Source organism: Pantherophis guttatus, chromosome 1 (assembly GCF_059756535.1).
Source record: "Pantherophis guttatus breed Tessera chromosome 1, ASM5975653v1, whole genome shotgun sequence".
Lineage (NCBI taxonomy): Eukaryota > Metazoa > Chordata > Lepidosauria > Squamata > Colubridae > Pantherophis > Pantherophis guttatus.
This window is the reverse complement of record NC_142063.1, coordinates 27,554,672-27,822,210: the sequence shown is the minus strand read 5'-3', so window position 1 is coordinate 27,822,210 and position 267,539 is coordinate 27,554,672. Positions and strand designations below refer to the sequence as shown.

The window sequence follows — 267,539 nt, the reverse complement described above, 5'->3', positions numbered from 1 at the left end:
GCAATGTATGCATTGCTAGAAACAAATGGGTAATCTTTTCTTATATTAGTAATATCAATAATGGCACTTTTTGCTGGAATGCTTAGCAGAGCAAATGTAGACAGAATATGCAGAGGCATAACTATGAAAAAGTACTGGATACAAAGCAGCTCTCACTGCCAAACCCTTTAGAGAACTGTCAATATAACAAGGAATGTAACATGCAACAGGATTGTTGCCCTTGTGAAGAAAGACCCTTTGTTTGGAGCAGGAGGCTCAACCTCATTACTCTTGTCTTCTAGCTCATTAAACAGAGAGAAAAAGCTATTACTGAAAACTGAACTTGTAAAGAAGACACAACTACCTATTTCTGCTATGCCACTATCAAATTATTAATACAGATTTTTAAAAAAAATATTGTAAAGGGTTAACTTTGCAGCCATGGCATCAGCAAGAATTGAATTCAACCTGAATGAGTCTTTGCCTTGATCTTCAGGACACAATGGTTCAAACATGCCAAATAAACAAGTTCTTCAATGCAGGCAATCAAGTCCTGCAACTTCCACGTTTGACATAACTCCATGGAAATGAGCTTTTTCTAATCAACGAAGAATAAAACACAGATCAATTGTCAAAAGGAATATCTTATTTAGCTCCCTTCGTAAGTTTTCAGAACCTCAGAAGACACTTGCTTTGAGCAAGTGTTTAGCAACTCCTTGCAGCCCTAAAGGACTAGATTTACTGTATTTTTAATCAAAACCATTTAACACATTCAGGAAGCTGTACTCATTTCCTAAAAAAGAATATTGCACTTTTTAATGATTTTTGCTACAGAATTTAGCTGCAGCTCCACACTGTCTCAGTTGATAAAAGCATTATTTTATTTTTCTTTGGGAACTACATATCTTGCTTTAAATAGTCCTGAAATAACTATGGACATGTTCATTACATGGCTGATTCAGTGAATATTATACTTAACAGTCTGATGAGATTAATTTAGGACTGAATTATTTAAAGAACTTCTTTCACTCTTCTCAATCTCTATCTTTTAAAATCAGGATTTTTTTTTCTTATTTTCCTGTAGTTTTCCAAAAGACATAGTGCAACTAATTTATCAAGCTTTGAACTATCTATTTGGTCAATAGTATCCTTTCAAAGTCTGAAGCAGGGATGTTTTGGTTATCACAATCTTGATCTGCAATACTTTATAGCACCTGTATACAAAATTTATGCCTATCATATAATGTGAAGCAGTGGTCTTCTGGTTTTGGCAGATTATCAGGGCCCAGAATGGAACAGAGGAACATGGTAAATGCAGTATAACTATGGCATTAATATTGAGGCTAACTGCTATATTATGCCTGAGAATATTTTTGGAAATTTAACAGCTTAGATGGTGTGAAATATGCTGAAACACTCCCAGAGGTTTGACTCCAGGGACAACAGGAGCATGATTTAAATGCATAAAACAAGTAAGACTTTATAGTGCATTCTTGCCTATTCGCAAAATGACTGTCCCTGTAAGAATGGCCAGCCTCATTTACGAAAAGGCAAAATCATGTAATTGTTCTGTTCTCCTCACCTCACGATATCATTTAGTATACTAGTTTAACTTGATCCAGGCAAGGGGGCACACTTCCAAGCAGAACACTGTCTGCAACCTCCTGCTATTGTTATTTTCTAAGAATGCCTCTGAGGCCATTCTTGCAAAATGAAGATGAGGCTGGAGTGTTCTGCTTTGCTTGGCGGCATTCATCTTTGCCACTTACTTTTTAATTAAAATGTACTTTAAATAATTAGGTGCAGGAGACAATGGAACCTGGCAAACACCAAGGGAAGTTATCTATTATTGCCATAGATTAAGTTTTAATGTTGTACAGGTAGCCACATTTGGCTTTGATGGTGGCTGACATATTCACCATACCTCCAGTCTTTACCCGAGTTGCTCTGAACATGCATAGATATTTTTTAATCCACCTTCACAGATAGATATTTAGTTCTGTAGGCATATGATTTCCAGATAAAAAGTGTATGGTAGAATTCAAATACGGTAGCTATTTGCATTAGGATGAAAATCCTTAAGGTTGCCATACATGAACAGTTTCTTGGGCATATAGAATCACAGAAGCGTAGGGTGGAAGGGACCTTGGAGGTCTTCTAGTCCAGCCCCCTGTCCAAGGCAGAAGTCCTTATACCATCCTAGACAAATGGTTGTCCAGTCTTTTTTTGAAGATCTCCAGTGATGGAGTACCTCTAATACTGGGATGCAGCAAGCTCTTCCATTGATTTATTTTTTAAAAAAACGTTTTGTATTAATAATTAAAATTTAAAAAACAACGGACATGGTTTGACATCTCTGGTTTCTAACATTTCCGTCTAATTCAAATTAATAAGTAATATATTCCTTGATCTATATACAAATTTACATATATCTTACTTCTTACATGTCAAATATACAACATAATTTCTCCTAAACAGCTATATCCATATCCAATAAACCTATATCTTACTCACAAGTTTAATATACATTGACATATACATTTCTAGACATTCACTACACCTTCTTCTTGGCATTCTTCCTCTTTTTTTATTTTTATTTTTTTTTTAATTTGATTTATATGCCGCCCTTCTCTGGAGACTCAGGGTGGCTTACAATGCGTTAAGCAATAACGCATCTTATCTAACCATTCATAAAATTTAATCCAGATTTCATTGTATGTTGATTCACTTTTATTTTTGAGTTCCAAAGTGAGAATTACCAAATTTCTGCACAATTGAAGATTTTACATAACACTTCTTCTTCTTAAGGTATTTCTTTACTCTTCCATTTTTGAGCAAATGCTATTCTTGCAGCTGTTAATATATTTAATATTAAATAGGTTACATTTTTATTATATTTACTGGCTGTCATTCCCAATAAGAAAAATTCTTGTTTGACTTCTATTTTAACCGTTAAAATCTCTTCTAGCCAGCTTTGTTAGATGCCAAAAACATTTTGCTTTTGAGCACTCCCACCACATATGGTAATAAGACCCTGGGACCACCCCACATTTCCAACATGTTGAAGAATATGTTTTGCTAATTCTTGCCAATCTTGTGGGTAGGAAGTGCCACCTGTAAAACATTTTATACAGGTTTTCTTTATATGAGGCCGCCAATGTAGAGCCGAGGTGGTGCAGTCGTTAGAGTGCAGTACTGCAGCTACTTCAGCTGACTGCTAGTTCAGCAGATCAGCAGATCAAATCTCACCAGCTCAAGGTTGACTCAGCCTTCCATCCTTCCGAGGTTGGTAAAATGAGGACCCAGATTGTTGGGGGCAATATGTTGTCTTGTTGTAAGCCGCCCAGAGTCCTCGGAGAGTGGGCGGCATAGAAATACGAATAATAATACATAAATAAATAAATAAACGTAATTTGGTATTTTTTCTCCTTAGTTCCAGGTTGAATTTTCCTCTAAGGAGCTTTCACCCACTGCTGGTTGTCTTGTTCTCAGATACTATGGAGAATAAATCAATGCCCTCTTTCCTGTGACAGCCCTTCAAGTATTGGAAAACTGCTATCATGTCTCCCCTGAGCCTTCTCTTCATTAGACTCAACATACCTAGTTCCCTTAGTTCATTGTATGATTTAGCCTCTGGATCCCTTATTTTTGTTGCTCTCCTCTGCATTCTTTCTAGGGCCTCAGCATCTTTTTTGAACTGTGGTGACCAGAACTGGACACAATATTCTAGGTAGGGGCTCACTAGTGCAGTATAAAGCGGTACTATTGCTTCTAGTGATTTTGATGCTATCCGTTTGTTAATGCAGCCTAGAATTTTGTTTGCTTTTTTGGCAACTGCAGTACACTGCTGGCTCAGGCTTAGGTGGTGATCCACCAAGGCACCTAGATCCCTCTCAATGTTACGACTATTGAGCTAGGTACCTCCTATTCTATACCTTTGCATTTAATTTTTCCTACCTATAGGACCTTACTTTTCTCATCACATAATCCTACTCTCCCAGAAACATTTCACTGAACGAAGGGTCATAAGAGAGGACAACCTGTAAATTAATATTTGTGGAACTTGTCTCATGATTTTCCCAGACCACTGCAAAGTATGACATATTCAAGAACTCTGCTACACAAGGAATGAATGGATGGAAGGAGGAGATACATCTAACTGATCAGTTTTAAACAGTATGTTTGCTAGTATATCACTGATGAGGACTAAATTTTAGCTTACCATTTTGAAACTATCCAGTTTGCTTGATATACAATACTAACTATCCAGAAAATCAGTTTAAATAAGTGGGATGGATGTATTAACTATGAATTAGCATGCTGTATGAACACAACCACTGAGACACTAATCACGGCAACAATTAAAATTCATTGTCATTTAGTAATAGTAAGAATTATTTGTCTGAACAGCTGGTAATTAGAATGTGCAAACAGAAACTGGTGGGTTTACTTGGATAATTCAGGGAAGCAGGGTTAAGAAAACAAGTATAGTTCAAATAATTCCATTTGCTCAAACTATTTATAAGTAGTGATGGACTGTTCCAAAATAATTCATCCTTTATGAAGCTAGAATCATTGCATTTATACAGTGAATACAGTAATTAGATATTTAGCCATTATGAACACTGAGTAACCAAAACTATTAGCCATTATGGACAATGAGATGTGCTTTCTGTTAGGTACTTGACAAAATTGCCTGCTTTCTTAAGTAATATTTGGTAGTGCTAGGTCAAACAATGTAACAGGGGATGCATTCAGATTATAGGGCATCTAACAATGGTTTAACTGTGAAAAGACTTGTAGAATCATAGGGTTGGAAGATCTTCTAGCCCAATCCCCTGCTCATGCAGTGAGTTTGGGTTCCCATATCATTGAAAATAATATAATGGCCTTTTGCAGGTGGAAGAAAATGAAGAGAAACATTAAAACAAAATAAAATATGGGTTCTCCCTCTTTTTCTATATAGAAATCATTACACCATGTTAAAACAATGGCAATCTAGAAACACACAGAGATAGTTTGTGGCCATTCTAATTGGAAGACCATCTCTACATCTGTTCATGATGCAACTCTCCTTAGCTATGCCACATCATCCAAGTACAATGATTGAGAAGGAGTCTGAATGTTGCATATTCAGAAATTAGGAGCCATGAATTTGCTTTGGATTGCTGCATCATTTTGAAATCTACTCCAGAAACAGGGAGATCTGCTCTGAAGCTGATTTCATATCTGACTGAAATCCATTGGAAATAAATCAGGCCACAGGAATTGGCACCAGGAGTTTCAGAAATATGCTGACAGTCAAACTTCCATTCATAAGATGCAAACTTTGATGTCTTGAGCACGAGTGAATCAATTTCAAGTTTTTATTTAGTTCAAATTCATGCACTGCTGAGTGACTTCTCAGCAACCTATGCTGTCTCATAGGGTTCACAATAATGAAAATATGGATTGGACTTGAAAGTTGAAAAGCGTTCATGAAAAGGGATTAGAGTCAGATTATTTAAAATTCCTGTCATTGGGAAGTCATTGGGAAGTCTTGTGGGGACCTGATGGAAGGGGGGAAGGCTTGCAGGGACCTGGGGATGGGAGAGTAGGCCCAAGGCTGTGGGGACCCCAATAGGCAGGAAGCAGGATACGAAATATCACAGGGGGTAGAACTCACTTAGTAGTTGTTCAAAATTATGACAGAGCCCCTAAAAGATACTTACAACCCCATTTTGCCCTTACTACTGACCATAGGGCTGCTGCACCCCCCCCCAATCTTTTCCTCACCCCCATCTTCCCCTGCTGAGTGCCTACAGGCCTCGGGCTTGCTCCCTACTCCCGTCACCCATTGCACACTTAGCTCTTGAAGATTTCTGGACCTCAGCTGGGGAAGAAGGACAGGTCACTCATTCCTGGGCTGCATTGCTGCTTCCTGGAAGTGGTCATTTTCAGCCCACATACAATTTGGTGCAGTTGTGCCAAAATGGCAGCCACTTCCAGACCAGGAATGGACAGCTCCGTTCTGCTTCCCTAATGTGGTCTGTACAATGCTGAGGATACATCTAGAACTGTGGAGATCTTCAAAAGGTAAGTGTATAATGAGTGAAGGGGAAGGAGGCCCAACCCCTATGGGAACATGCTAGGGGAAGTCTTGTGGAGACCTGATGGGGGCAGAACTTGCATGGACCTGGGGGAGGAAGTAGGCCCAAGTTCTGGGAACCCCAAGAGGCAGGAAGCACGAGGTATCACAGGGAACTTCAGAGCAAGCAGGACTGGGTCTGCGCTAGGCCTTCCATGGCCTCCCCACCCAAGGTCCCCTGTGCTTCGCTTAATGACAAGGGAGAGTAGGGGGTGGGGGTCGTTAGGCAAAATTGTCTGTCTCCATTGTTATCCCATGCAATAGTAATGGCAGGGTCGTATATTGCTCATTCAGGGTTTATACATCCCAATTATACATAATCCCCAAGAAAGTTAGGCTAGTCTATTGAAACTCAATTTTAATGCTTGTAACTATTTTTGTTTTTGTTTCTTAAAAGTCAAAAGGGTTTCTAAATTGTTTCTTCATAAATATCTGACCAGACCCACATGTTTTAAGATAGCAAGGTTGCTGTGGGAAGAGTACTTCAGGCTTTGACTTGGAATATTAAGATTCATAAACTTATTGACCCCAACTGACCCCAGATACTATGCAAGGACTGAAATTCTTCTCAGAGTAAGATTTATAGCTGTTTAATTAAAAGAGTCTGTTGACAGTAGAAAACGATCATTAGGTTTCATCCTCTTGGGAGAATAAGGAAGAAACAGTGCCAGTCTGAAGAAGTAAGCAACAGAATAATTTCTATTTTCTTTCCATCACTGTTCACCTTTCATTAAGAAATGAACATAACACCCTTTAGAATTTGTAGTGCTTCATTCTCCTGTTCTTTATTCATAACAATGTCTGCATTATTTTACATTGGTATAGGCCTAAGAGGTAGAATAGCATTGCAATTCTATCTGCAATGCTGTCAGTTCCATTTCCATTCTTATGAGGAGGATTCTATTCCAAGAATCAAAAAGAGTCTCATCTAGAATAATAAATTATCAAATGGCTTTTTCCTTCTGGTAGTACCATTATCACTAGAGCCATAGCACAAACACCAAGCTTAGTAGCACACACACACACAGAGACATAAATATTTAGATATCTTTTTCTCTTAGAATATAGATTTAGTAACAACCTGCAGTCTCTCAAGAAATTAAATGCATTCTGCATCAACTGGCTATTGGATATCCTAGGACTGCAACCCTCAAAAATTTACAACATCTATACAGATTAGAATCTCAGGCAACTGTGGCCTTAACATATCTGGAAAGTGTTAAATTGGGAATAAGAAAGGGTAATGCGGAGGATTTTATATTACATTATATTTTAGATTTTAAAAAGAACTATTAACAATGGCAGCTAAATGTAATTCTAACATATAAGGATTTTTGAGCCAAACAAACTCTCTCATTCCTTGTAACCTGAACACTTGGAGGCATTTGACTGTCTGCTTTCGATTTAAATTTGAACCCAGTGTTTTAATTCTTTCTTGCCTGGGCAAGTGTCATATTATTTAATTGAATATTATTAATTGCAGGTTGTATACTTGTACTTAGTTTTAATGCAAGAAATCCCAAACCTGCTTTTCAGGAAAAGTAAACCTGAAACTGTTGGCTACCCATTTTATTGTACTTTCATTCTAAAGTCAAAAGAATGTGAATTGCTCTACAATATTGAAGACTAGTTGAATACACTGTTAAACCTACAAGATTTTCAGTATTGATTTTCAGGGAATCAAATGGCAACAAAGCTTTTAAGATGCTATTACAGAATTCAGAATGAAACTCTGGCTTATATAATGTAGTAAAAATATCAGTTCATTATTACAGGAGACATATAACCTTACAAGAAATTTAGTTATGTGACAATCATATACATTTAACAAAGAAAAGGTTTTACTGAATGAAACTGATACTATTTCTGAGCAAAACACAAATTGTGTTTTAAGATGCAATGGCTACCTTATAATAAATTGTCTCTTTAATCATGGTTTGAAAGAAGCACAACCGGCTGCAATCATACAATGCTCTAAGCCATACATTGTAATTAACAAAGAAAAATGGCCAGATACACACAATATATCATGCTGAAATCAAACCACATTCTTCCTTAGTACAATGTGTGACCCTAATCTATATACTATGTAACATTTGCAAAATATCTACTTTGTAGGAATTATATCCCTTTCAGTGTTAAATACAGGGGGAAGCCAGCATTTCTTTCCAGAATCTCTCAGGCCATAAATGTTTCACACAAATACTCTGTTCAAATACAATTGATTTATAACACCAAGAAAGAACCTACTTGCTTATTCTACCTCTCCTTTTTTTGTTGTCTTGCTCTGACTGACGCAAAACTTCTAGTTAGATAAACCAGTTTCTCCCTGTATCTAAATCAGAATCTGATGTATAGCGGATACTGAATCAGAGGTTTTTGATTTAGTTGTTAAAAGAAAGTCTGTAGTGTAAACAAGCACTGAAAAAAAGAAACAAAAGAAATTACTGCAAGGTCTCTTCTAATAATCCCCATGAAGATGTTCAGTTGAATTAGCTAAAAATGACAATGAACCAGAGGAATTATATTCACAGACTCCTTTTCATGTAGTGAACCACGTTTTTAGAGAATTTAAAGTCATGTGATCAAATTTCATGCCTCCAGCTAACGCAGAACATTTATCACTTGTCCTTCTGAAGACTGGCACCTGAAAGTACTGAAAAGAAAATTGACACTTCAAAGGCCAGCATAGGGTTTGAGATATTTTAAGACTTATGTTTAATAGTTACTGACAACCATATATTGTTCTACCATAACACGACTTCCCTTCTATAGTTTATATTCAAAACTCAGTACTTTTGAGGAATGTGTTATCATAAAGATTGAGGGCAAACAATTCAACAATCTTAGTCTTCAAAGAGAGATTCAATGTCCTTCATAAGTTTTTGGTATGTGGTACACAGAGCCTCCCACAAGGATGATAAACATGACCTGAACACATTTAGTCTCCCCAGCCCAGAAAAAAAAGGTAACTTACGTTGAAATGTACATTGTAACAAGCTTGCAATATCAGACAGTACTGTAAAGCAATTTAAAAACAATGAGGTAAAAAGTTACATGAAGCTACATGAATCATCTTACAGAATCAACCAAATAGAAAGACAATTCCGTTGTAATTCAGAGGAACAGCCTGGCTTGGAAGACTGTGGACCTTTAAGACTGGAAGGTTGGATTAACCACTTTTGTGGAATATTTGGCACATAGATTGTTGAAGCAATCAAGATAAATGTAAAATCTTGGCATTGTTTATGTTAAATTCTTGTCAAGAAAAGGTCCAGAAATACATGAAGGTATTTTCCAGGTTCTCAAATTTTCTCAATTTCAAATGCTACAGAGCCCAAAAGAACCAAATTAGATATTTGAATTATGTAAACCTAGTGGAGAAGGAGAACTGTAATTTATGTTCAAGTCACAAATTATATCATGGCAAAGTAAATGAGTCACAGATTCTCAGCAAATCAGTTACTCACAATGGAGATTATGAGACTCAGAGTAATTATGGTGCTGGACCTCTTTCAGCTCATCCTCTCTCCCTGCATTTTTGCTATGGGAAAAACTAGGCATGTCTTGAACTCCTGGAAGAAAAGTTGGATATAAATCTAACAATTCAATTAAAACTCTGATCTGGAAATGGTTTACGAATTAAAATTATTTCACAGCGCTATTCTGATTTTTCAGAAGCTTGCACCATTCACAACTGAAATAAATGTCATAGAATTGCCAGGGGCTAATTTACTTTTGCATGTTTACCCTGTGATAACTAGCATATCTTCTACGTCTGTTGGCTTCCGGTGGACTTCCGGGTGCGCTTCAAGGTGTTGGTGATCACCTTTAAAGCGCTCCATGGCTTAGGGCCAGGGTACTTACGGGACCGCCTTCTGCCACCAATAGCCTCCCACCGGCCGGTTCGCTCCCACAGAGAGGGCCTCCTCAGGGTGCCATCGGCCAGACAATGCCGGCTGACGACCCCCAGGAGGAGAGCCTTCTCTGTGGTGGCACCCACCCTATGGAACAATCTACCCCCAGAGATACGAGTGATCTCCGACCTTCGGATTTTTCGTCGGGCCCTAAAAACTCATTTTTTCCAGTTAGCCAGTCTGTCTTGATTTTAGGGTTAGTTTTTAAATTTTAATATTGATTTTAATTGACAAGTTTTAAATTATGGGCCAAATTTATAAATTATTTTAACTTTATTTTTTAACTGTGATGTTTTGTATAGATGTTTTTATCTTGGCTGTTCACCGCCCTGAGTCCGAAAGGAGAAGGGCGGTATAGAAATTTGAATAAAGTAAAGTAAAGTAAAGTGTCCCTTTCTGGATTTTGAGTCCTTGCACTCAGTCACTTAGGCCTTGGTCAGGTCAGGTCTGAACTGCTGCAACACGCTGTATATTGAAGAGTATTAGGAAGCTATAGCTGGTACAGAAGATGAAATGGACGGCATATAAATTTAATAAATATTTGAACATTCTGTAAAAGTGTAATTGCTGCAAACATTCACTCATACTACAAAATAGTTCAATTATTATTATTATTAGCATATGGTACCCAGGAGATCACAATGCTATCACAGAGTAGTAATTTGGCTTGTCAAGGTACCAGCCCTTATAGGACATGCTTGTGTACTTCCCAAGGTGTGCCACAGGAAGCGAATTGGCTTCACACCAGAGAGAAAGATGAGCGGCTCTTCCTGCTGCATCACTAAGTCCCCCTCCCTTCCCAGAGCTGCCTCGCAAGCAGGCACCGCAACTGGGGAGGAATCCCCAGGAATCTGTCTGCCTGCACAGAGCACCAGCTCGCCTCCATACTGAAGTGGTACCTATCTATCTACTTGCATAGAACATGCTTTTGAACTGTTAGTGGATAAACATTGAGGCAAGTAAGAGGAGCTCACCCTGCCACGCAGTGCTAGGGCTAAAACTGCCAAAGCTCCTCCTGCATCATTAAACCATGGAGTCACTACGCCTCTAATAGTTCAATTGAGATAGTAGACTTGGTTGAAACTCATTAAGTGCTGCTTAATTTCAGTGCAACATTGGATATATGTTTAAGAATCCACTTTTTTTAAATTCAGAATTTGAAATGCAACATCAACAATTACCGTTACAACTTCTGAACCAAACCTCAATCAACAAACCTGATTTTCCCACCTCCCACTCTCATTTAAATATCGTAATAAATCTATTGATATTTTTTAAAATTCCAAGAACAGTCTCTTACTAGAATCAATGACTTTCATTCAAAAGAAATTCTAATATTTAATGCCAGTAAAAGATTTTGAACCAAGTAATATTAATTTATACATCATTTCTAATTTTTGGCATGACCCAAATACAGTTAAGACATTGAAATTCTAGAACACCTATAGTCATCCCATTTCAGGTATGTATTCGTTGCATTACAATTGTCTTAAACCATATTTGGCAAAAGTAATACACAACTGATTTAAGATGCTTCCTTTTCAACGTGAATTTTATGCAGCCTTAGATTCTCTAGCATTTATAGAAAATAGTACACATAAACACACATTAACTTTCAGGTTAAATCCTGAGTTGTTGGAATTATTATCCTTAATTACAACCCTCCAGATTGACTTTGATTTATAGGTATTTGTCTCAGTTGATTTAACTGTCATAGCATCAATATATTCACCTTTGAAAAAATCATATACCTTGATAGGGTCCACAGAAGATTTACTAGTAAATATTCACAGGAACTTGCTGTATGCATCTTATTTTAGAAGCTTCTTCAACCAAAGTTTCTCCTTCTAGTTTTTAATTATTTATTAAATTTATTTGCTGCCTATCTTGCTATGGGGCTATTCTAGGCAGTTTTAGTTTTAGGAACAATTGGCATAATTGCTTTTATTTTGTTAGTATTATAACCCGTATCTATGGAGATTCTCAGTCTTCCCGGTCATGGTTGTCCCAAAGGTGTTTTTCAAGAGGCAACTGGACTTTCTGGTTTTTCTTTGAAAACATTTCGCTTCTCATCCAAGCAGCTTCTTCAGCTCAGAGCTCAGAGCTGAAGAAGCTGCTTGGATGAGAAGCGAAATGTTTTCAAAGAAAAACCAGAAAGTCCAGTTGCCTCTTGAAAAAGCACCTTTGGGACTATTGTAATTTACCCATCTTTGATTTTCCAGTCTACTTTCAATGATTACAGTTTTAATATTTAATATTTGAGCACAATTTAAAAATTAATAGTCCTATTATCCTAATATGATGAAAACATAACCATTGTCCTAGAGATAAAACAAGAAAGATCAATAGCAATAGCACTTAGACTTATATACCACTTTATAGTGCTTTACAGCCTTCTCTAAGCGGTTGTCAGCATATTCCCCCCAACAATCTGGGTCCTCATTTTACCCACCTCGGAAGGATGTAATGCTGAGTCAACCTTGAGCCTGGTGGGATTTGAACTGCCAAACTGCAGGCGCCAATAGTCAGCAGAAGTGGCCTGCAGTACAGCACTCTAACCATTGCGCCACCGAGGCTCAATGGGTGAATTCAGTGGCAGAAAATATGCATTGCCCAGAACAGACTGTCTAACTACAGTTCAAGGAAAAATTGTCTGAATGCTGTGCAGACTTTGATGGTGACATCACAAAGACATTACAAATGTAATTTGCATTACAGTGTTGAACATAAGAACATTGTCTTAGAGATAAAACAAGAAATACCTTTTGGTATTTCCATGATTACACCATCACACATATCATTTACTTTTAATCACCATCATGGATGCTCGTGCTGCAGATACTCCAGTATTATTAACCATGAATAGATGTGCTAATGGCCTGACTTGGTGAAATGTGGTTTCTTAAATTTCTAGAATAGTTATAGTCAACCTGGTTATTTTCAGACCTTCTGGAGACAAATCTATCATCAAAACATAAGTTTAATAACAAGGGACTATAGGAGATACTTTGCAACAATAAGGAAGTTGTTTGCCATTCTTCCAGGATGTTTTTGGCATCTTCCTATAGTAATTTACAGCCTTGGTATTCAACTATTAACCAAACCTGACCTTGCTTAGTTCCCAGCTCAGGCATGATTATTTGGAAGCTGTTACTTGATAAGCAAGGTTAGGTTCCCATGTTTTAAGTTGTTTAACCAGAGTAGAAAAAGCTACATTTTAATTAATCAAATCCCCAATATCAGCCTTTACCCATAAGCAAGAACTCTGAACGTAAACCACACAAAACCTGAAAAGCAAGCATTTAAAAAACTTTTTCTCCCCCACTAAAATATAACAGAAGAAATGTGCTGTATAATTGTTTTATTTTCTGCTTATTAGTTCTTTTACCAACACTACAACCATATTGCAGACACAAAAATCCTGTTTACTTTATTCAGGGAGACCACAGTCTACAGACTTATCAAACATAGTTAACGCCATTCAAAAATGTAATTAGTTGTACTTTATAAGTCACATGAACAAAGAAGTTGTATGTACTGATTTTTTTAAAGGAGTGGAACTCAAACAGATTGCATTTAATCTTGCAAGCTGCAGATAAATGTCTAAAGCCATTTTTATGGCTACTTTGAGCCACAGAAAAGACAGAACCTTGTTTCTTTGGAAAAGGACACTTATAAATTTTTGTACATTTTGTTCAGTAGCAAAAATTATTTGATCTATTTGCCACATATTTCATTCAACATCTGTGATTTTCATCCAAAACTATTGATTTAAAGGGGAAAGCAGAAAGTATTCTTTTCAACCATAGAGAATCAGCATACCTGGAGGAACAAAATTAAATGACATACACAAGTTATGTATCCAACTTAATACATTTGTATGAAGATTTGATTCTGCCTCATTTGGAGAAAAGTACTACAAACTCTATACCAAAGGTAAACCCACTTATGTTTTCACTGCAATTAGTTATACGAAAGTTTGAGAACCAGTAACAGATCTTCAAGTTTTCCAGTTTAGGCAACTACTTTGTGCTTGGCTTTAGCTATTCCAGAAGACAGTCAATTGTTTATGGACATTTCTGTGTTTAACACAATCATACTGTAATAGTTTAGTTCGTTGTTCTCATCTTATGTTTTAAAAGATTATTTTCTGAAGGAATGCTGCATTTTCTATTGAGATTAATTTCACTGATTTTATACTAAAATTGTTTATAGATTCATCTAGAATTAGGCTTTATTTTCTGTTGAGTGATGCTAAGCATTGAGTTTTAAGAAACTAATTCAATATAATTTTATCCCTCAAACATCTTTGGTACAAGCTTTAGCTCACAATTTAAATAGAAAAAACACTGAAGTGTAGTATAATGCCCCAATTTAAACAGATACCCTTTAGAAAATGGGAATTTTCTTCTGGGTTTGTAGCAATACATTCCTAAAATTCCTCAGATGAGTGTTACTCCTTGAGGAAATCCAAAATTAATCCTTAAGGCTGAATAAAAAACCAGCTGTGTTACATTTTTGCACCCAGTATTAATACTTCATTGAATTTTTTATGCTAACCTGAATTCACAATAATCTCCCCTGACAACTAATCAGTTATTTGAATGCTGAGATATGGCAAAATAATATGATTGCCTTAAAAAAAAATAACACGGAAGTTTACATTCATAGTCATTTGCTCACTCTCCACCCCAATCATTAGCTACCCTTCCAAAGGGATTTATAAATGTAGACATCCAAAAGACAAAGTAAAAGTACTGCCAGAATGAAAGGGTAGAACTTGCCTGTATCTGCCTGCATATGTTCAACGTGATTTTGTGTACAAAGAGCCAAGTCTTCCAAACCCATTCAGTTGTTGCACTTAATTTAGTGGCATCCACAAACCACACTCTCACATCCTTCTTTTATTTTGATGCATTTAAGTTTAACAATTACACAAAAGCAGATGAAGGTTCCTTCCAACCTCTCAGGTTCATAAAGCTGCATTAAGCCAAGTTAAAGATCCAAAAATATTTATTATTTGAGATGCTTTTAAGTCCAATTGTGATGCTGCCATCCTGTCTCAACTGTTGAGAGGAATAGTTTAACCATTCAAGTTTTGTGTTTTAAAAAACTGCATGTCACAGCGATGCTTATAAATTATTGCTGCATTTCATGGAATGAGATTTTTTTTGCACTAGAACTGGAAAATAATGCAATTACTTATATTGCAGCTGAAAAGCTAACAAATTGCAAAGTACAGGAACTGCGGTTTGACACCATTCTCATATCCTGCATATGGTTACTATTTAGAATGGAAACTTATTTGCATTTTTAAACATGCATGATATAACAACTTACTTTCAATATTCTGAAGTTGTTGGCCAGATAACCTAATACCAGGTTCTAATGTGCAACCATATGTTCAAATGCTACTTTTATTATCAATGGCCAAAAGAATTCAGAATTTTATTTCCTTTCTTAGTTAGATTCTTGCCATAAAGAGGACAGAATGCAGTTAATTCATTAACAGTGGTTTTCATTTCATTTTTACTAGATAACAGAGACCTAACATATTCTGCATCATGGCAAAAAGAAGCAAATTTACAGCAAAAATAAATGAGGGAGAAAACTATCAAACCTGAAAGCATACATTTAAAAGAAATGATACATTTAGCCCCAGAACCCAAATAAATGAAGTCAAAGCATTGCAACGTTTGAGAAAAATTATTTTGCAAAGCTACGTGTCTTCCCTCCCAACCCACATTGTTGGAAGTTTGCCACAGAAATTAATGCTTCTGTTCATTTAACAGTTAAAGATTAGAGCATTTCTTAACACCAAGCAAAATTTTTATTTAACTGGGAAGCAGTCAAATGTGCAGAAGGAAAGGGTGGTAATTGGAGAAGAGGTGAGCAATCATTAAAATCCTATGGATGCTTAATTTCTGAACTTTTTAGTAGAGAGAATCATTGTTTTCTGGGAAGCCACAGTGTTCCTTATGCGTGCTAACTCTCTTAATGACTAGTAACAGTTTGTCATGGTTTAAAATAATCATTAGGATTTATAGTTAGATGTTAACCATGTCAGCCCTTCATAGAGTCCATCACCCGAGGTGGCACAGGATGGCTGAACATACCAATTCCTATCCCTGATTCGGGTCAGGCCCAGTTTTTCTTGGATCTCATGTGGCTTCATGGCATCGGGAAGGTCCTGCTTGTTGGCGAAGATAAGGATGATAGCATCCCGCATCTCTCGATCATTGATAATACGGTGCAATTCCTGACGGGCCTCATCAATGCGGTCCCGATCAGCGCAGTCCACCACAAATATCAGGCCTTGAGTGCCTGTGTAATAGTGCCGCCACAAAGGCCGGATTTTATCTTGGCCCCCAACATCCCACACGTTAAACTTGACATTTTTATAAGTCACCGTTTCTACATTGAAACCCACCGTCGGGATGGTTGTGACCGCTTGGCCCAGCTTCAGTTTGTACAAGATGGTGGTCTTCCCTGCTGCATCCAAGCCAAGCATCAAGATCCGCATCTCCTTGTTGCCAAAGATCTTGGACAGTACCTTGCCCATGATGGTAGCAGTAGAGAGACAGGCATCCACAAGAAGATGGAGAAGGGTTGTTGTTACACCCAGGGACCCCCCCCAAAAAAAAAGAAAAAAAAGGGGGGGCCACACCACAGCTGCTGGATAAGAGGCCAAATGCCAGCTGAAGTGTACTTACTACCACCACAACCAGGAAGCCAGTCAATCTGAGCTACAGAGCAAGCGTTGGGAGGACAAAAGGTTGGCAAGGGGGAGCAACCACCCTGACGGGCAGCCAACAGGAAGGATGAGAAGGTGGGGAGGATTTAAATGCACTTTACTGCCACCGCGGGGGGAGAAAGGACCCTCCTGGAGACCCCTCCGAGAGAAACGGGGCGGAGCTGGCTCAGAAGGGGGCGGGGCTTCATGGGGAAGGGCGGGAGCGCCCGGCGTCTTTCAGTCAGTCCCTCTCAGGGCGGGCCTGGGCGTCTCCCCCCTTCTTTTCCAGTTCCGAGACTCTCTTGAGCGACGGTGGGTGGCTGTAAAGAGACAGGGAAGCGGGGGGGGGGAGGGGGGGGCAACACAGTCAGTCAGAGGGAGGCTCTCTTGAGGTGCAACGTTGAATTAAAAGAAAAAAGAAAAAAAAAGGAAGCCGCTAACCCTCCCCACGTACTCACCTCAAGTCGCGCCGGCTCCTCCGCCCGTCCGCCTTTCCGGAAAGGGAAAAGGCCCGCCTTACCCTTTCCTTCACAAACTCACTGCCTGGCTTGACTGATTCGCGGCGACCGTCCTCCAACACGCAGGCGCGCACCTCGGCCGACCGACACTTGCGAAAGGCGGCCCCGCCCACAGCGAGGAGGAGGAGGAGGGCACCGGGAATTTAAAAAAGCACTGCGCACGCGCGAGTTTTCCTCTCGGCGACGGGAATGAGCAGACGCAGCAGCCTGGAAGGCGTGTCTTAAAGAGGGCGGAAAGAGGTCATTGCACGCTCCATGGAATGAATTGCGTAAAGACTGCTCAAATAAATTTTCCCGGCTTCACCTTAGTTATGCGCAGGCTCGCCAGAATTTTCTTGAACATGCGCAAAGAATTAATCCCGCCCGGATTCAACTGCGCAAGTGTTAAAAGAGAACGAGAGAGACCGAAGAGCCTTAAATTTTTTTTTAAGGGGTAACCTCTCCTAATTCGCATGCGTGGCAATCCCCACCGCCTGTCAGAAATTTCATCTGCGCGTGCGCTATTTTGTCTTTTTTTTTTTTTTTTTGCGCAGTTGCATTCCCAGCCAATCGTGGAAGGCTAAGAAAAACACGCGAACAGAATTCACCTCAATTGCCCGACATAAAACGACGCAAGCGCACTATCGTCATTAACCTAGCGTGGCCTTGCTGTAGCGCGCATGCTTGGTAGAAAGCCTATCTTGAGTCGGTCTTGGAATCAAGAGTTAGTATGCGTAATGTGGAAGCACGGCTACCCCTATAAAAATTAAAGTGAGAGAATCTGCGTCAGGACTTGCGCATTAAACTCATTTTAAAAGGATTAAGTGGTGCAAAGAATAGGGATGGGATTGATAATTTTATTTGTTTTTTTGGAACTGCATTGGCGGCACACGCCAGATCCAATACTTGCGTTTGAAGTTTGAAAATTCTCTCCGCTTTGATTTGCAACTGATTTCGTGAACCTTTTTCGCTGCTTTGTGTTTTCTGAAAACTTGTACCTAAAAACAGATGTTCTTTTCCGTGCATATGATTTTGGACTTCAACTTCTGCACTGGTTTTCTTACAGAACCGTTGCAACGTTGCGAACTCCATAAAATAAAAAATATCCTTATTAGACCATTCGAAATATCACAACGCTTGAGTTGGTTGGAGGGCTCATAAACGGGAAAAAAAAAAACACAACCCACCGGCTGATACTGAAACCACGGGAACCTCTTATGGATTTTTCTAACGTAAAAAAGAAAATGATTTTAGGACTTACGATTTTGATTAGAAAAGTTATAGAAATAAGGGAATTATGTAATCTTAGAGAAGTTGAATTAGAATTGTATATATAAGTGCTAAGAGAAGATTGAAAGGTGCTTTTTATATGTATTTTTTCATGGTTTGTTTTTTTTCCCTAACTCCTTTTTTCTTCGTCTCTTCTCTTCATTTGCAATATTTTTTCTTTGAATGTATTTCTCATTAAATATGTAAACCTTTTAATAAAAACTATTTTAAACAGAATTTTCATTTAAAGTTCATCTATAAAGCAGAACATGGGATGTAGCAAGCATTCAGATAGATTTTGCTAAGTCCTTTGACAGGGTTGAGCCTTGTCTTTGAACTTTCATGATATGCTAATAAAAGAGGCTAGTAAAAACTCATTTGGATAACTTTAGTAAGCATTTGAAAAAAAAAGTACAGTAATTCAGATAATTTTAAAACTTTGTTGGCCAATCAAAAACCTCTGGGTTCTAAAACTACTTTATTTTGAATATTGAACTCCTTCCCGCTATATGGCATACACTAGTATACCAAATTAAATTATTAATATATTTTTAAAGAGAAAAACATTAACAATGATGTATAAAAATGTATAGCCATAAATTAGGAGCCCTCCGTGAAAAAAAATAAATTGTAACTTAATCAAAGCTGGCTTTATTAGCTGCAGGGGAAAAAAAATCCAAATATTAGGCCCTACCATCCTAATCTGATTGAAAGCCAAGTGTCACATTTCCTTTCAAGAACCTTCTCATGCAATCGGGGCACTAATGCATAAAGCTGGTCCCATTGCTGCTCTGGCAGCATAGTGGTAACTAGAAAATGTTTAAAGTCACTAGTGAGGTAAACTGGTCAGTCTGTTTTTAGAATTTCAGTGATATACCCAGGGGTGGGTTCTACTTACCTTTATTACTGGTTCGCAATGGGGTTACGTGTGCTCTTCTGCGCATGCGGAGAAGCATTTTGATGATGCTGGGGTCGGTGGGCAGAGCCTCCCACTGGTTTTACTACCAGTTCTATAGAACCGGTGCAAACCGGGGGCAACCCACCACTGGATATACCAAAAGAGCAGATATACCAAAAGAACTCCTCTTTTTTGCCTTCAGGTCAGTGCTGGCACCTGATGACTCTTTAGTCCATGCAGTTTGCCTGGCAGGTTTTTCAGAACTGATTTGCCATTGCCTACTTCCTAGGGCTGAGAGAGATTGACTGGCCCAAGGTTATACACCTGCCTTCATGCCAAAAGTAGTAATAGAACTCACAGTCTTCCAGTTTCTAGCCTGATGGTTTTGAGCTCCATCTACCTTGCAAAATTTCCAACATCAAAACACAGCTAAATAAGATTTTATGATATTTTGAAATCACACCTGGCTGGATTAAAAATATAAAAGGCCTCAGTGAAGTAAGAATAGAATGGGGTTTTTCATAACATGATGGGGTTCTATAAAACTAAGGCAAAAAACCCCCCAATCTGTCACTTGAATATAGGGAAGTTTCTATCACTTGAGTTTGCCTCTTGACCAAAGATTCTGGGAATTTTTTTAAACAACTAGTTCCACTGCCTGAAAAAGTCCAAGAACCCCTGGGTGACAGCCCTATGAGGTAGACCAAACCTGCTGCATTGGAAGGCATGGCTTTATGGAATCTGCAAGGGATTATGATGCTGGTTGTATTCACACAATACACTAATTGTACTTAACCAAATCATGGCTAAATACTACATATTAAATCATTGAGCGCTCTTCTGTTTAGCTATAATGTAGTTTGCATATTTTTGATTTAGTATGAGTACATCCACCCGTTAAGCTTTTTGTGCAAATCATGGTATAAAAATCCTACACTGTATGAAAGTCATGGTGAGATCAGGAGGAAACAGTTACGCTTCATACCCAGAAGTCATACAAGCTGCTTTACACTTGTTTCCCAGGGTTCTTAAGTCTGCAAGAAGCAAAAAATAAATTCTGCATGTACTATGAAATATTCTCCACAAAGTCCTGATCAATATTGGCCATTCAGCCACAAAAGAGACACAAGTATAGTACATGGAATTCCAGATCTGTTGATTAGAACAAAGCCAAAAAGAAATCATGCTACAATAAACAATTGACATATTACTTAAGAAACAACTTAGAGATGATTGGCCACCCCCTACTTATCTTCATTTGGATCAGAATAAATTTACTAGTCTTTATGACAGTGCTTCTTAACATTGAAAATGTGCGGACTTCACTTCCTAGAATTTTTCAGCCAGCAACAACATGGACTACTTAAGGATATGTAAAGAACAGAGGTGGGTTTCAGCAGGTTCTGACCAGTTGTGGAGAATCGGTAGCAGAAATTTTGAGTAGTTCGAAGAACCGGTAGTAAAAATTCTGACTGGCTCCGCCCCAATCTATTCTCTGCCTCCAAAGTCCCAGATGATTGGGAGGAAATGGGGATTTTGCAGTAACCTTCCCTGGAGTGAGGTGGGAATGAAGATTTTGCAGTATCCTTTCCCTGCCACACCCACCAAGCCATGCCCACATAACCAGTAGTAAAAAAATTTGAAACCCACCACTGGTAAAGAACCTATGACTTAACTTATGTATAGGTGAACTTCAGAAAAAAGTATTCTTATTCTCCTATATGATTTGGTATTAGGTATCATACTATTTTAGTATTCTGTTCTTTGCTGCCACCTTCAGACTGATAGGAAATGATACAAAAAATGACTTTAGGCAAGAAGCAAACAGCCAGTAATCCCAGCTCCTGGGGAGGCTAAATTAGCTGGATCAATTGAGCCTAGGAAAAAAGCACGTTCCTAATCAAATATACAATTCTGACAGAAAAATCTAAAGCAGAGCAGGTTGCAGATCCAATCATGCAGTTAATATAACGTCTAGACTAGACAAGGTATAACTTCTGCATGCAGAGCAAAGTAAACAAAAAACAGATAACGTGTCCTTCAAGCTGAATTTGGATCCTTATTGGACATATTAGTGTTGTTTTGTTGGCAACAATATGGTTGTTTCTTGGCTTCTTTTAGAATGTTTTGTCAATTTCCTAGCTGCAAACAGCTGTAAATGTGCGCCGGATGCCAAGAGCACAAAAAATGCAGTTGAGTGATCACATGCATATGTGTGCAACACTTGGAACCGGGTCATAAGTACTTTTTGGAGGGTTTGTCTTCATTTCAAATCACTAAGCAATCAGTTGTTGGTCAAGGATTGCCTATAACTGGGGTCTGCAACCTTAAATACTCAAAAGAGTCATTTGGACCCGTTTCCCACAGAAAAGAAAATACTGGGAGCCACAAACCTGGGTGGGCGTGGCCAACTCGATGCCACTCACTTCCACCAGTCACATGACCTAGCCACGCCTACCCAGCCAGTCATTAGGGCAGAGAACCAGTTGTTAAAAAACACTGGGAACCACAAAATGCTTTTGACATCTCTCTCTATCCCCCTCTATCTCTATCTCTATCTCTCTCCCCCTCTCTCTGTCTCTGCCCTGGCCGTCCCCCTTACTTTCTCAGACCAGGCGAGGAGTGACTGGGAGGGGAGGGCCAGCCAGTGGTGGGATCACCTGACAGGGAGCCACAGCAGAGGGCCCAAAGAGCCATATGCAGCTCCGGAGCCGCAGGTTGCTGACCCCTGGCCTATACCAATGAAACCCAGCTCCTGAATTGGATTATCTATTGTGGTCCAAAATTGGGTTTCTAGTACAGGTATGGGTTTTTTTTTTAACCAACATGTAGTCCCTTAATTCAGGATAGAGTCGGGGCAACTGGATGAAGCTGAGCATTTACTGGCCAGATGCCCTTCCTGATGCCTATGTGGAGTTTGTAGCAGATATTTTTTCTTTGCGCCTTAAGTGAGAAACATTTGCCACTACCTAGGATTGAAATCTCAACCTTCTGAGTGGGAGGCCACGATGCAACTCATATCTACTACAAGTGTGTATGCTTCAAAAATTATTTGGAAGTAGTTTGGATTTTGCACAAGCACAGTTCTTCCATTATTCATTTCAGTACATTTTAGTTCCACATGTGCCTGAAAAAAAGATGGCAGTTTTAAGACCCATAGTAAGTTTAATCATTCCTAAAAGCAGTCCAAAACACTTATTTTAAATATTTATAATGGTACACAGCAATAATATCTAGGTTATGGCCTTTGACTCTGTTCCCCACTAGAATGTACCTCCCAGAAGGTGACTCAAAAGAAAAATGGCCATTCAGTTAAATACAATTTTAAAGGATTGCTGTCCCAAATACTGAACCTGGCCATGTTTTCTTCTTGAAGGTTATGCATGAAAGCACAAATTAATCATGATTGTGAGAGGAACTTTGGATAGTTAACTTCAGCCTCAGCAGGATAGTGAATCTTCATTTAATATACTATTTAAAAACATTGAAAATAAGCATAAATGATCTTGAAAAAGACATACCCCCTTCTTTTCAAGACGACTACATGGACCTACCCATAAAGTCATCAGAAATCAAGTGTTTAATATTGGTTTTGCATGTAAAAAGTTTTAAGAACTGTGTGGTTGGTATCTGGAGGCAATCTAATGTGCTATTTTTCACACCTGAAACTCTTTATGGTTCAGAACCTGATATCAAGATAACCTGCTCTCAGTACTCTTTCTCCACTCAATTATATTAGGAAGAATGTATCTATCCCCTTTCTCTGGAACAGCATATTTCCAGAGGTTTGACTTCCTTCAATAATTGCCACAGGATTTATTTCAGTAATCCTCTAGGGCAGGTGAATTGAGATTCTTCCTAAATATACACGAGTAAAAAAATATAAACGGGTAAAATAAAGCTATAAAATGCTTTATTTTGTTATTTTTCTGTTACATTCATAGATGTTAATTTGTTTTTTTTTTTTTAATTTGGATTCTGTTTACCCACAGCAGGTTAAAAGCTGCTTTGAATCAGTGATTGGACCAGAATATAAACCAAGTAAATGTTAGCCTTGGAAGAAATAGACAGTCTGGAAGGTTGAGAAGAGCAGCAGCTGGACTTGGTCTGTAGATTCCCCATCCTAGCAAACCTTTGGAAGTCATGTTTCATTTATGTTCAGGTCCAAGTTAGAAAACAATTAAAAATGCGAGCTAATAAGTATTGCAGTACGAATAAAATAAAGTTTCCAAGTTTTTTAAAAAAATATTTTCAAGTGTTAGGTGTGTTGGAAGAAATAGGGTGGGTGCTAATTTCCTACACGTGTACCTATAAAAGTTGGTATTTTTCATCGTTATTTGCGAATGTCTCCTGCTTGTTCAAGAAAAATAACACTATGCTAAACTAAAAATATATAATACGCTTAAAGCAGTATGCAGTACTAATCTCTCTCCCCAAATAGTTGCACAGGATTTGCAAAAAACCAACCAAAAAAAAAAACCCACCCCGATTTCTAGGTTGCCGCATGAATAGCTGAATTTCGGCTCTCGTAGCTCCCAAAACTTCGTGCAAATACACGTAGAGATCCACGATATAACACAGAGCTCAGATCCCAAAAGCCGCATAATCACCTAGTAGTGGAACTAGTCGTTTTGGCTCCGCCTTCCTCCGCGAAATAAAGAAGTTTGGTCCCGCCGCCTCGCCATAGTTCCGTAATCCGGCGCGCAGGCGTGCGGCCCGGTCGCCTCCTATCGTAGGAGCGCCTAGGAACTGCTATAGGGAAGCCGTGTAGACGGAGCGGGGCTCCTTTCCGTCCACCATGAAGTCCCGTTTCAGCACGGTCGATATCAGGGCGGTTATAGCCGAACTGCGCCACAGGTACTGCCTTCGGATGTCTTTCGAAGCCACGCCCCGATGACTGCCGGCCCCGCCCAATAATCCCTTTGGGATACGCCCCTCCCCCCTCAACCGGTAGCTTCCAAGCAAGCGGTCCCTGTTTTTAGCTTTCCCGGCTTTTGGTTGGTTGGTGATGGCTGTTGGCGGAAGTCCGCTCTGTGCCTTCAGATGGTTTCAGGCGCCCCTTCTCCCAGTCTGAACTATTACTAAGCTAATTTGCTTAGTTTGGGAACTATTATTTAAAATTAAGTAAACGTGTTGATATAAAGCAGGGGTCCTTAAACTTGGCCGCTTTAAGACTTGTGGACTTCAACTCCCAGAATTCTCCAGTCAGCTGTGCTGGCTGGAGAATTCTGGGAGTTGAAGTCCACAAGTCTTAAAGCGGCCAAGTTTGAAGACCTCTGATATAAAGTCTCCTTCAATTTGAGCTTGATTGTTGCACTAATTTGGAAATGGCTTGTCATCGCCTTTCTTGGGCGTAATTTGTTGACCTCCCACTTAGCCTACAGCCCTGGGATTTCCTTGTGGTCTCCCTTCCAAGTACTGACCATGCCTGTCCATGCTGCCATCTAACTGAATACAGGTAGTCCTCGATTTAAATAGTTTGGCAACTGTTCGAAGTTACTATGGTACTGAAAAAAAGGACTTATGACCATTTTCACACTTATGACCGTTGCAGTATCCCCATGGTCATCATGTGATTTACATTCAGATGCTTGACAACTGGTTCATATTTATGACGGTTGCAGTGTCATGGGATCACCTTTTGCGACCTTTTCTGATAAGCAACATCAATGGGGAAGCCAGAGTCACTTAACCGTGTTCGTAATTTTACAACTGCAGCGATTCACTTAACAAATGTGGCAAGAAAAGTCGTAAAATGGGGCAAAACTCACAAGAAATTTCTCACTTAGCAACATAAATTCTGGGCTTAATTGTGGTCATAAATCGAAGACTACCTGTATGAGGCATAAGTTAAGTGCATGAAATCAGGTTTATCCTACTGAGTACATGGATAAATGTTTGCTGTGTCATCTTTTGTAATAATTTGCTAAAGAGTTTATAAAAAAATTACTTTCTTTCCCATAATTTTATCAGAAATATATAGAGATCTAATTTTTTTTCTTTTCTTTTTACAGCTTGTTGGGAATGAGGGTAAACAATGTTTATGATGTGGATAATAAGACATACCTAATCCGATTCCAAAAGTAAGAACAAACTTTCTTTTGTTTTCTTTTTTTGGTTATTTCTGTTCTTGGTGCTTATTCATTTTTAATATTTTTGAAATCCCCATCTCCCTTAGTACATCTTTTGTTGACTTACACACCAGCCTTTTTAAAGCAAATGTACAATTTTCCCCCCAAAAAATAATATTACAAATTAATAGAAGTTTGAACAGCAGTAGTTCAGCTTATATTTATGTCAGTGTTCAGTATCTTAAAACTGGCAAACATGCTGTATCAAATATTTTTTTAAAAAAATCAGTGTTTAAAATAGTAATTAAAAAATAAACCACAACATTTGACCTCTGAGAAAGCTTTAATGAGACCTCTAAAGAAAACCTGCCAGAATGTCTATATTATCTAGGGCTGTATCTATCATACAGTATAATCTTTTAAAGACCCTGACACAAATAATTTGATTCTGTGCCACTTTTGGGTGTTCAGTCAAGTGACCGGCATATTCAGATTTTATAGATTAATATTATTTATGATTCAGTTGCCTAAATTAAGGTTTTGAATTCAGTGAAAAAGGAAACCAAACTGGAAGTTTTGATAAGAAGAAGGGTTAACATTTATATATATTAGGATTCTAGGAAAAAATACAACTGCAGTATCAGTTGGGGTTTTTTTTTTTTTTTTTTTTTTTTTGTCTTTTAGACCAGACTTCAAGGGTACACTTCTTCTGGAATCTGGCATTAGGATTCACATGACAGAATTTGAGTGGCCAAAAAACATGATGCCATCTGGTTTTGCAATGAAAGTAAGTTGAGTTTCTTTTGTTCATTAAAGATTCCTTTTTTTTTAAAATTTATTTTTATATGCCGCCCTTCTCCGGAGACTCGGGGGCTTACAATGCGTTAAGCAATAGCCTTCATACTTTTGTATATTTTATGCAAAGTCAGCTTATTGCCCCCACAAACCGGGTCCTCATTTTACCCACCTTAGAAAGGATGGAAGGCTGAGTCGACCTTGAGCCTGGTAAGAATTGAACTCGCAGTAATTGCAGGTAGCTGGATGTTAAATGCTGCCTTAGTAGAAGGCATTAGCCTCCTATGCCACTCAGCCTTGCAAAACGGTGAGAAAATTGAAGCTAATAATTGTTGATTTTCCTTTTGTAAATATCAGTTTGCTTGGCAGAATTTGTTTTGGGACCAACCAGATACATAGTTGGTGTTTTGCAAGATTGATAACAACAAGGCAGTTGTCTTTTCTCTGACTTAATTAGAAATTCTGCTAGTTTACTTACTTACTTACTTACTTACTTACTTACTTACTTACTTATTTATTTATTTATTTATTTATTTATTTATTTAATTTGTATACCGCCCTTCTCCAACAGGACTCAGGGTGGTGAATAGCCACGGTAAAAACACAACATATAAAATTTAAAAACAATTTAAAAAACATTAAATACTTTTGGCCATCAATTTAAAATAACCCAATTAAAACCAATTATAAATTTAAAACCGTAAGGATGGGGTCAAGCCAGCCCGGCTAGATGGAATAGATGTGTTTTCAGGGCCTGACGAAAAGTCCGGAGATCTGGTATTGTGCGTATCTCTGGGGGTAGGTTGTTCCAGAGGGCAGGTGCCGCCACAGAGAAGGCTCTCCCCCTGGGGGTCGCCAGCCAACATTGTCTGGCCGATGGCACCCTGAGGAGGCCCTCTTTGTGTGAGCGAACTGGCCGGTGGGAGGCTATTGGCGGTAGAAGGCGGTCTCGTAAATACCCCGGCCCTAAGCCATGGAGCGCTTTAAAGGTGGTCACCAACACCTTGAAGAGCACCCGGAAGACCACAGGAAGCCAGTGCAGCTCTCGCAGGAGAGGTGTCACATGGGAGTGCCCCGTCGCTCCCATAATCCCCCGCCCGGCCGCATTCTGGACCAACTGGAGCCTCCGGGTGCACCCCAAGGGGAGCCCCATGTAGGGAGCCCCATCAAGAGTAGCCCCATCAAGAGTAGAAGGATGAATAACAGGGATTGAAAAATGATTTTACACATATGTCTTATGGTCTTAAAAAGACCACATCATGTGATCAAAATTTAGATGCTTGGCAACTGGTTCATATTTGTGACGGTTGCAGTGACCTGGGGTCATGCAATCATCTTCTGACAAGCAAAGTCAATGGGGAAGCCAGATTCACTTAACAACCGTATCACTAACAACAATTTCAGTGATTCAATTAACAACTGTGGCAAGAAAAGTTGTAAAATAGGGCAAAACTCACTGAACAAATGTTTCACTTAACAATGGAAATGTTGGGCTCTATTGTGGTCATAAATCGAGGACTACCTGTAATTCCATTTAATTCAATAAAGTTTAGTTTAGAGTACATTTGTTTACAAATACTTCCCAATAAAACATGGTTTGTAGTTTCATCATCCTCATAATTACATGGTATTTTCTAAGTACACAAATTGGGAACTCATAAGTGTCCTATTTTGATTCAGCATCTATTCTGTTACTCAGTCTCTGGATTAAGGCAGGGAAGGATCTTTTCCATCGTTATTACTTCATCATTTTGTCTGTCCATGTTAGAGATTGAACCTGGGGCCTTCAAAATGCAAAGTATATGCACAACTGCTGAACTGTGCACTTTCCCATTAGTGTAACTTCAATATGATATTAACATTCTTTCTTAAAGTGAACTGAATTGTGAGACTGGCCATTTGAATTCATAGCTGAGTTCAGGCCATACCATTTCTTAGAGTAGGGGTGGACAATGTGACCTCCTGGAGATACCATATTTTATCAGTTGTAGCCAGCATGACCAATGTTGAAAGATGATGGGAGTTGCAATATCTGTAGACCAAATTTGCCATGCATTACAGAGAATTTCATGTACTTTTTAGCTTGATACTATGTTGGCTTCTACTGTCAAATGCAAAGAAGTCTTTCATAGTAATATGACAGACTATTAATAATCATTTTATTTTATTTAATAACAAATACACTATCCTCATCCAAGGGCAGGAAGATAATATGTGGCTAAACTATAATTCATCCAAGTTATTTCCGTGAAAATTGAAGTTTTTGATGGTCTTGTTCTTATGTTCTTATATATGGAAAGGTTGCCAACTCTGTTCTGATCGAATGCACATTACTCTACCATTGTTTTAAGACTTCTTTGTTCTCTTTTCATCAACAGTGTCGCAAACATTTGAAGTCCAGAAGGCTTGTGAGTGTGAAGCAACTTGGCATTGACAGAATAGTCGATTTCCAATTTGGGAGTGATGAAGCAGCATATCATTTGATTATAGAGCTTTATGACAGAGTAAGTAGAGAAAGAATGTCTGAGACAGGGGCCTGGGGATAGTCTCTTTCCTCTACATGCCTTCCTAAAAAAAGGTGTTGTTTTTTTTCCCAAAAGTCTCATTTGGTAAATACTCCACCTTGGTTCCTATCAGATGTTCGGTTGGGATGAGCTCACAGAATATTTAGACATGGCTGTAGTGGTGGTGAATTAGAAACCTAACATTCCAATCAGGGGTCCTTGGTGCTCTCTGAGCTTGGTTGTTTTTTTTGCAGATGTTTCATCATCGAAATTAGGTAACATCATCAGTGCTAGAAGAGAGTGGGATTTGGATCATTTTATATACTAGAGCTGTGATGGCGAACCTATGGCACACGTGCCACAGGTGGCACGCAGAGCCATATTGGTGGGCATGTGAGCGTTGCCCTAGCTCAGCTCCGGTGAGGCTGAGGAGAGCGAAAAATGGGCCTTCTGGTCCCACCGGAAGTCGGGAAATGGGCCATTTCCAGCCTCCGGAGGGCCTCTGGAGCCTGGGGAGAGCAAAAACGGGCCTACTGGGTCCACCGTGCCATCATGTGCCAAAAGTGGGGGGAGCATGGGGGGGTTGCGCACGCATTGCTGGGGGGCACATTGAATTATGGGTGTGGGCACGTGTGCGCGTGACCCCCTCGCGCGACCCCCACTTTTGGCGCATGACGGCAAAAAGGTTAGCCATCATTGTACTAAAGCTTGTCCTGTCAATGTTGGTGGGAGTGGCCTTGGTGGTTATTTGGATGAGCTGTTTACTGTTAGCTTGCTGGACAGTTCATTGATTGCAGTATTGTTTGCTTCTTGATTGTTGGCTTAATGTTAATCTTGGTGTTAACCTCTGCTCATCTTAAAATTCAGATCTCTGAAGGATGCCAAGATTGGGAAGAAGGCATATATGACGTTCTATTTCCTCATGTCTTCTGATGCTATCATGGCCTATGGAGCTGATTCTTGCCATTGTTGAAAAAGAAACTTGGGAAGGAGATCCCTTCATGTCATGTCTTCCCTAACTCTGAAAGATTTCTCTTTTCATCATATCCTCATTTATTTAGGGCTTCCAAATTAACTTCTGGTGCTGTCTGTTTTTCAAATTTTCTTACAGTATTTTGGAAATTTCCAGAGACTTTACCTGAATATCCCCTCTAGTTTGCGCAGGGGAAAATACACAGATCAAAATCTGAGGTTCTGTGGAAAAAGTTTCAGATCTGCATTTTAATGACAAACTGCTCTGAATCTGTTGCAGGGCAATATTGTTCTTACTGACCACGAGTACCTTATTTTGAATATCCTGAGATTTCGCACAGATGATGCAGATGATGTCAAGTTTGCAGTGCGGGAACATTATCCAGTTGATCATGTCAAAACTGCAACATCATTGCCCAGTTTAGAAAGGTATTATTATATTTTATACAGAGCTTACAATTGGGGCAAACTCAAGTTTTAAGAGATAAGCGTAAATTATGTGTTGTAAGAGACCTAGTGGCTGGAGGTAGGAAATTTTTGCTTACATCTTTTTTTGTCATTTTGCATTTTTGTTTGTAAGTAGTATGATAGGTTTTTATAGTACTTCTAATTTTATCATAAAAAAGAATCTTTGCCACCAGAAACTTGTGATTAGAATATGTTAAGGAGTATTTTGATAAAATAATGTACCTTTTCAAAAGGATATTTCTGGCCCTAAAAAAGTAAAGACAGCCTTATGGTTTGCAGTGAGAGAAATAGTATTGTAGAATGAAATAGTAATATTTAGTTCTCCTAAGATATTTTTTCTTTGCTACAAGTTTGATTAGCTCATTTTACAATAGGAAAAGCAAATAAATATTTTAAAGAACACAGAATGAAACTACTTCTAAATGAAAAATCTTGGGCCATATTAAAAGATTTACAAATAGACTGCAGATGTATGCATTGGAGTCTGCTTTATTAGATCCATGAAATAACAGTATTTGTCTTGAGTTAGGCTGTATTTAACAATGGCAGTTGTACAGGAAGTTATTTTTGATCTGTTATGCAAATCCTGTACATTATCTAGGTTTGGGTATAATTTGAATAATCTGTTTTTTAAAATGATTGATACCTTCTGAGCAGAGAAAACGTTCCTTGTTTAGCTTTATTGTATATGTTAACAGTATATTATCAGTATTTATTCTTTTTTATTATTTCTTCACTCCTTTCGTAGGTTAACAGAATTAATAACAAGCGCACCTAAAGGAGATCAACTAAAGAGAGTCCTAAATCCTCACCTTCGTAAGTATCAATTTCTTCTATTTTTAAAGAAAATTACAAGGTGATTTGATTATATGTTTTTTGAGGATATGAAATAACAGATATGTATAAATCAAAAAGTTCAACTCTATTTTGAGAATTCTCATTTTAAACTTATTTTTAAAATAATCAAAGTCGTCCCTCTTAAAAAATAGCATTTCTAGTAAATGATGTGGAAGAAGCCACACAGTTTTCCCTCAAATTTGGGCTTTTTAAAAAATAACTATTATCTTTTTTTTCCCCTCCCCCAAAAAATACAGCTTATGGGATCACTCTGATTGAACATTGCCTTATAGAAGCAGGATTTTCAGGTAGCATCAAAGTAGAGCAGATAGAAAGTAAAGGTAGGTACTGAAATATTTGAATGTGTTAATGTCTGACATAATTTCCTGTGTACTATAATATTATGTAATAGTTATTTAAAAACTTATTTCCCTTTTTTAAAAAAATCTTGATCTTGGGGTTCATGCAATTTTCTGGGCAGCCTGTTCTCTGACAGTCCCAACATAGAGAGGATATACTGTGCCACAGCAAGAATGTGCAGTTTTATACATCTTGAGTTTCAACACTTATTTCTTCTTCTAGATATTGAAAAGGTACTAGCCGCTTTACAAAAAGCTGAAGACTGCATGGAAGAAACCGAGAACTTTAATGCCAAGGTAGTTTATAATTTGGGGACAAATGCTTTGGTTTTTATACCTGGCACAGTCCATGGATTTAAAGCATTTCTAGCTTTACAGCAACACAACTGCTCAGGGGGAGATACCTTGAGTCTTTCTAGTTAAGAACCAAAGCTGCCGACGGCTCTTTTGGAAATACTATATCAACAAAAGAAGCTGGGGAGGTGAAGTGAGGGAAATTTGGCCTTCAATACCACAGATGCTGTAACGAATATTATGCAGAGGAATTCCACATTGAGTTTTCTGTTGCTTCATGCCATTTCTTAATTCTTTTCCCAAGAAATTCTGGCTTTGGGCTTACTACCTTGAGGCCACGTTGCTAATGTTTATGTCGTATTTCAGTATTCTCTGGATGCAAAGTGGCTAGCAGAAAAACCAAACTGTAAAAGAGAACAGCAACAAAAAGCCTCATTAATTGAACTGAAGACCTGCAAGTGGCTAAAGAGATATATACTCTTACATTTCCAGCAGTAGAAAATAGATGTAATGCATAAGGATTTTCCTTTCCCTCCATCTTTTTAATAGGGCTACATCATCCAAAAAAGGGAGAAAAAACCAAGTCTGGAACCAAACAAGTCTCCTGAAGAAATCCTCACGTATGTATTTTGAGAGAAATGGGTTTTGTGACTGTGCTGTGCTCTGGTAGTCAGCAAACACCAATGCCAAGCATTTCTTTCAGGTATGAGGAATTTCACCCTTTCTTGTTTTCACAACATTCAAAATGTCCCTACGTGGAATTTGAATCTTTCAACAAGGTACAGTGCTATGCTCGGTCCTGGATGTTATATGTCATTTTTATCATATCAAGGGCTGGAAATGTAATTAATTCCACCGAACAAGAATTCTTCCTTATATTTGTTAATGAGAATGATTTGGTTATCTTCTTGAACAATTAAAGAGAACATTAAGATTTTGAATTATTGATCTTGAGAGAACTTTACTCAGCTTTTGGGGGTAGTTAACTTTTGTGGCAAAGCTGATCCGAATGAAATCTGCACAAAGAAGTGCCTTTACTGAGGCAAACTTTGGGTCTGAAATTTGTTTTGCAAATTTCCAGTGGACATTCTAAGTAGATCTAAGTAAGGTGTACTGGTGCAATCAAATATTCTAACTTCCTTTTTCTTGTTATGTTTTGTGTTTCTTTATGGTTTTGGAAGGCAGTGGATGAATTTTACTCTAAGCTGGAAAGTCAGAAGATAGACTTAAAGGCATTGCAACAGGTACTCATCTTGTGAAAAAGTTAAAGTCTTGAACTATGTTTTTCTGAAAAATGGGCACTCTAGTTCACCTGGGAAGAATTATATTACAATCTAGCCAAGGGGTGTCAAACTCATGTCATCACGGTGGCATCACGTGACATATCTGGACTTTCTCCCCCATTGCTAAACTGGGTGTGGGCATGGCCAATGCGTGATGCATCTGGCCTGCGTGCCGGGAGTTTGACAGTCCTGATCTAGCCAATAAGCCAAGTTCTCGCTTGTCTGGAGAAGCAATGATGAAGCTTTCGTTCATCATTAGACCAGAATGGTAACCAATAACAGCTAGTTTGCTAAGTTGAACAACCTGGAATCTATTTTACTTGATCCTAAATTACTATTACGGAAATTTTATATTCCTATATATATATGCTCTGTTAATTCTTTTATGCTACTGTAGTTTTAGGAGGAAAATTCTCATTTCCATTTTTTACTCATGGCTATTTTGGTTTTAGAAAATGACAAGTTTAACCTCCATATATTTTTTTCCTTCTTGTTCTTTTACATTTGAATTTTCCTCTGCTTTTTCATTGTAATTCTGGTATGTCCTCAGAATTACTCCACCTGAAAAGATTAAGTCTCTCAGATGAAGCTCCAGTAAGACTGAGCATGCACAAGTATATATTTTTTAATTCTTTCCATACTGCTCAAGAGTTTTGTTAAGTGCCTATATGTTCTGTCCCAGCTCCGGATTTCCGAGGATATTGACACACACTAACGGTCCTTATCAAATTTATTAAGTAGCAAGAATAAACCAAAGTCCGGCAAAGGTTGGCAACCAGCCCAGAAAGCAAGATAAGACTTTTCCAAAAATGCTCTGATGATAATTACAAGTTGTTTCTAGCAAGAAACTTACTAACTGCGTGTGACTTAAATAGGCTAAGGGAGTGGCTAATTATCCTCAAGCCTTACTCTTGAGGAGACCTCCTCCTCCTGAGTAGACACTCCTGCCTTTTGGCAGCCCTGCGTGCTTCAGCATTGAGGGGAGGCTCCTCCACTTCGCTCTCTCCACTTGAAGGAGCCTCTGGAGGTTCTGAAGGTCCTGGCTGAGTCTCTGGCTCTGGCACCACATCCTCTTCAGCCTCCTCGCTGTCCGACGCAAGCGCTGGCTGCACAGGCTGCTGGCGCAACACCACACCCGCCTCCTCGTCATCGGGATCAGCCACGATCCATGCAGGCCGCTGGCGGGCCACAACACTATATCGCAAAAAGTATTCTGAATCCTTGCGTCTAACATTATCTTAATTATTGTTAATTTTGACCATTAAATCTCATCAAGATGGTCATTCTGTCATTGTTTCTATGATTTCCTCTCCTTTGTTTGCATTATTATATATCTATGTCTCTCTCTCTCTCTCTCTCTCTCTCTGTATGTATGTATACAGTGAGGAGGCCTATACTACACTCTTCCCAATTTCAGAATTTAAAATAAACTAACATTGTGTTTTGCCCTCTGTTCAAATATTGCCATTGCCTTCACTCCTTCTCATTTTACATTTCACTTCCTCTGTCTATGTTAGGAGAAGGCTCAAATGAGTATGTTACTTCTCCCACTTCTGTGTTTTTTCTTGAAAGGAAAAACAAGCACTGAAGAAGCTGGAAAATGTGCGGAAGGACCACGAATACAGATTAGAAGCTCTTCATCAAGCTCAGGTAGAAACATTGCTTCCTTTTAAGTTCAGTGGAATATGCAGCATTATTGCACAATCTCAGATGGTCTTGTTGTTCAAGGAATTCTAGCCTAGTTTCTGTAAAATAATGTGTTCATGCTGGAATAAATCTTAAAATTATGATGGGGAAGAAAGGTAATGCTAGCTGGCATGGAAATGCTGGGCTAAATGAGCAAACAATTTACTGTGGCTTCAGCTTCAAATATTCGGAAGAACATCTGGGTGTACATCTTTTTTGTGTGTTTCTGTCATGTTTGTATTTTCACTGAAACACACACACACTCCTTCTCCTCAGAACTATTACTGGTAGAATGACCATGTAGTCATGCATAGTGGCTTTCTACAGCAGACAGCTAAATATCTCTGCAGATTGTAAACCACTGAGAATTTTATGAATGAGGATTTGATGATACATGTAATCAATAAATCTGCCAGCTTTAACCTTGATCTAGGGACGGCCTATTTTTCAGAAAGATCAATTGTGATCAGGAGTGCACCCACTTCTCAGTTTATTAAATCGGGCATAGCTATTTTATTTTTCCAGATAAACAAAACCCTTTTTTGCACCTTGATCTACACAATTGCAATACCTGTCTTTCTTTCCCCTCCCTCAACCTCCCCCCTTTTTAAATCCCATAATTTGTTATTTCAGTTCACCAGTTATTTTTGAAGAATGGTTTTCTATCAATTCTTGACAATTTACTTGTGTTCCTGTAGCACAATACTCATAGCATAACCAACATCCAAATACTAAGTCTCAGTACATACAGCTCTGAAGTCTTTAGCAAGTTCTAATTTTTTTATCTTTGTGATAAAGGGAAAAGCGGGGTCTCAACAGTTACTGTCTCCTTTACTTTCCAAAGGAAATTGACAAGGTGAAAGGTGAGCTTGTGGAAATGAACCTGGAGATAGTCGATCGAGCCATTCAGGTGGTCCGCAGTGCCTTAGCCAACCAGATTGATTGGACAGAGATTGGAGTCATTGTCAAAGAAGCCCAGGCCCAAGGAGACCCAGTAGCAAGTGCCATCAAAGAACTGAAGCTGCAGACAAACCATATCACAATGCTCCTAAAGTAAGTTACCAAGCAGATGAGAGGAGTGTCCTGGAATGGAGCCAAAGCTTTTGCCTATCAAGGCAATATTGTATTTCCATATAATGAAAGCGAATCTGTTGACATCCAGATATTAGCCTTCAGTTCTCATCAAGATCAGTTAGAATGATCATACCTTAGGGATCTTGGGAGATGTAGCCCAGTAATTTCAAGATCAGGAATAGGTGACGATTGTTAAATTGAAATTATAGTTGTAGAACTCACCATTCTGAAAATGGCTGTGTTAACTTTAAAAAAAAACAAAAAACTTCCAACCTTTAAAGCTATATGGAAATAAAAGGTCAAGACAAAAACAAACCCAGACAAAAAAATAATAATCATTAACTTGTGTTAACCATGCAAAATTTTACTGTATATCTTCAGGAATGTAGAACAGAACCAGAATGAAAAATGGTGATCAAATTTACTCCGCTATCCTCCTGAATATGAAATACATTAATTATTTAAAATTATTATTAAAAGAGATGCTTCTGGTCAGCAAAACAGTTTTTTTTTTTTTGGATTAGAAACCCGTATGTGATCTCAGAAGAGGAGGAGGACGAGGATGACGAGGAGGAAAAACCTAAAATAGAAGAATCAAAGGGAAAGAAAAAGAAGAAGAAAGTCAAACAACTCCAGAAGCCTCTGAAGAATCAGCCTATGCTGGTGGATGTGGATCTCAGCTTGTCAGCTTACGCAAATGCCAAAAAGTAAGAAAAGGGTAAGAATTGGCTGGCATACCTTTAAAAGCGGGGCCTTTTGGATGGATTGGTTGAAGAACTAAAGTGAGACCACGGTTAGCGTTCCATTTAAATCCGCTATTTTCTTCCCAATGTTAATCAAATCATGCAAGATGGGCAAATATGATCGCTTGAAATGTGCTCTTAATTTGGAGAGGATTGGCCTAGAGATATGACATGCTTTCATGTTTCTCAGATATTACGATCACAAGAGACACGCAGCCAGAAAAACCCAGAAAACGGTGGAAGCAGCAGAAAAGGTACATTGGTGGCTTTCTTGCTTTCATCGCTTATGGAAAAAGAAATTAGAACAGCACCCTTCATAATCTCTACTTAGACTGATACAGTTTCAGTTTTCCTGAAGCTCTGTGCCATTGACTTAACCAGCTGCCCCATTTTTATGTAGTGGCACATTGATCATGCTGAAGGAGATGGATTTGCAAAATTATTTAGTTCACTGGAACTACTGTCAAGCAGTGGTTAAAATCAAGAGGTTTAAAGCTTAACTTGGGTTAAATCAGGAATATCTACGCTTGTTTGGCTGGTTGATGCATTTGGTGGGTTGCTATTGCAGTAAGTGTGGCCCATCATCGGACACTCCTTTACCAGAAGGCCTATTAGTGAGAATGCTCCACATTTATTCACTAGCCTTCCAAGATATAGTCTTCCATTTCCCATTTTATCTTTCTTTTTTTTCCTGAGCAGATGGGTGCATTTTTAAGCAAAGCACTGACTTGAAACTGGTTCTCATTTTTATCATGTAGCATACTTTTGAGCCTTTTTGGAGTCAAGGGATTGTCTTGGAAATAAAGATAATGCTGGAGGTTTTTCTTTTCCAGCATGCAGCTTTGTTAATCACATGACCCTTCAAAATTAATTAACAGGACTGGTAGAACTGTTAGTGGATTCATAGATGCCCATAGACATCATGTTGCAAATTCAACATATAAGTTGTCCGAGAGGAGAGCTTGTTCTAAAATATAGGCAGACTCACAAAGGTGATCGAAAATACTGTTAGTGTAGCAGCATTAGGGTCTAAGGAAATTCAGAAAAATAACCTGGATTGCAGTTAGTAGGAGAATAATACATTGGTATTATTCTAGAAGAAGAAGAAGAAGATGGCTATTTTTTAGACAGCTTTGTTTGATTCACGTTCCAAATTATTGCTGGATGTAGATTGTGTTGCTTCTTTAAAAGACGAACTGTGGTGGATGGTTTTGTTTTGTTCATCTATACAGGCTTTCAAATCAGCAGAAAAGAAGACCAAGCAAACACTGAAAGAGGTCCAAACAGTTACTACCATTCAGAAGGCTAGAAAGGTTTACTGGTGAGTTTCTAAAATACGATTCTGCACTAATCCTTTTGTTCCACTTTTTCATCTGAGAGTGAGATTGGGGTTAGTAAATGGTGGGCTAAATGTTCCTTACACTGAAGACCTTCTAAGAATCCCTTCTATCAATATTATCCTTTGGCTTGTTGTAATCCGACAGGTTTGAGAAATTCCTGTGGTTCATTAGCTCTGAAAATTACCTTATTATAGCTGGAAGAGACCAACAACAAAATGAAATGATTGTCAAGCGATACTTAAAGTCAGGTGAGTGACTTGGTTCACATTAACGCAGAGTACTAATGAATACCCTTAACTTGTATATAATCCTGTGTGATGTTTAAGTATTTATTTAAGTGTGTTAATGTTGTTCCTTTCTGTGGTATCAACTTGATGTGTAATTAATATCATTAGGTAATGATCATTTGCTGTTCAGTGTTTATTATTTGTCGTAGTTTAGAGAACAAGGAAGAAACAAAGGACATGTCATGCAAATGTAAAGCCATTGAATAAAGTGGATCACATAAGATTACAGTCATATTAATAATGTTGTGTGATTTTCTGCTAATTGTGGCACTCCGGATGGGGTTAGTGGAATAGCAATGCAGTGGAATAGTATTTTTTATAGGGTGGAAAACACACAGATTATGTAATACCTTTAGTGTTACAGTATATCTTCTTAGAACTAAGCCAGAGAATGCATAGTTTCATGTTCTGCCCCAGCTACGGACCCCAAAGAACGCAACACACACAAACTCTATACAAAGCTTATTTTACTCAAATAACTTAGTCTTTATCATTCAAAGGCTGTTAATGAACTGTCTTAACAGCCTACCAGAATTCTAAGTTAAGGTAATCACAGTCTTACTAGAGTTGGCAGAAAGCCCAGAAGCAATTTTGCAGACACAAAAGAGAGTGAACTAAAGTTGTTCTCTACAGCTTGCTGCAAGCGGTGTTCCTCCTTAAATAGGCTAAAGGAGTGGCCAATTAGCCCCAAACCTTACTCTCGAGGAGACCTCCTCCTGAGGAGCCACTCCTGCCTTTTGGCAGCTCTGCGCGCCCTTGCATTGAGAAGAGGCTCCTCCTCTTCGTCCTCTTCACTTAAAGGAGCATCTGGAAGTTCTGAAGGCCCTGGCTGAATCCCTGCCTCTGGCACCACATCTTCTCCAGGCTCCTCACTGTCCGACTCGAGCGCCAGCTGCACAGGCTGCTGGTGCAGCACCACACCAGCTTTCTCATTGTCGGAATCAGCTACAATCTTCACAGGCCGCTGACGGGCCACAACACCTTCAGTCAGTACATGTTTTTATCCTATCCTCATACCTGATCTTTCCTGTTTCTTCCATATAGGGGACCTTTACGTCCATGCTGATCTCCATGGAGCAACCAGTTGTGTCATTAAGAATCCATCAGGTAATGGTTTTAGGGAACAGTGTTTAGAGCAGTGGTCTCCAACCTTCCTGGCTTTGCAGATCTGTGGGGGTGGTAGAGGGGAGGATGGTTCCATGCGAGCGGTGGCTGAGCGTGCACAACTCCATTTGCGCAAGCGGTGGGCACGTGTACCCGCTGCTCGCACAAAAAGAACTACACACGTGCTTGCCTGCTGCACGTGCAAGTGGTACTACACACACACACACACACACACACACACACACACACACACGCCACTTCCGTGGCCCGGATCTGACTGGGTCGTGGTCTGGTAGTGGGCCGCATCCTGGGGGTTGGGCAGCCTGGTTTAGGGAAAAGGGCCCATTAAAGATTAGGAACTCTTAACTGCTTTCAAAATCTTTTGGGTAACTGTTAATGCATACATTGGGGCAATAGGTTGTAGGCTAAAGCAGGGGTCTCCAACCTCGGCAACTTTAAGCTTTGCTGGCTGGGGAACTCTGGGAGTTGAAGTCCACCAGGCTTAAAGTTGCCGAGGTTGGAGACCCTTGGGCTAAAGGATTGTTTTAAACTGGTCTATTTTTTTTTTTTTGTAAGTTTAGAAATGGAGAGGACAGATTGTTAATTAAGAGATAGAGATTCATTCAATGAATCTCTTGTTTAGCAAGATGGCATTCCTGATTGAGATTGTCCAACAAGTAATTTCTTTAAAAAGCATGCTTGTACTCCTGAGAGTCATCCTTGGTTGCATTAGAGTTGATACAAATTGAACTTAAATTCTGTTTCCTTCATCAATGATACATGTAATTGAAAAAACTTATCTTCTCTGAGAAGCCTGCTACATTCAGAGCTTTTGTATGTTCCTAACTTTTGGAGCATGGACTCAAATGATCAGGAAACATCAAGTTCCTAATGGGGCAGCTTCCCCCCCCTACATTCCAAATGACGGGAATTGTACACAAACACATTTGAAGAGTATCAGGATAGGGAAAGCTGAAAGGAGGTGACATTTTCTTTATCCTATTATTTCCAGATGTTCTTTCTGACAAAATCAGTGCCACTTTGTACAATGTATGTGCGCTCTTAAAAAAACCCTCTTGAATATCAGTTACTAGAGGACACTGGTAGGAGTTGGGTGTTGTATATTGCTTATTGAGTGCCCCTGAAGCATAAGGTTTTCATCCAAGTGTGTTCATCATCCTCTAAGATAGGATAGCATGCAAAGATTATGTTAAACCGGGGGCAATATTCCAGACCATTTGCTGTGGTCAAAAACAAGACCAAAACAAAAAGACAATGGCATGGCCTTTTCAGGATGCCACTTTTTCAGACTTATCATGGATTTTAGAATATCCATGATTTGTTGTTGTTAGTTGTGAAGTCGTGTCCTACCTATTGTGACCCCATGGACAACGTTCCTCCAGGCCTTCCTCTCTTCTACCATCCTCTGGAATCCATTTAAACCAGAGGTTTTCAAATTTGGCAGCTTTAAGACTTGCTATGCTGGCTGGAGAATTCTGGGAGTTGAAGTCCAAAAGTCTTAAAGCTGCCAAGTTTGGGGACTCCTGATTTAAGCTCATGCCAACTGCTTCAGTGACTCTATCCAGCCACCTCATTCTCTGTTGTCCTCTTCTTCTTTTGCCCTCAATCTTTCCCAGCATTAGGCTCTTCTCCAATGAGTCCTTCTTATAGGTAGCCAAAGTATTTGAGTTTCATCTTCAGGATCTGGCCTTCTAAAGAGCAGTCAGGGTTGATCTCCTCTAGGACTGACTGGTTTGATCGTCTTGCAGTCCAAGCGATCACAGGAGTCTTCTCCAGCACCATAGTTCAAGAGGCTTCAATTCTTTGATGCTCAGCCTTTCTTATGGTCCAACTTTCACAGCCATACATTGCAACTGGGAAATATCCATGATAGAAGCACCTAAATCAGTGGTTCTCAACCTGTGGGTCGGGACCCCTTTGGGGGTCGAACGACCCTTTCACAGGGGTCGCCTAAGACCATCGGAAAACACATATTTTCAATGGTCAATGGAATAATTTTATGGTTGGGGGTCACCACAACACGAGGAACTGTATAAAGGGTCGCGGCATTAGGAAGGTTGAGACCCACTGACCTAAATGTTCCTTGTCTCAAATATGATCAAATAATGGGCTCCGTGTTCTAGGTTTATTTTCTGTTCTGCTTTCCAGAAGGCAGATTTCCCCAGTCAAATTACTGTCTTATTTATTTATTTTTTACTGCAGTTTAAAAACAAGTGCAGTTTCTAGCACATGTTCCTCAATCCCCCCCCTTCCACTTCCTCACTATTGAGGGATTTAGCACAAAGAAAAGTTAAAAGTCAAGTTGGTGATGAAATTCTGTAATAATGGCCAGTTTTTGCTTTTGCTGTTTCAGGAGATCGTATCCCTCCACGGACACTCACTGAGGCAGGCACAATGGCCCTGTGTTACAGCGCAGCCTGGGATGCTCGGGTCATCACTAGTGCCTGGTGGGTCTACCATAATCAGGTAATGAGGTCATTGGAAACTTCCCTATCTAAGGGTCTGGCTTAGTTTTAAGAAATGAAACATTTTACTGGGGATTTTACAGATGCCTTGTTTTGGAACCTAACAAAAATATTTTTTAACACTGAATAATTGCAAGACTACTATGACTTCCCACAATAATCGCTTTTACAGCTTGTGGCTTTTTTGGGTTCTAGTTCTTTATCATGCATTCCTGCTCTCCTGTGCTGGCATGCAGATCTAGTCAAGGCTACTTCTGGCTTTTCGGTACCGTCCTGGTTAAATTTATTTGTGCTCTTCCTGTTACACAAGGAATTTGCTTCATTTTCCTATTTCACAGACAAGAGGATTGTGCATCTAAGTAAATGTGCAGATGATTAAGTAGCCTCTGCTCCATGAGTATTCTGGGATGGCTGCTCAGAATCATAGAATAATATGGTGCTTGCCCTTTTCTCAATCGGAAGCATTTCCCAAAGATGCTGATGTACAGTTCCAGTCATCCTCCAACCAGCATACAATTAAGGGTTAAGTTTAGGTAGGGAAGACTGTATTCAAATCTTCATTCAACAACGTAGCCCATTGGCTGAATTTGGGGCAATTTCACAGACGTATTCTCTCTTTCTTGGCCTATCCTACTTCATAGCGTGGCTATTTGTGGGATAATATTAAGGGAGACCTTCCCACCTGATATAGTGTCATCTACATCACGGATCTCCAACCTTGGCAAATTTAAGACTTGTGGACTTCAGCTCCCAGAATTCCTCAGCCGGCATGGCGGGCTGAGGAATTCTGGGAATTGAAGTCCACAAGTCCTAGAGTTCCCAAGGTTGGAGACCTCTGATCTACTTCCAAAGGAAAGACAGAATGTAAATGAAATAATAAAGGAATAAATAGTCCAATACATTGAGAACAGTATCTTACTGAGACAAGTGGCAACAGACTTAATTGTGTTGCTCCTCTAATACTGGTCTCAGAAGTAAAAAGCTTTTCCTATAAGTTTTTACAGATTTGTGGGTTTTTTTCCCCTGAAAGCTACGGAATTGTTGGAAATCGCCAGGGATGAAAGTTCCAGTTGCTTAATTAGTAGTTCTCCCTTCTCCAGTCCCAGCACGTTATATGGCCATGATGGCGAACCTATGGCATATCTGTGGGCACGCAAGTGTTGCCCTCGCTCAGCTCCAGCGCACATATGTGCTCCGGCCAGTTGATTTTTGGGCCTCCAGTCCCACCGGAAGTCAGGAAACTCGCTGTTTCCAGCCTCCAGAGGGCCTCCAAGGGGTGGGGAAGGCCGTTTTCGCCCTCCCCAGGCTCCAAGAAAGCCTCTGGAGCCTGGGGAGGGCAAAAAACGGGCCTAACCTTTTTGCTGTTGCATGCCAAAAGCGAGGGGAGCACGGGGGGGGGGTTGTGCGGGGGAGCAGGGGGGCATTGAATTATGAGTGTGGGCACATGCGCCTGTGCCCCCCCCATGTGCCCCCCCACGCTCCCCCCACTTTTGGCACACAACAGCATAAAGGTTAGCCATCACTGTTATATGGCATGCATCAGTGGATCTGTTATCTTTTGTTCTTCCAAAAACTCTGGCTTTCATTTCTGTTACATGTCCAACCCTCATACCCACTTCTTTTATGATAAGGTAACCTTTGTGGTCCCTCTTTGATGCGTATGATGTTATTCGTGTTTATTCATCTGGGTAACCTCCATGCAGGTGTCTAAAACTGCTCCCACTGGAGAATATCTGACAACCGGAAGCTTCATGATCAGAGGTAAGATCTCCATTCTCCAAGGAGATATTTCCCAAGTTCATTTCCCAACCCAGGATGGCTGTTGTGCTAATAGCCCAGTTCAGTGAGAAGGGGAAATTATGAACCAGACTCCATATTAATGTTCTAAGGAGACTGAGTTTGCTTTTTCATGGAAACCTCAATGATCTAATTTCTTCTTTTTTTTTCCTCCAGGAAAAAAGAATTTTCTTCCCCCTTCTTATCTTATGATGGGCTTCAGTTTCTTATTTAAGGTACTGTGTGCCCTTAAGTTATTGCTGCTTCTTTAGGGATGTATAAAAATGAGGTGCAAGATGCCATCTCCCAAGTATTCAACTCTACTGTTTACTAGATTGGGAGTTTACAGTGGGAGAAAGGATATTTTCTGGTCGAGGAAAGTGAAGTTGTGATTTCAGTGAAATCCTAGCAGCTCTCGCTTGCATGTACCAGAAGTTCGCATACCTGTAGGGCTTTGTTTCTTTTTGTTTTTTCCAAGGTAAAATCTTCTATTTTTATTAAGCTTTACATGCATGTATCTTTCTGTTTTTCAGAATATTTATAGAGGGTTGAAAACATTCTGTAAAATCAGCCTTAGGCGCTTGTAACTTCATCTGCATGTGTCTGTTCAGTTACATTTGTTGTATTTCTATCTCTCTCTTGTGTGGGTGCACATGCACAACACACACACAAACGGACGGACATAATCCAGATTGCAATGAGTTTTAAAATAGCCTTTCTTAATATTAGTGGGTTTATAACATTTTGTAAAAGCGTGCGCGCACACACAGAGAGAGAGAGAGACATTCCAGATTGCAATGAGTTTTAAAATAGCCTTCGTTAATATTAGTGGGATCTGTTTTGAAATCTGACCATGTGTGTGAATTGAAGGAAAATTTTTTTAAAAAAAGAACTGTTCGGGAGCAAAGGATCAGTCAGCAGAACCCGATTAAAACTCTCTTGGATGGTAATGAGTCTTTCAAGTAGCCTCCCATCCATAGCTTCATTAACAGTTTTGTGTCCGTGACGATGATGTTTTTTTTTTTTTGAGAAGGAAAAGTTAGTCCAGTCTCCTCTCACAAAATCTATACTTTTCAGACACGAAATGGCCTTTGCTTTATCGTAAAACTGGAATTTAAGATCCTTTCAAAACAGAATAACATAAATTGGAAGGGACCTTGAAGGTCTTCTAGTCCAACCCCCTGCTGAAGCAGAAAACTCTATACCAGGTGTCAAACTGGCAGCCCGTGGGCCGGATGCATCACACGCAGGCCACGCCCACCCCAGCTCAGCGAAGGGGGAAAACATCACGAAACATCATGTGACGGCAATGTGACATCATGAGTTTGACACCTGTGCCCTATACCATTTCAGACAAATGGTTCTCCGGTCTCTTCTTAAAAGATATGGTCTTAGTCTGTCAATTAGAGTTTCTGGTCCAGGTATTTCTTTCTTTTTTTTCTGTGAGGTGACCAGTCAGGTGCTGAGAACTCGGCCTGCATCCGAGGAAAACATGACTTTTTTTATCCGTACTCCAGGTGGATGAATCCTGTGTTTGGAGACACCGGGGTGAGCGGAAAATCAAAGTGCAAGATGAAGACATGGAGACTGTGACCAGTGCCACCAGTGAGCTGGCAGCAGAAGAAACAGAGCCCTTGGGTATGGTTTAACCTAGTGCTGCCAAAGAAAGTTACGTTTCTGGAGTCTGGGCTTCCATTTGCATATGGTGCCATTCATCCGTGGGCTGTCAGATTCCTGAATGAGAAATAACATCATAACTACATAGTATGATGGACTTGCAGGGCCGGCACAATGTGTAACATGTTCACACTGGTGCAATAGGACTGGGTGTTTTGTTAATATAATTTATTGGGTTAGGGATTTTTTGTCTTCACTGTGAGTTGTATTATGTTGGGGGTGGGGGGTGCACTGAGGGAGCTCAACCAATTTCATTGTACATATGTTGTGCACTGACAATGAAGATTTGATTTGATTTACTTCCGCTGGGACTCTTCATGACTGTGGACTGCTAGAATGAGATCAGTAAGCTCTATTGATTCCTCTAAAGTGAAAGTTTCCTCAGATGGGGGTCTCCCCAAGGTGAACTCCTCTTCCTTTGAGATCTTGATCCCCTCTTGATCCTCCCAGGCAAATCTTGTCCCCTTCTTCAGTCAATAAGTTATTCTTCCTTTTAAAATTCCAAGGACTGTTTGCTTGCCGGTCTTAAATCATGATGAGTGCAATTGAATGTGTGTTCGTTCCTTCTTTGGCTTTTTACCAAGATGCACCAGAGGGAGATGAAACTAGCAGTGATGAGGATGCTCATAAAGAGGAGAGCCAAGAGAAACCAGAGAATGAAGAACATTTTGCTGAGATACATAATGAAGAGTGTGTTGGGAATGGGGCAGGAGATGCCTTGGTCATGGAAGAATCATCTGAGGAAGAGAATGAAGTTTTGGAGGAAGAGGAAGATGAGGAACCGACAAGTAATGCTTCAGATATACTTTTTCCAGACACATCCATTGATCTTTCACATCTTCAGTCCCAAAGGTAATAGAAAGCAGGACTATATGTGCAAAACCATCTTTGGAATATGTGCCAAATACAAGTGTAAAATTTGAGCATTAGTCTTTGTCTCTTCTCTCCTGAAATTTTTTGCCAATACTTCCCAGAGACCTTTGCTTAATAATTTTGCTTCTTGTTCAGGATGAATAGGAGTGTAATGAGCATAATATGTATATTAAAAAAAAATTAAAAAATAGTTTAACAATTTGGAACTAATGTTGGTAAAGGTTTGATTTTTTAAAAAAATGATTTGGGTTATGTTTGTGATTTGGGGCATTCTAGTTACTGTTAAGGGAAGCGTTAAGTGTTACTGTTAAGTGGCTAAGACGCTGAGCTTGTCGATCAGAAGGTCAGCAATTCAGCGGTTCGAATCCCTAGTGCCGCATAATGGAGTAAACTCCCGTTACTTGTCCCAGCTTCTGCCAACCTAGCAGTTTGAAAGCATGTAAAAAATGCAAGTTGAAAAATAGGGACCACCTTTGGTGGGAAGGTAACAGGGCTCTGTGCGCCTTCAGCATTTAGTCATGCCGGCCACATGACCACGGAGATGTCTTCGGACAGTGCTGGCTCTTTGGTTTTGAAACGGAGATGAGCACCGCCCCCTAGAGTTGGGAACGACTATCACGTATGTGCTGGGAAACCTTTACCTTTACTTTAGTTACTGTTAAATAGGTGTTTTCAACTATTACATACTGCCCAGAGTCACTTTTGTGAAATGTGGGGCATATTACATATGTAAAAAAATCTGAAAGAATGGTACAGTAATGGATGGGAAACAATGTTTGTCAAAAGTATTCAGGCCCTATGATGACCAAATTTCATATTCTAAGAACATAAGGGCTTTAGTGTGCTAACGGACAGAATGGGCATCAGGATCTATATTTTGTTATGGAAATATACAAAGAACTGTAAGGAAAGTTAATGTAAATGTAAGTTGAGAAAGTATGTTCTGCCTTCTTATATAAATGTTGGGAGTCAGCTGCTGTCTGACTCAGCTTTCACTTAGGAAACATGGGTCTCTTGCTTGCATTTGGCTCCAGCCATTTGGGCCTTCAAGCTAAGACCTGGCTTTTCTCCCAGGTTCTTGGGCCAGTAGGTTGACAGAGTTGATATGGATTGGTTAGTGGATGGATATGAGTTTTATCAGGACCTCAGCCTAATTTATTCTTTTAAATAGTTGTACTATATAGTATTTTTATTTGCCACTCAGCTTTTTTTGGTAAACAGGTGGCTGTATAAATGTATTTAATAAATACATAAACTGGCTTCTCACACTGGACTGTTCTTGTAAGAAAACTCAACTTTGTTCTATTGTAGATCGCAGCTGAAATTTGCTTTGAAAGATAACATCTCAAGTTTGGTGAGCTCTTCGTTGCTATCAATAGAAGACTATTGGCTGCAGCTCATCCTGACGAAACAACTACAGTCTAACTCTCTCTCTCTCTCTCTCTCTCTCTCTCTCTCTCTCTCTCTCTCTCTCTCTCTCCCTCCCTCCCTCCCTCCCTCCCTCCCTCCCTCCCTCCCTCTCTCTCTCTCTCTTTTTTTTTTGTAGGGTGACAGCAAGTCTCAGGGGCGGAGACATCTCTCAGCCAAGGAGAGGAGGTGAGGAGGCCTAGATAGGACATTTAAATGAGTGTTTCTCAATCTTGGCAGTTTAAGATGTATGGACTTCAACTCCCAGAATTCCTTAGCCAGCAAAGGAGATGAAGACCATACATCTTAAAGTTGCCACAGTTGAGATATACTGATTTACATTTAGCTCTAAGTGGCAGTTTTGCATTTGCCTGGGTAGTTACAGCTATTGCAAAGATGCATTCTTGTTTTTTGCCTTCTCAAAGAGGTTTATGTACTGTGGAGTCCCACAAGCAAGAAAGTTGGTTGTGGACTCCATACTATATAAACAACAGTTTCATATATCTAGAGTCGGGAACAACTAGCACATATGTGTGAGAGGAACCTTTACCTTACCTTTACCTTATATTCCATACTACAGTTTTTCTGGCTGTTGTTGCCAGCCTGAGATCTCTTTCTTTCCCTCTCTTCTAAGACTTGGGGTGTCCTTGATATTTTGAAATAAATTAGCTAGCTGGCAGAAATTGTATGGAATTCTGTTTTCTCTCAGAGAGATGAAGAAAAAGAAGCCGCCAAGTGACCAGGATGATTCTGATCTTCCAAAAGGGAAGGATGAAGATAATTCTCCTCAGCTCCAGCTTTATCCCAATGATTGTAAAAGTGCTGGCACGCAGCAGCCCGTGAAGAGGAGACAAAAGGTAACTGAACTGTGTGCATATTGGGTACTCCTCAGGTAGCCTGATCAGTCAGGTGGGCAAAACTAGAGATTCTTGGACCACTGAGAGTTCAGCAAGAAACTGCCACATGTCTACAATCCAACATCACCCAAATATGATAGAAATACAATTCCAAGCAATCGGATCTCATCTGGAAGGCCTCATGATGGGGAAAGCCAATTCAGGCTGTTTGGAATTTGTGTGTGTTGGGATGAAAAGCTCTTTATTCCTCTTAATGCTGCAATTCTGCAGGGTCACCTGGCCTTTTATCTGAATGTTTCAGATTTCACTGCGCCCTGAACCCTTCTGAGTAACCTGTGGATGCAGGCAAATTGGGCCTGTTTCCAGGCTGCCTGAAAAACCACAGATCGAGTCCTTCTTCGATGCTTAAATCTGTCAAACTTCCTTGAGAATGTCTACATTTCACAGTGAGAGGATCGTAGTAGATATATCACAAATGCAAAAATCTATATTATCTGTGGATTATTGTGGTGGAAGAGTAACCTGTCAGGTTAAGAAAAGCAGTTTGCGATGAGACTTTTCAATTTCACTCCCTTCTGTTTTTGCCCACAGAACAAGCTGAAAAAAATCAAGGAGAAATACAAGGATCAGGATGACGAGGACCGGGAGCTGATCATGAAGCTGCTGGGAGTAAGGCAAAAATAGAGTTGACTCTTCCCCCCACCCCCACTTCAATATAATGTGAAATTTGTCTTCTGATCCTTTTGGTCTGCCAGTCTGCAGGGTCAAACAAGGAAGAGAAACCCAAGAAAACCAAAAAAGGAAAAACAAATCAAGAATCTGCCAAGAAACAGTCCCAGAGACAGAGGAGGGACCAGAAGCCTGGCCAGGGGGCCAGGATAGAAGAATTAATCCCTGAGTTAGAGGGTGCTTCTTTGGAAGAACATTTGGATGACAAGGTAGAACGATTAATAAAGCAATCATGGGTACTTAAAATAAGAGTGAACGGAGTCTTGCAAGTTGTGTTTCTCCCTTTCTCTCGGTCTTGGCTCAAGTTTGATGTTTTGTTTTCTTTGACTCTTCCAGGAGGAGCAGGACCAAGATCAAAACATAAACGAGGTAAATTTGAGCTGGTTATTTCTTTTTATTTAGTGGGGAAAAAAGGAGTTTGGAAATTCTCAGATTTCTTTATTTGATGGGAGGGCATCATAGCCTAGGAGTGAAAATGGTTTCTCTGTAGTAGTGATTGTGAGAAGGATCTTGGAGTCTTAGTGGACAATCAGCTAAATATGAGCCAGCAGTGTGCAGCGGCAGCTAAAAAAGCCAACGCAATCCTAAATTGCATTAACAGAGGGATACAATCAAGATCAAGTGAGGTACTAATACCACTCTATAAAGCCCTAGTAAGACCACACCTAGAGTACTGCATCCAGTTTTGGTCACCACACTATAAAAAAGATGTTGAGACTCTAGAAAAAGTGCAGAGGAGAGTAACCAGGATGATTAGGGGACTGGAGGCTAAAACATACAATGAACAGTTGCAGGAACTGGACATGGCTAGTCTAGTGAAGAGAAGGACCAGGGGAGACATGATAGCAGTGTTCCAGTATTTGAGGGGCTGCCACAGAGAGGAGGGGGTCAAGCTGTTTCCCAAAGCACTTGAAGGCCAGACAAGGAATAATGGATGGAAACTGACCAAAGAGAGATTCAACCTAGAAATGAGGAGGAACTTTCTGACAGTGAGAACAATCAACCAATGGAACAACTTGCCTTTGGAAGTTGTGGGAGCTTCATCTCTTGAGACTTTCAAGAAAAGATTGAACTGCCATTTGTCAGAAATGGTGTAGGGTCTCCTGCTTGAGCGGAGGGTTGGACTAGATGACCTATAAGGTCCCTTCCAACTCTGTTAATCTGAATGTACCTGCTTTCTGTGATCACTTAAAAATGAGTCCTCTCAAGTAGAAAGGAGCTGGTGCTGGAATGTCTATTTTGACATCATCTTTAATGCTATACCAGCAATGGAGAAAGTCAGTGTGACCTGCAGGATAAGGAAGCTTTGGCCTCAGCCTCAACAAATCTTCCATCCCGCTCCGTCTCACTTCTGCAGTTCTAACTGCCCTTGCCCACGTGCCTTCAAGCACATCTTTGCAAAAGATGTCAAGCCAGGAGATGCTGAAGTTGCCTTTTCTCTTCCTTGTCCTGATCCTCCTCCTTATTTCTTTAAAGGAAGACTCAAAGAATTAGGCAGCTAATTCCATATTTCTGGATCCTGTTCAAGTGTAGAGATCCCATTGACTGATGTTTCACTGTTAGCTTTATAAAAATGTTGTGGAGTATCATCTGATGTTGATAAAAATGGAAATGTTGAATGTGTGAGGGAAGGCAAGTCTTAATTTGTTTCCAGCCGTCTTTGTCTGATGTTTGGATTTCTGGGCTTGTGAGATAAATTAGTACAAAAAAGACATGAATAGAATAGCACTTAGACTTATATACTGCTTCATAGTGCTTTACAGCCCTCTCTAAGTGGTTTACAGTGTCAGCATATTGCCCCCAACAATCTGGGTCCTCATTTTACCAACCTCGAAAGAATGGAAGGCTGAGTTATTCAAACTGCCAAACTTCTGGCAGCCGGCTGTCAGCAGAAGTAGCCTGGAGTACTGTAGTTACCACTGCGCCACCACGACTCACCAGTGTCCCATTATAACTGCTTTGCAGTCCAATCAGTTACAAAATTGACAGATAATAATGCCTCTTTGCAAAATAAGCACACCCTGTTGTAGTGAGAGCAGCTGAACATCCATGGTCAGTCTCCAGTCTGTATGATTTCACCATGCTCATCCTTTGCTGTATCCAGGAAGGGACGGCTCTGTTTGATTCTCTGACGGGGCAGCCTCACCAGGAAGACATCCTCCTCTTTGCTGTTCCAGTCTGTGCACCTTACACTGCCATGGGCGGTTACAAGTGAGTGTCATCAACTATTGGCATGGGTGTACCTGCCCAGAGAAAGCTATCTTCCTATTAAAATCATGCTTGTTTTTTTTTTTTAAAGATATAAAGTCAAGCTGACACCAGGCACTCAAAAGAAAGGGAAAGGTAATATATATTCCTTCTTGTGTGCTTTTCAGCCATTTGTCCTATCTGTATAGTACTAAAACTCCTTCTCTCATAAAGAGAGCCATTTGTCCTATCTGTATAGTACTAAACAGTACCTGGATGAAACTGTCTATCTGGATCCGTTCCAGTCCGGCTTCAGGCCTGGGTACAGCACGGAAACAGCATTGGTTGCATTGGTTGATGATCTCTCGAGGGCTCGGGACAGGGGATGTTCCTCTGTTCTGGTCCTATTAGATCTCTCAGCAGCTTTTGATACCATCGACCATAGTATCATGCTGCGCCGGCTGGAGGGGTTGGGAGTGGGAGGCACCGTACTACGGTGGTTCTCCTCCTATCTCTCCGACCAGTCGCAGTCTGTGTTGGCTGGGGGGCAGAGGTTGACCTCGAGGCACCTTGTTTGTGGGGTGCTGCAAGGGTCGGTCCTCTCGCCTCTCCTGTTCAACATTTATGTGAAGCCGCTGGGTGAGATCATCTGTGGATTTGGGGTGCGGTGCCATCTGTACGCTGATGACACTCAGCTGTACATCACCCCAGACCACCCCAATGATGCCCTTGAAGTGATGTCCCGGTGCCTGGAGGCCGTGCAGGTCTGGATGGGGAGGAACAGGCTCCAACTCAACCCCTCCAAGACCGAGTGGCTGTGGCTGCCGGCGTCCTGATATAGCCAGCTGGTGCCATCGCTGGCTATTGGGGGCAAGTCATTGGCCCCCACGGAGAGGGCTCGTAACTTGGGCATCCTCCTGGATGCACGGCTGTCTTTAGAAGAGCATATGATGGCGGTGGCCAGGGGGGCTTTTTATCAGGTTTGCCTGATATGCCAGTTGCTTCCCTTTCTGGATCGGGACTCCTTATGCACGGTCACTCATGCCCTCGTCACCTCTCGCCTGGACTACTGCAATGCTCTCTACATGGGGCTCCCCTTGAGGAGCACCCAGAGGCTCCAGCTGGTCCAGACTGCAGCCGCACAGATAATTATGGGGGCGACATGGCGCTCCCATGTAATACCTCTCCTGCGCGAGCTGCACTGGCTCCCGGTGGTCTTCCGGGTGCGCGTCAAGGTATTGGTTCTCATCTTTAAAGCGCTCCATGGCTTAGGGCCCAGGTATTTACGAGACCACCTTCTGCCACCGATAATCTCCCACCGGCCAATCCGCTCCCACAGAGAGGGTCTCCTCGGTGCCGTCGGTAAAGCAATGTCAACTGACGACCCCTAGGGAGAGAGCCTTCTCTGTGGGGGCACCCGCCCTCTGGAACGAGCTACCCCCAGGAATACGACTGATCCCAGACCTCCGTACTTTCCGCCGAGCGTTGAAGACCTCCTTATTTCAGCAAGCCGGGCTGGCTTAAAATTTTAATGGGTTATTTTATGGGTAAAGAGTTTTAAAATTTGGGGAAGCCAAACTGATTTAATTCTGTTTTAATTTATTTTAATTTTTATATTGTATGTATTTTAATTTTGGCTGTTCACCGCCCTGAGTCCTTCGGGAGAAGGGCGGTATACAAATTTAATAAATCTAATCTAATCTAATCTAAAACTCCTTCTCTCTTTATTGGTGAAAGTGTTTGTAGGACAATTAGTTTTCCACCCGGGTACCTCAAAGTGTATAACTTATAGATTGCATCAAAAATCTGGAATCCGTGGCTCCCATGAAGTTGACATTTGGCAAATTTCATAAATCGTTTTATGACATAAAAATCATAAAAGTATTTTTAGGACATAATACAAAATGTCATAAAACATTCCCTGTGGTCAACTGCTGATGTTTAACAGTGCTATACAGTTCAACATAGATTGAACTTTTAAAGCAGGTATGTCTCTGAATATCTTCCTGAAATTTTAAGAAGTTTTCAAGTGCTTTATACACTCTGCCATGAAAGCATTGAGGAACCTGGTAAAAAAGTAGCTTTGAAATGAAGACCCAGTGGGTCATATATAGATTGTGTGGCTAATTATTTAAACCCTTTAATAGAAGTGCTGATCAGCAAACGTGTATTTTAGCTTGTCCATTAATAATTTGCTTTCACACATTTTCTCTCTGCTCCTTATTGTCCTGTTGGCAGTATCTCCTTTCCTCTTAAATTCTGTTTTATTGATATGCATACGTACAATGTTCTGTCTTTCTACTCAAACTCTCTGCCATTTAAACATTAAGATAAACTTTAAAAAATGAAAACTGCTTTTCCCCAAGAAGCCTCTGATGCTGTCTTCTGAGCTGAGAAGATATAGAAAACCTATGGGGATGTTTGCAAGAATTCCCCAAAACAGATCAACTGTTTATACTTCATCTGCCTTGTGTTGTTTTGTGTCATAACAGCTGCAAAGACTGCTTTGCATAATTTCATGCAGTCCAAGGAATCAACTACAAGGGAGAAGGATCTCTTCCGCAGTGTGAAGGTAAAACCCTGCTTTTAAATATTTGCTTCTAAAGAGAGTGTTGTGGAAACAAAAAGGAAGAAAAATCGGGTGTAAATTCCATGTGAAACTGAAATAGACTCGTGTCTTGAAAAATAGGGGATGGATTGCAAAGTGATAACTCCAAAGTCCTATGACACAAAAGTCAGACTTCCAGATAATGAATAATATTTTGGCGAAAACATTGGGGTTGGGTATGAGTGGCGGGCTGATAAGACTAGCCCATCCCTCCTAACTGAGAATACAATTTCATCTCAGAAGTGTCTTCATAGGGAAAAAAAGTTATGTAAGATTGATTTTGGAAACTATAGTTGGAATTAACAATAAGGAAGAGATCCTACCTATCTTGGAAAGTTAACTAGATCTCAAGTTCTACTAAGAGCACTCAGAAGCTCTTCATTTGACACCAGTAGTAGAGATATTTAGATATTCCTCTTTATGGATTAGGAAATCCACAGTATCCTTCCAGATTAAGAAAAGTTTCATAGTCAATGGGCCTATAGTTTTAAGTTCCTTAAAAAGAATTTTAAAACTATAAAAAAAGTTTATCTGGTATTTGCTGCTTGTTTTAGCACCTGGCTTTCCTACTGGTAGAAAAATGACTTAACAGTACTGTAAGAATATAGCTAATCAAGAGGGACATGTCATTCTTTTGCATAGGATACGGACCTATCCAGAAATATTCCAGGCAAAGTGAAGGTATCGGCCCCTAATCTCCAACATTTGAAAAAGAAATGATATGAATTATGGACAACTTCACAAGCTTGCACCTTTGGATTGTGTTGCCCAATGACAGGAGCAATGACAGGATACATCATCACTGGAGCACCTTTCTGTTTTGTTAATAAAATCCACTACTGATCAAATGATCACAATTGAGGTGCTTTTCCTCTCTCCTGTGTCCTAAACTAACTTCACTTTCTTCCTAGAAAATGGATTTATATTAGAAAGCGCTTATGATCCAGCTTGGTACAATATTTGATTGTGACCAACTGGGCTCCATGTCACATTTCATATTTGTACTCTTTTGCTACAGCATAGAACTGATTTTTTTTCATCTTCTTTTGCTAAATTGTCTTTAGATGATCACCTTTATTGTATTAGAAAGCGGTCCCCAACCTTTTGGACTCCAGGGACCAGTTCCGCTGACCAGTTCCGTGGACAGCAATTTTTCCACGGACCAGGAAGGCATGGTTTCACACGCTTCCTGCATGTGCACATGCTTCCTGCATGTGCACAGATGAGGCTTCACTCACATGGTCCAGTTCCTGGTGGCACTGGTCCGTGGACCGTGGGTTGGGGACCCCCATATTAGAAGACTGTGTGGATAATTTTAAAAATTTAGCATGAACCCGGATGATGCATTTAATACATGTTTAGAAGAAAAGAATTATTGGCTTAGGTTTCGTACATTCCATTCTGATTAGAAACTTCAACCCACAATTCTCCAGAAGTCCCATTCCAGAATATGCTTCTTAGTATTGGAGACGCTGGATGCCAAAACAGTTTTTTTTACCCTTTCTCAGAAATCAGAAATAATAGAAATAATTAATTTTGGGGCAAACTGTTAATTTTGCATGTAAGGCTATGCTGCGTTGAAGAGCCCTGACCCTAGATTTAATAAATATGGGGTTGTGCTATATGGAACAAAATGCAATCTTACACAAGGCTTCTGGTCCAGCACCAGTGTAGAAGAAATAGCAAATCTCTCCACAATTGCATTAAATAATAACATTTATTGCAACCAAATTTTACACAAAAATAGGTTCTCTTTCTAAGCTATTCACATGCAGTCAAAAAGACATCAAAGCAATGTTGCCACTAATTACAACACAAGAACATTTAATCTATACAAATGTCATTTTGTCATTCAGGGATGGTAAAATTATTACATCTTTTTATAGAAAGGCCATCTATATACAGTATGACCAGTGCAGATTCTCCCTATGATCCAGATGTGTTGTTACTACCAAAGCGCTGGTTGAGTTTGTGGAGCAGGTGCTTGGGAAGGCAGTGCCAGGAACTGGCCAGGATTTCTTTGAAGCACATAACGGTCTCTAAACACAATCTGGAGGGGAGTAAATGAAAAGAAACTTAAAATTTCAGACAAATTGTTGTTCTTCTGTTTCCTACTTAATACCAATACAAATACAGGGTCAAGGGTGATAAGAACAGCTATCCATTTCTATTGAATCTTATTGTATTTGTTGAACACTGAAGGTTTCTTAAGGCAACAGAACAGATACAAGTAATCGTAGGCTGAATAGAAAAACAATGGTCTGCTTCATGAACTTGTAGAAGACACAAGTTTGAGGGAACTGGCCTAGACTAGAAATTTCCTCAAGAGATCTGTCAGCTTCCTACCAAAATAAATACAGCATTTATTATTGTTCTCATAGTGCCAAATTTATATCCTCAAATTCTCATTTTGCATATTTATCAAAGGAAAGAGCAGTTTAAAATATTAAAAATACCTTGCCAGGGATTTGGGTTGAAGAGAAAACACAAGTATCTCATTACTATGTGCCTGAAAGCAAACAAACAATCAATTAGAACTGAAATGTCATAACTGAGAACCTCAATCTACAATTCACAAGGAAGAGAACAGTCTGCTGAACCTGGATCAGAAATAAGAGTTTCAAAATCCTTGTCTAGCCTTTAGATAGCTTCTCAAACAAGTCTACCTCACAAGGTGCGTGAAGACAATAAATTATGATGCTCAGATTTCCTCACAAAAGGCAGAATAAAAGTGAATCAATGAAGAATTAGGTTATTTATTATAAATCTCTGTGACTCAGTAAATGAAAAATGCTAATGAGCATCAGTCTTTGTAACTCAAACACTTTCACAGTTCAGTCTTCCACTCAGGCTGGCATTGTGGCCACCAGCTGCCAACCCTCCACATCAATTGGTGCACATACGAATATTTATTTCCATCATTTCTATAGCTAACAAGCAACACTTATACTCTTGGGTAATGTGTCCTCTGTGCTTTCATGAAACAAATACAGCAAGATAGTCTAGAACAGAGGTCTTTGATTTGTATGAAAGAACATAGATGGGGGGAAATAGCCATGCAAATATGGCTCAGTATCAAACAGAATTTATGAATGGAATGGAATGGAATGGAATGGAACAGCTTGGCATACATTAAAATGAAATTTCATTGCATACAGAAAAGAAAACCTCCAATATACACTACATAAACATGACTAAGTAAGTACAAAATTATGCATATACCCACATATATATGGCACAGAAACAACACAGTCTAATAAAAAAGACTGTCTATTAAGTACCTTCAGGAAGTCAATCTGAGTTGAACCTGATCCCGCACTGTTGACAGGTTAAGGACAACATTTATTGTGGTTGATGCTAAATAAATCACCAGCTGAATTTCAAACCACCCTTTTGGGGTTACAAAAGGGCTGCCTTTTGCTGCACTTATGATTGCACTGCTAGATGGAAAGAAATGGGCAGGCTGCCCTGAACCCAGGCCTGAATGCACTGCAACAGATTGGTGAAATCATTCCTTAGTAAAAACGAACCAGAGAGAGTCATATACTGCTTTTCCTACCAGCTGCTTTGTGCTCTATACACAGTCAAAGCCAGTGAACTGAAAAAAAAAACCCACATAGACCTGAAAAAAGAACTTACCGCTTTGTGATGGGCAAGTAAATTGCTGGCACAGCCCCCAAAGACGATCACTTCTCCCTCATCGCTTGCACAGGCAGTGTGCCAGAGTCTGCAGATAGAACATTTGCACCATTGAGAATGCAACAGGACAAACACAAAAGAGTCAAGGGTACAGGAGTCTGTAAGACTTCACAAATCACAGTAACTACAGCTTCAGTTGCAAACTACAAGCTAAGTAAAAATTGGATGGGGGAGTATATCAACAACCCCATCAAGTGTATAGCAACTGGAATTTACTGTATTAGATTGCATTTTTCTATAGGTCCTTATATTCCACTCATAAATAACAAAACCAAGAAAATGTATGATTTGATATTTTTGCAGCAGCAAGCCATAACTGCTTCACAATATTCCATTTTTAAAAATCTTTCTTGCATTTTGACAGGGGACTTTGAAAACATAGAAATGGGAAAAAAGCTTAATATTCTCAATCATTCTCTCCCCAATTATGCTGCAAAAGATACTGCTCAGAGTGGCAAAAATAAAAGTCAGATAAACCAGCAAAACATTTTTCTGAGGGTTAATATACTGCAGTGTTTTTCAAGCTTGCCAACTTTAAAATATGTGGGCTTCAACTCCAAGAATTCCCAGGCCACACAACTTAAGTTACCAAGTTTGAAAAATCCTGCTGTACTGTAACAGTGTCTTGTTGACTGAAGTCAAGATGCATGACAGTTGGACACATGAAGCTGGGGAAGATTGCTGTAGTGAATTTGGGATGTAGAAATACAATACAGTTCTTTTGCCACTGTCTTACCGAGGTTTCTCTAAATAGTTGTGTTCAAACTGTATCCATTCATTTTTACTGATGCAATAGATCCAGGCATCACCTGCAATGTAAAGAGATATTTTAACTTTGAAGGCATGTTTTCAGTGCTGCCCAAAGGAACTAGGTTGGTCACAAGATGGGCCAAAGTACAGATTTAAAGGCATCACCTGAGGCTCTGGGCTCTCCTGAGAAGACCTACCACTGCTACCACAGAGCTCAAGGGCTACATATTTGAAGGCCAACTACAAGATGCCCCATATAACTATATTCTTTATGGTACATTTTTTTTAAAAAAAGTCCTCTCATTAATTTAATTTATTTCTTAAATAATTTGGAATCCTCATCCCTGGCAAAGAAATTACCATGAAATCATCATCCTCTTTTAACGACCCCATAATCCCTTTGCGGGGTGGAGTCTGGGCAACTGAATGGAGTTGAGTGTTTACTGGCCGGATGCCAATACTGAGTTTTTTTCCCCAGCAGATATATTCTCAGTGTGCCCAGAGAGAGAAATATCTGCCTCTATCTAGGATCGAACTCACAGCTTCCTGATTGTGAGGCGAGAGCTCCACTTCTAGGACACCGCACCAATCATGAAATGGTACAGATATTTCCAGGCTCTATTTCATAAATACACTGTAATCACTGTAATTAGAGAAAAATAGAATGATACCCAACAAGATGCCAAATATTTACTACATGTAACACAACTAGAGCCCGGGATCATGTGATCACCATTTGCGATTTTCTGACAAGTCAATGGTGAAGCCAGATTCACTTAACAACCGGGTTACTGACTTAACAACTACAACGATTTACTTAACAACTATGACAAGAGAAGTTGTAAAACGGGAAAAATCACTTAACAAAGCAACATAATTTTTGGGCTCCATTGTGGTTGTAAATCGAGGACTACCTGTATAAAGCAACTCTGTAAAGTGGGACAATGGTGATGAAAGAAACATTCCATACATTTATTGGATTATACTACCCCCCCCAATTTAAAGGTGCTTGTGAAAGGAGTGGGGCAGTGGCCTAGAGGAGGATCTCTCGCCTCACAAATCAGGAGGCTATAGTTCAATCCTAGGTAGAGGCAGTGATTTCTCTCTCTGGGCACACTGAGAATGTATCTGCTGAACAAAACTCCACATTGGCAACAGGAAGGGCATCCGGCCATTAAAACACTCTGCTAGCTCCATTCAGTTGCCCAGACTCTACCCTGCAAGGGATTACAGGGTCATTAAAAGAAGACGAATGATTTAAAGGGGCTTGTGAAATCATCAGATGGAAGCAAAAATAAATCCAAGGCACAGAATTAAGGATTCTTCCCTGAAAAAACCAGTAATCTGAGAAACTGAAGATGGTATCTACGCTTCTAAAATTTACTTACTGAGTGGCTGCTTGTCAGTGGTGAAGCCACCAAAGAGGAAGAGATGGTCTGAGGAAATGGTGGTTAAAGAATGCCAAGATCGTCCAACAGGGCAAATGCCCTGCACAACTCTGTGGGGGGAGGAGAAGAACACACCAAGTCAGAAAACCGAGGCTCACAGGGGCAGAAATGTCTACCCTGGGGGTAAAATTGTAAACTGTCTCAAAGGTACTTTTTATTTTAAGGTCAACTGGACTTTCTGATTTTTCTTTAAGACATTTTGCTTCTCATCCAAGAAGCTTCTTCAGTTCTAACTAACAAAATGTCTTAAAGAAAAATCAGAAAGTTCAGTTGCCTTTTTAAAAAAAAAACAAAAAAACACCTTTGGGACAACCATGATCTGGATGACAGAGAACCTCTATAGGCAAAACTGTAAACATTTTACAAGCGGTGGATAAAAATACAGAACTTTATAGAGATCCCTAGATTGAGAGAGAGATCTGTCAAGATAAAGGGGAAGAACATTGTTGTGACCCCAGCCCCGGAGGCTGATTTATCTTTGCATGCTGATTCGGAGGATGATATGGAGGAGGAGGAAGCTGTCACGAGCTATGTGCCAGAGGGGCCGTCTTTACTGGTGAGTCAGCAAGAACTGACAGTTGCTGACGTGCCTATGGACCCCAGCCAAATTGAGGAGGAAACAAAGGCCAGTAACGACATGGAGGAGCACCCGGAGGCTCCAACTGGTCCAGAATGTGGCCGCGCGGGTAATCACGGGAGCCACCTGGCGCTCCCACATAACACCGCTCCTGCGTGAGCTGCACTGGCTCCCAGTGGTCTTCCGGGTGCGCTTCAAGGTGTTGGTTACCACCTTTAAAGCGCTCCATAGCATAGGACCTAGTTATCTTCGAGACCACCTGCTGCTACCGATGACCTCCCACTGACCTGTGCGCTCCCACAGAGAGGGCCTCCTTGGGGTGCCATCAGCCAAACAATGTAGGCTGGTGACCCCCAGGCGGAGGGCCTTCTCTGTGGGGGCACCTACCCTCTGGAATCAGCTGCCCCCAGAGATAAGGAGAATCCAAGACCTCGGTGCCTTCCGCTGTGCCCTTAAAACTTTCTTTTTTCAGCAAGCCGGGCTGGCTTAACATATTTTTTAACATATTTTTAAATATTTTTTAATTGGTTTGTTATCTTAAATTGGGGCCAAATTAATATATATCCTTTTAATTGTTTTTAATGTTTGTATTGTATGTTTTTATCTGGCTGTACATCGCCCTGAGTCCCTCGGGAGAAGATGCAGTATATAAATTTGAAATAAAATAAATAAAATAAATAAACGACGAGGGGGAGCCCCTATTGGATGCAAGAAAGAGGCGTAGGAGACGTTGTAGAGAACAGCTATTGCCACGTCCTAAGAGGTGAGGTCAGGAGACGTAGGGCCACACCCTACAAAGTATAAAAGGGATGTGACTGGGCTGGAAAGGCTTGGTGAATAATTTGTTAGCGTTTTGGATGCAGTGGAGTTACAACTGTTAGTTTGGAGTTTTTGAGAAGAGTCTGCATTCCTGCATTAGTCTGCTGGCTGTCTGCCAAGACCTTTGGAACATTGCCCGGTAACTATTGGACTGATATACGCTTTGGAAGAGAACTATTTATTGAAGGGCCAGCTTCAGTCTCTCTAGCCTGTGTTTGTTACTGCCGGGCTGTTTGAGCCTCTGCAAGGCCACTTGTGGGAGGGGACAGAACAAACATCTACATTGTGGAAATTCTTGAGACCCAAAGAGTTTTCTGGTGAATCATGTAGTTTGGTTTTTGAAGAAAATTCCGTATGCTGTGATAATACTAAGCTGTGATAATACTAAGTATTAGGATAATCCTAAATGTAATACTGCAAATGGAACCCTGGAACCATTTTCAAGAAAAAAAGTGCAGAAAATATTTCCCTGGAAAGGTCACAGCTTTCATCCTCAAAAAGTCTAATGTGAGAAATGGCCATAACCTTAGAAATTACCTAGAAGGGCAGGATATAAATTTTGTAAAATTTAAACATTCCATATTGAAAGGAAGCACAATTATGTAGGGAAAGAAAGACCTACTTACATCTCCTGCCATTCCCATGTTTCCAGATTAAGAAAATAAAGATCATTCATTCTAGATTCCTGAGAAGAGAGGGAGAGACGTGGATTTAGTAGAAGTTGGTCCTCCAAGAGGAAACTGTACCTCCATTCTGCATTCCTACTCACTCGGTATCTGCCTCCAAAGACATATCCTCTGTTTCCAACTGTAGCACAAGCATGGGCTGCTCGGGGTGATGGTGATTTACCCTGGGAGGAGAATTCCAGAAAATATTATTCTGAAGGCAATTGAGAAAAAGGAATATATCAGAATTCACCAACCTTTCTGACTTTGCGGAGCAGCAGGGCGGGAAGAGGGAGGGGATGGCTCTGCGCATGAGCAGCTAGCAAGCCTGCACAGCTCCATTTCCACGAGTGACATGCACACGCACCCGCCTCTCATGCAAATGGAGCACGCATGCACGCGCTCGTCCGCTGCTCATGCAAGTGGAGATGCGTGTGCATGTGTGTTCGCCCACTGTTTCCGTGGCCTGGTTGCAAACAGCTCATGGCCTAGTGGTGGTCCGCGGCCCAGAGGTTGGGAACCCCTGGAATATAACATTATCTCAAATGTACTCTTTAGATCAGTTTTCTCCAGTCTGATGTTTTCAACATATATGGAACTAAAACTTCTACCACTCATACTGAAAATGACCAACGGTGTCATTAACACAACTGGAGAGTGCTAGGTTAGGGAAGATACAGGTAGTCAAAAGGTAGTCCTCAATTTGCGGCCGATTGTTTACTGATTGTTCAAAGTTATGATGGACCTCCCTGGTATAAAACTGTGTCTGTCTCCCCTTTGTTTCCCAGGCCACTAATAGAAAAATCTCTCTTCCACATAAAACAGTCTTATCTCTGCAGGAGCCTTGAGAGATAAACCAGCTGTTTTTTACCATTTTTGTAATTAACAACACAATAACAAAAACACAGCCAGGGGGACGGGATTGAGAAAGCATTGCTGATATAAATCTACTAGAATCAAAGGTAGGAGTTGAACTGGGACTGTTACTGTTAATTACCACACCATTGGAGCACTTTTACACCAATAGAAAGATTAGTGCCCAGGTGATCCACACTGGGAGAACAACAGGATCCTGGACATTTGGCAGATTAAAGCTGCCATAGAGAAATTTATTTGAGAGTTACCGTAGTCACAGGCTGGCTCCAAGTAAATGACTCCGTATCTAGGACATGTACATGATTATTCCACCCTCTGGGAAGACCTGAATTCTAGAGCCAGAAACAGACACAAAGTTATAATGTTTTCTATAGCTAAACATTTCAACATTTCTAACTAAAGTAGCATGTCTAGAATTATTTTTAAATCATTCCTTTTTTTTGACTTGTGAGTTGCCTTGCAGACATTCAAATTGACAGAAAGGCAGTCAAGCCGAATGAAAAGTGCTGCATGAGTGTACATTCGGTTCTTTTTTGCAATTTTGTGGGGTTTTTAACACCTGGCCTAGAATGGAAGCAATTAGCTTTCAAAATCATAGATCTTTTTAATCATGGTTAGTTGCATCTAGAAGGAAGTGGGGGAGGACATGTTGTCTCACCGCATATCAACAGTTCTAGACAGGCAGAAGATACGTTAAGAGGGGAAAATGAATAAGTTTACTATGCTCAATTGTTTAATATATTGTAAGATTAGAGAATTAATATCAATGTAGTGAATGTTGTTGTAAATTCTGATGGTTATTGCACAGAGATATTTGTATCCAGATGACACACTGTTTAAGAGAAGATGGAGTGTTTATATTTAAAAAAAACTTTTAAAAAAACTGTTCTAGACAGGTTAAGATAATCCCCCAAATGAAATCAAACTGAATTTGCTTCTATAAATAGAATTCTTGAATAATTGTACTGTCTTAGATAACAAGTTTTTCTTATTTACTAAAGTCAGGACTAGGAAGGCAGCAATGCAGGCAGCAATTTCTCAAAGTCTTTCGAGTCCTTCATTTTAGCAGGGATTAAATTCTGAACAGTTCCTATGCAAAATCTTTTGGGGATAAATTTGGCTTTTCTGTTACTTAGAACCTTATGGGCCCCTTTCAAAGGGAATCCCCTTTTCTCAAATATATGCAAAATGTAGCCAGCAAGCTGACTTAAAAACAAAGCCTGCATTTATTATTGAGATATAATTCTTTCCACACAATATCATGACCGCAAAGATGGTAAGAAGAAACCCATCTTTGCCAAGTCGTGGTTGAGTTCCAACTTTCCATTAAAAAAATTCCAGCTCAGAAAAATAAAATGAATTACCCAAAAAGAGGTTTCATCAAACTCAAAGGTCCCAATCTGCTCCACATCTGGGTAATAGCCATAGCCACCAAAGAATATAAGTCTGTTCAAAACGATATAAGGGGGAAAAAAAATAAACCACAACAATAAACTATCATGATAGATTACTGTAATTATTTTATATTTAGTAGAAATTTTGTATTTAAATTAGATAGAACAACCATTTTTGGTTCATAGGGTTTACACAGTGTTTTGTGAATAAACAAAGAGAACAGGGAAGGGAATCCAAATGAGTAGCTATGAGATTAGATAATTTTATCTTTCCAAATTTGTATCATATATAATTGTTAGTGAGTACGACTACTGGGGTTATGGCAGTTGCAATACAACACACCTAAAAGTATGGGAATGATATTTCAAATGCAGTTTTTCAGATTTTTTTTACATATTTCAAAAAGACGTTTAAGACTGCAGTAGTCTTTTTAATGTTCATAAACTGCTTCTAACAGGGAAATTGGGCAGGACATAATTACAGGCTCCCTTTTTGGATATCAAAAATTCTCAGCAGTTTAGATCAATTCTCTAAGTGAAATGAAACCTATGCAATGTCAGGTGGTTTCGATTGGTGCTGATAGTTTCAATTAATATAATGTTTTAGATGACTGATTCTTATTAGTAACTCCAACATTTTAAATTATTCTCAAATATTGGTAAGCTGTATTGGTTTTTAGTTTTATGTTTACATTAGAATCCCTGTCTGAAGCCACCACTTAGATATGGTTACGTACAAAATGATCCAATTACAAGAATAAACTGAGGAAAATGGAGCAAAGCAGTTCCATTTTTTCCATTTCCATTCCAACTTTTAAACATAATATAAAAGTTCATTTTTCTGATTTTTTTAAAAAAAATAAGTAGCAGAATATATCACACAATTGTTTCCAAGAAAAATAACAGATTTTTGGAATAGTTGATAGTTGCTTACTTATTTCTATAAACCCATACTCCGAGCTTGTCTTTTGATGATGGAGGAATACCCTGGCAGTCCACTTTGATCCACTGCAACACTCCGTCATTTGATCTGGAATTTAGCATGTAGAACTGCAAAGAAATAAAGAGAACAGATCTTGGACTTTCCAATTCCATGGCAAAAATTAAGTCTCATCTCTTTTGGATTATGTCACATCAATTTAGAATCCCTAATTCTCAAAGCCCCCAAACCCAACAGGCATTTCATGACAAACCTATTACTTAATTTGTAGCAGTAAACTTCATTTCTGCACAAACAGCAAAAGCTGATCTTTCTTTTCAGGAGAGAAGGAATAACTGTAGAGTTTTCTTTGGGTCACTAAGGAGTTTTATATTCACCATTCTACTAAGGCTGTTAACTTCCGCATCAAACAAAAATAACCTTCCTTCCCAAAAACCAGTCCAGCTGGCAAAAGAAGTAGAAGTCTGTGAATGAATTTCCCAAATATGGACAAAGGACAAGTAAGTTTACAAGAAACCAAACACGAAGAGGAAAAATTCCTCTGACAAAAGCAATAGAAAAAAGGGTTACGGATAAAAAGAGATTACTGAAAAATGGGAACATCTTCACTTAGGTTTGGGGGATATATTTTGGGGAGACAGGAAATAGAAAATGACAGCCAGCTGAAATGTCAGAGATATGCAGTCCATCTTAAAAACTGTGTAATAACACTTGGGAAAAAAGTTTTATTACTACTTTTACTACTGGAATAGATTTTATTATTATGAAACTTGTTTGAGGAGGAACATGCGTTAACTCTCACCAAGAAAAGTAGAACTTAAACTTTGATAAGCTCTCAAAATATGTAGAAGAAAATCTTTGTATGAAAAATAACATTGATTTCATTAGACTACTATATAGTTTGAATTGCATCTGATAGAGCAGATGAAAAACTTTTAACAATTTAACTTGAAGAAAGAAACACAAAATACAAATAAAAATAAACAAATAAATATACAACTTTCTCTAAAGATCCTCAAAGCCCATTTGATCAGAACTCTTTCTGGGTTTACATTTATTTATTTATCTAATATACCCATCATGCTATTCCCCCCTTTCAGGTTCAGTAACATTATGCAAACCACAGAAAGGAAGTAAGAAATAGAACAAATAAATTAAAGGCATGAGAGAAAAAAATACAGCTAGATTTGATTAGACAAAACCATTTGCTCTCCTTCTCCATTTCTATCTTTGTACTGCACCTTTGCTTCAACCACATCTGTATGCCACTTTGTTCTTTGTTTTTTTAATTTCTCGTCTCTCTCTTTTTGGCGATCACCATTCAACTACAACTTCCTTAATCTTTCCTTTGCTATCAACCATTTGTCTCTTCTTATATCTATGTGTTCTGTGTTTCAGTCCTAATTCAATTCTCTCCATGGGGCCAAACCAACTCAATGTACATCTTCATAGGGTTCACTCCCAATCCCCATTCATTCTTGACTCTATATCTTTCTTGTTTTACTACACTTATTTATTTGTATCCTGCCTTTATTATTTTACAAATAACTCAAGGCAGCGAAAATATCCAACACACCTCCTTCTCCTATTTTCCCCACAACAACAACCCTGTGAGGTAGGTTGGACTGAGAGAAAGTGACTGACCCAAAGTCACCCAGCTGGCTTTCATGGCTAAGATGGGACTTTAATTATGGTCTCTTGCTTTTTAACCTGATGCCTTAACTTCTATACCAAACTGGCTTTCTACATGCTCACTGAATTCAGCATATTTTTATGCTTCTCCTGAGATATTTATCTTTCTCTTCCACATAACAATATGGACACCAGCACACTCTTATTCACAGCCATTTTTGCCTCTTTCAAATGAAGATTTATTGCCACAGTGGAGCACAAAATTCCCCGCTTCTTGGCTTAGGTCAAGATCCTGGTCATTATTTCTAAAACCTTTATGGCTGGGGTTTGCAATATCTTTGGGACTATCTACTGCAGGTGCAATCTGCCCACCTAATACATGCTAGTGGGAACGACCTTTTTGGGCTCCCATCCTCAAGAGGTTAAGTGAGTGGAGATCAGAAGGATAGCCTTCTTGGTGGCAAAACCCTGACTCTGGAGTAACTTGCTTCTTACAGAGATCAAGATAGCTGCCACCCTATTAATGTTCAGGAAGGCAGTGAGAATTAGGCTCTTTTGAAGAGAAAACTTTTAACTGTGAAGACACAGGCCAAGAATTTCCAAGGCTATTACAGTAGGTTTATAATTGATAGTGGTGTCTTTATGACCATAAATCCCTAGAGTCCATGGGGTAGGCAGCATACCATTAATCTATGTATTTATTTGATTTCTATGGTTATCCATCTTGTAACAGTAGCTGTATGACTCATATATAATGAAATCACAGAGGTACTTACAATGTACAGTGTTATCTTGGTACTCATTGTTAATTGGTTCCAGGAAATTTGATGAGTACCAAAAGTAATGAGGCCTGAACAAATTTTTCCCATTAGGAATAATGTAGTGAGCCACAAGGCAGCTGACACTGACAAATTCTAGCTTGTGCGTTGAGTACTAAAGAAATGAGCCCCAAATGCCGGGACAAAATTGTCACGTCAAAATGTATTGAGTAGCAAATTCAATGAATTTCAAAGCAGTTGAGTATCAAGGTACCACTGTACTGACACACTCAGGATGTATTCATAATACACAAAAAACAATCAGCCACCCAAAAATGGGGCAATGAATTCTCTTTCAATTTCCATATGGATCTTTACACATTCTAAACACTTGATAAGAGACTGTCATTTGCGTGCAAAACTGTGGGACTTTTTTTTGGGAAATTGGAAAAAAAAAAAAGAAAATTCACAGATGGATCAGAGTTTGAGACATTCCCAATCACTGACCTTATTTGTGTTGCCACAATCATGGTGCCCTCCGAACAGATAAAAAACCCTGTCCATGCAGACAGCACAGCTTCCTGACATAGAGGGAGGCACATCTCCCGTTGTTCTGTGTTTTGTCCTAAGATGGAAGAGGCAAAAAAAAAAAATGAGCTTGAATCAAACAAGAAAACTTTTTATCTTCAATGCTTAGCTGTCCTTCACAACACTGGGAATCAATTTGATACACTGCTTATTTAGCACATACTGATTAGAAGCTAGTTGGCCCAGCAGCACCTGCCTTCCCCAAAATGCAGGCCCTTATTTTTTTTGCGATAGGTACCTTGGTAACGATGTTATTTTTCAGGATGCCATATGAACAGAAATCACATCTTTTAAAATTCAAATGTAATAAACACAGCATTAGCAAAGTATGATTAGGTTGGTTTTAAACAGAATTAAAACATTGGGGGGAGGAAATGTATTTCTGATATTAAAGGAAAGAAAGCTAGGTTCCAAGCAAATTTGGGGAAGTGAATTCTACAGCTATGACATTATAAAGATTCTTTCTGCCCTAGATCGCTTTATATAGCAAGTATATTACCTGGGCAGGAAAAGTAGACTGAAGGAGTCCTTGGGTGCTTTGGTATCAAGCCACAAAGGACTTTAAACAAATCCATCAGGCAATAACCTTATGAAAACTGAATCTGCCCGTCTGGTCTCTTCACTGAGCAAGGATCCAGTGAATCTGCAGACTCTGGATGATATGGCAGCCCTTCTCTTGTAAGATCCCTGAAGGATGGAATACTCTCTCCATGCCTGCGCCCCCCACCCCCCACCCCCAAGGAATTTGAAAGAAAACCCCTCATAATTTTTTTTTTCTATGAAACATTAAAGTCGATAAGCAGATAAGAGGAGATACAGGTAGTCCTCAACTTACAACAGTTCATTTACTGATTGTTCAAAGTTACAACACTGATAAAAGTGACTCATGACCATTTTTCACACTTACGACCGTTGCACCATCCCTGTGGTCACGTGATCAAAATTCAGATGCTTGGCAACTGACTCATAATTTATGACAGTTACAGTGCCTTGGGGTCATGTGATCAGCTATTGCAACAATAGCTGACAAGCAAAATCAATGGGGAAGCCAGATTCACTTAACAACCATCTTACAAACTTGACAAGTGCAGTGATTCATGCAACAACGGTAGCAAGAAAAATGGGGCAAAATTCACTTAGCTTCACTTAGCAACAGAAATTTTGGGCTTAATTTGGTCATAAGTCAAGGACTACCTGTAATGTCTTTTTAAATTAAAGACATTATCTATAAAATTGAATTGAAACAATGAAAGAAAAAAAAATCTGTGGTTCTATTGTTTCAAGTTCCAGCAGCAAAGCTTCTCTTTTTTCCTGGCCTCTGCTGTTGATACTGCATCCTTTCTCACGCCCATGTTTTGCAACTGAATCCCTCCAGTTCTTACCCAGAACAAGGGTAGAAAGGCAACTGTCATGAGTCTTGTGAAACTTTTTTCTGACTCCTTCTAAAAATCAGTAATTGCATGTAACTACACATGACAAAAATTCCATCCTCCGACGGAAGGGGTGAAGGGTATCCATGGAAGTCATTTAAGTGCCTTACCATTGTTTAGTTTCCATGTTATAGATCCAGATTTCATCTCTTGGCAGATAGAAGTCATAAATGCCCCTCACTTGAGCATTCTGAATCAGGAAGGAAGGAAGGAAGGAAGATGCTTCAGTTTAATAAAATATAGCAACGGAGAAGCATCCCAGACTTTTTATGCTAGTTACAGCACACAGATTACGAACTATCCCTCACGCCCAAATATATATTGATAAGCATATCATTTCTGGGCTCAAAAAAGGCAATGCCTCTTTTGTGAAATGCCAATCCTATTCCCTCAAATCATTTTATACCTGGCTTTTTATTTTCATCTCAACATATCAAAATATAGCTTATAATTTTTTAGCCAAGACAAAATGATGGGAATGCTTATCAAATGCAAACATACAAAATGGTGGGATAACTCTTATTTTAGAAGAGAAGCAATTTAAAATTAAGCTTAAAAAATAAATACATTTGAAATGTATTTCTGTATCAGCATGCAACAGGGATTGCACCAATTTGCATATTACCAAAACCCTCACCTTATATCCACCCCAAACAAACATGCATTTTCCATCAGTAACAGCCACATGACCACTCCGTTCAGGTGGGCTGCCCATGCTCAGCTGTTCCAAATTTTCTTCTGTTTCAGGCAGATCTTCCTCTGCTGGCAATTCTTCATTGTCATCTGCCATACTGATAATAGGATATTATCCTTCAAAAATAGAAAGCAGGAATGGATTGTGGCAATTTCAAATATACTTAACCAAAAGGTAGCAACCCCCCCTCCTCAAAGCTTTTTTCTCCATCCGTACTAAATATTTAGATTGAAAAATGCCTTCGGCAGTCCCAGAAAACTAACTTTCACCCGCTTTTCTTATATGTAATAACTTTCAAATTTCCTAGGATTGGTAGAGATTGCTTATCTTGAGAAACCAGATTTTTTTTTACATCAGCAGGGCAGAAGCCAGCTATAGTTTAGGTCTAAAGGTAGTACTTGCTTAATAACCATTCTTTTAGTGACCATTGAAAGTTATGACAGCACTGAAAAAAATGACTTACGACTGTCATAACATCCCCGCAATCATATGATTGTGATTTGGGTGCTTGGCAACATCACACATTTACAACCATAATAGCAACCTATGTTCATACGATTTGTGACCTTCCCAGCCAGCTTCTGACAAGCGAAGTCAATGGGGAAGTTAGCAGGAGGTTGCAAGTTGTGGTCATGCAATGTATCGCTTAATGACTATGGTAAAAAGGTTGTAAGATCGGGTGCAGTCATGTAATGTCTCTTTTAATATGCACCCCTAAACGATAAATTTTCCAGTTCTTATTGTGGTCAGGGACTACCTGTATGCACTTTAGAACTGCATTTGCTTTTCCAACTCTGCAGACTGCGTAGGCACTGTACAAGAAAACAAAGAGAACACCAAGACAGTTTTGAATTAGACTGATTTTTTTTTTTTAGATTTTTCATAACCCACTGAACATATTACAATAGTCTTGATACTACAACCAGGCCTGAATCCTGACTGAAAGGGGGCCAAATAATCCAATTCTTCCAGGATAGTCTAGAACTGTAAACCAATTATCTTCTCAACAACCTTCACTAAGGATGGAAGATTGGCAATCAGACAAAAATTGTCTCAATTTATTGGGTCCTGGTGTAATTTCCTCAACCTGTTATGTTTGCTCCTTGTAAAGATAAAATATGTCTCAAAACAGTGAGGATTATGAAAAGAAAAAAAATAGTCCATATGAATTATCATGCTTGACCAAGATATACAATCCCAAGAGAATGCACATTCAGAATTATTTAACTTCCAATAGGGAACCTTTATCAAGTTAACACAAAGTCACCCACACATCTCTTCCCAATCTTCTGCAAAAAATAATAATTATTTAATTATGCTGAAATTCTTATTCAGAACTTCTCTTGTAAACCACAGTGGGCATCACCAGGAAGAAAACAGAAACAGTAAGAAAATCCAGAATATGATTAATCGGAGATGCTCCAAAAACCTTCACCTGCTAACAACCGAGGCTGTCACCAATGCTTTCAATAGAAAAATCAACCTTGGGCCAGAAAAAGATGGAAAGCAGGTGACGGGAGAAGGAAAAGCTGGTTTTCAACTATTTTCTTTTTTCCTAGTCATGAAAGAAACCTGAGCTTCCCACCCTCATTGTCAGCCTCAAGACTGGGAGGTTGTGCGTCGATGAAACAAAAGCACAACCCAAAGCAGCCATGAAATCTTTGGTGTTGACATGAGCTTATGGTGTATTTTCATGGATCCCCTCCCACATCCTCCTCCCTAACACAAAATGAAGGAACCACCGCTACGTTTGCCTTTATGGGACTCATGTTTTAGGGTCACGTTAGGCTCGTTCTTAAAATGTTCCCAAAAGGCGCCCCTCTTCCTCCCTGCTCTGTCCGAACAGTATCTCCACCTCCTCATTCTGCCGCAGAGGGAGCTTAAAAGAGCGGGACGCCATTAACGTCAACCGCTTTATCAGCTCACTGATTTCACGACCGCCCCCCCCTCCCCTCAATTTAAGCTGAAGTGGGGGAAGGATCCCTTCCCCCAATCCTCCGCCTTACTGTATGCCGGGTCTTTCAGACTGTCAACATTCGGCGACGCAGAACAGACATCCGCCCCACCCATTGTCAGAAGCCCCGCCCCTCTGGTGAAAGGTCGCCTTTCGTTTTTCCTCCCTCTTCAGGCCAGGCGTGGAATTACTTTCCTGGAGGTCTTCCCGTGAGATGTTTATCCGTGGTTTAAGGACAAACCCGTATTTCTGATTTCTGTGATGTAGGCGCAGCACGAAGCGGGAATCGGTGTTTCACGTTAAACCCCCCAAAAAACAGCTTCTAAGATCTTTCGCGGGATTTGGCGAATTAATGGGGCGTTCCCAACATTAGGTAGAAAGATGCAGCTGTATCAGTTCTGGGCGGGTGGCAAATTATTAGTGATATTAGTAGTGGTGTAAGTGAATGGATTGTTAATTTGTTTTATTGTTGTTTCTGCTTTGTCGTCCAAAATCACTTTGCTAGCTTGTGTTATTAGGTACCGTGCCCTGCAGAGGGGAGCCTTTCGTTTTTCAACATCAAACTGCTTGTTAGTGTGGGTGAATTGGGCTTCAGAGCTGAAATGTATAAAATGCGAACTATTGTATACACTTGGCTGGAAATTATTCTGTGAACTGCGGAGGCTGTTGATTGTACAAAACCACATCATTCTAATCATTTTAATGTTTGGGCAATCGCCTTAAGCTGCATTCTGGGCAATGCATGTTAGTTGTGGCAGAACTTACACAACATGCACACCCATGACTTCTCTACACCTAGCCATAAAAATTTTGAGAGATTGATATTACTAAAAGTCATATTGGAATTTAGCAGAATTAGTTTCCCCAATTGGGGAAACTTAGAAGTTACAATAGTAAGTCTGGTTCTGGTCTTGGCTAATGTAAATAAAAACAAAGGATTAGATCTGCTTAATATTTGCATGCAAAAACAAAAGAAACTCCTTAGATTAGCAAACTGAAAAAACAATTCAGAAGCAATGGCAAACTGTTTTATCCATGCTAAGAAAAGTGCATGTGACAACGACATCAGAAATAATTAAGCTGAATTTTCTTGATCTGCATTAAAAGTTGCATTAATTTTAACATGCTTCCCTCAAAATGGTGAGAAATTGTACAAACAATTTATCAATGATGCTCAGAGGCAACAATTAAGTGTGAACCAGAGAATGCACTTTTGCCCACCTTGCTGTATTCAATGACATTGCATCTGAGGTCCTTATCCCCACTAGCAATAGGGTCAGGCTGACTGAAAGGGAAAAATGAAATAAAATGCTGCAATTGAGTGCTTCTGTTCAGAGGCTTGCTCTTTTTTTAGGCACTTTTCAATTCTCCCCTCAAATTTTCTTACATGACTGTCCTTGGGATTCCACCTTTCCTTTCAACATGCTTTTTTTGCAGGGTCCTTCTGTGGGAAGCCCCGCTCCCCGAAGAATGAAATATTTTGAGGAATATTAAAAAGGCGGAATATTGTATTTCCCTAAATGAGAAATGAAGAAACATGTTTTTTAGAGGCAGGAAGCAGCTCCCAAGTCTTTCTTAATAGCCCACAGTTGATGCTAGCACTTAAGAGATAAAGAGCTTATTGAAAGAGAAAGACAAGTATCTAGATAGCTCTATTCATAAGCAAAGCAAATACTGCAGGCAGAAATCCATTCAAGACAGGATATTTTGAAACTCCCTGCAGCAAAGTCTGAACAAAGGCAGAATTAGAAGTAGCCCCTCACCCAAGACAGGATGAAAGCCATTAAGCCACAATAGGAATTGCCCAATACCCTTTCAGAAGACACGCCCCTTCATTGCACCATCCCAGAGCAGTCCAAACTTCAAACCTGGGAGCTCAGATAAGTCAGAGGTTGACCAGATTAGCTCAAACACCTAGGATTTGCATTTTCTCTTTTGCCTATAGAGCCACTACGACCCCTATATAACGCCTACATGACCCCATAGGAATCAGGCAACAGCCAATAGAATATTAAAGGACATGTTCTTGCACAGGAACAGGAAGCTCAAATACAAAGCCCAAAGAAAGTATAACCTCCCCCTCCCAACTCCATTTTGTCAGCTGCATGAGAACCATAAACACTGGTGATTCTGTTCATCATTAAACCATCTTTCCAATCAGCCTCCGTATTTCCAGTGTTTTTCTCCCAGCTTGGAACTGAACCATATGGATATTTCTTCCAACACTTCAAGCCTTTCCTAGTATTTACAGGAAGTAATAAGGACACTATATAGAGGAACTAAATGTTTCCGCACAGTATTCTGCAATGCCAATCCCCTTTTAAAATTGATTTTATCTTGAAAGAACATCGCTTAGCATTTTCCACTTTGATACTCCTTTGAATACCTATTTATCTATTGTATCTGTCCAAAATCCAAATCATCAAAATAAACCTGAAATTAGCAAATACTGGGGCATCCATGTATATTTTTATCCCAGGAAAAAAAATTCACCTCAATAATTTTAGTATAGCTTTTAGACCTATTCTTTTGTTTAAAGAAACCCCTTTATTACCAGATGAACATTTTTGGTAATTGTCATTTAGCCAAATATTATTTGTTTGGCAAGCTACCCAGCTAATAAGAAGGAAACCTTACATTCCCCTTTTAATGTCTAAAATATTCCTGCACAAAGAATAAGGCAGCAAGTATCATTTATATCTTGCCTATTGATAGTCTATTATAAAAAATCTCCTTAAAGGGATATAAAAAGAGTATTTTATATGGCATAATCTACCCAAATATTTTAGCTTCATATGAGCTTAATTATTACTATAATTAAAGTTCAGGAGTAGAACTACCATACTTTTTCAAGGTTTTGTTCAAAATGGCACAATGGCAAGAGACTAACGGATGTTCAGTAAATTACATTCAGACTCTAACAAGTGTTAATCACAAAACACAAAAAGAATAGAAAACAGGATTTTATAAACACTTTTTACAATAAATTAAGGACATATTTTCAACTGTTAAAATACGAAGTTTATACAATCAACAGAATAAGCAACTTTGTCAAAATGTTGTGAAAGGATTTTGAATTTGTACATTTTTTAAACACAATTCAACTTTTTTTTTTTAAATCCTTTTCAAATACCAGCAGAAGGTAAACTACCTAATATGACCAAACACCATTTTTACTGTTTGGAACCCCATTATCTTTAATAACAATAATCAAATCAAATTGCTCTTAAGTCCAAGAATATTTTTAATCTTCAGCGCCTTGAACTGGAGCTGTTATGACACTGATAACCTTTGAAACTGTTTCTTGCGCATCCAGAAATTTAGAATTTAGTTCAAACAATTTACCAATAATAGTCAGTGTTGTTTGTTTTAAAATGATAACGGAACTGTTGTTTAAAGGACATTAATTTACTCGTGCTCCTCTGCTTTGGCTTTTTTTTTCTGACGATGATTAACAGCAACCCAAAAAGTTATCTTATTCACAACTTCTTCCAGAAGTCTAGATGGCAACCACGGTATTTGTTTCTCCAAGAGAACAGCATTTTTACCAATACAATCAAGACTCAATCTAAAAGAAACAATATGAAGGTTATAAAGTTTTTCTCTCTATAAGTTACATAGTAGTAAACTAGTTAAAACATCTAAGAATGGCAATATGCACTCCAGTGGTGGTATTCAGCTGGTTCTATCCAGTTCGGGAGAACTGGTAGTGGCAGCTGCGAGAGGCTCTGCCCATCCACACGGACATCATCATGTCACATTTTTGACGCTCTGAGCATGCGTGGAAGGTAAGTGAACACCACCCCGATGCACTTTCACAGCAATGTTCTCAGTCTTAATACGTCAGCTCTTTCATTAGATAACTATTACTGAAAATAATCTATTCTTTGTTAGAATTTTATTGAAACATCATACTTTTTATGATTTGCTTGAATTATAGATTATGGATTTGTCTTAAACAGCTGCTATATAATAATGACACAGGAGAGTTTATATTAAGAATGCAAAATGTATTAAAATTTCTATAAGAGAAAATATCCTTTCATTAATGGAAAACAGCCACCGTGTGTACACAGCATTGCTTGACTCTCAAAACAATAGGACATATTTAATATCCTATTACATATTTAATATGTAATATCAATTACATATTTAAATGTCTATGGAGATTCTCAGTTATCCAGGTCATGGTTGTCCCAAAGGTGCTTTTTTCAAGAGGCAAGCGGACTTTCTGGTTTTTCTCTGAAGACATTTCGCTTCTCATTCTCCAAAGCATCTGAGAGTAGGACAAGAAACAATGGGTGGAAACTAATCAAGGAGAGAAGCAACCTAGAATGAAGGAGAAATTTCCTGACAGTTAGACCAATTAATCAGTGGAACAACTTGCCTCCAGAAGTTGTAAATGCTTCAACACTGGAAGTTTTTAAAAAGAGATTGGATAACCATTTGTCTGAAATAGGGTTTCCTGCCTAAGCAGGGGGTTGGACTAGAAGACCTCCAAGGTCCCTTCCAACTGTTATTCTATAGAGCTCTGCCTGGATGGTGGGGAATGGAAAGATTTATATTCCTTGCAGACAGCTGGTATATAAATCCTTCCATTTCCCACCATCCAGTCAGAGCTGAAGAAGCTTCTTGGATGAGAAGCAAAATCAAGAAAAGAAAAATCAGAAAGTCCAGTTGCCTCTTGAAAAAGCATCTTTGGTGTTACAAATTTAGGTTTCCGCATGTCAGAGTCCTTTAAATAGCTCTGCACACTGGAGTTGTTATATAAGGATAGTTATTCCTGTAATAGTTGCTATTAGTATTTGCTGAAGTATATTATTCTGGAGGCTTTACAATATTATCAGGTTTTTTTTTCTCAACTCACCTGAGAAGTGAATATGGTTGTGTTTGAAAAATCAATAAATCACTGCAATGTCCCTAAGGAAGAAAAAAAACCAATGATTTAAAATATATGCAGTTCTCTTTCCTACATAAGTATTGAAAACAATATACACAATTAAAAAGTGTCAAAGCTACCAGTTTTTAAACCAAAAAATGCAGCAAAGCAAGACAAGCATGGTGGTGTGTATTCTGGAATTCTTTTGAAATTCTTAATAGTAGATCTATCCTGTGACCAAGTGTAAGTAGGATTAAAAATGGAACAGCCTGACACATTTCAAACTGTTGCCCAACTGATTCTCTCATAGAGATGTGCTGGGAAATGTTTTTCTGATTGTTTTTTCCCCACCACAGCATCCAGCTGGAACTAATCATTTTTTGTTGTTGTTACTAGCTTCTCCTGCCACATGAACTCAGATCCTGTTTTGTTCACTTTTTGGAGAGTTATACTACTGATGGAAACAAATATATGCCGAGTCCCAAATCCTGGTTTTCCCCCCCAGAAAATTCATTTGTTTTTTCACTTTCATCCAAGCCCAGAATATGTTGATCCCATGGTTCCAGTGTTAAAAAGTAACAAGTATCAAGTTTTACTCTCAATCTTTGAAGCTAGAGAGGGGATGTTAAAACAAAGTGGAATCTTGCTCTGGCTTGTTCAGGGCAGAAAAAGTGATTGAGTGCTAGATCATCCCTTAAGGCATGGAAGCCAGACTCATCTCACACTGTTGTTGTTAGAAAAGGAATAATGATGCATGCTGCCTTGAATTATACAAAATAAAGGTGGGATATTAACATCTGGCCTCCACTAAAATGTTGTTTTTTATATACTATATGTAGGATATGCCTGTAGAAAAAGCAAACTGGATGAAATAATTAGAACTTTTTAACTCCGTGCACACTGAATATAGCATGAAAATTAGACAATGCTGTGAAAAACTAAAGCAAAGTATTTTCTGGGTCTCCCGATGCCACTGTCATTAGGAAGAATCAAAACTGATCCCAAATTATCTTCTCTCCTTAAATATTCTGCCATAAAAATGCGGAATGTGCATTTCCTTTAAAATGTATAAAAAGCAATTAGATCCTTTAAGGTACTTACCCTATCCAGGAAATGCAAATCATCTTTACTTCCTCCAAAGACTAATACTTCACCTTCTTTGCCAGCACAGGCTGTATGCCATAACCTAGAATGTATTATACTTAGAATGAATGCTTAAATAACTGATTTTGGAGAAGCATTTACTTACATGTTTTAGAGGTTCATATTATATCTACATTATAGGACCTTTCACTTAATATCCAACATATAATATCTATATTGTCTTAAGAGTGATTACTCAATTCTTTAGAATATTTTGAACGTTAGTAGTGAACGAAGAAATTTAAATCTTACTGATATTTTCCTGTTTACTATTAGTGGACTTACTTTCTTAACAAGAAGAACAGGAAGAATTTTAAAAATTAGTAATGCATTTGATTCAATCTTAAAAATGGTTTGCACTGATGAGTGATGGTTTAAATATCAAAACAGCTTATTCTATCTCTATAAAATAGATTATATAATACTTTAAGTACAATTTAAACTTGTTTTATACTATTCATGAAAATGTAAAAAATTCTTTTAATATTCATAAGCCATAATATGAAATTTGGCATGAATATCAAAGTATGAGTATTCAAGATGGCATCACTTAGAAACTCAGCTATCTGAAATATTTTATTTTTCCAGTCGTGGCATTAATTTAAGGCAACCCCTAGTCATTATTCATTAGAATTTGTATTTCTTTTTACAAGAAATGAAAGCTGTGAAAATGCTGGACTAGGATCATCTCTTCTTTCTTTACTTTCTTTACTATAATCTTCTTTAACATTAATTGTCTGCCTGCATTAACTGGAGAAAGAAATCATATGGACCAACATTCTTTTCTATCACTATATAGGCTGGCAGTGGGTTGAATAGAAAGGCACTATGTGTGTTAATAAGTTGGAAGTGTGATGCGTCTTTCTTTTAAAAAATCAAGGAAACAGGCAAAAACAGAGATGAGATCTATTTGACTAAAAAGACATTTGGGGGCAAAAATGTACCAAAAATCATAGCAACTCTACATAGAATGCAGTTTTCTATGAGTATTACCTGAGCTGTAATAGTTCCATCTTCTTACTTTACTATGAACCATGAACATGATTGGGAACCAAAGTAAATAGGGCATTCTGTTCTCCCATTCCTCCTTTGCATCCTACAAAAGTTGGGTGTTATTTTGCACACACTAGTGCAAAGTAAACAAACTGATGCAGGGCATTGCCTTTGGGTCCCCCCACCCCCGTTTGCTAAACTGCCAGAATTATTGGAGTTTGGTGGCATAGAAATTTGCACTATAAATAAATAGACACAGATATAGACTGTTGAGAATGCAACTCATTTGTATAGGATCACAGCAATAACTGTTAGGACAGCTTCACTGTGTGTGAAGTCATTTTCTGGAAATTAACAGATGAAACTCATTGGGTAATAAGATTGTGAGATTAGTTCCCTTTTATTTATGTACAAAGTATGTGCAAGATTACTGTAAAACTTACTTCATTCATTTATTTCAGCAATTATATACCATTCTCCTTACACTAAACTGTATCCCACCTGTTCTCTTCCTCATACCTGTTGATAGCTCTGCCTCTGTCTTATCTGCATTAGGAAAACTCTGGCCTGGATTGGATCATCGCAGAACACTGGAATGCCTTTCCTGCCTTCACTCTGGGCCTTGACTCCTAGCTTGAAACCTGAGGCTTTTTCTATTGACTGACAGAGTTTATGTCCTCTCACAGCTGCTCTAACTTAGCACCTAGACATTCTAATAAAGCATGTTATTTGCATTATTAATCAACTAAATTAACATCATCTGTTTAAACAAATCCTTGTCAAAAACTACAGTATCTGTTGTAATTCAAATATACCACATTGTAACTGAATTGTACACATATCTGCTGGCATCTAAATCAGAAAATTGAGATCTGTAGTGCATAATGTACATAATTAGTTTAATAAGGTAAAGAATTACCCCTCAAAAGTCAGATGTTGTAAATCTGATCTTCAGCATACTTATTTGAATAGCAGGATAAGGGGGCAATATTTATCAGCTTATTTGTTGTAATGTCAATGGATAAATTATAGATTAATACTATAAAGTTTTTATATACTGGTTTCCCTTTCCCCAATAAAAATAATATTTTGGTGAATTGTACTGTTACATTCAATATTAAATTATGAAGTTCTGAAGAGAGCTTGCATATCTTCATATTATCAGAGCAAAAATACAAATGTCAATATAATCAATATACTTATCTAAAATCTACAAAATATAAAAAAGCATTGTAAAGTAATAGAATTCAAACTATAACAATCTTACTATAAAATGAAAATTTTTCAGAGGTCAAAAGGACAAGGTCTCTTATTCATTTTCTGTCTCTGGTAAAGTGTCTCTCTGGTAACCACTCGCTCATCTGAGGTATTGCAGCCCTAATGATCATGTATTTGAACTTAAGAGTACTCAGACTCAAGACCTTTCCCCTTTCATCTACATGAAACCCACCTATATGAAATTCAATATGCAAGATTCATAAATGTTTGATCTATTTTGATTTATTCTAGAGATATTGTAATGTTTCATTCTGTCTTATTTTGTGTTCAAAATTTGTAATTACAAGTGGTCTCTGTTTAATGACACGTGTTCAGCAATTATTAGTGCTGAATGAGTGGTAGTTACAACCAGTCCTTCCACCTATGGCCATTACAGCATAACCATAGTCACATGATTACAATTTACGACCTTCCCTGCCAGCTACCGGTACCAACAACCAAGGCCAATGGAGAAGCTGGCAGGAAGTCACAAGTCTGGGTCACTTGAAGCCCTCACTTAGTGACCTACAGGTTTCTTGCTTAATGACAACAAATGGAACTGCTGGAACTGCCGCTAAGCAGTGCAAGCTTTTTGACATATGACCACATTGCTTAAAAATTAGAGTATTCAGTCCCAATTAGCACTACTACCTTAGGACTATCTGTAGTTATTTTTACTCTTATGAGTGACTAGATAGTGACTATGGACATAGAGATATAGCATGGATGTATGATCTTACTTCTGTACTTATGTGTTTCCTTCTCATACACATATTTTTGAAAAGGTAGGATTAAGTGGCCAATGTTTGCTTTCCTAACTTCAGGTACTATGAAGCAATATTTGTTGAAATTCCTGTGCCTCTTTCCTCAAATAAATGCACTAGGAAGGAAACCTGAAAAACTAAACAAGTATCCTTACAGTTTATGGGTTTTTTTCTGATAATGGCAGCCTTATTCAGGCTTTTGCCCACTAGGATAGAGAAGTGCATGTAAAGGACCATTAGTTCCTGACCTCCACAGGTTGAGTAAAGATGATTTTTCCTGCTTTCAGAGAAGCATCAATCCAGTTAAAAAAACATACACAATTTTATGGAGGTCTTCACTGGCGTTAACGAGCCCCAGCTTGAAGCTATTTTGGGGTCACATTATTAAGCATGGAGAAAACAAAAGCTATGGCATGGGATACATTTGAGTGAACATACTGTGGGTGGAACTACAATACGAGACATTTTTACCCTTTTTTTAGGCATAAGGTCTGAACAGAACTATCAAAACAAATTATTTTTAATAACTTTGCTGACAACTATACGAAATATTTAAGCAGTCAAATCTGGTAAAATGATAAAAACAGAAATTGTACTATGTAATTTAAGCCATGTTTTTAAGTTAATGAATTGAAGCATGTGAATTATAAATTTCAATTGTTACACAATTTTGTTTTTCCCCATTATAATACCATGCAAAATGACTTCTGAGGGCTATAGGACTCTTTGGAATTGTAATAGATATGACAACAGGCTATGACTGGGAAAATGGGAGCCTGGAGAAACTGTGAGTGATGACTACATGAATAGCTAGCAATAGCACTTAGACTTATATACCGCTTTATAGTGCTTTTACAGCCCTCTCTAAGCAGTTTATAGAGTCAGTATATTGCCCCCAACAATTTGGGTCCCCATTTTGCCCACCTCGGAAGGATAGAAGACTGAGTCAACCTTGAGCCTGATGAGATTTGAACTGCCAAATTGCATGCAGCCGGCAGTCAGCAGAAGTAGCCTGCAGTACTGCATTCTAACCACTGTGCCACTGTGGCAGATGTTCTTTTCTACTTTTATAAGCCAAAATTAGATCCACAAAGGAGAATATTTATAGTTCAGGATTGAAATGAGGAGTCCTTGGTGCTCTCTGAGCTTGATTGTTTTCTTGCAGTGCACTGATGATGTTACCTAGTTTGGGTAATAATGAAACGTCTACAAGAAAACAACCAAGCTTAGAAAGCATCAAGGATACCTCAACATTAGATCAAAATCTATATTTGAATTCTCAAAATTAAACAATTACAAAGTCTTATATTCTTCAATTTCAGGATATGACTAGCATATTATACCTAGGTCTAGTCTGTGGTAAATATGTAAGTTGTTGCCATTCATTTGTTGCAACATCATAAATCCAACCATCACCTGAAAATAGAGATAAAAAGTTTAGTGCTATTGTTTTTATTTAAAAGTGACAAGAAATTATGTAACAAATTGTTCTGTATTGTAGGTGAATGATTTTCAGCATGAAAAACAGGTGCTATCTTGACCAGGACTTAAAAGAAAAGCAGGTACTAGTTTAGTAGGTTTTTACATTGTTCTTTGACTATAGTACTTTTCTTCCTTTTTCCATCACTTAGCTCACCTCAGTTTCAGAAGTAGCTGGGAAGAGTAGTATTGCTTATTTTCTTAAAAAAAGCAATCTACTCTCCTTTAAGTGACCTGAATCTTCATTTCAGAATATGGCAAATGTTTCATTAACATTTGACTTTTCTGCATGGACTTTAAGTCATACTGTTTAAATTAATTAAGCAGCTTGGTTTATTACCATTTTGTCCTTTTGTTTGCTGAAAACCAGTTTGAGATCATTAATGGTACTGTTCAAAGTCACGCTGCTAATGGACACTAACTGTGATCCAGGCACTTATGCGTCTGCCTCACTATTACTGTGTAACATTGCAGGGAGCCGCAGTTGTATGATTGCCATTTGCAATCATAAGCAAACTCAATGGAGAAGCTGTTAGGGCAGATCGCAAGCCATGTTCAGGCTCTGTGGGTCCTTCCAGATCTTCTCCTGCCTTCCCATGACTTGCATACAGCCTGGGCCAACCCTCCTCTGGCCTCCCATACAGCCGGCACCAGCCCTTTCTTGCCTTCCTGCAACCCATTCTCCCTACCTGGGATTCTGCTTCTTCCCACTTAAGGACCTGTGCATTTTGGGACTACAACAATAATTGTGACTGCCAAGCAATGCAGCCACATGACATGTGCACTTTATAAGTGCATCACTTAGTGGTGGCAATCCCAGTCCCAATTGCCATGGTAACTCAAATACTAGCTATATCTGTATCACATTCTCAACATTTCAGGACAAATGCTACTTACTTAAGGGTACATTGTCTGAACTCAGCCCACCAAATAGGAAAAGTTTCCCATCTGCCACAGGAGTCAACGTGTGCCATGATCTGTCTCTTGGTTTTTCTCCATTTGTAGCAATTCTAAGTAGAAGAGCAATCAAAAGCACAACTGCTTATAAAATTCAAACAAACAAATCCCAAATAATTATTGAATATTACAGCATGGGGGATGGATGTGAAGAAATATTTCCTAAGGCAGCTTATATAATATAAATTGTTTATTTCATTAACTGCTGAAACTGAATTGTATAGATTCAAAACAACTAGGATTCAATCACTCCTTTGAGCTTTCTTCGGTTGACAACTCAACTAAACCAGGAAGCAAGGAGCCATGTTATAATCACCAATTTCTGCAACTTACAAGTAACACACACACACATAGGTTTTTCATTTATTTATATATTTATTTAGGAAATTTATTTGCCACCCATCTCGTATCCAACTAAATCTATATGATAGTTAATATGAATTGTCAGCCTGACAATCTAATGTATAACTAAAAATAAATCTCTTCATTTCTCTGTAAAAATTCTTAGAAACTTCATCTAAGAAATCCTTGCAGTTTAATAAAATCATAAGATGTGTTTTGTTGACCTATTTTCTTCACTTTTAAATTTTACAATTTAAAATTTAAAAAACTTTTTAAATTAAAGCAGTCTACAACAGCAAAAGGATGGATCATAGCAAAATCAGTCGCTGATATTGTGAGGGAGGAAACTTAACTTTAAGTGCTTTTGCATTTATATTTAAGTTGGTCTTTTATCCTCTGAAAATTTCATCCACATAATATGCAGAAATCCATCTATAAATTATAAATTTGTTTACTATCATAAAAACATTATTATGTGACATTAATAGAAATAGTAGTGATTTATTATCAAAAAGCAAATCCCAAGAAAATGTTCAAAACTAACTAACCATTTAACTAGGGTATTTATATACAACAGAAAAAACGACATTGAAGAAAAAAACTTACTTTCCTGACCAAACCCAGGTGTCTAAATTCAGAGAATGTAAATCATTCATCCTTGTTTGCTATTTAAAAAATACAACATCCATTTTATTTTAAAATAAAATATAGTATCAATTTCAGTTTATAAATTCCTCAGATAAGAAAATTTATCTAACTGTATCAATTGAGATTATGTATATTATGGTCAACAAGAACATGAAGAAAATAAATAGTATTGTTATGTAACTGTTCTCATACTATTTCCATTCTGTTATGTTCATTTGAATTATGTAATTTGATTTTCAACAAAATCAAATTAAACTATTCAGCATAAAGTTCCAAGTGACTATTCACACCAACTCAACTAATTCCTACTAGCCTAGAGTGTATGTGTGGTCACATTCCATTTACAGTATTTTTCAGAACACACAGGTAAAGTATTTTAGAATTTCTGGTTTAAGACTGAAGGGCTTCATCTTTTTCTGCTGAAGCCTTTCAAATAAATACTCCTTCCTTTTTTGGTGCATGATTACTTGCTGCCGTTATCCAGAATGAGCAGCATTAAACCCACTTAGCAGCTGCTGGACAGCTCTACACGTAAAAATATTAGGCTAGATGGACAACAGTCTCATTTAATATAGTGAACATTCTTCTTTCCTATTCTTCAATAAGTCCTTTTAAGTCTTTGATGACTAAATTTTGGAATCAAGTTACAGCCAGAGAAAAAGTGAGGGGAAAAATTCCTCATAGCAATATTTTAACAGTCTCTTTTTACTTCAGAAAGATATATTTTTCCTTTCCTGCATTAAAGCATCCTTCTCATAAAAAAATAAATGGGCACTGAGTACAAACCAAAACCCGTCCTCCAAAAACATAGCCTGTATTTCCTATGACTGCACATGAGTGAGCTGCTCGAGGCTGAGGTGCAATTCCACGCTGCAAGCAAGAGAATAACAGTAATCAGAATATGCCTACAACAAATATGTTGTGTCACCAATGCACCTGGCTATATCTATACACAGAGTTACAACGCTTACTTTAATTTTTGGCTGATACCAAGTTTGAGTACTTGTATCAAAAACATGGACATCATTGTGCCATCCCCAGAATATTTGACCTTCCTAAAAAAAGTAAAAGACATTAGAAGTAGTAGTAATAATAATAATTTAAAAAAACACAATAAAAACACTAATAATAAATCAGCTTCTATTTTTTGCTTGTAATTAAATTTTATCTTACCCAAAATGCATCATGAACATCAAAACAGTCACTTAGCTCATTTTGTTTCCTACAGCCATAACCACCAAAGTAGATTAACCTGAAATAATTGGAATTAAAATTACTAATTAATTTCTCTGCAATAATCCTAAGAATACTATAGTTCTGCCCTTTCATTTTCCACAAGACTTCTCAAATGTCACCTGTAGTAATCTGTTTATTTGCCTTATATGTATTCCCAACTCTACATAAATAAGAAAGACATCCAAAGTATACTACTTTTCTGTCAGCAATGCACTGGCAATATCAAGAGAAAAATGAATTCAATATTCAAAACATTTTACCTTTTAAAAAATCCTAAATATTACAGCCTATTGTTATTTACTTATAATGTAAGTGTTGTTCATAGTAGTATATCCCACTGATAAATGTTATCAAACCATTAAGTTACCAGATATTTTTTCATCAGCTATCAATTTCCTCCCCATTTATGAAATCATTTATGGAATTACCTGTCTTTATACACCCAGCAAGCAAGCTTGTCACGTGGTGTAGGAGGCTGACCTTTAAAGTCTGTGATTTGCTTCCATACATAAACTCCATTTTTTGTTCGCAAATTAACATGATAGAGCTTTAAAGAAAATTAAAATATACAATATTTTAATATTATGTTTAATATATAAACATAAGTGCTAACGGAAAAAAGATAGTGAATTGAAAAATCAATATTCCATTACTATTTTAATGAAAAGGATTAAATTCTCTTATTTCCAATATTTAAATAAGCTTTTGTGCTAACAACATTCAGACATTTTCTAATTGTGAAATTGTGATCTGTTTTTGAACTGATGCTCCCTTTCAGGCCAAATTCTAGTAACGAAAATGCTTAGTAGTTCCAGTGAAGTGAAACTAACTGCAAATTTAATGCCCATGGTTTTCAGAAAAAACAAATATTGGAAACTAAATTTTCCTCACTGCATGGACCTACAAAAACAAGTTACTAAACAAGTAATGTTAGTGAAACCAAGGTATCCCAAACTAATACATTCTAATTTAAAGTATGAAGACCTGATGGCCATAAAAGGCCTTAAGTTAAAGTCTTAGAATTTTTTATGATGCTTCTATTTTTTTCTTCCGTTCAATCATGTCTGATACTCTTAGATCAGGGGTGTCAAACTGGCAGCTTGAGGGCCAGATGCATCATGTGCAGGCCATGCCCACCAGGGGTGGGTTCTAAATTTTTTTACTACCGGTTCTGTGGGCATGGCTTGATGGTCATGTGACAATTATTTAGGATTTAGCAGAGGTACTGGTCTACCAGGCTTTTAACTGCTTGCAGAGCTGTACCGGTCTACCCATTTATTTTTTGCAGGGACTTGTCTACTCATGTATTTTTGCAGGCACTGATCTACTCATGTATTTTTGCAGGCACTGGTCTACTCATTTGTTTTCTTTTAACACTGATCAGCTGTAGGGCTGCCCTTTGAAGCCCGCAGCAAGAGTTTAAACAGGTTTTTTCCCTCTAGCCATCAGCTGGGACTCAGGAGGCAGCAATAGATTGGGGGAGGGCCAAATAAAAGGTAAGAATAATGTGGGGGTCGGTGGGTGGGTGGCACGGGGGGGCGCGAGTGGGCAGAACCGGTTCAGTGACATCATATCGTCACCGCTACTGGCTCGGGAGAACTGGGCCGAACCGGGAGGAACCCACCACTGATGCCCACCCCAGCTTCACGAAGGGAAAAAATGTTGCGAAGCTTCATGTGACGGCAACATGATGCTGCAAGTTTGACACCTGTCAAGTCTCTGCAGTTTTCTTCACAAGGTTTTTTGAAAGTGGTTTGCCATTGCCTCCTTTGTAGGGCTGAAAGAGTGACTGGCCCAAGTTTGGTTCTCTCCTAAACATATTTATCAATAAAGTCCCACTGCTATCAAACGGTAGTTCTGTTGGTCATCATTCACCTGGAAGTGATATCAAGATGTAATTAACATTGGTAGTACTTACGTTTAGCATACAAGAATTAACAATGCTAAATATATTCATTCTGTGAGATATGTTATTTTTATTTATCCCGGATCTGCGCTCCTTCCGCCGTGCTGTGAAGACCTTTTTATTCCATCAAGCGGGCTTGGCCTAATCTCTTCCCTTTTTAAATATGTAAATTTTAATCTGTTTTTAAATTATTGGGGTATTTTAATTTGTCTGGGCCAAATAATTTAATTTGATTTTATCGGGTTTTTAAATTTTGTGTATTTATGTATTTTATTGTTGGCTGTTCACCGCCCTGAGTCCTTCGGAAGTAGGGCGGTATACAAATCAAATAAACTAAATTAAACTAACTAAACTATTTCCCATACAGCATTTATGTCATATACAAGAAAGATTATACTGTCAAATGAAAAATAAACTATGCCATATGAGGTATTCAAGTACCTAGATATCCCAAAATTATTATCTGTGCTGATTAGTCTTTATCTGTGAAAAATCCCAAATTCAGATCTTATTCTTGACATTTCTTGATCATTATAAATTCTTACCACTATGTATTTTAAGTTTTAATATAGCTACAACAATGAATCATAAAAACATAAATGTGAAACACAAAAAGGTTAATACATAAAAACATGGAAGAATTATAAATATATAAAAAGATACAGTTCAGTTTTAAATAAATTGAACAATATTTTTCACCATTTAAGACATTTCTTATTTTGTTGGGAAAGTTTTTAACAATGAAAGGAATCCAATACCCGATTGCTGTATCCTTTGTCATCAAATCCTCCAAAGATATAGAGCTTCCCATTAATGCAAGCTCCACAGCTTCCAGACATAGATGGAGGTAACTCTCCTTTCATTAGATGCATTGACCTGCAATTCAGGCAATACAGAATATACTTTAACTTTGCTCAGAGTGTATGAGAAACAGATAAAAGAAATAATACTTTTAAGTACTTTGAAATAATATTTTTGCCGAAAAATGTTATCTACCTCAATCTATGTCATTCTCTTCCAGTCATTATACATTAGTACTCCCAAACTTGATGCCTACCAGATATGATCATTACATGTCATTATTTTCAGGCAACATAAGGTATAAGTAAATTGGGGGAATTATTTCATCACAATCAGGTAAATACACTGGAAACAATAGCAACATTCTTTGGCTAGTCCAATACTTTCTGACTCATTCCTAAAGGAGAACAGAACCTTCTAGTTACAATAGCCTCTGAGAAGGAAAAGTATTATCACTGATATCCATTTCCAAATGCATTAAAATCACATAAAAATTAACAGGGCTCTTTTATACAATGTAGGCAATCTAGGATTGGTTTGTCCAGTTAATCAAGTTACCTAAATTTCCACAAAATACTGAACCATAAATTGTACTTGCTGTAACCTAGAACTAGCCAGTCATATTTCAACATATTCTGGCATGGAAATCTAGCCTTAAGACCGTATTTCTTTTTCAAGAAATTAATTAAAAGAACAAGGAAGTAAAAAGCTTATTTAGCTAAAATAATAATTTCAATAAATAAAGTTTCTTATATAAATTATCTTCTGATAAATTAACAGTACAGTAAATAATGTAACTTACCATAATCCACTGTCAATTTCATAAATCCAAAGTTCATCATTTGGTAAATAAACTTCATTTTCTTCAATAGACTATGCAGAAAAAAACAGTAGTTCTGACATAATTTTTATTTTCAAAAAGCCACATGTATTTCTGAATACTTTCCATTTCAAATTCTAGCTCTATAATAGATAACTTGGCCTGCTGGAGCATTGTTTTAGTAATCATAAAGCACACACATTATTTTCCTTTCATTTACTATCAATTACATGCATAACTCAGTGTACCATTCATTAGTCTTTTGTTGGAAAGGAAATTTCAAGTGGCAAATCAGTGAAATCATGGAAAGTGACACTGCAGATCTTAGCACATTTTAAAGGTACTTAGTAGTATACTTATAATTTATGTCTGCAAGAATTAAATATATGTTGACAGAAAAGTAGTATATAAAGAATTTGTTGAAAATTATCATAATCTCACTGCAAATATTGCCAATATCCCAGAACTAGGACATTTATCCCATAAATATAAAAAGCTTTGCATTTATGACACCAGTTATCATTAGCGATCCTATATATTTTGCCATTTCCAGAATACCAAAGCCCAATAGTAATGGTAATAGATGTCCTTATTCCAAATTAACTCTAATGAAATAATGCTCATGAAAGCAGTGAAGGAAATCCTTTACTTTGCAATGAATTATTATAATAATAAAAGCAATATATTTAGGGGAATAAATAGTGATTATATTTTCCTTTTCTTGAAGGGCAGGAAAAGACTGGTGATTTGATAGTTTGGTCATGAGTAGCTTGTACAAATGGGGAGAAACACATCCTAACCATATTGATCATCTCCCTTATCCATAAGCCAGTCACATCTTGGCTGTTAACACCTAAATAACAAATGATAGACCTCAGATCTCCTCCCATCATGCTATATTCTCAATTATTCTAAAAATAATTGAAATTAACTGGATAGGGGGCTAGCTTGCATCATCTGCTATCCTAAAACAGGAGACCAAGTCAAGGCAGCTCCGACTGACAGTAACAAAGAAAAATGTGATGTCATCAATGATCATAGTATTCATTTACAAATGGGATTGAGATAAATTGATACTCTCATTTGCTTGGAGATGCACAAATTGTTACGTCTTGACCAGCCAGCCATTTGGCATAAAAGTAATCAAGTCAATGGAAGCACTCAGCACTCAGTTGCTTCACTCTTGATACTGATTACATCAGAATGGCTGGGTTCCAATCTAACACTAAGCCAAGCCAAGCCAAGCCAAGCCAAGCCATAAACCATGACTTTAAACCCATGAGATCATAAATGGTTAGCCCAAACACAAACTTTTAAGGATTCAGTATACAAGCAGTCCTCGGTTTACCACCATTCCTTTAGCAACTGTTCAGTCACAATGGCTCTGAAAAAAAAGTGATAACTGGTCCTCAACCATTGCAGCACATCCCCTGGGGGGCGAGGGGGGGGGGCAAAATTTGGGTTGCCGTATCCTGGGATGCATTCTTCCCATCTGGCTTTCCACAAGCAAAATCAATGGGGGAAGCCAAATTCACTTAGCAAAAGATTGTCAAGTTGGGTGCGACTCCTTACTTCATATTTTACATAACAATGGAAATTCTGGTTCCAATTGTGGTCTGAAGTTGAGGACTATCTGCAACTATCTGGGTGTCTTGAGTGGGAACTCAAGACACCCATAAGGGACATTATTAACAGCTCCTAGGCTTTCAAATCTGCCTCCGCAGACAAGGAAAATAATAGTGCCACACTTTTAAGACAAAGGCGAGTTTATTATAGCAAACCATCTGACACAACAGGTTGTCAAGCTTCTTAAGGCGCCACGAGATTCTGGCGCTCAAATACAATATGTAATTCAGCCTCCTGGAGGCGGGGAGAGAGGCGGGCCAGCTGCTGTCTCACGAGGCGCCACCGTCCAATCAGGTAAACAGCTGTCAAACACCCAACCTCCTCCTCCCCCATCCACGTCCAAAAGAGGCGCGTGCCCCTTTTTCTTTCCCGCCCATTTCGCTCTTGAAGGAGGAGCAACAGCGAGCTTTCTCTTTAAAATAACACAGGGGAGGGGGAGGGGGAGGGGGAGGGGGGGAAAAAGGCGAGATAAACCGAACTGCTTCTCTCGCCCCTCCCCCCGCCCGTGGTTTCTTCCATTGCACGGTTAATACGAGACTGCTTTTTTTTTTCTTTCCCACACGTATTTGTCCAACCATTCGGCTTCCCCGTTGACCCTAATTTCCTTACCACATATCCCCCCCACACATAAAGACAATTCCCATCGACCACGGCGCAATGCCCGCTCCGTTCCTCGGCCACGCCGAACTCTTCAGGAGGAGGATCCGCCGCCATCTTAGTGCGGGGTGGATTAGGTGGGAATGAAGTTTGTAAGCCCAGTCACCGTCGCCGTGGCAGTCCCCTCAGCAACCGCGTCCGCAGCCGCCGCCCCCTCGTTTAGAACGCCAGACGAGCGCGGTGTGTTGCTGACATCGCCCCCTGCCGTTGGCAGAGAAGAGCGCAAGCACCGCGGAGGCCTCGGCTGGCTGAGCAGAGGGACGTTTTTCTATCTTTCGAAGTGCGCAGCTATTCAATTTACGTACTTAGTTTTTTTTTTTGGATTTGAACAATAGGCTGAACAAGAACTGGATGTACAATGTATTGGATGCACGATGCATTAGTCCATATAAGAAAGTAAATCGAAGATATTCCCAGCCAAGCTGTGAGCACTGTGCAAATGCATTTGCATTATATGTTTGGGGATAATAAACGTCAGGTGGCTGGTGAATGCAAAATGTACATTTTCAATTGTGGTAGTCACTCCTAAAACGTGTGTGAACTAATTTTTCCCCTGGCAATCTTCACACCCTCATGGATTATCGTATGATTATGATGGGAGAATTTAAGCATTAGAAGAAATTGAATTGATCCCGTGGTACATTCTCATTTCTGCTCATCCATACAGTATTTTGAATTAAAAATATATCAGTACCTTGATGCATAAATATACCAAATCAAAACTGCATTACACATTTAATAAAATTTATAATAGCAAAGAAACACATCCATTCCTAAGGTATGTATCAAAATACTAATTAATATAAGACCAAATAGATAAAAATTAGCTAATAAACATTTTGACAACTTTGTCTTGAGGATATGTTGCAGATGAACTTGTTCTTGCAAACATGCTGCCCTAAGTCTTATCTACAAATCTGTCAGTCAAAAGTTATAGTTCCATAAACTTTATGGACAGATACCAAATGCTGATGCCCTTAATTTATAAGCCAGTTTACACATGACATCATCACAAGTTGGTAGGGAAAAATCCACAATCACTGATTTGGAAGTTTTGATAGAAGCCTAGACCAGTAGGTTTAGTTATTTGTCAAAACTGCAGTCCAGGTTTTGCAAAAACTCAACAGTATCTGATTGCCAGGCCTGATTGAATTGATCCATGTGATCAGAGACTGGTGCATACTGTAATCAGCTCTTATTTCATCTTGCCTCTTCTTCCAAGAACATCACAGCTCAGCTCCCCACTTCCACCACCTGTTGGTGAAGCTTAAAAAACAGCTGACAGGTACTGGGTAAATTGCAGGGAGAAGCAGAAGAAACCCTGTATTTAAAAGTAGTCCCTCAGCACTACTACCTGTCAGCTCTTGTCAGGCTATTTTAAAAAGGAGGTTCTGAAAGAGGGATAAACTTATTTAATAAACAAAAAAAAGGTCAGGGAGGAATTGCCTGGTAGAGGAGTCTCCCTTCCTTTGTCTTGTGCGTGCTCCTCCTTTATGTCACATGTAAATCAGATGAAGAAACTCTTCAAAGCTTCTTCAGCTCTGACAGGATAGTGGGGAATGGAAGGAAGAAGTTTCTTGGATGAAAAACTACACGTCTTCAAAGAAAAAAAAAAGAAAAAACAAAAAAATCCAATTGCCTCCTGAAAAATGCACCTTTGGGAAGAGAAGTGCAGGATTCTTTTTTGAATCCTCCACAACTTGAATGGTTGGACAGAGAGGAGGGGGGGGGGTCAACCTATTGTCCAAAGCCGCTGAAGGCCAGATAAAGAACAATGGATGGAAACTGACCAAGGAGAGATTCAACCTAGAAATAAGGAGAATTTTTCTGACAGTGAGAACAATCCACCCATGGAACAGAAGTTGCCTTCAGAACTTGCAGGAGCTTCATCACTGGAGGTTTTCAAGAAGAGATTGGACTGCCACCTGTCAGAAACTGTGTAGGTTCTCTTGCTTGGGTGGGGGGTTGGACTAGATGACCTACAAGGTCTCTGTTAATTTTATTTATTTTATTATATTTATTATATTTCTATACCGCCTTTCTCCCATAGAATTAATTTAATTTAAATTAATTAATTTACCATCCCTGAAAGTTTTCAAGAGACTCGACTGCCACCTGTCAGAAACAGTGTAGGTTCTCCTGCTTGGGGGGGTGGACTAGATGACCTCTACAGTCCCTTCCAACTCTTTTAATCTGGATCTGGATTCTGCGTTGCCCCATAGTCCTAAAATCCAGCGCCTAGAGTTGGTGCCCTCCAGATACCATCATCAGCCAATAAACTGATTACAATTCACCGGATGGGGGGGGGTGGGGGAGAAATAATTCTACGGGATAATAAAACCCGTCAATGGTAGCAAGGCTGCCTTTACTAAACGCCGAATAACGGCGGCGGTAGAGCTGCTATAATCACCGGCTTGGCGGGAGAGCTTTGGGCTGGAGCTCGGGTGGGGCGGAGTCGCGTTGTGGCGCGAACCGTTCAACATGGCTGCGGAGAAGCTGAGAAGTAAAGTGGGCGCTGCTTTCAAAATGCACGGCTTGGTCCTCCGCGCGTGAGTAGTAAAAAAAAAAAGAAAGAAATCCCCCAAAATCTTTAATCTGAATATCGATAAACACTCTGAATGGCTATTTCTGCGTAAGGAAACTATATAAACAAAACACGATGGCTAAACCAAAATCAAACCGCCAGATTAATGTGTTGACTGAACCAGGCTAATCTGTTAACCCATCATTTTGCTTTGCTTCTTCTTTAACCACTGTGGCTTGTTAACCTTGGTTTACAGTATAACGTGTATTAATGCAAGCTATAACTTCTCAAATGTAATAATTAAACTTGTATGTTGCCTTGATTTTCAATGACCGTGCAGCTCCCAACAGTCAAATTAAAAATTTAAAAATAAAATAGAAACTGGCAAGCGCAACAGACCAGATGGAATGAAAACCTGTTCAGAAGGTACTATTTTTAGTTAAAGGAATTCAGCAGTCACATTTTATATAAGTAGGTAGTGTTTTCCAAACTGGACAACTTTCAGATGTATGGACTTCAACTCCCAAAATTCTCTATCCACTTAAAGTCATGTTTTGAGAAACACTGACAGGTACAGTAGTTTATTTGCACTTAATAGACTTATTCTAAGTAATGCATTTAATTGCATCTCTCAAGATGTTGCTGAGCGTAAATTCCTTTTTGCATACCTCAGTTGCATGTATAATAAAAAATAAGCCACTTAATAGTGGACACGAACCACTTAAATACAATATAGCATAGCATAGTGGATTGAACCCTGCACAAATAATAAGTTTGTTGTGTGATCTTTGAAAATTGGGTCCACTGAGTTAATCATAGTTCAGTAAAAAATTGGTAAGCATGTTTTGTAAACACAACCGTAAGAATTTTGTAATAAAGATATTTAGAAGTTCAAGATTTAATTTTCCAAATATATCTTACCTTGTTTGCCATAGTAAAGTTTGGTTATATGCATAACATATTTACCCAGCATTAATTTAACTGGCTCACAAAGATCAGTTGCCCAGACTCACATGACACATTGACTATAAAGTAACCCGTTTTACCTAATACCTCATGTCAAGTTAAATTATGATGGCAACTAGTGTTTAGCATGTTATACAAATAAGGTAATCCTCGATTCATTTAGTGACTGTTCAAAGTTACAACAGCACTGAAAAAAGTGACAATTGACTTATTTTTCTCAAGACCATTGCAGCATCGCTGTGGTCACATGATCAAAATGCAGATGCTTGGCAACTGGTTCATATTTATGACAGTTGTATATCCCAGGGACATGTGTTCACCATTTGCGACTTTCTGACAAGAAAAGTCAGTGGGGAAGCCAGATTCATTTAACAACCATGTTACTAACTTAACTGTAATGATTCACTTAACTGTGGCAAAAAAACTTGTAAAATGGAGCAACTTTCACTTAACTGTCACCTAGCAACATAATTTTTGGGCTCAATTGTGTAAGTTGATGACTATCTGTACAGCATCTGTATGTTAAACCATAACCAACCCCTGTCCATGGACCAGTACTGGGCGCGACATGCCAGAAACCAAGTTGTGCAAACAAGTAAAGCCCCATCCGCAGGATGCAGTAGCACACAAAACCATGCCCCCTCCAGTCCGTGGAAAAACCTCATCATGGGATTGGTCTCTGGTGCCCAAAAAGTTGGCCACTGAGTTAAACTACAATCTTGATTGACATTGGCAGTAAAGTTAATAGCTGACTATGTGGTTGGAGCTGTGATGGGAATTGTAACAGAAAAAGTGCAGAACACAAATGGAGAAAAACAAAACATAAATATGCTGTTATTGATAGGTAATGTATTTTTGAATATAGTAACTATTTTCCAGTTCTTCCTTTTTTAAAACTTCAAAACAGACCTCAGTCAGTAAACCAAACATAGACCTGCACTTTAGAAAATGCTGCTTCAAAAACTAAATGTTTCATATCATAAGTGCCTGTGACTTAGGTACTGTGGCCTTCTAGGTAAATGATACCTTCTTAAATCAAAGAAGTTTATACTTTCTGCATGAAAGCCAATGATACATAATAATCATACATGAAAATTGCCATACATGAAGAAAATGTCTACAACATAGAACTAAATCCTGTTGGATACAACTATTTGTATACTTGCAAAGCATTGTATGGAATGCATTTCTTTGTAAACCAGTTTGGTCTAGCAGTTAAGACCATGCTAGAAGAAAGCAGAGGCTGTGAGTTCTAGTCCCACCTTAGCCATGAAAGCCAACTGGATGACCTTGGGCCAGTCACTCTCAGCCCAACTCACCTCAGAGAGTTGTTACTGTGGGAAAAATAGGAGAAAGGTATGTTGGATATATTTGCCACCTGAGTTATTTGTAAAAATAATAAAGGTGGGGATACAATTAAATAAACACAGATCTGAAATCAGAAAGCATTGGACAGCTCTTACCTAGACAATGATGCTAACTTAGCTTTAATGATCCTGTTATAATTGCAGCTTGACAAATAATTACTCTTCAACATATTAATGGAAAGTTGAGTGAAATAAAACACTGTCCTTAGCTAAATGCTCCCACATTTATCTTTGAGAATTTGAAACAACTTCTTTAGGTCATTATCCATTCTCTGAACTGCAGCTACTATCAAAGCTTTGTGCAAATTGATAGTCATGATTAGTATTCCATCAGTGAATTGATCTGACCACTGCAGCATATTATCCATATTTACTGTAGGGAATTTTAAGCTGTAACTATCTAGGAAAGACACCAAATTTATCTGAATGGCTAGAAAAATACTCCAGATGATTGATCTGGAAAAGTTTCATATTAATATTTTACTTTTTTATAAGTGTATATCAGATGTTTTGGAGGAAGTAATCTGAATATTTATTACTAATCATCAGGGAGGCTACAAAGTATCTCACAGAAGCTCTTCAAGCAACTAATGAAGTGGAACTAGAAGACATGATAGAAAATATAATTGATGCTGTTGAAAAACAGTCTTGTAAGTAAATTTTCAGTTTTCTTAATGTTTGAAAAATAATTTAAAAATTGTCTTAATTATTGGAAATAGCACTGTAGAACTGTGGTGTTCATCATAATGCGTGGTATATTGTGTGATATATCACATTGAAAGCTGCTGGTTTGTCTGTCCTACATAGAGGCTGTTACAGTTTTTATACTATATATTGCAGCTGACTCCTGGTTTTTTCCCCACTTTGGGCTATTGCATCTTTTGGTTTATTTAAGATGTTCTGGAAGATTTTATATGGTTTGTGTGCATCCCTGAGCACCAACAAGCAGTCAGAAAATATGATGAAAACTCCTTAATCTGACAATTCAGTCACAATGTCAACTGAGAAACTGAACATTCTAGACCAAGCCAAATCCAGAAATGTTAGGGATTTCCTGGAAGCTTGACATGAAAACAATTCAGTCATCAATAGGCACATAGAAACAAGCTATAGTTACACAACATTTAAAAGAGACAATGAAAACTCTAAGAAGGAAACAAAAAGACCAGAACACATCCTCTCCAGCAGCCAGATAAATCAAGGACAAGGCAACCAGGCAAACAATCAAGCATAATACAATTTTATTTTATTTGCTTATAAAACTTATATGCCGCCCATCGCTTAGAGGCGACTCTGGGCGGCTTATAATTATAAAAACACAAAACCTTAAAACAAGTATTAGTACTAAAATTGTTTCAAAGTTGACAAGACGGGAAAGAAGGGAGCAACATCACCCAGGAAGAAGATGGGGTCTTAGTATGTTAGTCACCTCCAGAATGACATGCCTCCATTGGGGCCCCAGACCAGTTGGCAGAGCCAAATCTTCAGGCCCTTTCAGAAGGATCATAGTGTTATGGATTTGCTCTCTGTTTATATATACCGTAATAACTTGTCCTGCCAGATTGGTGGGGGTGTAGTTTTCTCTTTGGAAGTTCCTTGATTAGGGTATTCTATATGCATAATTTATAGCCATGGGGGCACAGTGGTTAGAATGCAGTATTGCAGGCTACTTCTGCTGGCTGCCAACTGCCAACAGTTTGGCAGTTCGAGTCTCAGCGGCTCAAGGTTGACTCAGCTTTCCATCCTCGGTAAAATGGGGACCCAGATTGTTGGGGGCAATATGCTGACATGTAAACCACTTAAAGAGGGCTATAAAGCACTGTGAAGTGGTATATAAGTGTTATTGCTAACTTTATTTTGAGCATTGGAGGTCATGCATTGTAAATGCATGCAATTCTACCTACGGTATCATTTACTCTGAAGAGATTTAATACCATTTCAAATTATTTTTTCTTTCTAATTGCATAGACTACCAGTTCAATATTTTGGAATTTTCTTTTCAGTGTCATGCAACATGATTGAAAGGTCCATGGTGGAAGCAGCAGTCTTGGAGTGTAGCAGATCAATAGATGAAACAATGTACGTTAGCCTCCTTAATTTTAAAACATACCAGGATTTTTTTTTGCAGTCACATTATTAATTATCCTGTGTCTGTCTTCCCCTATTGATACTTGGATTTAAAACTCATTAACATTCAGTTTTTTCTCTGATGAATAGACCTCCTAGAGAGTTTTAACATTAAAATGTTTCTAATATTAATATGCTATGTCTAGAAGCATTATGGCTTAAACCAGGGAGTATAGATAATAGTATTTTAAATGGAAATTGTTTTAGAAGAATCTGTATAACTTTTTGAATGCAAATGTGCTTTTTTGTACTACAAATGATCTTGTTTGCTCAGGGACTTTACAAGAGACGTATGGTGCTATGTTACATATTGTTTTAAATATTTTTAAGATGCTACAAAGAGTCGGAGTCACTTCCTGAACTGGCAAAAGGACCAAACAAATTATTCTTTAATTTACAAGAGAGCTATATAAACACTTTAAAATAGTTGAAATAGTATCTAGTTAGAATAGAAAGCAAAATAATTTATTTATAAATGTAAAAACAGATTATGGTAGAATTTTTCAAAGGATGCATTTTTTTTATTGCAGAGAACATATTTTCAACATTATTGGAGCTTTTGATATTCCACGATATATTTATAATTCTGAACGAAAGAAGTTTCTCCCGTAAGTTTTTATTATATAATTGTTAAATAGTTTAAATTTCAGCTACTTTCACATTTTAAAGTTATGTAAAATTGATTTCCTATTCCTTTATAAGAAACAGTTTTAAACAGTGTTTTGTTTCCTTTCAAAAATACATTTTTTAACCCAAGTCTATATTCATTTCAGCCTTTCTATGACCGACCACTCTGCACCTAATTTATTTGGCTCTGCCAGGGATAAAGCAGAATTGTTTCGTGAACGTTATATCATTTTGCAACAGGTAGGAAAAATGGAAAGAAGTTTTAAGTTCACTTAGTGCTTAATCATAACACAAATGGTTTTTTGAGAAAACATGTATACTATGAAACTGTTCAGTTTGAGAGAATGAGTCACCAAGAATCTAGCTTACTTCAAGGGAGACTTTTATTTTGGTATTTATAAATTATTACGGTCCTAAATATCCTTGCTAGGAGCTAAGTCTTAGATGCTTCTTATGAATATAGAAGCTTCTTCTGAAGCTTATAAGATGCTTTTTATGAATATAAATCAATTTCTAGGTAGGAGTTCATTGGTTAGTCTGTTACTGAGTTCTAGAGAGTAGCTGTACTATTCCACAATCATTTGGGTTTCTTCTGTAAGGGTGGGATAGTCACAGTAGGGCTTATTCAACAGTCTTTTTCTGCTGCCCTTTATGTTTGAAGTTCGATGAAGTCTAAAAGCCATAAAATTACTTTTTCTGAATATTATTGTTGAATAAGAATTTGAGAGTAGTCCTGCCTGAAAAAAATTGCTGGAATCATAATTTCATGTTGCTTTTTTTTTTAATTGACTCATATTTATTTTGTGCAGCGAACCCATAGGCATGAATTATTCACACCATCTGCTATTGGCAGACAAACAGATGAAAGCAAAAGTAAATTTCAGGTAAAATCAAAATGCTAATGACACATACAACTAAATTGACCTCTATCCTTCGAGTAATCTTCCCTGCAAGATGTCTTGGACTGTATTTCCCATAAATTTAAGCCAGTGTGTGAGTGATCGGTGAGTGAATTCAACCCTTCGGGAGGGCCTTTGATTGGAGGGTTAGGATTGGTGGGTTAAGGTTGGAGAAAGCTGCTTTTGAATTTTGGGGCATGTTTTATTGTACCTGAGAAGTTCTACTGAAGACTTTGAAATAGATGGACAATCTTTTGATGCTTGTGGGCTACACATCATTGGGGAGTAGCTGAGGACTACATAGGAATTGGGACCACAAGTGGTTGGGGCTTTTCTTGAAATAATCTATTTTAATTGTATTTCACCTAAAAATGGCAGGTTTTGCTTCCAGTTTTTGGGAATCATGGGGGAGAGGGTTGGTTTCCAAGGGCCACAAAAAAGTCTTAGAGGTCACATGTAAACTACCTCTAATGTAGTTCTTACTAATCTGGTATCTCTTGATTCCAGCTCAAAACTGTAGAAACTCTTTTGGGCAGCTCTGCCAAAATGGGAGAAGTGATTGTTCTTGGCATGATCACCCAGCTTAAGGAGGTAAGCTCTGTGGTAGCAGTGATCTGCAGTGCTATATTCTAATGGTAACACATAGTATTTATGTTCAGTTGGCTACGAAAGAGAAAAACATTTCTAAATATTAACACTATTGTTTGGTTTTTTGTTACCCACCTTTAAGATTTTTACAAATAATTCAAGGCGGCAAACATCTGGTGCCTTATCCACTAGACCAAACTGACAAAAATAATTATTGTTAAATAAATGTTGGGAAAAGGTAGGAATATGGTCTTAGCTAATGAGCAATTACTAAAACGGAGTTTTAATGGTTTTTTTCCTCCCAATCCTTTCAAGGGAAAGTTTTTCTTGGAAGATCCTACTGGAGTTGTGCTATTAGACCTTAGTAAAGCAATATCCTTTATCTATATATATACAATATGGACAGGAGCTTTATCTTTTATTTAAATGAAATTAGCATATTTTGCAATGTGGCAGCTTAAGATTTTCATCTAATTATGGTAGACGTTAAATGATAAATTACAATTTATGGTGATAAGGGTTCTATTTTTAATATTACATTGGGATAGATAGCAACTTATTTTTGTGCAACCTTAATTTTTGCCTATCAATTTTGTGCTATTGTGCAATTAATTTATTACAAATGGTTCTTTCAGGCTTGGTTTACTTAAATATTTCTTTATCTAATAAATATTACCCTTAACTATTAATACCAGTTCCACAGTGGTTTATATACAGAGTCATGTTTTGTTTTAACAGAAGGTAAGATTTCTGTAATGGATTATATATATATATATATATATATAAAATCATGTTCTAGTTTAATAAAAAAAAATGAAATAAAACAGATTGTGTATAATCAGTTCTGCTAATTTAATTATATTACTTCAGTAAGGTCTGATTTGTGATACAGCATGTTTCTGGGAGTCTGATCTATAATTTTGTTCAACTCATGTACAATTATCCTTATTCCTGTCACACATAAATCACATACAGTACAAGATAACCATAATGATAGGTTTCAGATGCTGCATTAAACCATAATGTGAAGTATGTGGTTTGGCTTAGTAATTCTAGCCATTTATTTTATAAATCATTGTTTATGATTTAGTGCACTGAATCATGGCTTAGTTAACAATAATTAAACAAGCCATAGCTTAACTTAACCAGTCAAGTATATTCAAGTATATTCTAAGGTACTGTGGAGTATAAATCTGACAGTAAGAAGATTTTGTGCTAATTTTATATTTGAAGTTCTTGTTCATGCTTTAAATTTACTGTTGTTTTTTTTACTGGAAAAGAGGATTGAATAAAAAAGGCTGAAAATGGTTGTTTTTCTACTCAGTGGAGTTTTATGTAACTGGTTCAAGAAGACACTTGCTGTACTGTATTACATTTCCTTTGTGAGGAAAATGGCAAATCTAATACGATAGCAACATTAAAATATTCCAAGAATATAAACGTTTTGTGAGCCATTTTTAAATTTCTTTTCATTTTTTTTTCTTTTTAACAATCCCGTAATCCCTTAATTCAGCATAGAATTGGAGCGACTCAATTGCTAAACCTTCCGAGTGGAAGGCAAGCATCTTCACCACTAGGCCACCACGCTGCTCTTCCATTTCTTTTTTAATAATACTTATATATTCTGGCTATATAATTTTTGGAAAAAATGCCCTGATACTTAATTTGTAACATATACAAAATGTTAATTTTGTAAAAAATAAAATAAATCCGGTGGGAGATAACTCACTGAAAGCAGACTGGTCATACTGATCTTACTTTATTTTCTGATGTTGGTTGTTTTCCCCACTGACCAGTTCACTTATTATGCTTAGTTATGCTTAGGATACCGCTCACAAACTATTTTCTGTGGTTTGCAAAATTCGGGTCCCCGAAACCTTTTTCTTGGTTATGCAAATTCAAATGAGTATTTTAAAATGTATCCATTGTAATTTTTAAAACAGATATAGCCCACCTAAACCAATGCTCTTTGGAGTCCTCAAATTGTTTCTAAGAATGTAAAGGGGTCCTGAGACCAAAATGTTTGAGAACCACTGCCAGTCATGACTGTACAGTCTGGATTCTAGTAAGCTGGAAACAATATTGTGCATTTGGTTACAAAAGTCATTTTGCAAATTACAGGGAACTGTTTATAGGTAATATTGGTTTGCTAGTTCACAAGGCTTTAAAAGAATATATTCACTACTTAATCATTTAATGGATAAGTATGGTATGTGAATGTTCCTATTAATCACTATATTTCTACCATGAAACAAAAACAATGTATTTTTGATGAGTTTTCAACTGAAGGAACATTTGACTGGTTTTGAGCAACTGCTTTCAAAATATTCTGATTACATTTGAGTCTCAAAAAAGTGTGAGATTTAGATTGAAACTGTGGTTATAGGTATCATTTCTCGTTTTGAAATGATGACAAACATACCAGGGGTTTTGCTTACTTTATTCCACAGGTTGGTACGAAGATGAAGTATTTCATGTCACTGCTTTTGGATTTCCACCTACAGAGCCTTCTGCTACTACTAGGTATTTTTCTTATTTCCAATAACCTCAGGAGGGATGATCTGTGCTTATCGAAGAAAAAAATCAGCAGCTATGGACATGAAAATGGAATAATTGTGCGGTAAAATACCCGAAGGTTTACAAAAATACTTACAAAAGAAACTTTAAGGAGGAAGTGATCTTATAAAAAGAAAGTCCCATAATTTTCAGCAGGATTGAATACTGATTGAGAATTTAAAAAAACCGTATGAGTTAAAGGAGGAATGGATTACAATATGCTATATAGAAAAAGAGAGAAATAGAAACAGATAAGGTATTCAGTAGAAAGTTTATTGGACTGGCATGCTATCTGTTTATATTGAGTCGAAGTTTCTTGATCAGAACTGAAGAAACGTCTTGGATGAGAAGTGAAACATCTTCAAGGAAAAACAAAATCCATTTGCTTTTTGAAAAAGCACCTTTGGGATTATTTTTAAAATGTTTCCAGATCTCAAAACTGAGAGTTGCCCATAGTCACCATTTGGGAAACCTGAGATTGTAATATCATTAAAATTGGATATGAATAATTGTACCCTATTATATCCCCTAAAAATAAGCTTGCAGCGAAAAGGAATGTTCCTGCTTTTTAATTTTTTAACTCTATTAGAGCAGATTATAATGCAAATAGAGTATGTTGTCCTTTTTTCAAGTTGGAAATTTTATTTATTTTTATTTTATTTATTAAATTTATTTGCCACCCATCTCGCCACAAGGCGACTCTTGTGGCAGCAGTTGTCTTATGACAGATTGTAATGTGGTTCATATTGAATAGTGCAAGTTTGAACTGGATTGAAAGAGCCTGGCAACTTTATTACTTCAGATTTGACAAAGTTTAAAACTATTTTTAAGCCGTAAGATAGGGAGGCGAGTAAGACAACTCTGTCCAGTTTTTATTACTATAAACCCTAATGTAATCCATATAACTAAGCTCAAAAGAGTATAAAACAGACCTCAGTTATTAACACTACAAATCAAGATAGGACTAACTTTCTAAATATTTTTTCCACTAAATAGTTTAGGCCAATCTTTTAAAACCTTCTTTTAGGTTAAATCAAATAATCTGGCTATGTTTATACAATAAAGAGCCATGGTTCATTAACAAGACAGTAAATTGATTTAAATAAAACACTAAGAATTATTTACAAAGCATAATGGTTTGGATCATCCATATACTAAACAAAAACCAAATATTTGTTTAACATGATGGGTAAACTCATGACACTTTATTTTATTGATAATTTCCATTCCATTTTCCACATGAATATACAGCCAAGGCAGTGTTCAGAAAGTGCATGTAGAAGTTTCTTTTCATTGTAAGCTTACCCTTTTCAGTGAAAGTGAAAACATAAAGTTTTGTATGTGAAATAAAAGCCAAACTTTGGCAAAGAGAATAATTTTTGATTTGGTTATTATTCTTAACAGTGGGTTCCATGATTTGGGAATACAGGTGATTAAAAAGAATATTTAAATTTTAGAAACTTTGTATAATTAAGTGAAGGTGAATGTGAGAGTTGAGGTTTATTTTTAATGTGTAATATACAGGTAGTCCTCAACTTACAACAGTTTGTTTAGTGACCAAGGTTACAATGGCATTGGAAAAAAAATGACTTAATACCATTTTTCACATTTATAATCATGGTGACGTGATCAAAATCGTTTAGCTACTGACTCATATTTATGATGGTAAAAATGTCCAAGGGTCAAGGGATCACCTCTTATGACCTGACAAGCAATGTCATTTGGGAAGCCAGATTCACTTAACAACCGTGTTACTAACTTAACAGCTACAGTGATTCACTTAATAACTTTGGCAAGAAAGGTTGTAAAAGGGGGCAAAACTCACATAACAACTGTCTTGCTTAGCAACAGAAATGCTGGGCTCAATTGTGGCCATAATTCGAGGATTACCTTTACTTGCTTCATGATTCATGAAGTATGAGCTTCAGTACAGCCTGTAAATATTTGTTTATGCTGCAGGGCATATTATGGCAACATTAACTTTTTTGGAGGGCCTTCTTCAACCTCTGTAAAATCTTCTGCAAAACTGAAACAAATGGAGGAAGAAAATGAGGATGCCATGTTCGTGTTCCTTTCAGATGTTTGGTTGGACCAAGCAGAAGTTTTAGAAAATCTCCGCATTATGTTTTCAGGTAATCCTGTTGCTCCTCATATATGTACTGGATTTATGCAAGGAAAGGCCAAAGTATTCCAAGCTGTTCAGTTTATGCAATGAAGCAAATTAAGAAGTTACTCAAGTTTATAGTATAGACTGTTGATCTTTCAATGATATCCGTTGGTAGTAGAATCAGGCAAGGATTTTTATCTTGCAGAGCAAATCATCACATAATACATTTATAGAACTTGCTCCACGATATGGTTAGCATGCCACACATTTTGATTGTAACTGATAATTATCTCAGAATATTTAATTACCACAACTGCCCAGTTATTGTTGGTTTTTTTTACTTTTTCAGCCTTGTGCTGCAACTCTAAAGCTGTGGAAAATGCTTTGCTCCTATCTCTAGCTTCAGATTTGGAAGTGGGTTAGGATGGCTGCCTTTTTGACATTTGAGGTTTCCAAGAAAGGAGACATTCCTTCCGTAATTAGGCAACACTTAGGAATGCACACAAATTATGGGTTTACCCCCAGCTTCACAATTAATCACAGTTCATTTTCCATTTGTGAACTGACAGCCTTTTTTACATAGTTCTCAAAGAAAATTAGTTCACAAAGCAAGGAGCCATATTAACAGCTATTAAATATGGTGGTTAAGTAGAAACTTACTACTAGAAGATAACACCGAGATATCACACAGAAGGGAGGATTGATGTATTAAATATTTGTCTTAAATTTTTTTAAAAAAAATATTGTTTTAAAAAAAGTAGAACCCTACTGTACAGAGGTAATGAACTATTAAAAAACAATTGCCTGGAGGCAAAAGCAGTAAAGAGTTATTGTCAATATGCTTTAATGTTTTCTAAAAATGCTGGTTAGGGTTAGGGACTTGTGATACAGCAGAACTCTTACTACCTAAGGTAGTTAGCTTGAAAAGTTTAATAAACGTTTTGCATAAGTAAAAAAAAACATTTCAGTCTCAAGAATTATGTATTTTGTTGCCTTTCCTTAGGAAGTCTTAATTTATCCAGGTTAATACAAGTTTCCTGGATTTCTAGTTCAAGGCTTATAGAACAAACTGATCTCAGATGCAAGGGTGAATGAGATGAAATGTCAGGCATAAATATATTTACAATCAGAATAATATTAAATATTGTTTTGATATGTGAGATTGATGCAAGTTTTGATTTGTCCTTAGTGATGTATTATATTCTCAATGGAGAAGAGCTTTCCTACAAACCAAATAGAAATAGTCCTTGTTTCTCCATCCAGGTTATTCGGCCATGCCTCCAACTTGTTTTTTTTTCTGTGGGAATTATTCTTCTACTCCATATGGAAAAAATCAAATTCAGTCACTAAAAGGTACTTGGAATCCATCACCTTCCTGGTTTTTTTAAATAAATAAAATATTATTTTGTATTTTATATGTCAGTTAAATATTGATTTTCAAGACAATAATGCTTATTCTCTATAAAAATATTTGTATTTGCCTTTTGAACCCCATCGGGCTTTTTATTTTTCTGGTTTTGTTTTCTAATTCTGAAATGAAGGTTGACAAGAGGGAACGAAAATAACTACAGTACTTTTTTTATGTCTTTAGATTCTTTGAAAGCCCTAGCAGATATAATATGTGAATACCCCAGTATCCATGAAAGGTATGTTCCATATGATTTGCTTGGTGAAATATCTTTATAGAACAGGTTCCTCACATTAATCACATAGAAATCATCCCCATTTTGAAATTTATTTCGGCTGTAAAAAAAAAGGACACTTAAACTGAGCTTAATATATTTTGTAAATTAGCTAAAAATTCTACTCAAACAATTCTACTGAATATTGTGTTAGCTGGGAACTGAAGCTACAAAATCCAGAGGTATTGTGACTATTTATGTGTCAGACTTGGAGGCCACAAGAGCACATCGTGGGTAGTAAATGATACAAATATGTGTGACATCATACAAGGGTCCTAACCTATGTACTTGGAATGGATTTGTGACATCTAGATGCATGTCAACATTTTGGTGTCATAATTTGTTGTAGATGCTGCTAGAAGCTGCATTCAGTTTAATTCCTTACTTTATTTTGGAAGGGCTGGTTCTACAGATGAGAACTCCCAGGAGAATTGCCTAGTTCAAGCCATATATTACTTGCCCCAGCTTCTTAAACCCTAATTATCGTTAATAACATTACACTAAATTTTAATGAACATTTCATTTTATACCCACCAGTAATATTAAATCAAATGTATTCATTCATTATTTGTAGAAGTCGATTTGTATTTGTTCCTGGATCTGAAGACCCTGGTCCAGGCTCCATTTTACCAAGGTACATCTTTGACCTAATATCTATAACAAGATTATGTTATTAAAGGATGCTTTGAGAATCTGTAGTGTTTTTCATATGTATGTATGTATGTACATACACATATACTTTTTTTAGGCCACCACTTACTGAAAACATTACTGAAGAATTCAGACAACAGGTGCCATTTTCAGTTTTCACAACAAATCCTTGCAGGTATGTGTCCTTCATATGGCCATTTAATAATAATGGATTTCTGCACTGGGCACAGCATTGGAATAAATGGTCACCAAAGTGTTCCTATTTTATTTATTTATTAAAACACTGGTATTCCATGATAACTGACGTTTTACTCTACAGCAACCTTTGCTATGAAGTAAAATTGTCTTCTGACCTTCCAGAGGACCACTGGAAGCAATCTGGTGATCCATCACCAGAAAGGTCGGGTTACAATTATTTCATACCAATTAGAGGGTAAGAGGCCTTTGAAAGCCAAATGTTTTTGATCCTCAGCCTTATGTTATCCCTAACCTATTAATAAGAGCCCCCAAACACTTCTTAGTGGGAATTTGAGCTATGTTTATTGCCAAATATTGATTTCAAGAAATCCCCCTTCCACTTCCATACCCTCCCCCTCCCAAACCACAAAAAATGAGCTGAAACTGCTACTTGAGGATACATTAGGTAATTTAGGAGTTCAACAATGTAATCTTGAAGTATTTGTGAGGTTGCAGGTACATAGAGACCACTTATTTCTATTACTTAGCAACAAATCTATACAAAAATTTGGGACAGAGCTGCTGGCATATTTGGCTTAATAGTAAATTCTCTTTGGGTTATTGGTGATCCCTCAGAAGAGATAAAAGTTGCATTTGTTACTTTCAGAGTCCAGTACTGTACACAGGAAATAATAATCTTTCGGGAAGACTTGGTAAACAAGATGTGCCGTAACTGTGTCCGTTTCCCTAACAGTAGTTTGGATATTCCTAATCATGTAAGATCAAAAAAGCATTCAATATTTTGAATTAAAGTTTGGGTTGAGGGGTTTTAATTGGCTAAGAAATTAAAGGAAGTATAGGAGGAAGGTATTTCCCTTGCTTGAAATTCTTATTGATTTGGTAATGGTTTAGGCAGATAACCAAACAAGTTTACAAAGATTTTGTGCAGGAAATAATGCAAAGAAAATGAGAGACAGAATGGAAAGGGTAACTTAGTGGAATAACTATATTAAAAGATAATATGGATTAAGGTAACTAAAATGGAGAATAATTTTCCCAGCAAAGAATGGTTCATTGAAATATTCTGCAGCTATTCACCAGCTCTGCATGGTGATCACTCTGCTTTAGATGGTGTAATTTTAAGGGAATCTCACAATATTGCTCAGAATAGTGTTCTCACATTCCTTCAAAACTGAGGGAATTGAAACAAATCTTAGATCTGGTTCCACAATCTGGTAAACCAATCAGGTCTGTTAACAAACATATTTTACTGATCAACAAACAGGACAAAATCAATTTTGAAATCTGTAGTTATTTATTTGCAATAATTCATGCTGTGCTGAGGGGTTCTATTTTATTATATGAAGTTTACCTTCATATGTAATTTAATAGCACTGTTTTTCATCTTTCAGTTTGTAAAAACTATTTTATCACAAGGACATCTGACTCCACTGCCTCTTAATGTCAGCCCTGTCTATTGGGCGTATGACTACACCTTGAGAACCTATCCTTTGCCAGATCTAATTGTTTTTGCTGACAAATATGACCCATTCACTGTAACCAACACCGATTGCCTTTGTATAAATCCGGTAAGACCTTGCTTATATTTTTCCATCCTCAAACAATGATGAAAACATGTTTCTAACAAGCAAAATATATTAGAAATAACAAAGCTGCTCATATCTCAGACTAACAAATCCTCCAGATAGTATTTGTTGTGGACTTTTATTGTTGTTGCTCATAATAGATATTATCTGCAGCATTATGAAGCATAGTAGTATTTTCTATCATTAAAAATAATCTTTCTGTCAGAGCATCCATCTTACTTTCAAATGTTTTAAGATAGGCTAAAAGTATTTCTTGTTGACAGAAAATAAAAGAAAAAAAAACATTTGTAATGACTATTTATGTCATATTAATTTTCACTAATAAAGAGTTACCGCATGATGTATTTGAAATTATATTTAGAGATGTTAGGTATGTATTTTAAAATTATGCTTAAAGAAAAGACGTATATTCAAGAAGGTGACATGGATGAAAATTTTTCCTACGATGTTTTTCTTAAATACCAGGGATCTTTTCCAAGAAGCGGCTTTTCATTCAAAGTATTCTACCCCTCTAGCAAAACTGTTGAAGACAGGTAAGGTCACTTTTTAAAGAAAAATTACTGAGTATACAAGAACATCTAATTTACTGTTCTTCATGCTGTCTGATAAAAACAGATATACCTTGATGGTTGTAGAATTATTGAATAAACATAGCTTGACAAAATAAATTATCACCATTTTTATTTTGTATCTCCAGCTCTATCACTATTAATTATATAAAATAAATGTGCTTTTTATATAGGTATAATATGGAATTAATAAGAATGTAGAGGTAAAAGCTATTAAGAACAGTAACATGAAGGAGTTGTTATTGTGCTGAAGGGCACAGCTCTGACAAGGATAAGGTAGTGAGACATCTTTTGCTGGCTCTCCTTTCAGACTGCATGGTGCCTGCGCTCAGTAGTAAAGGTAGCCTGTCTTCAGTTTATATTTGAAAATGCTATAAATAAATGCAGATTTGATAATATGGAAACAGTTACTGTTAATGAAATGATACTGGAGCAATATGATAACAGTGGCTCATGTTACCTAGGTGGGTAAAATGTAGAAACCTTTTCCAAATATGTCTTGCAGGCTATTAACTATAATTAACATGACTGAAGAGCTAATGTACACCATATTGGGACTTAAATTCTTAACAACACTGTTCCATAATGATACCAAGCTGAACATATTTGGGAGGGTTCCCAGTGGATCTGGAATTCTGCTAGGGCAAAATGATTCATGTATTCATAATTGTATTGGTGTAAATTATTGCCTGATCGATTTTCAAGCTCATTATAACCCCTGAAGAACTGGATGGCCATTTTTAGGCCTTTGAGTTGGCTTCTGCAACGTAAGCGTCTTGAGCTATTTGTACCCTAATGTAATAGAATAGGGAGGCAAATGATCTATTGACATCAATCCTAAAAGTCCTAAATCAAATTACAAAACTATCTCAATAGAGAAATATTTGGATTGAAACTTAAAAAACAGAATTCTCATTGTGAGCACTAATAAGTATGTTCAGCCTGTTTCTGAATTTGATAATGGTACAGTATTTCTCTATTAAATACATCCATAGAATGTCAGCTGATAAACAAGGTTAATGGTGTCCTTTCCCTAGATACCCGAGATAATAATGTATTTTGGCATTATTAATGATTTCTAACTATACTCAGATTAGGTATACTATGGGACTGCTTTAGAAAGATACAGAATTTGCTTGATAGATTGTGTTGAAAGCAAACAATCAAAACGGAACACCAATTCTGTAGCAGTTATGAAATGCTGGGCTTGAGTTTTACTATCTTAATAGTTTGGCACCATTTTATTAGAGTACTATTACACAGACCCAATTGGATATTATGATTTTTCTCACAGGTCTCTTAGGTAGTGAACCTCATACCATAAAAAAACAAGTGGCTTTAGTGTATAAATGTTGAAGGTTTTTTAAAAAATGTGTTTTCTGAGTTGCCTTTCCTTCCATCTGGTTTGAATACCGGTAATTGAATTGAATATAGTAGATTGCTTCTGTAGGGATTTTTAAATATTGTTATCTGACTTCTGAAAGTTATGTTCCAGGACAAAATATATGTATGAATAATTCAGTCAGATATATAAATAAATTGATAATGTTTTGCATTATCAAGTCATAATAAAGGATAAAGAAGTAAATGCTTTTTAAATACTTTAAGAAAAGAAGTACTATGTTGGTTTCAAGACTGCCAATGTAGTTACAAGTAACATTAACATTGTTTTTTGTTTTAAATTTTCAGCAAACTCCACGGTCTCTAAATCTCAAGCAAGAAGAATAAACCAGTTTCTGGCCTTGAAATGACTGAAGTACAACTGTTTTAAATTTAGGATCATGATTGTAACGTCATGTTATAGCTAATATAACTTATGTATTGTTATATATCTTGTAAATACATTTTTATATAAGGATATTCATGTGTCACATCTTATACTTCAAATAATTTAACTTTATTCTTACAAAAAGAAATATTTTCTACTGCTCCTCACTTTCAAAATATTCAAAGCAAAAAATCTATTTAACTTCTGATTAGTATTAAGCAGATAACCTGGATATTCTTTAGAATATTCAGCCAAGGAAGGAAGGTATTTGAAATAAAACAGATACAATAGCTGTTCTTGATACCAGCAGCTTATTTCTTGTCTTCTAGGCAAATAAGAGAACTGAGGGCCGAGTCTATTCTGCTGCACTACCCCAAAAACGTTCAGGGGTAACAAAACTTGATGTTTGGATTCTAAAAAGACTTATTACACTTAATAGACAGGCAACTTTACACCTGCTGCTGAGTTGTTTTCCTATTTTAGTTTGGCAGTTGTTTGGAAGGTTCCTAATCCGTTGTCAAGTATCTGTAATAATTTGGCTCTGATCCCGTTCCTTATATTTTCCGGCAAAGATCCCTTTGCCATAAAGAGGTCCACGCTCTCAAGAGCTCTTCCAAAAGGGGATGAACCGCCATTCCGTTTACCGTGGTCGCTATGGCAACAGACCAGACCCGCCATATTGTTATGAACGTTTCCATGGCAACAAACGCGCTAGCAACCGCCACATCGTTTGATTTGGTATCTACAGGGACCAGGACGTCTCCCTTTGAGCAACTTGTCTGTCGAGCCGGCCGAGTAAAGGAAACGAAGCCCGCTTTGCAGGCATGACGAACCATTTAGGCCTGGAGGACTTGAATCTGACAGGAGAAGAAGCCGAGTGCCTGACGAACGCTTTCAAGGAGGAGGGATTCCGCACTCTTTTCGCGGAATACGTGGCCGAACTGAACGATCCCGAACAAAGGGCCATTTATGAGGTCGAAGTGATAGCTATGGAGCGGCAGCGGGGCGTCGAAGCCCGCTTCCTCCACCCCACACCCGGTTGGGTCCTGCGCACGAGCCAGGGTGGTAGCCGGCGCTGTTACATCAACATCTGCAGCAACCGGCTAATCGGGAGGCCGGAGTTTCGGCCAGAGCCTGGAGGTTCCTGCTGGTTACTGCCACACTCCTTAGCACCGGGCCGCGAGGAACTGAGCCGCAAACAGCCGCGTGGGCCACGCCGCCTGGTCTACGACGTCGTCTTCCACCCGCGCACCCTGAGTTTGGCCGGCCGCATGACTCAATTCCGCCGCCTGGTGAACGACACGGCGTTGGAGGCGATAGAGAAAAATTTCTCCCCGCAACTGGACCGCACGAACGCCGTCCCCCTCAACCGCATCAAGTATAAGGGCGTTCCGCAGGCCACGCTGCTCCGGACGCCGCTGGCCGCAGGAGCTCGACCGTCCCCAGAAGAGGCTGGAGAGCCAGACGATTCCCCCTTGCCGCCTTTCCCTTCGCCCTACACCTATCCGCCGCCCAGCCCGCAATACGAAGCTCCGAGACCCCCTCCGCCGAAGCAACCCTCGCCTGCCACCACTCCGCAGTGGAGTCTCCGGCACCGCTCCTACGTCGACCTTCAGGATTATCGCAACAGCCGGGACTCCACGCCTAGCCCGATCCCCCGCGAGTTGGTGATGACCATTGAACTGCCGTTGCTCAGCTCTGCCGCCCAGGCCCAGCTGGAGATCCTTGGCCAGGAACTCCAGCTGGACTCGCAGCGCCCTGCTGCCTACCATCTGCGCGTCCCGTTGCCCTACGCAGTGGACGAGAGCCGTGGCCGGGCCACCTTCAACAAAGCCAAGAAACAACTGGTGGTCGTCTTGCCGGTTTCGCGGAAGCCTGACCCGGGGTTTCCTTTCAGCGTTCAAGCTGCGGAGGAGCAAATCGAGGCTTCGCCGGAAAACGAGGAGCAGCTGCCAGAAGACAGCTGCATCAGCCCGGATAAGGACGGTGCGGAAGTGTGTCAAAAGACCAGCTGTTCTGAGCAGCCGCTTCCCGTTCTTGCGTCCGACGTAGAAATAACTCCGACGCCCTCTTTGGCTGTTGCTGCAACCAATGATGCTGTGGATGCTGCTTTTCTTTCTGATTTGAACGGCCCAGTTCCGCTCAGTGCCCACGAACGCCCTAGACGTAACAATCTGGAGTTTTCGATGCATGCGGGAGAAGAACACCCCGTCGTTTCTTGTGCTTCTGAATTTAGTGCTGCACTTCCCGTGTGCAGCGAGAACAATAGTGAAGGGGATCCGGATTTAACCAGAAGCAGTAACAACGTGATCTTGGGTGCACAGCCTGAAGGTACCGGCTTAGATTCCCTTTCCACCTCTCTGCATACTGACCTCACTTGGAAGCTCCATATAGATCCTGCTGTTTCTTTAAATCAGGAACATCTCTGTACCGACATGGAACTTAATAAAAATCCCAACATCGCTAATGTTGAACTCCCATTGTGTCCAGATAACAGCACAATCCCGTGTAAATGGCCCTCTGATAGCTTGGATCATTCGGAGACAATTTTGTCAACTGACAATCTAGATCAGAGTACAGAGTTTTCTGGAAACTCAGATACAGCAAACCCAACTACTACTAACCACGTGGAACGTTCTGTTTTATATCCTGGAAAGAGACCCACTGTTTCTTCAGTTCAGTCTTCACAAAAGCTTGAAGTTGCTGTAGATACTCATATAACTTCTACTTGCATTCCTGATCCTTCAATATCTCCTGCCAGCGCTCTGTGTCCTCCTTTTAACTGTACTCAAGATGAAAAGTCTTTGGTGATCCTCTTACAGGTTCCAGATATTGTTCCCCTGAGTTTCCAAGGGGAAGTGGGCACAAATTACTACTCGGTGAATTTTGCAAACAGAGACTCTATTTCCTACAGTTTCCTATTGCAGTTTCTTCCTGAAAATAAATTATCTTCTCCAGAAAGTGAAGTTAATGTATCACCTAATAATGTTGTCATTATCCTCACCAAATCACCTGAAACCACTGGAATTTGGACAAAGTTTTACTTTGGTTCAAATTATGCTACTTTACAGGTAAATTACTTTTTAGATTTTTATGTTGCCTCCTATAGACTACTGTATTTAAATACACTTTGGAAATACAGGATTGTACATTCAAAATTCAAAATTGTACATGTATTTCATCCTTTCAGTACAGAATGTGGGGTAGTAGGTTTTAGCTAATTTACCCAGTAATTTAATTCTTTCAGCAATTGTTTGATATAATAAATTAGTGATTGACCAAATTTACACTTGTTTGCTATTTTGTTATCACAGTGTGAAGGTCAGCATAGCAAATATACTCCGAAGAAGCAGGTTCTCAAAGCTGTATTGTAGGTTGTAGCTTTATTTGATGCAGTAAATATGTAATTGCTTAATTACTGTACATTTCTGATATTTTTTATAGTGGCTTGATGTCCTGTGAATGGAAATCATAGTTAGGACTCTTTAGAAATAAGATGTATCAGAATACTGGACTATTGGAAAGAGAGACAGTTATGCCACTGCCTGAGTGAACAGTGGTTTCCCTTTGCTGTTTTTCTTTAACTGCTCAGCTGATATTGTAGTTGGATATAAAAGTTATTACTTGATGGCAGTAGTTAGCTCAATTTTTAATACTAGAAAGTTATAAGGTTCTTCTTATTTATCTTCTCCCTTTTGTAGCAGCATTCATTGGATATGGAATCTGTACAGACTTTCAAGGTAGAGTTTAGAAATCTGGAATATTTTCATTTGGGACAAGGTTTTGTTAAAAAGAATACTGATTTAATACATTGCTCTCTTTAGACTAATATTCTATGGTATATTGTCCCATTCTTAATTCTTATCTGCCTTTTCTGTCAAACAATCTGAACACTGAATCACTCACAAGATCACTGATAAAAAAGTTCTAGATTGTAGAAGCTCTATGTTTTGGTACACTTTTCATGTAATGCTAAATTCTTCCCAGCAGAAGATGCCTATATAAAACCCCTGGCTTAAACATTCTCCCTTTTCACCATTGTCTGTGGGATGGAGGAGAAATCAAATCAAATCTAGCTTCTAAGATTCTTGGTTTCATCATACTATATGTGAAATAGGAATTTCAGTTTAAAATCTGCTTTTGCTAAATGACAATGAAAAACAATTCAAAAAACAATAAGTCAGCTTATTGCCCCCACAAACTGGGTCCTCATTTCACCTACCTTAGAAAGGATGGAAGGCTGAGTCAACCTTGAACCTTGGAGAGATTCGAACCAGCAGTAATTGCAGGCAGCTGTGTTAATAACAGGGTGCTTAGACCACTGTACCATCAAGGCTCTATTTTGTTCATTTTGAAAATATAAACTAGATATAAAACAAACGATTTTTTATTTTGTTGGAAAATTCACTATGAATATGCGATGTAGCTCTGTAGAAAGAGAATTTTAAAGTCTAGGAACAGCCACTGCAATCCCAACCAGTTGTCATGTAGTTAGTAGAACATCTAAGGCCGTGGTCCTCAACTTTTCTGGCTCTGTGGCCTGGTGGTGCCAGCAGGGGTGGAAGGGATGGTTTCTCATGCACACCCGCCACTTCCACAATTGGAGCTTCACGAACTCATCTGCTGCTTGTGCAGACCAGTCCCCCACAGTCCGTGGGCTAATTTAGTGGACTAGGTTGGGGACCCCTGATCTAAGGGATCTAAGTATATGGACAGCTAGTATGTAAGATATACTATAGTCATGTTTAATTGTTTCAAGTCATTTAGGATTTCAAGGTTACTGACCAGCCCTTTATATTAAGTTTAAAAAAATGGAGCAGCCACCAGTGAAATTGTTTCAATTAATGAAATACATACTCTTTTTTTTTTGAACAGGTTTTATTAAAAAAAATTTTCCACATATTTTATGAACAAAGTATTGAGCAGGTCACAGCTTATACAACTTATAACATAGTTATATATTGATTTTTATAATCTATTTCAATCTTTTTTGTTTTTTCCAAATACAATTTACATATTTCAATTTCTGCCATAATATTCTTTTTCCCTACTTTTTTTATCTTATCTTAATCTCTTCTTAATACATAATATATGAACAATATCACCATCCACAATTAAATCCTAATTTCTTAGCATTACTTCAATTAATTCTTATTCCTCCATTTGTGTGTTTCTCAAAATCCCCATCACACTTTTTGACTATAAACAATGTACTTCATCTTATTCAATTCTTACATTGAAACCCTTTAACTTAATTGACCTTCCACATCTTATCTTAATCTCTTCTTAGTACATAATAAGCAATATCACTATCTGCCCTTAATTCCTGATTTTTATAGCATCAATTATTTTATTTCATCATTTACAAATTATTTCAAAATCCCCATCACTTTTTTACATTTCAATTTTGTCTCTTGTTTTCAGTTATTTTCATGATTGAACCAAATTACCACTTCATATTTCATCTGCTGTTCCATTTTACAATACACAGTATACATCATCATATTTACTTCTTACATTCACAATTACTAATGTTAATACAGTTCCCTTAGGTCTACTAATATATACCTTATTTTCCTTCCTCCTTTCCACTATTCTTCCTCTTTTAACCATTTTCTCTTGGTCTCTTTAAAATTCCACTTCTTAATAATTTTCTCCCTCCATCCCATTCTCTTATCTTCTTCTTCTTCTTTTTATATTTATTGTATCTTTTCTCCTACATCCTCTCTCTAACTTTTGAGTCTATTACTCGCATAATTCTCCCCAAGCTTTTACCTAATCTTTTTCCATTTCCTTCTCTTCCCTTTGATTGATTCTTTTTTGGAAAATATTCCCCCCATCCATTCTTTTTTTGCCACTGTAAATCCCAGTGTAATCATCTAACTTTTTACTTTCGATTCCTTTTCCTTCAATATTATTTTCTTGCTTCTCATTTATATTATTTTTCCTGATTTGTGTGTTCTAACGTGTGTTAGAACACACAAATTTCAAATAAATAAATATTTCACACTAATAAATTTCACACACAATAAATATTTCACACACAATAAATATTATTGCCCTTTATTGATTCACACACGTTTTTAAGCATCTCAATTAATTCCTCACACATTCAAGACTCCATATTGTCAGTTTAAAAAATTATTATTTTAATTTATATTTAATTAAGATTTAAGTCCATATGATCTCTTTTTTATTTCCAGATAATATCCAGTAAAAATGTTTGTCCAATCCACTCCAATTTAAAACTTTATTGTTTTTTACTTCCTTTGAAAGTCGAGACCGAGTAGTTTAAAAAGAAACAAATATTCCTTAAAGTTTCTCTCAGTTCTTCAAGGTCACTGTTGGTTATTTCTTTCCATTTTCAGGCCAATCGATAGTGCTTTCTTTCCACCAGCAAGATGTCTCTCTCCAATCCACAATTCTCAGAACAACAAAGTATCAAGCTTACAAAAGTATTTTAAATCCACATAGAAAATACTTTCTCTCAAATTTCTTTTCCTTTTATTGTTTTTAATTTCTCCAAATTCAGTTTTAAATCCAGTTGTAAAAATTCCTTTCTTGGGCTTTAATATTTTACCCTCCTCCTTCTTCTTCCTTAAATATCAAAACTGTCAAAAATACTTCAAATCCTCATTAAAAAGTGCTTTCCCTAGGGTTTCTTTTTTCTTGTATTAGTTTTGATTTCTCCAAATCCAATTTTAAATCCAATATTAAGTTTTCTTTTTTAAACTTCCTCTTTGTTCTTCTCCCTCCATTAAAATTCTTAAGTACCAATTAGCCACTCGTTTCCTCACCAGGACACCTTTTAAAGTTTTTTTTAAAATTTAAATTTCCTTTTTTATTTTATTTATTTATTTATTTTATTTAAATTTGTATACCGCCCTTCTCCTAGTGGACTCAGGGCGGTGCACAGCCAAGTAAAAAACATCCAATACAAAATTTAAAAATTTAAAAGAATTATACCCTTTGGCCAAACATTAAGAACCTTACAACTAAAACCCATTAAACAATTAAAAAATCTAATATCTCAAAAATGGGGGGGGGGGTTTGTTCACGCCAGCCCTGCTTGATGGAAGAAAAAAGTTTTTAGGGCACGGCGAAAAGCCCGGAGATCTGATATCCTCTGTATCTCCGGGGGCAAATCGTTCCAGAGGGCAGGTGCTGCCACAGAGAAGGCCCTCCCCCTGGGGGTCGCCAGCCGACACTGCCTAGCTGACGGCACCCTGAGGAGTCCCTCTCTCTGGGAGCGTACTGGCCGGTGCGAGGCTATTGGCGGCAGAAGGCGGTCCTGCAAATACCCAGGTCCGATGCCATGGAGCGCTTTAAAGGTGGTAACCAGTATCTTGAAGCGCACCCGGAAGTCCACCGGGAGCCAATGCAGCTCGCGCAGGAGAGGTGTCACATGGGAGCGCCCACTCGCTCCCATAATTTTACCCGTGAGTTGGCCAATCACTCACCCAGTACCAATACTCCGTTCAGACACCGCTCCTGCACAAAATGTTATTCCAGTTGCCCCAGCTTCAAACCAATCGTTTTTAATGGCCCCCACCCCCACCGCCGGTTCGAAGAGCTGCCTCTGACCTTTCGAGGAACTTGTCTATTCCTCTTGGTTGTCCGAGGCACCTCTCCTTCTTCACCGTCCCTACAGGACGGTTCCAGTCCGAAGACCCCCCGACAATGGTTTGTCTGGCTGGATTTTCATGGGGCTCGTCAGACCCCACTATTTCCCAGCCAGTCTCACCACAATGCTTCCAGTTTCCTCCTAATGAAATACATACTTCTGATAACTACAAGTAGTCCTCAGTTTACAATCACAATTGAGCCCAAGATTTCTGTTGATAATTGAGATAATTGTTAAGTGAATTTTGCTTCTTTTCATAACTTTCTTGCCACAGTTGCTTAGTGAATCATTACAGTTTTTAAATTAGTAACATGGTTGTTAAGTAAACCTGGCTTCCTCATTGACTTTGCTTGTCAGAATATCACAAAAGGTGATCATATGACCCCCAAGACACTATCACCATCATAAATATGAGTCAGTTGCCAAATGTCTGAATTTCGATCACATGTCCATGGAGATCCTATAAAGGTCATAAGTGTGAAAAATGGTTGTAAATCACTTTTCTGCAACATTTGGCATGCTTCTTTGTTATTAGGATTTCTGTTTACCTTTTCTGACAATCTTCCTTATTTTTATTCTGGTATTACTGAAGACTGGCCTGATTTCTCTCTCATTCCTTCCACATTTTGCCAACCACTGTGGAAAAGTTTTTTCTTCTTCTTGTAATAGTAATTAGTTCCATGACTTGTTGAACTTTGGTCTCGTCATTCAGTATGTACCCATTAGTTGGGAAAATTGATTAATTTTTTTGAGAGAGTTCTGTATAATGACAGTTTGCCTCTGTAAACATTTGTAAATGCTGTGTCCATTGGAGAGGCAATATAATTTTTCATCTACTCAAAGGTTACTAATTTGTTAAATGGAGTTTCAAAAGTCAAGTGTTCTTTTGAATAAAAAGATCTGTCCGTTTTATTTTCTTCATTACGGATCAGTGGTGACAGGGAGGTACACAAATAACTTCCTTTTTCATTACGGATCAGTGATGACAGGGAGGTACACAAATAACTCTGGTGTTTTTATCAGAGGCTGCTGCAAAGTCATTAATGGTTTACTGAACCTATGAATTTATTACAAATATTGCCATTGGTATGAGGATTTCACAATGAAGATAAAATTACAAATAACTGTCTTTACTTCACTGAAGTCAGGTAAGATTTTCAGCATGTAGAACCATATAGAGATTGGGGTAGGCTCATATATCCATGCCTTTTATTGTTAGCATTGAAACACCCAAAATTTGATTGCTGGTGTGAGCTGGATAATTGTTTCCTGAGACATGAAGTTTTGGTTGACCTATATATCTACTATTATTAACTTTGTTGCCTATGGCTGTTTTTTTGCCTATTCAAATGTTCCATGTATAAAGAAAAAGGATTGAATTTTGAAATGTATCCTGTCCCATCAATATTACCTACATTAGTGGAACATTTAATAATTTAGGAAAAATGACGTGTAGTACTATTGGCTGATATTATATCAATTCTGTCCTTTTTTTGTCTAGGCATTTCCAATCTTAACTTTGGATTTATATATTATAGAAACAGACAAGTAGAAGTAAAGATAAGCAGAGAATCCAAATAAGCTTCAAGTAAAAGTGCATTCAATAGAATTCTTATGAAGGAACAGGGAATGTTGGATTTGCTATCTGATGAAGAAAATACTTGGCATCTCTTCCCAGAGGATTTGTTCTTCTAGTATAAGTAATTCAAATAGCGGCACTTTTTTTTTCAGTTTATTGCATATATACATACATATAAGCTGCAATGAGTGCTCTGTCTAATGAATTGTATAAATCAACAAATTTTCTGAAAATAACTATTTTACATAGTCAATTTGACATATTGCAATAGATAATTCTACTTATGATTGACATTGCTGATTTTATTGAACATGTATTTGTTATAGTTTTTTAAAACGCTTATTTGATTGATATAATAGATTGAGATTTAATGGTAGCATCTGAAATACTTTTTGAACACTGCAAATATTTCTAGTTCTCATTTGAGAAAATTAATCCAGATGATTATATCTTGCTTCATTATGGCTGGCATCATGTTGACATTTGTATATTTTCAGCCTGCATGGGAAAACAAGTTTATTCCTTCATGCAGAAATCATAGTACAGGTTGTCCTCAACTTACAGGAGTCCATTTAGTGACTATTTGAAGTTACAATGACACCGAAAAAAGTGACTTACAACCATTTTTTACACTTATGATCTTTGCAGCATCCCAGTGGTCATGTGATCAGAATTCAGATACTTGGCAATTGACTCATATTTATGACAGTTGCAATGCTCCAGGGTTCTGTCATTCTCTTTTGTGACCTTCTGACAAGCAAAGTCAATGGGAAAGCCACATTCACTTAAGAACCACGTTACTAACTTAAAACTGTAGTGATTCACTTAACCGTTGTAAGAAATATTGTAAAATGGGACAAAAACTCATTTAAACTGTCTTAATTAGCAACAGAAATTTTGGGCTCAATTTTGATCATAAGACAAGGAGTATTAGTACTGTAACCAGCTACGTTCCAATCAAAAACTTGAAAGAATGTTCTCAGTATTTCTTAGATATTTCACTTAAGCTTCTGAAGACTTACAAAAAACACAAAATCTTTAACACTGACAATGAAAAATTACAATGAGCAGTACAGTGCAGTTCTGCATTGAACACGAAGAAATCAAAGGTAAACTGTACCGATTTAATGGTGGCCCATAAGAAAGAAAATTAACAAAAGTTTGTATTTGGGCTTGAAATAATTGCACACATGCCTGAAAAACTACCGTAATTTTCTCTATATCCTCTAAATCACTTTTCCCATTCTTGCTCCATTTATTCACATTACAGCAAAATTATTTTGCCTGCTTTTTTGACAGAACATACTGTACTATATTGTGGTACAGCCATACTTGCTTAGATGAAATAGTAGTAAAACCATGTTACATCTAATAAACAAAAAATAAGAACAGATTTATTAGGGGAATTTATTTATTTATTTATTTATTTATTTATTTATTTTAAAATTTATTTATTTTAAAATTTATATACCACCCTTCTCCCGAAGGACTCAGGGCGGTGAACAGCCAAAGGTAAAAACACAAAATACAAAATTTAAAAGCAATTTAAAATAAATTAAATAATTTGGCTCAACAGTTTAAATACCCCATTAAAATTCAGATTAAAATTAAACAATTTAAAAATTTAAAAATTAGGCCAGCCCGGCTTGGTGAAATAAAGTCTTTAGGGCCCGGTGAAAAGTTCTTAAGTCTGGGATCGTCCGTATCTCTGGGGGGAGCTCGTTCCAGAGGGCAGGTGCTCCCACAGAGAAAGCTCTCCCCCTGGGGACCGCCAGTCGACATTGTTTGACCGACGGCACCCTAGGAGCCCCTCTCTGTGGAAGCGTACTGGCCAGTGGGAGGCACTCAGCAGCAGAAGACGGTCTCATAGATATCTAAGCCATGGAGTGCTCTAAAGGTGGTAACCAACACCTTGAATCGCACCCGAAAGGCCACCGGAAGCCAGTGCAGCTCACACAGGAGAGGTGTCACATGGGAGCGCCATGACGCTCCCATAATCACCCGTGCGGCCGCATTCTGGACCAGTTGGAGCCTCCGGGTGCTCTTCAAGGGGTGCCCCATGTAGCATTACAGTAGTCCAGGCGGAAAGTGACGAGGGCATGAGTGACCGTGCGCAAGGTGTCCCGATCCAGAAAGGGACGCAACTGGCGAATCAGGCGAACCTGATAGAAAGCCCCCCTGGCCACGGTCGTCACATGTTCTTCTAAGGACAGCCGTGCATCCAGGAGGACACCCAAGTTGCGAGCCCTCTCCGTGGGGGCCAACGACTCGCCCCCAATAGTCAGAGATGGCACCAACTGACTATATCGGGATGCCGGAAACCACAGCCACTCGATCTTGGATGGGTTGAGCTTGAGCCTGTTTCTCCACATCCAGATCCGCACGGCCTCCAGACACCGGGACATCACGTCAAGGGCATCATTGGGATGGTCCAGGGTGGAGATGTACAGCTGAGTGTCATCAGCGTACTGATGGTACTGCACCCCGAAACCACAGATGATCTCACCCAGTGGCTTCACATAAATGTTGAACAAAAGGGGTAAGAGGGCCGACCGCTGTGGCACCCCACAGAGAAATTTGTTCATCTGCTCTTGTTGAAGTCATGAGGTATTGATAAATTGTTTATAGAACCTGGACAAAAGAATGAAAAAATGAATAGAGCCATTTTTGTCTACTGATGAAGGCAGCAGGCTAAAAATAAGGAAACGGAGTCTTGCCTTAAGCATGAAAGCCAACTGGGTGATTTGGGGCCATTCTCTGTCAGCCCAATTCACCTCACAGTGTTGTTGTGGGGAAAATAAGAGGAGGAAGGAGTATTAGCTATATTTGTTAATGTTTGCTGCCTTGAGTTATTTATAAAAATAATAAAGTCAGCATAGAAATCTTTTAAAATGATTAGTCTTAATTACAGTTTAATGAAACAAACTAACTTTGCCAGTTAGGCTTTTTTTATATCAATGCTAAACCACAGTTGTTCAGCCATCGATTATTGAATGGATTCATATAAAATGGTTAGTAATAAATTATAGTTTAAAAATCACAGTAAATTGATTTACTGTGAAGTTGGCAAATGGGCTGTTTTTGGCTTCCGGAGGACCTCCGGGGTTGTAGGAAAGGCCGTTTCTGCCCTCCCCAGACTCCTAAAGAGACTCTGGAGGCTGGGGACAGCAAAAAATGGGCCTTCCGGTCCCACCGGAAGTTGGCAAATGGGCCATTTCTGGCCTCTGGAGGGCCTCCAGGGGGATGGGGAAGGCCGTTTTCGCCCTCCCCAGACTCATAGAGAGGCTCTGAAGGCAGGGGACAGCAAAAAACGGGCCTTCCCCACCCCCCCCGAGGCCCTCCGGAGGCAGGAAACAGCCTGTTTCCCTACTTCTGGTGGGCCCAGAAGGCCCGAAAATGAGCTGGCACGCGCTGGAGCTAAGCTCGCATGGTCACTGATATGGCTATGCATGCCACCTGTGGCACACATGCTATAGGTTCGCCATCACAGCTCTATAGGCAAAGTACAAATCCTAGGTGTTTGTCAGAGCTAAGTTTGGTTGCAGTTTGGTCTGCTCTGAGATGATGCAATGAAGGAGTTTATGTTCTGAAAGGATGTTGGGCAATTCCTATTATGGCTTAATGGCTTTGTCCTGATTTGGATCTTGAGTGAGGGCTAATCCTAACACTCTGTCTTTGTTTAGACTTTGCTTCAGGGAGTAAATGGATTACTAAATCTGCATTTATAAAAGCTGCCCCAGCTCAGTATCTGCTTGGGGCTCTGAGTTTCTGTCTCCCTTAAGATTTTTTATTTCTCTTTTAGGGGAAATATTTTATCCTGCCTTTTTAAAAATATTCCTCAAAATATTTTATTCTTCTGGGCGGGGTGTGTGTGTGTGTGGCTTCCCACAGAACCAACAAGAATTTGCTAGAATGGAAAGATATGGAGAAAAAGTGAATGCTTTTTATTCTTACCTAGTGTTTTTTTCTTTTTTTAAGTAAACATTGATTACTCTGAAAGGAACAGCATTGTATAGTTATGTATATAATATTTGAAAATACAAATGTTAAGATTAAATCCTGAACAATTTATTGCGAAGATTACCAAGCATGTATTTCTTTTGATATCTCACAAGAATCTTGAATAAATAGCAGATAATTTTTGGAAAAATCTATTTTCTTTAAAATGTTGCTGCTTTAACTACTGACAAAATAGAGCCTCCTTGTGGAAGAGCCACTAATATTTAAGGGACACACCCCTCTTTCTTTGTTTAAAAAATGTGTATTGCTGACCTCTTGATCAAGCTTTTAAAAGCTTTTTCTGGGATTGCCTCTTGGGGCTATTATCATTTTAACCAGTGCTATTGCCTCAGGGAAACTTCTACAAACACTTCCCACCCCCTTCATTTTGCATTGCTTGAAAGAGTTGAATTTCTATGTGTCAAGATTGACAAAAGCCCTTGAGATCTCCAGATCTTCATTCTTTGTCAACCTGCTGTTTTTGACAGTGAAGTGATTTTCACTTAAATTAAATCCCTCTATATATCCTAATTTTAAATGCCTGCAGTCTCCTCAGGAGAAATATTTAATTTGGTACTAGATAAAGGCTAATGCAATTATCGGTTACATTAGAAAATTACTGTATCAAAGATGCTTGGGGTCAAACCTGTGTGTATAGTTCTGGACACATTTCCAGAAGGATATTGATAAGTCAGAAGAGGGTGATAAAGGTGATGTACTTGAGGTTATGTTCTTTGAAAACAAATGAAAGGAATATGGGATATTCAGTCTGAAGAAAAAGTGGAAATGTGATAATGTCACATCTGGGTTCAGAATAGGAAGGTGCATTTGCTACCTTGAGTTATTTGTAAAAATAATAAAAACAGAATTCAAATAAATGAATCCAGCATTTTTTAGCATCAAGATGTAATGATGGGGAAAAGCAGAGCAATGGTATACATTTCTGACAAAAGTTGCATAGTCAGTCTGGAACTTGTTTTGTTTGCAGCTCTGTGCTACAATCTTTTACATATGTGTTGGAAGAAAGAGTATCCTGATTGGTTGTCAGACTCCCAGGGGGTGGGGGCCTTGCTGGCTGATGGTCACATGTGCTTCCCAGGTCACATGTGGTGAGTTTCTGCTGCTATTGTGTAGAGGGCTAATCCTATCTTTCTTGGATCTTTGGCAATTCCTACTATGGCTCTGCCTGAAGGAGGTAGATCTTTGTTATATAGAATAGACTGGCCCAGGCCTTAATGGCCCATTGACAAAGAGTGTGGGGCAGGAAAGTGGGAGCTGCTTTGTCTGTAAAATATGCTTCTCATATTTCTCATCCAGGGAAATATAATATTCTGCCTTTTTCATATTTCCTAAAATATTTCACTCTTCCAGGAAAGGGGTGGGTGCTAACTTCCTACATATGCTTGAATCAATTTCTGCTTAAAGTGTTTGTAATAATTTATTTCGGATGCATGTATAGTAAATAAATCAATGCATGTTAAAAAATCACAGTATTTCAAAAGTTACAAAATCTACGCAAATAAGAACACTACCTCTTTTTTGAATAACATAAGACCCTTACGAGATCGCCTTCTACTACCTATAGCCTCCCACCGGCCAGTATGCTCGCACAGAGAGGGACTCCTCAGGGTGCCGTCGGTCAAACTATGTCGACTGGCGACCCCCAGGGGGAGAGCCTTCTCTGTGGGGGCACCCGCCCTCTGGAATGAATTGCCCCCGGAGATACGGATGATCCCTGACCTACGCAACTTTCGCCGTGCCCTCAAGACGTTATTGTTCCAACAAGCTGGGCTGGCCTAAACATTAATTTTAATGGGTTGTTTTAATTTTTTAATGATATCGGGACCAAATTATTTAATATGTTTTTTAAATTGCTTTTAATTTTATATATGTTTGTTTTATTTCTTGGCTGTGCACCGCCCTGAGTCCTTCGGGAGAAGGGCGGTATAAAAATTAGATTAAATAAATAAAAAAATAAAGATGCACATATTCCTTACTGCTTTTTTGTTACTAGCTTCAATTCTCAATAATATTTTTGTAGCCATTTTAAAATATTAAAAAATTCTCCGTAAGTTAGCATATAATGTTGCTTAAAAGTACTAAAAAGTATTGACAATCCGGCAGCATTAGAATCCTAGCTATGTTACAAATAAATCCATTTGGTTTCAATACATCTTAATATTGTTAGTACAAAAGTACTAAAAAGTATATTTTAATACCAAAATATTCTTGAGAATTGAAGCTAGAACTGAACTAGTGTTATACTTTTATGTGGTTGTTTAACATTTTTTATTGGAAAAGTGGCTAAAATCTCTCCTGCATGGCAAGGAAGTTCTTTGAAGGAAGTCCTTCACATCTGGAGAGCAGCAGAGTAAAGAAGCTGCTTCAGAATGTATGGCAATTGTAAGAGAAAAATTATTGGGTCCTTTTTTTCTCTAAGGTTCCCTGCATCATGAACGTCTCCTTGAAGAAAAATAAAAAAAGAAACTCTTGCGATTGTAGTGGTTGTGGTGTCTTCAGAACAAATGTTTTTAATTTGAAATGAAATTTAAATCCTTCCATATCTGTTTTACCTTTAGGAAAGGTGGTTTATCACTGAAAACAATGTTGATAAGTTTGTCAGTCACCCAGGGATGTGCTGCTCCAGTCAATCGGAGAAGGAACACAAGCCATTAATTGAAGTATTGGGTGTCTCTGAGGGCAAAAGCCAGATCAGATTAAAGGTAAATGGTTATTCAGCATATGTCTATTATCTGGTTCTGAAACTGAGGGGATCTATCACTATGGTTACTCTCACCAGTCCCGCTTAATGTTCTTGAGGGCTTATTCTTTGTATGATAAACAGTGATTTGGAAAGTAGAATACTGTACAGTATGTGTTGTTCAGAAATAAAGCACCTAGGGTTGTGCAGCAGCACCTTGGATTCAAATTGGTAAAAGATGTTTCAGAACACATAGCAGCTATCACCAACTTCTTAAAGCAATTCTATCTTTTCTTGGTATTATGTGGCTACCCTACACAGTTGTTGCGCACGCCTAAGAAAAGGTGAGTTTGGTTTAGGAAGAGTCAATTGATACTACGTACATATCCCTGCGCACTCAGAATGTTGCACAGGACTAATAAGAATTGATTGACCATCTTCCTTTTCTCTGCTAAATTAAACTCATTACATCTCCCCAAACAAGAATGCATATGCCCGTGATGGCGAACCTATGGCATGCGTGCCACAGGTGGCACGTGGAGCCATATTAGTGGGCCCGCCAGCTCAGCTCTGGGACGCATGCGCACGCCAGACAGCTGATTTTTGGGCCTTCTGGGCCCACCAGAAGTAGGGAAACAGGCTGTTTCCTGCCTCTGGAGGGCCTGGGGGGGTGGGGTCGGGAAGGCCCGTTTTTCTTTCTTACCTGGCTCCAGATCCTCTCTGTGTATCTGGGAACAGCGAAAACAGCCTTTCCCACTCCCTTGGAGGCCCTATGGAGGCTGAAAGGGCCCATTTCCCCACTCCCGGTGGGACAGGAAGTGACGTTTTTTTTCCTGTCCCCAGCCTCCAGAGACTCCTAGAGAGGCTCCTACAGACTCCTAGAGAGGCTCCTACAGACTCCTAGAGAGGTTCTGGAGGCTGGGGACAGCAAAAAATGTCACTTCCTGTCCCACCGGGAGTTGGGAAATGGGCCCTTTCAGCCTCCGTAGGGCCTCCAAGGGAGTGGGAATGGCTGTTTTCGCTGTTCCCAGATACACAGAGAGGATTTGGAACCAGGTAAGAAAGAAAAACGGGCCTACCAGGCCATCATGTGCCAGGAGTGGGGGGGGAGCGGGTTGCACACACATGCGCGTGGGCACGTGCGCGCGCAGCCCTCCCCTGCCCCCCCTCTCCTGGCATGCGATGGCAAAAAGGTTAGCCATCACTGGCATATGCTATGTACTGTATAGATTTTAGTTTGTAACAGGATATATATATAAATTCTGTAGCTAGATAAGATTTTGAAGAAAACCGTAAGGTGAATAATAATAGAACATTGATGTGAGATTTATTTGTAGAGTAGAATTCAGGATGCTACCCTGTTTCCCCCAAAATAAGTCATCCCCTGATAATAAGCCCAATTGGGCTTTTGAGCACATGGCAATAAGGCCAAGCGCTTATTTCAGGGTTCAAAAACATAGAAGACAGGATCTTATTTTCAGGGAAACATGGTAATAAAAAGATAGGGTTACTGGGAATGATTATTTAAGAGTTCCTTCTAAATTATGATTAATTACTTGAGTATCAAGGTACATCAAAATAGTTATACTGTATGTATTCTCTTGCTAGATTTTTTCTAGGTCGGCCACCTATTACCTTGAAAGTGCACAGGTTTCTCAGGCTTTGTTTGTAGAGCCTATCACTCTGAAAAACAATTTCTATAATGTAAATTAATATTCAAATTGTAAATGAAATAGTGAAAGAAAGCCAGCAAGAACTATTGAATAGACATATAGTTTTCTATCTGAAATATACATTGAATTTTGTATGATACTAAATTATATTTGCAGGTGTTGTTTAGATTCTCCTTCTGTTAGTCAGTTTTTATCTTAAATCAGATTGGGAAAATCCAGGCTGCATTTTGGACTTTGCTCCTTGGCTGAGACTGGTGTAGAATAATCTACACTGCAGTAAGCAAAAAAATTGTAAGGAGAGCAAACAACTGCATTTGAATCCTAGCTCTGCTTTTTTTCTTTTATAAGAATGCTTCAGATTCTGCTATTATATATTATAGTTTCACAACTATTATATTTTCTTTTTCTTCAAACATTTACAAATTATACTGCTTTTATATCTTGCCAGCTTAAAGTCAATTATGTCAAAAATTCTAGCTCTGATTGTACTAGGGTGCAATTATCTAGTCAGATAATTACATGAGGCCCATTGCTTGGTGACATATTGTTTAAGATGCACTACTTTATTTGGCCATAAAAGTGAAATAAAATCTGAACTGTTGGGAGTGCCTGATGGTTCAGTGGCTAAGCCGCCAAGCTTGTCAGCTGGATAGCTGACAGTCTACGTCAGGGGTGTCAAACTCAATTTCATTGAGGGCCGCATCAGGGCTGTGGTTGATCCCGAGGGCCGGACAGGCATGGCCAACTGGTGGGCATGGTCAACTAGGTGGGCGTGGCCAGCTTGATGCCACTCTCCAAACTGCTGGCATGTTTCCTCTTCGCACTGGGTAGACCGGGCCGAAGCCACGCTGGCCCGATATTTCCCCTCTTCGCACTGGGTAGACCGGGTCGAAGCCACGCTGGCCCAATGTTTCCTCTTCACATTGGGTAGACTGGGCCGAAGTGAAACGGGCCAGCCCCTTACATTTTCCAGGACGGCCCCAGATCCGATCCCATCACGTGCTGGATCGGCCTGCGGGCCTTGTTTGACACCCCTGGCCTAGGTCAACATGGTGAGTTCTCGTTACTTGCCTTAGCTCCTGTCTACCTAGCAGTTCGAAAATATGCAAATGTGAGTAACAGTAGCAATAGCAATAGTACTTAGACTTATATACCACTTCACAGTGCTTTACAGCCCTCTCTAAATGGCTTATCGTCAGCATATTGCCCCCAACAATCTGGGTCCTCATTTTACCGACCGCGGAAGGATGGAAGGCTGTGTCAACCTTGAGCTGCTTAGAATTGAACTACTGGAGTGAGCAGTGAATTAGTCCTGTAGTCTAACCACTGCGCCACCATGACTCTAGAATAGATAAATAAGTACCACTTTGGTGGGAAGATAACAGCATTCTGTGCACTTTTGGCATATAGTCATGCTGTCTATACAGAAAATGTGGAAAATGTCTTCGGACAACCCTGAGCACTAATCCCCTAGAGTTGGACATGACTGGACAGGGGAAACCTTTACCTTTATCTAAGTCTGAAATATTTCAAGCAGTACAGCAACTTGATTTGTCCGATAAGAATTTGAATGTAGCCTTGAAGGATGCTAGCAAATAATAATAATTGGAGGCTTATGAACATTGTTGAGTGGGAATAATTAGTTTACTTCTAGGTAAATTGGATTTTGAGAATTTAGAAGCATATTTGTCCATCTTTCCCTTCCCAATTGTCCTCCTCACAAGCATCTGAAGCATATCAAATTTCTCATTGAGCTAGGCTATCAATATAGCCATTTAATACTTAAATAATTAACAAAGTAGATCCAAATGGCACATTAGAGGCTGAAAGTCCAAGCAGATCAACTAATTCTTCAACTGGAATCATAACATTTCTCCAGGAACATATGTCCATATGGTACTGAGGCATTGAATAGGCAGAAGACATTTTGTATACATTAATCATGATTCTTTTTTTGCTAAATACATACCAACCACCTGTCTGATATAATGCAACATTGCTTCTAAGCAATTTGGTTAGAAGCAATTTTGGTAGTTATATTCTGCTGTCAGGGTTAGGAAACACTCCAACTATGTTTACAGGAAGTATAACAAGAAGATAGTAACACAGATGTGTGTGTGATAAGACCAGGCAAGGAGGAAATGCAAGTTATTCTGGTTTGGTTAATGAGCTTGTTTATTAGGTTGAAACAGTGAAATGTTTTCTCTCTTCCTCTCAGCAGATAGAGAATGGTAGCCTCGAACTTGGCAGAAGAGAAAAAAGAGAGGGCAGTGAACAAGAACAAGAAGATGGCAAACTTTTAACAGATGAAGAAAATTCCTCTGAACAAACCAAGAGTGTTTCAGGTTCATTTGTAGCTATGCAGGCAATGGGGCAAGTTGGCAAGGGATCAAGCTATTGTATGGAGCTTGACCCTGGTGATCCCAGTGGGAGGATTCTGGGGAAGTTGCAGATAAATAAATTACATGAGTCAGGACTTACTTTTGCAACAAGCAAAAGAGCCACGTCCTCAGTGCAAGCTGAGCTCCAGGAGGGAGAGGAAGTGAATGAACAGAAGAAGTCCTCACAGAACAAAGAGTTGAACAGGTTAGCTCCCACTGTGTTAAAGGAAACTAACATGCAAGATGGTAGCGTGGAATATACAAGCTGTCACAGAACACAGTGTGCAGCCACCTTTGAAAATGCTTTGCTGTATGAACTGGATTAAATCAGTTTCATAAGACTCTTACCTGAGTCTTCAGCTACCTCAAATTCTGCACTTACTATAAAGTATACAAAAAGTCAAAGCTATACAGAAATTGAAATTCAATTGCTGGAAGAAAAAAGGAACAGAAACTGCTTGTTTCTTAATTTAGTTGTAAGATTCAGATGTGACCAATTTGTTACTGAATTTCAAAAAGAAATGGGCAGTTCATTGAAGCTAAACAGATTTCTCAGGCAAATCCTGATCCGAATTAGATGGCACAAGTTAGGAAAGCATGCAGAATGTGCAAAAAATCTGCAAACACCTTGACTTATAAGTAAACTGTAAACATGTTTTGCTTAATATCCCATTCTTCTGTTTTCTCCAGTTTTCAGCCAAATGGCAAATAATAACCATTAAACGTTCTCCAAAACTAGATGACATTTTACACACAGCCTTTGCTGTTAGATTGCTTTCAACTATTTACACAGCTTGAGTGTTCTCATGTTAACTAGCATCCTACAGGTAGGGAAGAGAATAAAGATTATTAACAATTCATTACTAATTAATTGCTAATTTTTTCAGTTTTTTGGGAGCCCTTGTAATGTCTCAGTCACATTGGGGAAATTCTTCAAGTGGTATGAAAAAGTGGTAATTGTAAAATGAAATCATTGAAACCAAATGGATTTATTTGTAACATGGCTAGGATTCTAATGCTGCCGGATTGTCAATTTCATTTACTTAAATTTTCAAAGAATTTAAAAGCTTAATTTAAAGACATTTTGTAAGCATTGTCCTATTTTGTCACAACAACCAGTGGCAGGTTCAGTCTGTTTTTGTCACGTGTAAGTCATGTAAGTGTAAGTAATGTCATTAAATAATCATGGAAAGACTTACCTATGCAAACAATAAGATAGGTACCTCCATAAAAATATATTCTTAGATACTACTGTATGTATTTGAAATTGTTATCCTTTTGAATATGCAGATCACAACATTAAAACTGTCTTATTGAAATCCAGTTAAACTATCATTATATCCAAAACTACACAGTACGCAATAACAGAGAACTGTTCTAAATGTCAACTTAATTAAATTTCCTTGCTTAAGCCAACTTCTAATTATGCCCCAGAATTATCCATTAGGTGGAAAATGGCCTTGGTGCTGTTGATAATTTACTGGAAATTAGCAAGCGACAGCGCACAGAGCAAACACTACAAAGTCAAGATTAAAGTTTCCATGAAGTAAATGAACTTTCATCAGTGACATGTGGTTCCTAGTTATGCTTAGTTTTAACTGGATTGTTCCATTTTGCAGATATTACAAACCAGAAATTTTAACAAAACTCACTTCTAAATAAGAATGATTTAAAACAGTTTGCAGTCTTTCATCTATTTATCTTAAAAGTTCTGTCTGCATATTCAAATGAAACTGTAGTAAGAAATTTTGTAAAATCTAATAAATCCTTCCTTTTGTAATCCTAAAAAATATCTTTATTTCAGAAAGGCAAAAAAACAAGATACGGAAAGCTGTTGTAGTTTTTCTGTTAATTCCTCCTAGTTTAATACGACCTGGATCTCACTTTTAAAATACAATTTATCAAAAATATATTTTAAAGACTAAGCTAGTTTGTCCCAGTTATTTCTGTTATCTGTTTGGACAAGTAATAAATTTTGGATTTTCTTTTATTAAAAACTAAAGATGTATTTTAGGACATTTGTTGGCATAATGAACTTTTATGTGGGTTGCCAGAAGAAATTTGAGACAAATTCTATCGTAGAGCTGAACATGTAGTTTAATTAAATTGTGACCGTTTCCAAGCAAGGTTTTTTAGGGTATTAAGCCTAGAATGTTCTAGTTATTTTTCTAACATTCAGATTCTGTATTCAATGCTCTATAATTATATTAGGCTGCCAAATCTAAAAATTAGACTATTTCAATAGGAAGTAAATAATATATTTTTAAAAAGAACTGTTTACATGTTATTTTTAGCATTGCATTATAACATTTCTGTACTGAGAATTTTAATTTGTGATATTTAATTCAAATAAAATGGATCCTATCAGACCATTGAAACTTGTATTACAAAAACATGATTTTTTTATTTTGGCATAATTAAAAAAGCTGCATAATTCTACATTAAAAGAAATCAATTTCATTTTTCTCTTATAAGCACATAGAAAATAAGATAATGCTTTTTGCAGGTATTAAGGTATCAAATTTCAAGCAAGCCGGGTAAAAGGTTATAGAAATGGAATACTGAATGAGCAGAGGATCATACTGTAAAGAAAAAAAAAAGGGGGGGGAGTAAGTTACAAAACAAACTTAAAAACTAACTTTTGAAAACTCATGGACATTGAATAGCGAAGGACTGACAAGCCCCCCCCCCAGATACAATTGTATCTATAATATTTATCTTTGTTAAAAACAAGTTTGAAGATGTTGGGAATATCTTATAAAAGGGACTAGATCAGTTGTAAAAAAAACCTCTTATTTCCAGTAAACAAGTAGACACTTATAGTTTTTATTTTGAGCATTGCTCCACATAATTATTCAGTGTCCAAAATTACCAAATGACATCGTCTGCAACCATTGCTGTCCATATTAAACTAGAAGCAAATTCCAAGTATTTTATGATTGTGTATTTAAAAGACTAGTCAGTCTAACAGAGACAAAGACTCAATGTTCCTTCTTTCACTGTAATCTTCGGTAACTTTTACAGAGTTCGTGGTCCCGAATATCACCCCAACCCCCGTTTTTCACATGGGGGCTCAAAGGGGTCATTGAGTACCGCTTGCTAATAGTTACGGTTTCAGGAAATAAGTATTGTTTATTGCTACTTAACAGCGAGTCAATTTTGGCACTCTGAACAGAGGGTTGGCAAGATTTTTTGTGGTGCATGCCACAGTCACCGGTGTGGAAGATTCGGGGGATTTCCGGAACCAGCACCTTCCAGAAATGAGGAAGGCATCCTACAGTCAAATGCTGCAGAGTCCAGTCCCAGTTATAGTCATCATAGCTGCAGAAGGCATCAGTGCAGGCAATCAGTTGTTGGTATGTGTCCCTAGCAAACACCATGCCCATGTTGTGCTCTGTGGATTTCCATGTCTTCAATTCCACCTTGTCAGCCCGGCCAGCAAAGCTGCCACGCACAGTGGCGTAAGTGCCCAAGGACAGCAACTGGCACTCAGGGCATTCACGCTGTCTCAGGGCCCAGAGGCGTTGCAGGACATGGTAGAAGTCAGGTGCCAGGTAGTGGTCCTCCTCCAAGAAGACCACCAAGCCTGGGTGTTCTCGCAGAGCCCGCACCCTCTCCCACACAAAGTGAAGCTTCCACCACCAGTGGTGTTTGGTTTGGGTGAAAGTAGACTCACGGTAATGGCCAAAGGCATCGGGGTAGTGAGCGTTGAGGCAGCCCGTGCGCAACGCTGCCGCTTGGCCCACGTCGCGCGGACAATCGCGTGGGTCCGTGCCTGGGAATTCGCCCGGATAGAGCTGCAAGCTGAACGGGAAGAAAATCTGCAGCACCGCGCAGAAGTCCACGGAAGCGGCCAGCGCATTCAACTCGGCGGACCACACGTCGTGGCTAAGCACGAGGAGCACTTTGTCCACGCCTGGCGCGCGTCGCAGCGAGTCCAACAGGATCCGGAGGTGCTCGGCGCGCTCATGCACCTGCACCACCAGCGCCACGGCTACCTCTCCGGGGCTCCCGCCAGGCCGCCAGCGCGCCTCGTTGCGAACCGGCTGGTCGAAGTTGAGTCGGTAGACCAGAGACCGGTAGTGCAGGGTGCGATTCGATCCTGCCGGCGGCTCTTCCCGCGATATCGAAGAAGAATTGGAGTGCCGCCCGTTATTAACTGGAAGGCTGCTGCTGGTAACCGCCGGTGGCAACGGTCGATCTCCCGGGGGCGGCGGCGGCGGAGACGCGGCTTCTTCCCGTTTGCTGCTGCTGCTGCTGCCGGCCACGCCGCCGCCGCCGCCGCCGGCCTCGCTTGTCCCTCCCCAAAGCACTAAGGCACAGGCGGCGGCGCCCAAGACCAGCAGCAGCGCCACCACTTTGCGCTTGTAGATGCGGAGTCTCATGGTCCGGGAGGTTTCCGGTTCTCCTGCGCCTTCCTCGTTCCTCACTTGCGGTGGCTTCGAGCCGGGCCTTGCGCGGCCCCCTGCCCCTGGGCGCGCATCAGCGGAACAACCGAGCGCTCCAGGGTTCGAGGGCGCCCGACTGCTCGGGCCGCCGCCGCCGTGCGCGCATCCTCTCCCTCCTTTTCTTGGCCGAAGGCGAAAGAGGCGGCGCGGCCGGATGAAGAGCGAGCGAGCGAAGGAAGGAAGGAGGGACCCGAGCGGCTCCGCCCCGGACGCACCAGCCGGCCACGCTACCTCCGTCGGGGCTGCAGCAACCCCAGGACCTCCCTCTCCAGGCGCGGCTTCCGGATCCGGACTACCCGCTTCGTTCGCTGGAGAGGCCGTGATCTGGGCTGAACGGTTTCTGTCTGGCTAGCTAGAGGCGCTCTTGGAAAAAGGAGTCGCTTCGCACTGATGCTCCCGAAATGAATCTGATTGATAGGAGGCAAAAAGAGGCAGATATTCCGCTGTCCAAATTTTCTGGCCTTTTAAATAACTTATTGAAGCAACAGAAGAGAATATTTGGATTGAACTGTGGAGTTTTCTGACCTTGGTTATTTTCTTGTGGGCTGTTGCCTACTTGGGCAATGAAACCGCTGGAAAAGAAGATCACCAAGCTCAGAGATCACCAAGTATCCCCAAACTTTCGTTGTTTCCGTAGACCAGGGGTCACCTTTTTTTTTTTTAAATTTGATTTATATGCCGCCCTTCTCCGAAGACTCAGAGCGGCTTACAATGTGCTCAGCAATAGCCTTCATCCTTTTGTATATTTATACAAAGTCAGCTTATTGCCCCCACAAACCCGGTCCTCATTTCACCTACCTTAGAAAGGATGGAAGGCTGAGTCAACCTTGAGCCTTGGCGAGATTCGAACCCTGCAGTAATTGCAGGCAGCTGGTCTTAATAAACTTAATAACAGGGTGCCTTAAACTTCTGTACTACCAAGGCTCTTAAACACTCAAGAGCCATTTGGACCCGTTTCCCACAGAAAACACCAGGAGCCACAAAATCCTTCCCTTGCCTATTTCTTGAGCGGCCACAAAACAACCATATATAGTTGAATTAAATGTTCTGTTTTCTTCTTAAACTTTTTTCTTGGCTGTATCCATGGTTGGCCTACCAGGGTTGAAAAGCTCAATAAATCGCGTGCCGGCGGGTGTCACACATTGACAGTTGTGACGCATATTTTGAGTGACAGGGAGACGCAGCAGAGGGGTGAAAGAGCCACACGGGGCTCCAGAGCCGCAGGTTGCTGACCCCTGCCGTAGACAATGGGCAACTTATTCTCTCCAGTCAGGTTTTCTAACTATCCTAACTTGTTGGCCATATGGTAGGTGTATAGATCACACCTGAAAAACCAGATTAGGAACAGATCATCCCAAAAGTTGACAATGACTTGATAGTCCATAATCAATTAATCGCATGTACAGTATATAAATGTGCTCTGGTCCAACAAAGATGGAGAACTTTTCTCATTTCTTACCTGCCCCCTTCTTGAAAAGCAGTCAACTCCCTCACAATTCATCTCTTTCCTTGTGAGCTCATCTTTACCCCAAAGCATAACAATGATGTTTTACATAAGCTATATCCATGTTTTTAGTATAGATTATGTTTGTGAGGTGAAATGTGCTGAGAGACCCTGGCTCAAAGTCATCCAGCTAGTTTTTCTTGCCTAAGGTGGGACTAGAAATCAGTTTTCTGGTTTCTAGATTTTAAATTGTTGGAAGGAAAATCCATCTGGTTCAGTTTCAAGCTGGGAGAAAGATGCTGGAAATAAAATGGAGCCTGGAGGCTGATTGGAAAGAAAGGTCCATTTATTGATGAACAGAACCTTAAGGGTTTGTGGTTCTGGTGCAGCTGACCAAATGGAGTTTAGAAAGGGTGGGTTTTTTATACCTTTGGATTCCTATGGGGGTCATGTAGCGATCATAGCTGGCTCTATAGGCAAAAGAGGAAAATGCAAATCCTAGGTGTTTGAGCTAATTTTGTCAATCTTTTGTTTGTTGCTTATCTGAGTTTGTCTTGACAGTTTTTCTGAATGGATTACCAAATCTGCATTTCTAAAAGCTGGTCTCCTCGGTTTCCCGCTTGGGGCAGGGAAACTGGGGCTGGTTTCTGCCTCCCTTAAGATTTTTTCATTTCTCCTTTAGGGGAAATATTTTATCCTGCTGTTGGAAGTTAAAACCCTTCCCTTTCCTAGAAAAATGAAATATTTTAGGATATACTAAAAAGGCAGAATATTTCCCCTGAAAGAGAAGTAGAAACTCAGAGCAGCAGAAACTCATTCCCTTTGCCAATGGGCCATTAAGGCCTCAGCATCCCATCTGCAACACAAAGGACCCATATAGCAACAGAAACTCACCACATGGCACCTGGGAAGATTACATCAGCCAGCAAGGCTAGCTAAGACCCCCAGCCCCTGGGAGTCTGACAAATCAGGATACTCTTCCTGTGCCCTAGGAAGTTCAAAGCTCAGAGAGGGCATAAAACCAAGGTACACCCACCATCTTGGCCCCTTTTCTGCTCAGGAACCAGGCCATGTGATTCTGTTCAGGAACTCAAGACATTTGATCCTGTTCATCAATAAATCTTCTTTCCAAACAACTTCCATGGATCCAGTGTCTTTTTCCCACTTGGAACTGAACCCAGATGGACATTTCTTCCAACAAATTTGCCTTTTCAAATATTTCTCAAAATATTTCATTCTTTGGGGGGAGGTTTCCCACAAAAGTATTAAAATTAAGTTTTATTTCTTGTAGTAACAAGAGAAATTCTGTATTTTTCTCTGAGACTGGAAAAATATTTCTAGATTCATGGTGTAGTTAAAACACCATGTTTTATTCTAAGCACAATTTCCATCTGACCTGATAATAAATATTGTCATGCTGATTTTAAAATCTCAACTGATGTCTGGAAATTATTGTCCACAACGTTATAAAAACACTATAAATTGTATTTTGTTGTCAATAAATTATTCTATACAAAGTGTAATATGTGAATTGATCTTTAAAGTAAACAACTTTTAAAATACCATTCTGAATCAAAATGTTTGTAAATATGATTGGTTACATTGGTGTGACAAACCTTCCTTTGATTGGCATGTACAGATTGCACAAAGTGTGCATTTATTTTTTAAAATGAATACCAAATACTGTAATGAGTTCAGCACTTCCCATTTTCAAAGAATTGTTTATAAATTTAAGAATTTTTCAAGGGATTGCAAATTCTGTATTCAAAACACTGCATGTTATACAGCATCTCTGAAAATACATTCTTACTCAGAAAAAATTACTAAAGATTTTATAAAAATAGTGCTAAAATAAGAGCAGAAAAGGAATTTTTCTCAGTTGAGAGGATGTGAGCTCCAGCTATTCCATTCACAGCATTAAACAGGAGTTAGGAAGGAACTTGCACCTGGCATCAGGGATAATATCTAACACTTTAAAGCAGGCGTCTTCAAACTTGACAGCTTTAAGACTTGTGAACTTCAACTCCCAGAATTCCTCCTCGTGTTAGCTCAGGAATTCTGGGAGTTGAAGTCCACAAGTCTTAAATTTGCCAAGTTTGAAGACCCTAGTGTTTAAACACTTTATGCAATCTTCAGATAATAAAAAAGGAGATGGTTTAGAGATGAGAAGCCTTGTTCCAGCAGATTATTGTTTCCTTTTCTTCCAATACAAAACAGAAGTTAGCATTTGCTGAATAAAACTTCTCAGATTATAATCTGATCACCTCACACTTTGCAGATGTCTATCCAGAAACTGGGAATAGCAGGTGAGAGAGCAGAAATAGCAAAGAATGGGGGCCTCTGTGCCTCCCATATTATCCACAAGAACAACTGTGTGTGCCACACTGTGCAGATTCATAGTCGCTGTTGTTTGAATGAAGCAGGTCACGCAAGCACGTCCACATTGACAAGTTTTTGACATCTCAAGATCAACACAAAGGTGATAAGGAAGAATGTGGCAGTCATATGGGACCCTACAAAAAAAAAAAAAGGCATTCATATTAGATTTACTTCCCTAAAACTTCCCCATCACCCTTCTCATGATTCTTGCCAATTAAATGTCCAATTAGGAAATTGGGAAAATGATTTTTTAAAAATAATTTAAACTAGAACCTGTCCCTTTTACCTGTAATTGATGGTTGCTCTTGCAGAATATTCTAGTAAAGTCAGTGGTATTTTTAAGTGTATATCAGGAACAAGTGGTTTTGGCTGCTCAAAAGGATTGCCAAATAAATCCAGGCTCTCAAGTGAGAGTTTAGCAAATTCACTGGGCAAAAATGGGAGTTTATTACGAGCCACAGATAAGAAGCGGAGATGCGACAGTTGACCAATCTTGAATGGCAATCTAATCAAATTATTATCATCTAACTTTAAATGTATGAGTTTCTGCAAGTAGCAAAACTGTGCAGGCAGGGCTTTGATTTTATTCTGGCTGAGATCCAGAGATTGAAGTGATTTTTTGAGAGTGGAGTTACACAGAGCCACATTGAATGACTCCAAGTGATTGTCCTGTAGATTGAGCTCCTGAAGGCAAACAAGGTCCCCAATAGTTGCTGGAAGCTTTTTAATACTATTGTGGCTCAAGTCCAGTTTCCGAAGGCTTCTCAGGCAAAGCATACGCATATCTATACGAGCTAATTTGCAATAGGAGGCTTGGAGATACTCCAGAGAGTATGGGAAATTCCGAGTTAAAGGATAATCCTTCTTTGATGTTATGGTCATCTTGGTTTTTGGTTTTTCAACTTCAGAGGCCTTTGGTGATACCAGCTTAGAAAGTGGTAAAGTTTCCTCTTTGGTGCCTTGATGAGCCAATTTCACTGCATAAAGGAAAGTCCTCAGCTCACTGACACTTGCCTGGAAAGAAAATGGTGCACAAAGATAAACATCATGTATAATTCACTTGGGTTTGGGTTTCTTTGGGAGAAGTACATAATTTTCTAAATTATGAAATAAATGCACTGAGGCAGCAAAAAGTTACAGCCTTTAATCTGGTCATTATTTTCAAACAGACATATAGATATGCACTATAGATTAGAAATTCAAAAGCTGCCAACTAATTTCTTAAATTTGTAATGTCAGAAAATTCATTAGTGAAGTTTTTTTCCTACCAACTACTGTATATTAACTTCAACTGTGATTATTCTACCTTAAAATGTTTGAACATCCCTCCTCCTCATTCTTCACCCGTCCCTCCAATTCAAATGGAACTGCCAAGATACCCTTTAAATTTTCTTTAATTTTAAAGGCAAAAATTAGGTGACTTAGTCTACTTGCCTCTAGAGCTGATTTCATACCTTGCTAAGACAAATATCCACAGCTGGTTCTTTTAGCCGTACGGTTGCTTTTCCTTCATCCACGAACTTAGTAAAAAGCTGATCTATGTTTTCTTTCAACTGTTTTTAAAGAAAAAAATGGTAGAACCATGAACAAGCAACCTATGCTGAATTTAAAGACTGTGTCTTCATAGGACCAGATGTTGAGACAAGAAAAGAGAACAGTTTCATAATCCTCTTCATTATTCAAATGATTTTTCAACTGTATAGCCAAATAAATCACCAGCCTGATTCAGGCAAGACTAAAGAAAAGAATGCAATATCGGCGGGAGTCTGGTACAATGCAGAATCCCCACCTTAAATATCAAATATTAAAAATGTTAGTAATCTTACATCTTATTTGTATTTAACCTAGAGTTTTCAAACTCTGTTTGTCAGAAGCCTAGATTTCAGAGAAGAAGCTTGATGGTTCTGTGAGAGATTAAGGGCAAAAATATCTTTAAAAAGTTCACCTAAATACCCACAGAAGCCTGTAGCAATTTTCCTATGGAGAAGTAATCACATCCCAATCATTAATTTACTTGTTTAAAACATTAACATCCAAGGTGGATAAAAATCAATGATTTTAATTTTTTTTTATTTTTATCAAATTTATTTTCATAAAATGGTTTTGGAATAAAAATCTACCTAAGAATAGTTTTCTATTTAAGATACATTAATAATTTAGTTTATTCAGCATGAAATGGAACTTAGTTATGTAGCATGAGGCTATATATTCTGCAATATTGGGAGTCGGTGAGTCAACAGCAGGTCAGAAGAGGCGCCGCTGCGGGTCAGAGATGACAGTTGCTCTTTAAAAATTATGATTTAAATCAAGTTGATTTAAATCAAGCCTATTTACTACTGATTTAAATCGACTTGATTTAAATCAAATCCACCCTGCTAACAATTCATTTTTGTTCTGTTTAGATCATGATCATCATCTCCAAGCTCTTGCTTTCATTGTTGCTTAGTGTATAAACTTTTAAGGACTATCTGCTTTTGTAGGAAGTATATGGTACTCTCCAATAGGACATATTCTAGGTATTTTTGCTAAGGAGTGTTGGCTCCTGGAGCCCATGAAGAGAGCTTTTTCTGCTGTGGTATCTGCTTTGTCAAACATTATTCCAACTGAGATTAGGTTAGTTCTTATCTTTGCCTTTTGCAAGACCTTTAAAACATTGGCTTTGTTTCTGAGCCTGGGGCCCTGGAAGAGTGATAAAGCCCACTAAAGACCTTTGCTGATAGTTGGATGCCCAGCTGCTATGTTTTTATTTTATATTATGCATTTTATTTCCAGGCTGTGACTGTAATAAAATGCTGTTCTATTCTACATATTTCTGTTACCTTGTTTTTACAACTGTTTATTGTAAAAACAGGGTCATGTTGTATGACGGGTGGCTATATAAATCAAATAAATTAATGAAGATGCTGGCTTAGAAACCAGTAAACTGAGTTCTGGTCCCACTTTAAGCATTAAAAATAGCCTGGGTAACTTTGGGCCAGACACTTCTCATAGGATGGGATGGGATGGGATGGGATGGAGGAATGGGAGGGAATGGGAGGGGAGGGGAGGGGAGGGGAGGGGAGGGGAGAGGAGAGGAGAGGAGAGGAGAGGAGAGAATTTTTTATTGGCCAAATGTGATTGGACACACAAGGAATTTGCATACGCTCTCAGTGTACAAAAAGGAAAAGATACCTTCATCAAGAATCATAAGGTACAACACTTATTGACAGTCATAGGATACAAATAAGCAATCAGGAAACAATCAATATCAATATAAATCGTAAGGATACAAGCAACAAAGTTACAGTCATACAACTCCAACTCACACAGCCCAACTCAACTCCCAGGGTTGCTGTTATGGTAGAAAAGGGAGTGTTGCTATGTTCGCTGTCTTGAACTGTACATATAAAAAAAAAAGATGGGACAAAAATGATAGATAGATAGATAGATAGATAGATAGATAGATAGATAGATAGATAGATAGATAGATTAGATAGACAGATGCAAGTAGCAGCTGAACAAGCTATCAGCAAGAAAAGATTGTGAATTATTGCTATCATTTCTTAAGAGGGATCAAACTCAAACAAAATACCGACCGGCGTTAAACGGACCGTGCAGACTTCCGATTAGGCATGGAGGACCCAAGACCGAGGAAAGGAGCAAGGGACACCGACCCACCGACCGACCCCCTTCCCTCTCCGCGGTTCCTCACCTGGTATTTGGCTCCAGGGCGGTGGCGGGCAGTGCTGACCAGAAGGCAGACGCCTCCGTCTCCTCCGGCTGCCTTCCCCAGGGCGAGCAGAGCCCTGGCAGCTCGTCCCGGGGCCCGCATCCCCGCTGAGGGCAGCAGGCGACTCACCACCACCACGTCGCACGGGAGGCGCATATCCGACGAGCTCCGCCACAAGCTCCCCACCAACGCTTTCAAAACAGACCGGCTGAGAGGTAGGCGCTTCCCGCCACCTGCGCGCGCAACCCTCTGAGGCTGACGAGGAGGAGGCGGGGCCTTTCTTCCATCTCTTCCACGCTTGCGCGGAACTTGAGCCAATCTGCTTACTCGATGGCGCGTCTCTGTGCCCGATTTCTTTCAGCGTCCGCGCCAATGCATTCTGAATGCGAGTCCCCCTCCCCCCCCTTTTTAAACTGTACTGGGACTATTGTGGTTCTTTACCGTCAAGTCGACGTCGACTCATGGCGGCCTTGTGAAGAATTGTCCTGAACTAAGCTCGGTCTTCAATTCAGGGGTTTATTTTGCGTAATTCCCATCTAACACTAACGGCGTGAAAATTGGGGAAGTGTAACACGGATTGATCTCCTCACTAGAATTAAATAAGAAAAAAATGACAGGCGATTGAAGTAAACGCCATAGCAGACCCAGGACCCTCTTTTCTTGCATATTGTTAGGCTCAAACCATATCAAACCGTATCACTGGACTGATTTAACTGGCAAAGACTTGGATTGATTTAAAGACTATGAAATTGTTTTTCCACTATAAAGTAAACTTTTGATAAACCAGTTTGCACATCGGTTATTCATTGCTCTCAGCAACGTTTCTCTGTGCTCTAGTCTGCTGGTTGGTAACACAAGAACAATATCCTTAACACATGTGCTGTTTATGAATACAGTATTTGGTTCAATACAATATTTGGTGCAGTTACGTTTCTAATAAATGTTGGTTTTTTTGATAGGCGGTGATTTATTGTGTCCTAGTTGAATGTTTTCTGATTTAGCATTGCATTATATTCTGAAAGGTGTACAAGCCCTTTGTATTGTTCCAACTAAGGAAAAGTAAGACTTACCTTTCAGACTCTTCCTTAATTTGTTTTCTTAAACATACAGCTGTTACTGAAACAGTATACTGCATTTCAAAATCAATATCTTACCAAAAAATAAAATATTGTGAAATCAAGCCCTATTGGATTACCCCTAATTGTTTCTAATTCTGACAAGAGAGAAAGAACTGCTCAAGCAGCTAATATTTTTAATAGGTATATAGCACAAACTAATTATTGTTACTGGGATTCAGAATTGGATTGTTCTGATAGGATTATTTCTCTAATTCATGCAGAGTTGCATATGGATTTAGTGAGAACTATGTCATCCAGTTCATTATAAGTGAAAATGGTAAAACTAAAAGATGTGGACTCCAATTCTCAGAATTCCCCAGGCAGCAATTTTAGTTTCTGAAATAGTTGAAGGCATTTATAATTTTCAACTCCTTTTTTAAAAGGGCAAACAGTTGTCCTTGTTTTGTAAAATACAAGTGCCCCCAGCCATTTAAGGGAGATAGAAAACAACAACAATAACCAACTGTCCAGGTTTCCAGTGCTTTGTGTCTTTATTGAGTCTGGATCAATCTGATTATTTGGATTCAAAAAAGAACCTGCAACAGTGCTTTTGTAGAGGAGCTGCTTGGAGCCTTTCTGGAAGCCTCATTGGCAGTGAGCCTCACATTTTGCATGGTGCTGACATTTGGCACTGTTAGAAGAAATATCCTTCTGGGTTCAGCTCCAAGTGGGGAAAAAGACACTGGAAACATGGAGACGGCTTGGAAAGATGGTTTAATAGTGGACAGGATCACATGGTTTGAGTTCCTGAACAGAAAAGGGCGAGATGCAGCGAGTCCCAGGGTTTTATGCCCTCTCTGGCTTTGAACTTCCTGGGGCCCCGAAAGAGTATCCTGATTGATTGTCAGACTCCCAGGGGGTGGGGGTCTTAGCTAGCCTTGCTGGCTGATGTAATCTTCCCGAATGCCATGTGGTGAGTTTCTGTTGCTAGATGGGTCCTATTGTGTTAGTTTCTTTTGCTAGATGCGTCCTATTGTGTTAGTTTCTGTTGCTAGATGGGTCTTATTGGGTTGCAGATGATGGTCCATTGACAAAGATTGAGTTTCTGCCTCTGGCCCATTGACAAAGGGTGGGGGCAGGAAGATGGGAGCTGCTTCCTTTAAAACATGCTTCTCCATTTCTCATCCAGGGAAACATAATATTCTGCCTTTTTAATATTTCCTAAAATATTTCATTCTTCTAGGAAAGGGGTGGGTGCTAACTTCCTACAGCACATAAAGGCACAAATGATCCCTGATAGAGCTTAGCAGCATCTTAATAGAATTAGGAATAAAGTTTAGTTTCTCGATATTTTTCAGCCATTAGACTAGAGCATATCAATGTGACTAACTTTGAAGAGTGGGAAACTTGTGAGACATGGGTTGAATATGAACTCCAGTTGATTCACTTCCATATAAACTGTGTCTCTGTATGTGCACACATAAATGTTAGAAAACAGTGGTGAGATTCTTTCCTCACTGCTTTCAAATACCACTAAACAGCAGGTTGATTGTTTTATCTGGGAATGTTTGAACATCTCACCCCCTCTGATCTTTACAGGATCAAAATAATGGGAATTTATAAAACCAGCCATTTCCTAAGATTGATCCATTACCTTGCTGAGACAGATATCCATGTCTGGTTCTTTCAACCTTATGGTGGCTTTTCCTTCATGTCACTAAAAACGTCTTCTATATTCTCTCTCAACTATTTTATACAGGAACAAAAAAAGAATAAGTATGTTGAAATAAAAATGAATAAAAACATGTACATTCAGTGTACTATATTTTCAAACTGATACATAGATGTGGGGGAACAAAGGAACAAATAGTAACTTCTGCTCTTCTTGAAAATAAAAACCATCAGTGGTGAAGATAGGCTAGCTAGTTAGCAAACTCACCCTGTGTTTACTAATCTTTTTTTAAGTTTCAGTAATACAGTTTCCCCATCACTACTGTCTTCTCTTTCTTACCATTCTATTTGTATCATAATAACAATATTCCAAATATCCATCCCTGGGTTTTCATTTCACATTAGGAACAATGATCCCAAAGAAGTTTAAGAAGAATGGAAAGCCACAAATTTTATATTTAAGAAGATATAGGTAAGCTTCTGCTTTGAAAATTTGCTGTTTACCAAAAGTGGACACCGATGGAATGAATAGACACAGAACATATTCCTTTAGAAATTTTGCTATCTACAAATCTAGGACATCATCAATACAAAACAGGTTATTAATTAGCTAAGGGCTAATGAATAATTTGTTTTGAATTATGAATTATGAATGGGTTATCATGAATCAGACATTTAGATCAGGAGTCTCAGATTCATAGCTGTGAGTTGCAAAAAACCTTCCAAGTAATTTTCTGCGGCCTGCAGCAAGGCTTTGTAAGTGGCAAGGATGATGATCAGAAAGGACAGAAAGTTGAATCCCCAAATAACATCAATGTGCAGAAGCTGGACCACAACAAGCAGTCCAGGATACTGCTCATCAAATCTTTAATCTGCTGTATCTTCTGAAAAAATGGATTGCAAAAAGGTGCCCTGAGATCACCTGTGCTGAACAGCACTGCTTATCAAGAACTCTCCACCCACTCTGATGGTCTGTAATGGGTATTGCTTCTGAAGTGACATGGTGACTGGCTTTTTTCGAAAAGGACAGCAGGTATGCAGGAACGGAAGGAGGGAGGAAGGAGCAGAGGAGGAGGTCTGGATTGAGCCCTCCTGTTGCAAGGGTCTCAGTGGGGCAAGGAATGAGAAAATAGAGGGCAAGCAAACAAGCAAGATCTCTCTTCTATGGGAGGGAGGGAGGGAGGGAAGGAAGGAGGACTTTGCTAGGCAAGGAGAAATAAGAGAAAAGAAAGTGAACAAGAAAAAGACTGAAGAAGGGAAAGCTATTTCAGTTTAGCAAAGGGAGAAAAAGAAAAGCAGGATTTGGCAGCTCTTAATGGAATGGCTTCTTGATTATATTATCTGAGATCTGACTTGAGCAAAAGATTGCACTTCATTTCCTTCAATTTTGATTCATTGGAGATTTTGGAATCAATGGTCAACAAGGCTTCTGTGTCATAGCCCAAGTGCTTGTGTAACATTTATGCTGATTTGAGTTTAAGGCCCCCTGTTCTCGATTAGTTACGTCCATTTTTAAATGGCTACTAGATCAGTAAGACATAAAAACACAATAAACACAATTTATTAACAAAACATTTAACAAGGGTTCCCACAAATGCTTGTTCGTCTGCCGGCACATCATTTCTTGTCTTCCGCATACATTTGATAAACACTAGTTTGCATACAGAAGAAATAGATCTACAGAGGATGCTATAGCCATCACTCTTCATACTGCTCTGACTCATTTGGAGCAGTTGGGGGGGGGAAGGGGCTATGTGAGGATGCTTTTTGTAGATTTTAGCTCTGCATTTAACACAATACTTCCACGTAGACTAGTGTCTAAACTTATGGATCTTGGACTTTCTTATTCAATCTGCCTTTGGATTATGGATTTCCTGTCTGGCCGCTCTAGAGGGTCAGATTAGGTAATCATATCTCTTCAGCCCTTATTCTTAACACTGGTACACCCCACAGTTGCGTGTTGAGTCCCTTACTCTATATTCTTTATGTGCATGACTGCATTCCCATTCATACTAGTAATACTATTATTAAATTTGCAGATATTACAACAGTGGTGTGGCTCATCTCCGGAGGGGATGAGTCTGCCTATCAAGATGAGGTGGACCAGTTGCTTTTGTAGTGTGGAGACAATAACCTGGTCCTTAACACCAATGAGACCAAGGGGTTTATAGTGGACTACAGAAGAAATAGATCAGACATCCAGCCCTTGCTTATCAATGGAGACCGAGTAGAGCAAATGGCCAGTTTTAAGTTTCTGGGTGTTATCATAAAAGAGGACCTGACCTGGGGCACTCACATTGCAGCACTGATCAAAAGGACCCAGCAGAGATTATACTACCTGAGATTTCTCAGGAAACAACAACTGAATGCAAAACTGCTGGTGACCTTCTACCGCTTCACCATAGAGAGTATTTTAACTTACTGAATCTGTGTATGGTTTGCCAATTGCACAGTGGCAGATAGGACAGCACTCCAGAGGGTTAATGTCATTGCCCAGAGGATCATTGGTTGCCCTCTCCCCTCTTTGGAAGAGCTTTATAGCTCCCGCTGCCTTAAGAAAGTTCAAAGCATTCTTAAAGTTCCATCTCATCCCGGGCACCCTTTTTTTGGACTTTTACCATCTGGCAGACATACAGGATAATAAAAACAAGGACAAATAGGCTGAAAACCAGCTGCTATCCCAGGGCAATAACTATATTGAATTCTACTGTATAGTGCAATACTAATGCAATATCAGGTTTTCAGTTCAATTGTATAGAATGTGAAGGATGTGTGTTTTTTAATTTTTTTATAGTTATAATGTACACTGAAGATGGCATTTAATTTCGTTGTACGAGGTGCAATGACCTTAAAGTAAACTTAACTTAACTTGTCAGGTTGAGAAAATGTTGGAAAGACTACTAGATCCTAGCCTGGCTGATAACTACAAATAATGAGAGTTCATTAAAAGATTATGATGGATTTAGAGGCCTTGAATTAAACCCTGAACTGAAAAATGACTCAGTTTTCCAATAGAGAAGCTGGAGAGTTACAATAAATTTATAAAACAGAGGTAGAGTACTGATATTTTTTTCTCGCAAGACTGTTTCTACCAGGCCATCTTTCAATCTTTCCCTATCCTGCATTTTCTATCTAACAGTGTTAAGGAACCCCATCTTTATTTCTGCTTAGTTTGTTTTTCAGAGGGTTTGAACAATGACACTTTTAGAGATTACTATATTTCCTCTGCCAAGAGCTGGCCGATCTTGAAAAAGCTGAGCAAATTAGTATTCAAGTTACCAGGAAACTTCTGATTTAAGGACAAGACTGAGCAGTTCTGGAAAAGGTGATGTCACAACGTTAACTTACTGTTGCCATGAAAAATGAATTTTTCTTGTTTCCTGTTATAAGAAACAGGTCTCTCTACTCTCTGACTAATTATGCATAAGGGTTAAGCATGCAGCACAGGAATTCCTGCAAGTATTTCATATTCAAACGAGAAATTACAGATATTTTAAGGTAGTAACATTCTGTTTTTCATGCTTTGTTTGGTACATAGGGAAGGAATTCTTTCTTTTTTATGAAGGACAGGTAGACCACAACTATTTATTATTTTGGGGTGGTTCCTTTTTATCAACAAAAGAACTGGCTTTCACAGATGTATTCATAAAGTCACCAGGAGTTGAGTTAAACTAAAGAGTTCAGTGTGTTGATGCCAATGAGCTGTATTCAAATGTGGCCACACTATGCCACAAATCAGTTACTGTATTACTGAGTTAGTCTAAAAGGAATGTTTCTTCAAATGTGATCCAAGGATGTGGGGGTAGTGGGAATTGGAATCCTCCAAGTCCCTCCCCGGGTTCCCCGTAATCAAATGCCAGTTTACATTGAAAAATAGCACAATATTAAAATTCGATCAAACAATAATGAGAAGCAGTGCCTCTGTTTTACTTCTTAATATGGTAAATATCAATAAATATAATCCATATAAACAAAAGCTCTTTGAGGGTCTTCCATAATTTTTACAAGTGGGTTGCAAGAGGAACAAAAAGTTTAAGAAACTTTGGACAAAGCAATATCATGTTAAGTGCCGTTAAGTAACACCAGCTGCCTGTAATTACTGCAAGTTCAAATCTCACCAGGCTCAAGGTTGACTCAGCCTTCCATCCTTCCAAGGTAGGTAAAATGAGGACCTGGTTTGTGGGGGCCATAAGCTGACTTTGTATAAAAAAGAACACCACTTGGGGGGGGGGGTGAAAGCCCTACTAAGCAGGTATATACAAAAGTATGAAGGCTATTGCTTAACGCATTGTAAGCCGCCCTGAGTCTCCAGAAAAGGGTGGCATATAAATCGAACCAATAAATAAATAATAAATTAATAAATAATAAATAAATCAAGCCAGCTCTAGACACCTTTGATTTGCTAGATTTCAACACTCATATTGATAGGGGCATAATCAGGGGGGTCCAAAGGAGGCAGGAGGAGCTCAGCTCCTTAGGCGGCTCTGGTATGTGTGTGGTGTGTGTGTACATATGTGTGCTCGCAGGTGTGTACATCCACACCTCTTCCCCTTGGTCCAGGTACTCTCCTCCTTTCTCTCCTTATAGCAAAGAAGATGGCAGAACTCCTTATAAGCATGCAGTTGTGTTGGTTTTATGTTGTGTTGTTTTGATGATTTTTATATTTTCTAACTGTTTGGGAGCTGCCAGAGACTAAACTTAGCAAGCACAGTTCTGTTGTAGTCCATCATATGAATCCAGCTGAAGGATGAAGAACAGAAAAACTGAGTCCAGATTTCTTATATTCACCAATACTGGCTGAGTGATGACAAAATGGTGATTCCCTCAATCATGCGATGAACATATTTGCACACAACTAAGGGAGAAGGGACACAAATAAGGAATGCGGTGGCTCAGTGGCTAAGACGCTGAGCTTGTCGATCGAAAGGTTGGCAGTTCAGTGGTTCGAATCCCTAGTGCTACATAACGGGGTGAGCTCCCGTTACTTATTCCAGCTTCTGCCAACCTAGCAATTCAAAAGCATGTAAAAAATGCAAGTAGAAAAATAGGGACCACCTTTGGTGGGAAGGTAACAGCATTCCGTGTGCCTTTGGCATTTAGTCATGCCGGCCACATGACCATGGAGATGTTTTCGGACAGCACTGGGTCTTCAGCTTTGAAATGGAGATGAGCACCGCCCCCTAGAGTCAGGAACGATTAGCACATATGTGCGAGGGGAATCTTTACTTTTACCTAAGGGAGAAGCAGGCCACCTTTTATAATCCAATAATTTCAAGAAATGGAGTGAGTATAGGCCCCAAACTGCTGCCAGAACAGGCAAAGCTATTGGTAAATTGAGATAAACTGGTAGTCTGCCCAGGACGTTTACTACCCCAAAGGGATATTTTGGGGACTTAAAAGCATCACTGCAAATAAATGTACTAGAAGCTTGGATTTTACTTTGCAGCATACCAACTTCAGATTTTTTAAAAATAGAACCTTTTAAAAAGTCAGGGCAATGAATTACCAACTAATAAGCATCCTAGCACCGCTCTTCTAGCTACCACAGAAATTCTCAGGCTGTAAAGTCCTTTATTCTCGAGTTCCTTCTGCCACCTAGCTTCCAAAGGGAAACACTAAAGATTTAAGAAATCTCCGAATCGCATTTAATGTCAGTGCAGCGCTGGCATTCCTAGGATTATGAACCCAGCATCCCTTGGATGCAGAATATTTACTGCCATGGATAAGAGACGTCTCCTTTTCCCTGGTTTTAAATTACAACAGTGATTTGAGCATCTTAATGCATTTGTACTGAATACCAATTCTGTTGTTGAAAATAATTCTCAAACTACAGGAAGAAGTGAGGTTGCTGGGCCAAGTGGTCCTTAAAATGGGGGCGTTCTCATCTTCCAGAATGCCCCTAGCCCAGATGCTTCAGAGGCAAAATAAAAAATAACTGTAGCAGAGAATGGACAGAATGCAACCTTGCAGCTCTTTTATAGTCCTGCAAACGATTGCCATTTCTCCTTTTCTCCTCCAGCAAGTCTCTGCCTCTCCCCTTCATTCACTGGTCCCTTGTGTTTGGCTGACTTCAGTTGATGTTGAAAAGGCAAGCAGAGATTGGCTGGGTTCCACCTTGGATGGGTGACCACTAGAAAATCCTCAGGTTGTGATCCAAGAGTTGAAAGAATGCAGCAATAAAAACACAAGCTCACACCCTGTGTGTGAAAAAACCCCCCAAAACTACAGGGAGACCGACTTCTGCCACCAATAGCCTCCCACCGACCAGTCCGCTCCCACAGAGAGGGTCTCCTCAGGGTGCCATCGGCCAAGTTATGTCGGCTGGCGACACCCAGGGGGAGAGCCTTCTCTGTGGGAGCCCCAGCCCTGTGGAATGAACTGCCCCCGGAAAAACGTAAGATCTCCGACCTCCGGGTGTTTTGCTGCGCTCTGAAGACCCTGTTGTTCCGCCAGGCCGGGCTATTAACATAACGTTTTAAATTGGGGTATTTTAAATTTCTGGGATTTTAAATTGGAGCCTAATTATTTAATGATTTTAAATTTTAATTGTTTTGTTTCTGTGTTTTTAAATAGGCTGTACACCGCCCTGAGTCCTTCGGGAGAAGGGCTGTATAGAAATAAAATTATTATTATTATTATTATTATTATTATTATTATTATTATTATTATTATTATTATTGAGAAGTCACCAGGAGGTCAGCTTGATTCCAAGGAGACTTGACCTTGAACCTTCCTCTGCAGGTCTTTTCCTCCTTTCTCAAAAGACAGTCCCCCTTCCCTCGCTTTTGGCCCCCAAGACCTGGAACGCTTGCAAGAAGTCATCTCAGTTGCCGCTGCCAGATTCTTCCTGACTCACCTTTTCCCATAGCAAAACCACATATCTTATCCTGGTTGGACCTGATGGAAATGAGTAACCCAAAGATCTGGTGGGCATCATTCTCATCCAAGTGGTGCCTGTCTCTTTAGGATAGGTCCATCTTGTCCAAAAAGGGTTCCAAGCTCCTCATGGTCTAATCCCCCAGGTGCACCACCATGGTCTAGCCCTCCATGGCTGCACCTGAGTTCTGCCAGCAAGTCTGCCACCATGTGCCACCAGTACTTCCGCATTTGTCCTAGCTGAATTTCTCTAGGTTCCCAGACACAAAATTTGCCTTCCAGGCTAAGCTGGTGACATTCATCCATCTCTTGGCTATCAGTGCACCACCACCTCTGCCTGGCACCCAATCCTCAACACCATCCAGGACCAGGCTTTGTAATGCTCGTGACCCCTCCAAGGAGGAGCAACTTCAGCATGGCTGTGTCACCCAGAATTGGGACAGGAACAGCCACAATGTCATCTTAGTACAAAAAGGCCTACAAAAGGAGCAGTTATCTTTGCAGCTCTTACAAAGGAATCAGCTACCTTTGCCAGAGACTCACATGGGTGTCAAAAAGTCAGGATGGAGGCCATGATCTTCTGATTAAATAGAAGATAACATGTCCACTCCATTATATACCTCTGCCCACCTTAGTACTGTTCTGCTTATCTTAATGTGATATTTATTGCCCTAGCCTAGTGTTTTAATCTTTAATGATATTGTTTTATCGGATTTTAAGCCGCCTAGGGTCACATGATGGGGAAATGGGTGGCATATAAAAGTAAGAAATCAATAAAAAATACTTTTGAAGGACATCGTGTTCTGTGCTGCGGGGGGGAGGGAGTTTTGCGGGGTCTCACACACATGTACACACATCCCAATCTTGTTTTCGCCCACCGGCGATTCTGCCGCCCTTCGACTGAGAGGGAGACGCTCCCTCCATCCCCCAAGGAGGGTCGCCTGGTTCCCCCAAAGCACAAAGCCGCAACTTGACCCTCGAGGGGCATTTGGCCAACACCCCGAGCAGCGTTTCCTTGCCGCTGCCTGTCCAAGTGGTGGTTTTCTTTCCATTGGCCCCGAAATGTGCGCTTCCTTTCCCGATTCGAAGGAAAAGCCTCGCCTTCTGCTCGCGCCTGGCGCTTCGGTCCCAGGAGTGAGAAAGAGCAGAGGCGGCGAAAGCTTTTTGGGCCTCTCGCTCTCGGCTTCCTCGCTCTCGGCTACCGCGACGGCCTCGGGAGTCCGAACTGGGCGCCAAGAGGAGCCCGGCTCCTCTTCCCGCGTTGGACGGTGAAGGTAGGCAGAGGGCGGCGAAGCGGCTGAGCGGGCGAGTAGAGCGATTCCTGCTGGAGAAAGTGGGGAATCGGCGGCGGCGGGAGCAGCGATTGGCGTCCGCTTCCGCTAGGAGGTGCTGCGGGAGTGGCGAAATGCAATGCGGGAAACAGGGCGAACCGAACGGGGAACCCGGCTGGTTGGGGGGGGGGGCAACCTTGGCGACCCCCCCCCATCGCCCCCCCACCCCTAAAACAAACAAAAAAAGGGTCGTAAAAGGTGCTTTTGTGGGAGGGGGGAGCAAAAGAGTCTGGGTCTCGCTGTCTTGCTCAGGCTACGCTGCAGCGGCTATTCACAGGCGCTATCCCACTACTGATCGGCACGGGAGTTTTGACCTGCTCCGTCTCCGACCTGGGCCGATTCACCCCTCCTTAGGCAACCTGGTGGCCCTCGGCTCCCCGGGGATCACCATATTGATGCCGAACTTAGTGCGGACACCCGATCGGCATAGCCCACTGCAGCCCAGAACTCCTGAGCTCAAGCGATCCGCCAGCCTCAGCCTCCGGAGTAGCTGGATTACAGGCTCGCGCCACCGCGCCCGGCTGCTGCTGCCGCCCGCCCGAGTTTACTTAGAGAGGATTCGCTCCGTGACGTCACCCGAGGGTGGGAGGGCAGCGCCCGCCTCGCTCCTTTCCCTCCCTCTCTCTGCGCCTGCGCCGTTCGCCCTTTCCTTTCTTCTCAGCAGTCCGAGACACGCGACTGCCGCCATGGGACACCAGCAGCTCTACTGGAGCCACCCCAGGAAGTTCGGCCAGGGATCGCGCTCCTGGTAGGGCTCCCGACCTCCCGCTCGCCCCCTGCTCGGCCTCCGACGGGCCCGGCGACAACCCCGCCTGGCCCACCCCGGATTCTCTGCCCCGGGGGCAGCCGGGCCTGGCAGCCGCAGGAAGTGGGGAAGCGCCCGGCACCCGCGAGGGAGAGGAGAGGGAGAGGGGAGGGGAGAGGGGAGGGAGGGGAGAGGAGAGGGAGAGGAGAGGAGAGGAGAGGGGAGGGGAGAGGAGAGGGGGAGGGGGAGGGGAGGGAGGGAGAGGAGAGGGAGAGGGAGGGGAGAGGGAGAGGGGAGGGGAGAGGAGAGGGAGGGGAGAGGGAGAGGGGAGGGGAGAGGGGAGGGGAGAGGAGAGGGAGAGGGAGGGGAGAGGGGAGGGAGAGGAGAGGGGAGGGAGAGGAGAGGGGGAGGGGAGGGAGGGGAGAGAGGGGAGAGGAGAGGGAGAGGAGAGGGGAGAGGAGAGGAGAGGGAGAGGAGACGGGGAGGGGAGGGAGGGGAGAGGGAGAGGGGATGGAGAGGGGGAGGGGGAGAGGGAGAAGGGGGCGCCCGGGAGCAGAGAGGGGAGCGTGCGGGAGGTTGGTGCTTCTGGGACGAGGGGAGCCGGGAAGCGTCTGGGCCCGCCTCACCCGGCCTCTCTTCCTCTCTTCCGCAGCCGCGTGTGCTCCAACCGGCACGGACTCATCCGCAAGTACGGCCTGAACATGTGTCGCCAGTGCTTCCGCCAGTACGCCAAGGACATCGGCTTCATTAAGGTGAGTCTTCAATGGAACAGCTTTCCTCCCTCAGCTGTGGCTTCTCCCGACACTGAAGGTTTTCAGAAATACCGTAGATTGCGCAGCCACTTGACCGGCATGGTATCAGGTCTCTTGCTTTGAACAGGGGCTGGACTAGATGACTTCGGAGGCCCCTTCAAGCTCTGGGATTTTGTTCATGAACTTCTGGAAGGGTCCGCTGTTGTTGGTTGCCCCGCAATGCCCAGGATTCCTCATCACTATCCAGACTCCCAAGGGCTGTTAAAAATATGATGGAAAAAGTAATGTACAGGTAGTCCTCGACATACAACAGTTCATTTACTGACCGTTCAGTTGCAAAGCCATAGAAAAATGCGACTTATGATCATTTTTCAGTTAATGATCTTTGCAGCATCCCCCATGATCATCTGATCAAAATTCATATGCTTCACAGCTGCCTAATATTTACCATTGCTGTGTCCCAAGGTCATGTGATTCCCGTTTGCAACCTTCTGACAAGCAGTGTAAATGGGGAAGCCAGATTCACTTAACAACCGGGTTACCTACTTACCAACTGTAGTGATTCAGTTAACAACTGTTTGGAGAACGGTTGTAAAATAGGGCAAAACTCATTTAACAAATGTCTCAATGCCAGAAATTTTGGACTCGGTTGTGGTTGTAAGTCGAGGACTGCCTGTATTGTAAAAGTTCAAGTGAGCACAGATAACAAGGAAAGATGTAGAATTGTAACCTCCGAAGAAGGAATATTAAATGTGATTATTTCTTTTATCTCCTTTTAGTTGGATTAATTCTACAGTAATAGTTGAAGATGGCTTGAAAAGACATAGCAAGAGGTTGGCACACCTGAGGACTGGACTGGATAAGAGCCGTCAAGACTTCTACTGTGCAACTGTATACAATAGAAGTACTGGGCTTTTATTCCAATTATGGTAGTGTTTCCTATTAATAAGTTACAATCACCATAATTCTAGCCATGTTGACATGTCATCTGTAGCATATGTATGAGAATCTATTTTTGGGAGTTCTTAAATAAAAAAAAAGAGTTAAAATCCAAAGTTGTGTTGCTGAATGAATCTGTGGCCTAAGGGGCATAAAATAAAGATAACTGGATATAGTAGTATTAGAAGTTTTTAAAATCAAAATCTGAAAATCAAGTGTAAACTCACTATCCCCATTGGTTTATCCCTAAAAGTTTGCTTCAGTGTGAATGAAATGTCGCTGCATTGGGTTGAATTCCTTATGTACAAATATTTGTAACTTTTACTTGTCTCATAACTAATAATTCTTCCAGAGATAATGCACCATTTTTTCCTGTTTTGTTTTTGTTCATGGCCATTATCAATTTAAACTGTCCTAATAATGATGAACTGTATACTTGTCCACCATGTTTCGATTTACTTGTCCACCATGTTTCGATTTAGCGTAGTATGAGTATCTAACATGTATGGTTAATGTATGGTTTAGTAAGTGTATTGCACCAGTATTTATAAACTCTAGGGACTTTTGTGTCATCTGCACCCTATTGCTAACCTATGGATAGAAGTTTATCCTACTCACTGTCAGCCTATTTAATGTTTTATACAACCTGGTAGAAACCTTTATTTCTCCTGAGGATGTTACTTGAGTTCAGGTAATTGGCTGCTGTGTTGGAAATAGAGTATTGTTCAGCCAGGATGAAAGAAACAAAGCCATACTCCAATTCTTTAAAAAAGGAACAAATGATAATGGTTCACTAGCTTGCATTCATCTGATTTCAAATGATATATTGGAATGTAGTTCAACTAACAAACAATTTAAATATCACAACTGTTATACAAACCCTGCAAATTGAGTTAAGTATAAACTAACCCTCCTGCATAGGGTTGCAGAACATGTCAGATTAAAATGTGGTTTGTTGGTGGGTTGGTACATCTTGTGAACCCGGCCATTGATTTAAATTCTCAGCTTAGTCTGATTTATGATTTGGATTTAAACACTACAGTAAGCAAATCACAGTATGATTTAGTGCAAAGTTGATGAATTTAAGATTAAGAAGATGGGGGGGTACAACCCCCCCCATCTTCTAATGGTTATTATCAAAATGCACCTGTTCTTGTGAACTATTTCTCTTAGCTTTTGATTTTTAAAATTGATAATTTTTTATGCTTTCACATAATGCATTCAAGCAGTGATACTTTAAAGTGGAGCCCCACAATCAAAAAGGAGATGATTTGGCTGGCAAAATGACCGTTTCCTTCCAATTTCATGCTCCCTTAAATGTTTGTTCCTGTGTCATACCAGCTGCACACACAATATAAAATAACTGAAAAATGTGCAGGAGATTCTCTACTTCCTATTTATATAATCTGCTGATGAATCATTCATGACAATAAACTTCTTGGGCATTATTTATCAAACCACAACTGCATCTACTTTTGCCTCTCCTGTCACTGTTCAGGCTTTTAGTATATATTGTATCCTTTTTATCTCAAAAAATGCAAATGAACTTGGACATATTTCTGGAGTGGAGAAAAAGAAACAGCATAAATATCTTAAAATTTGTGTAAGCAGGAATGATGCCTCTAATTCCAAATAAGTTCTATTTATAATTATTTTATTTTTTATACCCATGAGCTTTCACAGCACCATCATAAAACAACCCATTTAAAATCATGTTCTTCCTTAAATAATGAACATCCTAGAGCTTTGCATCCAGAGCAAAGTCATGTTCCATAAGGGAGTGAGGCAGCTAATTGCGAATGTCTTTGTACAGAAAGTCATGACAAAGTTACGAGAATTCTATATCTTCCCAGTCCAAACATTCAGTCATTGAAACCCTGTCAGTACCAGACCAGAGAGTTGTGGCTTTAGAAGTCTCCATCTCCTTCTGCAATCCTTCACTTCATCAAAACCATCAGAAGCCCAAAGAGATTCTTATGGCTGGCACATCAATTGAGTACTCCCAATTTCCCCCAAGTGTCCTTTCATAATCCAGTTTTTTACCTGGTTTTCTCTCGTGACATTGTAGTGAGGCTTCAGCTCATACTAAAATGCTCCCCACTTTTCCCTTTTACAGAATGAATTTTATGATGCTTATTAAGGGCCCCCTTCTGAATAAAGCTTTTCCCACAATCTGAGCATTCAAATGGTTTCTCCCCAGTGTGGATCTTCTGATGTCGGTTAAGATTTGAACTGCTACTGAATCTTCTCCCACAGACAGGACATTTGTGCGGTTTCTCTCCTGTGTGGACTCTTTGATGACGGTAAAGTAATGAACTGGACTGGAAGGTTTTGCCACAAGCCGCACATTCATATGGCTTCTCCCCGGTGTGCGTCCTCTGGTGAATGATGAGCTTCGAGCTAGAAAGAAAGAATTTCCCACAGACCAAGCACTTATGTGCTTTTCCTCCTGTATGACGGTTCTTAACCACTGTGGAAACCCGATTCAAATTTCTGCCATAAGCTCGGGACGTATTTTGCTTCTTACCAGTGTCATTTCCTGCCTGGATTGTGGCTACAATGATAGCTTTGTAGTCTCCCACATATGGGACAGATGCATCAACTTGACCTGCCAAAGTGCTCTGTTGACATTCCAGTCTCTCCTGATTAGTTGAAGCCTTTTCCTGCACACAACAGCTCGGAGGAACAATCTCTTCTGCTTTCCAGAGAGACACCTCACAAGGCCCTTCTTTTGTAGGCTCTTCAGCCACATCTGACTCTATCTTGTGTATAGTCATCCAGTCCTTACCTGCTGGAGAAATTAAGAAAACTCCAATGACTCACTCATTGAACTTGAGAAAAACCTAACTTGAAAACAAAAATTATAGAAAGTTAAGAAAAACTAGCTTCTCTCTAAGATCTCATTCAGAAGTAAAAATGGAAAGACATCACTGAAGAAGCCTGGTGTTTGCTTATTTCTAACAACCTCCTATTGAGCAAAATCGAACAGACAGTGCTAGGATCCTAGTTTAACGCATATATTTATGAGCCAAATTTAATATCTCACAATGCTTCTCCCATAGAACCATGTTTCCCTGATTCCTTGTCATGTTTCAACTTCTCATGTTCAAATCCAAGGCAACCCATGCTCTCCTGGGGGGCAGGTATTGAAAGGGACTTGCTGGCATCCTATATGAGGAAGAATCTCACAATTGACATGTTTACCTTTACTGAGCCCAAGTGAGAAGCCTGTTGGCTCACATGCAGCCTCTGAATTCTTTTTTTAATGACCCCAGAGGCTCCTTGGATCACACCACTGAATAAATCACTGTGGCTTCCTACTTTTTGAGGCATGAAGGACTCATGCAAGTAGCCAATAAACCTGAAAAATGCTGAACACTTAAAATCAAAATGAAGAATCCTCTCAATAAGGACAAACAAAAAGACAGAAAAACCTCTGTTTATGTGCATGGTACATCACTATCCTGCCCAAGAGTACATCTGCCAGAAAAAATAAAATTCAGTTCTTGAACATTTTGTAACTACTGTGTTTACCTGAAAATAAGACCAGGTCTTATATTAATTTTTGCTTCAAAAGATGCATTAGGGCTTATTTTCTGGTCAGGCCTTATTTTCGGGGAAATACAGTACTAAATGCATCCATCTGCCTGACAATCTTAATTGGGGCTTATTTTTGGGGTAGGGCTTATATTACAAGCATCCTGAAAAATCATGTTAGGACTTATTTTCCGGTTGGATCTTATTTTTGGGGAAACAGTATAAAGAACTGGATTAAGAAACAAGGTTTTCCAGGACTTCAGGGTTTCTACCTCCAAATGTTGAGACCCACTTCCTCTGACAGGCAACTTTGACTATCTCCTCAATTCTTTTTCACAGTGGTCAAACCTCCCTCTATTCCATATCAGCCTATGGCCTCTCAGTACTGATGGAAGATGGTACCATTGAAGGCTAACAGCCAAGATGGATAGGTATCTATTTAATGCAGAGTGGGAAGTATTCAGAACAATCTGGTGCTCTTAAGGCCACACAGAATGCTTTGAAGTGTGTTTCCAACCTCATTTGGAAGACTGCGTAGAAAAGGAAACAATTCCAAGAGAAAAAAGTTGTAGGATCATCTGCCAAACCTCAAGACCATTCCTTAGCTTTTCTCCTACATCATCCTTTTCTGAGAAAGTGATATACAAGTCACTAAATGTCAAATCTTTATAGTAACAGGATTGGAGAAGAACAGCCAAGGAACAATCTCTATAATCTCAAATTAATATGGTTTATTAGGAAGAGGTTGAAATAGGAGCACAATAATTCTGGCAAGTAAACTTGCTGTCAAATATGGAGGGTAAATATAGGCAATTCAAAGATGTTAGATTCTCCCAGTGTAACAAGGAAGGCACCACTCTCTTCTGAGAAGACAGTCCAGGCTATACTTTAGTTCAATATACTTAGTAGTTCCTACCTATATTATCAGTGTGGGAATCTTCTCTTACATCAAGCTCTCTGAAAAGAAACATTATCAGAAAGTACTCCAACAGGGATTCAGATTCAAGACATTCTTCCTTACCAAATGGGCCAGCATCATACTCATTTTCCAGCTTAGATGCTTTGTAGAGCTGCTTCTGTTCAGTATCAGCTGCAGCACATTCTGCCTCAGAGAAATTCACAGCCACTTTCGCAAAAGCGTCCTGCAACAAAAACAATTTGTGTAGGACCAATATTTTTCAACCTGTTGTGGTCCACCAGCAGCCTGCAGAGCTGGCAGCGGAGTCGGACAGCGATGAGGCTGAAGAAGAACATGGGCCAATCCTGGAGGCTGGGGAAGGCCCAGATGAGGGTTCTGCGTCAGAGGCAGAGATGGGGCCAGGGCCATCGGGGAGTGAGGTGCAGAGTCCAGAGCCTCCAGAGACTGATAGGAGTGAGGCAGAGGAACAGGAGGAGCCTGTTTCTAATGCACGCATGAGAAGAGCTGCCAGAAGGCAAGAGCAGCTCAAGCAAAGAGGACAACTCGGGACTAGGGCCAAGAGATGATTGGCCCCTCCCATAAGGAAGGGGGGCAGCAGTCGACCCCGAGGCGCCTTGTTTGTGGGGTGCCGCAAGGGTCGGTCCTCTCGCCCCTTCTGTTCAACATTTATGTAAAGCTGCTGGGTGAGATCATCCGTGGCTTTGGGGTGGAGTTCCATCAGTACGCTGATGACACTCAGCTGTACATCTCCACCCCAGGCCATCCCAACGATGCCCTTAAAGTAATGTCCCGGTGCCTGGAGGCTGTGCGGGCCTGGATGGGGAGAAACAGGCTCCGACTCAACCCTTCCAAGACCGAGTGGCTGTGGCTTCCGGCGTCTCGATATAGTCAGCTGGTGCCATCACTGGTTATTGGGGGCGAATCATTGGCCTCCACGGAAAGGGCTCGCAACTTGGGCGTCCTCCTGGATACACAGCTGTCTTTAGAAGAGCATATGACGGCCGTGGCCAGGGTGGCTTTTTATCAGGTCCGCCTGATACACCAGTTGCGTCCCTTTCTAGATCGGGACTCCCTGCGCACGGTCACTCAGGCACTCGTCACTTCCCGCCTGGACTACTGCAATGCTCTCTACATGGGGCTCCCCTTGGGGTGCACCTGGAGGCTCCAGTTGGTCCAGAATGCGGCCGCGCAGGGGATTATGGGAGCGACGGGGCGCTCCCATGTGACACCTCTCCTGCGTGAGCTGCACTGGCTTCCTGTGGTCTTCCGGGTGCACTTCAAGGTGTTGGTGACCACCTTTAAAGCGCTCCATGGCTTAGGGCCGGGGTATCTACGAGACTGCCTTCTGCCGCCAATAGCCTCCCACCGGCCAGTTCGCTCACAGAGAGGGCCTCCTCAGGGTGCCGTTGGCCAGACAATGTCGGCTGGCGACCCCCAGGGGGAGAGCCTTCTCTGTGGCGGCACCTGCCCTCTGGAACAACCTACCCCCAGAGATACGCACGACACCAGACCTCCGGACTTTTTGTCGGGCCCTGAAAACACATCTATTTCATCTAGCCGGGCTGGCTTGACCCCATCCTTGCGGTTTTAAATTTATAATTGGTTTTAATTGGGTTATTTTAAATTGATGACCAAAATTATTTAATGTTTTTTAAATTGTTTTTAAATTTTATATGTTGTGTTTTTACCGTGGCTGTTCACCACCCTGAGTCCTGTTGGAGAAGGGCGGTATACAAATTAAATAAATAAATAAATAAATAAATAAATAAATAAATAAATAAATAAATAAATAAATAAATAAATAAATAAATCAGACCAGCAATGGCGTTTGGGCTTTGTCGGAAAATAACGTTGGTAGCTTTGTCTTCTTCTTCGTTTACGTCTTGTATTTATTTTTGTATCTGGGATTTCTGAACGCTGGTGGTGCAGCGGACTAAAGTAATGTTAAGTAGCACTTATCTGCCAGCTGCCTGCAATTACTGCAAGTTCAAATCTCACCAGGCTCAAGGTTGACTCAGCCTTCCATCCTTCCGAGGTAGGTAAAATGAGAACCCGGATTGTGGGGGCAATATGCTGACTTTGTATAAAAAGAACACTGCTTGGGGGCCCCGAAAGCCCTACTAAACAGGTATATACAAATGCATGAAGGCTATTGCTTAACGCATTGTAAGCCGCCCTGAGTCTCCAGAGAAGGGCGGCATATAAATCGAACCAATAAATAAATAAATAAAGGCCTTTGGCAGTTTGCCTAATTGGACAAGGTTTGAGATAAGACTGAGGAATTTGTGTTGGGAGGAATTTGCTTTAATTTAGTTGAATGACGCTGGGGATGAAGTAATTCTCAGCTGTTCGAATAAAGTTTGTTTTTTCACTGACTGATTTTCCTACTACTTACTTGGGCCTGGGTCACACCACAACCGTTTTTGCCACTGTTAAGCAAACCACTGCAGTTACTAAGTGAATCATGCAGTCGTTAAGTGAATCCAACTTCCCCCATTGGTTCTGCTTATCGGAAGCCAGCTGAGAAAGTTGCAAATGGCGATCACATGACCCTGGGACACTGCAGCCATCCTATGTACATTCTGATAGCTAAGCACCCAAATTTTGATCACAATAACTATGGGGATGCTGCGACCAGGCATAAGTCACTTTTTTCAGTGAGATTGTAACCGAATGGTCACTTAATAGTTGTAAGTCAAGGATGGCCTCTACAACCAAGTTAAAAAGCACCAGTTCCAAGACAGGATTTAAGAAATTCTATTCTTACTCCTCCCCACTGAGAAAACTGCCATTTTATTCCTGCTCTTTCTTTTCTTGTCAACAATCAATGAAAGGACAGTCCTCTTAATCCAAAGTTGTTGTTTTTTTTGAAAATCAAGGTTCACAATATCAACAGTCATTTCCATCTACATTCTCCAGGCTCATTGGAAGCTCAGGATACTTCCAATAAAATCAGAACAATAGTTTTAAACTTAAAACAGAGTGTTTCGAATTCAAAACATTTTGTGTACCATTAGGGACTATTACAAATTCACACTGGAGCCTATAGAGCAAGGGTGTTCAAACTCGAATTCATTGAGGGCCGCATCAGGGTTGTGTTTGATCTCAGGGGGTCAGATGGGCCATGCGCGGCCCTCCCAGTCTCCGTTTTTGGCCACAATGGCTTCCTGCACCCCTCTCCATTTTTGCTGGCAGAGGCACTACACACCGGTCCTTTGCTATTTCCAGAGCAGCTCTGCAGGTCAGATCTAAGCACCCCATGGGCCAGATCCAGCCTTGAGTTTGACACTCCTGCTATAGAGGGATATTGACAACTTTGACGAAGTTATGTAAGAACCATGAAAAAAAATACAACTCAATTCTAGGGAAGAAAGTGAAAAAAATGAACATAACCTCAACTCTTAATCTTGATTGCTATACGAGGGGAAGGAGGATACTCTGGCAGACTTTAAAGATGCTATGATGTACGTACGATTCCTGAAATCCTTGCTCTGTTCTCTGACCTGGCCTCCATTGAAGAACTGACACAGCTATAAAGGTAGTAAAATTCTTCAGTTAAAATTGATGTCTATTTCCTGAAGCTTCCTTTCTCTCCCCTGAGATGAAAAAAATCAAGATCTCAAACAGGATTTGTGCCACATAAGAGATTTATAAAGAAAAGGCCTTACCTGGTTTGCTTGTCTTTTAGACTCCTGCTGTTTACACAAAAAATCTTCGGCAAGATTTACAGCCCGAGCACAAGTTTCTGGGCCATGCTGCCTCACCCAGCTTTGGATCTCTGCAGGCAGGATCATCAGGAACTGCTCCAGGACCAGCAGTTCTAAGATCTGCTCCTTTGTGTGTCTCTCAACCTTCAGCCATTGACGGCAAAGTTCTTGGAGTTGGCCATAAACTGCCCTTGGACCCTTGGCCTCCAAGTAGCAGAAACATCTGAAGTGCTGGCGACTTTTCTCTTTACTGACAGCATCTCCTCTCAATAGAGCTGCCTTGACCTTTCCATAATCTCCTCTGTCTTTGCCTTCCAATGCATTGAAGGCCATCTCAGCTTCTCCACTGAGAGCTGGCAGGAGTTGAGTCACCCATTCTTCTTTGGGCCACTTACAGGCTTTGGCCACTTGCTCAAAGGAGACTAAAAAAGCTTTGGTATCATTCCAAGGTGTGGATGCTTCGGACAATTGAAGGCTTTTCAACCCAGAGGAAGGAAATTCCACTGTTTGCAGAAACTCTTGCCACTGGGCTTCCCAGTGATAGGCCAAATAGTCTTCTGGTTCTTCTTTTACTTGATGAGGAATTGTCCTTGTGGCACATCCTCCATTACTTACAGACCAAATGGCTTCTGGGCACTGATTTCCTCTCTCTATGCTCGGTTTGCAATCTAGAGCATCCTGGAGGACATTAAAGGCTTTTTCTGTTCCTGTGGATTCCATCCTTTGTGGGTTGCCTGTGGGTTGCTGCTCCATTTTCATCCTTGAACACGCTTACAAAAATAACACTGAGCTGTGGAATGGTGGGAAACAAGCCTTCTATGGTAAATGTAGTAATCTGGGCAGTTATGCTAAACTTTTGCCCAGAAATAAAGCTGTAAACAGTAAGAAAAAATGAATGGCCCAGGTGCTACTATTGTTGATTAAATATACTGACTATAGAGTAAATACATTTTAAAATTATATAAAAAATTATTTTTATTTAAATTTGTATAACAGTGATTGTGTGACCTCTACCGATGCCATACGCTAAATAAAATCAAAGAATGGGTAAAAAGTGTAAGAAATTTTATCTTCAGTATACCAATCCAGTTCCAGGCTATTACATGACAGATTAGCAGTGTGATAAAATATTACCATCACCTTCTATAGACTGCCCTTAGCAGTCTTAGTGTAAATACAGTAATTTAAAACATTAAAATCAACAGAAACTCACAGTAAAACCATTCAACACCCATGAAACCACCTTAAAAGCTCAATGAATTCAGTAACCAGGAATGCATGAAAAGAATACGGGGAAAAAAAGCATTACTGTACGTTTAGACGCCGTATAGCAGCTTTTCTCAATCTTAGTAAGTTTAAGGTGGGTGGACTTCAACTCCCAGGATTCCCCAGTCAGTCCATCCATCTTAAACTTGTTGAAAAATACTGCGCTAGATAGACAGACACCGTCGGTCCTCCTCACCCCAGCCCAGCCCTCTCACTGGAAACCGCCCCCGTCATGCTCTCCTTTTCGCCCCTCCTTCTCTCGGAAGGCAATTCTTCCAGCTCACCTCTCCGCGCTACCGTCTCATTCAGATTTTCCTCGTCTGTTGCTCATTTTCAGACAAGACCCTGACAGCTCTTTGAAGCTTTTTTCCCCCCCCCAATGAAAGGGCATTCATTGGTGAACATAGAGATAGGGAAAAATATAGTGTCACCGAATGCAGAGCTTGCCATTAAATTTCCGGTTTTCTATACACGTCTTTTCCTTAACTTCATCAAGGGCGGAAGTAGAGGCTGCATATTCAATCCCAGGGGGGAAAAATGGATCTAACAGACCTTTTTCGTTGGTGGTGGGTTAAAATTAAAACAGGTTCTCCTGTACTGTTATCGCGTTAATCTTAATTTTCCTTATGGTGAATTAAGACCTTCATAATTGTTAGTGTTTGATTTTATCACCTGATATTCTAGAGTTTGATTTTCCAATAATTAAAATAATTTGCCTTTTTAACCGGTGAAGTCCTTGGTGCTCTCTGAGATTGGTTGTTTGCTTGCAGAGATTTCATTGCCCAACTAGGTAACAGCATCAGTGCCTATGTAACTAATCAGTACGCTTATTTTTTATGTTGCAGGGATTTGGATTGTACAGCATCACTGACTGGGCTACAGCATGCTCATACAGGAACTCAAAAGTACGGGGAAAATAACAGTTAATGCTTTCAGTAACCAAGGCCTCCTTGCATATTAGCTTTACCAGAAATTTATCAACAATTATTGATCATTATTAAGGATAATTAACAATTTTATTGATAGCAAATGGTTAATAATTGGTTCATATTAATGTTGTTTGCTTAGCTCGTAAGATTAAAACACGACACACAAATGAATAGGCTTTCATCAAAAGCTTCCGATTAAGAAGTGAAACGAGAAATACCAAGTAAAACTAACAGTATTAGAATGGCCACATTGAATTCTACTCAGCAGCTAATGTACTTTGGGAGAAAAAATAAGAGTGGTCTTAGCTGAGCCAGATGTACAGGTCCTGAGACTAACACAATGCAGTTTGTAAAGCATTCTGTATACTAATCTGAAGACAATTTAACAGTGTAGCCTACAAAAAGTGATTATGGGGAAAGAGTTTTGATCACCATGTTGTGGAGAAAATGGTCACTTTACCACTTTACACAAGGAACTGAAATGTTTGGAGATAAATGAAATGCAATGTTTTTAATTGACCTGCACTTGACCATTGGGCTTCTGGCCACAAAAATGAGACCTAATATAAGCAGATTATGGACTATATAACTCTGAGTTGTTACATGAGAAATTTTAAAAAGGCTTTGTAAATCACATTGTGAGCTTTATAGTGGGAATGCAGCATTTAATAAAAACATAGGGTGTCCTTACTATGGTCTGAAGCATTGCCTTTAAATGCTGTGTAAGAGCTCCAAATCATCCACTTTTTCTGATATTAGCAACTTCTAAAGAGTTTTCTTTATTGTACCCATGTATTCTCTCATTTCACATCTGGGGAAGGGCAGCTATCTGGTTTCTGTTATTTAGCCTGTTCCTTTTCAGATCATCAAGCTATTTTAGTTCTGCTTTGTCTACATTTCAGAACCCAAAGAAAGGGTGAAAAGCTAGTTATTGCCCACCATCCTGAGCAGAATGCAAGTTTCATTCACTACAGCATACCACCAAGAATATCCAATTGAGCAAAGTGAACTGGATCACTCAGTGTTCTTGGTCCACCTAGTTTTCTTAATCTCCATAATGTACCCAGCTATAAACTAATCCACCAGGGTAGGTTCACACAGCATGCTAGGCTATAATGTGGGTAAAGAGTTATGATTAAACACAACCAATCACCCAAGAGTTTTGAGAAATGTTTTATCCCAGACCCTTGTTGATCCAAGGTTCAACAAGGGATAAAACATTTCTCTATACCCTTTTGCAAGTATTTAATATGTTTATAAATGGCTATATTCAAAAGATACGACCAAGGGGTGCAAATGGGTATAGAAAATATTGCCCTAATATTTCTGGAAAAAAATGCATTTATTGTAGGTAACCTAGCCATGTATGCATTTTCATCCATAGCTACCAAATAAACTAATAGCTTATACTAGTGTGTCAACTTCTTTTATTGACCCTTCAGAACGAAGTTTCAAAAGAGGCAGCCAGTCAAAAGATAACCAATATGTACTATAAGAAAGGAACTAGAATCTGTCCCATCTATTTCAAGATCTGAGTTAAATTATTTGTAAATGGATGCTAAAAGGTGTTTCTTATATGACTACGTTCCCATAATCATTTCTGTAAAGCTTTCTAAAATATTAGCTTGTTCTACAGCGAATATACTTTTTAAATGGAATGACCATACAGTATTTGCTGTTCAAAAATAAGAGCGTACTTCATGGTCACTAGATATTTACAATGAGTGTCAATGTAAATGTAGAGGAGCATTTAATGTTAGTTCAATAAAAAAAAAGGTCTCTGAAAATATTTTACTCTTCTGTTTCTGTGCTCTACTATACAAAGACTACACTGGTTTCTTCTCAAATACATTTGAGGATGACTGCTTTTTATTAAAGAATCAAAGGAAACCAAATAAGCTTCACATATCAAGCTGTATTAAATATGACTGTCACATAATTAACACATCAGCATTAACAAACATAAATTACAATATTTGAGAGTCAGAGTGGACAACTCTCTACAATGGTAAGGATAGTAAGAACAGTTCATCCAGCCACATATTCCAGCTTGCCAGATGCCTCAAACCACTTCTGTAGACAGGTATTTAATCCAACTGAAATGAGAAAAAAAGCTGTCAAAATGACATGTGATAGGCTTACCAACATAACTCACTCAGAACTTACACCTTCTTCTCTTTAATATCACAGCTATTTTGCATAAATAAGCATTTTCAGTTGTTCATTCCACTTTTGTAACAGCTCCATCCCTTTTTAAGCTACAATGGCTGTCATTGCACTCTCATCTGCGAAAGCCTGTCAGTATGCCAGTCTTTCCCCACCTCAGCACACATTTCCTAGAATTCCACAGGCACCACTAGCATTATTGAGAGTATTGGGAGTTGAAGTCCTGATCTATGGAGCTTATATACTCCAATCTTTCTCAGTCGCTGTTAAAATGCAAGCCCCAGCAGCAAAAGTAATATAATTCACCATTATGCAGACCATTATCAAGAACAGTTTTTCATGATGGGTGGGGGAAGTCCTTTCAAGTTAATTTATTAAGACCAGTGGTTTAGCAAACACGGGAATCATGGCTTCAAACAATATGAACAAACACTAAAAAAAAGTGATAATTTCTATTCTTTACTATTTTTAGACACATGAAGTTGTCTTTTCCTTTCCTCCCTCACAGATCATTCCCCTATTTATTTATCCAAACATCCATAATACACTATTTAATCATATCTATCTATATATCTATATATGCGCCATATGTGTACATACATATTACATAATATCGTGTATGTATAAGCACAAAAAGATACATTATGTACTATATATACTGTACGTATACACACACACACACACTCTTCTAAAACTTTACACATTCAATCTTTTACTTGAAAAACACACCCAGAGTCCACTTTCTCCCAGACATTTAACTATAACTGCTGTACATTAGAACACCACACACACCATCAGATTTACTTCCCTAGCCTGCACATGACTGTTAGAGCCAGATGTTGTGAGCATTGCCAGGGAACTCTGGGCAACAAAGAGGGCATCAGCCGGCAGTGGGCAACCAAATTAGCACAGTATGGCAGGGAACTACACTGTAAGTTGAGGACTACCTGTACATTACTTTTTCCATCGTATTTTTAACAGCCCTTGGGAGTCAGGCTAGTGATGAGGAGTCCTGGGCATTGCGGGGCAACCGACAACAGCGGACCCTTCCAGAAGTGCATGAACATAAAATCCCAGAGCTTGAAGGGGTCTCGGAAGTCATCTAGTCCAGCCCCTGTTCAAAGCAAGAGACCTGATACCATGCCGGTCAAGTGGCTGCAATCTACGGTATTTCTGAAAGCCTTCAGTGTCGGGAGAAGCCACAGCTGAGGGAGGAAAGCTGTTCCATTGAAGACTCACCTTAATGAAGCCGATGTCCTTGGCGTACTGGCGGAAGCACTGGCGACACATGTTGAGGCCGTACTTGCGGATGAGTCCGTGTCGGTTGGAGCACACGCGGCTGCGGAAGAGAGGAAGAGGGGCCGGGTGAGGCGGGCCCAGACGCTTCCCGGCTCCCCTCGTCCCAGAAGCACCAACCTCCCGCACTCTCCCCTCCCTCTCCCTCTCCCTCTCCCTCTCCCTCGCGGGTGCCGGGCGCTTCCCCACTTCCTGCGGCTGCCAGGCCCGGCTGCCCCCGGGGCAGAGAATCCGGGGTGGGCCAGGCGGGGTTGTCGCCGGGCCGGTCGGAGGCCGAGCAGGGGGCGAGCGGGAGGTCGGGAGCCCTACCAGGAGCGCGATCCCTGGCCGAACTTCCTGGGGTGGCTCCAGTAGAGCTGCTGGTGTCCCATGGCGGCGATCGCGTGTCTCGGACTGCTGAGAAGAAAGGAAAGGGCGAACGGCGCAGGCGCAGAGAGAGGGAGGGGGAGGAGCGAGGCGGGCGCTGCCCTCCCACCCTCGGGTGACGTCACGGAGCGAATCCTCTCTAAGTAAACTCGGGCGGGCGGCAGCAGCAGCCGGGCGCGGTGGCGCGAGCCTGTAATCCAGCTACTCCGGAGGCTGAGGCTGGCGGATCGCTTGAGCTCAGGAGTTCTGGGCTGCAGTGGGCTATGCCGATCGGGTGTCCGCACTAAGTTCGGCATCAATATGGTGATCCCCGGGGAGCCGAGGGCCACCAGGTTGCCTAAGGAGGGGTGAATCGGCCCAGGTCGGAGACGGAGCAGGTCAAAACTCCCGTGCCGATCAGTAGTGGGATAGCGCCTGTGAATAGCCGCTGCAGCGTAGCCTGAGCAAGACAGCGAGACCCAGACTCTTTTGCTCCCCCCTCCCACAAAAGCACCTTTTACGACCCTTTTTTTGTTTGTTTTAGGGGTGGGGGGGCGATGGGGGGGGGTCGCCAAGGTTGCCCCCCCCCCCCAACCAGCCGGGTTCCCCGTTCGGTTCGCCCTGTTTCCCGCATTGCATTTCGCCACTCCCGCAGCACCTCCTAGCGGAAGCGGACGCCAATCGCTGCTCCCGCCGCCGCCGATTCCCCACTTTCTCCAGCAGGAATCGCTCTACTCGCCCGCTCAGCCGCTTCGCCGCCCTCTGCCTACCTTCACCGTCCAACGCGGGAAGAGGAGCCGGGCTCCTCTTGGCGCCCAGTTCGGACTCCCGAGGCCGTCGCGGTAGCCGAGAGCGAGGAAGCCGAGCGAGAGAGGCCCAAAGAGCTTTCGCCGCCTCTGCTCTTTCTCACTCCTGGGACCGAAGCGCCAGGCGCGAGCAGAAGGCGAGCCTTTTCCTTCGAATCGGGAAAGGAAGCGCACATTTCGGGGCCAATGGAAAGAAAACCACCACTTGGACAGGCAGCGGCAAGGAAACGCTGCTCGGGGTGTTGGCCAAATGCCCCTCGAGGGTCAAGTTGCGGCTTTGTGCTTTGTGGGAACCGGGCGACCCTCCTTGGGGGATGGAGGGAGCGTCTCCCTCTCAGTCGAAGGGCGGCAGAATCGCCGGTGGGCGCAAACAAGAGTGGGGGGTGTGTACATGTGTGTGAGACCCCGCAAAACTCCCTCCCCCCCGCAGCAGAGAACACGATGTCCTTCAGAAGTATTTTTTATTGTCTTCGCTGTCATGCGGAAAACACCACCAGTTGGACACTCAGCGGCCAGAAAACCCAGATCGGTATATTGCCCGAGAGTGGCGAATGTGAAGTTGCGGGTTTTTGCTTCGTGGGAACCAGCCGCCTCTCCGCGCGGGATGGAGGGAGCGTTTTACTCCAAGGCAGTAGAATCGCCGGTGGGCGCAAACAAGATTGAGACAGGGTGTGTGTGACCCCGCAATCCACGTTCGGCCTCTTTTTCCCAGTAGCACAAAACACAATATCCTTCAAAAGAGGCGCTTTTTATATTTATTCATTAATTTTGCCGATTTATTAAATTTATATACGGTCCATTTCGCTGTCTTGCTTACAATCCGATAAAACCATATTTATAAATGATTAAACAGTAGGACAATAAATATACTGCTCAAAAAAATAAAGGAAACACAAGCAGAAGACCTTCGAGATCTGAATGAATGAAATAGCCTTATTAAATACTTTGTTCTTTACATACAGTAGTTTATACACTGCTCAAACAACTAAAGGGAACACAAAACTACTGTATGTAACGAACAAAAGTATTTAATAAGGCTATTTCATTCATTCAGATCTCGGAGGTCTTCTGCTTGTGTTCCCTTTATTTTTTTGAGCAGTATATAACCTTAGCTAAATGGTGGGGTATACAATGGAGTGGCGATGGTATCTTCTATTTAATCGAAGATCCAGCCTCCATCTCTGCTTTTTGATGCCAGTGGAAGTCCCTGAAAAGGTAGCACTCAGGTGACATCCATGTTGCTGATTCTGTCCCAATTCTGGGTGGCACAGCAATGCAGAAGCTGCTCCTACCAGGAGGGATGGGGGGAGTGACTCTTATCATTAGAAAACAAAGAGATGGGGATGGCCTGCCTTCCTGGTCTGAAAGTTGTCCCGCCGGACAGAGGTTGTGGTGCACACTGATAGCCAAGAGATGGAGGAATATCACAAGCCTAGCTGGGAAGGTAAATTTTGGTGTCTGGGAAGCTAAAGAAGTTCAGGTAGGAAAAATGCTATTTCTCCTACTTGCTGGCAGAACTCTGGTGCGGTCATGTGGGGGGTTAGACAATCTGAATGGTTGGTGGAGCAAGCCTGGGGGTTTAGACCATAAGAGGCTTGTACCAGAGATGTCTTCAGCAGGTTCTGACCAATTCTGGAGAACCGGTAGTGGAAATTTTGAATCGTTCGGAGAACCGGTAAATACTACCTCTGACTGGCCCCGCCCCCAACTATTCTCTGCCTCCCGAGTCCCAGCTGATCAGGAGGAAATGGGAATTTTGCACTAACCTTCCCCTGCCACGCCCACCAAGCCAAGCCCACCAAGCCATGCAACACCCACCAAGCCACGCCCACAGAACTGGTAGTAAAAAAATTTGAATCCCACCACTGGCTTGTACCCTTTTTGGACCTGTCCTAAAGAGTTAGGGCCCAGTTGAATGAGAATGATTCCCACCAGGTTTTGGGGCCATTAATTCATTTATTCTGTTCCAACCAGGATAAGCTATATGTGGTTTACTAATGGGAAAAGGTGAATTGGGAAGGATCTGGCATTGAGATGACTTCCTGCAAATGTTCCGGGTCTTGTGAGGCCAAAAGCGAGGGAAGGAGAAGAGCGTCTTTTGAGAAAGCAGGAGATGACCTGCGGAGGAAAGTTCAAGGTCAAGTTTCCTTGGAATCAAGCTGACCTCCTGGTGACTTCCCAAGCAGCTCCTTGTAGTTTTCTTCACAACAATACAGATGTGTGTCTCTATTTCTATTGCTGCTTCCTTCCAACTTTGGGATCACAACTTGGGGATTTTCTAATAGTCTCCCATCCAAGGTAGAACCCAGCCAATCTCTGCTTGATTTTTCAACATCAGTTGTGGTCAGCCAAATGCAAGGGACCAGTGAGCGAAGGGGAGGGGTAGAAGAAAAGGGGAAGCGGGAATTGTTTGCAGGATTGTAAAAAAGCTACAAGGTTCCATTCTGTCCATTTTCTAGCATCATTCTTTTTCCTTTTGCCACTCAAGCATTGGAGCCAAGGGACACTTCAGGAGATGCAGAACATAAGAGTGCCCCCCCTCCAATTTTAAGGACCATTTGGCTTAGCAGCCTCACCACTTCCTGTGCTTTGTGAATTATTTTCAACTGTGGAACTGATATTCAGTGCAAATAGATTCAGAGATGATGCTCAAATCGCTATTTTAAATTTAAAACAGGAGGAAAAAGTCGCTTATCCATGGCAATAAATATCCTGCAACCATGGCGTGCGCTGAAATTAAATGAGATTTGGAGTTTTCTTAAATCTTTTGTGTTTCTCCTTGGAAGCTAGGTGGCAGAAGGAGCCTAGGGATAAGAGAATTTGCAGCCTGAGAATTTGGATGGTGGCTGGGAATGTTAGGTGGGGGGATGCTCCAGTTTCATGACTGATGTTTTGTGGCAATTCCATGCCTGCTAAAGAAGCAGTCATGAAATTGCAACCTGACGGGTCCCCTGAAAAGGTTCCTTCGATGCATTTATTTATTACATACATAATGTTGTCATGTACAGTTGTCCCCTGGTAGTTTGCAATAAAGAAATAAAAGGGAAGCTAAAACCAGTAGTAGGACAAACAATTCAAAATTAAAACCATCAATGCAGGGGTGAAATCCAGCAGGTTCTGACAGGTTCTGGAGAACCGGTAGTGGAAATTATGAGCAGTTCGGAGAACCGGCAGCAGAAATTTTGATTAGTTCGGAGAACCAGCAAATACCACCTCTGGCTGGCCCCAGAGTGGGGTGGGAATGGAGATTTTGCAATATTCTTCCCCCAGGAGTGGGGTGGGAATGGAGATTTTGCAGTATCCTTCCCCTGCCACGCCCACCAAGCCACCCCACCCCACCAAGCCACTGCCACAGAACTGGTAGCAAAAATTTTTGGATTTCACCACTGCATCAATGGTAAAAACATGGTTAAGAAGTTATAAAGCTACGTGATAAAGATCTGGAGTGCCTGCAGGTAAATGCCAGTTGTTGATCTTGCTAGGGGTTTGAGGGATGGGGGATCCCACAGGAAGAGATCTTGATCATCTTCAGAACTGACCTGCCTGCTGAATTAGATACTAACTGAAGTTTCCAGACTAGAGCCAAAGGCGACCGAATGCAGAATGTATGATAATCCTTTTGGGAAGGAAATTATAACCTATAAGAAGTTAGCCTGGGAAGTTGAGAAATATATGTTGGAAGAACCCAACCCACCCATTTCTATTTTTTCCTCCCCAACATGGTGATATATGCGATGCTATCAGCAATTGAGTTTTGCCTGAAGGAAATTCTTGCTTGCCATTGGGGGCACCTGTGTACTCCTTGCTGTCACGTTGTAGGAGTACCAAGTAGTCTTCTCATCTCTGGACTTGCTCCTCTTTTCCTATGAAAAATAAGATGCTTTCCTGTATAGGGCCAATCCAGTGTCTCCCCTGCCATTGGTTATCATACCAGGCAGCAATTCTGGTTAATTGAGCAGCTTCTGAAAGGCCTCTATCCTTTGCATGTCCTTCTCACCTGTCCACTCTTAGCCACAGCCCAGTCATCTGTTGCTGTGCTCTCCCAATTCTTATTCCCATCAATGTCTTTTTACACACCAAAGATGCCACCGGACAAAATATTTTATATGCTTATCAGGACAGTGGTGCTGATACTGCATTCGAGGGCAGTGTTTGTCAACCTCAGTAACTTTAAGATGTGTGGACTTCAACTCCTGAAATTCCTCAATCACCATGAAATAAAGACATGGCTTTCTGATACTGCATACATGTTTGGGATTGGCTTTACCTCTCTCTTATCAACTGATTGCCACATGGGCTCTGGGTGCAATTCCAGGTGAGGGTTATTATTTCTAAAGATAATATATGCTCTCAGTGTACATAAAAAGGCAAGATACATTATGATTCTTGACGAATGTATCTTGTCTTTTTATGTACACTGAGAGCATATGCACCAAAGACAAATTCCTTGTGTGTCCAATCACACGACTAATATATTCTATTCTATTCTATTCTATTCTATTCTATTCTATTCTATTCTATTCTATTCTATTCTATTCTATTCTATTCTATTCTATTCTATTCTATCCTATCCTATCCTATCCTATCCTATCCTATCCTATCCTATCCTATCCTATTTGCTGTGACATATAGCCTGGTTATTTGAGGGATTCCCTATGTTTGTCTACTATTGTGGCCAAAACCTGATTTACCTAAAACAGCCAAATAATTTGAAGGTACAACATATAGGAAATGTATTAAACATGCAAATAACAATAGTGCATAGTTCCCAGCAAAGCATGGACTGTTTGCTGAGCAGTCCTGAACAAAAGCAGAATCATAACTTATACCTTTGGCCAGTGGTGAAATGTAAAATTTGTTACTACCGGTTCTGTGGGCATGGCTTGGGGGGGGGGGGGTAATGTGATTGGGTGGGCGTGGCCAACTTTTTTTTTTTTTACTTTGCCTGGCTGCTTGCCCCGGCATCCGCAGGGCTGCTGCCTACTCAGCGGGGCCCTGACTGTAACTGGCTACTTGAAAAAAAGCTGATTGTTAGCTTGTGGAAACAGCTGATTGTCGGAGCATGGGAGGAAGCAGGAAACCAAGTGGAATGGGCCGGAATGGGCGGATAGGGGTATGGCTGGACTGCGGCAGCTGTATTAGTGGCAAGCAGTGAGTGGGAGGGCTGGGTGTGCACACAAGGGAGGTGGAGCACATATAAGGAGTGGGTAAACTAACCACAGTAGCACAAACTTTGATTCCTTTTGGATGGTCGCTTTGTGCCAGGTCCATGTTTGTTCCAGATAAACAATCTAACATCAACTTCTGTTGCTGGCTTTTGTTACGTGGGACACCGGAACATGACAGGGTGTGTGTGTGGGTACATGCATCCCCACTTGAGTGAGCAATTAGCTAGCACGTGTCAACGCACTCCATTTCCATGAGTGGTGGGCACTGGAACAGTGTCCCCTAGAGAGAGATCTGTAGGGTTTCTGTCCTTCAGTTGTTTTGTAGATCTCTTCCAGGCCTAGTTGCTGAACCCCTGACAATTCCTTTTGGGGTGTTTTTGTGTGTATATGTGTGTTGTGTTTTTTCCTGATATGCATTATGTTTTGTTATTGTTTCTTGTCCTTGGATGTAAACCTGCCGGAGTCAAATGGGAGTTGGGCAGCCTCCAAATCTAATAAAATTATCATTATTATAATCAAACCTGCCCCTTTCAGTCTTTTCCCAGGAAAGAAACCTTGCCTTGAAGGACCTGGATAAGAAGCTGAGAGCAAGATTCGAAAATGCCAAGCTGTCTTTTGTCTCTCTGTGTGGGCAATGTAGAATGCATTTTGCTTTTCGTATTATCAGCAGACATTATTGGGTCTTTAGTGCGTGCTGGTAGCTTGAAAGAATGTGTTCATCTCCGACATTTATTTATGGCATGTACGAAAATCTACTTAAAATCTCATCATTACCATAACTGAATATTTATGGTAGTTTTGAATGGATGCTGCTCCTTGATTAAACTGAAAAAGAAAAGCTTCACTCCCTTTATGTAAATGTTTATTTGTCAGGGATTGAAATTGTCTTTAAACAAACTGGAAATCAAATTGATGCAGTAAATTCTGCAGCCAAAAGGGAGTCAGGAAGGAAAAGAATGTGCTCAGTGATGTGCGCAAATTGGTCATATTTGCTCCATTGTATTCTGTCTTTGGTAGAACGTCCATATTTTAGAGTTGTCTACCTTTAGGTACCCAATTTCATTGCCTCCATTTCTGCTGAGGAATTTAGGTCTAATCTTGAGAAGGGTTGGGAGAGGATAAACAGTTACCTAGTAGGAGGCATGGGAAAAAGACTTAGAACATAAAGTCAACATTAAGCAAAACATTTTCTGTGTATCTTCTCCCAGAGGCCTGTTTAACAAATACCTTTGAACCACTAATTTATTTTTCAGTTTTTGGAGAAATTCCTAACATCTCATCTATCCACATGGAAGAACCTGGGTATAGAAAGTGGAAAGTAGAAAGTGTCCCTGCACTCTGTTCAACTTGCAACACAAAGATGGAAAAAGCAAAAAAAAAAAATATATCACCAAGTTTAACATGGCAGCAAAAAGCAAGATACAAACAAAATCTAAGCAGCAGAGTCAAATGTTTGTTTAAAAAGTTTCAACTTGCAGGTAGTATTTTGATCCTAACTCATTGAAATGTTTTCTCAATCCTTCAGTGTGCTGCACTGGTGTTGCTCATTTGATGATATGCTTGAGTGCTCTCTGTATTGTTTATTACACTTCAGCTCGGTCCAAGAAAAAACAATTTTTTGAGATGGAAACAGCACACTTTTGCCAAAGCATCCTGCTTACAGGTAAAGAAACAAGATAATGAGAGGAAACAAAGGATTAGTGAAGAGCCATGGTGGCACAGTGGTTAGAATGCCGTATTGCAGGCTAATTCTGCTGTCTGCCAAGAGTTCGATCCTGATTGGCTCAAGGTTGACTCAGCCTTTCATCCTTCCAAAGTTGGTAAAATGAGGACCGATAGGTAAAAAATGAGGTAAAATGAGGACCCAGATTGTTGGGGAAATATGCCAACTCTGTTAATCGCTTAAACACTGTAAAACACTATGGAGCAGTATATATATCTAAGACTAAGTGGTATTGCTATTAGATTGGACCCACTGGTAACATGCTGCCATGATGCTCACCCATTCACTTTCCTTCCTTGGAATTGGCATGCAGGAAAGCATCAGATCAGTGGATTAGAAAATGGGCTTGAAGTATTAATTCTCATGCAGTCAGTGAAGGATGACACAACAACCAATGATAGCATTTTTAAAGCATGGAACAAATATAGACAAGGACTTAATTTCTCCAAAGTAAGAACCAGGTAGTCATGTAGGACAGACAAAAGAAAATGTGCAAAAGGGTTCAAATACTGAATCTATAAATAGGATTAATGCTTGTAATGACTTGGATTCTGTCATTATAGCTTGTAACTTTTTAATAATAAAAGTACATCAGGAGTTCTTAGATTCTTGTGAACTTGACTCATTAGTTCTGATCCTGAAGCCTTAAAACAATAAGCTATAGGACATGAATCTCCAACATGTGACAGGCTCATAGATAAAGAACCTCTGATCTCGAGAGGCAAGAAAATTCACACATGTCGTGGTGCCATTGAGAAAGACTAATAAAATATAAAAGTCATATGGAGAGGAGTCCTTACCCCAGACAAACATCATCATTCTCATTGCATAAAATTTCAAAGTGGTTTCCAGTATAGATTTACATAGTATCTTTAGAGTAATCCGACTGAAATGTCATTAATGCAGAAAAATGATGGTCAAGTCTAATCACACTATTTTTTGAATTTTGATTTTGGAATAATCACTTAACCATTATTTTTCGTGCATTAGAGGGATAGTAGCCTGGATCACATGGTGAATTATACCATAATCCGATTTGCTTGGTGTTGGCTTGGCATGTTGTATGAACTCAGCTAATCACAGTTTGTTCAATATAGCATCATTAAAACAAACTGCCACATATTTTAGCTGGGGAAGTTGGGAGGGGGTTGTTGTTGGAGTGATAGAAAGTTAGTCATAACAACATTCCATATTCAAGGACTTTTGCCTGCGTCTGATGGAGACTGCCTGAAGATTGTATCCGGTGGAGTGTGAAGAGTTGATTGGACAATGTAAAGAACTTGTGGGTGTGGGGCAGGGCTGTGAACTGCTAGCTGGGTGGGGAAAACCTGGAAGCTTTCAGATTCGGGTTTTCCCAGATGTGCCAACATGACATCTCTAATACATTGGAACTTTGAGGAACCTCAGGCCTCAGAGCTTTATTTTATTGGGGGTGTTCCTTGGAACCCTGATATTAGCATATGATCCCAATCAAGGAATACACAATAGTATGGTTAGATGTTCCTAGCAAACAACATTATCTCAATGTATACTTGAAATTATGCATTAAATATTCCTTCAGATTCTCAGTCACTTAGGGCTCTTATTTATTATTATTAGATTTTTATCCTACCTTTATTATTTTATACATAACTCAAAGCAACAAATTTATACTATACTCCTTCCTCCTCCTGTTTTCCCCACAATAACAACCTTGTGAGATGGTTTGTGCTGAGACACAGAGTAATTGGCCCAAAATCACCCAGCTGGCTTTCATGCCTAATGCAAGACTAGAATTCACAGTCTCGTAGCACCTTAACAACTATATCAAACTGTTATACCTCAGCTATCATTGGATGTAGCTTAAAATCTATTTGCTAAGTATTGTGTGGTTTCCATTAATCACCATCTTAATTTTATGTTTCATTTCACTTAGTTTGGAGTAATATTATAAAGTGTAATTAATTCTAATTAACAGACAAGACTAAAGGAATTATTTGCTTCTGATTATTTGAATTATTCATCTATCTCATCAAAATATAATGATGCCATTATAGTCTTTTCCTGACCTTTGTAGGAATCAAAGATAAACTAGTACCAATAACTTGAAAATGATTATTTAGATAATAAATAATAAAAATAAATGCAAAATATAATTCAGACATTCATGACCCTGAGGATGTGTTTCATAGAGAATGAAGTAAGCAATATATGTATTATTCAAAAGCCTGTTTAGACTAGGTAGTGATGTTTATAGTGTATTCCTTCACTGGGATTCAGGCAGTTTTTAGTTTTAATCTAATTCATTTTACAGTTCAGTTTTTCACTGAGAATGGCTAGAAATAGTCTAGAGTAGCTGTCCCAACTTAGTACCTTCTGGAGGTGTTCCCTACAAGTCCCATCATCCCCAGCTAGTATGAATAGTTACTTCATGCAGATTGGAGGATAGCACTGCAGAAATTTCATCACAAGGGCAACTGGGTGAGCTAGACATAGAATATAAATTCCTGTAACATCAGGTTGAGGAGTCCAGATATCTAGCCAAGCCAACAAGACAATGAGGTACAGGTAGTTGCCTTACAACAGTTCAGGGGTGAAATCCAGCAGATTCTGACAGGCTCTGGAGAACCGGTAGCGGAAATTTTGAGTAGTTCAGAGAACTGACAAATATCACCTCTGGCTGGCCCCGGAGTGGGATGGGAATGGAGATTTTGCAATATCCTTCCCCTGCCATGCCAACCAAGCCATGCCCACCAAACCACACCACACCACGCCCACCAAGCCACGCCCACAGAACTGGTAGTAAAAAAATTTGGATTTCACCACTGCAACAGTTCATTTAGTGATTGTTCAAGGTTACGACATTGTAAAATGTGACTTATGAGTATTTTTCATAGTTACAAGCTTTGCAGCATCGCCATGATCATGTGAGCTAAGTTCAGATGTTTGGCAACTGATTCATAGTTATGGCCTTTGCCGTGTCCCAGGGTCATGTGACCTTCTGACAAGCAAAGTCAATGGGGAAGTCAGATTCACTGAACAACCTGGTTGCTAACTTATCAACTACAGCAATTCACTTAACAACTGTGGCAAGAAAAGTCATAAAATGGGTCAAAATTCACTTAACAAATGTCTCCCTTAACAACAGAAAGTTTGGCCTCTGTGGTCATAAGTTGAGGACTACCTGCATTGGAATAAATTATTACATAAACAGCAATTCTATAAATATATAAATTCTGACGAATTTTATCACCATGCAGAAAACCAGGAATAAATTCCATAATGATTTTCCATAGAAAAAAAGAAAAGAACGGAGCATCCTGACATCCATTCAACATCAAGTAATATAGATGAAAGAAATCTTTTGACTGCAAAAGGAGCTCAGAATCATGTACCAGATTATTCTGTTAAAATAATGTATCCAGAATAGTATAAATTCTTTTGACAAGTCGGAGCTTCAAGAGCAACAACCATGCCTCTAATGAACAAAACTGTAATTGCAGAGGATTCAATGTCTGTTGTCAGGTTCCTTACAATATGTTGGTTTTCCATCCTTAGGAACAGGGGTGAAATCTACTTACCTGCCCTACCAGTTCGGAAGTGCACATGCTGCGCACACGTGCTATGCTCGTGTGCGTGTGCATCACATGCATGTGTGGACCCTCTGTGCATGCGCAAACCCTTCTGCACATGCGCAGAGGGTAAAAAACAGATTAAAGTAACAACGATCGGGTGGGTGGGCGGAGCCTCATGCTGCCGTTGCTACCAGTTCTCCTGAACCGGTCTGAATCGGTAGCATTTCACCCCTGCTTAGACCATAATGAGCATAGAACCATGGTGAGGCTGTACTATATATTTTACAACAGACCACTAAAAAAACCCAAGAGTAGGCAAAGCCCGACATTCATTATAACACTGTAAACCAGGGATGTCAAACTCAAGGCCCATGGCCCGCATCAGGTCTGTGGGGTTCTTAAATATGGCTCACAGAGCTGGCCTGGAAATAGCATAGGACCGGCCCCATTTTCGGCCTGGATGGCGTCCTGCACCACTCTGCAGACCAAAACAGAGCACTGGGGAGCTGTGTGAACCTCCCCTGCGCCCCGTTTTGGCCAGCAGGGTGCTACAGGAGGCATCCATCCTATCTTCCCCCCTTTCCTTCCTGGCTGGCCCTCAGAGAACTACCATGCTGATCCAGCCCTTGAAGAAATGCAGTTTGACACCCCTGCTGTAAACTACTAACTGTTCAATGGAGATATCCCAGGGAAGTAAGTCACCTAGATTTTCATATCCCGCTCGAGGACCATCCTGCTCTGCTATTCTCCTGTTCCTGTGATTCTACTCCTTATGGACAACTCTTAAGTTTGAGGAACATTTCTTCTGGTACTTGTTCTAGCACTTTTGACTTTTCCCCCTAGGCATATTTGGCAGAAATGGACTGATGCTCAGTGAGAAATCAGTTGCTTAATCAGTTGCTTCTCAGTGAGAAATCAGTGCTGTAATTATTGTTCTCTTCTGCATTGATTCCAATTCTAAAGGAAATCAACCCTGATTATTCTTTGGAAGGAGAGATACTTCCAAAGAATAGCTGAAGCTCAAATACTTTGGCCATCAAATGAGAGGAGAGGACTCCCTGAAAAATGAGACCCTGAGATTGATGTTGGGAAAGATTGAAGGCAAAAGGAGAAGGGAATGGCGGGAGATGCTTATATTGTGTCATTAACCCAGTTGGCATGAGATTGGGAGGACAGGAGAGCCTGAAGTGCTGTGGTCTATGAGATTGTGCAGAGTTGGGCAACGACTTAGCAACTGAACAAGAACAACAATTCCAGGACATCTTTGTAGTTCATGAATATAACAACTACTCATCTGATGAGTAAAATGAGGCCTGCAATTCTGTTTTCTGAGCAACAATTGTCAATCACAGAAATTAATGCTGTCTGGCCATAACAACATGATTCAGCTATGACAGGGGTGTCAAACTCGATTGAGGGTCGCATCAGGGTTATGTTTGACCTTGGAGAGGACAGGGGGGCCGGTGCCAGGGTGGGCGTGGCCAGCTCAACATCACTCGCCGAGGCCCCGTTTTTGGCCGCAAAGGCCTCCTGCAGCCTTCTGCCAGAGAAAACGGAGTTCCGGGGGGGCTGCATGCGCCCCCCCCAGGCTCCATTTTTGCTGGCAGAGGCACTGCAGGCCAATCCATCGCTGTTTCCAGGGTGGCCCCATGGGCCACATCTAAGCTCCCCCCAGGCCACATCTAAGCGCCCTGCTGGCTGGATCCGGCCCGCTGACCTTGTATTTGACACCCCTGAGCTTTGAGACGATATATCAGAGATAGCATATTGACAATGATGGCCATTATATATTTCCTTGGCGTCTTTTCTCCCAGGCAGTTGAGGCATTTTGCCCCCCTAGAGCAAATCAGGCAGTATGAAGCTCTGGAACCCACATAGCAATTGGGCCAACATGAAGTCATGTGAATCACTATTCACACAGCAACTCCCAAGAGGTCTGAGCTGTCATAAATATTCATGCAGATGGACGTGATAAGAGTTAACCATAAGGAATCTTCAGGAGAATGCTACCTCAATTTTTGTTTTTAAAAATCAGCTTCATTCACAAAAAGTGCTTTATCAAATAAATCTCCAGGCTTTTTACATAAGCTTTCATTAATAATGAGTACAATAATATGGAAAAATAAGATCCCTGCCTCAAAGTGCTTCTAATAGAAAATGCAGTGATGAGAGAAAAAAGGGGGAAGAAAATCACAAGAACCTGATATATATGCAAAGCTGTATAGTTACTCATGCTTAATCTTTGCTTCGAAGAAAAGTAAGTGCATTTCAAGAGGACATATACAATATGAAGTCAATTTGCAGTGTGCTTCTTTAAAAAAATATGTGACCATTGCTTTTATATGCCTTTTATCTGCTTTACTGTAAAACCAATAATTCTTTAGAGAAACCAACTCCTTGAGAGATTTAAGTGATCAGCTTTTTATTCTAAAGCATCCTGTAAATATGACACATTTTTCTCCTTTAAAATAATCATAAATGTCTGTCTGTCTGTCTGTCTGTCTGTCTGTCTGTCTGTCTGTCTGTCTGTCTCTATCTATCTATCTATCTATCTATCTATCTATCTATCTATCTATCTATTTATCTATCTATCTATCTTTTAATTTCTCATACATAAGAGCAGGTAAAGAAATTCCAGTTAATTGTTAATACTTTTAAAAACATTAGTGGCAAATGATCAACAATGATTGGAAATGAGAAACTATATTTCAAGAGTATAAAGAACTAGAAAATTGTCATATTCCTTTTGGGAAAGAGTTAGTTATAGACATATTGACCCTAATGTTACTTCGGATAAACCTGTGAGTAAATTTTTGGCTTCGTTTACTATGATCAATTTTCTTCTTCACATTAGCGTGCTGGTTTGGAAGCATAAGTAGCAGTGGTGGGTTTCTACCAGTTCGCCCCGGTTTGGACGAAACGGTAGCAGCGGTGGTGGGAAGCTCCACCCACCCACCCGGATGTCATCACGGATGCTTTGCGCATGCACAGAAGGTTCTGTGCATGTGCAGAAGCGCCACGCACAAGCAAAGCAAGCGCACACATGCGCACACTCATAGTTCCAAACTGATAGCGAAGGTAAGTGAAACCCCCTACTGATGAGCAGGGAATAAAAAAATCCTTTTTGCCCTTAAGAATCTACATGCAATGAACCCTGCAATACAGTTAATATCGATACATCATTCAAATGAACATTGAGTAGAGCAAAATAAAGTATCTTTTGAATTGAACGCTGTGCAGAATTGGAGATTGCTCATTGATTAAATAAATTTAATTTGCGTAATCATCTCATTCTTAAGTGATCTACCTTCCACCTTCATTTTAGATATTAAAATGCCACCTGTCACTTTTGATCGAATATTTGCACATATTAAATAGAAAACAAATAAAGTTGGATTTCATTTGTCTTTTCATGCTTAAGTATATTCCACCCTATTTCTTTTGTCAGTTTCCATTAATAGAAAATAAATGTTAGCAGAAATGATCTTGCATATTTCTTTTATTATTTTAGAGGGTTTTTTTGTTTCTCTTTACAAGCATTTTCTCAAGCGATTTCCTCTAAGACTTCTTAAATATTCTTTTTACCAATTTATACATTTGTTTCCTGCATTTCCCAAATATACACACATAGTATTGTTTTTCTTTGGGAATTGCATTGCATATAAAAAAGGGAAAAGGTAGAAAGATGATTGCATTTTGGTTTCTATATAGAGTAGGCATGTAAATTGGAAAGGTTCAACTCCAATCAATGAACTATTTCTAATTCATAGAGAGGAAAATTACAAAATGTAAACTGCACAGAGCCTACTGTGCTTTCAGGACTGGTAGTCCTGAGTTCTTACTATATGTAAATGTGGCTAGAGTCAAATTCAAATTCAGAATAGAGCTTGAAGGGACACTGGAGATCTTTTAGTCTAACCTCTTGCTCAAGCAGGAAACCCTATACCATTTCACACAAGTGGCTGTCCAGTCTCTTCTTAAAAACCTCCAATGATGACCCACCCACAACATTTGAAGGTAAGCTGTTCCACTGGGTTATTGTCCTCACTGTTAGGAAGTTTTTCCTTAATTCCAGCTTGCCTCTCTCCTCAATTAGTTACCATCCATTGTTTCTTATCCTGCTCTCTGGTGCTTTGGAAAATTAGGTGACCCCCTTTTTTGTGTCTTGAGCAGGGATGAAATCCAGCAGGTTCTGACAGGTTCTGAAGAACCGGTAGCGGAAATTTTGAGTAGTTCAGAGAACCGGTGGCGGAAATTTTGAGTAGTTTGGAGAACTGGGAAATACCACCTCTGGCTGGCTCCAGAGTGGGGTGGGAATGGAGATTTTGCAATATCCTTCCCCCAGGAGTTGAGTGGGAATGGGGATTTTGCAGTATCCTTCCCCTGGAGTGGGGTGGGAATGGAGATTTTGCAGTATCCTTCCCCTGCCATGCCCACCAAGCCACGCCCACCAAGCCACACCACACCCACCAAGCCACACCCACAGAACCGGTAGTAAAAAAATTTGGATTTCACCACTGGTCTTGAGTCTTGTGGAAACTGATAGTAGCAGTTGTGAGATGGACAACATAGACTTGCATTCCTGTGAGGAAATTTTTTTTTCCAAAAATTCTTACATGAATTCAGCTTTTACTTAATGCACACGAGAATAAGCCAGAATGAAAAAAAGAGCTTGGGATAGGGTTGGGAGTTAGGAAAGGAAATCTGAGTGTGTTTTAAGCAGGGTTGGCACATTTTGTCCTCTCTGGTGTTTGTGGGTACCACTTTGCCATAAGGGTCGTAAGACAAATGAAGTCTGTACTTGTAAACATACATACAGCAAACTGGAGGTAGTTTTGAAAGATCCTCTGTGGGATTTACATGCTTCGAGAAGAGCTTGGAATGTACTAGCATGCACTAGAAGCTTTCCTTTTGAATCTAAATAGGATTAGAATTGTCAAGATGGTGGCATCAATACTGGCTTTTAAAAGAGAGAAAAAGGTGAGGGGTTGTTTGAGGAACTTTAAGAAAAATATTTCTTTTTCCTTAAAGTGGTAGCAATGAGAATAGGGCAGTGTGGTGGCTCAGCAGTTAAGACGCTGGGCTTGTCAGCTGGGAAGCCGACAGCCCAGGTTCAAGACCCTGGAGCATCCCATGTTGGGATGAGCTCCCATTACTTGCCCTAGGTCCTGCCCCTCTATCAGTTCAAAAGCATGCAAATGCGAGTAAATTAATAGGTATCACTTTGCTGGGAAGATAACAGAGCTCCGTGATGTCATGCTGGCCATATGACCATAGAAATGTCTTTGGACAGTGTGAACTCAACTGTCTGGAAACAGAGATGAGCACTGCCCCCTATAGTCAGCAACAATTAGTGGGATAAAATCTGCAGGGATTCCTTTAATAAGAATAGGATTTCCCCATTCCCCTTTTTTCTTCTGCAACAAAGTAGTAGGCTATAATAGTGAATTTAACATTCCCCTTTTATTCTGTCCATGGTATCATAACACTGCTATTTTCTCTTTCTCTCAACAGTCTCAAATCATGGATAAATACATTCAGGGGAATTAAATTAATTTCCTTATTCTTGTACTGGATGTTTTGTTCGATATTTTCTCTGTCATTGTTAGAGCTTTACTTCTGGAAGGGGAAGGATTCTCCAAATCTCTCAACAAGATTTATATGACCCATATAAACCTTAACTAATTTGTAGTTGCTTTTTGAATGCAACCAATATATAGGGATCTCTCAAGTGAACAACACAGATACAGACAATACAGATGATTACAGTAGCAATTCGGGTGGATTGTAAAATGTTCTGTTCTGCTGCAAACAACTTCAAATTACTGGTAGATGCATTGCAACAGGGAATCTGTGACTGAAAGGTTCCAGCAAAGCCTCTGTTGCATCATACCAAGAAATTAAAAATCAAAACAAACACAAAAAGATTATATATCAGGGCCTCTCATACATGTTTACAAATTTTGCACACATTTCAATAAATGATGACCATATTTCATTATATTGTCCATACACAATCCACACATCAATATGTAACTTGTTCAGATGCCGCAAGTAACACAGATCTTCAAGCCACCAAGGAATTAGGACCTAAATTTATTTTTTGAATGACGTTCCTTAGCAATAAAAAGGGTGCAGAGCATCCATTGTGTTGTTAAATTGTCAATTTCCATGTAATAGGTCAAAGTTTTTAATACAAATGACTATGGGTGCCTGAAAATATTAAACTCTGTCTCAATAATTGAGTATAGACTTCTTCCCAGAATACAACAATCTAAGGATGTCACAAAAACAATTGTTTTGATTAACCATTATTCTTATTGAAGATCTTTATGTTTTCCTTTTTCATTATTGTTTTCCTTTTTTCTGTTGTTTTTTTGCTGTTATTTTTCATTATAAAAAGTAATTTTTAATGAAAAATAGTTAAGCCAGACCAGGATGCTACAATAACAGCAAAACTCTTAGATATAATTTTAGCCTGGAAGGGCAATAAAGGCAGTCCTCAATTTATGACCACAATTGAGCCCAACATTTCTGTTGCTAAATGAGATATTTGTTAAGTGAGTTTTGCCCCATTTTATGGCTTTTCTTGCCACAGTTAAGTGATTTCCTGCAAAGGAAATTAGTAGTTAGTAACATAAATTAAGTTATTAAGTTAGTAACACAATTGTTAAGTGAATCTGGCTTCATCATTGACTTGTCAGAAGTAGGCAAAAAGTGATTACATGATCCTGGGACACGGCAACTATCATAAATATGGGTCAGGTGCCAAATATCTGAATTTTGATCACATGAACACGGGGATGTTGCAATGGTTATAAGTGTGAAAAATTGTCATAAGTCACTTTTTTCAGTGCTGTTGTAACTTCGAATGGTCACTAAATGAAATTGTAAGTCAAGGACTACCTGCAATGCAAATATTTTGTCATTTACCGGTAATTCTAAAAAAAGACCAGCACAGGTTTACTACAGATTGGGCTGAAAGGAAGAAGACATCCTCCCATAGAGAGAAATGCAATGTGTTACAGTCAGTCAATATCTAAATATTGACTAACTGTAGATTAAACTAGACACAATACCTACAATACATATTGAAGAATAGCCCTTCTGGATTTGGATAGATGTGGATCAGAGCCATAGGATGGAACAAACCTAATCCTTTCCCTCCTTTCCTTTGCTTAGAATTTTTTTTTTTAAAGAAAAATTCATTGGTAGCAATGAATTTTATTTTGTTTTTTAAAACTCTGTGTTGGTATAGAATTGATTTCTTTTCCTTAACAAAAGAACTGGGGAAAGGATTAATTTTTCAGTTCTCTAGGTATAGTTTCTTATCTAATTTAAGGTGGGGTACCATGCTTTTATCAGTGGCTAAGATGCTGAGCTTGTCGATCAAAAGGTCGGCAGTTCAGCGGTTCGAATCCCTAGTGCCGCATAATGGGGTGAGCTCCCGTTACTTGTCCCAGCTTTTGCCAATTTAGCAGTTCGAAAGTACATAAAAAATGGAAGTAGAAAAATAGGGGCCACCTTTGGTGGGAAGATAACAGCGTTCTGTGTGCCTTTGGCGTTTAGTCATGCCAGCCACATGACCACAGAGATGTCTTCGGACAGCGAAGATAAGCACCGCCCCCTAGAGTCGGGAAGGACTAGCACATATGTGCAAGGGGAACCTTTACCTTTACCTATATACTGTATAAAACAGAAGGGTAACTGTATAGGATGTTGGCTAAAAAGCCCAGGAGATGGAATTTCAACATATCTATCGAGCAATAGAATGGAAAATCTGCTTTAAAGCACAATTACAGTCAAACACAAATTGTAAGCTACCGTACTTCAAAATGATACATTTCAAGTTTACTTACAATGTACCTGCCTCCACCACTTGGTGGCGTAGGTTCTCCACAATTTTACAAGTCAACCATCTCCTTCAGACTGATCTCCACACGCGCTAAAAAGAAAGTTCTACGGTTGTATTCAGTGGGGCTAGAGCTGCTTGATTTGCATTTTAAACAAGCATGGGTAAGTAAAGGAATCATGTCAATATGAACTAAGAGAAATGAGAAGGTATTCATTGTAAATAAAGTGTTACAGTTGAAAATACCTAACCTGCTATCTGTAAATATCTGTGCTTGAGCTACACGTCTGAGGCTTAGATAGGTCACTGCAGAATTAGGGGAAATAATAGTGCAGATACTTGAAGGAAAATCTGGCCATAGCATCTATTTAAAGCCATATGATAAGGACAGGATTGGTACTAGAGTGAATGGGGAATCATAGAGATCAGTTTTGAAGGATCAGGGAATTATCACTCTTGACTCCACTCTGTGGATGGTTCTTTATAGGAAGATATATAGTGAAGAAAAATGGGCTCTGCTTGGTATCTCCGGTGAGACTTCACAAAGGACAGGATACCAAGAAAAAAGAAGTACTGCAGGGGAGAATTCCAGAATGATAATATTAGTATGGCCTTGAGGCAACATAAGGCTTGGAGGCCTCCTTTCAGTCCCATGTTAGCTCATAACTAATTGTAGACATTATAGAACATTTTCATTGACCATGCTTTCAGTAACTGAAAGACTCCTACCCTAGTGCCTCTGCTGTTTTGCCTCTTATGCTACTGAGGATGTGTGATACACATTCTAAACAAGAGGGACACATGTGTTGCTTTTATTAGACCCCCCTCATAAAGGAACTGTCAGGTACAGATGATGGCTGAAACATCTCTTTCCTTCTGGAAAACCATTCTTTCCCTCAAAGTGGCCAAATTTTGCCTAGCAATGCTGAGAAATTAGGAGAAAATATTATCCAACACAGCTGAACTCCTTTAAAACTCTGGAAAAAGAGTTAATACTAACATAGATCAATTGTGCTGCCTCTTGGCTCCTTTGCGGATATATTTATGAATTTTGAGTGATTTTGCTCATGCTAAGGAAGGCAGAAAGAAAAGGAGAACCAGCAGCAAGGTGGACAGACTCAGTTATGATGATGGTGGGTGCAATGTTGGAAGACATGAACGATTAAGTTCGGGACAAATCATCATGGAGAAAATCTACTCATATGGTTGCTAGAAGATGACAACAACTTGATGGCAGATATTTTTATTTTTACTCATTACAAGTTTGAGAGTTGACTTATCTACAAAAGGAGTTATATGCAAATATATACAGTATTCCTTGTGATGCACCTTTTGCTTGAATATGGGTGACATGATAGCAGTATTGCAGTATTTGAGGGACTGACACAAAGAAGAGCGGGTCAAATTATTCTCCAAGGCACCAGAGGGCAGGACAAGAAACAATGGTTGGAAACTAATAAAAGAGAGAAACAACCTGGAATTAAGGAAAAACTTCCTAACAGTGAGGACAATTAACCAGTGGAAGAGCTTGCCTTCAGAATCATGGGTGCTCTATCACTGGATGATTTTAAGAAGAGACTGGGCAGCCACCTGTCTGGAATGGTATAATTGCTTAACGCATTGTAAGTCGCCCTGAGTCTCTGGAGAAGGGCGGCATATAAATCAAATTAAAAAAAAAAAAAAAAGGTCTCCTGCTCGAGCAGGGGGCTGGACTAGAAGACCTCCAAGGTCCTTTCCAGCTCATTCTGTTCTATTATATATGTTGCAGCTTGACTCTAATATAGAAAGATATATATATGAATTTATATTGCCACTTATTCGCATATGGCGATTCAAAGCAGCTTACAGAATATAAAATCTCATTTAAAACAATAAAACTAATAAAAAAGAATCAAATAAATTATCATAATAAAATATAATGAAATCACACTCCCGCACAACAGATCACAGGAGCCATTTAAGGGGCTCCAGTCTGCTCTGGGTTCCTATATCTTAGGAAGAAAGACCAGTATCCAGCCATTCCAAGTGGAAAAGGCAAGATTGTTATTTAGTCCTTCCAGTATCCAGACATTCAAAGGAGGACAACTGAGGTAGGGGTAGTAAAATCTTGAGCAGAGAATATATCTGTTGTTTGATAGTTATTCTAACATGGCTTACGTTTATAAACAGCAGTGCAGATATTATATGAAACGAGAATAAACCCTTGACATTGAATGCGGCCCTGAAGGCTAACCAAGGTTCCATATGCTTCAAACACCTGAGGGGAGGCAGAAGGATAAAGAGTTTATAAAGCACATTTGGTTCCTGGAGGCTTTCCAATATCAGCTGATAGCATTTGAATGTTATAATGATATGTTAAAGCTGATAAAACCTTGCCTTGCGGGCAATTCATTAAATCAGCACATAAACAGGGAGATAATTCCAACTGACAATGCCATGGAATGAGGCAGTCTGGGTAGTGTGTGGGATCATCACACGCTCTTTTCAGTATTTTTTTCTTGGGGTGTGTGTGTAGGGAAGCAGGGAGAAGATACAGAGCTGTCCTTGAAATCAGTATGAATTATAATTAAAGGGTTATCATACTGTATAAAGGGAGTAGATTTGTTTTATATTGCCTCAAAGGCAGGGGTGAAATGCTACCGGTTCGGCCAGACCAGTAGCGATGGCGGCAGGTGGTTTGGAGAACTGGTAGCGACGGTAGTGCAAGGCTCCGCCCACCTGCCCCGTTGTCATTACTTCCTGGTTTTAACCAGGAAGTAACCTGTTTTTTACCCTCTGCGCATGACGTGACGCGCGCCGGGTGCGTGCACTTCCGAACCGGTAGGGAAGATAAGTAGATTTCACCCCTGCTCAAAGGGCAGATCTATGACCAATGGATTGAAATTGTAGGAAAGATATTAAGGAGAGGGGTTGTGGTTTTTTTTTTTGATGATCACATCTCAATCAACGGAATAGCTGCCTCATAATTGCTCCCTTTCACTGTAGATCTTTACACAGAGGCTGTGTGAAGTGCTTTAACAAATCTTACATCTGCCAGGAAGCTTCTAAGTACCCCCCAGTTATATAATTCTATGATTGGAAAAGGGGTGTTTTGTGATTTTCTCAGACTGACTCTTTCAGTCATGTGTCTTCTTTATCACCCTGTAATTGGTATCTATCAGCTGAAAGGCAGCTATCAAGGAAATAAGGGTTTCCTCAACCTTCTGCCTCCTTCATGTTGCAACTGACAGGGCCACATCTTATCTTAACCTGAATAGCTTTGACCCGGATGTGGCTCAGATTCAGAATTTAGTACAGATGGAGACAATATTTTTACTGACCAAGGGCCACGCTTAGTCTTTTTCTTCCCTTTCCTGCTTGTGTGCTGATGGCCAGTAGGTCCCAGGGAACCAGTGGATAGGGCATGACACAAGCATTGAGGATTATGGAGAGGAACTTTAAAAAAACAACAACCCCCTCATGCCTTAAAAGAAAGCAAAGGAAAAACAACAACAGCACTTTTTAAAAATGAATTACAGAGGTGTTCTGAGAATGCAAAATGCACGTTCTAGTCAAGACTGACTGAATGATGGAGGATCATAGGTTGTTCTCCTGGTTTGATAAAGTTGCAATGGATATATTTTTTTCTCTTATACCCTGGAAACTGCCTGGGGCACAGCTTTGCACATTTGGCTTTTTGCCTTTATGGTATTTGCCAGTGGAGCTTTGGCTGCCCCCTTTCCTTACCAGCCCCATTTCACAATCTTATGTGCCCTAAAGTGTCCAGGTCCAATGTGTCTATGGGCCTTCATTTTACTGTATGAAAGATCATGTTGTGATGGACCACTTGGAACTAAGCACTACAAAGGTTAGGTTGGTGCCTTGCATTAAGCTGCGGCTTTAAACAACCTCTATTGGCTGGCTTCACATAACATATTAGACCAAAGGAGCAGGGGTGGAATCCACTTACCTTTACTACCAGTTCGCAACGGGAGTGCGCGTGTGCACTTGCTTAGCTCCTGCGCATGTGTGCGCTTCTGCGCATGTGCAGATCGTCAGTGATGACGTTGGGACGTGTGGGTGGAGTCTCCCGCTGCCATTACTACCGGTTCGCAAGAACTGGACCGAACCGGGAAGCAATCCACCACTGCAAAGCAGGCAACTCACATTATGGTTTAGCATTATGTGTGAGCCCAACCAATGTGGTTTATGCCTCGGGCCTTGGCAGAGAAATAACCTCATGTTGTAAAGTTAGGTGGCATGTGGCTGCTGGACTGAAGTCCTAACATTTTTCTATGAGAGGTTTAAAGCTATTTTAAAAACAACTTTGCTTTGAACTTTCAGAGAAGTAGTTGGGGACATCCACTGCAGCAAAGATTAACTAATAGTCTTAAACTAATACACATTTATTACCTCATGATGCTAATATAGACTGAGGTGTATTTCATCCAATTGGAGAAGTCTGTCTGTGTCTCTCTGTGCATAAATGAAGTGCCAAAAATATAAACTGCCTTGATTAGGTTAAGGTTTAACTAAAAGGAGAAAAAAGATGTATGAAGATTGTGGTTGTGGATAAGCAAACTGAGTTTCCAGTTTTAATTACATATCAGCTATTTCTGCTAGAAGACTGAGTTGGAAGGATTTTTGTTTGTTTGTTTGAGACTGCTCATTTTGCGGGTAGAAAATTTGTTCTGAGAGATCAAAATGTTTTTTCCTGTCTTGATGCCAAATCTACCCTCTTACCTGTGTAGGCAGTAATGATCTGCACTCTAATATTGTTAGCAATAGCACCATAATAATTCAGTTGCATATCTTCTGATATAATGTAAACCACCATATGCCAGTAACATCTGTCATAGTGGAAACAAAATGGTGCTATCTGCTTCACTGGATTTGCATTGTGACAGGACTAGATAGCAATGAATAGTGGCCTATTTATTAGTGGCCTCATTTGCTGCTCAAAATTTGCACAAATACTATTTATTTAGGAAAGGGATGAACTTTGGGAAGTTTCATATAAAAGAGGCTGTGTTGGAGATATTTTATCTAGATAGAAAAAAACCCCATATTTTAGCGTTGCATTTTAAAAAATGCACAATCAGGAATTATAGAGGGGACAATTGAAACTCCCGAATGAAACCGCCTGCTCAGTGCTGGAATCCAAATGAAAGTATTCCAGAGAAATGGCTGTAGTGGAATGTAGTCTGGATTCCCAGGAGGGAGGAGCTACTTTCCTGAAGGCAAGAGGCAGCAGAGCATGGAAATTTGGTCAGCAAAAAGAGGCTCCTCTCTAGCTTTTCCCAGAATATATCTATAGTTATGCAAATTGTTTCTTTAGTCTGGCAAGATTCTGTCCATGGGTAAAGAACAATACAGGAAACTACTCTTATGTAATGCCATATGTGGCTCTTTGTTCTTAACGGCTTCACACCAGTGGTGGTATTCACTTACCTTTGCTACTGGTTCGCAAATGTAAGTGCGCGCTTGTGCACGCTCGCTTCACTCGCTTCTGTGCATGCACAGAGCATCAAAAACGTGACATGATGACATCTGGGCGGGTGGGCGGAGCCTCCCACAGCAGCCCTACCGGTTCGCCCAAACCGGATAGAACCGGCTGAATACCACCACTGCCTCACACTGCCTGAACATATCCAATGAAGGAGAACCAAGTAGTTTTTTAATGTAATTTGTTATTCTGCCAAACAGTTCTAGTGAGAAGGTCTTTCTAAGGTCTCACCAGAGGTCTCACCAGAGACACCAGAGCATGCGCAAGATGGCGGTCGCACGGTGAAAACGCTGCGCTCAGATGGAGAGTATTTTGGGACCGTAGGGGGATACCACAGGGGCGCTGTTCATCAGCGACCCCTTATTTGGTCGGATGGGCCTGGGGCGAGGGTTTTGAGACCGTCCCCGCCCCTCGGTGTTTCCGGAGCCAGAAACGGCATGGAAAACCGGCAATGGAGAGCTGAGGCCGGGCCGCTTCTGACGCTGCCGAGAGCGGAGGTATGATGGCTTATCGACGGCGGCGGCGGCGGTGAGCTCCGTTGGTGGAGCTCTGGGCGAGTTTTTGGGACTCCCCTCGCCCCTGGACATGCCTAGAGCAGGGGGCATTTGGCGGAGTGCTGTGGTTGCGCTGCCCCAACGCTTTTTATGCTGCCAAAAACGAGGGTATGGTGGTTAGTTCGGCAACGGCTCGTCGGATGATGAAGGAGAAGGAGAAGGTGGAGGTGTGGCAGTGAGGGGGCGAGTGGCAGGCAGTCCGCGGAATTCCCATCTGCCCCACTCAGAGACTCCCCGGCGGCCCCTTGAAACCGGGAATGGCGGTTTGGACACCAGCGGGGGTGGTGAGGCCGGCCCTGATACTAAACGGGGCCGTGGCACACCCCACTGAAGTATTGGACGCTGTTTTCTCATCTCCACTGCCGGCGGAAGGGGCTTGCTGGGGGGTGAGAACTGAGAATGGAGAGGGCATAAGCGGTCTGCTGAGTCCGGAGATGAGAGACTCCTTCTTGGAAGATACTGTGGTGGCTGCAGAGGACCTGGAGGCCCCCTATGGCATCTAATGGGGGCTGGAGCTCGGAAGCAGCTTGTTATCCCGGAAGAATCTGAGGAAGATAGGGTTGGTGGGCAATGGAGGGGTTTTTCCCCTTCGTATGCATACCAACCTCCTTCCTCCTACCCCCTCCTGGGACTTTGTTTGCCAAATAAAGGGCCTGTTATCCGCCCTGACTGAAGGAGTCCGCCCCCTTCTCCACCCCGTCTTCCCCTCTTCCCCTTCCCTTCTTTTTTCTCTTTCATCTGGACTGACTAGGATACGATCTGGAGCATAAGACCTTACCAAGGATTTCTGTCTTTGCCCCTGGCATGACTCACGGATTGACTGACTGATAAACTATCTCCCTCTGACCATGGGTCAGTTAATTGATGCAACTGCTGAGGGGTTCTTTATCACATCAGGACTTTCGCCACTGGGAGAAGTACTTTTCGATCTATGACCCTTTGAGGGTCCCACCGTGAGAGGGCGGACTGGACGCTGTTCCCATTGGCTGAAATTGTCAGAACCCTCCTACTGTCGTGGGAGGACAGTAGAGATACCAATGGTACATCATTGAACAATATGGCCCCATGATACATCTTGAGACCCCTGATTAAGCTCCCTTCCTCCATCGCTGCACTGGGAGATGTACACGGCTGCGGATTTGCTTGCGCTGCGAGACTCCCCCCTCTCGCAGATGTGGCCCTCATCGTTATCGAGGGCCCACCTCAATGACGGGCTTTGGGACCCAGAGAGGTGGCATGTGAAAACTAGGGGGTTGAGGGTTTTTTTATCAAATTTTTTAGTTAAATTTTTAAGGGGTCTCAGGGAGGGGGAGGGTCAAATTAGAACTCAGGTTGTGGGTTTGGGGGAAAACCCACAAGGGGGAGGGTCGGGGTCGGGTCTGGCTGTGAAGCACGGTGGGGTGGGTGGGCCCGGGATCGAGGGGGGGGTTAGAGCTCATCCAGATAGTGTTTTGAATATCAATACTGTGGGTGGGAGGGGTAGATATGGCGGGAGCAGGGGGCCATATCGCGTTAGGGGAGCTCGCACTCGCTGTTTACGAGCGATGGCGTGCTCCGGCCCCCAAAGCTCCACCCGTTTTCCAGGTTGCACAGACCCTCAGGGCCCGGGCCTTCGGCTGATGCTGTGCAATGCCAGGTCCGTAGTAAATAAAGCCCCCCTCATTTGTGATCTTATTCAGGAGGGGGGTGCGGACCTGGCAGGTGTTACGGAGACCTGGTTGGGCCATGAGGGGGGGGTTCCCCTCATTGAAATGTGCCCACCAGGTTTCCTTGCCTTCCATCAGCCAAGGTCACAGGGGAGGGGCGGGGGGGGGGTAGCGGTTATCATTAAGGAAGGTCTGAAACCGAGGGAGGCCACTGTCCCTCAGACGACCGGCTGTGAATCCCTCCTCGTGAGATGGGGCCATGGGGTTCAGATGGGTTTGCTGATCACGTACCTGGCTCCCTGCCACGTGGCAGCAGCCCTGCCCGAGCTACTCAACGTCATCGCCGCGGTGGCGGTTGATACCCCCAGGCTTATGGTCATGGGGGATTTCAACCTACCGTCCATGGGCGAGGCGTCTGAGGTGGCTCGGGAGTTCATGGCTTCCATGACAGCTATGGACCTGACCCAGTTAATTCATGGCCCTACACACACGGGGGGAAACACGCTGGATCTGGTTTTTGTCTCTGGACAGTGGTTGAGTGATCTTGAGATAGGGGATATAGTCACCGAGCCCTTGTCATGGTCGGATCACTCTCTCCTTCGTCTCGACCTTCGAACCGCTACACCCCGCCGCAGGGAGGCGGAGCCGGTAAGATGGTTCCGCCCCAGGCGCCTGATGGAACCTGACAGGTTCCAGATGGAGCTTGGGCCATTCCCTGAGGCTCTGGCACACGCCCCGACTGGAGACCTAGTGGCCGCCTGGGATAGGGCGGCCGCTGGAGCTCTGGACCGGGTCGTGCCTTTGCGGCCTCTGACCCGGCGCCGATCTCATTTAGCTCCTTGGTTTACCGAGGAGCTGAGGGAGTTGAAGCGCCGGAAAAGACGCCTAGAGAGCAGTTGGAGGGCCAGCCGTTCCGAATCGGACCGGACACTGGTAAGATTTCATATTAGGACTTACCTAGTGGCGATAAAAGCAGCGAAATGTAGCTATTTTGCTGCTCTTATTGCGTCATCAGATAATCGCCCGGCCGCCCTGTTCAGGGTGACCCGCTCCCTGCTCCACCAGGAAGCGCGGGAGGACCCCTTGGAGGGTAGAGCCGAGGATTTTGTTCAATATCTGTATGACAAAATCACTCAGATTCGGGAAGATCTGGACTCCGACTGGGTAATCTCAGGAGGAGGGACAGGGGCAGGTCTTGAGAATGTTATCTGGGATGAGTTTGATCCTGTGACCCCTGAGGATGTGGACAGGATTCTGGGTAGACTGAACGCGACCACTTGTTTATTGGACCCGTGTCCCTCCTGGTTAGTGCTGGCTTCTCGGGAGGTGACACGAGGCTGGTTCCAGGGGATTATAAATGCTTCGTTGGGTGAGGGTGTCTTTCCTGCCGCCTTGAAAGAGGCGGTGGTGAGGCCTCTCCTCAAGAAGCCATCCCTGGACCCGGCAATGTTGGTAAATTATCGTCCGGTCTCCAACCTTCGTTTTGTGGCGAAGGTTGTTGAGAGTGTGGTCGCGAAACAGCTCCCCCAGCACCTGGATGAAACAACGTATCTGGATCCGTTCCAGTCGGGTTTCAGGCCCGGGTACAGCACGGAAACGGCATTGGTCGCGTTGGTTGATGATCTCTGGAGGGCTCGGGACAGGGGGTGCTCCTCTGTCCTGGTCCTGTTAGATCTTTCAGCGGCTTTTGATACCATCGACCATGGTATCATGCTGCACCGGTTGGAAGAGTTAGGAGTGGGAGGCACTGTGTTACGGTGGTTCTCCTCCTTTCTCTCTGACCGGTCGCAGTCTGTGTTGACAGGGGGACAGAGGTCGACCCCGAGGCCCCTCATATGTGGGGTGCCGCAAGGGTCGGTCCTCTCGCCTCTCCTGTTCAACATTTATGTGAAGCCGCTGGGCGAGATCATCCGTGGTTTCGGGGTGGAGTACCATCAGTACGCTGATGACACCCAGCTGTACATCTCCACCCCGGATCACCCCAACGATGCCCTTGAAGTGATGTCCCGGTGCCTGGAGGCCGTACGGATCTGGATGGGGAGGAACAGGCTCAGGCTCAACCCATCCAAGACCGAGTGGCTGTGGTTTCCGACGTCCCGGTATAGTCAGTTGACGCCATCTCTGACTATTGGGGGCGAATCACTGGCCCCCACGGAGAGGGCTCGCAACTTGGGCGTCCTCCTGGATTCACTGCTGTCTTTAGAAGAGCACTTGACGGCCGTGACCGGGAGGATTTTTTATCAGGTTCGCCTGATTCGTCAGTTGCGTCCCTTTCTGGATCGGGACTCGTTACGCACAGTCACTCATGCCCTCGTCACCTCCCGCCTGGACTATTGTAATGCTCTCTACATGGGGCTCCCCTTGAGGAGCACCCGGAGGCTCCAACTGGCGCAGAGTGCGGCCGCGCGGGTGGTAATGGGAGCGTCATGGCGCTCCCATGTGACACCTCTCCTGCGCGAGCTGCACTGGCTCCCGGTGGTCTTCCGGGTACGCTTCAAGGTTTTGGTTACCACCTTTAAAGCGCTCCATGGCTTAGGACCTGGTTATTTACGGGACCGCCTACTACCACCAATAGCCTCCCACCGGCCAGTACGCTCTCATAGAGAGGGACTCCTCCGGGTGCCGTCAGCCAAACAATGTCGGCTGGCGACCCCTAGGGGGAGAGCCTTCTCTGTGGGGGCACCTACCATCTGGAATGAGCTCCCCCCAGAGATACGGAGGATCCCGGATCTGCGCACCTTCCGCCGCGCTGTGAAGACTCTTTTATTCCATCAAGCAGGCTTGGCCTAATCTCCTCCCTCTTTTAATACATAAATTTTAAATCTGTTCTTAAATTATTGGGGTGTTTTAATTTGTCTGGGCCAAAAAATGATTTAATTCGATTTTAACTGGTTTTTTAAATTTTTGTATTTATGTATCTTATTGCTTGGCTGTTCACCGCCCTGAGTCCTTCGGGATTGATTCCCTAGGACACGGGAACTGTATTTCTGTTGATGCAACCTGCAATTGCATTGGCATTTTTGCAGGCACATCATATTGTGCACTCATATTTGATATGCAAACCCAAGATCTTTTCCATAAATTGTTATCAAGCCATTATCATCTTTTCTATTCCTGGACACTTGATTTCTATTTACTAAGCAAAGAACACTGAATTGTTCATTTTTCCATTTTCAGTCCATTTCCCTGACCTATCCAAGATTTTGAATTTTATATCTCTATTTTAGAATACCTGCTATCTTACAGCTTTCCATTCCACTGCTTCATTCCATCTTGAATAGGAACACTTGATGAATAATCCCTGATTACATTTTCTGCATTTAATAGTCCTCCCACCCAACCCACAATTATTAGTTTCCTAAGTATGTATAAGCTTGTGTAGAAAATTGCATATAATAGGGAAAGTTGTAAACTGCAACAAATGTGGTTTTTCTAACTTTTTGTTTTATATCTAATGGAACAACATATATATGACTTCTGTATGAATGAACTTAGATTCTTCCAAGTATTTGTGGCATTATGCATTAGTTGTTAGGTAAATAAACAATCAAACAGGCCAGGGTTGTTGGGAGATGGAATAGCAGTAGTAGTGGGCTGGAGATGTTTGCTGCCATTTCATGGATATTTATTTATTACACGTGTATAATGCTAGATCTGGACTGACCTGACCCATTCACTCAAGATATAGGGCAGTGATGGCTAACCTTTTTGCCGTCATGTGCCAAAAATGGGGATAGCGCAGGGGGTCACGCCCTCATGTGCCCACACCCATAATTCAATGCCCCCCAGTGCCCCCCGTGCATGTGCATGTGACCCCACTGTGCTTCCCTGCTTTTGGCATGCGACGGCAAAAAGGTTACCGTGGGCCCTCCTCAGGCTCAAGAGGCTTTCTTGGAGCCTGGGGAGGGCGAAAACGGCCTTCCCCGTCCCCCCGGATACCCTCCGGAGGCTGGAAGTTGCCTGTTTCCTGACTTCCGGTGGGCCCAGAAAGCCTGAAAATCAGCTGGCTGGCTCACATGTGTGCTGGAGGTGAGGTAGGACAATGCTTGTGTGCCCACAGATATGGCTCCGCGTGCCACCTGTGGCACGGGTGCCATAGGTTTGCCATCACGGATATAGGGCATATGGGGCAGCCTCTTTTCTTACTATCCTTCCAAATACTCCCACCTTTCAAAAACTGGCTCAGTCTTGATGTATTAATACTCTGGTTGGGAATGACACAAATCCTCCATTAAATGAGACATAAATGACAAGTGCCTGTTAACATCAGTGGTCACAACTAATCCAGGATAATAGAAATGTCAAATTCAATTTATTTGTAAGGAGCAAACTATTTACAGCTGCCATAGACACATTCACTGTGATCAGGCTTTGTAAAATTTCCCTCACAATTTCCTTCTTCTGGAGAAGTGATGCTGGGTGTGTTCAGGTGCTACTGTTTATTTCTCTGTAAAGATTAGTGGGTGGGGGTGGGGGTGGGGGTGGGGGGACGGGGACTGCTGTCTGGACCAAAGGCAGAAACTACAAGGCTGGAATAATTCTTGTGTCTCATACATGGTGCCCACAGGTAGCAGGCCTTCCATAGAGATTTCCCTTAGTGCTTTGTTGTATCAGTTAAAAATATATATAATTTTGAAGTTAATTATTCACAGTGATTTTGTGGTTGCTAGGCTAAATTCTTTCTTCTCTTCCTCTTGAAAACTGATCTGGTTGCTTCTTCATCAGTTGCAGACATGCCATTGGCCAGTGCATGTCAAAACTAATACAAATAAAAGCTTTAATTAAAGAGCTGGCATTCAAGGGTTGTTCTGTACATCTTTTGTTGTACTTACAGCTATTAGCGTTCTCAATTTTGGCAACTTTAAGATGCATGGACTTCAACTCCTAGAATTCCCCAGTCAGCATGGCTGGCCAAGGAATTCTGGGAGTTGAAGTCCATACAACGTATCAAGGTTAAGGAACACTGAATTCATTGCAACAGGTTTGTCCTATACCCCAGCCTTCTGTCTGCTATGCTGACATTTCTTCAGCTTTGGTGTTCCCTCTGGATGGGAATTATAGTAACCCCCAGCTAGTAGAACTGCTAACTCTTCATTGCTTTCCTCTATGCCAGAGAAGTACCTGTAAGCCCCAATCATTTACTTTTCCATGGATGGGTTTTGAGGACAAGTGCTTTTCACTGGTAGACTCTTTGTTTGTGTCCTTCTGGATGCCTAGGAAAAAACAGTAGCTGCACCAGGGGTGGGTTCTACTTACCTTTACTACCGGTTCGCAATGGGGCTGCATACGCTTGCTTGCTTCACTCACACGCTCTTCTGCACATGCGCAGAAGCATTTGATGACATCGGGATCAGTGGGTAGAGCCTCCTGCCGGTTTTACTACCAGTTCTATAGAACTGATGCGAACTGGGGGCAACCCACCACTGAGCTGCACATAGGGCTTTGTTTAAAAGTGTGCCCATCTGCACAGGAAAACAGGTAGGTCAAGAAAGTAGACAGCATCCTGCCAAGCTAGAGGAGTGATGTAGCCAGGAATCCATGTTGTGAGAGCATCTGTAGGAGGCCCTTAATAAGCCCCATGTGCCCATTGGAGATACTCTTTGCATGTTTTATCTACAACTTATCTGCATTTGCAATTTTTAAAACCAAACTGCAACAGTATTTTGATGCAACACTTCTTAAAGAAACCCTCAAAATACAAATAGGATTGTTTAATAAGTCAGCCATCTAGGAAGTGAAAAGGCTTGCCGGGAATTGAACTCTTCACAGTCATACTTAGGTGAGCAAAGCCAGTGAAGATACTTTTATAATTAACAGATTGTATTAAAATTTAGCTATAAAATCTGCCTGAGAATAACAGTTGATAGGTTAGAATAATGGGCAGAAAATAACAGAATGAAATTTAATAGAGGGAAATGCACAGCTTTGCACTTGGAGGGAAAAACCAATCATACAGGTATAGAATGAAGAATCGGATAATGATATTTGTAAAAAGGATCTTGGAATAGTAGTTGATTGCACATTGGAAATGAGTCTGGACTGTGCTGTGGTTGAAAAAAAGCAAACACAAATTTATGATGCAATTGAACAGTTTCCAAATCACAGAGAGTAATTGTTTTATTTATTCTGCTTTGATCAGTCAGTTCCTTCCTTGTGTATTGTGGCCAGTCCTGTGCACCGGGAGAATAATTTAAAAAATGGAACTGAGTCAAAGAAGGACAATTGAAATCACCAACGGTCTACTGTAGAAAATAAGTCCTATGAAGACAGAGTGAGACTTCATCAACATACCTTCCTTGCCTCTGTCAACCTTTTGTTGAAGACGTGTCCTCACAACACCACCTTCATTTCGCAGTAGACTCCAGCCAATTTAAAGTGATCTTGAATTGGAAAGTGGATTTTTCCATCAGACGCAACACAGTCTCCCATGAAACATTGTGATTCATTGACTTGCATCAATGGGAGACACTGTTTTGTGGTGGCTCTTCTGCTTTTTCATGGCCAGTTTCAGTTGGTGCTGGGGGTAAGAAGTCATATACAGTACACGAAAACACTGTGTGACATTATTCACCAGTATGGGGTACAGTATCATCAGTATGCTGAGGATACCCAGTTATACATCTCCATCCCAGATAGGTGGGGACCATTAGTTATAATTTAGATTCCTAAACTGATCAGGAAGTTGGTATAGTTTATCACTGACCTTTGCAATTCCAGGAATCTGGAGTTTTATTTCCCCCTTTTCAGTGGTGGAATGTGGGGCAATGGATTGGCTCAGCAATTAAGATGCTAGGTTTCTTGGCTGGAAAGCCAACAGCCCAGGTTTGACACCTGAGCATTGCACGACGGAATGAGTGCCGATGTTCGCCTAGCTCCTGCCCAGCTACCAGTTTGAAAACATGCAAATGCAAGCAGAAAAATAGATACTTCAGTGCAGTGGTGAAATCTGAACCAGTTTGCTATCGGTTCGCTGGCTGCGCATGCGCACTGTGTGCCAAGTGCGTGCTGCATGCACCCATGTGCACCAAACATACACTGTGTGCACATGCCCACTGCACATCAAACGGGCGCTGCACATTTGAAAAGCTACCGGTTCAATTGAACCGGTAGTTAAAAAAAGCTACGATTCAACGATCAGCTGTGCCGCGCGGTTTAGCTTTGCTAGAAAGCAGGATTTCCTGCTTTCTAGCGAAGCTAAACCGCGCGGCACAGCTGATTGTCGAATTGTAGCTTTTTTTTACTACCGGTTCACCCGAACCAGTAGTTTTTATCACTACTGGTTTGCCCAAACTGGAGCGAACCAGTATCATTTCACCCCTGCTTCAGTGGGAAAGTAATAGCACTCTGTGACATCATGCTGACCACATGACCATGGAAATGTCTTCAGACAGCGCTGACTCAACGGCCCTTGAAACGGAGATGAGCATTGCCTCCTATAGTCAGCAATGACTAGAGGAGTAAAATCTTCAGGGACTCCTTTACCTTTACCAATGGTGGAAGGAACACTTCCCTTGTAATAAAGATGTCGGTTCAGGCATTCAAATTCTCTCTTGCTATGCCTCCAGGATGTCTAGTCTCGCTTGGTGCTAAATTTGAAATTTTACCTTTTGAGGGACCAATCTTAGTCTGGACTAGAGAATCCATGTTGACGAAGAAAGCTTCAGCATTTTCTCAAACTGTATTTTGTCCAGATTCCTTTTTGTGTAACCAATCTGTTACCTCCTAGATAGCGGGCGAAAGAAATATGGGGGATCAAATTAACCATCCCACACTTCACAATAAAACTGCACAAATGCACGATGATTTCTATCTTCATATTCTTGTTTCTTCTCTGAAGCCCGGGAGGATTAATGCTGCCTAATAATGCATCAGGTGACTTCTTTTCATCTCTTAGCAGATATACAGCCACTCAAATGGCTAATTTCTCCCATAAAATTTAGTGACAGCCAACAAACAGTTTCCAATTAATCAGAGTAGGGAAGACTCTGGCTTGCAAGGTATGCTTTATCGGGTCTTTTCAGCTAGATGCTAGCCTCATTTTTTTGTTCCTGGATGCTTTTCTATTTTAAATGAAACCCTTCCCTGCAGTTTAAAACTCCAGGCTTCTTCCTGAATGGAGCTTGGAAAAATAATTTTTTCTGAGCTGTGTGTGTTCGTATTTGTGTGTGAGTGTGTATGTGCTCTGAACACCGCTATGAATATAGAGGGTAGAGATGGACAACCTTGGACAGAATGTACATGCTCAGAATTTGTAGGAGTTTTTGAAGGCAACACCCCCTCTAAAGATTTATAGGGTCTCCTAGTATTACCCAGCCATTGGTGGGTTTCAAATTTTTTTACTACCGGTTCTGTGGGTGTGGCTTGGTGGGCATGCCATGGCTTGGTGGGTGTGGTTTGGTGGGCGTGGCAGGGGAAGGATACTGGAAAATTGACATTTACTCCCCAATCCAGGGGAAGGTTACTGCAAAATCCCCATTTCCTCCCAATCAGCTGGGACTTGGGAGGCAGAGAACAGATGGGGGCAAGGCCAGTCAGAATTTTTACTACCGGTTCTCCGAACTACTCAAAATTTCCGCTACCGGTTCTCCAGAACTGGTCAGAACCTGCTGAAACCCACCTCTGGCTGAGATGTTATAAAACCTATCCACGTTACAGGTAGTTCTTGATTTATGACCACAATTGAGCCCAAATTTCTGCATCTAAGCGAGACAGTTGTTAAGTGAGTTTTGCCCCATCTTACCACCTTTCTTGCCATGGTTGTTAAGTGAATCACTGCAGTGTTTAGTAGCATGGTTGTTAAGTGAATCTGACTTCCTAATTGGCTTTGCTTGTCAAAAGGTTGCAATAAGTGAACACATGACCTTGGGACCCTGCAAATCATCATAAATACAGGCCTGTTGCTAAGCGTCTGAATTTTGATCATGTGACCATGGGGATGCTGCAATGTGTAAGTGTAAAAAATGGTCATAAGTCATTTTTTTCAGTGCTGTTGTAACTTCAAATGTTTACTAAACAAAAGGTTGTAAATCAAGGACTTACCTTTATTGTTTACTGTTTACCTTTACTGATCTAACGATCAGCATGCAATTGTTGGAAAACAGTAAAAGAAGTTATAAGCAACCGGTGAGATGCAGTCTTAGTGGAGTTTATTTTGTTTGTTGTGTTCTGGAAACAAGACTAAAAACAAAGTAACTGTATAATTTACAGAAAATCTGGACAGCATCATGCAATCTGTTATTCCTTAGGTGGGTTTAAATTTCAAACTAATCACATTTTTATGGCCCTGGAGATCTCTTTAGTCTTCATTCCTAAAATATAAGGTGTTCTGAAAGGGCTTTCTTCCAGGCTTGGTGCAGAAACACATTCAAGCAAGTGTATTAGCTGTGAAATAAGCTTAATATATCTGGAAAACAAACAAAAACTTTGAAATGCCTCCTGAAATTCTGGAAAACAAAAGCCAACAAGAGTTGGAAATAAGAAATCAACAGGCGCAAATACATTTGGGACAACTTGACTTTCCGGCCTCCCAGCAAAATGGATTCTTCCAGCTTTAAGTGCCAAATTAAGCTGAATAAATATAAATATAAATATAAATATAAATCTATATCTATATTTTATTTATTTATTTATTTTATTTCGTCAAGCGTGTATTTTAGGACAGGTACAAGTGTAAACCTAATTATAAATACATGACAAGGATACAAATAGAGGAAACATTAGGACAGGGACAGTAGGCACGCTAATGCTCTTATGCACGCCTCTTACAGACCTCTTAGGAATGGGGTGAGGTCTACAGTAGGCAGTCTAAGGTTAAAGTTGTGGGGGTTTGGGAAAGAAACCAAAGAGTCAGGAAGTGCATTCCGGGCGTTGATAACTCTGTTACTGAAGTCATATTTTCTGCAGTCTAGTTTAGATCGGTTTACCATGAGTGTTGCAATATTTTTAGGATCAGACTCAATAATAATAATGAGAGTTAGAGGTTTAAATATATTTCTCTTTAATTATAGTAGGCATTCTATATTCACTGAATATTCACAGATAGAAGCAAAGAAAATGGTGAAGGTGGCTCCTTATATATACAAAGGGTGGAGCCAAGAGTGGGAGTGGTGAATTATGAATACATTAAGAAACAAAGAATAAGTTAACCCCTGATATCCCATATATACATTATTTACACAATAGGGAATAAGGCATTTACATCTGACAAATCCCCCTCTAAATGCCGGTTCGCTATACAACACCAATTACATTCAGATTCAGGACAATATAAGACATACAATTTGGAAGTTAAGTATTTGTGCTGTTTAGAAGGTAAAGGCTTTGTCAATATGTCAGCTAATTGTTCAGAGGTATCACAATGCACTGCTTTGATAAATCCATCTTGAGACAATTGTCTCACATGCTTAAATTTTATATCTATATGCCTGGATCTTTGTCCAATGGCATCGGATCTAGATATTTCAATGGTCGCTTTATTGTCTTCATGCATAACAAAAGGCAAAGCAGGTTTTTTCCAAACATCTGAAATTAAATCATTAAACCATACAAGGTTATTTGCGGCTTTGGATAAACAAACATATTCCGCTTCTGTGGTTGAAGTGGCTACCAGTTCTTGTTTACCAGTGTACCAGTAAACTGGACAGTCATTTAACAGAAAAATATAACCAGAAGTGCTTTTTCTGCATGATATATCTCCAGCCCAATCCGCATCTGCGTAACATGTAAGTCTTGGTTCTTTATTATCACTAGGTTCTAATACTAGGCAAAAGTCTAATGTACTTTTCAGATATCTTAAAATTCTTTTGACAGCTTCCCAGTGATACATTGTTGGTTTACTAACGTGCCTTGATAATAAATTGAGTGGTAATGCAATATCTGGCCTGGTCCAATTAGATATATAAAGAAGTGAACCTATGACTGATCTATAAAATGTATTATCCCTGAATTCAGGGGAAGATTCATCAGTATTTCTAAGGAAATCAGTTTGCATAGGAGTGTCACAGGGTTTGGCATTGTTTAAATTGCATTTGTTTAGAAGTTCAATAATCTTATCTTTCTGAGTAAGTTTGAATCCCCTTCTAGTTTTGTTAATTTGTACACCAAGGTATTTGTTTACTTTACCTAGAGATTTCAACGAGAAATGTTCATTTAACTTGTTTACAAAGATTTCTCTTCTCTCTTTGTGTTTTCCTATATATAAAATATCATCTACATAAATCAATACAAATTCAATGTGATCATCACTCTTTTTGACAAAGAAACAGTTATCAGCAGTGGTAGCGTTGAAATCCATGGTCTTAAGTACTTTTACCAAGCAATCGTACCATCTTTTGCCAGATTGCTTTAATCCGTATAAACTCTTGTTCAATAGCCAAATTTCATTTTTATTAGTGTATTGACTGTGAGGTGCTCTTACATATATTTCCTTATCTAGTTTTGCGTGTAGGTACGCAGTCTGTATGTCATATTGAAATACATCAAGATTGAGTGCGGATGCTACTACTAGAGCTGTTTTAACACTCTCTGTTCTTACTGTGGGGGAGTATGTGTCAGTATAGTCCTCCGGATATTTTTGTGCATAACCTTGTGCAACCAATCTAGCTTTGTATAAGGTATTGCCTCCTTCTAGGTTCTTAATTTTATAAATCCACCTGGTACCAATAATTGTTTTATCTTTGGGTGCAATCGCAGGTGTGAATACATTTAATCCTTGCAAACTTTCCATCTCTTTTTTCATAGCTAGTTCCCATTTTTCCTTTTCTTCACGAGGTAGTTTTAATACTTCCTCATATGTATTAGGTGTTATTTGTTCACCATCCATATGCATTATGTAATCTCTGTATTTATTTGGTATTTGATTTCTGTTGTTCCTAATAGCTCTTTCTGGTTTGCTATGGTAGTCATGCAAATATCTTGCTTCCTTTTTTGTTAATGTGTCTGTCTTTATTTTGTGTTGACTATTTGTCCATGTTTTGGTTTTGTTTTTATTTTTGTTAACATTTTGATTTTCTATCGTCCCTTCCTCACGAGATTTGGTATCTTTGCATTTATTCGGAAATATTTCATTAAGATGTAATTTAGACCAGTTGGCCTGTTCATGGAACACAGCTGTTCTGGAAACTATAAATTTATTATTATTATCAATGAATCTGTACCCTTTGGTGCCAGTTTCATATCCCATAAATCTTAGTCTTCTGGATACGTTTTCTCCCTTTCTTCTCAACTGTTTGGGTATGTGTACGTCTGCAGTGACCCCAAATATGTGCATGTGTGCTAATTTTGGTTTCCTATTATACATCACCTCATATGGTGTCTTATTCACAATACTGGACCAGGTTCTATTTTGAGTGTAATTTGAATAATGTAGGGCTTCTGACCAAAATTGTTTGCCTAAACCAGCATCCTCTAATGTGCATCTAATCATGGTTTGTAATGTGGAATTCTTTCTCTCTGCAATCCCGTTCTGGAACGCAGAAAATGGACTAGACGTGTAATGTAGCATTCCTCTATCCTTTAACCATTGGGAGAATTCTTTAGACATGAATTCACATCCCCTATCTGTCATAATTTGTTTTATTCTGATATTATGTTGTGTTTCTATGCGTTTGTAAAATTCCTTAAATTTTTGAAAGGTTTCATCCTTGTGTTTTAATGTGTAAACAAAACCATAGCGACTGTAATCGTCTACTATTGTTAGGAAGTAACGTTTTCTATAAGTGATTGATGGAGTTAATGGACCAACTAAGTCCATGTGTACTAAGTCAAAAATTTTGTTAGTTGATCTGGTGGATTTTTTTGGCCTGGGACTAGTTTTTAATTTAGTAGATTTACATACTGAGCATTCCAAATAATTTTCACAATTTTTTATTTTGACACCTTCTGCGTGTTCAGTCATTTTTTGTACTACAGGAAAACTTGCATGTCCTAACTTCCTATGTAAGATATGAGCACACTCGTCATGAATTGGTTTACCTATTTTTGGTTTCTTCTCATTGTGTGTATCTGTGTGATCATGAGATATTTTACATTCATCATTGTCACTGTTACTAATATTTTCATCATCTGCCTCAATACAATCTTCCATATTTGAATCAATGTTATGTAACCATCTTTCTTTTGTTATCAGATAGGGTAGGCCTCCTTTAATCATCACAGTGCCTACATTTGTTTTATTCTTCTCTAAAGTTGCTTTTCCCTTTGAGAAAACTATATTGATGTCAGAATCTCTGCTTAGTTTTATGGCACTTAGTATGTTATGAGGTATTTCTGGTATTAACAATACCCCCTCTATTTTTCCTAGACCAGGCAAGGTCACATTCCCTCTGCCTAATACTTGAACTTTTTCTTGATTAGCTACCTTTATTACAAACTTATCTTCTGTAAATGAAGACAATATATTTTTGTTATTAGTGGTGTGGTTAGTTGCTCCAGAATCAATAAGCCAATTATTGTTCTCATTTGGTTGCGTTTTAGTGCTGTCTTGTTTATTTAGTCCATTCAGTGAACCAGATTTTCTCTCTTTTGAATTTTCTCTGCCCCCTCTACTTTCTCTGTAATTTGGTGGGCTTCTATATTTATGTCTATCTGTGGAAGACTGTCTATAATTGTATTTATTCCTATATTCTGACCTATGTCTTTCCTTTGAAATTTTGGGACAATCTCTTCTATTGTGTTCTCTGGACCCACAATTGTGGCATTTAAAAGTTTCATTATATTTTTCTTGGAAAGCTACCTTCCTAAAAGATTTGTGTTCTGTGTGATTGCTATAACGATTTTTTCTTGAATTGTCTTCTGCTATCAATTTGTTAGACAGACTTTCTATTGACAAATATCCTAGATTGATGGTGTCTAAGTGTGACATAAAACTATCCCATGATGAATCAAGTGAGTTGATAATAACACTTTTCATTGTTTGATCTGAAATCACTTCCCCCCTCAAATGCAGCTCAGCTCTTATTTTGTTTAAAGATATTAAATGCTCACTTATGGAAACCCCTGGTTTTACTCTGGAAGAAAAGAAGTCCTTAGACATTCTTGTGGTGGTAGCTACACTATCGCTGTGAAACAAATTAAACATGCATTGAATTATTTCTGAAACAGTTAGATTTGGTTTGATGCTATGATACATCGCAGGAGACACGCTAGATATTATTAAGAAAAATGCCTTATGGTGTAAACAATCTATTTTTAAAGTCCAAGGTCTTCTTGGGGGACTAGTGATAAAAAATAGTAAATTTTCTTTCATAAAGACAACCTGGAGCTGTTGATACCATTCTTGTAAATTAATGCCATCAACCCTAAGTTTTGGGAAGTCACTGGGTAAGTTACCCACATTATTTTGTCCATTACTTACAACCTGAGGTAGTCCGTGGTCTCGCAAGTGTAGGAAATTGCAAAACGGCATGGGAATGCTCGCAACGAGTCTGCGCGGTTCTCTGGCCAGTTCAAGTCTTTCCGGACCGTCTACGTAGTTTCGCACATGCGCGTTGTTCATTTCTTCTTTGACGTCGTCGTGGAAGGTTCTCTCCATTGTAGCTCGCTCGCTCCGCTCCTCTTCAGACGAGTCGGTCTCTGGCTCGGTCTTAGGAGTTCTGATGGCGGCGACTGTTCTTCTCTTTCTTTTGGGTGCGTTGGCACTTGCTTCGGTCTGCGGTGTAGGGCGGAATCGACATGGCTCTCTGGGCTCGGGCGTCGTCGTTCTCGAAGTCAGGATGGGAGCGTGCAGGTCTTGAAGTATCGGCTTGTTCGCTTGCTTCTTCGTTGGCGCTTTGGAAATTTTTAATTTTGGCCCAAATGCAGCAAAAAACGTCTTCATTGCTGACTTTACTTGGGATTTCGTTAAGTCGTTTTCATTTTCTGATTCTGGCTCTTCCGAAGAGTTTGAATCCTCCTTTTCACTTTCGTTGTCTGATAACGTTTTTCGCGCCAGAAATTTTGAACTGAGCATTTTGATTGGCTCTGCTTCGCTCACTTTGGAGGCTTGTTGAAACCAAGATGGCTGCCATTCAAAATTTCGCGCGGGATCACATCTTTTCTTTTTCATAACGACTTTCTCTGTAGTCATATCACTCACAGTTTTTTGGTCTTTGGGTTTCTCTTTATCGATGTTTTTCTCTCTCGCTGCTCCGCTGTTCTTCAGCATTTCTTGGAGGTTCGCGATGAGGCTTTCATCATTCTTCTGGCTTTTTAATAGCTTCAGTATCTCTGACCTGAGTTCGTTATTTTCTATTTCGATTTCCTCCTGGCCATCATTTTCATTTATTAATTCTTCTTCTTCAGTGGTGTATTCTTCGGATTCTCTCGAAATCGCGTTTGTGGATTCGTTGATTATTTCTTGTTCAGTTTCTATTTCTTTGCTGTAGGCCCTGGTGTTGGGCCTATCTTTCTTAGACATTTTTAGGTATTTATTGAGTCAATTAACCATCCTCTGCTACCAGTTTGTTGCAATATTTTTAGGATCAGACTCAATAATAATAATGAGAGTTAGAGGTTTAAATATATTTCTCTTTAATTATAGTAGGCATTCTATATTCACTGAATATTCACAGATAGAAGCAAAGAAAATGGTGAAGGTGGCTCCTTATATATACAAAGGGTGGAGCCAAGAGTGGGAGTGGTGAATTATGAATACATTAAGAAACAAAGAATAAGTTAACCCCTGATATCCCATATATACATTATTTACACAATAGGGAATAAGGCATTTACATCTGACAATGAGTTTGTATCTATTGTGTGCTCTTGTATTGTTTTGGTTGAAGCTGAAGTGTTCATTGGCTGGTAGGACATGATGATTTTATATACTATGCTTAGGTCAGACCGAAGACGGCAAAGTTCTAAGTTGTCTAAGCCCAAAATTTCAAGTCTGGTGGCATAAGGTATTTTGTTGCGAGCAGAGGAGTGGAGGGCTCTTCTTGTGAAATATCTCTGGACTCGTTCGATTGTATTAATGTTGGATATGCAGTGCGGGTTCCAGACAGATGAGCTGTATTCAAGAATTGGTCTGGCAAAAGTTTTGTATGCCCTAGTTTGCAGTTCAATATCACTGAAGAAGAAGCTACGCAAGATTAGGTTAACAACTCTTAATGCTTTTTTAGCAATGCTGTTACAGTGAGCTCTGGCACTTAGATCATTTGAGATGAGATAATCTAAGATTATCACTTGAAAAATGATTCCATCCCAGTCTGGGGCTGCCACATTGGAAGTCTATGGTCCAGTAAAGAGATAATTGCTTTCTCCCGCCACGAAAAATCCTGAATTTCGCTTCCCCGCCATCTTTTCTCATACAGGTGGTTTTCTTAAAAATATATATTTATGCTACATGCAAATTTATCTTTTCTGCCAAGGAAGCATGACTTCTCTAAAATGGTAAGAATGCTGAAAATAGCAGAATGTTTAATGACACAGTTTTATAGGAAAGAAATAACCATGAAGACAAATTAATTATGCATTGCAAATGTGTGATTCTTGAAAATCATTATTGGGCAGGAAATTCTGCAATGGCTTGCTAGAGTTGATGGTAACATAAGGAAAACCTTGTGGTTGGATTTAATGTTCTGTTTTCCACAAAGGCCACTAACAGAAGTAGGATTTCTGAGCCCATATTCCTCATCAAATATATTTAAATTAAAAGCAACTCCTTCCAAAAGTGAAGCTAATTTTGGCAATTTTGGTTTCTCTAAAGTTTCTTTTGTATGTATATCTTGCCAAGCTGGGTGTATCAGATTTAAGAATTAAAAAAAAAATTCTCACAGAAATTGTACTTTGATGCATACAGTATTTACTTTTCCTTACAAATTTGTCTTATGTACTGTTTGTAAATAGGTTCCCTATATAAGGGGTCCCCCTGGTCGGTGGACTGGCACCAGTCTGTGGCATGCCAGAATCTGGGCTGCGCAAACAAGCAAAGCCCCTCCGTGAGATGCAGGCAGCACATTAAATCACGCCCCCTCTGGTTCGTGGAAAAACCTCTCTTTGTGGAACTGGTCCCTGGTGCCCAAAAGTTTGGGAGCTGCTGCCCTATATAATGCATTTAGGCGCATTATTTCATGCTTTTATTTACTGCTTGAACAAACTTTTCCTCTCTCTAACAAAATTCCCATGTATGCATCCATCCCTCCATCCTGCTCTCCCTCCTTCCATCCATCCCTCTCTGACAATCCAAATGGCAACATTCAAGAATTCAAGAGCTTTGTATTATGCTTAAACCTTGGTTTGCATCACTGTGTGCACCTCTGCTCCCTATTATTTCTTGTTCCTTTAGCATTGATTAGGCCACATTGACTTTTAGCTTCTGCCCTGAAATATGGACCTGATAGTATCATGGTCAGGAGAGAAGACGCTGAAATATTTATAGAAAGTTAAACAGGTCTCATGTTATACAGTGAGGTGGGAAGTTAGGCAGTAGGCATGGTGTGCAGCAGTGGTGGGTTTCAAAATTTGTTACTACCGGTTCTGTGGGCGTGGCTTTGTGGGCATGGCATGGCTTGGTGGGTGTGGCTTGGTGGGCATGGCAGGGGAAGGTTACTGCAAAATCCCCATTTCCTCCCAATCAGCTGCGACTTGGGAGGCAGAGAATAGATGGGGGCAGGGCCAGTCAGAATTTTTACTACCGGTTCTCCGAACTACTCAAAACTTCCGCTACTGGTTCCCCAGAACTGGTCAGAACCTGCTGAACCCATCTCTGGGGTGCAGGGAATTTAACATCTGGAGTTGTATATTTTAATAAAAGATACCTGATTTTAAAAATCTGCTGGGTTTTTTTATGCAAATAAAGCAAATTCAATTGCTCCCCCATTACAACCAAACTGGTGATGTAGATCCCATAAACATATTCTCCAAAAGTCTGTCATCTGTTTTCTAAATCTTCTAATGCCTAAATATCTTTCTTTATGGGTTCTGAACAATAATAAATGTCTTTGAAAACAGTGATTATGGAAATGTTTCTTCGTGTTTCGTCTACATGGAAAGGTAAGCATCTGGCTCCATTCTTCAGTCATTCGTTTCTTGTCCTATAAAAACGTCAGCTTTATTCCTTTTCAGAAGATAAGCCACAATGTTTATTACAGAAATCTTGATTATATTTGTCATAATTTAATTAAAATTTTAATTAACAGAAGGAAAAAGGAAAAAAAAAAGGAAAAGGAAAACACAAGATAATTCTTTCTATCCAGATTGAATGTCATTGCTTCTTCATTTATTATAGCATGCCTTGGGGCCCATCAAGTCAACAGTGCTATCTGGTGAGACCTAAAAAGGAGGCCACTGGAGCAAAATTCCTTCTGGGATTCATAGGCCCTACCTTGACCCTATTTAAATGAGCCCTCAAAATCTGGCTCTTCCACCATATATCAGTAGGGTGTTGCAGGGGTGAAATCCAGCGGGTTCTGACAGATTCTGGAGAACCGGTAGCGGAAATTTTGAGTAGTTCGGAGAACCGGCAAATGCCACCTCTGGCTGGCACCAGAGTGGGGTGGGAATGGAGATTTTGCAATATCCTTCCCCCAGGAGTGGGGAGGGAATGGGGATTTTGCAGTATCCTTCCCCTGCCATGCCCACCAAGCCACATCCACAGAACTGGTAGTAAAAAAAATTAGATTTCACCACTGGGGTGTTGTCAAAAAAGTCCAGATGGCAGCTGTGACAGTGCGATATACATAAACAAATTTAACACATAAATACACATAAACAAATTTCAGAAATTCGATTGCACCAACATGGCCAACCATCCTGACTTCTTAAATTACACTCTGTGCATATTCCTAGATTAGAGTGGGTGACATTTTCACTTTTTAGTTGGTATTGTTTCTCTGGATTTTTCTTGGTTAGGTTGTGTACTTTGTATTTTGCTTTGTTCATTTTGTAAGCCCTCAGCTTATACATTTTATAAATAAATACATACATTCCAATTTCGTTCACATTTCTGAAGCTGTGCGTCTGTCACCTACTATACGGGTGATGTTTTAAACTTGTGGTCACTGTATTTTCATCCTTCTTATGTATTTCTGTAGTATCATAAATCTAGAAGAAAATCAAATGAGCGAAACAATCTAAAAGCACCCTGAGTAAGCAAGGTTGGCAATTCCGTTTATTGGATTCTTACTCCTGGATATCTTTTTCCAAGCCTCAAAATACTTTTTAAAAACATATATGACATGCCTGAAAATTAGCTCAGGTCACAACCAGTGGTGGTATTCAGCCGGTTCAGGCCAGTTTGGGCGCATGCTCACATTTTCGGTGTGCAGTGAACCCGTGGTATCATTATGTGAAACCCATCTCTGGTCACAACATTTAGGGAATGTGGTTCTATGAACCTCTGATATCTTGCCTGATCTTTTAGGAACACAATAAGAAGTGATGTTTTAATTATTCTTTGCCACCCAGTGTCACAAATTTAATATAAATTTACTCACATAAGTTGAGTAAATAAGCAAGTAAATAATAATCCAACAATACTCTAAAGGTATTTCCTTTCCACTGCAGTAGTATATGTTTGGAAGAAGGAATGTCATATCAATTATGGATTATGGTATGAAGGAAGTGATGTGAAACTTTTCAGTTCCTGTGATTAGCATAGCTGGCTGGGGAATTCTGGGAGTTGAAATCCACAAGTCTTAAAGTTCCCAAGGTTGGACACACCTTTTTTTAAAGATTAAATGAAACATGGAAGAGCTTTGGTCCTCCATCTTGGTTGACCTGGTTGGTTCAATCAGTCAGAATCAGTCAACAAGGCTGCAATTGCAGTTGCAAGGCTTCATTGCTCTGGATATACTGTATTTGCTTTGCTCCTGTTGAAGAAACATCACCTATTTTGTAGATGAATAATGGGCTATTCATTTTTTCCTTTCAGCTCACAAAGAAAAATGCTTTGTGACTGCTCTAAATTTTAACTTGAACCCCTTTTTAACAAGATTCCTAAGCTACTTTCTGATCTTCTTCTTCTTGTGCCATATCTGTCATCGGACATTGGCAATCATGTTGGCGATCCTATTTTTATCAGCAGCCGCAAGAAAAAGTGCTGTTGAGTTTTGTCAAAATCAGTCCCTTAGATTTTGAAGCCATGATGTTCTTCTTCTGCCTGGACCTCGTTGTCTTCAATCTCTCCTTGGAGGATTACCGGTAAGTGAAGTATGCCATATTTTTCCGGGTGTCTCATCACATGTCTGAAATATTCTAACATTATTATTACATATTTGAAAAAAAAATCTGTGGGATTATCCAGAAGTAATTCTTGTGAATAATAATGTTGTCTTGTACCATCAATCTCTTATTGTAAAAATAGCTGAAAGGCCTCTCCGAGCATTTAAAAGTATATATTTCTTAATATTTGCATATTGCATCTCATTGAAATGGGATACTTCTTTGGAGGTTTTGTGATTGTGAGGTTTTGTGATTGTGAATTAACAAACACTGTAAAAAAAAGTAACTTTTAAAAGCTCATCTTAGTATGATTCCCTTATCAGGAACAAGTTGGTAAACAGATCAATAGAGCCTATTTGATCTTCTATCATGTACCCTCCAAATGACCAAAACTGAAATACAAACACATCTGGAAGGAACCAGAGTGCTGTAGAATTAGAAATGTGAAACTTTAATGCTAACTGTCACGCCTTTCTATAGTCTATTTTTACATAATTCATGTTGAATGATGTAATAATTAGTAGAATTTGTAATTCTATACAAGATTAAGAATGAAAGAACACCACAAAGATTCTATGATGTCATATCAATGGTCCATCTACCCCAGCATTCTTCCCACAGAATCAGCTCTCATTCACATCATTGGCCTGTGAATTTTGAGACATGATTCCACATCTTGCTAATGACTGTTCAAATATGAGCAGGTTGGCTTGTGTTTGACATCTCCAAGAATAGCAGGTGGTGGAAAGAGATTTTGGAATTTAAGCATAAACTCCACCCAGAGCAGAAAGGCTGAAGGAACTCAATAAGATCTCGCCAAACTGGGGGATTAGTTGCAGCAACTTTAGAACCAGGATTGATTCAAAGCATTTAGGCAAAGCTCAAGATGATGTCTCCTTATTTATCTACAAAAGCTGAGTAGATCTTACTTCAAACTGAAGAACATTCTTCAATGCACTTCTGGGCAGTATGTTTGCTTAGGAATTTCTCCAGTAGTGTCAGCCCTTCAAAGTAGATCACGCCAGGAGATGGACTCCACAAGAACCATTGGAATTCTACTTTATTTTTAAAGGGTATAGTAACAGTATCTTAAAAGACCAACAGAGAGTCTCTCCATCACTGAAATCTGAAATAGAATCAAGGCAGGGCAATCATGAGTTTCTTCCATGGCCAAGTTGGAAATCACTTAAGAGTGAATTACTTCTTTCAAGCCATCTCTATACTCTGCTACAACATCCAAAAAGGAGTAGCCTCAAGATTGTATCTACCTATACCATAACATCTGCTCATGAGGTGATAGGTGATGATAGGTCTGGTCTCTTTGAAACACTCCCAGTTAACCCAAAGGTGGGACAACCATGACTTGGATGATTGAGAATCTTTATAGACATTCTCCCAGTTAAATTCTCTTGTATACTAGAATTCACAGAATCAGGCAGATATAAAAGGATTTATAGCAGTGGTGAAATCTAATTTTTTTTACTACTGGTTCTGTAGGTGTGGTTTGGTGGGCATGGCAGGGGAAGGATACTGCAAAATCCCCATTCCCTCCCCACTCCTGGGGGAAGGATATTGCAAAATCTCCATTCACACCCCACTCTGGGGCCAGCCAGAGGTGGTATTTGCCGGATCTCCGAACTGCTCAAAATTTCCGCTACTGGTTCTCCAGAACCTGTCAGAACCTGCTAGATTTCACCCCTGATTTATAGTTTTTTTTTCTAAGAATAACCATTATTTGTCTGCAATATTCAATCTTCTCTTGCATCTAACTCATGCAAGGGGATTGGTCAGGATGGGCTTTGGAATGATTCAGCAAAGCCATTCAATCATTTTGAACCTGTGACTCACAACCAAGCCCCAGAGTTATGTGGGATTTGAACCCATTTTTCCCAACCCAGTTCCTGAACTTTTAAAGCCAAGACTGTAGTATGAACTGACCATGGGTTAGCATTAAGGTTAGGACTTCAGAGTTTCACATTTATAGCTCTACAGCATTCTGGTGCCTTCCAGATGTGTTTGTATTTCAGTGTTGGCCATTTGGGGGGTACATGATAACAGATCAAATAGACACTATTGATCTATTTACCAACTTGTTCCTGATAAGGCAATCATACTGAGATGAGCTTTTAAAAGTTTTTTTCTTTACACTATTTGTTAAATCACCACCACAAAACCCCCCAAAAGAACTAGAAATAATGAAATCATTTTACTAAAAAGCTGGGATTGCCTTTCCATTAGTCAATACTGGTGCTAAATGAGGTCTTCAGAAAAAAACAACAGGCAAAATTTTTGCTTTGCATGCTGAGAATACATAAAAAGTGCAAGGGAGAGATGCCAGCTGCGGGTCTGATCTAAGTGTGATAAATCAGAAAAGACACTAAAAACTGGAATGCTGAACCAGAATTGATCAGCGCTATCTGTCCCTGCCAGTGTAACAAACCCAGCCCACCTGCTTCCTATTTATCACACAGGAAGAAAACTTCCATGCATGGGAGAAAACGGGCTTGTATGAATTCATTTTGCACACACGCCGAGACATATCTATTTGGGAAGTCTTCAGAAGAGCAGCTGCACTAAATCTGAGCGTTCACTGGCTACATTTGAACTGTAGATAATGAGGTTTTCAACTGTAAACTTTGGGACAAAGGCTTTTCCCAGCTGCAAGGGAATAAATCACGAGCAACCCACAGATCTCTTTTAAAACATTGCTTGAAGCAGAAAGTGGCTTCATTTTGGGCGATCCCCAAGAGGAGGTTTTGGTCTCCGTATCAGATCCAATTGGTGGGTGTCTAAATCCTAATCAAATAAATAAGCTATGTAAACACAGAAATCAAGAACACTAGAAATCTTCTCAACAGGAGAGCGGTTTGCTTCATCTTTGCTAAAATTGTTTCAATTAAGAGTAGGGGAAGGGAAAGCTTGATGGTACATTGATTTGAATTTAATCATGTGCAACTGACAAAGTTTCATATTTTATTTTGATAGCAGGAAAGGTTTTGAAATGGTATAGATATGATTAGCTTGAGGACTGATTACTGATTAATCTTTTATTTAGGTTGAAATAAATTATTTGTAATGACCACTTGGGCATATTAATGGTGGCCCAATTTTAATATTTAGAGAAAATGGGCTGAATACATGTGATTAAGATAGCGTTTCCAGCCTGGTACCCTGGCAAATTGCCCAGCTAATATGGTTACGTAAAATCTCCTTTGAGTTGATCTCAATTTATTTATTTATTTAGGGAATACATGGGCCTGCCCCTGAGATGCACCCGGAGACTCCAGCTGATCCAGAATGCAGCTGCACGGGTTGTTATGGGAGCCCCTCGTTACTCCCATATAACACCCCTCCTGGGTGAGCTGCACTGGTTACCAGTGGTTCTCTGGGTCCGCTTCAAGGTGCTAGTCCTCACCTATAAGGTCCTTCATGACTTAGGTCCGGGATATTTGCATGACCTTCTCCTGCCTGCCTCTCACCGTCCTGTTTGCTCACATAGGGCCGCTCTCCTCAGGGTTCCGACGGTGAGCCAATGTCACCTTGCTGTGCCCAGGAGTAGGGCGTTCTCTGTGGATGCTCCCACCCTCTGGAATGAATTACCTACTGAGCTCTGGACGGCTCCTGATCTCCGCTCCTTCCGTCGGGACTTGAAGACTTGGCTTTTCAAACAAATAGGCTGAGACTGATTCCGGGCTTTATTATTTACTACTAATTAATTATTTGGATTAAATTATGATTTTATTGTACTTGTTTCTTAACTTGTGTTCGCCGCCCTGAGTCCTTCGGGAGAATGGCGGCATATAAATACATGTAATAAATAAATAAATAAATAAATTTATATTGCTGCCTATTTGCACATGGCAGCTCAAGGCGGCTTACAGAATATAAAACCTCATATAAAAACAATAAAACTAATAAAAGAAGAGTCATATAATAAATTAATATAATAAAATCACTCCCAACTCCACCGCCCCTCAACAGTACCTCACAAGAGCCATTTAATGGGCTCCATCCCATTCGGTTAGTTATCTCAAGGACAAGTAGAATAATATGGACACAATTGCTCATTGCTTTCTTTTGAGATGTCCTAGTCCATCTGAATTACTAACCGGCTGCAATCCTGCTTCAGTTTTTTGAAACCAGTCTAGGTTAGTCAGATTACTGTCATCTTGCCCATGATTATTTTCTGAGAAATAAGCAATATAAGTCAGTAATGCCTATTCACTCCAAAGTTAACCTCCTCCTTGACTGTGTTCATAACAACCCTTAATCAAGGCAGGTAAATTCAGATGCTTTGGCACATCTTGGCAGCTTGTTAAATGCTAACAGTGAGGGATTTTTTTTTAAAAAGCTAGCATGTTAGGCAAATTTATTCATTTATTCATTCATCACGTTTATATGGCTGACCATCTCATGAAAAAGAGATTCTGGTCGCATACAACAAGACTATAAAACAGATAACATATAGTTTAGTAATTATTGTTAAAAAAATTAAAATGCACTAAGAGAGGACAGCAGATATTAACAATAATGGAGCCACCTCAGTGCCTCGCTGGGCCCCAAGGCCTGATGGCATAACCATGTTTTGAAAGGTTTCCAGTAAATCAACAGGAATGGAGACAGCCTCACTTTGGAAAGGGAGGCTCTTCCCCAAGGCTAGTTTAGTTTATGTTTCAAGCCAGGGCTGTCAAACTCAAGGCCTGGGGGGAAGTCCCGGCCTGCGCAGTGCTTAGATCTGGCCCGTGGGGCTGCCCTGGAAATAGCAAAGGAGTGGTCTGCAGTGCCTCTGCCAGGGAAAACAGAGCTCGTGAGGGCCGCGTGGGACCTCCCTGAGCTCTATTTTCCCTGGCAGAGGTTGCAGGAGGTCGTCACAGCCGAAAACGGAGCTTGGGAGCCCGTTTTCGCTAGCAGAGCGCTCAGGTCACCACAGGCGCCTCCCCAACACAAGTGACATCATGCTGGCCATTTCCACCCTGGCCATGCCCCCTGGCCCCTCTGAGCTCAAACACAACCCTGATGTGGCCCTCAATGAATTCAAGTTTGACACCCCTGTTCTAAGCTAAGGTATTGCTCAGACCAGTAGTGGTATTCAGACGGTTCTATCCAGTTCGGGGGAACCAGTAGCAGCGGCTGTGGGAGGCTCCATCCACAAGCCTGGCCGTCATCACGTCCCGTTTTTGATGATCTCCCCATGCAAGGAGGTGATGCATGCAAGTGAAGCGTGAGTGCGTGTGCACCCACTCACATTTGTGAACCGGTAGCGAAGGTAAATGAATACCACCCCTGGATCTGATCCAGAAAATAGTCTGATCGAGTGAGCAGTTTAAATGTAATGTGAGAATCCAGCCTTTGGTTTGGAGGGCAAGGGAGTAGGGACAACCATGGGGTTGGGATTCAAAACAATCAAGATGTGCTTAGGACCACACGATTGATGGTCCACCCCTTTCAAAATGTGCATCACAAGTTCAGATTCAGTTGCCATCTTGGTTTTTTGGACCCTACTCCAGAAGAGCCTATACTGACTTCTGTGAACTTCATTGTCCATGGTCATAAACCAGGTGAAATGCCTCTGTTTCCCCAAGGGAACAGCTTAAGCAAGCCCCATCCCCTCCACACCAAACACAAGGCAAAGAGCTCTATGCCCAAACATCTTTCCTACATGCTAGAATCTCATTTTGCCTTGATTCTGGTCCCCAACAGCTCTGGATGACAGCAAGAGTTACTTTCTATAATTAGGCTTTGAGAGGTAAAGTAAATTTAGGCAGGATGCTGTGAGTGATTATAAAACTCAATGACAGGCCCCCATCTGTGCTACGAGGAAAGCGAGTGTCCTCTCATTAATGGTCATATTGGGCACAAAATGCTGCTTCTGCACACAGGGAGGGAATCCATTTCAGAGTGAGTTTTCTATATCTGCGAACCCTTCAGGGCATAGCAAAGGAGCAGCAGCACAAAACAAACTGCTAGATTATTTTGGTGGGCTGGAGAAACTCATAGCCCTTTGGAACAGCATCTCCCTCCCTGGGGACGTGCATGAGCCCATTTTCCTGGCCATTAAAAATGTGGCTCATGCCCCAGATTTTGAGTTAGTGTGACATGGTGGTGGTGGGGCTTGTGTTGTGTTTTTAACTCTGTGGGTAGGGAAAAGAGTTGGTTGTTATTCCTTCTGGATGAAGGTGTCTTTGGAGTTTTCTAATGACTTTTGCCTGCTTATATGATCAGATGCCCTGAGTGCTTGGAGCTGGGTGGCTAGAAATTGGAAATAAAAATGAATAATACCTCTACTTAGTTCGGGTGATACACATTTCTATTGTTGTGTGCTCCCTAATATAACTGTTGCTTTTCAGACTTGAATATTTTTGGAATGACATCTTATGTCTAAGTATATTTACCCATGTTATATGGCTGTAATACTATTATTATCCTTCTCATCTATCTCCTCTTATTGGTATCATTATTATGATTATTTTTACACAATTGCTTTGCATGTACACCAAGGGCTTCCCTATCGGAGATTAATTCCTTGTGTGTCTGTTCTATTCTATTCTATTCTATTCTATTCTATTCTATTCTATTCTATTCTATTCTATTCTATTCCATTCTTGGAAATCCACTGGTATTTTGGAATATGTGTTTATTTATAGATACATATAAACATAATATATTCGAATATTACTCAACCTGGCTTGTACCTGAATGTAAGTTCTGAAATGCCAAATGCAGACGCAAAACCAGCCTTGTCTAGAAATTATGCTGCAGCAATGGAAACAATTCCCCTTGTTATTGAGTGACAAATAATTGTGAAACAAATGCAATTGACCCCAGGGTCAGAAGTCAGTTGAAATAATTTGAAGGAACACGAAGCATTTATGTAATATCCAGGAACGGCTGTGACTGGCAGGAATATGGTGAAAATCAATGAGCTTCAATATGAATTTCAGAATGAATGTGAATTTGTCACCACCTGTGCTGTGTTTCAGTGTGCAAAGACAAAATTAGTAGGAAAATAACTCAAATGCCTTCCGTTAAACAAAGTAAAACATGACAGATTGAGATATTTTCACAGTCCTCATTCAATTTATTTGTAGAATCATCTAAGTTCATCTCCGAGGCCGAAACTTTTTCAGATGTCACCAACCTGGGGTGAGGGTGGGGGCCATGGGTGGGGGCTGGTGAATATCTTGGAGGACAAAATTATTTTGAGAGGCTTGGATGCTGGGCAAATCCAACAGAAAGATATTTATTATACAAGCGTAAACTCAACGGTGCTTTTTTTCAAGAGGCAACTGGACTTTCTGGTTCTTCCCCTTTTTCTTCCGTTCCCCACCATCCAGTCAGAGCTGAAGAAGCTTCTAGGATGAGAAGCGAAACGTCTTCAAAGAAAAATCCTTTGGGACAACCATGACCCGGATGACTGAGAATCTCCATAGACCCACAAGCGTAAAGGTGCTGTTTCTGGATAGGAAAAATCAAATGAAAAAAAGTAAAGGTTTGTGAAGACCTGGCTTGATGACGGTAGGTAACAGAAGGATCTAGGAATATTAGTGGATCCCCAGTTGAACATGAACAAGCAATAAGATACAGCGATTGAAGAGGCTTATGCAGTCTTGGGCTTCGTTAATAGAACCAGAACAGCATCCAGATTACAGGAGGTAATAGTTCCATAGTGTTAGGCTTCCTGACCTGGTTTTGGAATTAAATCATAGATCTTCTGACACTTCACAGCTTGATTTGGCTGAAAATGCTTGGCCAGATTACAACTTCTATTGCAGACAAGAAGTAAGCCACATACAACAGCAGATTGCTCACTGCTAGTGCAAAGACTTAAATAAATATTATATTGTCAGGATTTAAACTTGTTTCTTCTTGCTCTTCTAAATGAATAGATAGCTGGCACAGCACTTAGTGGTCCTGACATCAAGTGCTTGTTCCATATTTACATGACTCTTACCTTTGGGGCGGAAACGGCTGGTTTCTACTTTACTTGCCTAAATCCAGGGGTGGGCTGCTGGGGGTTCGCAGGGGTTCGGGAGAACCTCTAGCTAAGATTCTGTGCAGTTCGGAGAACCCCCAAATCCCACTTCTGGCTGGCCCCACCCCGCCCCGCCCCTCCCAGGAGTCCCCACATGGCCTGTTTTGGATGCAAGTAAGTGCAGGGTGTGTGCAGAGGCTCGGGAAGGACGAAAAACGGGGCTACTGGAAGTTCAGGAAGGTTGGAAACAGGCCTGTTTTCAGCCTCCAGGGGCCCTCCGGTGCCTGGGAAGGCCATTTTTGACCTCTCTGAGGCGCGAGGAAAGCTTCCAGATCCTGACTAGGCCACACCCACTTTGGCCATGCCCACCCAGCAACCGGGCAGAGAACCCCTTGCTAAAATTTTTGAAGCCCACCTCTGGCCTTCTGATACCTGAAGGGATGTCACAGAGAAGAGGGAGTAGATTTATTTCCCCTAGCACCTAAGATAAGAACCACTGGATGGAAGCTTTGCAGTGAGAAATCCAAACTTAAAGAGGAATTTCTTGACTTTTTCTTCATGTGCTGAATATATATTAAGGGAAGCTGAACTGGAAGAAGATGAGCATGGTTTTAAAACTGGAAGAGAACAACACAATAACCCATACTACCCTGGTGACACAGCTCTGAGAAGTGAAAATGCAAAGGATCTGTAAGCTCTAGTAACAACAGTCAAAAAATGTAGTGAAAAATATGGGGCTAAAAGTAAAGAAGACCAAACTAATGACAACAGATAGAATGATGAGCCTTAGAAGACACTGAAATGGTATGTAACTTTTGCCTGTTAGTATCAACCATCAACAAAAGAACAAGCTATCTAGAGTTACATCACAGACTAGCATGTGGAAGAGCAGCCATGAAGGCCTTGAAAAAAATATTCAGGGGTTGCAATATGTTTATAGCTACAAAGATCAGGATTGTGCAACCTGTAGTATGTTTATTTATCATACTTGTTTGCTACCCATTTTGCCCAAGGTGGCACAAGTCAAGAGTATTCCCTATTCCGTGATGGCATAGTAGTTAGAATGCAGTACTGCAAGGCTACTTCTGCTGACTGCTGGCTGCCTGCAATTTGGCAGTTCGAGTCTCACCGGCTCAAGATTGACTCAGCCTTCCATCCTTCTGAGGTTGGTAAAATGAGGACCTAGATTGTTGGGAGTTACATTCTGACTCTGTAAACCGCTTAGAGAGGGCTGTAAAGCACTGTGAAGCCGTATATAAGTCTACGTTCTATTGCTATTGTCTAGGTGAGAATATTCCCTATTACCCTCTGTGGAAGTCAACATTGAACAGAATAGGAACAGTATTGATGATGTTGTATTTTGGGTGTTGGAGAAGACTCCTGAGAATACCATAGACATCCAAGAAAACAAATGGATCATCAAATAAATCAGCCCAGAGTTCTCACATGAGGGACAAATGACAGGCTCAAATTATTGTAATTTGGACACATTACGAGTTCATCTAAGTCTCTGCAGAGAGTTGTAATGCTGGGAAAGGTGGAAGAAAAGAAAAAAAGAAGACAACCAGCAGCAAGGTGTATGGGCTCAGGTACATTCAGGGCCGGATTTTCCTATAGGCTAACTAGGCTTCAGCCTAGGGCCTCAAGATCGAGAGGGGCCTACATTCAAATTGTTAGCAAAATTAAAATTACACTTTCACTATAGGTGAAAGGGCCTCATAAGTGGAATAGCCTAGGGCCTCTTTTCATCTAAATCCGGCCCTGGGTACATTGCAATGAGTAAACTGTTGGAAGATCTGAAAGACTATGTTAGGTTTCCTCCCTGAGGATCTGTCCCTATCTATGTGGTTGCTTGGAGTTGACAATGACTCGATAGTAAATAATCAATCAATACTGCTATAATCTCAAATGATTCCCAGCAGTTAATAGCAAATTAAAAAAAAATCTGAAGTAAATATATAATATTGAAATGCCAATAGTAAAATCAATAAATGACAGAGAGCAATAAAACAACCCCAAATAGTTAAATGCTCTGTGGAAATGTTCCTGTTTAACTAACTTCTATAAAGTCCACAGAAGAAGCTAATTAAGTTCTTGAGGCAGGATGCTCCAGAGACGGGAAAGGTTTCCTTCCTCGAGAAAAATGCTTTAATAACTGAATGCCTGAAAAATCCTTTTGGAGTTTCTTAATAGTACCAAATTTTGTTCTTGGTTGCTTTAAAAAAAAAAACTTTTTATCATTCTGAATTGCCCATAGTTGATAAGGAGAAACTATTTCTCACTTCCCGAAATACTAGAATCCGAAGTTGCCAACGAAAAGAATCAAGAGAGAAAAAAAGCAATATTTTGTACACAACATATCATCAAATTTTGAATCTGCTACCATGGGATGGTGGTGTGGACTACCCACTTGGCTGGCTTCAAAAACGATTTGGACCAAATCATGGAAGTCCTGGGGATCAGTAGCTATCAGTTTTCATGTCAATGTAACTGCCTCTGAAGGCCATCTGCTTCCTTGTGCTGTTGGTTGGCTACTGTGAGAACAGACGGCTGGATGAAACCAGAGAAGGGTATCGCTTATATTTTTATGTTCTTATGACTATACTTTCTGATCTGAAAAAAAAATTCCCTCATCAGGCTTTCTTTTGTGATTCAAGTGAAGTACGGGAAGCCAGGAAGGCTCTTGTCAGGACTGCCATCCTGCTACAGCCTTGCTTTGCCAGATGCCAGTCTGCCACAGGCAATGGGGAGAGGGAGCTGTGGGGAGATAGAAGGGAGGCTGAGATAAGGGGGAATTGAAACTATCCTTCCTGCCATCCCATGTGAGCTGCTGGCAGTTCCAAGGTCATGTAACTTGGAGTGTGTGTGACAGGAGGATGGTTCCATGTGAGTGGCAGGTGAGCGTATGCACATGCGCAGCTCCATTTGTGCAAGTGGTGGGCACATATGGCCTGGTAGAGGGCTGCAGCGTAGGGGTTGGGGTCTCCTGAGCTTATTGATACTGCCTGTAATTATTTGGTGCAATACCTGTCAGTTCTTTGAGGTAGTCCAGAGAGGAAGAACATATGAGTACTGATTCTACCTTTACTGTGAAGTTACATTAACAGAATTATGCAGGCCTGGAAACACTTTTCCCTATAACTTTATTTACTAATTAAATTTATATGTTGCCTATTTCACTGTCAAGCAACTTTCAGCTGCTTCTTTACCTTTATTTTACAGAAAATTAGGATGGATTCCTTCCGAGATGATTTGCTATTGCCTCCTTCTCAGGGCTGAGAGAGGGGCGATGGCCCAAGGTCACCACATGATCTTGTGCCCAAAGCGGAACTAGAACTCAGAGTCTCCCGGTTTCTAGCTTTATACCTTAACCACTACACAAAATTGGCTGTCAAGATTACAGTTACAGAACCTTGTGGGCCCTACACCAGTGGTGGTATTCAGCTGGTTCTATCCGGTTCGGGCAAACCGGTAATGGTGGCAGTGGGAGCCTCCGCCCACCCACCCAGATGTAATCACATCACGTTTTTCATGCTCTGCATATGTGCAGAAGGCCCTGCGCATGCACCGAGGTGGTGCGTTCGAGCTCACATTTGCGAACCGGTAGCAAAGGTAAGTGAAACCACCCCTGCCCTACACCCCTTCTGTTTCTGTGGGCTGAGACACCATTTGCACGGCATTGTCTAGTCTGCAATTCTTTGTTTCCACTGATCATTCTCACATAGCATTATTATACCAAACCAGCTTGGTTTGTTTGCCAAGCCTTTTGACAAAGGTGGGCTCTGCCCAAGGCCATTTGCTAAGTTCCCTCTGTGGTCATAAGGTCCAGAAAAAGTTCCATATTAAATATGACTTTTGCTTATAGGCAGAGAACAATTGCAAGTACTGAAATCATTACCTGGGGTTTCAAAACTCTCCAACTCCAAAAATTCAATTTCTGGCAGTTCAGAATAATGTCTCAACAGTATATCTGCTATTAAGATTTAGTTACTTGCTGTAGTGGTGAACACTCAGAGAATTGTAGAAAGATCAATCCACCCCTTCCACGAAATCTGCTTAGCATGAATGGCTGAGTTATTAACTCTTCCGAAAAGTTATTTAGCAGTCACCTCTACTCTTTTGTATTCCCTGCTTAAAGGCCCTTTTTTGAATGGTGGGTGACAGGGAAGAAATCAGCTGGAGGCTTTAAACCAGTTAGAAGTTTTCATCTTTCTCTTAAATATGTAAAACGGTTTTCCATAACAGAAGCATATTACAGTTCTTAATAGGTACATTCTGAAGATGCTGTTCAGCCTTTGAAAATATCTGCACCCCTGCTGCATTTCTTCTTGCTTTCTAAGTCAGGGAAGATGGTCAAAATGTGAATTTCGTGCCTGAATTTGAAAATGGACTGGAGGAAGACCCGAAAGAGAAAAACTGAATCCTTAACAAAACAGGATTTAGGAGTAGATGTTCCCTGTGTTTGGAAACTACCAAATCTTGAAAAGATTGTGTGTCCCCTCCCTCAACCCAAAGAGCGGCTTTTTGAGTGTACAAGCTTGCCTTGAAGGAAAGGAGCATCATATTTTGGCTATCGTTTTCCAAGATGGTGCCTACAATTTCCCTCTACATTCTTTTTTTTTTTTTTAAATAATTTTGATGGAGTCCTTCAATTCCTTATGAGTATTTGGACAAGTTCATGTAGTTTCCATAGCCATAGTTTTGGAAATGGTTTGCCATTGTTTATTATTTCCTAGAGTTGAAAGAGAATGACTGGCCCAAAGTCACCCAGATGGCTTCATGACTATGATGGGATTAGAATCCACGGTCTCCCAGTTTCTAGCTTGATGCCTTTAGCCACTACACCAAACTAGCTCACAAAAACCAAATACTTATGCTTTAAAAAATAAAATGGCCTAAATCTTGCAGGATTGCAAATTCCCATGATTGCAGCAATTTTGATTGAGATTTCATGAGATCTTACACGTGAAACTTCACAAAGAATACTGAAATCCTAAATCAGGTTTCAGAATGTTTTTTGCAAGGGAACATGTTTGAGAGTATATTATGGAACCTGATGCTTATGGAAATTATTGAATGTTACTTTTTACAGTTCTTTTTCCTGTGGTTTTCAAAATTGTTTTGATATAAATCCCAGGCCTTGCATTAGAGTGGATCAGGGGTGGGCTTCAAAAATTTTAGCAAGGGGTTCTTTGCCTGGTTGCTGGATGGGAGTGGCCATGGTGGGCGTGGCCTAGTCAGACTCCTGCACCATGGTGGATGGGGGGCGTTTTTGCCCTCCCAGGGCTCTGGAGGCTTTCCTCAAGCCTCCAGGAGGGCGAAAACAGCCTCCCCAGGCTCTGGAGTCCCTCTGGAGGCCAGAAATGGGCCTATTTTCGGCCTTCCCAAGCTTCCGGTAGGCCCATTTTTTGCCCTCCCCGATCCTCTGTACATGCCCTGCACTTACCTGGATCCAAAACAGGCCGCATGGGGACTCCTGGGAGGGGAGGGGCAGGTGGGGCAGGGCCAGCCAGGAGTGGGATTTGGGGGTTCTCTAAACTGCACAGAATCTTAGTTAGAGGTTCTCCCGAACCCCTGCAAACCCCCAGCAGCCCACCCCTGGAGTGGATGGAATCTCTTAATGGATGTATTTTTCTTAATTTTTTTGTATTGAGCAACTGGATCTCATCTTGTTTATTTGCTTTGTATTATGTTTTTATTATTTACTATATTGTGAGCAGCCCGGAGTCAGTTTGGAGCTGGGCAGTGTTTAAATATAAACACGCAAATCAATCAATCAAGCAATCAATCAAGCAATCAATCAACCAACCAACCAACCAACAACCAACCAATTCACTTGAAATGTATAGCAATGCAAGAAAGTTACAGCATAGCCAATTACCTATTTTCCTTGCTTGAGTCTTTTTATTCATCGTTTTATCCACATTTCACATCTGATCAGGAGGTTGCTGAAAGAATTTAAAATCACCAGAGCTGCTGTTCCTGAGACATCTGTCTCACTGAGCACTCAGTGTGCAAAATTGCTTTTAATCCTAAACAAAATAACAGATTGTAACAATGAATTTGTTCTTTAATTGCATATCCTGATTTCATCATGGCAAACAAATTAATCATTCCATAACTCAGCTAGCTGAGTTCTTTTGTTGATTTCAGAGCACTTCAGTCTATGTTGTTTAGATGTTTTGGCATGGTAGATGTGATGAAGGACTGAATCAGACATGATGATAAAGCTCCTTCCCAGCCTGGTACTCTTGGAGGATGATAAGAGCTGTTACCCAACACATTTGAAGAGTGGCAAATTGGAAAATATTTGTGTAGAACTCACTGGGGGAGGAGATCTGTGTTAATTTATGGTAGTCAAAAGTCAGAAAGAATCTGGTAGCGTTCATCCAGTTCATGAAAACACACAATTCTTTTCTGCAAATCTTTGCCAACCATTGTGAAAAATAAAAATAGAGGGACCCTGTTTAATTTCTCTGCAAATAAGAAGATGTAACTTAGGGGAGAGTATTTTTGAGCAAAAAATATCACTAGAAGAAAGAGATTTAAGACCTGTCTCTTCAATAGCTCGACACTACCTTTTGCCAAGGCTAAATTGGGAGGAATACCCCTTTCTCCTACCTGTGTATCTACCTGTGGGCAAACATTTTTCATCTTTCTTTTAAAAACTGTTTTAGTGCCTGGAGTCTCATTTACATTTCACCAAACCTAAACCAGAGATGATTTTGATTAAAACACAGTGTCACCTCCTCCCCTCACCACTTTCTAAAAAAGTTACTATGATATGGGTTTCTGTGTAAAGTCTACTTTGGTATATGGCAACCATACTTGGAATGAAAAGATTTGGAAAACCACTGCAAGGAGCAAAGATAATGTGGTTCTTTGGTGCCATGGAGTTCTTGTCTGGATTTCTGCAGATAGATTTTGCAACCATATCTTTGGCCTTTGGTGTACAGTTGTGTCGTAGTCTCCTGCTCACCTAGCAGTTCAAAAGCATGCAAATGTGAGTGGATTAATAGATATCACTTTGGTGGGAAGCTAACAGTGTTCTGTGCACCTTTGGCATACAGCCATGCTGGCCACATGATTATGGAAAATGCCTTATGACAATGCTGGCTCCCTCTGCCAAGAAACAGAGATGAGCACCATCAGAAATGGACATGACTGGAGAGGGAAACTTTACCTTTACTTTTATGTTGTACGATAGATCTCCGAGAGACCATAACCCCAATGTAATGCTTAACATTTCTATTGGACTTCATTTCACCTGGTCCTCCAGAGCAAAGGATTGGGAAAAGATGCCTTAGTGAAGATCTCTTCACTCACTGGATTTCTCTTCTGCATTTGATATTTCGGATGATTAGGCATCTGATACAAACCACAATGCAAAAAGAATGAAATGTGCATTGCAAGATCGTAATGCAAGCTGCAGCTTTTCTTACCTGTATCCCAACATTAGATGGAAATACTTTTGTCACATGGTTTACACTGCAGTGTCACAATGCATTTGCCTATCTTTCTCCCTTTTGGTGGCCTTTGTTTCTGATGGATCTCTGAGACCTGGAGTTAGGGCCTTCTCGGGCACGAAATGTCCTTTTTTTCTGAAATCTGTTGTCTCTATTGGTCTTAAAAAGGGAAAGCTTTTCTGTTTTGTTCTCTCAATGCTGCTTATGTCTGTGTTTGATCGATTTCACTGTCCTTCAAATAGCTTTGTTCTGTTAATATTGCTTTACTGAATGGTCTCACTTTATTCATTGTGGTGGTTTGCTGAAAGAATGAAATACATCTACAATAAGCGAGCAAGACAAAATGGCCGATGAACAGAAAACACTCCTTAAAACTCCTCACAAGATATAGTAACCAGGAGTAGTTGAATAACTTCTTGCTGAATTCTGACTATCACACTGTCTAATGCTAGATTTTTTTCTGTGAAGAAATCCCACTGGAACCCCAAATTCCTTAATTTTACTCTATTTCAATGATCTCAGCTAATGGTCCATTCTTTAATTTTCAGTCCTGACTGAAAATGATTTATTTCAGAACAAATCTACCCATAATAGCTAATGGTAAATAGCTTCAAACCATCTGCTTCTCTTAATAAGATGCTAAATTAGATGGAACTGCTTTGGTTTGATCTTAGTGCAGGTCTTGTCCAGTTACTGATTTTTTTCCCTTGGCAACGTTTTTTGCCAAGTGATCAGACAAACTTAATTAGGGTCTCTACTAAAGCCAAACTCAGTGTGGAAGTTTAGTAGTAACTTGGGCCAGTCACTTACTCTTTTCTACTTAAAACACTTTACCAGATTGTTGATAAAATTGGAGGGAGGGTGTTATTATGTAGGTCAGGCCCTGAGGGGAAAGTGTGACATAAATCAACTAAATAATTAAGGGATGCTTATAAGTTAATAGCATCCAGCATAACATAAGCTAACATAAAGAAAATCCAAATTTAGATCACTCTGCAAGTCTGCAGGAACTTAATATATTAATTAATTAGCTAGAAGGTTTATAAAATTCATTAAGCTATGCAGAGAAAAAAAAATAATAAATAGAAAAAAATATTGATTTTAACCTGCTTCCCTCTTCACTGATTTTAATCCAGATCAGGTTACAGTATACCTTCAGTAGCATAATGAAAATTCACAATGGTAGCTTTGTGTTACATATTTAATATATCATGTATTTTATCTCTAAGGCAATTATTAGTGCACTTGATTAAGGTTTAAAATTTGTATAATATAGCAAAAGTAGGTAGCAATAATTGTTCTCCTTTCTAATAACGCCAGCATTTCAGGTAATCTGAATAAATTAATTGGCTCTTCACCCAGGAAGATGTTTCATATAAGTAATTTATGGAATTTTCTGCTACAAGATATATGTCAGATGAACTAGTTTCCAAAGGAAATAAGATATTTTTTTCCTTCTCCTATTCTTTGGATGATCAGAGGTGTATACTGTGATTTTACAGAAGAGTAAACTAAGTGATTTCTCAAACTTCACCTTTCAACATTTACCCAGCAGCTGCATACATTTGGACAATTGATAAAAGGGAGTCAAGAAAAACAAATATTGATTTTTTTCCCTGAACCTAAGTTTTTTAGCCAGTCAAAAGTCAATAATCATTTTGGAGAATCTGTATGAATATACCTTATATAGTACCCTGTCAGGGGTGAAATCCAATAGGTTCTGACAGGTTCTGGAGAACTGGTAATGGAAATTTTGAGCAATTCGGAGAACTGGTAGCGGAAATTTTGAGTAGTTCGAAGAACTGGCAAATACCACCTCTGGCTGGCCCCAGAGTGGGGTGGGAATGGGGAGGATATTTTGCAATATTCTTCCCCCAGGAGTGGGGAGGGAATGGGGATTTTGCAGTATCCTTCCCCTGCTATGCCCACCAAGCCACACCCACCAAGCCACACCACGCCCACCAAGCCATGCCCATAGAACCGGTAGTAAAAAAAAAATGGATTTCATCACTGTACCCTGTCCCTGAACATTCTTGATGCTTGATACACCACTTGTACCTGCTGGTTGTTTTGGTGACTGGCAACCTTCTACCCAAGTTTTCGTGGCAAGATTTCAGAAGTGGCTTGCAATTACTTCTTCCCAGGGCTGAGTGGGAGTGACTGGTCAAGGTCACCCAGTTGGATTTGTGGCTAAGGCAGGACTAGAACTCACAGTCTCAGTTTCTAGATGAATGCCTTAATCACTACTCCCAATGACTCTCACACTCAGCAAAATCCCTTTCTTGAATTCCAGTGGCAAGAATGCTTTCTTAGGAGCATTCTACTGGAGAAATCTAGGTAGCAGTATTTTAACTTCTGCTGCTATTTAGTGGTCATTAGGTTAGCTTAATAGGCCTTTGATAGACAACAAAAAAGAAAGGGAAAATAATGATTGGACAGAACATACAGAACGTACAAGTATGACTCTGGTCTGGTACTTATTCTGTATAGTGCAGAGTGTATAGTGGCTCGTCCTACAGCTGATGCTTGAATTTCAGCCTAGGAAAATTGCCAATTGCTGCCTTTATACGGTAGTGTGGAGATGTTGAGCAGGACAGCAACACAGCATGACCCCATTCTGGGCACAAGCTGTGTAAGAACATGATTTATGCTGACATGATTTCTACCTGCCCTTGAGATGGAAGGAAATTATGGCAGAGCAACTGTGTCAGTATTTCTCAACCTTGGCAGCTTTAAAAAAGGTGGACTGCAACTTCCAGAATTCCCCAGCCAGCCTTGCTGACCAGGGAATTCTGGGAGTTAAAGTCTACCCATCATAAAACTGCCAAGGTTGAGAAATACTGAGCTATGTGAACAAGTGAATAATCCTTATTTGCAGTCCTTGGTCTGGCATGCAATCTACATTCAAAAAAGCCAGTGTGAGTTGGTGATTAAGCTATTGGATTTGGAGCAGAAAATCCCAGGTTCAAGTCTTTCTTATTTAAACCTAGCTTATGGATTTGCTCATGGAAAGATGGAGAAAGGAAGTAGGATTTTTGGGAGGTTTCCTCACTGCTGGGTCAAATTACAATCCAAATGTCCCAGAGACAGTAGAAGGCTGTGTCAACATTACGTTTGCTGCCCTTATTCTCTCTCTACTCCTCTGTTGCCAATCACTGCCCATAACCCAAGGTAATAGTTGAGAAGGTGATGAATAAGAAAATTCACAAATTTTACACTCTTTGAAGCTGACCTAAGATGGATACTACAGGTAGCCCTCAACTTATGACCACAAATGAGCCCAAAATTTCTGCGTTAAGTGAGACATTTGTTAAGTGAGTTTTGCCCCATTTTATGACCTTTCTTCTCTCAGTTCAGTGGTGGGTTCCTCCCGGTTTGGCCCAGTTCTCCTGAGCCGGTAGAGGTGACGATATGACGTCACCGAACCGGTTCTGCCCCCCCACCCCCTGCACCCCCCTGAGTTATTCTTACCTTTTATTTGGCCCCACCCCCAATCTATTGCTGCCTCCTGAGTCCCAGCTGATGGCTAGAGGGAAAAAAACTGTTTAAACTCTTGCTGTGGGGCTTCAAAGGGCCACCCTACAGCTGATCAGTGTTAAAAGAAAACAAATGAGTAGACCAGTGCCTGCAAAAATACATGAGTAGATCAGTACCTGCAAAAAATAAATGGGTAGATCGGTACAGCTCTGCAAGCAGTTAAAAGCCTGGTAGACCAGTACCTCTGCTAAATCCTAAATAATTGTCACATAACCATCAAGCCACGCCCACAAAATAAGCCACGCCCACAGAACTGGTAGTAAAAAAATTTAGAACCCACCCCTGCCTCAGTTGTTAAGCAAATGACTGCAGTTAATAAATTAGTAACCTGGTTGTTAAGCAAATCTGGCTTCCTCGTTGACTTCGCTTGTCCATCAGAAGGTCGCAGAAGGGGATCACTTGATCTTGCGACACAGCAACCATGATAAATATGAACCAGTTACCAAGCATCTGAATTTTGATCATGGGAATGCTGGAAGGGATGTAACTGTGAAAAATGGTCATAAGTCACTTTTTTCAGTGCTGTTGTAACTTTGATCAGTCATTAAATGAACTGTTGTAAATCAAGGACTACCTGTACTTTAACAGTGTTATGGTGAAAAAAAAAGACGCTGCCAGGACGTATTTGTGTTTGTGTTAGGTGCAGGGGTGAAATTCAGCAGGTTCTGAATTTCTGAACTGGTAGTGGAAATTTTGAGTAGTTCGGAGAACCAGCAAATACCACCTCTGGCTGGCCCCAGAGTGGGGTGGGAATGGAGATTTTGCAATATCGTTCCCTCAGGAGTGGGGGAGGGAATGGGGATTTGGCAGTATTCTTCCCCTGCCATGCCCACCAAGCCACGCCCACCAAGCCACACCACGCCCACCAAGCCACACCACGCTACAGAACCTGTAGTAAAAAAAATTGAATTTCACACTAGTTAGGTGTAAATGGGACATCTTCTCAGAGGTGTGGCCAGCAAACTACAGGGGCATCCACAGAAGAGGCTAAAAAATGTAAGGGGGGGGGGGTTGACATCAAACATCACATGTACACAAAAAAGATCATTCTTTGATCATGTAGTGGCAGGCATCATCTTGCCTTTTTTGATCCCCTGTGGATCCCTCTGTGAATGGTTATCTGATAACCTGGAAGAATCCTACTTTTCAGTAGAAACAATGTTAAGTATATAATTGCTGTGTGACTCTCTGTTTCCTAAAATCATGTAATTTGGAGCAATTGTTTCATTTGCTTGAGCGGCAGGCTTGTTCCAACTTTTTCACTGAATTGACTCGTCTAAAAATGAATCACCTACATCAGAGGACTTTTATTGCAAAGGGAACAACTTCAATATTTTTCAAAGATGGGTTTATTATCCATTTACTAAATCTGACTGTTTTCAGATGAGATTGAACACCTTTCCCTTTTGCCTTGAATGCAAAGGCACAGGAAGCGTATAATATTTACAATCCTCTTCATCCCAAATGTTTTTTTGAACAGGAAGCCTTGCTGTGCCTCAACTTCCTTCAAATCCTACTTGAATTTCAATTAGTAGAAATTAATTAAATCTAATTTCATCTACTTGAGTGAAATGCAATATCTGTGGATATAATAGTTTGTCCAAGAAGATGCAAACCGATTTAATTAAAAATGCTAAATAGGAAGTGAGTTTCAAAGAAAGACATGAAAGGATGCAAGATCTCATTACGCTGGGTACGAATGGGGGTCTAGAAGGCACAAAACATCTGTCTCAAAAGTTGACCTAAAGAACTCTTTCTGAAAACCTGCACACATGTTCAAGGAGAGCCGTCAGATAAAATTCACACCTTCGAAAAGAGCAAATTTCATGGTTTAATGGTAGGCAAATCTAGCAAGGATAAAATAAACAGGATGGAGCAGTGAGATAGATTGGAATGAATTGAGAAATTGTTAGATAATTTGGAGAATGGCAAAACATTTCTAATACTAAATTCAGCAGTACTATTACCACCACCACCACCAAAAACAACAAAAAACAACAAAACACTAGAACAGGAGTGTCAAACTCAAGGCACACAGGCTGGATCTGGCCCACGGGGTGTTTAAATCTGGGCCGCAGGGCTGGCCTGGAAATAGAAAAGGAGTGACCCGCAGTGCCTTTGGCAGCCAAATGGGGCATGGGAGGGCCACACGCGGGGCGCCCACACCCCATTTTGTCCGGCAAAGTGCTGAAGGAAGTTTTCCAGGCTGAAAACGGGGCATTGGAGGACTGTGCACAGTCCCCCTGTGCCCCATTTTGGCTGGCAGAGTGCTGCAGGAGGCGTCCGTCCTGTCTCCCCGCTGGGCTGGCCCACAGAGGAGCACTACAATGCTGATCCGGCCCTCGAAGAAATCCAGTTTGACACCCCTGTCTTAGAAAGAGTTCAGTGAAGAGAAACTAAGAAGATACAGGGTCTGTAGTATAAATTACCATATGTTTTGGAATATAAGATACACCTTCCCCTCCCCCCCCAATTCTCATTTGGGTGAAAATATAGGTGTGTTTTATAGACGGAATGTGGGTGTTTTTGGCCTCCTGAACCATCCGCGCATCACGTTTTCACCCTCCCAGGCCCCCAGAAGCACCCTGCAGTGCTTTGCAAGGCCCACTTTTGGGTTCCCAGCTCATTTTCACCAAAAATGGGCCCATTTTTGGGCTCCCAAGCCCTCTGCACATTACATTTTCGCCCTCCCAGGCCCCCAGAAGCACTGCAGTGTTTTGCAAGACTCATTTTTTGCCTGTTTCCAGCAAAAATGGACCTGTTTTGGGGCTCCCAAGCCCTCCATGCACTGCATTTTCGCCCTCCCCGGCTCCCAGAAGCACTCTGTAGGCCAAAACCCGGTGCGTCTTATAGTCTGAAAAATACGGTATATGAGGAATGGTTAAGGGAACTAGATTACGTCTAGCCTAACAAAGAGAAGAATAAGTGGTGACATGATAACTGTCTTCCTGTATATGAGGGACTGCCACAGGGAGGCGAGGGGCTGACTTATTCTCCAAAGCTCCTGAAGGCAGGACAAGAAGCAACGGCTGGAAGCTTGTTAAAGAGATATCCAACCTGGAATTAAGGAGAAACTTCCTGACATTTAGCACAATTAACCAATGGAACAGTTTGCCTCCTGGAGTTGTGGGTGCTACACAGAGGTGGGTTCTACTTACCTTTACTACCGGCTCACAACGGGAAGATTCTGAGCATGCGCAGATCACCGATGATGACATCTGGGGTGGTGGGCGGAGCCTCCTGCCGGTTTTAATACCGGTTCTTGAGAACCGGTCCGAACCGGGGGCAGCCCACCACTGGTGCTACATCACTGGAGGTTTTGAAGAAAATCCTATGATTCTATAAAAGCAACTTGAGACCAGATTATGTGAAAAGTGGACTATTTCCCTGTTAGCCTTCTCCTGAAATCATTAGAGGCTCTTTGGATTTTTTTTTTTTTTTTATCACAGATGACTTGGTTTTGGAATCATGGTATAAACATGGAATGAGCATTCACCATGTTCTAATGGTGACATATTTTTCCCCAATGAAGCATACTGAAGGCAAACTCAGTTCAGAAGGAAGATCTCTTGTTTTCTCAGGCATTATAAATGATGATTTTTAATCTGATATGGATGTTCACATTACTTGATATTTTATGGGTTCATTCTCTAATAATTTGCCGTTTATTACCCGTACTTTTGATTCTTTAGATTTGTATCACTTCTGGTTTTGCATTACTTAAGACTTGAAGGTCAGGACATAAATTCTAGAATAAGAAGTCTATGGAGATTCTCTGTCATCCAGGTCACGGTTGCCCCAAAGGTGCTTTTTCAGGAGGCAACTGGACTTTCCTTATTTTTTCTTTGAAGATGTTTTGCTTCTCATCCAAGAAGCTTCTTCAGTTCTGACTGATGAGGAATGAATCGGTTCAAACACTAATTAAACTGGGCTTGACTCATTGGTGAAATCTGAACCGGTTTACTACTGGTTTGCTGGCTGTGTATGCGCAGTGTGCACCATGCACCAAATGTGAGGTGTACACGTGCAGTCCATGCCAAAAGGAGGCCTGCGGTAAGTAGACCAGCGTGCGGGGGGGGGGGGGGTGATCAGCTGTGGCGCGCAATCTTTTTTTTACTTTTAAAAGCATTGCTCTTTGGCTGAAGAGGTTGTAAAAAAAATGCTTTTAAAAGGTAAAATAAAGCCTCTGACGATCCCAGCTGAGTTGCCTGATCATCAGAGGCTTTTTTTTTTTAAAAGCATTTTTTCTACAACCTCTTTGGCCAAAAAAATGCTTTTAAAAGTAAAAAAAAAAAGCTTCTGATGATCGTGCGGCTCAGCTGTGATTGTCAGAGGTTTTTAAAAGCATTTTTTCTACAACCTCTTCAGCCAAAGAGATTGTAGAAAAAATGCTTTTAAAAGCCTCTGACGATCTCAGCTGAGTTGCCTGATCGTCAGAGGCTTTTAAAAGCATTTTTTTACAACCTCTTCAGGGCTGGTTGTGTGCCAGCTATGTGTCTTGGATGTCTTGGTTTTTGGTCTATGACCGCAATAAAGTATGCTATGCTATTACCCCTCCCCCAACCAAGCCACACCCACAGAACCGATAGTAACAAATTTTACATTTCACCACTGTGTATAGGTGTGTGTAACTTTTAATCTGAAAACAATTTCATATTACATTGGCCTGATGAGCAATCAAACTTGAATGGCTTCTAAAGGTTTAGTTCGTGACTGAATTAAAATACTGTCCTCCCAGTCCTTGAACCAGCAGAAAACTGAGCTGGCTTTCTATAATTTATTACCACTGGTTTGGCTGAAAATCTCCATCAAAACCCCCTTAATAGAAGCTGAGGAAAGAACTGAGTTTTGCCATCTGGACAAAATGTGTGTGCCTTTGCACAAGCGTTTTTCAGAAATTCAAAGAAAGCGGATAGGTTGGTTTAGGATGCGAGTTTAGTGTTGTTCCAAATGAGTGCTAAACCCGTGTTCTAAAACAGCCCAAACAGTAGCTGACAAGTGTGAGAAGAGCTGTTCCATGAGGCAGCATTAAAAATAGCCATGTTCATAGATTCAATCTTTTATCATCTCTTCCCCTCAGTGTGACACCCTCACAGAAAGTGGTCAGTTCCCGTTCAGACTTATTGAAAGTTCTTGCTGTAGATTGGCTCGTGGACCTGTTGGTTAGAGGGGGCAAACCATTTGAAAGCATCACACTCTCTCAATGCCCAAAGTAGAATAATTTGGGAGAGAAGGAAGAGGGTGTGATGGCACCAGCTGAAGATGCCCAGGGAGTTGAACTCCAGAGATCATAAATTTGCCATAGTTGCCCACTTTTGATCCAGACTGTATTTATTAAGCCTCCTGACTGGGATATTCCCCTGCTTTCTTACCCCTCCTGGATCAATTTGAAGAAAAATTAAAGAAAAGGAAACAGCATTTTTTAATTTTTTCACTGCGGTGGAAGGGGAAAGTGGCAGAAATCTTGTGAATTTCACCTGTATAAAACTAAGAAATTAAACATGTTTCATTGCTCTATCATTGAACATATAAAAAAACCCACAAAAAATTTTACTCCACTTTTCACATCAGGTTTGTATGATATTTTTCACCCCTGGGAGGGATAGTCCTGTCTTGATGTGTAATAGTTAATTGGATTGTAGGGGGCCATCTACAATGAAATGAAGCCCAGTAGCTGAACCAGGCAGACATCTTGAACTGGCCCAAGTCAGAAAATTTGTTCTGCTTCAAGATTGTTGACAGACACTGTATTCAAAGCTGGCATATTTACTGCACTTTTAAGGCAGATAACAGCAGACAACAATGCATGTCAAATGCCTATCAAGAGAGCTCGCTTGAACAGAGTTGAATACGGTCCAAGAAACAGCATAGTCCAAGAGCCACAGGATGCCAACTTGGTTAATCGGATGGTCCAACAGTCAAAAGTCACAAACGAGAAGCAGGAACAAGCAGCAAACGCTAAGAAGTCAAACAGTTGCCTCCAACAAAGACAGCAAGCTAAGGGGTTAGCTAAATCTCTGCAGCCAGCTGGCTGCAATTCCACGTGCCTCACTCTTTGCTAAGTGAGAAGCCTCATTAAGGAACATTGCTCTGCTCACCTCTGGATTCACCTAGACTCGAGCTTGGGGATTGTGCCTCTTCATCGGACTGCTCCATCTGAATAGGAGATGCCTGTGGCTGATCAGCCGCCATTGAATTTTGGCTTCCTGAGTTCTGCAGCTGACCATCCTGAAGTACAGGCTCAGCTAGAGCAACATTCTCAGAGTCCAGGGCAGAGCGAGACTCTGAATCATGGATGGCTGGGGAATTCTGGGAGTTGAAGTCCACTAGTCTTAAAGCTGTCAAGTTTGAAGACCCCTGATATAGTCAGTGGCCCATATTTGTCCTGCAGCAAGTTAGTCGTGTGCATCAGCCTTTATCCTGACCTGTTAACCACAAGAGGACCATAGAATGCGGCTAGATCAGGGGTCTCCAACCTTGGCAACTTTAAGACTTGTGGACTTCAACTCCCAGAATTCCCCAGCCAATGAGGAACTCTGGGAGTTGAAGTCCATAAGCCTTAAAGTTGCCAAGGTTGGAGACCCCTGGGCTAGAGAGTGAAGGGTTTATTCAATATGCCCTTTTTGTCTCTCTGCCTGCTCTTTGCCTAAGACTCTTCATCTGAAGTCACTTCATTCTACTTTACTTCCCAGGCATGCAAACATGCAATAGGTGCTCTTGGATTCTCCTATGGAAAGAGTAGCTAATTAGGTGCTAATGTTTAGATATTGCAGTTATTCTTCACTGTATTCTGAAGTGTACAGATCTTTGTTAACATACTTTACACATTAACATAACTTGTAAGCCATGTTGAATCACCTTATATGGGAGATGTCAGCATAAAAATTTAATAATAATAATAAAAAGTCATCCATCCATCCATCCATCCATTTAATGTATTGTTGGTGGAGTCCTTGGTGTTCTCTGAGCTTGATTATTTGCTTACAGAAATTTCATTATCCAACTAGGTAACCTAAATATGAGGAGTGTATGGTTTGCTGTCTGTAGTAACTTAAATGAAATAGTATTCTGCTTGAATCAGAGATGCTCATTCACTTATACAGTCTATTTTAACCTCCAATACCAAATGTGGGCACTGTGATCTGGATGTTTTAGGCATTTTATTCTTATGGTATTTGGATTTCCCCCCAGTTTGGCTTAAAAAGCACCATCAGTTTCATATGGCCACAGCCTCAAACCATATCAGAATTAAGCCCCCTGGTTCTTTTTTGCTACAAATTTCCATTAGTTTATTCCAGCTAGTTTGAGAGGATGGGGGGTGGGGTGGGTTTCAACTTATTTTCCAAAGCACCAGAAGACAAGACAAGAAATAATGGATGGAAACTAATCAAGGAGAGAAGCAACCTGAAATTAAGGAGAAACTTCCTAACAGTGAGGACAATTAACCAGTGGAACAGCTTGCTGTCAGAAATTGTGGGTACTCTATCACTGGAGGTTTTTAAGAAAAGACTGGACAGTCACTTGTCTGCAATGGCATAGGGCCGTGATGGCGAACCTATGGCACGTGTGCCAGAGATGGCACACACAGCCCTCTCTGTGGGCACGTGTGCCATTGCCAGTTGCTCTTCTGGATTCCATTGCATAAATGTGCGTCGGACAGTGGCATCAGAGCTTCCAGGTTCTGACGCTCCAGTTTCGACACTCGGTGTCGAAAAGGTTAACCTTCACTGGCATAGGGTCTTCTGCTTGAGCAAGGGGTTGGACTAGATGATCCCCAAGGTCCCTTCCAGCTCTATTCTGATTGATTGACAGTTTTCATTTGTTCTCTAGTAATATTTTAAATATTTTTAATTGTAATATTACAGTAATATTAAACAATATTATCTGTGAAAAAGATGGAAAATAGTTTTTGGCACCATGAGCCTCTAGAGCCAGTAGGTGGCGCTCTTCATTAACATACCAGCTTTCTTCTGAATTGCCTTGTGCTCCCACAGGCAGAGGCGAGCTGAATAGCTTGCTGTTTTTCTATTTTATTTTATGTTGCTGACCAATGGTGCCTGAGTCATAATGTAATCTGCAACTCAACAGGTTCTGGAATGCGTGTAGGGTCTGGCTCTGAGCCCTTTGTGAAATTTGCGATCTTCAAAACAATTGAATGACAATATGGATGGTTTTCTTCCAGAAATGCTTTATTGAATCCAAGCATCGTTTACTCTGCTAAAAGAGTAATATGCCTTATGCTAAGAGACCTAGACTACCTATAAATTATAATGAGGCAGAATGATACAAAAGGCAGACCAGCTTGCACCAATCCATAATGTGGCTGGTTTGGGTTTTGGCTTGGTGTGATATGTAAATCTGTCCATTTTGGTTTGTAAAATATGGTTTACGGTTTCATGTTATGCGTGAAGCAGGTGACTGGGCCTGGCACCACAAACATGATTAAAATCAACCAAAGCACAAGGCAATTTATGTGCCCAGCAGCGTGTCTGCTACAAACCACTGCAAATTTTTTAATGTGATTTTGGCAGTGTACTAATTAAAAAAATAAACAAACAGCACAGAATTGTAAAAACTGGCCATAAGATTTTATCATTCCATATACTTCACCTATTCTATTTGAAGGAAATTGCTTGTCTCCAAAAAAGCCCCCCCCCAAAAAAGCTCTTAATGCTGAGGACAAACCCATATAGATCATAATGTCTACTTTGTCCCCCTTTGCAAGTCATTAGTATCCTTTATTTGGCCTTTCCTGAATTGGTATCCTCTAGATTAGGAGTGTCCAATCATGGCAACTTTAAGACTTGTGGACTTCAACTCCCAGAATTCTCCAGCCGGCATGGGTGGCTGGGCAATTCTGGGAGTTGAAGTCCATAGGTCTTAAAGTTGCCAAGGTTGGATACCCCTGCTCTAGATGTGTTGGACTTTAACTTCTGTAATTCTGAATCAACTGTAGGAAGTTAGCACCGACCCCTTTCCTAGAAGAATGAAATATTTTAGGAAATATTAAAAAGGCAGAATATTATGTTTCTCTGTATGAGAAATGGAGAAGCATGTTTTAAAGACAAAGCAGCTCCCACTTCCTGCCCCCCACCCTTTGTTAATGGGCCAGAGGCAGAAACTCAATTCCCTCCCATCTTTGTCAACGGACCATCATCTGCAACACAATAGGACCCATCTAGCAACAGAAACTAACACAATAGGACCCATTTAGCAACAGAAACTCACCACATGGCACCTGGGAAGATTACATCAGCCAGCAAGGCTAGCTAAGATCCCCACCCTCTGGGAGTCTGACAACCAATCAGGATACTCTTCCTGGGCCCCAGGAAGTTCAAAGCCCAGAGAGGGCATAAAACCCAGGGACTCACAGCCCCTTTTCTGTTCAGGAACTCAAGCCATGTGATCCTGTCCACCATTAAACCATCTTTCCAAGCAGTCTCCATGTTTCCAGTGTCTTTTTCCCCACTTGGAGCTGAACCCAGAAGGATATTTCTTCTAACACAACAGAAAGACAAAATCAATTGGTTGAATTGCTCAGGCTGGAGAAGTCTTAAATTCTTGCTTTTGTTCCCTAGCTTCCTTTCCATTGGCACTGAAGTCTAGAAACGTTTGAGGGGATTTAATTCTGGAACAATGAACCTAAAGGACGTAGGTTGGGCACCTTCCCACATTTTGACCAGGAAACAGAATTATAGACATAGTGGGTCTTGAGATGCTCTCTAATTTTAGGAACTTTTCCAGTCAGTCTTCCCTGCATGATCAGAACATAAGGAAAAGACTTTGCTGTAGTTGGCTGTTGAGGAGGCGTCACTAGGAACCAATCCTGACATTGTAATCTAACACAGGAACAAGGTTTGGATAAGATTTCTACAAATAAAGCAATTGCAGTTTAGGGTTTGAGAGATAGTGGTTGAGGTTGAAGAGCTGTGGTGGTGCAGGCTACTTCTGCTGAGTGCCAGCTCCCTGCAATTTGGCAGTTCGAGTCTCACAAGGCTCAAGGTTGACTCAGCCTTCCATCCTTCCGAGGTCGGGAAAATGAGGACCCAGATTGTTGGGGGCAACATGTTGACTCTGTAAACTGCTTAGAGAGGGCTGTAAAGCACTGTGAAGAGGTATATAAATCTAAGTGCTATTGTTGTCATGAGCTGACTTGCATTCCTGAGCAAAGCTTTAAGCCCAGGCTTGCCTGGTGCAACTCCAGGGCTCTTCTCATCACACTGCACTGCCTTCCCTTATTATCATTAGCCCACAAAGTTCCAGACCTACTCGAGGCTAGCTTTGCAGCCTAAAAAAAAACAAAGTTGATCATGGCAGAGTTTCTTCTAAGTACAAAACTCCATACTTGAGGAATTGCATCAGTGGTGGGATTTTTTTACTACCAGTTCGGTGGGCGTGGCTTGGTGGGCGTGGCTTGGTGGATATGGCAGGGGAAGGTTACTGCAAAATCCCCATTTCCTCCTGATCAGCTGGGACTCGGGAGGCAGAGTATAGATGGGGGTGGGGCCAGTCAGAGGTGGTATTTACCGGTTTTCCAAACTACTCAAAATTTCCGCTACCGGTTCTCCAGAACTGGTCAGAACCTGCTGAATCCCACCTCTGAATTGCATGCCCAATTTCATACTTGCAGAGTTTACAGAATGGAATGTGCACACCTCTACGTATCAGGTAAGTATGGGGGGGGGGAACAGAGTGCTCAGTGTTAGGCAAATAACTGGCTGCATCCCCAAAGCAATCCCTGGTGTATCTAAGCATAGTGCATTTCTTCCCGGACACTGTCTGAGACGGCTACTCTGACAGCTTGTGAGAATTGCAGGAGATTGGCAGCCCTAGGATGAGCAGCCTCGTATCCAATTTCTATTCCTTGCTTTTCAGTACAAGCCACTTTTCAGTCTAAACCCTACTGCTGGAACAGCATAGGGAGCTACTTTTCCAATTTCATACCTCATTTCACCTGGATTCCTTTTTTCAGGGCAACTTTCTCTCTTTGGTTATGTACATGTAAACCACAGTTATCTCTATCAAACTCTGCTTGCATTACAGCCCAAGGGAGGTGCGGGGATACGCAACATGGCTTTCTGGAGTGCGTATTTCATGTTTTATGAAGGAGGACGTTTTTCCCCAACCTGGTGCCCTCCAGATAATCGGGCTACAATTCTTATAGAGATGAAGGGAGTTGCAGTAGTACACATTGGATAGTCATTCAATTAAGCCACCGTGAATTGTTATAGGATGGCAGGGCCATGAAAAGTCTATCTAATTTAAAACAGGGTTTCCAGATGTTTACTTTAAAAGAACACATCAGTATCTACCAGAGAACTAAAAATAAACACTTTTAAAAAAATTTCTGGCGTCATCAATACTAGGGTAGCCTAGTCCAAAGAAATAAGCTAACAGATTTCTAATCAAGATAATCTAGGGATGGAAACAAAAATGAGCAGAGAAATTAAAAAAGGAGAGGAAGAATAACACAAACACAAACACAAGAGCCTTGGTAGTACAGTGGTCTAAGGCACCCTGTTATTAAGCTGGTTATTAAGATCAGCTGCCTGCAATTACTGCAGGGTTCGAATCTCGCCAAGGCTCAAGGTTGACTCAGCCTTCCATCCTTTCTAAGGTAGGTAAATTGAGGACCCAGTTGTGAGGGCAGTAAGCTGACTTTGTATAAAATATACAAAAGAATGAAGGCTATTGCTTAGCGCATTGTATGCCGCCCTGAGTCTCTGGAGAAGGGCGGCATATAAATCAAATTAAAAAACAAAAACAAAAAAACAAATATCATTGTTATACCTAATTTTATTAATTTAATATTTTATTTATTAGATTTTTATCCTGCCTTTATTATTTTATTTTATAAATTTTATAAATAATACTTTTATAAATAAGTGGTGAATAGGCATGCTCCTTCCTCCTCCTGTTTTCCTCACAACAACCTGGCAAGGTGGGTTGGGCTGAGAGAGAGTGACTAGCCTACAATCACCCAAACTGGATTTCATTCCTAAGGCAGGACTCGAACTCACAGACTCCTGTTTCTAGGTCAGCACCTTAAACCACTTAGTGGGGAAATCTGGGAGATACCAAATGGACATCAGTTGGGGAAGGTTCTGTTAGAGATGAGAGAGATAATATCTTCAGCACTGGATTTTATTTTTAATTTAAAATTTAATTTAATTTATCGAATTTCTATGCCGCCCAACTCCCAAGGGACTCTGGGCGGCTTACAGCAAAAAATAATACAACAAGGAACATAGGAAAATTATTAAAAAACATTTTAAAAACATTTTAAAAACATTAAAAGCCCATGCACACCATTCATGGCCAGATCTCGCAAGATTGCAACAGTGAGATCAACGGCCCCAGGCCTGCTGGAAAAGCCAGGTCTTCACCGTTTTCCGGAAGGCCAATAGGGTGGGGATGGTCCGGACCTCAGGAGGTAACTAGTTCCAGAGAGCCAGGGCAGCCACAGAGAAGGCCCTCCCCCGCGGGTCCGCCAGCCGGCATTGTTTAGCTGACGGGACCCGGAGGAGACCAACTCTGTGGGATCTTACTGGTCGCTGGGAGCTATGCGGCAGAAGGCAGTCTCGAAGATAGCCTGGCCCTGAGCCATGTAGGGCTTTAAAGGTAATAACCAACACCTTGAATTGTGCCCGGAGACCAATAGGGAGCCAGTGCAGCTCACGGAGAATTGGTGTATTGTGGGTGTTTCCAGCCTTTTATTGCCTAGCTTGGTGCCAAAAAACTGAACCAGATAGAAAAAAAAGTGAAACATTTCAATTCTGCCCAGCATGCAAACAGAATAGGGGATTTAATCATCCAGCATAAATATTTTGGGGAGGATGAGAACTGTCATATGATTGAAGCAGTATCATTTAGAAAGATGGGCATTGGTTCTGGGGGGTGTATGGATTTTATGGAGTAATAATATTATAAGCCTATTGTAAACCTACTGCAATAGAGTTTTCATATGTTTTCCTCTCTGCAAATGGCTACCAGCTTTCAATAATCATAGTCAGAAGACATTTTTAGGGCAATAGGCATCACCCTGCCCAATATTCAGATACAGATTAACAGAGTTGGAAGGGACCTTGTAGGCCATCTAGTCCAACCTCTAGCCCAAGCAGGAGACCCTACACCATTTCTGACAGATGGCAGTTCAGTCTCTTCTTGAAAGCTTCCAGTGATGAAGCTCCCATGACTTCTGAAGGCAACTTCTGTTCCATTGGTTGATTGCTCTCACTCTCAGAAAATGTCTCCTTATTTCCAGGTTGAATCTCTCCTTCTTCAGTTTCCATCCATTGTTCCTTGTCTGGCCTTCAGGTGCTTTGGAAAATAGCTTGACCCCCTCCCCTCTGTGGCAGCCCCTCAAATATTGGAACATTGCTATCATGTCTCCCCTGGTCCTTCTCTTCACTAGACTAGCCATGCCCAGTTCCTGCAACCGTTCATTGTATGTTTTAGCCTATAGTCCCCTAATCATCTTGGTTGCTCTTCTCTGCATCCTTTCTAGCATCTCAACATCTTTTTTTATAGTGTGGTGACCAAAACTGGATGCAGTATTCTAGGGCTTTATAGAATGGTATTAGTACCTCACTTGATCTTGATTGTATTCGTCAACCCCTCGATGATCCTTGCTTGAAATAACAATAACTGTTATACCAAATTGATTCTCTGAGATAATTATTATGGTAGTATCCAATCTGGGTTGGCCACCAGAACCAGAATTTTAGTATTCTCAGCTTTCTGACTTGTGCTGGAGCTCATCCTCAGACAACTTCTCTCTAGCAGTGGGTGTGCTTTGGGCGATTCTGCGTGTGGTGTTTATATAGTGCCTGTTGCGTGTGGCTTTTTAGATGTTGTTTAAAGCAATCATTACTACTTGCTAATTTTAATTCTGCATCTCCCCAAAGGGAGATTTAATAGCATCCATGATGCCAGATTATTTTAGAATGGGTATAGGAATGTACTTCTAATTTGAGGGCAGCATATGGCCACAGGACACAGTGCTGTGATGACACCATCTAGTCCAGGGGTCCTCAAACTTGGCAGCTTTAAGACTTGTGGACTTCAACTCCCAAAATTCTCCAGCCAGCTATGTTGGCTGGAGAATTCTGGAAGTTGAAGTCCACAAGTCTTAAAGCTGTCAAGTTTGAAGACCTCTGATCTAGTCCATTTAGTTTAAGTATGATGGAACTTGCAGTCCATCAAATCTTTAAAGGAAAGTGCATAATACCCAGAGAGAGCCTTGGGGGCTGTTTTTCTAGAGCAAAAATAATAACTTGGTTATTGAGCCTTGGTGGCGCAGCAGACTAAAGCACTGTTAAGGAACACCAGCTGCCTGCAATCACTGCAAGTTCAAATCTCACCAGGCTCAAGGTTGACTCAGCCTTCCATCCTTTCAAGGTAGGTAAAATGAGGACCCAGTTTGTGGGGGCAATAAGCTGACTTTGTATAAAAAAGAACACCACTTGGTGGGGGGGGCGAAAGCCCTACTAAGCAGGTATATACAAAAGTATGAAGGCTATTGCTTAACGCATTGTAAACCGCTCTGAGTCTCCAGAGAAGGGCGGCATATAAATCGAACCAATAAATAAATAAATAAACTTGTGTTTCTATTAAATTTATAACTTTCCTTCTCACCTCTCCATTTTTCTATGGCTATTGGATCTGGTCTGCAAACATCCAGAGGACCACTAGATGGTGTAAAAGGGTTAGAGATTCGGTTTTCCTCTTCTCGTCATTTAGATTCAACAGATTTTTGCAGAACATGATAGCCTATATTTTTCCATACTGCCCCCCCGCCCCCCCAAATTAAAAATGTCTGCCTCCCCCTTTCTATGTATTGTTATCTTCTTTTCCTCCATTCTCATGATACACGCTCTAAGTTTTCTCAATTTTTTTTTTGAAAAAAGATACATCCTTTCTAGATTAATCATCTGCTGTTTTATCCCTTATATAATCAATTAATTTCAAAGGCATTTGTTGACAACCAGTGCAGCTGTTGACAGCAGATGTGCAAAAGAATGAAACATGATATAGAAGGCACTACATCTTGTTCTGTCTCAAAGTGGAGGTGATTTGGAAACGGCTTGGACCAGAGCCATGCCTACAAAAGACATGTTGAGGTTGTTTTATTTTATTTTATTTTCCTCTGGTTTATATGCTGCTGAAAAGGTGATGAGTCTGAGCTACTTAGAGCAAACCAATACCAAATCAGATGTAAAAGAACAGAAAACAACTGGATGAATTACAGGTACTCCTCGACTTATGACCACAATTGAGTCCAACATTTCTGTTGTTAAGGGAGATATTTGTTAAGTGAATTTTGTCCCATTTTATGACCATTCTTGCTACACTTGTTCAGTGAATCACTGCAGTTGTTAAGTTAGTAACACGGTTGTTAAGTGAATCTGGCTTCTCCATTGACTTTGCTTGTCAGAAGGTTGCAAAAGGCGATTACATGAAATAGAAATAGAATAACAGAGTTGGAAGGGACCTTGGAGGTCTTCTAGTCCAACCCCCTGCCCAGACAGGAAACCCTACACCAGTTCAGACAAATGGTTATCCAACATCTTCTTAAAAACTTCCAGTGTTGGAGAATTTGCAACTTCTGGAGGCACTGATTAATTGTTCTAACTGTCAGGAAATTTCTCCTTAGTTCTAAATTGCTTCTCTCCTTGATTAGTTCCTGCCCATTGCTTCTTGTCCTGCCCTCAGGTGCTTTGGAGAATAGCTTGACTCCCTCTTCTCTGTGGCAACCCCTGAGATATTGGAACACTGCTATCATGTCTCCCCTAGTCTTTCTTTTCATTAAACTAGACATACCGAGTTCCTGCAACCGTTCTTCATATGTTTTAGCCTCCAGTCCCCTAATCATCTTTGTTGCTCTTCTCTGCACTCTTTCTAGAGTCTCATCATCTTTTTTACATCGTAGCGACCAAAACTGGATGCAGTATTCCAAGTGTGGCTTTACCAAGGCATTATAAAGTGGTATTAACACTTTGTCTGATCTTGATTCTATCCCTCTGTTTATGCAGCCCAGAACTGTGTTGGTTTTTTTGGCAGCTGCTGCACACTGGTGGCTCATATCTAAATGGTTGTCCACTAGGACTCCAAGATCCCTCTCACAGTAGTGAGCAAGGTACCACATATACGGTACCTGTGTATATGATCCTGGTACATGACCCCAGGACACTGCAACCGTCATAAATATGAATCAGTTGCCAAGCAACTGAATTTTGATCACGTGACGTTTGACATTGGGATGCAGCAATGGTTGTAAGTGTGAAAAATGGTCATAAGTCACTTTTTTTAGTGCCGTTGTAACTTTGAACGGTCACTAAACAAACTGTTGTAAGTCGAGGACTACCTGTAATCAACAACTGATCCCAGCCAACCTACTGCATCCTATCTGGAGCTGTTACAATTTCCCTCTGTGCCCAGATTTCCTCCTATTATTTAATAATTGCTATTAAATAATAGCAATTATTTATTTATTTATTTATTTATTTATTTATTTATTTATTTATTTTTTATATGCCGCCCTTCTCCGGAGATTCAGGGCGGCTTACAATGCGTTAAGCAATAGCCTTCATACTTTTGTATATTTTATACAAAGTCAGCTTATTGTCCCCACAAACTGGGTCCTCATTTTACCCACCTTAGAAAGGATGGAAGGCTGAGTCGACTTTGAGCCTGGTGAGAATTGAACTCGCAGTAATTGCAGGCAGGCTGCCTTAGTAGGAGGCATTAGCCTCCTACGCCACTCAGGCTCTTGTTTAAATACTTTCCAGAATTTTTATTATGCACAATCTAAGTTCTTCCATCTTTTAGGTTTGTTCCTTTGCACCTGATAGCATACTAGAGTGAGGAAAGTTGGGGATTGAATCTGCACCTCAGCAGAGGTTCCAAAAGACACATCCCCCCCCATTTAATTCTTATCCAGATTGGGCTGGAAATTTCTTTTCTGGAAATAAAAAGTCATTTGGATCTTGTAAGGAGTTGTTCATTTCAGTCAATAAGTTCCAATGAATAGGAAAATGTAATATATGCAATATGAAAAGTAAAGAAGTGCTATTTTTCATACCACACCGGAACCCCAAAGTTGCCGAGAAATGCATGTTTACTTTCAACTTGTAACCTCTACTGATTAAAATGTAGCTTCGCCTATGAACATTAGCCCTACAGTTAATCAACGGAAATCCACTTGGTTAATCTAGCAACTAAACTGATCAACAGTTTGATATTTTCAGAAAAGCAGTTTTCAGTTTTTTGGGAAGTGAAGATTGCCTTTTTTTAACATGCTGAGCATTTGAATCAGGTTAGTTTGTAGAAAGATTTTTCTTTTCTCCCCCTCTGAGTGACAGGCAAGTTTCATTCATCAAATTCTACAAGTCCATGTTATTCTCCGCGGAGATAGCTGGAAATATATCATTTTTGTGCGACGAGTCTCATTTTAATATTAAAGAAATGAGCCATGAACTACTGAAAATAATATATTTAGCCAGAGTACCTGAGAATTGGTGATAGACAGTTCCCTGCATTGTGTCTCTGTATGTCCCAAGATGCTGGTGATCAGTAAGTAGATGTACAATGCATTAACAGAAAGATGTAAACAAGAGAAGTGTAATGATATGTGGGAATCACCTTGGGAGACAGGAGGAAGGGACATAGACTAAGCAACAGTCAGATAAGGAGGCACCTGAGCCTGTAGAAGGAATGTGGGCATGGTAAATATCTCAGAAGGGATACTCCCTAGTTCTGGGCGTCCAACTCGATTTCATTGAGGGCCCCATTAGGGTTGTGTTTGACCTTGGTGTGGGCGTGGCCAAGGTTGGCATGGCCAACTCAACGTCACTCGTGTTGGGGGTGCCTGTGTCTCAGGAGCAAAAATGGGCTCCTGAGCTCTGTCTTCACCTGTGATGGCCTGCTGCAATAAAAACAGAGCATGGGAGGTTCGCCCGTGGCCTTTCTGAGCTCCATATTTGCTTGCAGAGACACCGTCGTCTTGTTCCTCACTGTTTCCAGGCAGCGCTGCGGGTCAGATCTAAGCACCCCACAGCACTGGTGGGATTAACTTTTTTTACTACCAGTTCCATGGGCGTGACTTGGTGGGTGTGGCATGGCATGGCATGGCATGGCTTGGTGGGCGTCAGGGGTGGGTTCTACTCACCTTTACTACCTGTTTGCAATGGGGCCGTGCACACATGCTTTGCTCACATGCGTGTGCTCTTCTGCACAAGTGCAGAAGCATTTCCATGACATCAGGCTCAGTGGGCGGGGCCTCCCGCCGATTTTACTACCGGTTCTATAGAACTGGTGCGAATCGGGGGCAACTCACCACTGGTGGGCGTGGCTTGGCGGGCATGGCAGGGGAAGGATACTGCAAAATCCCCATTTCCTCCCGATCAGCTGGGACTCGGGAAGCAGAAAATAGATGGGGACGGGGCCAGTCAGAGGTGGTGTTTACCGGTTCTCCGAACTACTCAAAATTTCTGCTACCGGTTCTCTAGAACTGGTCAGAACCTGCTGAATACCACCTCTGCCCCACGGGCCAGATCCGGCCCCTGGGTCCTTCAGTTTGACACCCCTGCCCTTGTTTATTGAGCTGTAAAGGTGAGGGAGGAGAGAGATGTCCTTTCAGACTTGCAAGATTCTGTTAATGGAATCTTACAATAATGATAGAGTTAGTACTCCCAGGTGTGCTTCTTGTCTAGACCACCTTGCAAGGCTGATCAATCTTGCAAGAAACAGGACATGGCAGCAATCCCTCTACTCCAAGTGATCCTTCTCAAGTACAGTTCAAATGACTCCCTAAAAGGAGGGTTGGGTGGTTGGAGAGAAGAAGAATGGGCCAAAATGCCCTTCCTTTCACAACAGCCCTGTTTTGTCTTCATGTGCAATTGATAGAAATTTCTTTTGTTTTCTGAAAACCAGAAGGTGTTCGTCATTTGTTTGGATAGCGGACGCAGCAGTAGCTGGAGATAGCGGAATAGAAGAGAAAACCGGAGAAGACAACAGAATACAAAGACCTGCAAATAGAAATAAAATGACTGTGGCAAAAGAAAGCAAAGGTAATACAATGGTAATATGTGCCTTGGGCTCAATCCCAAAACAACTGGAGCACCATTTGAACACCACCAGCATTGACAAAATCACCCCCAGTTAATTGCAAAAGGCAGCTTTACTCAGAGCAACTTACATCCTGCGACAAACATTCATGTGTGCCTATCCCAGGTCCTTGGGAAGGACTTGGTAAGTGGGTAAAAATGCTAAGTCCAGTCTGAGCATCTGGCTGGCTGTGTGATGAACCATAATAATAAATACATGGAACTGTTAGTGTATTTGCTGCAGTGCCCCTGGGTTTATTTGGGGACCTCTGGTCTATTTTAAATACCAATGGGCCTTTACAACATTCATACTCTGTTGCAGTACCCTATCTCTATATTGCTTCAGGGAATACAAGTTCCATAATTTGCCATATGTGGTTTGGAAGAGATCAAAACAATTACACTTGTGCTTTTACAATGTACATTTTATTTGGCTATGGCAAAATTTAATTTCTTCTTTTTTATCAATAATGCCAGGAATGAACTTTCAGATCCCTTCTTTATAATGTTAACAAGTACGATTACCTACATTTAAGGTGATAATACATCCTGAAGACTAAACTTCTCCTTTATTAATGAACTTTGTATGATTGTTGCTGATTTTTTTTTTTATTGACCTTCAATTGTAATAAAGTTTTTGATTTGATTTGATCCTGGAGACTTGAAATTGTCTCCACTTGACTTGGAGCTGCCATAAATTGCATCTCAATGGATAAACTTGGTCAGAATCCTGCAGGCTTAACCTGGTCTAGAACATGAAGCTCTCTTGCTTAATTCTTCCTATTCACAGGAAAATTGGTCCTCTTTGCTTCTGTCTTTCTGCTTTATGCAGTGAGGAGGGAAGCGGAATTGCATGTAGAGAAACTGTGTTCCGGTGGCATTGATTGGGATGGTGGTTTGTAAGAGCGTGTGCCAAAATGTCAAGATAGCAACTACAGCTGTGTGATTGAAGCCTTGTCCCTTTTTAATGTGAAATTCACCTGAAGGCAGGACAAGAGGCAATGGATGGAAACTAATCAAGGAGCGAAGCAACCTAGAACTAAGGAGAAATGTCCTAACAGAACAATTAACCAGTGGAAAAGCTTGCCTTCAGAAGTTGTGGGTGCTACATCATTGGAGGCTTTTAAGAAGAGACTGGACAGTCTCTTCTGTCTGGAGTGGTAATAGTCTCTCCTGCTTGAGCAGGAATTTGGACTAGAAGACCTCCAAGGTCCCTTCCTACTCTGTCATTCTGAACTTCTGAATACAAGAATTGGAAGAGGGATGTGTAGGAGATTCTGTTCATTCCCCAGGTGCTTTGCCACACTTATATGCATGAAAATAGTAATCCAAAGAATTTCTCCTCTGCTTTTTCTGCTCATGATAATAGTGTCCATCATAAAAATGCAAAAGAAAGTGCAGTAAAAACATTTGCAACAATATAGGTGGTCTTTGACTTATGACTTTCGTTTAACAATGATTTTGAATTATGATGGCATTGGAAACTTACAAACTATCCTCAAAGTTACGACCTATGATTTGGGTACCTCGCAGCTGGCTTGCATTTATGAGGGGGTGTGTGTGTTAACCTCCTGCAGTCACATAATTGCAATTTGCAGTCTAACTAGCTTCCAAGAAGCAAAATCAATGAAGGAAGCTATATTTGCTTAACAATGACATGATTTACTTAACAACTGCATGATTCACTTGACCACAGTAGAAATGGCTGTAAAACAGAAGGGGACCTACTACCACATGTGGTGGTCATGCCCAAAAGTCAAAAAATTTTGGAAAACAATTCAAAATCAGCTGGAAGAAATCACCACCCAAAAAGTGCCCCTCAGACCGGAAACATACCTATTAGGAATACTGACAAAGGACTATAAAAAAGAGACACAATACTTGATAATACACATCCTGACCGCAGCTAGAATCACTTTCGCACAAATGTGGAAACTGGAGGATACGCCATCAGAAGAAAAAATAATACAAAAAACAATGGAATGTGCGGAAATGGACAAACTTACCAAAGAAATACAGGGAAAAGAAGACTCAGATTATTACTTAATTTGGCAAAAATGGTACAACTGGTTAGACAAAAAGAACACGAAATAAGGGAATACCACCAAATGATACAAAAATAAGGAAATAAAATGAAATATCGTTGTATAAACATTGATACATGATGAAGGATAATATATACAGATATATAGATATATAATTACCGAAGTAGCTCTATTTTCAAAGTTCAAGCTCTATGACTTGATTTTACTGTATAGTTAGTTTATGTATAGTTTGTTTAAATATCTACGTCTGTATATGTATGTTTGTTTATAATAAAAATTATATTAAAAAAAAGAAATGGCTGTAAAATTAGGGCAGGTCACACAATGACTCACTTAATGACTGCATTGCTTAGCAATTGCGATTTTAGTCCCAGTTGCGGTCATAAGTCAAGGACTATCTGTACCATGTTATTTGCTTTTCTTTTCAATTTATTATTATAAAAAGTACAGAGCTGCTTCTTGTGAGATGGGTGGCCATATAAGTGTGATAAACAAAGAAACAAACACAAACAAACAAATAACATTTATGCCATCCATTTCCTTACAGAGTAGAAGAAATCATGGCGAAAGTTTCCCCACTGCTTTTACCTTCGCAGCAACCCTGTAAAATAGATTGGGCTCACAAAAAGTGTTCAAACTCACCCAGTGCTGGGTGAAAACTTGAACCTGGATCTCCCCTGTCCAAGCTCAACATCTTCATCACTGTGCTGCAGTACAATTGATAGTAATACCGTTTCCAACTTTAATGCTCTGTTTTCATTCCCAAGAAGTCAAGGTCTCCATTCCTTTTTTTGCATCTGCCCAACTGTTAATAAGGGTAGATCTGGACTGCAAAAATTCAGACATCCACTAGATGGCAGCAAAAAGATGCAGACAATGCGAATTCTTTACTGATCCTATAGATCACTGTTTCTCAAGGGTAACAATTTAAAGATGCCTGGATTACAATTCCCAAGAATTCTGGGAGTTGAAGTCCACTCAATTTAAAGTTGCTGAGGTTGAGAATCACTGATTTAGATTTTTGCAACCAGGTTCTAGCAGGTTAAAAATACTGGGAGGGGGGGAGGAGAGGTGGAAACCCCCCTCCCAAATCTTATTAAAACAATACAGGATGTAAGAGTAGCGAAGAAAGTTTTGGAGGGTCCCCTACAATGGTGGGCTTCAAATTTTTTTACTACTGGTTCTGTGGGTGTGGCTTGGTGGGTGTGGCATGGCTTAGTGGGCATGGCTTGGAAGTGTGGCAGGGGAAGGATACTGTAAAATCTCCATTCCCACCCCACTCCCACCGGCCGGTACAGTCTCATAGAGAGGGGCTCCTCCAGGTGCCGTCGGCCAAACAATGTCGACTGGCAGCCCCCAGGGGGAGAGCCTTCTCTGTGGGAGCACCTACTATCTGGAATGAGCTCCCCCCGGAGATACGGTGGATCCCGGATCTACGCACCTTCCGCCGCGCTCTCAAGACCTTTTTATTCCATCAGGCTGGCCTGGCCTATTTTTTCCCCTTTTTTCCCTTTTTAAAATGCAAATTTTAATCTGTTCTTAATTATTGGGGTGTTTTAAACCTGTCTTTGGCCAAATTGTTTAATTCGGTTTTATTCTGCTTTTAAATTTTGTATTTATGTGTTTTATCTTGTGGCTGTTCACCGCCCTGAGTCCTTCGGGAGTAGGGCGGTATATAAATCAAATAAAACTAAACTAAACTAAACTAAAACTAAACACCAGGGGAAGGATACTGCAAAATCCCCATTCCCATCCCACTCTGGGAGAAGGATACTGCAAAATCCCCATTTCCTCCCAATCAGCTGGGACTTGGGATGCAGAGAATAGATGGGGGCGGAACCAGTCAGAATTTTTACTACCAGTTCTGCGAACTACTCAAAATTTCCGCTACCAGTTCTCCAGAACTGGTCGGAACCTGCTGAAACCCACCTCTGGTCCCCTAGTAGCCCCTGTTCATAGCCCTGGCTAAATCAAACTGGGAGACAATGACCAGTCCAAGAACATCCAGTGAAAGTTGTGGCCGAGTAGGGAAGGATATCTGGCCTTTTCTACATTCTAGTTACCGCCACATTATATTGACTCTGTTGTTTGGGGTAAGTGAATTGGCCATTCAATGAAGGGCTATACTTCATCAGCCAGGCTAGGGGATAAACAACACTGCCACTACTGGAGGACAACCTTATTTGATAAATGATATATCCTGTTTGTTGGAGTCTGCCTCTGCCCCATCTTTTACCCAAAAGACTCAGGATGGGGTATCAAGTTTCTTTGTCATCCCCCTCCCTTCCCAGGACTAAGGTTGATGCTCACTTAATGGTTATCTTATTACGTGGTGGCGCAGTGGTTAGAATGCAGTATTGCAGGCTAACTCTGTCGACTGCCAGCAGTTTAATCCTGACCAGTTCAAGGTGAACTCAGCTTTCCATCCTTCTTTGAGGGCGGGTAAAATGAAGACTCAGATTATTGGGGGTAATATGTAAAGCACTATGAAGTGGTGTATAAATCTAAGTGCTATTGCTATTGCTACTATTGCTACAGAACAATTAAAACTCGGACCACACGTTTTCTGAATAGTTTTTATCCCAGAGCTATAATTGCACTCAACAATGAACTAAAGGGCCACCATCAGTGAGCTGTTGGACAGCATTACTTGGTCTGTGGTGTGGATGTTGGGTGGTTATGGGTGGGGAATTGTGGTGGGTGGGAGTGTGTTTGGGGATTGTTAGGTGTATTGGACCTGGTCTTTGGGTGTTAAGTGAATTTTATTGTATGGGTATACTGTGTATACACGAACAATGACAATAGTTGTTGTTGTTGTTGTTGTTGTTGTTGTTGTTATTATTATTATTATTATTATTATTATTATTATTATTATTATTTAATCTTTAGTGAGATTCACAGCCTTTGAGGCTGGTTAATAGCTCAGCAGCTCGAGTCCTAACCAAGGACCTAGGAACTGTTAAGGTATTGTCGGAGGATATAAGATGTTCCGAGTAAGGTGGTTTTTTGTAGAGTCAAAATGTTCAAGTCCGGCAAATTTAGAATTTCTAAATAGCCGGGTAGCCCTTTGGGTATTGCTCCAAGGGCTCCAATTACAATCAGGACAACACACGATTTTTTTTCCCACAGTTGCTCAACTTCAATTTGCAAGTCCCAATACTTTGTGATTTTTTCTTGCTGCTTATCTTCAATCCGTGCATCACCAGGTATTGCAATATCAATGAACCATACTTTTTTCTTTTCAACTATTGTTATGTCAGGTGTGTTGTGGACCAAGTGCCTGTCAGTCTGAATCCTAAAGTCCCACAAGATCTTGAGTTTCTCATTCTCTAAAACTTTCTCAACCTGATGTTCCCAGTGGTTTTTGCTGTACTCAAATCCAAACTTCTGGCACAATTTCCAGTGAATGATTTTAGCAACACGGTCATGGCGTTGTAGGTAGTCAGTTTGTGAAATTTTGCTGCACCCACTGATCAGGTGGTCAGGTTGTTGTTGTTGTTGTTGTTGTTGTTGTTGTTGTTGTTATTATTATTATTATTATTATTATTATTATTATTATTATTATTACTTCTTCAAGGCAACCTCCATATGCCTCTATACCCAAAGAACACATCATGTTTGTGTTTGCAGAATGGCTCACAGATGTGACATGCATGCAATGTTCATGCTGGTTCCTGTGCTTTTTAAACTTCAAATTCTTCCATAGCGTGGGGGACTGTATTGGAGGTAACAAATCATGGTTGGGAATGAAATAATAATTTCATCCAGAAGAAACCCTGAACCTGGAAAAAAGCCATCAGCCAGGGTACCATTCTACTCTGTGCCAGATCACCACACAGCTACCTTATTCCCCCCCTCCCCCACATCTACATTTATTCTATCTGGCTTTAATTCACTGGAGTCTGTACTAATGAATTTGGGTGATTCCATCCTGGAAAATCTGGGAAGACAGAATATTATACAGCTATGATGGGGCAATGAATATACATTGGCTACATCTCGATTTGTGACTCTATCTTGGACCATATGTTTTCTGGTAGATTTAGCTAGGTTCATTGTTTAGGGTTAATTAAGCTGGCACATGTTTCTTTTCCCCATCCATCGTCAGCCCTGCACTGAATCTTCCCCTGCATCTATAAGTCTCACTGCAGAGCAGAGAAACATTTCAACTTAAGTGTGGCAGAATGGTGAAAGAGATTACGAGCTAATTAGTGCCTTTTACTTAAGTAGCTAATTAATTCACTGGCTCTCAGGTTTGCTTTCCAGGGCTACAAATGCCCCCCTTGAACAGAGTGACCCTACTTGCCCCCATCTGTGTTTGTGAAATTAGGCTTTCACAGAAGACCTTGCATGATCAGCTGTGAACCAGAAACTTTTTTAAAAAAAAAAACAACCCTAAAAAATTTCAACACATTGATTTCTGACTGCTCAAGAAACTTGGAGCATCTGCTGCATTGCACTCAGTTAATTATTTAGCTTTCTTCTCTTTAGCTCAGGAAAAGCCACATTGGGAATAAACTCCAACTTTCTGGAATATAAGGGTTAGTCTAATGTGAAGAAAGAAATAAGCACAAGGAATCAAACCCTGCCTAAAATTACAGGTTGTAAATTGGACAAAATTTACAACAGCCAAACTGCTATTCATCTCTCTCCCTCTCCCTATCTCTCTCTCTCTCTCTCACACACACCCACATTATCATCTATCTATCTATCTATCTATCTATCTATCTATCTATCTATCATCTAGTATGCTATCCATCTCACCAAAGACAACTCTTGATTAATTCTTTAATTCTTGCTCTTGATGGAACACTGTCAAGGAATGGGGGTATCCAATTTGGGCTACAAAAATCAGGATGATCATTGGACAGTTATGAAAATGGAACTTTTTGAAAATGGGCTTCATTGAAAAAAAAGTTATTGAAAAGGAGTTATCATTTTTACTACTTTGCTTGAAACTAAGGAGCTAAATCAGGTTTCTTTGTTTAAGTTTTTGGTCACAATTTGTTAAAGCCTCACAGTTTTTTTGTGGGGTGGAAATTGAAGGATCCCAAGGTTTTGAGCTAGGGCACTGAATGTCACTCATTTGATCTGGGTTGCCATAGATACATCAGATTAAGAGTAGAGAACCTGTCTGCCTTCAACCATCAATGATAAACAGGAAATTGCTATAAAAGCAAGATAACCCTGTAAGGCAGCGTGGGCAACTATGGCCCCTTTGCGACCTGTGGGCTTAAATTCCCAGAACATGGTGGGCTCAGGAATTTTGGGAGTTGAAGTCCACAAGTCATAAAGGGGCCATACTTGTCTACCTGTGTTGTAAGATGATAGTTATTGTGAATGTGCATTGTTATGCTTTACATGCAATGGATGGTTTACCATAACATAACATACTAAACCAAAACCAAAGACGTGCCTTGAGAAATCAGTCCTTAATTGTAGACTGTGGAAAAATGCTTGTGGATCCTATTAATACTGAACTGCTTAGAACTGAGATAGCTTTTTTTTCATAGTGTGCTTTAGAATGGCCTGAAGCACATAAACCCATGTTATGTATTTTTTTTGTGTTAATTGTTTCATATCTGGACTATTGTGTGTCTGTTTGATAGTGCATCACCATTTTTATATTTGGCTAATTAACTGTAGCTGTGCTGGTGCTGTGTTCTTGTTACAGCTTTGTCAGTTCTTCAATTTATAGCCCAGCTAGCATTATTATTTTTCCAAAGTGGAAAATCACTCCAAAACAAGAGGGCCGAGGGAGCTGCAGAACAAGGCTATAGGATATTTTATCATATTTTATATTAATTGCCTTTCCCATCCTAAAAGCTCAACCCAAGTAAAATAAATTATATACATACAATGTACACATGCACACGCTCAAACACCTCTTACAATTCAATTTCTGATCAATTGAATGTCAACATGACAAACACGGAGACTGAATAAAACTACCCATGGCATTTCAAAGCCAATTTAGCATCACACTTCCAAAAGTTTATTCAGAAACTTGATTCTTAAAAGCCAGTCAAAGTACTTGCCAGATCCAAAGACCCTTGACTGTTCAGCATTCCATGACCTACCGATCATAAGGCACTATAGACCAGAAATCCTCCAGCCTTAAAGTTGCCAAGGTTGGAGACCCTGCTATAGACGGTAGTAAAGAGCTGAGGATTTACTCTAGTTCCTAGAGTAATGGTGACAACCACTTATGTATGAGTCTGCAGTATGCTGCAGCTGCAAAAAAAATCCCCCACAAAGCAGTCATAGGCTGCATCATCAGAGGGGTAGTATCAAGATCACGTGAAGTGTTAGTACTGCTTCATACTGCATGGATAAGACCATACTTGGAATACTGCATCCAGTTCTGGTCATCACAAGATAAAAAAGATTTTGAGTGCAGAAAAGAGCAACAAAGATGATTAGGGGACTGGAGGTGAAAGCGTATGCGAAAGCATATTTAAGAGACTGTCATAAAGAAGAGGCAGGTGGATCTATTTTCCAACCATCCAAACGCAGAACAAGAAGTAACGGATGGAAGCATATCACACAGAGATCCAACCTAGAATTAAGGAGAAATTTCCTGCCAGTGAGAAAAATTAATCAGTGGAATGGTTTGCCTCCAGAAGTTGTGGATGCTTTACAAGAAGAGATTGAACAGTCATTTTCCTGAATGGTATAGGGCAGGGGCGTCAAACGTACACCTGTGGGCCAGATCCGGCCTGCAGGGTGCTTAGATCTGGCCCGTGGGGCCATCCTGGAAACAGCAAAGGACTGGTTTGCGGTGCCTCTGCCAGCAGGCCCTGTTTTCAGCTACAACGGCCTCCCGCAGCACTCTGCCAGCGAAAACAGGCCCTGAGAGCTAGCAAAACAAACTAAAAACAAAACAAAAGGATAAATGTTTCCCCTTTTGCATTTTAGCATGCAAGAAGGGACAGGAAAGGAGAAAGGCAAAGAGGAAAGACAAAGAAAAAGAAGGGAAGATGGGAAGAGAGCAAGGAAGGAAAAATAAGGAAAGAGGGGAAGGAAGAAGAATGAAGAGGGAAAGAAAAAGAAGAAAAAGAAGGAAGGAAGGAAGGAAGGAAGGAAGGAAGGAAGGAGATTATAATGAGAGTGAGTGAGGGTCTGAGGGAAGTCTTGCTTTAGCACTTGGCCATCACAGGTGCCCTGGACACGAATGACATTGAGCTGGTCACGCCCACCCTGGCCACGCCCACCCCTGCCACGCCTACCCCGCCTCCCGGAGGTCAAACACAACCTTGATGTGGCCCTCGGTGAAATCGAGTTTGACAGCCCTGGTATAGGGTCTCCTTCTTGAGAAGGAGGTTGAACTAGAAGACCTCTAAGGTCCCTTCGAACTCTGTGATTCTTTATTCTGTATTCTTCCCTTTGTCACTCTGTCTACTCTGATCTGCTAATCTCAGGTCAAATCTATCTTTGTTCCTGATTGATTATGTGCCATCAAGTTAGTGTTGACTTTTAATGGCCACCATAGATGTTTCTCCAGGACAATCTGTCGCCACCCTGGTGCTTGAGACCTTTCAATGATACACCATTGCCACTATAACTGAGTGCTACTGGTCATCCTCTATTTTCTCTTTCGTTCCAGCCTTTCTGTCTAGAACATCCAAATGGAGCAGAAGTCCTTGGACTCACCTTCTAGTAGAGTGTAGTTAGCTAGGTGGTTGCTTTTGCCAATTCCTATTATGTATTTCCCATAAATCAACATCCTTTTTGTTATAGTTAGAAAACTTGTTTCATTAAGCATTGCTCAACCTGAATTCTTGCTCTCATGAGTGTTCATACACCCAAAGAGAATGCTTCAGTCTCCAACATAAATCTGGTTATTTCTTGAATTAGTAACTACCAAAACTCTAGGTTAGCATAGGAAGTTAAAAAAAAAACTGGGAAGGTGATGATTGCAAACTATTTCATATTGTGCTAAAGAATGTTACCAAGACATCCCCATGAAGTCTCCAGAAACTGGGATTGACTCAAGACAGTTTTTACTTTGTAGCTGTCAGCATTCCAGAAGCTTCCACATTGCCAGTAGCCTTCTCATCATACCATTGGCTCTGCCCCTATGATAACACAAGGAGTATTGTCCATAGTACTGTGTGGCACCCACAACTGTCTTTATTTTCTTCTGCTTGCTACCTGGGATGGCCTTTGAAAAATGAAAGCTAACGATCATCGTTCCCCCGTGTTCTTCCCTTTTCACTTTTTTCAGGGTAAGGAAGACATATCTTAAAACAGTAACTGGCTAATGTAGACATGGCAAAGTTGCCCATCAACTGGCAAAGTTGGCTTTGTGGGAAGGGACGGCTTGGAAATCCTTGGAGCCAGGAGAAAAGTTGGGTTTGTGGGAAGGGACGGCTTGGAAATCCTTGGAGCCAGGAGAAAAGTTGGGTTTGTGGGAAGGGATGGCGTGGAAATCCTTGGAGCCAGGAGAAAGCAGACTTCTCACCAATGGGAAATTCAATATCCTGGAACTTGAGAAGAAATGCTGCAAAACTCAGCATTTTTTCTGAAGCAGGAACAGGACCGAACTGAAGGTTAAATCATTTTGACTTCCTGAAACAAGCCAAAGAAACAAAACCTTTTCCATATATAGGTAGTCCTCAACTCACAACAGTTCATTTAGTGACCACTCAAAGTTAAAACAGCACTGAAAAAAGTGACGTATGACCATTTTCACACTTATGACCATTGCAGCATCCCCATGGTCATGGGATTTACATTCGGTTGCTTGACAACCGGTTCATATTTATGACGGTTGCAGTGTCCCAAGGTCATGTGATCACCTTTTGCAACCTTCTGACAAGCAAACTCAATGGAGAAGCCAGATTCACTTAGCAACCGTGTTACTAACTTAACCACTGTGGTGATTCACTTAATAAATGTGGCAAGAAAAATTGTAAAATGAGACAAAACTCACATAACAAATTTCTCGCTTAACAACATAAATATTGGGCTCAATTGCAGTCATAAGTTGAGAACTACCTGTAGTTTGGATGATTCCAAAGCTGGACACACTTAAATAAGAGAAAGAAGAGGTAGATTTTGTTTCAATGCAAATAAAACATTTGTCCTTGTTTGGAAAGGGAGACCAGGTTATTTACTCTAAGGATAGCTGCGTTGGGTGACTCTTAGTTCCCCCAAACTATTTGATTAGGATGTTGTAGATTAAACATACTGATACTATATGACCCACACCATGCCTCATTTATA

The 267,539-nt window shown here is 40.4% G+C and overlaps 11 protein-coding genes and 2 non-coding genes across 18 annotated transcripts; 5 read left to right on the top strand and 8 right to left on the bottom strand.

Moving 5' to 3' along the window:
- Positions 1 to 13,369: 13,369 nt before the first annotated feature.
- Positions 13,370 to 17,765, bottom strand: ARF6 (ARF GTPase 6). Its single transcript, XM_034433336.3, has 2 exons — positions 17,215 to 17,765; positions 13,370 to 17,076 (listed from the first exon to the last, which is right to left on the bottom strand). Exon 2 carries the CDS (start codon positions 16,583 to 16,585, stop codon positions 16,058 to 16,060), a length of 528 nt encoding a protein of 175 aa, XP_034289227.1. The 5' UTR covers positions 16,586 to 17,076; positions 17,215 to 17,765; the 3' UTR covers positions 13,370 to 16,057.
- A 6,314-nt stretch (positions 17,766 to 24,079) lies between these two features.
- On the top strand, positions 24,080 to 54,688 carry NEMF (nuclear export mediator factor). Its single transcript, XM_087881622.1, has 33 exons — positions 24,080 to 24,277; positions 25,435 to 25,503; positions 26,176 to 26,278; positions 28,665 to 28,790; positions 30,043 to 30,191; positions 30,979 to 31,046; positions 31,325 to 31,408; positions 31,650 to 31,723; positions 32,270 to 32,340; positions 32,424 to 32,499; positions 32,902 to 32,964; positions 34,576 to 34,653; positions 35,534 to 35,742; positions 36,288 to 36,470; positions 36,697 to 36,760; positions 37,739 to 37,827; positions 37,991 to 38,094; positions 39,178 to 39,240; positions 41,612 to 41,724; positions 43,427 to 43,484; positions 43,677 to 43,735; positions 45,017 to 45,137; positions 45,761 to 46,028; positions 47,361 to 47,403; positions 47,596 to 47,645; positions 48,166 to 48,313; positions 48,905 to 48,982; positions 49,069 to 49,251; positions 49,379 to 49,411; positions 51,147 to 51,253; positions 51,342 to 51,385; positions 53,722 to 53,801; positions 54,480 to 54,688. Exons 1-33 carry the CDS (start codon positions 24,219 to 24,221, stop codon positions 54,555 to 54,557), a joined length of 3,195 nt encoding a protein of 1,064 aa, XP_087737748.1. The 5' UTR covers positions 24,080 to 24,218; the 3' UTR covers positions 54,558 to 54,688.
- An 847-nt stretch (positions 54,689 to 55,535) lies between these two features.
- KLHDC2 (kelch domain containing 2) lies at positions 55,536 to 72,198 on the bottom strand. 3 transcript variants are annotated; one of them, XM_034433333.3, is made up of 15 exons: positions 72,114 to 72,198; positions 70,865 to 70,919; positions 70,051 to 70,223; positions 69,524 to 69,603; positions 67,903 to 68,020; positions 65,000 to 65,115; positions 64,036 to 64,117; positions 62,920 to 63,003; positions 61,900 to 61,980; positions 61,757 to 61,815; positions 59,675 to 59,784; positions 58,273 to 58,345; positions 57,477 to 57,564; positions 56,294 to 56,346; positions 55,536 to 55,887 (listed from the first exon to the last, which is right to left on the bottom strand). In XM_034433333.3, the coding sequence occupies exons 3-15, from the start codon at positions 70,201 to 70,203 to the stop codon at positions 55,764 to 55,766; spliced, it is 1,221 nt and encodes a 406-aa protein (XP_034289224.1). In that variant the 5' UTR covers positions 70,204 to 70,223; positions 70,865 to 70,919; positions 72,114 to 72,198; the 3' UTR covers positions 55,536 to 55,763. The 3 variants fall into 3 exon arrangements, with proteins under 3 accessions (XP_034289224.1, XP_034289225.1, XP_087737761.1); XM_034433334.2 differs by having other exon boundaries at positions 71,543 to 72,130; XM_087881635.1 differs by lacking the exon at positions 72,114 to 72,198 and adding an exon at positions 71,963 to 72,072.
- Positions 72,199 to 75,008: 2,810 nt separating this feature from the next.
- On the bottom strand, positions 75,009 to 91,759 carry KLHDC1 (kelch domain containing 1). 2 transcript variants are annotated; one of them, XM_034433332.3, is made up of 13 exons: positions 91,522 to 91,759; positions 89,269 to 89,339; positions 88,424 to 88,541; positions 86,188 to 86,306; positions 85,697 to 85,775; positions 85,495 to 85,578; positions 85,310 to 85,393; positions 84,482 to 84,540; positions 83,474 to 83,586; positions 82,441 to 82,513; positions 78,042 to 78,126; positions 76,929 to 76,981; positions 75,009 to 75,629 (listed from the first exon to the last, which is right to left on the bottom strand). In XM_034433332.3, the coding sequence occupies exons 1-13, from the start codon at positions 91,624 to 91,626 to the stop codon at positions 75,470 to 75,472; spliced, it is 1,203 nt and encodes a 400-aa protein (XP_034289223.1). In that variant the 5' UTR covers positions 91,627 to 91,759; the 3' UTR covers positions 75,009 to 75,469. The 2 variants fall into 2 exon arrangements, with proteins under 2 accessions (XP_034289223.1, XP_060549865.1); XM_060693882.2 differs by having other exon boundaries at positions 75,009 to 76,390; positions 91,522 to 91,748.
- A 2,229-nt stretch (positions 91,760 to 93,988) lies between these two features.
- POLE2 (DNA polymerase epsilon 2, accessory subunit) lies at positions 93,989 to 111,876 on the top strand. Its single transcript, XM_034433330.3, has 19 exons — positions 93,989 to 94,118; positions 96,976 to 97,076; positions 98,430 to 98,505; positions 99,084 to 99,161; positions 99,327 to 99,420; positions 99,990 to 100,064; positions 100,587 to 100,670; positions 100,983 to 101,039; positions 101,360 to 101,408; positions 103,118 to 103,190; positions 105,183 to 105,355; positions 106,594 to 106,683; positions 106,922 to 106,976; positions 107,587 to 107,646; positions 107,761 to 107,838; positions 108,508 to 108,616; positions 109,253 to 109,429; positions 109,913 to 109,980; positions 111,706 to 111,876. The coding sequence occupies exons 1-19, from the start codon at positions 94,051 to 94,053 to the stop codon at positions 111,722 to 111,724; spliced, it is 1,584 nt and encodes a 527-aa protein (XP_034289221.1). The 5' UTR covers positions 93,989 to 94,050; the 3' UTR covers positions 111,725 to 111,876.
- A 207-nt stretch (positions 111,877 to 112,083) lies between these two features.
- Positions 112,084 to 134,119, top strand: DNAAF2 (dynein axonemal assembly factor 2). 2 transcript variants are annotated; one of them, XM_034433329.3, is made up of 3 exons: positions 112,084 to 114,855; positions 127,566 to 127,709; positions 131,582 to 134,119. In XM_034433329.3, exons 1-3 carry the CDS (start codon positions 112,609 to 112,611, stop codon positions 132,065 to 132,067), a joined length of 2,877 nt encoding a protein of 958 aa, XP_034289220.2. In that variant the 5' UTR covers positions 112,084 to 112,608; the 3' UTR covers positions 132,068 to 134,119. The 2 variants fall into 2 exon arrangements, with proteins under 2 accessions (XP_034289220.2, XP_034289219.2); XM_034433328.3 differs by having other exon boundaries at positions 131,579 to 134,119.
- Positions 134,120 to 134,553: 434 nt separating this feature from the next.
- MGAT2 (alpha-1,6-mannosyl-glycoprotein 2-beta-N-acetylglucosaminyltransferase) lies at positions 134,554 to 137,673 on the bottom strand. The gene has a single exon (XM_034433331.3). The coding sequence runs from the start codon at positions 136,124 to 136,126 to the stop codon at positions 134,738 to 134,740; it is 1,389 nt and encodes a 462-aa protein (XP_034289222.2). The 5' UTR covers positions 136,127 to 137,673; the 3' UTR covers positions 134,554 to 134,737.
- A 1,430-nt stretch (positions 137,674 to 139,103) lies between these two features.
- Positions 139,104 to 144,000, bottom strand: LRR1 (leucine rich repeat protein 1). Its single transcript, XM_034433327.3, has 4 exons — positions 143,704 to 144,000; positions 141,467 to 141,565; positions 140,299 to 141,026; positions 139,104 to 140,146 (listed from the first exon to the last, which is right to left on the bottom strand). Exons 1-4 carry the CDS (start codon positions 143,875 to 143,877, stop codon positions 139,894 to 139,896), a joined length of 1,254 nt encoding a protein of 417 aa, XP_034289218.2. The 5' UTR covers positions 143,878 to 144,000; the 3' UTR covers positions 139,104 to 139,893.
- A 10,208-nt stretch (positions 144,001 to 154,208) lies between these two features.
- LOC117675034 (uncharacterized) lies at positions 154,209 to 157,209 on the top strand. Its single transcript, XM_034433326.2, has 3 exons — positions 154,209 to 155,405; positions 156,055 to 156,154; positions 156,934 to 157,209. The coding sequence occupies exons 1-3, from the start codon at positions 154,732 to 154,734 to the stop codon at positions 156,940 to 156,942; spliced, it is 783 nt and encodes a 260-aa protein (XP_034289217.2). The 5' UTR covers positions 154,209 to 154,731; the 3' UTR covers positions 156,943 to 157,209.
- LOC148116369 (signal recognition particle RNA) lies at positions 154,881 to 155,179 on the bottom strand. The gene has a single exon (XR_015731646.1).
- A 1,517-nt stretch (positions 157,210 to 158,726) lies between the features above and the next one.
- Positions 158,727 to 166,981, bottom strand: LOC117675033 (uncharacterized). Of its 2 annotated transcripts, none has more exons than XM_034433323.2 (4): positions 166,807 to 166,981; positions 165,218 to 166,128; positions 161,652 to 161,772; positions 158,727 to 159,884 (listed from the first exon to the last, which is right to left on the bottom strand). In XM_034433323.2, exons 2-4 carry the CDS (start codon positions 166,013 to 166,015, stop codon positions 159,169 to 159,171), a joined length of 1,635 nt encoding a protein of 544 aa, XP_034289214.2. In that variant the 5' UTR covers positions 166,016 to 166,128; positions 166,807 to 166,981; the 3' UTR covers positions 158,727 to 159,168. The 2 variants fall into 2 exon arrangements, with proteins under 2 accessions (XP_034289214.2, XP_034289216.2); XM_034433325.2 differs by having other exon boundaries at positions 159,035 to 159,881; positions 166,807 to 166,912.
- A 2,317-nt stretch (positions 166,982 to 169,298) lies between these two features.
- LOC117675032 (small ribosomal subunit protein uS14) lies at positions 169,299 to 171,374 on the bottom strand. The gene is made up of 3 exons (XM_034433321.2): positions 171,223 to 171,374; positions 170,857 to 170,956; positions 169,299 to 169,547 (listed from the first exon to the last, which is right to left on the bottom strand). The coding sequence occupies exons 1-3, from the start codon at positions 171,282 to 171,284 to the stop codon at positions 169,539 to 169,541; spliced, it is 171 nt and encodes a 56-aa protein (XP_034289212.1). The 5' UTR covers positions 171,285 to 171,374; the 3' UTR covers positions 169,299 to 169,538.
- Positions 171,375 to 171,448: 74 nt separating this feature from the next.
- LOC148116368 (signal recognition particle RNA) lies at positions 171,449 to 171,747 on the top strand. Its single transcript, XR_015731644.1, has one exon.
- The last annotated feature ends 95,792 nt before the right edge of the window (positions 171,748 to 267,539 follow it).

Coding starts and splice junctions, on each gene's coding strand:
- ARF6 (XM_034433336.3), bottom strand. CDS start 16,585: ATGGGCAAGGTACTGTCCAAGATCTTTGGCAACAAGGAGATGCGGATC.
- NEMF (XM_087881622.1), top strand. CDS start 24,219: ATGAAGTCCCGTTTCAGCACGGTCGATATCAGGGCGGTTATAGCCGAA. Junction 36,761..37,738: donor CGGTGGAAGCAGCAGAAAAG/GTACATTGGTGG, acceptor TCATCTATACAG/GCTTTCAAATCAGCAGAAAA. Junction 47,646..48,165: donor CTCTCAGCCAAGGAGAGGAG/GTGAGGAGGCCT, acceptor GTTTTCTCTCAG/AGAGATGAAGAAAAAGAAGC.
- KLHDC2 (XM_034433333.3), bottom strand. CDS start 70,203: ATGGCAGATGACAATGAAGAATTGCCAGCAGAGGAAGATCTGCCTGAA. Junction 64,118..64,999: donor GTATGGGTTTATAGAAATAA/GTAAGCAACTAT, acceptor CGTTTTGAACAG/ACTTATATTCTTTGGTGGCT. Junction 58,346..59,674: donor CACTGACAAGCAGCCACTCA/GTAAGTAAATTT, acceptor TTTACATTGCAG/GTGATGCCTGGATCTATTGC.
- KLHDC1 (XM_034433332.3), bottom strand. CDS start 91,626: ATGGCGGCGGATCCTCCTCCTGAAGAGTTCGGCGTGGCCGAGGAACGG. Junction 89,340..91,521: donor ATGTGTGGGGGGGATATGTG/GTAAGGAAATTA, acceptor TTTTCTGCATAG/TCTATTGAAGAAAATGAAGT. Junction 84,541..85,309: donor TTTTTGGAGGACGGGTTTTG/GTTTGTACTCAG, acceptor TTTTTTAAATAG/CAAACAAGGATGAATGATTT.
- POLE2 (XM_034433330.3), top strand. CDS start 94,051: ATGGCTGCGGAGAAGCTGAGAAGTAAAGTGGGCGCTGCTTTCAAAATG. Junction 100,065..100,586: donor AAAGCAAAAGTAAATTTCAG/GTAAAATCAAAA, acceptor TCTTGATTCCAG/CTCAAAACTGTAGAAACTCT. Junction 107,839..108,507: donor TTCACAACAAATCCTTGCAG/GTATGTGTCCTT, acceptor TGTTACTTTCAG/AGTCCAGTACTGTACACAGG.
- DNAAF2 (XM_034433328.3), top strand. CDS start 112,609: ATGACGAACCATTTAGGCCTGGAGGACTTGAATCTGACAGGAGAAGAA. Junction 114,856..127,565: donor CAAATTATGCTACTTTACAG/GTAAATTACTTT, acceptor TTTTACCTTTAG/GAAAGGTGGTTTATCACTGA. Junction 127,710..131,578: donor AAAGCCAGATCAGATTAAAG/GTAAATGGTTAT, acceptor TCTTCCTCTCAG/CAGATAGAGAATGGTAGCCT.
- MGAT2 (XM_034433331.3), bottom strand. CDS start 136,126: ATGAGACTCCGCATCTACAAGCGCAAAGTGGTGGCGCTGCTGCTGGTC.
- LRR1 (XM_034433327.3), bottom strand. CDS start 143,877: ATGCGCCTCCCGTGCGACGTGGTGGTGGTGAGTCGCCTGCTGCCCTCA. Junction 141,566..143,703: donor GCCCTGGAGCCAAATACCAG/GTGAGGAACCGC, acceptor CTTTAAAAACAG/TTGAAAGAAAACATAGATCA. Junction 141,027..141,466: donor TGGATATTTGTCTTAGCAAG/GTATGAAATCAG, acceptor TTTTCTTTCCAG/GCAAGTGTCAGTGAGCTGAG.
- LOC117675034 (XM_034433326.2), top strand. CDS start 154,732: ATGCAATGCGGGAAACAGGGCGAACCGAACGGGGAACCCGGCTGGTTG. Junction 155,406..156,054: donor GGCCAGGGATCGCGCTCCTG/GTAGGGCTCCCG, acceptor TCTCTTCCGCAG/CCGCGTGTGCTCCAACCGGC.
- LOC117675033 (XM_034433323.2), bottom strand. CDS start 166,015: ATGAAAATGGAGCAGCAACCCACAGGCAACCCACAAAGGATGGAATCC. Junction 161,773..165,217: donor CTAAAAGACAAGCAAACCAG/GTAAGGCCTTTT, acceptor TTTTTGTTGCAG/GACGCTTTTGCGAAAGTGGC. Junction 159,885..161,651: donor GTATGATGCTGGCCCATTTG/GTAAGGAAGAAT, acceptor TAATTTCTCCAG/CAGGTAAGGACTGGATGACT.
- LOC117675032 (XM_034433321.2), bottom strand. CDS start 171,284: ATGGGACACCAGCAGCTCTACTGGAGCCACCCCAGGAAGTTCGGCCAG. Junction 170,957..171,222: donor GGCCAGGGATCGCGCTCCTG/GTAGGGCTCCCG, acceptor TCTCTTCCGCAG/CCGCGTGTGCTCCAACCGAC.